The following is a 288358-nucleotide window of genomic DNA, read 5'->3' on the forward strand; positions in this document are numbered from 1 at the left end:
ATAAGCCTTACATACACATTAGTTAAACAGCTTAGCAAACGAGCTAACATAGAAAAAAACAGTAGAGCCCACCTAGTAGGACAGTATTCATACTCTATATAATTGTTTAGTCTGGAATACCTTCTTACAGTATGGAAAGGAGAACAAAATATATCATCAAATTCATCCTTACATCAGTATAAAATTATTTGATTTAAAGAGTCTAAATATAACAAAGCCCTAACAGAGTTATTCATGTTCAAAATTAATCAAGCAAGTGCTACTGAACTAGGACTTCTGCATATACTTCCTGATAGGCAAGATTTGTTTCTAAAATAACTAAGAACAAGTTATATTTTTCAAAAATAAGCCAACAGTCCTTAGTTCCTAACCTTGAGAGAAACGCTGTCTCCGTCCTTCCTTTGCACTGCTGTGTTTCAGTATTGCCCTGTCCCTGGCATTTCAGGGCCATCACGTCAGCTACCAACTACACTCTTCCTACCAACTTCAATGCACCTTTAAAATTGCTCTCATCAGGTCAGATTCACCTCTCTGAGTCACATATATAGAGCATTGGGCCAACATTACAAAAAAACATGAAGAAACGGCCAATTTTCTGGAGCATCATCCATAAAAGAAATGAGGTAACAGCTCTGGTACACAATGGCATGTACAAAGTGGTACACAGAGCAGGCTGCAGTCCCAGGAGGTGACATGTATGCCTTGCAGGCAGAGAAAGGAACATCTACAACATCATTCAGTCCACGTCAATAACCACAGCTTCTATCATTTATGCACTTAACTTTCCTCAGAGTAGTGACACAAAAGGGATAGATGAAGGAAACACAGATGTAGCTCTGTAGTGCCTACATCACTTGGCAGCAAGTGCATACTGGAAGAAATGAAACTGCCTTCCCTCTTTTGGGGAGTTTTGAGCTTGAGGGGGTAGCTACAGGGAAGGAGTTTGCCTTCCACTGTGGCTCACTTTGGGACAAAGTTCCTACCTACTTAAGTGACACAAAGGCCAGCAAGATCTGCTCAAGCTGGGTGTGAAAACAGAAAGAAATATGATAGTTCACTTGGAAGGGAACTTCTAAGATCACCTAGTCCAACTGCCTGACCACTGCAGGCTATTCAAAAGTTAAAGCACGTCATTGAGGGCATTGTCCAAATGTCCACTGATAGACATAGGCAAACAACCACCTCTCTATGAAGCCTGTTCCATTGTTTTACCAGAACTGAAGGTTTTGGTCACACACGGGCTCCCGTTCAGCTGCAGCTTCAATTCAAGGGTTAAGTTTCATGTGGACTCAGCTTTCTTTCAGAAAGATTATGTTTCCCATCTTCCAAAAGAGTATTTCTTTCTCCAAAGACTCTCCCAGTCACTGTTTGGCCACACCTCACTCAATGAGACCACTTGCACCTTTCCAACCAATACCACCTGGTCCTAAACAAAGCAGCCTCAATTGCCTTCACTTACTTCAAGGGGTGGAACTGCCCTGTCCCAGAGCCTGAGAGTCACTTTGGTCAAATGCTACAATTCATGGAGCATCCAGGACAGCTAGTTGTGCAAGATTGTGCCTGAGTATGCAATTAGACAAGTTGGCTGATGGTTTTCCCATTGTAACATAGCTTTCTATTCTAGTATTTTTTGGTGTAAAGAAACTGGTGGGGATGGGTGGTTGTTTTTGCATAAAACTTGATGCTTTTAATGAAAAAACTGCTGCCTTTCTCAGTATTTTGCTCTTTATTTCTGTAGGGAAAATATGAAACACATCATTTCTGTCAGAAAAAAATATCCATCCGTGTCTGTCCGAATTCCTCCAGTGTCAGCTGGGAGCTGTAATTCACAGGCTGCACATCCCCTTCTTTCCCAGAAGGCTGAGCTCCTGGGCACCCCTCCAGCCTTCATGACGCATTCTCCCTTTGATGAGCCCGCAGTAAGCACATCATGGGATGTGACATCCAGCCAAAGAGCTCAGCCCCTAGGGAGACATGCCGCTCAAGGCACTTGAATGGTAATTTCTGAGGTCTGCAACAGTAGCTGAAACTGATGCTGCATTAAGGGTCAAATGGATTTAATTAAATATTTCCATTTCAAAACTCTAGAACATTGTATTTAGCATTTTCCAACTGATTATTTCTCATTTAAAAAAAAAAATCAATTCCAGGAAAATTTTTGGTTTTCCAGCTTTCTACCCAGGTGAAATGAAACATTCAAGTAGAATGATTTGATGTGAGATGGCCATTTGGTTTGGGAGACAGCCTTATTAATTACCTGCCAAAAACCAAATGACTCCCTCCATGCAAGAAGGGTGTGATCCAGTTTGCCTTTGGACATCAGTGGAAGCCACTTTTTTTAGCTGCATGGAGCCTGGATGTTTTCCCAAAAGACCAAGAGAGGGTGGGGTTGACCATAGTTGAGAATATTTGAAACAGGAGTCAAGAGTGAAAAAACAAGAATACAAGAAGCAGCACTAAGATGATCCATTACCCAGGATCAATCTAAACATGGTTTTACATACTGCAATAATTTTCTCCTCCTAACTACTCACTAGGATCAAAAAAATCTAATTCCCAGTTACAGTAAAGATAGCAGTTAATTAATGCTTTGTAGAGTAGAACAAACCCATGGTATGAATTTGTCAGCAGCTCTGTAGCTTTCAATATTCAAAACATTTCCTTGGAAAATCCTCAAGCACTCATTTCAAGGAGACTATTTTAAAGCTAAAGGATAGAATACAGTACTGAACTGCTTGCCTCAGGTTGTATGTTCCCCCTTGAACCCTGCAAAATAGTTCTGTTGGATGAGTGTTACAGAAGCTCTGACAGGTCAGACCAAGGTCTCTGGACTTTACGCAAAACTACAGGTGGAAAGCAGCTAATTGCAAGCTTCCAGGACTGACACTCTTGAGTAGGGACTGGCCTACTGTCAAATCTGCTCTCTGAATTGCTCAGTCTGATGCAGGATTAAGCCACAAGCCTTCCACCTCTAAGAGTAAAAGAGGATCCCCAGGGAGCCTATGAACATCAGCAATGGGGTGTGTGGTAAAAGCAAAAAAAAAAAACAACACAAAAAACAACCAAACCACATTCAGAACTGTAAATAAATCAATTCACCCGACCATGAGGGGGCTAGAGAATTGTTTTTTGTTTATCTTTCATTTCCCTTTAGTACAAGGCAGATGTTTCTAAGCAATATGCAGAAACCTCAATTTTTAAGACTGGAGAGGAAGGGAGGGAGGAAGAAACATGTACAAGCTTTGAGAGTGTTCTCAACTTCAGGTTCAAAAAAAAAGAAAAAAAAAAGAAAAAAGGTACATCTGTAAAAGCAAGTTTTTCCTTAAGCTGTTTGGTAATTCTTAGTTCATAGGAGCATTTTATCCAGAAGGTTCTTCATGTTTCCAGTCTAGGTTGTAGCAATCTCAGTGAGGCACTAAATTTTAGGCTGTCAAAGTCTTTCTGTGCAGCGGGGTCATTTTAAAATGATGTGGTAGCCATCATTGCTTTCAGCTGTAACAAAGAAATGCAAAGCATTTTTTCATTTATTTTAGAAAACAACACGGATGAATAACTCCAGATTTTCTTAGCTTTTGCTAGTTTGCATTCTTGTTCCACAACCCATTCATGACAATCAATTTTGAACATCTAGTTCAAAGTACTGACATACAAAAAAAACCAACATGCTAGCACTCCATTTTGCTTTCTGCTCTGTCAGAGGTGTTGGTGGAATTATGGAAATTTTATAACAGTGTAACAATGGAAAATACAGATCAATCAGTCTATCAGTAAATTGATGCAACTTCTTGATTTCCTTCAAAAATTAGATTAGTTTCCTCTTCAGGATGCCAGCACTGAGTTTGTGAAAAAGTTTAGTTCCGCTGAACAGAGCAAATGTCTTTAGAGACATGTAATAGGAGAACTGATAGTTACCTTTCAATGTGCTGATAACAAAACAAGATTCATCCTGGAAGTTCTGCACCATCTGAAAGGAAGAAGGAAAAAAACAATGTTTTTAGCCATTTAATTCAAGTTTCTTTCAGTGTCAGTATTGACTTCAAGGAAAAATTATCAAACAAAACCTAGTGTCTATATATTTCTCAGTAACCCTTCCAATAGCTTCTTAAAAGTACGTGAGGTCCTTGCAGCTACTAATGTGCCTAGAGAAACTTACATTGAAGTGCTTTGCCTGGAACCAATCTGTCTGGTTCAGCTTTTTATACATCCTATTTGCAACTTCCAACCCTGCAATTTCTTTCAATACTCCAGCTAGTCTATTGATTCCATTAAGAAACATAATCTTTAAATAATGCTACACCATTTTATTCTGAGGACAGGCCCTCTCCTAAAAGCCAGCAAAGGTAATATACACACATGCACACAGGTGTGTATACATGCACACATTCAGCAGAACCATAATGCTCAGTTATGTCTACATTAAGCTCTGGGATAATACCTAAAGGTGATCAGAAATGAATTCATTTTTTAATAAAGGAATAATGTTAATATGAAGTCATTTCAGAAGTGTCCAACTGGTTATGTTGACCAGACAGTAGCCAGAAATGCTGTGACTCAGTGGTTAAGACACTCAGCTCACTGTCAGGTCTGATCTAAACTACTTAAGCTTCATTCACTGTAAATGTTTAATCCCATCCCAGAGCAGCTGTGTCCTGCAGCTGGAGCTGACACTGAACACTGGACTTTAAAATGGAGGTGACCTCTATGACCAGCCCAGAAAATCCAGCTTTATACAAAACTCTTCTCCTAACCACAGAACACTATTCAATATATATAGCAGAGCACTTTTCCAGCTGCAAGCTCTCACACCAAACATCCTTTTCACCTGCTCCTACAAATAAAACTTCACTGGCCAGTCTGTGTGCCTGCCTAATGATGCATGAAGTACATTCATACAGTACTTCACTCTTGCCACTATACTACCAGAACAAGAAAAAAAAAAAAAAAAAAAAAAGAACTCACAAAAATAAAGCAATAGGCATTGTTAATAATTGACTTAAGTAAGTAGTTAGAGCCTTATATCCAAGCTAGTTCAGGCAATTCCCCTACCAAGAGTTGCCTTCGAGCACTTCACGTCCATAAAGCATTAAGGTTTCAGATTTAATCAGGCTGAAATAGCGAGGAGACTTCAGGAATAAGCATTACACCCTTCATTTTAGGCTCCTGTTGAGACCTATGCTCTGCTTCATTTGTTTTAAAAATGTTTCTTATATATGAAGCTCCCTAAGTGACTCTGGTGCATTAATGAGTAAGTCATTTAAGGGGAGGGAAAAGAGGAAGAAGGGCAACTCACTATTAACCTACAAGTTAATGGAATGGAGTAAATTAAGACATCATATAATGGGACACAAGCAGCTACCAGAAGTTCATGAAATCACAGTGTGCATTTACACAGTGCTAACTCAGACCTGGTAGTCAATCAGTCATTATTTGGCTCTAATCACTGGCTAAAATGAAAGATTAATTGCACTAAAGATTTTCAAACTTTTCTTCTCCAGAAAACTTTCCCATTCATTTCTAAGCAGCCTCATTTCAGATCTTCATTGGGGAATTTGTTTAAGCAGACAAAATGAAATGGAAATATATGTTCTATAATGCAAAGACTTTCAAATCACACCAAAGTCAATGTTAAGTGTAAATCATTTAAGTTACTTGCTTTAACTTTTTAGGATTAATAACCTTGCAAAGTTTCCTTGAAAATTCATTCCATAATTTAAAAGGTCATTCTTACTTCAAGAAGTCAGACAACTATTACAGCTCTGATAGTCTGCTTTAAACCCTTACCTCATTGCTCACTAATACATGGATCCCTGTGGGTCCCTGGCGATAGATTCGATTTATCTGCTGTGGAGAAATGCTGTACAAGTTTGCAATCTTCTCAATTAATTCCAGGGTGGTCAACTCTTCCAAGAAGATTGCATGATATACTGCAACAAGTTGAAAGTAATTACAGAGGAACTATGGAGTAGTAATTGCAGATAACACCAAGGTGTTCAATATCAACAAATGGGTTTAAGGTCAAGGTTCAAATCCTGACAGTAAGCAAGCAAGCTTAGTACATTCAAAGATGACCCAAATACATCACTTGATGATTTATAGAAGAACGCTTAATATTTGGGTGTCCCATATACAAGACCCATGTCAAATTTGCTCACTGGAAATCATAGGGACTAATGAAGGCACAAAAAAATAATAATCTTACAGGGATGTTAGTATTCTTGGATAACCTACTTTCAAATTTTGACATTTTTAAACATCTGATAAGTAGTAAAATACATGATAAGATTTTGCACAGATGTAGTATTTTATCAGATGTTATAAGCTAACAGAGTCAAAACTGGGATAAATGGAGCCTCTTTAAACACACAGGATACCAAGCTGCATCATGCAATTAAAGCTCAGGCAGAAAGCAGTCTTTTCGGACAACAAAATCCATACATAAAAGCTTACCACAAAGACTGCCATCTCCATTCTCTCGTTTTTGGTGGAGATGGGATCTGTTTTGCTCTGGTTCTTGACAGACATAAATTGTCATCTTGGGCCTTACATTTCTATGGATTATTAAAAGACAGTAATGAGTTACTTAGATCTAAAATTGGTCCACTCAGCCCCAAACACTGAAAGATGGAATCATTCAGACTGTGCATAAATAACCAACTAAGTAGAATAGCCTTCATTCTGGTGGCTAAATGACTTAGGAGGTCTCATAAAAGCCCCTTGGGAGGTGGTGGCAGACTGCAGAGCACCTTAACCTCCTTCAGGGTTGGATAAGAATAAACAGTATTCAGCATTTGCAAAGCAGTTCATCAAAGCCTTCTTTACTGATTTAAATTCTGATCAGATGAAGAATTTAAGTTGTTGTTGCCATTTAAACTAAATTTTAGAGTAATTTGAGGCTCTAGAGGTTTTTTTTGTTTATTTGTTACATGTGATAGAGATGCAAGATGGAGTATTGTAGGCTGTGTTGCATACCAAGTAGATGCAAACTATCAGCTGGTAGCAAATAAACCACTGGAGATCCACATTATGTTGCTTCACTTTTAACTCAGGTGAGAGTTTAGTAGCATTTTTGATCTGTGCTTTGATTTGAATACCATTGTCATCTCCAGACTTTAAAACTAACTTTTGAGGTGTTAAAAGGAGGTCTAAATGCTACAGCTCTAAGGTTAACTTTTAATTAACACTAGAAGTATCAATGAGTGCTGCCATAACAAGAAAAGTAGGAAGGAAGAAGTACAAACCTTCCTTTGATTGCATTAAACAGCCGAATTCCATCAGCAGGCCCACAGATTTGAACGAAATCTTCTTTGGACATCTTCAGTAAGTCAGCACCTACATATTTCAAATTGATTTTTTTTCAGAAGTTAAGCAAATCTTAGCTTCCAAATTGCGTGTATGGGTAACAAGAAATGGGAAGGAAAGGGAATCCACAAAGTTAAATTAGACAGGTTGGAGAGGATGCAAATTCACAGAGGTGTATACTACAAATCAATTATTGAGAAATAGAGTGCTAGAAGCCATCAAAAGAGAAGTGGTCCACGGCAAGATATTCAAGCCAACAGAGAAACAAGCTTCATTAAATGTCTCAATTTTCTTTAACTGCTACATTCACCAGATTGCCTCAGAGAAAGGCTTCAGCATCTTTAATATTTCCCCCTTCCACCATCTTACTGCTGTGTACAACTACCTGACAGAAGGGTACAGTGAAGATGGAGCCAGACTCTTCTCAAAGGTGCACAGTTACAGGGCAAGAGACAGCAAATGGAAGTTGGAAGATGAGAAATACTGATTAGGTATAAGGGAAAATTTTTTCACTGCAAGAGCGGTCAAGTATTTGAAGAGATTACACAGCTCATAGTATCACTGAACGGTTTGGGTTGGAAGGGACCTTTAAGATCATCTAGTTCCAACTCCCTGCTATGGGCAGGGACACCTCCCTTTAGACTAGGTTGCTCACAGTCCAATCCAGCCTGGCCTTGAGTGCTTCCAGGGAGGGGGCATTCATAACCTTACTGGCAACCTGTTCCAGTGTCTCACCACCCTCACAGTACAGAATTTCTTCCTGATATTTATTCTAAATCATGGATTGTCCAGCCTTGGAGATACTAAGAAGGCAACTTCATAAGGCCCTAAGCAATTTGACCTGGACTTCCTTCAAGCAATGTGTCAGAGCTAAAGAACTCAAGAAGTCCCTTCCAACTTAATTTATTTCTACAATGTGTGTTCTAGCAAATGCTAAGCAACCTAAGAACAAAAGAGCAAGTATACTGGATCAGATCAGTGAACCCACCAACACTGGCCAGGAGCAGATGCTACTGACAGGGAGCATGAGCTGGACTTAAAAGAGAGAATAAAGCCAAAATAATTAGATTATTTAAACTCACCCGAAAAACTTGAGAAGAGTCTACAGAATGGAGAGAACCTATTACGATGAAGCCACTGCTGGGCATCTTGAATAGAAGCAGAAGGAAGGAGATGCTACATTGCAAAAAGAATAAGAAGGTCTTGAAATGAACTGTTCACCAGTGTCCTAAAAAAGAAAAGCACCACATTAACATGATCTCAAATACTTACATCATTGCTGGGAGGCAGGAGCTCCACTTGGTGGGTTGGAGAACTGTTGCTAAAAAAATTGTATAAAGTTGAAAGAGAAAGAAAAACAAAAACATTATTTTAAACTTTGCATTGCAGTGCCCAACCCCCTCCCCCTTCTCTATTTGGCTCAACTGTTACAAGTTACATACCAATTTGGCTTTCACCTCTATCAGATTTTTTTAAAAGTGTCCAAAATTGGAACCAAGGACAAAAAAAACGACAACTGAATATCTGCTTGAGCTTTTTGTTGTTGAGTTCCTACTCAACATTGAGAGAAAAAATCTCAGTTCAGTGACCTCATTCAAAGTATATACCATACAAGTGATTTAATAATGTGTCCCCATCTAATTATGCAAGTTGTGACCAACCAGCATGGCTGAACTGAACCATTCTGTGAGCAAGAAATCCCCTGACTAACATTGTCTAATAGCAATTCTTCAAACATTTGGATAACAAAAGACCTTCTAATTCAACCCCAGTGTTATTTTAAATATAGTAAGGTGCAAGTTAACCATATTAGACAAAAGTAGATTTCTAATAGACTCTCTCCAAGCATTGATTTCATAGAATTTTCATAGAATTTTTAAGGATTTTCATAGAATCGTTAAGGTCGATAAAGACCACCATTGATCATCTAGTCCAATCATCAGCCCATCACCCCTGCCCACCAAACCATGTGCCACATCTACCCTTTTCTTGAACACCTCCAAGGACAGCAACTGGATCACCTCTCTCTGAGCAGCCTGTTCCAATACCCTATCACTCTTTCAGAGAAGACATTTTTCCTAATATCCAATCTGAGTATTTTCCCACAGAATTAATAATCCATCACTGTAGAAAAAATGCTCAACAGAGCTTTCTGCTAACTCTACTTTCTGCCATTTCAGTGCCTGTCCTTATCCATAGGTTGAAGTTGCTCACTGAAAATGTGTGGTATAACATCAACTAATTAACAACTTATATGGGAAGCTAACAAGGCTGAGGAGTCCTGAAGGAAGAACAGAAAGGGCTACACCAATCTTCTAAGGGAAAATGTGTTGCAGAGATGGCTCAGAGGTACTGAGGGTCCCTGCTGTGTATTTCAGCCATCAACTATCATCTTGTATTATTTCAGAATCAGTGATATTACTTCTTTATGATGGCAGTATTAATGAATTAAACATGTCTATTGTTTATCCTTCTTACTTGAATGGCTTCTTAGAATCCTGGCTGTTTTACTCCATACAGCTTCCCAAAATTCCACTCAATTGGGAATTCAGCATGCCATCTTAGGATAAAAAAGTAGTCATACCTGCTCTGCAGAGATGCTGAATGCCCCTCACACTATTGTTGGAAAATAGTAGGAACTGCTGGAACAGTGCACAGTGTGTTTCTTGATCTCCACAGAAAAGTAAGAGAGGAAATTTGTGGCAGGAATTGCTTTGGTAGTTCTCTGATGATCACTTGCCAGCCACCACATAGTGGGCATTCAAACAGGCCTCTGCATTACAGGGAATTCCTGCCTGCAAGGTCTTAAAATCTTTGTGAAAAATCTCTCTCCCTTTCTAGGAAGGGTGCTCAGATGCTAAACTGCTCCTTGAACTCTTTCAGGATATGAAATGCTTGGATACGTGAAACATACCCAGAAGTTACCATATCAACAGAGAAGATAAAGCATTTATTTGTTACATACCCATCTCCAAGGTTGAAACTGTTTGGAGAACTGTTGTAGCTTGGTGAGGGAGCATTGTTCATTTGATAAGGCAGATCTGGCCAGGGAGAGCACTGTTGGAAGAAAGGCAGCGGGGATACTTTCATGAGGTTGGAAATAAAGGATTTGATTCTCCTCTCATACCACATTCATGCTGTTGCCACACCACTAACTTCAGCTCATCACTCCTGCTGGGAGGAGGAGAAGGGCCATGGATCCTACGCTGCACTCCAAGCAGGCTGTCAGGGGGCCAGATTGATTCCAGTTGTGCATTCCACATTTCTCCCATTTCACAAAGCCTGTCCCCAAATAACACTGGGCCAAAGTGTGCACAGCTGTAAGTCAGAGCAACGCCAGTAAGTCAACTCAGACTGAAGGCAGCAAAGATACAGAAATACCCCTGGTCTGAATTATGCATCCCTAATTAAATCCAGGCAAGAGTGACAAATACGCTCCAGTGGCATTGCTTCAGGTTTATACCAGTGAAAAAGCAGGATTTGAACCAGCCTGTTAGAACCTCTGGCTAATAGTTGAAGAGCCTGAGATATAAATGCATATTACATAGGAAAAAGTTTCAGATAATATAGACACAAAGCTACTAAAAGCCTTCACAAGCACAAGACAAATTCTATACTTCATCAGAGAAGCATAAAGCCAGAGCAACCAGCTAGAGCTGGTGACCCTGTATTTATGCCACAGTAATCAACAGGAGAAATCTAGCCCTGAAGAAGCTCCTGTGACCAAGAGCTCAATATTCGACAGGATCCTTGTTTGAGACGATAAAAAGAAGACAAGCTGGTGCTTTGGGGTTTCATTATCTCCACATACAGCACTAGCAAATATTTAACTCTTTAGCAACCCACATTTCCCTGTGCAATATGTCAAAGTGTATCAGAGCTAACAGCAAGAGTTTAGGATCTGCCAACTCAGTAGAAATAAGTCTGTGTACACAACAGCCTCATTAACAATCACCATGGTGAGTTAGAAAACACCATGGTGAGTTCTGGGAACTTGAGGAAAACTGAGTGGGAGGGGCTGGATCTCACAGGAAGTTTACTTAAATTAAGAAAAAAATTCTCAATTTTAGAAGTCCAGCAAGCCATTTCAAACAAACAAACAAACAAAAAAGAATTAAACTACAAAACATTCCCACAGGGAGATGGAACAGTGCTTTTAAACCATTGTCTTGAGCCCCTTTGCTTAGTAATTTTGCAGCCTGGGATGAGCTAATACATATAGCTTTGCAACGAGGGGATGGGGGGGTTTACACATTAATCTCTATACCAGATGATAGTCATGTCTGTAGAACACAAGACATTCAGATATTCCTAGAGCGCAAGCCAGAATCTTTTGAGAGCTAGTATGTGACAGTAGCCTCCAAGGAACAATCACAGAAAAGCAGACTGATAATTTAATCAGTCAGGCTATTCATGTGTTCAACTGCCCTATGTCCAACATGAGCCTGTGCCAGACAGCTCTGAAGAAAATACCTCATACAGCTGGCATCTAAGTACCGCAACAAGTGCCCAGGAGCATGGCAGAAGATAGAGAAAATGTTTCTTTTAAACACAGGCTGTAAAGGGCTGGTTTATACCCTGAAACATAGGAAAGTTTGACATCTTTTATAAACTTCAGCAGTGAGAGATGTTATAATTTCACTAAGCTCTCTGGTTCCGTCAGATCTTGGCATAACAGTCCCCACAAGAATCTCCAAGGCTCAGTTAGACTGCATTTGCTCTGAAATCTGTTTCCCAATATGCTGAAGTAGTACGACATATGTTTAAAACATTTTACCTCTGTGAGAATAGTTGTCTCGTAGGAAGGCTGATACTTCTCCTTCTCTTGGGTGGTCTTCTTCTCCATTTTTTCCCTGTCAGTCTTCTGTTTTCTGTCTGCTCCTTTAGGCTATAAGCACAAGCACAAGCTTTCCCTTATGCCAAATATTACAAGTTTGGAAACAGAAGCCAACAGATTTTTCCTGATCTGTTCACAGAAGACTCTTTAAGATTTATGGGTGCTGTACATATGGAGCAAGACCAGATCTGCATTTTCCAGACAGAAAAATTTATCTAACATCTCAACTGTTTCTATATCACCATCCACTCCCAATTAACTCCAACTGCAATTCCAAAATACATTCACCACAATCTTGAGATTTGATTAACTATTTCAGATCATGAACACCATAAGTTATGCACTTCAACTGCATTTGCACCATCTCTTCGGGAACAGGAAAGACATTGCTCATAGGAGCAGAAGTGGAGCAGCAGATCCTTCAAAGAAACGGGGCTACAAAAACCTTGTTTTAAAGTGGCTCCGTGTTTGCCATGTCCATTTAGGAGCTTTGGAGATGTACACAATCATCTTTTTCTCCTCCAAGTAGCAATGAGAGGCAATAAGCAAAGGGTATTTAAGATCTCCATGTTATGCTCTCACTGTTCATGGAAGATTGAATCAAATAATAAGGCAATGCCCGTGCTTTTTTAATTGCCTGGACACACTAAAACACAGTGGATATATCCTGAAAAATGTCAGTATATGTTGATTCAAATGAATTAAAACAGCATTCTCTATATTCTTTAGAATCCAGACTATGTTTTGTATAACTTCTAATACACATAATCACAGAATGGCTTGGAAGAGACCTTTAAGGTCATCTAGTCCCAGCCTCCCTGCTATAGGCAGAGACAGCCTCCTTCACCATCACCTTCAGGACATGAACTAGAGAAAGAGAATGGCTGTCTTACAGAAATTTACACAAATTTATTTTGTGCACCAACACGTCTGACGGGTTTTCATTCCAACCAGTCAAGGTTTGAGTTGTTGGTTTTCATTCAGTATTATTTCAGACAGCTACACAGCCCAGATCTCTGTGTGTATACTGTTCAAGGTACAGTGGACTGGGACCAATGTATGGGAGCATGACTCTCAGGTTATACGAATTTAACTAGAATTGCTATATAGTTCAGGGCTTATGTCACTTTGTGTGCAAGAATTCTGTTTAAGATTTTAAGCACATCCAGATAAAAGTCTCTGTTCTTTTTCTCTGTGATTGGCACTACTCCTTCGCAGTTTACAAACTGTGAATTTAACTGCTAACTTTTCTTTAATCTAGTTGATGACAAAGCCAAAATTACTTCATACCTTGAACACCTTGATCTGGCAGCTGGCAGAATGCAAGTGTTCTGTGTATTCACCATTTTCGTTCTGCTTAAAGGTGTCGATTTGCACCCGGAAAGGCACCCCTTTCTCTCCTCCATGTTTCCGTGGAGTAAATTCTGTGCTGATACAATGCACCTGGGAAAACAAAAGCTGTGCTCATCTCTGGAGACTGTTCAAAGCTGTAAAAAATGGAGTTTTAGAGTCTCTGAACTTGCAGGGTTGCCTTAACATGAGCTTTTGACTCCTCCCTAAAAACTAGAAGAGACAGAAGTGTTCAAAATATTTTCATTTCTGTTCCTCTAGTCAAAAAAATCAGAAGAATAAGAATCCTAGAGGGAAACAGGGCACCAGGAAAAGCACCCTTTGACTTGAGTAAATCCCACATAAGACGGTTTGCGTTTGAGATGAGAAATACTCATGAACAAGGACTTGTAAGAGACCACTATTTTTTATACCATTGCCTCAAAGTTTGCTGATGAACATGTTCAAACATGTCCAAGCAAGTCCTGGGCAAGGGCTGTGAAATCCTTTGTCTAAGGGACAAGCAGATGGGCATGTCCTGGGGCAACGAAAGAGAGATAAGCTGCAGCTCAGTGGCCGGAGAACTCTCTTTGTGTGGTACTCATCTCCAGGGGGAGATAGCCATCTCAGGAGATGCTTGCCTGGCACCCTAGCAGGGGATTTGTCACATAGGCAGGAAAAATGGAGGATAAAAGAGGGACTGAATAACTGAAGTTATACTTCAGTTTGAGTGTTATCTTCAGCACCTTTCTCTCTTCTTCATGTGCTGGCTTGTCTTTACTCTCCATGCCTTTGTAAGATAACTCACAACTGTATTTGCGACAGGAATATCACTTCTCTCTTACCTGAATGAATGCTGAGGCTCTCTTTGATGGATCCCACAGAAATTCAACTGTGTTCAACTGCGTGGGGCTGGCCCTGGGATCCAAGATTCCAACTGACAGCGGAATATCTGTAGAAGAAAACCCCTAAAATTTTAAAAATATTACATTGAAGAAGAGAAAGCATTTCCGTACAATTATGAGACGCATGTGAGAAACCAAGCCATCTATGATATACCTATTCGTGACCTAAAATTTTAGATCTCTTTCCCCCCCAAAGATGTATAGGTTTCCTAAGAGAGGAGTGTATTAAAAAAAATAAAATAAATAAATCCACACATGAAAATGTGCCCTTCAGCACCTCACTTCCCAACTCTACACAAGAACCATAATGAAATAGTCTCACCTATATCAAGGATGCGGTCCCCAGGCCGACTCCACCTCCAGCCCTCCAGCTGCTGATGCTCTGTGTATTGCAGGCGTCGGTCATGGAAAACTACACGAATTATACTCTGTTAAGAAAAGACGGCAAGGTGAACAACATGATCTAGAGGCCCTCCTCTTGAGATGACTTTTGTTTTCCAGTGTAGGAACAGAAGCTGATCTGTTACTTCTACATGCTTTTTAACCCCCGTTCACAATGAGAGCAGAGGTTTCCCCTAACAAACCCATTTTCACGTTTCTCAAATTCCTAAGAGACCCCTGGAGCAAGAGAGTAACACACTTTCCCCTTCACAGGGCACACTTGCACTGAATAACACAGCCCTACACAGCTCTCTGGGCTTTGGTCTGGAAGCACTATAGCAATGTTCACCTAATATTAGGTGCCATGCTATATATACATCACTATACTGCCTCCACACCCAAAATGGCTCACGCAGGGGGTGCATTTGATGTGTCTGTAACACACCCCATCCCCAGTATATCCCACTCTGATCAGAACATCTGAAAGCCAGTCCACCCATCCCTGCACTGGTGGAACTGACCTGCCCAGACACCCTGTCATTGGGAATTCAACTTGATTCCAGCCCTTAACCACCAGTTGTTGACAAGGAATTCACCCAGTGTAGTTAAACTAGTACAGAGTAGGAGAGCTACCGTAACAGGGGAAGCTTCATTTCTGGCCTGCGATGGTGCATCCATGTCATCAACTGGAGACAAAAGGCTGGAATAAGGACAATCCTCAGGGCAGACAAGTCCAAAGCATACCTGAATACTCCCTGGATACTCAGAGTGCTACACTAGCACAAGCTAATGGCCCCTTATCTCCCTATTTCTTAATTCCCTGCTCCTACTGGGGACTTGCATATCAAATGATTGTGCCAGTGAACCTGAGGAAGGCCCAAATCAAACCCATGCTACAAAGCAAGCAAGCCACAGTGGGAATGCCTGCAAAATTGGAATCCAAATCCATATGCTTCCTGAAATGGGCCAAAAGCCAAGCGTGGACCTACCTAAACTTGGACAATTGAAGTCCAGATTGGAATCCAAATTTTGCAATTAGTCCCAACTTCTCATAAGAAACCCTGAGGCAGAACAGACAAGAATTTGGGAGAGGAAGGCTTGAAGGTTGGATCCAGAAATAAGATCTGGAGCCAAGTTTTTGAATTTGAATGGAAACAACCAAGTTCTATATGTTTAAAATCATGCTTATTACTGAAGTAAGCTGGAGCTATGCAGAATCTGTGTGGCAGAACGATGTGAGCGCCATGGTCTTCTGCACGACATGGAATGGAGCAACACTGTGCTGCTCAGGGTAAGAAGGGAGAAAGGCCTGTCTCTCTGCAGTTTTGACCATGTTCACCTCTGAACTTTGGGATTCCCCTGAACCCAATATTCACAGTGAAGCTCTGGGGTCATGATCATTAACAGAAAAAAGGTTCCCTTGAAGCCTCATAAAGCCAAGCTGCATAGTCCCGTGAAACTCCAGCACTCAGAATAACTCCATCAGCCCTGCTCCCATTAAAAACAATGGCAAAGTATCTTCCATTGTCTCAGTGTGAGCAAGGTCAGGCCCTTCATTAGAGGCTGTATGTAGTAGCAGGAAGAAAAGAAATCTATATTTCTCCTTACCTTTACATATTTTGTGTTTAAATCTTGAAACTCTCCCAATTTCCTATTCTCAAGTAGACGGATTTCATAAGACTGACCTAGAGTTTAAGGAAACATTTCCAAGGTGTTTAATATGTTGTAGCAATGAGAGAGTCATGCTGGCATTTACGTGGCTAATAAAGCATACGTTTGATCAGGGAAAGCTCATTTTTGGTAACATAATGCATTTGCCCCAGTAACTGAGTAGGAACTAAAGCACAGCAGAAATGTGAGGGGAATGTTTGTCTGTTGGCTGCTCAAAGCACTCAGGCATCAATTGCACTCTGTCTCCCAGGCCTGTTACAGCCTTCTGGTCACCTTCCACAAAGCCACCACAGTGCTACAGACCTGGTTTCCCTCTACAACAATATTGTCTTCATTTTCCCCTTCTACTGAAGCAAAGTTGCACGAAGAGCTGTGGCACAACAGGTCCAGACACTGTTCTCCTAAGGACAGCAAGGTCATGGCTATGATGTGTTTCAGTGAACCAGAAAGACAAGATTTGTTCCATACAGCCTCAGATGTGGCTGCCCAGTGCACAAATACTCTTTCAGACATGAGTGAAAGCAGCACTGGATACTACAGTAGGTGCAAGGACCAAACCCTTTGGAATCCCCACTGGAAGGGATTTAGACTCAAGCACCCCACCACCACCACTCAGCATAACACTCAGCTAGCTCAGTAGACTTCCTCTGGCTGGTTCATGAAATATCATCGCTCTCCAAGGCTGACAGTAGGCCGAGGAGACTGATATCTCAAAACCTTACACACAAATGGCAAAGGCACCACAGAAGCTTACAGTACCAGACCAACTGCACAACAAACCTACAGCCGGTAAAGAGGCAGGACAGGAACATATAATGCAGCATACATATCCTCAGCACCTAGTTTTTCTTGCTCAACATGATATACTCCCTTTTACTGAAAAAATGCACAGTTACAACAGGGGAGGCACCAAGAGGGAGAGCAGTTTGGTTCTTCTGGTTCAACCAGCTTCTCGTCTGAACCGGCCCTGCAGAAAACTGCAAAGCAGATAGATCTCCCTCTGAGCAGTTGCTACCAGCAGAGAAGAATGCTACACTCCTGGCAGTAGAAATAGAAGACTTACGTGTCATAAGGGCACTGTGTATCAGTCAGGTTCCCTATTGGGAATCCTGGCTCTCCCACTTGCCCTTGTGAGCACAGACAGCTGCGCCTATTCAGCCAGCTGGGGCAGGGGGTGGAGGACAAGAGGGGCTGTATGGGAGCCTCAAATGTTTGCAGAGCATTCCTACTGATGTCAATAGGGGTTCTGCAAACAGGAAGTGACCCTTGAATCCAGCACGTGGCTTAAGGGATGCAAAAGGGGAAGAATAAACCATGCGAAGTGCCGAATTAAGCAGTGGAAACACACAGATTCTAACCCATCTCTTTGCAAATAAGTAAACTGAAATAGGAAGAGTGATCTCCTTTAGACATCACTGACATCCACAAAAGTGGATATTGTAAATTACAAAGCTGAAATTGAGGTCTTCCTCACTAACACAAGAGACTCTAGTGTTCTCACTGATACAAGTTACTATTATTCACTTGGCAGTTTTATGAGAGATGTACACTATCTCCCCATGTAACCAATACAATTCTATTAATGTAAAAAATCAGGTTCAGATTCACAAAATCAGAGGGATACAGTTCGTCATCTCAAATTAATTTACACAGCCAAGTACCTCTTGCATTTGCAATTCACTCCCAAGCAAATGTCAGTCTAATTATTAGTTCAGCATTTGAGTTAGGAAATTAGTTCAGAATTTGAGACCATAAGCTTCTATGAGACAGTAGAATACATCCACAACTGTATTCAGATGTGGTTACAGGGACACAGAAGTGACGTGTCCTGTGCTATAGAGGAAGGCAATGGCTGAGCCACGAGCACTTCCACTCAGCAAGCCTCAGTTTGCAGTGACACCTTTATGTTCTGATATACCACCCTACTCTTTTTGCAAACCAAGGGTTTGCATTTCCTATGAGATGGAAGATATTAATCAGCATTAAAACACTGAACATGTTCCCTTCAAAGTGATATCAAGCACTTAAAACTGTGCAGCATGTATTTTCCAAGCAATCGTGCAGGACAGGAGCCATCCTGAAACCCAGCAGACAAATTGCACCATGCACCTCATCCTGGTGGGAGGGATTCTGCTTGGATCGAGTCAGAAACAGATTCTGCCCGCTGGTAAGACAGAAAACTGTTGTGGAGACAGAGTTAATGATAAATGGAAAGTCAAATAAGAAGTAAAATGCTTTGATGAAAGATAAATGGGTCATCTGATGTGAGCCACGGAAGTCAGTTTATGCCATGAAATGCCTTATTCAGAACAGTATTTTATGCAAACTACTTTCCCCTTAGCCTCTGAGTGTTCAACTCCAGTTACTACACAGAGCAGTTATCAAAACAAGATGGCTTCCAGCCAAAATTCAAACAATTTATTTCTCTCTGTGGAACTCTCAGTGAGAATTTGGCCCCAGTTCCTCATATTCCCATTGGCACTGAAGAGCCAAAGGCTAAGAAGCTGCTCAAGGCTCTGGTACACAGAATCCTGCACCAGTGACTCTCCAGTCCTACCACCAATGCAACAAGGGCTCACAATAGCCTCAAAGCTGTTGACCTACCTGGTCACAGCTTATGTTGCAATATGGGACACACTTAAACAAGGATACCTGAACCTGCTATCAGTGCCTTTATCACTACCTGACATGAAGAAAGCATTCTGAAAGCCAAATCCCCAGAAGAGCTGATGCCAAAGCTGCCTGCACAACCTGGTGCTCCTCGCACAGAGCTTGCCACAAGCCTTCTTCCCTACCTCAGGCAGGGAACAGAATGGCAATAAATATTTGAACAACCACATTAAATTCCTGAGATGCAATTTGTCTCTTAGCTTCACTGAAAGCTTTGGGGGCACCAATAAAAACCTGGGCGGGTGATGATACACAGCAATTTGTATTTTGAGCAGACAGTCCCTGAGCAGCAGCAAATTTATGCAATCACCTCCTAGGCTAAAGTTTGAGCAACTCTGCTTTACAAACAAGAGTAATATCCAGCAAAGTAGTAACCACCCAAGTCCGCAGAGTTCCTGCTTGGTGATTCATAAGGCATTGCATCTACCCTAAAGACAATTTACGGACTGTTTACTTCATTTTTACTGTCTTTGGCAGTTAATGCATACTAAACGCAGGTATGAGCACCTAGTTTGGGGACAAAAGAACTGAAAGTCAACAATTTCATACAGTTGATGAACAATTCAGTTCAAGGAAGGAACGCTTTCACATGCTGAGAAGGCACATACCACACTTCTAGCCATCAGTAACTCCTGAGAGCTTCTCATTTCACAAGATTATCTTAATTTCAAGCTCAAAAGCTAGATTTTATTCAATAAGTATCTGCTACAAAACCACAATATCCCACTTTCTTTTTTTGTGTGTGTTTGGGTATTACATTTCAAAGGCTATTTCCACTATGCATTCCACAGTTTTGCGCACAGTGCATCAACACGATACACTAACTTTCTATTAGGCTGCTGACGTTCCAGACCAATTTGACTCAAGTTTTCATCTAGCCAAGTTGTCTGCTTGCCTTTCCAGCAATTAATTAAAACCTAACCTTACACTGAGCAATATCAGTGATAGAAGTCAGCAGACAAGAAAAAAAATATTAATAATTGCAAGTCCTCTTTCTCAGAATGGATCCACACAGCACTAGACAGAACCAGCCTGGAAACTGTTTGATTATTAAGCCAAGCTGGCCAATAAAAATTCCATTTAGCAACTTTATATGGACATCCTAAATAGCGCACAGATAAAGGCAAAGGAATGTTGACAGATGAATGCAGCATGCAGAAGGAGGGGGGAGGAAAAAAGAAACAGCTTTTACACCCCTGTCCCAAGGCACATCCAGCAGGCAGGAGGATCACCTTAGAAGCAACCAAATTCAGGCCATCAGGCACACACATGCTTTTCTCTGACAAGATTAACGGGTCCACAGAGTAAACAGGCAAGAATTACGAAGCTGGCATCTCAACTTGCATGCTTGATTGCCCACACCTTTTTAGACAGACAAAAGCAAAAACATAGCTTAGCATAACACCTGCTGAAGTGTCCCGTGTGCAGATGCTCTCAAGGCAAGGAACGAAGGCAGAATCCTCCCCTTCCAGGCCACAAACAGCACTGGATATTCTGCAGTTGCTTACTGCATCCTCCTTTGACAAGATGCTCTAGGAAATGTTTATCCAGAGGATATTGTGAATTCAGCCAGTACACAATAGGCCACCCTGAAAGCTCCCACTACGCTAGGAGCATGGAAATCCTGCAGAGGAGGACCAGGCAAAGCAAAAGGAACATAAGAGTCATCCTGACACACCAAATCCATCATGTCCTACATCTCATCTTAAAGAGCAGCCAGTTAAAAGAGGCCAGGGATGGGGCAGGGTAAAGACAGACAACCCTTTCCTGGACATAGCTTTCCACTAGCTGGTATTCAGTGTCCAGGCTGCGCCCGTATCAAGCTCTCCATTCAGACCAACGGTCACAAACTCCTCTTTTGCAGAATCTCCATCTGAGCGTGACTATACCAACCATGCTGCACATGACTTACTTTATATCTGCAGCCACACCCATCCCTCCACCCATTTCCTGCCTGTTTCTCTTTGCTGCAAATCTGTCATGGTCCCACTGTTTGGAACCATTCTGATGGGGTTCGCTATCCATCTGAGTGCAATACCAAAGATACCTGCCCTACTTGCCATTACAGCCAGAGGAACCCAACGGACCAATTCCACGACTAGTTCCTCTGCCATGCCATAGAGCTGCACTGTCATCATGCCTCTTCCTGGGCTTCTCCTCCTTTTACAATCTCCTCCCAGCTCTGGGGGGGGTTTCTTTGTCCCCTTCTTTCTCTGCCTCTTTCTTGTGGAAAGCCAAACACATGCCTCTGAGCCAAGTTTGCTGAAAGAAAACTCCAGTGCTCATTTACTATATGAACATTTGGCTAAACCCTCATCTTCCCAGACTTGTGAAGATAGTCCATTTTACAGTGGTGACACTTCATAGCTAACAGGCATAAAAGAAACACTCATCATTTACAGTGGTTTCCACTCAAAAGAGCGGGATGTATATATAACTCCTCCAAGACTACAGCCTAACTTTGAATCAAAGACAGAAAAACAGCTAACAGGCCCAGAAACACTCTCAGTTGCTACCACCATCATGTGCACTTGGTCTTCTCTTGCACATGCCTTGTCTACTTTGCTGAACCCCACCAACAAATCTGCAGGAAACCTGCTCTATCAGGAAGGTTGCATTTGAGTGTCCCCAGAGGTCTCTTCCAATCCCTACAATTCCGTGATTTAATAATCCTGCCTAATTGAAGCCATGGTATAAATTTTGATTTTTAAAACAAATTAATCACTGAAGAAATTATGGACTTCTAATGGAAACAGGAAAAAAAAAATCTGACCTGAGAAAATAATTTCTTCTTGTATTTCCACCTCTCTAGCATGTACACCCAGGACTATCTGGGTCACATCTGCCCAGCTCAGAAAAGCTTAGCCCCCTCTGTGTAATTAAATCAGGCAGGCTTTTTCTGGTTTCAGCCTGTACTGAGTCAATTTGGACAACAGGTTTTATAGCTCTGCAAGACTAGCTTGGTGTGTAATATTTACTTGAGTTTCAGATAACTAAGAGGAATGGTCACCAGTGAGGGTGCTGAAGAGGGATGCAGAAGGGCAAATGTAACTGCTGACCCCATCCAGCCCTCGGGGAAATCACCCCCTCCACATTTATGCAGTAAGAAGGAGAAATGTGCTGGAGAAAGGAAGCCCCACTCATACCCCTGGCTACTCCAACTAACAAATGCGCCATCAAAGCAGGCACAGCTCTGAAATATGACAGCAAGCCAGGACAAGAGAAATCTTACTGATCAAGCACATGTTATATAGTTTCAGAAACATAAAATACATACTTGGTTGGAGGCAAAATGTTTCTCTTTTTTTCCAACCTCTTTAGCAATAACTCCCATGGAAACAATTAACTTTGTCAAAATGACAGTGTTCTTAAAATTTCTTACTGCTAAAACACATCTTATAGGAAGGATACTGCAAGTTGGGAAGAAGTGACTGGAAAACTTAAATATCATCTCAGATTGACAACTGCGCTGATAGTCTTCAAATGTAGAAACTTAAGCAAAAATTTCTCTCAAAATTACAGAAATCTCAATGGAGATACGGGTAATGGAGAAAAGTTAAAAAAAAATGACAGGGAAAGAAAAGAATCTTGTAGATATTCTGACTTTTCACTACACTCATAGCAACTTCTGAGCACTTCCTTCCTTCACAGATATTGAAGATTTATGGAAGTGGGAGAACAAAATGCAGTCTAGGGGCTTCCAGTAGGAGTTGTGCACAGGCTAAAAATTCAGCAAGTTCACAATCCCATCTGAATTTCATCCAGATGTTAACAGCATAAGTATTACCAAATGAATAGAAAACAGGCTCTTGGTTAAAAGACAACCGAGATTCTAGCTTCCTAAGGGCAACAGAAGTCAGATGCTGTACTTATGCAGAGGTGCCCTGTCATCTGAAGCAAGATTCATAGTGAGTTTAGGGATGGTGTGGTTTGGAGACAGGGTTGTTTATCCTGGGCTGCCAAGTGAAGACGGAGCTGCCAAGAGTATGGGGAAATTGCTGCTAGCACGATTAACGGCTTCAGCTGAGACATCAGAGCTGTCTTCAGAGTAAGGTACGAGACAGATGCCTTCTCCAAAAACAAAGGAGTGCACCACAAGAACCAAAAATAAAAAAATAATCTCAGAAACAGAAAAGACAACCTTTGAAGGCTGCTTCTTGAAGCTACCTGAAGTCAGGAAAGGAGGCAGGGAGCAGAACAGCATAAAACGCTGTGTGCCATAGTTATCAAGAATGCATAGGTGGGCAGCCACCGGGAAACATCTGATATTCACAGCCTCAGTGACACAACGTTATTTTTGTGCCCAGGAGCTCAGGCAAAGGTAGAGTGCATGATCTTATGGGACAGGCCACCAGCAGCAGGGATCCTTGAAACACTCGGGACGTGGCCAGCAGCAGCAACAATTTATAGGGAGAGCTGGTTCTTCAGATGGGACAAAGCAAAAGTCTCCCCACAAGCAGAGCTATAATTAAACAAGAAACACACCCAGTCAGAGCTGGTCACTCAGCCTTCTCTACACTTCATTTAGGCAAATAAAGAACTGTTCCAGGAAAACTACAAACATTCCGACAGTGGTGACCCCATAAAAACCCAATTACGTATGAGTGAACGTCAACAGAAAACAGATTTTTTCATTTACTGTAAATCTCAGTATTTAAAACTGAGTTCCTTGCCTGTAGAAGATTAGCCAACTGTATTTGAACTTCAGATGTTTTAAGGAAGGCAAAGGTTCTGTTGTAAGCAGTGACATCTACCCAAGCAACCACCTTCCATTTGTCCTCTGTGTTTTCCACACCTTTCCTTGGGAGGGAAACCACAACACATCTCCAGTGAGCTGAGGCAGGACAACAGCCAATACATCTAAAACAGCGATTTCAAGCATCCAAGTTTACATACGCTCATCTTGTGCCTGGATCCACTCCTAAGGACCAATAGCTAGAGCTTTCATTTCATGACAGAACCCAACTTAAGTCCATCGTTAGCTCTGTGAGGCAATCTGTTGCTTATGCACCACAATGGCAACACTCCCAACATCATCACAGGTCTTCTCGGATGTTAGTGGTTTTATCTGATAGTTTGGGCTTTTGGCTTGTTTGTTTTCCGAACTGTCTAGGACTGACAATAAAACTAACTCTTGGAAGACCCCGCTAAGCAGAGGTGGCCAGCCTTCCTAACCCCAAGTGGCTGTATGCTAAAATCCTCACATGGCCAAGGACCACAGCTCACAGACCAGGAGAGCAGGAAAACTTCACAGGCAGGTGACAGCCGGCTGCTCTCAAGCACTGCAGAGGGACAGGACTGGGTCTGGCACGCAGCTGGATCACAGCGACTCCGGCCATCAGCCCAACCCACCCTCTATTCGGAGCAACTTAGATCTCTGGCTCGGAGCCAACCCAGCACTGGTCATGAAACAGAATCATGACTGGAACAGCTCACACTCCACATGTGGTTCTGGCACTACAAGCCAAGTCCCTTGGGCAATGATTTTTTGCTTTGTGTTGTTTGTTGGGCTTTTTTGTGCATGTGTCCTTTTTATAATCTTGTTTTTTTAATGATTTTATTTCCTCACATTTATTAGCATTCAGATCTGCTGTAGGGCGCTTGCTTCCTCTGCATTCCTCCTGGTATAGTTTCTGGAACCACCTTCATTGCTCCCATTTCTGTCCATGTCTGAAACTAGTTTCAACCAGCCCTGGTCAAACCACACCCCATATGACTGCAGACTGTGGAACATGCAACTGCACCAAGGCCTCTTGCTAAAGCAGTGGTTTGTAATATGGTTGCTGGTTGATTGTTTGTCTGAAAAATCCCTATCCACAAGAGACACTGCAATAGTGCTAAAAGGCAAGCTAGTTCCAAACATGTTAGGTGATGCTTGTGCTGCAGACTTCTGGACAGTGCATATCTGTTGACAGAAGAGATCCCTGACCAAGGGAGCAATGCCAGCAGCAGCCCCTGGTGTGAGGATGCATCACCTTTACCAGTTTCATGGGCCAGAGGAGAAGTGGTTTTAAGACACCATGGTAACATGTCTATATTATAGTTGTTAGATGAGTAATCCTACAGCAGTCCAGTAAAGAACTCTGACTGTACAAACTGCCTTAAGGATTAGCAAACCAAGATCATGTTCAGTTCAGACTAACAGTGCTCTGGCTCCAATTTCTCAAGGAATGTGGGACACAGAAGGGAAGAGTTCGGGAAAGACAAGTGTAATGAGTCAGTCTTTGGAAAGTGAGCTGAGGATTTGACTCTAGATGCTTGATTTACTGGCTAGTTCTAGAGCTGTGGCCAGTGAGCATTTGTGGTTTCAAACTGGAGCAGACGAGCTTGGGAGCCTGCCACTGCTGAACGTCCCCAAGTCAACTTCACACAACCTTCCCTTCTTCTCCCTCACCCTTGCGGAGAACAGCCTCTCCAGATCAGCACTCCACTTGGATTCTTCCCTCACCTCTAAGGGGAGCCCAGGCTAAAGTCCTCTTCCTCCACAGTGCCATAGACCAACTCCCCAGGGCCACCCAAGGCTCAGCAGAAGCCACCATGCTCTGTGAGACCAAACCTTTCTTCCACCTGTTTCTGTATGTGGGCTATCTCCTGAGCTGGTCACTCACCAGCCAACACTGAACAGGCCCTGAGTGAGCATCCCAAGGCAGGGAGCGTTGCTGCTGCACAGTAACAGAAGGTCTGCTACTGAGTAGTGAAGAGCTCCAAACAGGGAAGTATGTTTGGATAACACATTGCAAGAGTCAGACAGCCAAACAGACAGGAAGCCAAAAACCCCCAAACCAGTCACTGCTCTGGATGTGAATGGGTTTGCTGGAACAGGGACAGACACTTTCTTTGTATCTGTTACTAGGAGCCAGCTGTGACTGAAACTCTCAGGACAGACAGGGTAGAAGGACACTTAATGAAGTTAGCCATTTGCTAAGGTCATCTGACCCAAAACTCAAGCATACAGGCCAGAAAGGAAGTTTTGTGTAACAGTGTTTAACCAGACTACGATAAGCACAGAAAGATGGTAAGGTGCAAGAAGCCTCCCTTCACTTATGGGAAGTGTAAGGCAACAAGGTGTAGGGAATGGTCTAAGCTGCTTTATGGGGTGGCACCACAGCATGGTCACAGCACACTGAGGTCAGTCAGCTCTTCTGCTATGCTGCAGCTACTAAGACCTGCCCTGAGATTCCCTCCATGTCCCTCAAGCTCACACAGCATAGCTTTTCTAGTACGATGATGTACTTTCTGTTAGCCTTAACTTAGCTCTTGCTCAGGGCAATTGAGAACAGCACGGCAGCACCTGGGTGGGATTCCCTGGACAGTGATGATCAGGTTTCAACCTGTGAGGATTTGCTGCACTCTCCTCTGGCTTCAGAGGAGTGAGAGGAAAATTCCTTCACAGTAGGCATCCCTGGGAGAAACTATTCAGCTCAAAAAAATAAAATAAAAAGTAGTTTCCACAGAAGTGTTCCTCATCTGACTCAAGAATTTTAATTTCTGCTGTTAAACAGACATGTCCTACTTTTTAGTCAACAGTTCAATAGACAACAAGTTTTTAACACAGATATTAAAAAATATTCTTTTACATAGGCATTTCTAAGCATAAAAACCTACTGCAACACAAACCCTCATCAATCTATAACCCCAAGCAACATCCTCACTAATCAGTCATATCTGTTGGTTCTGACCACTGCTGATGGAAATGTGAGCCTAGCATCCTCTTATCATATACACAGCTAACCTCAGTGACTACACAAGCTTCTCACATCAGGCTATATCCATACAGGAGCAGACTCCAGTCCCTTTTTCCTAACTAGCATAGGTAAGGGATTTTGGTCTTAAAGACAGAGTGCTGAGGTAGACTACAAGTCAGAGGAGTTTAGGGTCAAAGCCTACTCCTCCTCTGGTCAGTGCTGGGAACAGGAGTGCAGCTGCTGGTGTCGATCCTGAAGTAACCTGCTCAGTATGGCAGAATGGCTTCTATGGTGGCACACTGCACAGCCTTGAATTTTCACTGCATGTCAAGAGGATCTCAAAGCAAATACGAGGAGCACAGCATGAGGTGGAAGACAAATTGCCTGGGAACTTAAAGAAGTGAGATGAAAATCCTGCTAAGAAGGTGCCAAGAAGCACAGAAGGCAACAAGCCACTCAACTTAGGAGGGAGATGTAGATCCCTTTACAACTAATTACCTTAAAATTCCATAAGAAAAGAAGCTGTTTCCATCTTTCACGGCAAGGCAACAGCACTAGAGTTCTTCCCCTAGCCCCTTCCCAGCTCTTCCTACTGCACAGCTCCTGCCAGTTTCACCCCTGCTTTGTTCTTCTAAACCATCCAGCCTCACTCCCCAGGCCATAGTATCCCTAATTTTCCCCTCGGGGGTGGAAGAGGTGCAGCAGATACCTGAAAACTAGTGGCTTGTCAAGAAATTACATCAGTACTGTGTCAAGATGGAACAGGAGACAACTATTCACAACAGTAAGTAAAACAAAGTCTAACACAACACAGTCCATCTACAAAGGGAGTAACAGTATTATTTTGCACAGAAAACCTGGACTTAGTCATAATTCCCTTGAAACTGACAGCACTGTGTAACAAGTTGGGTCATTTTTGCCCTTCCAATGTAAAAAAAACAAAAACAGGTGCTGGCTGAAGCATCTGGCATTCAACCTCTTTAAGATCTTTTGCTCTGAAACTGGAAAGAGCTATATTTCATAGAGATATCCATTTTCAAGTCACCCTTGATATGCCCCATGTCACCCGCTGGGAGTTTGCTGCATTTGAACAGATGAACTGGGAATACAGTCACAAACCTCAAGCATCCTCTGACCTGCATAGCATCTGGGCTTCTTGGGTAGAGCCTGCAGCACTTGGCCTATCGTTCTAGCAGGGCTACCAGCTAGCAAAACAGATCCACCAGCCAGACACATCTGAGGCCAAGGCTCTGTTTTGCACAAGCACTGAGAGGAACCCAGCCAGAGAGACACTTAAGTAAGCTTCACACTCAACGCACAGAGCTTGAGGAGCTGGAGCAGTGTTCAGAAGCCAGAGAGGATACCAGTCACACAGGGCAGATGACTCTAAGGCTGATGCTATTGTAATGCCCCTGTTATCAACCTGGCAGAAATTAAGTGCAGTACATTTCTGCATAATTTGTGCCTAGAGAGGACTTGCCCCTCTGGGACCCACATGCAGGAGGTAATACAAAGTGACAGCCAAACTCCAACCACAAATGTATATGCACAAATTGTGACAAAGGAAACAAAAGGCCTAGTGAAATGCAGGGCGTTGCATAACAATTATGCTGTGAGGTCTGCTATGGAGGAGCTTGCTACTGCTAACCCCATCAATTTGTCAAGTTAAGAGACTCAGCAGATCAGAGCAACATCACCCAGCCAGTGGGAGCAACACCATTCTCTTTTGAGAGCACTGAGAAACCCACGGGTACTTGCTATCTCATTTGCTGTGGCAATGCCCTCCAGAAAATCTTGGGGGCCTGCAATGTTAAGGTCTCTGCACAAGTCCAAAGCTTTCCCACCTGCTGAATTCACCTGGTCTGTTGGAGATCAAGCCAGTACCTGGCCACACGGAACTGTGCATGCTATAATGATCTTTTAAGTCAAAAATTAATCAGTGGTACTTTATCATTTCCTATCAGTTGAGGAATCTTTAATTTTTTCACGCTTATATGCCAGGCTGTCCTTTCCTCCATCCCCTCCCCATTTCTTTCCATCTTTTCCCCTTCCCACTGCCCTCCCAGTGAGCCACCAGTAAGGAATTCAATCTCTCTCTCATGAATCATTCCCAGGAAATGCACCCTCCTCCATGCAGTGCAAACTCTACCTTGGTTGAGGTAGGTCAGGGTTTCTTCGTGTAGCTTCACAGCAGGGGATGTGGCTGTGCAGAGGACGTACTGAAACGGAGGCAGCTTGGCTTCATTCTCAGGAGACAGCTGTGGTTCCTCCTGCTTGAAGATGGGCAGCGCAAGGACATCTCTGAAACACAATTCACATGCATTTATTTACAGAGACTCTATGGAATATTTTGCTCTCACTCTGGATTTGATTCATATGCTCTGAGATAACGGAGATGATCTCTGGAGGAGCGCTGAGTTAGGACAATACAAGGCAACTTCTGCTGGCTGGGAAGCATGCAGGCACTCAGCAGCAGCTTCACAAGGAGCCAGGAGCAGTCACAGTCCTCTCTCCTTTACAAGATGTTTGTGCTGACCTGCATGCTGAGTTGCAGCCAGACTGCTCCCGGCCCACGCTAACCCCAAGTGGAACAGATGTCAGTAATGCTGAGAGCACAACAGAGCTGTTAGCACAGAGATGTCAGGAACTGGTGACCTTATCTTCACATATCTAACGCTGGAGAACCACATCGGCCTTCCCTGCACCTCTGACTTCTCTGGTTATTGTGTCTGCCTACTTAAGACACAATATTCTTCCCAATTAGAAAGATAACGCTGAACACAGAGACAGTTCAGCATAAGTAATGAGATCTTTTCCCCCCCTCCATTCCCTCTATATACATCAAGACCCGAGACTCCCACCAGAGGCTGCATGCACTTCTGCTCCCTTTGGAATCCCCACGCTCAAGAAGCTCTAATAAGACTAATAACTGCTCAGGGGCATGCCCACGCACACAGGCACACTCTCTACAGAAAGGCCATCATGAATTTTCCCTGCCTGTTCAGTTAATGATCCACTTTGCACTCACTGCTAACACCCACAACCTTGAAGGCTGCCCAGGTCAATGGTGAAACAGCGCAGTGGTTTGCAGCAAAGAGCTGCAGCACCCTGCTAACACATGGGGCTCCTGTTTCTGGAGAAACAAAGCCAGAGGGCAAACCATGCCACTCTGCTTATCAGCAGGAACCAAGAAACACCCATCTATTTCCATTCTCCCCCCCCCAGCTGCATCCCTCTGTACTACCACCGACACCAAGGCACCCAGCCCTATTCACTTGCTGGCATCGCTGATGTAACTGCTCTTACCCAACTGTGGTCATAGAGAAGGCTTTTTCTGCTCAGTGATGATGATTACTGTGGTAACAAAGAGACAGAAATGCCCCCAGAAGATGTCTGAAATAGATACCACAGCTTTGGATCAAACCTCTGAGAAACATTTCACCTCACTAGAAGTGTTCCCAACACAGAAAGAAGGTGCCAACAACTGGCGAGGGGCTGGAAGAAGGTCTAAGATGCAAGTATAAAAGATGTGGTGGTATTTGCTCAGCTCTTCGCTCAAGGTTGCAAACCAAGCCTTGAGAAAAGCAGGTGGGTGAGATCCTGGAACTCTCCTGATGTTCACCTATAGGCTGAAGTGTTATGGTTCTGTTATTAACCAAGGATTGGTCCACATGCCAGGGAAGGGAGAAAGGTGTCTGAGGCAGGGCTCAGAAGGTTAGAGGAACACAGTGAGATAGACACAGCACTGCCATGACAATGAATGAAGACCTATCGGATTATTCTGCAGCACTGTCTCGCTGTCGTTACAAACACCAACGTTATGGTACATCAGAACTTCCAAAGATGCTGCAAAGGCTTCGATCTTACAGATGTATCATCCATGGGAAGGGGACCACGCAACTTGAGCATGCTCGGTCAGTCTCAGCCTGTCTGTGGGCACGGACAGCCCTGGGAAGCACAGCTCAGAGCACAGGGCACTCTCTAGAAGTGCACGTCTCAACAGGCTCCTGGGAATCGGTCAGAATTACAGCTCTCCATGAGAACTGGGTGTTTAACCCAGGAGACTTCCCCCAAAACATCTGAAGCCATTGCTTACCACTGCCCTAACTCCGAGCTAAGAGTTTTGAGCTCCAGCTCAATAACTCCCATAGCCACAGCAGCAAACGTTCAGTATGCTGAACAGCATGGTGAAGCCTGACCCGGGCTGGGTGATCCCACAGCACTTCGATGCTGCAAACCCACAGAATGCCCCACACTGGAAGTGACCTGTATGAAGCATCAAGTCCAACTCCTTGCTCAACACAGGACTGACCAAAAAACATACCCTATGCCTGAGAGCAGCGTCCCAGTACTCCCCGAGCTCCAGCAGCTATGGGACATGCCCACCACCCTGGGCAGCCCATCCCATGCTCGCAGCCCTCTGGAGCTGGACCCTTGAGTGCCGTCCAACCTGCCCGGGTGCACGCACGGTGAGACCACAGCCCTACGAGATTCCGGCCTTAGATATTCATAAAAAGAGAAGAATTGACGAGCACCCAGAGGAAAGGAAACTCCCGAAGTTGCCTGCTTTGTCGTCTTCTGGGGCGGAGGAAACACGGGTTTGCGCTACACATGTTGCGGACTATTGTTTCGCAGCCCTTTAGAGCTTAAATTAGGAACGCTTAATTAAACGCGACTGTGCAGAGGCAGGAAAAAGCTGGTTTAGGCGAGTCGAGAAAGTGAAATTGAGAGCTGCACGCCCGCCGTCCCCAAAGGAGGGGGCAGCCCCGCTCCGAGCGGGGCAGGCACGGACGGAGAAGGACGGGAAAAAGAAACCCGCAGCTCCCGCGGCTCCTCCGGACCGATCCCGCAGCGTTACCCCGCGGGGACTCACCGCAGGTAGCTGCCGGTCGAGTGCTGGTTGTAGTGCTCCGGCTGCGTGTGCCAAAACAGCATCTTGGGAACGGCGGGGACGGGAGGAGAACGAGAAAGGTCCCAGCCGGGCCGCCCACCCCGAGGCGCGGAGGGCACCGCCGCCACCACCAGCAGCTCCGGCCGCGGCCCCGGCTGCTCCCGGCGCTTTTATGGCCCGGCCCCGGCGGGCGCGGGTTGGCTGCGCTGCGGAGCACCGGGTCCTCCCCCGCCCCGCCCCGCCCCGCCCCGCCCCGCCGAGCCGCGCCGCCACCGCGGGGTGCAGGTGGGTCCGGGCGGGCGGGGCGGGGCTCGGGGAGCAGGGCTGCCCGCCCCGGGGTGAGGATCGTGTTGGTGCCGCTGCCTTTCCGCAGCTGCGAGAGTTTCGCTGTGCCCGCCGGAGCGCGGGGTGAGGGTAAATGGTCATGCGGTTTGGTCCTGAAAGGAGGACGTGGCGGGGGTGGGGGTCAGCCTCTGCTCACACGTAATAGCGATGGGATTAGAGGGAACGGCCTCGTGTTGTGGCGGAGGAGGGGCAGGTTGGGCGTTAGGAAACACTTCTTCCATGGAAGAGCGGTGAGGTGCTGGCAGAGTTTGCCCGAGGAGATGCTCAAGTGATGTGGCACTGAGGGATCTGGTGGGGATGGGTCGGGGCTGGACTGTGTGATCTTAGAGGTCGCTTCCAGCCTTCCTGAGCCTGTGATCAGGTGCCCTCTCCTACCGCAGCACTGCTCTTCGTCTGTCACTGCACTGCCCCGACGCGGAGAAGAAATCTCACAAGCACCGCTCTGATTTGTTCGAGGGGACGTGAAGAGGAGCCAGAGATAAGCACGCGGCTTTCTGATTAAAAAAAAAAGAAAATAGAAACCACCCTGGAAAACAAAAAACGCCCAATATGTGTACTTTCATTCTAGGGTGCTGTTGTGCTTGTGCCCAAAAGTCTTGCTGCTCATTACCGTCCCCATTGCTGAGCGCTGAGCAGAAAACACGCATGCCCTCTGTCTGCCTCATTGGGTCAGTATCTTAGCACTTTGAGTCAAGACTTTGCACCGAAGCGACTGAGGTAAAGACACACATTCTGCTCCTTTTCCCCCCTTGCAAAAAGAAAACGACAACAAAAAAAGGAGTAACCTTTCAGCTGAGAGGCTGAAGGGATGTGAGCACGGGTGTGTTGTAACCCTGCAGAGCTCAGATTGGCAAAAGCAATGGTGTGCTTCGCTCCCACTGAATTAAAAGGAAACAAAGCATCCAATTATCTTCGTGGATTCTACCACAAATATTTAAATTGCTTCTGAAGATCTCACACAAGCTCCTACGTCAGGTGAGCAATTTTGTGTTCGTGAAGCCGAAAATAAACTGAGTTCAAGGATCAAGGTTGAACATTACCATGTACTGAAGAGCTTCCAAAAGCTGCAATTAGCTCATTATGGCATTAGTCAAGGTTATTTATTCAGGGATTACTCCAACTCTCTCCTGTTGCATGGGCCAAAGCATCTGCTTCTGCACCAGCCTGTATGTTCAAATATAATCTTGTATTTAAGGAAGAAGAACATTCCTTCTCCTCTCACTGTCCTGTAGATCTCTGTATGACTGAATCTTTCTTTGCATCCTTAATAGCTCTGTCCATGGCAGAGAGCCTGGAAGGCAATGTTACAGAGTTGAGGCACGGGGCAAAGAGTTAATCCAGCCCAATGTCTGCCAAGGGAAACTACAAAGGAAGATCTGGCCCTGTTCCTGCCTGCACTCGATCCACCAGGACCAGGCTTCAGCGATACAGACTGACTGGATGAACTGCAGGCAGCTGAGGTGGTCAGCAGAGACCTGGGAAGGCTTGCTGGGTGGTTACCCAAGCACTATGTACTCCTGACGAAAGGAAATAGCATGAACTGTTCTCTGTTGCTTCTGTATTTTAGCTCCTAGGTTTCCAGCCTCTCCTCTGGATACACTGGAGGAACGATGTCTAAGCTCTTCAGGATAACCAAGTGTCAGTACTGTGGCTGGGTAGCTTGCTCTGCTTTTCTGGGGAAACAATGAAGGCTCCAGAAACTAGAGAAGAGTGAAAACCCACAGTTCTAACAGCTGTGATGTTAAACACTAACATTTTAGCAGTCATTGATCTGAGCAAAGTAGGGCACCAGTAGAGGAAGAAGTCATTTCCCTCCCCTCTGCGGGATGGTAAGGATTATCATGCAGCCTTACCAAGCCTTACTTGGTTTCTTAAACCAGCCTTAAGAAAGCAACTGGTTTTATAGGACTGTTCTCATTCTAAAAGCTGGCAAAATCATCACCATGCCTTTGTGTTTGGGACAGCTTCCAGTGGCAAGTGCTGGCTCTCCCTGGTAGCCCACCACCCTGGGTGGGTTCCCATTGACTTCTACTGAGCAGCGCTTTCAGGCCAGCAGTTTGGGGCAGTGGCTTCCACCAGAAGTGTGAATGTAGGACATGGATTGGGAAAGGCCTTATTCATTCACTGAGAATGAATGAGGTCTTGAAAACACGGAAAGAAACAAGGAGCTCAGTTTGGTTTTATCCAGCCAAAAATTAACAGGTGACTCAACTGTTGTCTGTAAGTACTCGCATGGGAAATCAACATTTTGTAAGCTGTGCTTCCAAACCCCACAGCAAAGATGCAAGAGCCAAGGAATAAACATGGCACAGAAAGGAAGTGAGGCTAAGACCAGACCGCACAGCTTAGCAGGGAAGGTTATCAAACACACAAACAGCTTCGCCAAGTCTGTGATTCTCCAGCCCCATTTTCTAGACCTAAACCAAGACTAGACTTATCTCCCTAAAAAAACACATTCTGGCTCAAAGAGAAAGGAACGCATGAAGTCCTATGGACAGAGGAAAAATGCTCAGCAGGATCTTCTTTCTTTATGACAGCTTTTTGTGACAGCCTGTCCCAGCTCCTTCCTGTGACAGTCACCTCCCTGTTCTACCTCGTGCACGTGGGGCGATGCTGAACACCCAGAGGTGCTCATGTGTCCTGATGCTTTGTCAACACAAATGTCACAGCACAATGAAAATGGCACTAACTGAACTTAATAGCAAAACAAATATCAGAAATAATGCCGCACGGAGAGAATTATTTATTTTCTTATTCAAGCCGTTCATTAAAAGCCTCGCCATTTTCTCACTTATCAGAGGTCACCATCAAATTTCCAGTTGACCCTGAATTTCCAGGCACAACCAAGCGCTGATGAACCCGTGAGGTGGTAGTTGGGTTTTTCTTTGCCACAGAAATTAAGCCTTGTTTGCAAGCTTTCATCAATGTCACATTCATCATTTTGACTGTCCTGATTTTATCAGTGGAATCAAAGATCCGTTCTTCCTGGTGAACATTTCTCTTCAAGTCATTTTGTTGTGGAAACAGAAGTATTTACACAGTGAGGATGATAGATGATTGGATGACAAAATAAGTGCTTTTTAAACGCTCGTTATACATCTTATTGGCATCAGCTTTCTCATTGTGAGCTGCGGGCTGCTGGAGCTGTGCCGGGGCAAGGCGAGGGGATGTCACTGCCCAGTGCCATGCAGGGGAGTGAAGTGCCTTCACCTAGGGCCGACAGCAGCCCGGCTCTGCTCACAGCTTTACTGTCAGAGGCATTCTGTTTCACAGCAAAAAAAAAAAAAAAAGGAATATCTTCAGCTGGGACAAAGATATCTGTGAGAGCCACGTGTATCCCACATCCGCCCACCAATCTGGTTTGCCAGCCTGCCCCCAAGCAGCTGTGTCAGCACAAGTGGGAAGGGAAAGGGAGGGAAGTCTGCAGCAGGGACCGCTTAAACCAGCTTTGCCAGACAGAAGAGTGAGTGAAAGTGCAGGAAATGGTGCCAGAAGACATCTAGTCCTTGATCCTGCAAGAGGCAGAAGTACCCTCTGCAAATGCACAGACAACAGCAGATGAGGTGGTTGGCAGAGTGAGCACCAGTGCTTCTATTGAGCAGGATTTGGACAACATCAGGTGGACAGAAACATCCTGGAGCTGAGCAGAGATGCAGGAAGCACTGCACTGGCCCCATACACCAGTTCAAGCTGGGAAGCAGCTGGCTGAAGAACAGCCCTGTAGAGAAGGAGCCATGGATTAATTACCTTGAAAGCCAGCTTAAGCAGCAGACAGCTGTTCCACTGGTAAGTGCAACGCTGGGACGGGTGACCAGATAGGCTGCGGCATCTCCATTCATGGAGGCAGTCAAGATTCAACCAGACAGAGCCACGTCGGACTCGATCCAGTGCACACCCCAGCCTTGTGTCGAGGTGCAGGTTGGGTTAGAGGCACTCAGAGATCCCTTCCCACCAACATTTCAACAAGTGTGTGTGAAACCCAGTTGCAAGGGATACTGTGGTCCAGGCAGGTTTTACTGCTCGTTCCCCACCGCCCTGTTCCTGCTGAAGGCAATATCCATGTTCAGCACACTGCTAATGGCCAGGCACGTGGGCAGCTTCCAGCTTGCAAGGAGACTCATCGTGAAAGGTCTACATGCTGCTCTACTGCATGTGCTTTCCTGCCCCACTGAGACTTCTAAGCAAAAAAACATCTGAAAAGTGGTTATTTTTAACTCTGGAGGAAAGGCATTATTATAATTTCAACCTGGCAAACCAACAGCAACAAGCAGAACACATCCTCTCCAAAGTAAACTCCTCGAATGTGAAATGATTCCAGGACAATAATTAGACACAGTTGAGTGTGTAGATGGATCCGAAATGCTCCACCCCAGGCCACGTATCTGTATTAGGACAGCACTAAGCCTGGAAAAGCACATTACAGAGCCTTTCATGTCCCCTGCAACACACTTTATAAACAGTTTTGTTTCCTTGAAAGTATTAAGACACTCCACATACTTAAAACATCCTCTGAGGGACTATTGGAAGACACTTCGTGCCATAACAGAATCATAACTTACAGTTCACATAACCACCAGTCCTTCACAAGTGCTATAACCCATAAAAACCCAAAATAGGAGAAAATAATGAGCATCACTTATTATTATCGTATTAGGTCTTCGCTTCAAAGTGCTCTTCCATTAAATGAGGTTTTCCATATAGAAATACTCTAATTAGATGATTCATGAGACAAATTTACAACCAAGAAGATAAACTGGGAAAGGAAGTGTGGTTTTCATGTATTACCTATGTGTAGCCTGTCTGTAATTATTGTCAGCTGGCGTACCCACACACGAGAGCCATTTTGCAATGACAGTAGTTTGTACAGTTATTCTAATAACACGTTATTCCCTTATTTTTTGTAAACTCATTTTAAGACTCTTACTTGGTTTGCATAGTGATGCTGAAGTCTGAGCAGTGGCACCTCCTGTGTCCCTGCAAGGGAAGGACGATGAGGAGAGCCTGAACTCGACTCACAGTTCATCTGCTTCCTCAGTGTTCCTTTCTCATTCCAACATCCCAGATACCAGCCTGCTCAAGGTGTCAGCTCTCATCTCTGCAAACATTGTGGGGGAAGTGAATACATGTGTGTGATATGGCACAGTGTGGATCTTGGCCGTGCCATAACCCTGATGAGATCAGCAGAAATGAGCTTGACTAAGACGCACCAAATTTAACTTGTTCCCACAGAACCTGGGGCAGGCGTGCTTGTGGGTTAAGACACTGTTATTTCTAAATCAGTTAAGATAAATCAGGACCGATTCCAGATCACTTTAATATACAGATCACCTGATTGCTGACGTTCCTTTCTGGTGTTCATGAGGAGCGGGGTGGGATAGCAGTTTGAGGGCATGAACCACAACGAGTACCTTCAGATAAGATGATGCAAGCAATCCAAGCTCAGAACTGCCCTAAACCAAGGCTTACTGTTTGTTTTTGTATTGAAAAAAAAACCAGCCTCGCTGACAAACCCTCCCGGGAACCAGCACTCTGGCTTTTCCCATAGAGTATTTAGGCAGGGGCAGCAGCAGCTCAGAAGCCCAGTGTTCAGTACTGATAACTCCACCATGGCATGCTGAGGGTGTAACTGAGGAAGGGTGTGCCAAGCAGGAACCACTTATTTCGGTAGGATTTGAGCTCAAGCGCACCCTTATTTCATAGTAAAGGCAAGCCTTAGACTTTCAGAGGATGTTTGCCTGTGTTCTGCATTAATCAGTGAGTGTCAGTTAACCAACGTTTAGGTTGAGCTCAAGGAAGGAAAGATGATCAATTAATTGAGGTTAAAACAAGAGACATCTAACTCACAAACTCCCATCCTCTTTACTCCCATCCTTGAGAACAGGTTACTACCCAACCTCCTCTGTATACGTTCGTATAAATGTGACATTACTTGGTCCATAAAACAATTTTGGTGGTTCATTGCAGGATGTGGACTCCCCTGACACTGAAACACACTGTGGACTTGTTCCTGCCCAGGAAATGGAGCTGTGTCTGTTTATATGGCATCAGATGCATAGCTCTATGAACACAGCAAAGTGCATTCAAGCACACTATAGGTTCAGGTAAAAGAAACGTGCAGTCCTGAAGACAGGTTATCGTAGGTGGAGCAAATAATCAGAGTTGTGAAGAAGTACTGGTGTGATGGGAAGATAAGCTTGTCTCACCTGACTTTAGATGTCTAAAGGCAGACCTACACCTTGTAAACATCTATTTAGACTAGGGTGCTGTGTCCTGGACTCCCTGCAATGTGCTACTGAGATCCCACTGTCTATAAACACTGGAGATAATCAGATCAGTCCTTCCAAACATCTGCTTTCATTTATCAAAACAAGGTTAAGACACATGATGTTAGTTTATAAACATCTCTCTGGGAAGGGACTCACTGCAGCACAAACAGCAGAGGCGGTGGCACTGAGCTGGGAGCTCACCCCAGCCTGCAGGGAGACCTGTCCAGAACACCTGGTGTGAGCAGCAGCCATCACAGAGATTATTACGTGACAGAATGCCATCATCTTTCTCGTGAATGAATAGAATAAACCCTAAGTACATACTTGGCAGTGTCAAGGAGTCAGATGTATATCCAGTTGTTGTAGCTGCATTTCAATGTTCTCTGCATATTTGGAGTGCCCAGTTTTGGTTGTCTTTATCACCTGTGCTTTTTTTCCCTTCAGGTACTCAAATTAATTGATCTTAAAGTCTGGGCTTCCAGTATCGTGTTTGGACTTCTCTACCCTTAGAAGGAAGTAAGATTACACTTTTCTGATCTTGCAGATCACTGATGCACTGATGAGCGCTCTGTATTACTGGTAACACAGAACCTGGGTGGAATTCCAGAAGAAAATACATTATGATAATATTTACAAAAGAGGAAAAGGAGGAAGCTAGATGGGAATAGCTGATATAGGACTTAAACAATGCAGCAGCAGAAGCAGAGCAATCAGCTCTGAATCACAGGAGTTTATGGACAACAAATCTGGTTAAACCAAAAGCATTTTTAAAACGAGATTGTAATTTCAACTGCCCAGAGTCACAGCATTGGTGTACATGTACTTTTATGAGAGAGATAACTTCTGATCTAAGCACTAGGGAAAGTACCAGAGCATAGGAGCAATGCAGCACATAACACACATATTGAGATTGCAGAGCCTTCAGCTAAGAGGCAATTGTTGCCAGTAGTATTCAGAAAAAATCTAAATCAGTACGTTTACAGAAGATCTGAAGATGGCCTGAGTGGAAGACACAAGTGATACCAAGTCTCCTACTAGAAAAAAGTGGCTGGTGGTTGCTTTGGGACATGTTCTGGGAAGGCTGGGGCTGACACTAACTGCCTTCTTTCATTTCCCCATCCTGCCTTATACTGTAGGCCACTGGATCCAGCTCACTGTCCTTTCTCTCCTTCCCGAATGCCCCAACGCTCCATTCCACCCCTTATCTATCACCGTTCACAGTCTTGGGCTTGTCTCAGCCTGGCAATAGGTTGTCCTTTGCTGAAGGCCATCCTTCCCTTGCCTGATCCACCCTGAAAAGCTGCATGTAGATGCCCTGTGATCTTGAGTTTGCTGATGAGCGTGCCACTAAGCCACGCTCATCTTGTGTACCCTTTCTTCTGCTCCCAGTGCTTCCTAGCCAGCCACTCCCATCCAAACCTGTGTTTATACACCTGTTTCAGATCACTGCCAAGTAGAGTTACCAGGAACACCTCTAATGTGCATGGCCAGGACAGCTGTGAGCTTTCCCTCCAGTCCTCCTGGCCAGTCACACGTGTGCCATTGTCAGTCCCAGCCCAAGGGGTGCTCTATATCACCTGTAGTGATATAGAGCAGTGATTTAGATAGCGATTTAGAAGGCAGCAATTGCAGCTGCGATCCCTTACCATCAGACTACAGCAGACTCCACCCTGTGACCTTAGCAGGGTCTCCTCAGGGGTCTGTGGAAGGTGACTGCACCAAGCTGGCCAGCTGGCTGCAGATCTGACTCCCTGAGCATCTCCACCTCTGCTGAAGTTAAAATATGTTGAAAGACACAGAACTGGATAGTGCAAGAGACTTCCAGTGGTGCTAATGCGCTATTCGTCATGGTCGGAAGCTGCTCTGGAATTTTTCAGTGCATGATTGGATCTCTGCAGCCTCAGCTCTGGAGGCAGAGGGAAGGAACCCAGGAGCAGCTGGCCCTCAAGAGAAGGAAAGGAGCATCCTGATGGCGTTTGGCAAAGACGTTGGCCGAGTTCCCAGTGGCAGAACACCACGTCTGAGCACATGCTCCATCTCCCTGCAGGCACAGCATAGCTGCAGAGGGCCTGAGGAGCACAGGGACATGAAGGCCTTGCCACCTCCTTGGTGATGGAACACCCCTGAATGGCTCTGGGCAGTGCTGGGCCCCACGTGTACGGCAGCACTGAGCACAGGCCTCAGCTATGGGGAAGGGAAGCAGGCCCTAAGGATGGCTCAGGTTCCACCACGTCCTCTGTGGGTGTCCCCTGTGCTGCCTCCACTAGCCTTTGTGGCAGCTAATTGTCAATATGCTGACTTGTCTTTTTGGATAGAGCTCAACTTGCCTGCATGGGGCAAGGGGTATGTGGCCTATCCTAAAGAGAGGCCCCCCAAGGCCCCGTCTTGTGCCTCAGTTTCCCCACCTGCCCAACCTGGGAGCTGAGCCATCCCCACAGGAGCGCTGGGAAGGTGGATTGGTTAATGTTTACTCCATGCTCTGGAGATAGCGCTGTTTACATCTAATTACATTTCGCACCCTCACGTGAATAATGCCATCTTGGATTAGAGGGGATTAGTTGTTAATGACATTCCTGTACATACCGGTCCCCCTCCATACCGGCTTTGATTTCTGCTGAGGTTTTTCACTGTGTTCAAATCAGCAAACAACCCCTGGTTACATTAACTAAAGAAACCAAGGGTTTTGGGTGGCTTGAAACAACACTGGGTGGGTACCTGGGTACGTGCCAGTCAAGCACAGGTGGCATGTGGGAATGCTGGAACTTGGAACAACATTGCCATGTGCCTCAGCATCCCTAAAGTGGGGCTGAGAGATGTGAGCTGGGCACATCTACCTGTGTGCTGGGCTCCAACGCAATGCTGCAGAGTACAAATCTCAGTTAATATTTAACGCTAGCCCAAATTATGCAGATTACAGAATTCTAAAGGAAATCGAGTGAAAACACATATGCTGGGCAAAATACTACAGAAACAACATTCCCAGTGTCCCACCACCATGTTCCCAGTACGCTGCAGTTTTCTAAAGTAGAAGCCACTGCAAACAGGTATAAGACCTGAAACAAAAATTGGTGGGAACAGGTCAACCGGGAGCTCTGCAAAATGGCCAAGGTCTTGCAGACATCCCTAAGGCTTGAAATGGGCACTCAGCATGGCTGCATTATGATGGCTGGTGAACAGCAAGTGTTGGTGGGACTGAGGGAAGCATGCAGCAGAGTGCCAGGTGGAGATGGCCTCCCGGATGGGAGCAGAGGCTCACAGCCTGACCTTGGCACAGCAGCAGCATCCATTTGAATGCTCCCAGAACAAGCTGAGTCACGTTATATCAGAAACTGAAAATATCAGAAGGGATTTTTTAGAGAATGCTTTACATCAGTGGGCTGAGGGTACAGCAGCTCTGGAAAGTGAGTACCAGGAGTGAATTTTCACTGAAAAAAAGAAACCCCAGAACAACAAGTTTTTGAAGGTCAGAGGTTTGGATCAGCACCTGAAATTGGAGGCATTCTCTAGAAGTTGACCCGTGGCACAATCAGCACCAGGAGGGCTGCAAGGTGGGATGCTGGGGCCATGGATGCTACCAAGGTGGCTCCCTCCTCCGTTTTTGGCTATTTATTTTAAGTAAGAATGGGTTGTGGAAGGGCTGACAAGCAGCAAGTGCCATGAATTGACCTTTTCCTGCTGCATTTAGGGCACAGCAGGGCTGACAGCTGCCCAGGGCTGCAGGTACCTCCCTGCAGGAGAAAGCAAGAAAAAACTAGTGGGAAGTGGAGAGCAGTGGGTGAAGATTAAGAAAACTGCTCCTATTTATAGAGCAGCAGCAACAATCTGCCCCCACAGTTGGGCTGCTGCTGTAACCCTGCCAGCTTCAAGCACCAACCCAGCAGGCCCAGTCTGTGCTGCAGTTGGGCATGGACAAAGCAGAAGAGATCCCACAGCAGGATATCCCACAGGACAGGGCCCCTCCCCAGCAAGGACCACAATGACCAAGGGCTGTGCTTCTCCAGGAACAGAGGAAGGATCTGGTTGTAAGTGGGTCACTGGGACAGGGGACTGCTCCTGGAAGAGACCATCCCAAGGGTGCCTGGAGCAAGGCACCAGGCAGGAAGCATGCAACCTTCTCCACAGGGAACTCCCCTTGAGGACCCTACAGGTATAGGTCTTAGCCAGCTGCTGCCTCTCCTCAGAAAGATGGTCCAGCTGTTCTCCCACCTGCTTGTGGCAATAGCTGTTTTTACAAGATTTTCTTTACCTCTTAATTGATCTAAATCCTTTCCCTTGGCTTTCTTGTTAAAGGTGGATTTAAAGAGGAGTTCATTATCTCAGCCATTTTTGAGCTGTTATTAATTTCATCCCTCTCCTCATTAATTCCTCGTTACCCCTCTCTACACCCCATAATCCCCCTGGTCCCAAGTCAGCTCATTCTGGTTCTTGCTGCCCTCACGCTCCCTTGGCTGCTCCCAGGTGATGTTTTTCCTTCCCCCTGCTCCTGAGCAGTTGCTTCCTGCTGCCCCTGTGCTGCTCGCATGTGGTACTGATCTCCCAGCCCAAGGAGACGGGCTCACTCCTGGTGTGCTTTCCCAGCAGCTTTAAGCCCAAACGTTTTATTTCTTTAACTGGAGGAAATGAATAAGAGACCCCTGGTCTGGACATGCTTAGCTGCTCCTCAGCATTTCCCCTATAGCAGGGATGTGGTGCAGGGTGCCAGGCTGAAGGAAGACCAGCTGTCAGAGCCTACAGGGCAGGGCAAGATGTGCCAGGAACACGCCTGCTGCCTGCCCACTGCCAGCAGCTTTGCAGTGCAGGAGAGCCAAGCAAGAGCAATCAGAGCCACCCCTCATCCCCCATCTGTGAAGCAGTCGGGTGGTTAAGGGCTACAGGGGACTTTGCGACACAAGAGCTGCAAGGAGAGATACTCCAAGACTGGTGAACCAACTTGTCGAAGCACTGCTGTCTCTCTCCTGAAGGACACGTTTCAGCACATACAGGAGTCAAGGAAAGGAACCAAGAAACCAAGTGAGATTATGTTCTTCTGCTCCAGTGCTCCACTTGGAGAAATTGCAACAGGATGCTCCGCACTTGGGCTTCTAACTCGCTGTAGTTGCCTCACACAAAGCCATGGCTCCATCATAGAATTCCCTCTGAGAAGTGAAGCAAGGAGCCAGTGGAAGCCAGGGTGCAGGACATGGACACTCTGCACCTGCAGGATGGTGCCCAGCTCGGTCCTCACAGAGGGTTTTGCAAGAATTGACCCTTTAAGCACTTGTTAGTGACATCCAGCTGCCCAGCCTGCTCATCTCAATCCGCATTTGCAGTGCCTCAGACTTCAGAGCTTTCTCACAGCTCTAGGGCAAAGATAAGCCCACAGCTGGAGCTTTACAAGACACAGATGAGAGCGCTCTGTCGTTCCTCCCCTTTCTAAGAGCCATAGGTACCTGGCACTGCAGTCCCATCGCCGCTCCATCAGGACAGAGCTCCATCTCCATGACGTGCCAAGTCCCTGCTCCCAGAGCTGCAGGTTCCTGTTCCTGTGCACATCATGGGAGGTGTGTTTGCACGAGGCAGCAGCAGCCCTTCACCAAAAGTTTCAGTGTGTTTTCAACACAGAGAGCAAATCCTTCAGAAGCAAAAGGTTCACAGAGAGCAAATCCTTTACAAGCAAAGGCTGCTGGGGTGAGAGGCTGCTGGGGTGAGAGACGTGCTGGACAACATGCCTCTGTTAATGCTCCTCCCCTAAAAACAAACCCAAGTTCCACTTGCTCTAGGGCAAACTCAAAAGGTTTTATTTTAATTTTTTTTTTTTTTTTAGCAAATTCTATCACGTAAATGTTAACAAAAAAACATCTGTACAATTGCCATGATACACTCAAAAGTGAAACAAACAAGATATAAATACAGATATGGATGTAACATGACAAAAGCGGAAAAAATAGGGAAAAAAAAAATACATGCGCATGAACACGGTGCCAACAAAGTCATTCCTCACAGCTGGCGTTTTTCAGAGAGGTTTTAATTCCCATTCCAAACACTGTTAGCAACATCGTTCCGCTGTATTCTACAAAGGTCTATTTTCCTGTCCCTTAACATGTAATATTATGCTTGATAAATAAAGGGGTGGGGAGAAAAGGTTTGGATGACAAAGATGTGAGTTAGGTTACTTATACAGGTTATTGGTAAGCTAGTAGTAAGCAATAAAAAAAGACAGTCTCGTATTGTAATCCAGGCAAGCACACATAGTGTACCTTAAGAAAGCCACATGCCTCAATAATTCTGCACTACATGAGAACTACGGTACGCAGACCGGGGGCAGATGGATCCATATCACCCGTGCCCACGGAGCACTGGTGCAGCCAATGGCAGAAAAACATCCACATCTGAGGTTTCTGCAGCGCTGCAGCCAGGAGCCGCTGTCTGCTGAGAGTTCTCTCCCATTCAGACTTAAAGCATGGTGGGCAAGAAATAAAACAAAAAACAAAAAACCTTTTTTTCTTCTTTTTTTTTTTTTTTTTTTTAAGTATGAAAAGTTGAAGCCCTGCGTAATGGGCAGCGAGGAAAAAAAGGCAGCTGCAGTAGGTGGCTACTGCTGGGAGAGGGTGAACACAAGCTTCACCGGTGCGGTGAGGCACTGCCTGCATGCAGATTGCTCTCTGCAAACATGCGTGGACACTGCGGTCTGCAGCCAGAGAGACCTTTATGCTTGCTGAGGAGAGAACTAAACGATTGTACAGCTGTTTGAAGTCAGAATGCTGGAGATCAGAGAGGTGACATTCAGAGCTAGCCCTTTGAGTACTTCAAAGGAAAAAAAAAGATCACGTTCAACATACTAAACAACCCTACTATGTACATCATACGCAATGTTTTATAAATACCTAAGCAGAATGCCCCCTACTGTATACAGGTATAACATACTTCTAGAGTACTCAAAGGATGAACAGTCCTTGACCAAGTCACGTAATGAAAGAAAGGAACACCATGAGCATCTGTTGACAAACAGAACAGAATCTGATTACGAAAGTAAGGCCTGGTTCTACTATTTTGCAGCCCCAAGTGTGCCAATGGTATCTGAGAAACAGGTGCTCACCTCTGCAGCCACAGAGCATGGCAGATTTCACACCCATTTTCACAAGGACGAGCTGTTAACTCCTTCTTTAGTGTCAGCGCAGGCGCCAGGGTCAGTTCAGGGACATTACAGTGCGTTCACTCTCAGTGCATACTAATAGGATTTTATAAAATACAAAATCATTTGAGAAGGAATTCAATTCCTGGAGGTTTGCTACAGTGTGCCATTCAAAAACAAACAAACAACAAAAAAAAAAACAACAAAAAAACAAACCACAAAAAATACCCAAAGCCAAAGAGCTCCATCAGAGCTGGGAGGAACTAAGCGCCGTGTGGTCAGCTATGCTGACTGCTGAACCCAAGGACTGGAACAGAAGATGGTGAACTGAGATGGGGAGAAAGAGAGGCGTAAATAGTGAGCAGTTAGAGTAACAATTTAAAAAAGGGAAAAAAAAAAAAGGAAAAAAAAACCCCAAATGCACTACTAAAATTCAAACAAGACAGCTAACTGCTGCCAACGAGTTGGCTGAACATTTCCTCAAAATGGAAAATAAATTCACATTAAACTAAAATAATTCAAATGATTAAAAAAATTAAAAAAACAAAAACAAAAAAACCAAAACTCTAACAAGCATACTGGAAGATGTTGAAAAGGAATGGTCCACGGACAGGGAGACACCAACCATGGAGCACAGCCAATCCTCTCCCAAGCAAGGATGGCTCTTCTGAGCCAGCAGAGAGGGCCTGGAAGAATCCCACTTCCAGACCACAGGTTTCCTCCTGTGACAGCACTGGTGAACATGAGGGATCAGCCCTGCAGTCATCCCATGACTGGGCTCATCCAGATGACCTCAGGAGCAGGTCACCTCTACTCCCACAGCAGCCAGGAGAGAGGCTGGAAAAGCTCTGCAGTCCAGCCCCGCACAGCCCTCGTAAACCTTGGCCCCTCTGGAGCTGCACCAACCATCACCTCCCAGCACAGCTTCCCAGGGCTGGGGCTGAGCCAAAGGAGCACGAACTGATGGAGAGGGAAGGCCACAAGGCTTTATCCTCCTTGCTGTGCTCCCCTGCTGCAGTTCTGACAATGCTCACATACTGCCACCGCATCTGCTACCAAGGTGTCCCTTCAGCTCCTCAAAGGGGAAATGAAGGGGGCTGCAGAGAGACCAAGGCACTGAGAGCAGCCAGGGAGCACATGCTACAAGTCCATCACCCTTCTGCAATCACTGTCACTGGAGGAAAAAACCCAGTTCCAATCCATGGCAGGTTGTGGTGGGCCTGTCTGTCAGCCAGGATCCAGCCTAGGGCCAAAACGCAGCACAAGCATCCTCCTGCTCCCCCTGGTCACAGGTAGAGGCAGCAGGAACTCAGCCCCTGCCAACAGAAGTGTCTCCCTTTGGAGCAGGACTGTGCTGTGGGGTATCTGCTGCTGCTGGTTTGGCTCTTAACTGGTCTGTGTCACAGTCTAGCACATCCCTCCAAAATGCAAAGCACCCAGCAGGGCTGTGCCTGGGGCTGGCTGGGAAGAAGGAAGCTTCTAAAGGCAGAAGACAGCACTGCAGGCTCTTCAGACACAAGACAGGAACTGCAGCAGGTGACCAGCACTATCCCAGCCAACCCTCAGCTTCCACAGGGTTGTTTTGTCCAGCTTCAGATTTCCTTTCTGTCTTCTTGGATGAACAGTCTGCCCGAAGCACACTGGATTTGTGTGGATAAAGCCATTTGCCACCAACATCGACGGGTTGCGGTCAAAGTGGCACATCAGCCCTTCGACACTACAGACTTCAGGGAAAACAGTCAGCCTCACAAGGCAGCACTGCCATACAGCCCTGCCAGCTCTGACTGCCCACCCAAGGATGCATCCAAGCCCAATCTAACACCCACTGAGCTCGTGTCCAAACGCAGGCACCAGTCTCAGAACTGCGTCTGAGGTTCCCTTTGGGGAGTAACAAGTAACCTGAAGAGTCTCGAGCACATGAAAGAGCCAAATGGGCTGGGAGAGGGGAAATATTTACACAGCCAACAAAGGTAGCAAGAGCCCAGTTGCTCTACAAAGCACAGCTGGCTGGAGAGCGGTTAGAGAGATCAGCCATCAGAGGTCTGTCAGAAGAACTATGTACAAAAAACTCAGGTATTTAAAAAGAACCTACTTTTTCATTACTCACTTGATATCTCAGTATTAAAGCATTAGAGGCTGGAACCACAGCCACATTAGCAAAGTTCTCCTCGTGGAGAACCCTGCACATTAGGCAAGCTGCGATAGGAAGTACAAAACAGGACCACAGGACTTGTGAGAGGAGATCCTAGCCAGAACGGCTGCAGCCACAGGGAAAGAGCAGTAACTAGCGTGCAGAAACCAAAACTGGGCATGAACTAAACCAACATTTCTTTGACCTTTACACATGTCCAGGTTTTCTGCCTCTTTTGGAATGCTAACCTAAACATATTTCCAAGATTTCAGCAGGCTGTACAATATGTTTAAGTATGGCTTTCTGTTGTTCATTTTTAACGAAGACTGCAACACAGACCTTGCTTCATTTACATTCAATACCAGTAAGGTTCTACATAAAAGCTTTAAGGGACTAGAATACTGATTGCAATAAATATCTGCATGGCCTCCTTTAGCTGATGAAGTGCGCCAGTGAAGAGTAGCAGAAAGGTCTCTGAGAGGCACCGTTGATTGCTTCTAAGTCTACACAAATGTCCATATATCTCCATTAACTGTGCGTTGAAACATCTGAAGAGGAACTGCTGTTGCTGTTGGTAGTTTGGGCCCTCTTTATGTACAAGTTTAGTAGCTTCATCTGAAAGAAACAACAAACATTAGGAGAAGATGCCAGGAAAAACAGATGGACAAAAATTGACTGCGAGTCTTAAGCACTGATTCTGCAGTGAGCACTGTTAGAGCAAGTTGGCATCAGGCTCTCTGAGGAAAAGCAGAAGCAAAGCTGAGTGCATTTCAGACCATGCAGAACCAGGAGAGGAAGTCCAGTCCCAATGATGTTTTAACTTAATGGTATTTAGTTTAACTGTACGTGGAAAAAACAAACTTCAGCAGTTGTCAATTCACAGCCCTCAGCCCCGCAAATTGCTCTAGGTGAGCAGGATTCCCACAGAGGTCATCAGTGGGGCTGCAGACAGGCACGGAATTTGCTCACACTGCAGTAATCCAAGAGCTATGGTCCCTCCTAGGAAACACGCTGAACTCACTATACTTGGAGAGGAGAGCTGGGGTGGGCTTTGTTCTTTACATGATGCTCATTTTCACTGACATTTAAGTATCTTCACTTCTTGGCTCATCTAGTGAAATTGCAGCTGTTATGACTATGCACTTCCTTTGCAAGGGGTTGTTTTCTTATTCTGCCCTACCACCTTAGGCCCAGATCCTGTAATGACTCATGCATGCATTTAACTTGAAACACGTAGGCAGCCTGCACAAACTCAGAAGAATTACTCACATGTTTACAGTTAGTTATGTGGTGGAGTATGTCCATGGCACTGAGGATACTGGGATTATAAAGTCTTAACAACACTTTACAGGGGAATTTCCCAACTGCCCAAATATAACTGAGGTACATCTCAACATCCATAGCTCTTTTTCCAGAGCAAATGGGAGGTGAAAGTAATTTAAGGTCACATCAACTCGATTCAGAAATAAAATCCAAACGTCTTAAGTCTCAGATTGTTTTGGCCTACACCACACTTCCTACCCATTAAAGAAACTATTGCTTCAAAATGTCCAGATGAAGCCCTCTCAATTAAGTAGCTACTCACATTCAAAGACCACAATGCAGAATTCATCTTAGAATTGCAAAGAAATCTCAGGTATATGATTTCAAACAGGAGAAGCCTTGTGACAGCTTCCTGAATGCCAGCTCTTGTCTGAAGGACAGCACTGAATTGAAGACTGATTTCATCTGCAGCATCAGGTCAGAAGTTGAGTTTTGCTTCTAATGTAAGCACTGGTAGAAATGCGTTCTAAAGTTCATTCAAACTTGCTGGTGTCCCAGCAAAAAAAGGACACATCTGCAAATACTGTTATGTGCAAAGCTCCACCTGCATTTCTACCAGCCCTAATTGTGACCTGCTGCTGAAGGGAGAGGCCTCGCTCTCCCCCCCCATCCCAACCATCAATTCTCACAACTTTTTGAATTGATTAACTGTTGAGCCATAGAGCGAGCTATAAACGAGTTAATTTATATTTCAAGATTTGTTTTTTCTATCAGAGAAGCCAGCTGATCCAACTCACTGCACTGTCACTCAACGAGGCAACGCAAAAGAGCTAAGGAAAGCATGGCTGCTTTGGGAATGACCAGCTCAGTAGCAGCTTGCAGTTGCACAGGATCAAATGCATCATGAAACCAAACCCTGAACCCCATTCAAAAATTCTTCTGCAGGGTCACAAAATGCTCACACTGCTGGGCAAGATCTGTGTTGTTTTAGTGGTGTTGGCAGGAGCAGTTAGTCTAATGCATTAGGATTTAACAGAGTACAGGGAATTTGACCCAGAGCTACCATGAATGCATTGGCTGTTGTCAGAATACCAGAGGCATTACTCCCATACCTTGCTTCCCGTGAGTTGTGCGAGATGAGGTTTCAGTTCTTCACCAATTACTGAGTAAATTGCCACCAGGCAAAATACACTAGCTTTACGGACACTGCTCTCTGTATTATCGTAACCCTAGGGAACAAGAAAAAAGCAGTCACATCAAACAGCACTCATCAACATCCTTACTGATCAATATACTGAGAAGCTGTTTAACCTACCAGATTAATAGAAAGGCTCTTGCAATAAGAACACTCAAAGAACAAGAGAACACAATCATCCACAACACATTCTACTTATACTATATAATACCCTTTACATAATATCAATACATTGGGCTATTAATTTATAAGTTCTTAATGTCCAAAGTTTTATGATGTTAAATGATAAGTTTCCAATCAGGAGCTACGGATTCTATGAAATACACACATTCCTGTGTCCAGTTCAGATGACCTTATGCCATATGTAATGATCAGGACCATCTTGGAGTGTTCTGAGCGTGCCTTTAGAAAAGTTGCTCCTGACCCAAACCTAATGGCAATGAAATCTAATCCAGAGCAAAAGACCAAGATAAATTTTTCAGCAAAATGACCTAATGGCTGTATCATTTAGAATATGAAACACGAAGCATTGTTTGGTGAATAGAAGTTCTATCCAAATATCCTGCAAACCCAAAGAGCACTGAATCCCGAAGAGCAGGAACTGATCTGTAGTCAGCTGTGAAGTTAAAGGCCAGAACTGCATGCAAAAACTATCTTCATCAGCACACCAGCTGTGGATCAGGATGCCTCATTTTCTACAACACAGCAAAGCCTCTACTGCAGGTGTATCAGTGTCCCATCTGCACCCTCACCAGGCAGTGTAACCACTGGTAACACAGCTAGGCCTCTTCTTGCTCTCCTCTGTTAACGATGCATTCCTTTCTTTGAACAAGCAGGGCCTGCTTCAACAGATGTGGACAGTGCCTCATCCCAACAGCAGCCCGGTATGTGGCTATGGCATGTCTCTGTGGAAGGAGCAGGAGTGCTGTGACTCTGCCAGCCTCAGATCGCTCTGATAGCCATGCCCAACTCCATGACTACAGGGGCCTGCCAGGCTGGGCTTTATCTCTCTAATAGGAGATGCCTGTGGGCTGGTGCCCCTGCAGAGTGGGACCCATGAGAAACAGAAGTGAGACAGAGGAACCTGCAAGCACTCCCCACCAAACCCATCTAAGAGCTCTGCACTGCAATTTGTTGATACCCTGAACCCTGGTGCTCTACAGAAGCACAGCCAAGACCTTCTCATATACAGAGATCCCTATCTGCTCTGGACTGCTGAGCTGTACACCTGTATTCACACCAGCACTGTTGGACACACCTTGCCTTTTCACCACAGCTGTTACCCTCACCAAGGTAAACAGCCACAGTGTGCATCCCCACATACTTTCTAAATATGAGGAGTAGATACCTTTAATCGTTATAAGTTCCTAATATAAGGAACTATTACTGGCCGCTCCAAGGTGAAAAAAATCATGAAGACACAGAAGCCATTTAATAAAGCAAATATATCTGTGTTTTTAAAGGCATGCTGCTCCCAAATGCTTCCACTGCATTGAAGCTCCTTTGTCTAGGGTTGTTGTCACCAACAATGATGGCTAAAACTCCTTAAAACAAAAGTTCACATCAATACAGAATTGCCTGATTCTCACAGTTTAAGAAAAGAACTGCAAGAGCTTACATGACAAAGCTGGGACAAATACTAGAATGCACCAGGGAAATTTCTGACTTAGCTCTTGTCCTGCTCTTTCTGCTTATAGTAAGGAAGCTTCTTTATCCTGATTCTCCGATGAAGTTTTACTCACCTACATGTATGAACCCTTTCTCACAGATCAACTTGTACTTGCCACAATCCCTCCCCAGTAAACACGCTGATTCTACGTTATTTTCATAATGCTTTGTCTTACTCCAAGAACTTAGCCCTGCCAGCAGCTTGTGCAAGGGAACTGAATACAACCCCATTACAGCCAACACTGAAAGATAAATTCACAATTTAATATCAAGCCTTGTGCTGGCAAAAACACAACTCCCCACCCTGGGTTATGAAAGGGGATGAATGAAGTTAGTGAGCAGTTTAGTCTTGATTTCAGAGAGAAAACAGTCCTTCCTATCTGGACTGCTGTGCTTCAAATTCATGCACAAAGTACACTTGAAGTGCAGAACATCTCAGTGATGGTTTGTGCTCAAGAAGTATTCATGACTTGAAATTCTATACCTGTAACAATCCAGGAATAATATCAGGAAGGAGTTGGTGCAATGATTCCTTGGAAATCCTCTCAATGACTTTTGTTTGCATTTTGATGGCAGCTAAATTAATTGGATAATCTGCAGTCTGAATGATGGGACAAAGCACCTTGATGCACTGCTCAGGGTGAATGGAGCTTGCCAGGGTAGAAGCAGCTTCCTCAGCAGCTCTGACGACCTGAAAGGAAATCAGAGCAAAACCTTACATTAATGAGGTTGCACAGCCAAAACACCTGCACTTACCACGAACGGATGCCAGGAAATACCTGGGGATGTTTGCTAACAAAAAGGTTGGAGGCTCATCTCAGGGGCCATCAACCATAAGAATTCATGTTCCTCACCTCCAGGGACATGTTTGTTCCAGACAGACAGTGGTACACAGTTCCTCCTGCCTGAAGTAACTGTGCCAAAGTTTGAGAGTCATCTGCCACCCGAGAAAGACAGGCACTGCTGTCCTAGGAGAAGGACAGAACTCTAGCCAGCATCAGGGAACCTAAAGCCACCAGTCTAAACTTGATATGAAATGTAACTGCTTTAACACTACAACCAATGAGATTGTTGTGCCCTGCTGAGCACTTGGGTCTCCATGCTGAGGAAAGCCATGCCTGCACACCTGCTGTCCTGCCATGTCCCAGCTAAGCACTGCTGTAATCAAACCTAGGCTGTGGAGCCAAGCAAGATTCACAATAATCCATAATCAGGCAACCGTGCTCTGAGCATATTAAGTACACGAAAGCAGTGCTGGTACACTATAAAACACACGAGGAAGAACCAAGTGGAAAGAAGTGGCAGCACCCACTTTTGTAACTAGTTCAACACAGTAAAGCAGTCACACAGGATGAAGGAGGTCACAAACAGTACTACATTTCACCTGAGGAAGGGCAAATCCACATATTTCATACTTTTCCCCAAGGGTAGGACACCTAGCTGAAAGAGGGAGGATCTGATTCTCTCCTTCCGTGAGTTAATTTTACATTCTGCAGTAATTGGATTGGAAAAAACAAAACAGAACAGGATGGGAAGCGGGTTTTCTTTTTTCAAGTATATGTGCTAATTGACAGGGAACAAACTCAAGAAAATATGTCCCAGACAATAAGAAAAAAAAAAAAGAAATGACACCAAAACAAATGAAGCCACAGGTCTTCTGCCAATCACTTAGATCGAAGCCACGGCTGCTGGCTTCTCTTCAATCCCTTCCCACACACAAAGAATCAGACTTGGGGGTTTCTCTTTGACTCAGGCAACCCACAGACAGATACGGCTCTATCAAAGCCTCAGAAGATGAACTTTTGAAAGGAACTAATGTGGATAATGTATGTAGCAGGAGTATTTGGAAGTTTATACCAGTCCTCACTAGGTCAAGAATATCTCTCTGCTTAGACTACAAAACATTTTCCAGAAGGACCAATTGATTTTTAAGATAGAAGCAATGATGTGTGACCAGCTCAGATAGACTACTGATTTAACAGAAGAGATTATCCACATCTACAAAACTTGCTTCACCCACAGCCTTAGCTCATCGTGGATGCAGCACAGTCAGTGATCCTCCACTCGTGTTGACATCAGCTTCCTTGAAATTGGAATGGCCAAAGGTTACTTGTACACCTGTGAAGTACTCAACAATAAAAGTGATCTTAGATATTTCACATGGTACAAACATGGTATTTAGGCAAGGCACAGGCAGGAGCTGACCTGAGACCTTGATTGCTGAAGTTGCCCGCATACTCATCTATCTCAGGACTTTCTCAGCAATTAAATATAGTATTAAAACATACTCCAAGAAGAATGGCAATCTACAACGTGGTCAGCGTTCAAAAGATTTCATCCTGAAAGATCTGTGAATGAGTAACCAAGCAGAACAGAATGCTTGTTTAGCTCTTCCAGATATTTCTTTGCTAACTCCTTTTTCAATTTCACACATGAGAAGCATGAAAGTTAATGTTGTTCCATGCTAGATAGCTTAGAGGAGGAAGTACTATTTTTTGAGGGGGGGGGGGGAGAAGAGAGAAATATCCAAATACTCAAGGAAACCTAATGCCAAGGTTTGATACCGTGGCGTGAGGTGCTGGAATGGCTGCAGTCGGGTTTCTCTGGAGGACTCTATGGAATGTGTGGAGGTTTCTTTACAGAAATTCACTTCTTGGCACTGCAGTTTTTGATGCTGTCTTTCCTAGTGCTGAAATACTGCTGACATCAAGCTCTCCACAAACAACACAGTGGAATTACAGAGTATGGATATCTCACAATCAGACCAACATTCAGGGGCAAGTCATTTTAGCTAAACAAACATATATACACATATATTTTTAAAGTTGGATATGCATTATCACAACTTACTTTAAAGCCCCCCTTTTTTTTCCACTTTCAAATTCTCCTGGTCTCTTATTTGATAAGAAGGTAACAATATGTTAATACATACCTTCAAGAGACAGACTCATCTAATACAGTGCTGTAAATTTGGATTCGGTAAAAATTTCGGTGAATAATTCTGAGCTAGAGCTCTACAACTGTTTGCATAGTTATGAGGATAGCACACGAGACACACCTTTGTTTTAAAAGCTTATTACTATTTCCAAGCACCAAGAATTGAAATACAGCTGCAATTCTTCACAGAATGAGCCAGGATTCAAAGCGGTCGTGAATGTTTTGCACATCATAAGGTCAGCAAGAAAAACTGTGCAGACAAAAGAAAACTTGCACTTTTACAAGTCCTTCTTTCAGCAAAGCTGCCCATTTCTAGCATGCATCTGGCTGCATTCGCACAGCAGTTGGGTATTTCACATCACTTCTCCATGCAGTGCGCATTCTTTGAATACAGAAGGGCATACTACTCATGTCCAGAAGGCTTCCTGCTGATACGAGCTTGTAAACGTGACAACACCAGAGACATTTCCAAGTCTTTCAAGAGCACATCTGGCAGACAGCATCTGCATCCAAGCTACACTTCAGCATCCCCCTTAAGCATGTATTTGGCTTCAATAACATGCTTGAGTCTTACTGACGTCAATGGGACTCAAGCGTGTGCTTACATGCTTGCTTGATTCAGAGGCTCTGCAGGTAACTAAGTTCTTCCCTCTTTCATCTCCACTGATACAGAGAGCCAAAAAAGCCACCACTCTGCAACGCAGCTGTCCTGCCCAGAAGGTCTTTCTTTCTGGCTCTGACAGAATAAAACATTTAGCCATCCAAACCAACTGTGCATCCCATGTGAGAAAGCTTGCCTCAGAATACTTGCACAGCCCTGCCAGAGTTGCATTCCCAGTAACACCAAAGAAAGGCAGCAACATTCCTGCAGAGAGGGAAATGCATTATCAAAAGCTATGAACTGCCAGGTCATTTGGCAACGAGGGTAGACAATTATAGCCGAGTTTAGTGAAGATATTTTGCCGTGAGGCACAACAACTGTGTCCCGTAAATTATACATACCACACAATATCAAAAACATCAAATATCTTTTTAAATCAGGGTTTTAATCTGACCAACAGAGTGAAACAGACTAAAAAAAAAAAGAGTGGAAGAAATGAGCAAACATCAAACAACAGCTCTTCCTTCCATCTTTGGGGGGAAGACTGGCAGATACACACTGAGAAGCAATAGGAATGGCTCCATTGGGCTCAGGATAACAGCAGCTACCACAGGAACTAGTAGCTATGAAATGCATCTTTTAAATGTGGGCAAAAAACAGTGCTGTTCACTATATGCTCAGTTTGAGGAGCAAATTGTCATAGAAAGATGCAGATAATAGATTAAAAAACAGATAAGGTCATTGAAGAGCTATTAAAGGTCAACGGACAGAACTTTAAGTTTGGAATAGCTCTAAGCTGGAAGGAGGGAGGATGACTGATGAGGAATCACTGCACGCTCGCTAGTCATTGTCTAAAGTAGGATGCAGAGTAAAGTTTTTGTCTAATCTAATACAATTATGTTCAATTATCTCAAAAGCATGAAAGAAAGCTAGCAGAGTGTTCAAATGATGGTAACTGCTGGAAGAAGCAAGTTCAAAAGTGTGCCTATGATGCAAGATCTGTAAGAGCAGAAAGAGCCCGTAATGCCTTAAAAGTACTGACACAAAGCTGTGTGTAAGGTATGTCACAAACATGACTCTGCCTCCTAGTAAAAGCTTAAAGCAAACCACAGCTGGAAATGGATAGTTTGATGCCATTCAACATAAGGCAGGTAGGCCAGGAATGCAGATCTAAACGATAGCACTTTGCCTTAAAGAAGCAGGTTTGTCTCCTTTCCAAAGGCTTACCTTTTGCTCTACACACAAGAGACTAGATTGAGCCTGAACTCTGCCAGCATAACATAAGCTGTGTTTCCTAGTGGGCTCACTGAAAGAAAAACATGCCCGTTTCACAGGCTATGCAGGGCATCAGGGCATCATTTGAGATCTAAGTATAGCAGCGCCCATCCATCTAGGTAAGAGTTGTATGGGAGTATATATGAGACTGCAAACTGGAGTATAAATATCAGCTGCACTACCTCTGTAAAACATGGAATTAAGTAGTGTATGTTTCTGTTGTTGTTATTTTTTAAGAGAAAAAGAAAAAAATACTCCAAAAAAAACGTAAGAGCCTTTTTGCTGCACTGTGAAACAAGCGAAGCACCAGAAGTTTACTGAGCAGAAAAACAAGGTTTTGCTTTTGGGCTTACAAGGCACACAGCTTTGTTTTTAGAACTAACTTTTGGCTTTTAAAAGGTGGTTACTTAAAGCCTGCACAATCTAAGCTGGAGGGAATGGAGGCTAACCACTGCCTAGCCAGGCGAACTCCCATCCCTGAAGGGTATACAGTCTGATCCAGACAGGAACAATTATGCACTGAGTTACAGAGCAGGAAGCAGACTCAGCAATAGGGAGTGCTAAGCAGATGAAAAAAAAAAAAAAAGGGATTTAGAGGAGATGAAATAGATTAGATTGCTTCTCCTGTGCGCTAAATATTTCGAATGTGTTGGGAATTAGAGGAAGTACAGAAACACACACTATAAAGCATCAACTGCCAAACTGCAGCACTTGGCAGCTTCCAATACGGGCTGCGTATTAACTAACATTAAAGACTGATCATTCAGCGTTTTTCTTTAGTAAGAAAAGTTTTTCAGAAAATGATACAGAACATATCATCATAGGAAGACATCATAGGAAGATCTGCAACAGCTTCACAAGATAACTACTGCTGTTTTACTATACTAAACAATAAGAACTCATACTCATTTTGCTGGTATGAATGTGAAGCAATGACATATCAATGATGTTGGGTCAGCAGACAGCATCTCTCCTTAGTTATGGGTGAATAAAAACACTGGAATGAATGAGTTAATATTAACTAATTGGCAACAGTAAGACAGCTCTCTTCCAAGCAGCTCCAAACAAAGAGTGATAAAAATCAACAAGATTTAATGCCATCCACGACTTCAATTACATTTTAATGCTCTAAAAGTAAGTGAAAGGCATTTACATGTCAACTCCCATAAATATTTACACTTATGACTAAAGCAGGCTCGACTCTTCACATCATCCCATTAAATTAGCAGTACTGAACAGACTATTATACAACAAACAGTGTAAAAAAGAGGCTAGCGTCAAAAAGTGGAAACTAAACACTGAGGTCAGTGCTTTGCTGATCTCTTTCATTTGCATCCACATGGCAACTCAGCATCCACTATGCACCAAATTTTCTCTGGTGTCTCTTAGTTGTGCTGCTTCACTGATGCTACACTTTGCCTCCAACAACAGAAGGCAGACAATTCCTGGCCATAGCAGAGATCCAGCCACTGAAAGGCTTCAGCTTCATTTTGGCAAAACAGTCAATTATTCAGGCATCCAAACACATCTAACCATGCTAACACAGCAGTGATGCTTCCAGATTTAATAAAACCACAGCCCTTTAAGTTTCAGACAATCTTTTAGCTAGATATTAGCACTCAAATGGAGGAAGGTATGGTATTCCACAGAATTGTAGGGGTTGGAAGGGCTTCTCTGAAGATCATCTAGTCCAAACCCCCAGCTGAAGCAGGTTCTCTAGGTGTCTGTTGGGTTGTGAAAGCGATGATGGCCATGCTGGAGAAAAGCAATATTGCAAATGGGAAGACAACTTGCTGATTTTTCTAAGAACTATCTCTTAGTACAATGACTTCTTGATGACATTGGAGGTTAATGGTTCTGCACTGTGCTCCTTTTCAAACTACTCTCTCTTTGCTAGGTCACTTTACGCTGATTGCCCATTGGCCCAAACAGTACAGAAAACAGGAGCAATAACATGCAGGCAATTAACAGTTCCTGTGCCAAAGGGAAAATACAGGTAAACAAGAGTGAAGCAGGTACAGATCTCTCTGAACAGTCATTTTCTGCTGATTCATGCAGCCTGTTTGAAATTATCTCAAACCACAACCAGTTCTGTTTTCTAATACAAGGCAGAAACACATACCCTAGTGACACATTCTGTCAGGGTACTGCATTGCTCATGGATTAGCACTTTCCTAACTTCACCATACAGCAGCTTTCCTCAAAATAGTTTTTACAGTATGAACAAAGATTTTATGTAGTCTACGAACACTGCTCTTAATATTACTCAGCTTCAGTGAAAAATAAAACCGTAAGACAAACTAAGATCTTCCCATTCTTTCTTCAGGTATTCTGAGTGCCTTTCAATCACAAACTGGTGAATTTTCACTTAGTCACTCACTGAGTGAGAGCAAGTCAAAGGGCAGCTCCTCCACAACTCAGGAAATACCAGTGCTGCAAAGTCAGCAGCAAGTGGGAGCTCACGGGCCACTGCTGGATGGGAATTTGTGATGTTCCGGCCCAAGGCTGAGTTTGACCAGCTAAGCCATACCCAAATGGACTCAGTTAAATTTTCCAGAGACTTAACAGAATCAGCAAGCCCCAGCTACAGGTAAAAATACCTAAAGCATTTTCACAGAAATATATATATAGCCTAGTTCATGCAGACATTCAAGTGAAGATTGGGAAACTTTTCTTAACTTCATAATCACCGATGTCCTGAAACTACTGACGGACAGATGTTATATTTCATGGGTTGCATTATGGCTCTGAGAACCCCATTTGAACACGGATCAGAAAGCACACATAACATAGAATGAAAAATACTATGTTCCAATGGCAACATCCTCGATAAACTGCGGATAAAGTAGGTAGGACACAAATATCATGCACTTAGTTTGTTTCTTGGGTGTTTTGTTTGTTGTCTGTTGGTTTTTTTTAGTACCAGCACAAGAAACAGCACATGCCTCCTCCAGCATACAGCAGGTAACACCAAACACCCATTCTTCAGGCTGTTCGCTCCTATTGCAGCACCAACACCAATGCTTAGCACAGCTGTACAAACAATTGTTTAGGGACAGAAGAATGGAACTACACCTGCAGTTTCCTGCTACGACAGCCATAACCCAGAGGTCTCATTGGAGCAGTTGTATATGTGATCATTTTTAATGATAACAATGCTACGTTAAACCACTTTAAAAATCAAAGGAATGCTACATGCAGAACAGCAGCTACTTGCTGAGAGCAATACAGCTCAAACTTACTCTTCTATAAACAAGTGCCAGAACTCACGACTCTTCATTCCTAGCTTAAGTTTTACTTTCTGTTTCAGAAGCAGATCCTTCTCTGTTCTTCCTCAGAAGGCATCTCACATGCAATCCTAAAAGACCCTCTCCAGACTACAAGCATGAAGAACATTGTATGAGGTGTTCAGAGGCATGAAACGTCATGTTTTCGACATCAAACCTAATTTCAGTAAAAACCTGTCAGTCATACAGGGACAAAGAGCTGTCAAGGGCATTAGAAACATTAAGAAATCATCTGGAAAGCTGCTGCAACTTTGGAGGACTTTGTGGGGCAAAAAAAAAGGCACTGAGTCAAGGTGAGCTGAAAAGTATGTAACCAGGAAAACTTGCCAATAAAAGGCACTCCTTCAGAACACAATGTTTTGTCTAACTACTTTATCAGGAAATCAATTTACAACTGCTTCTTATTACTCTGAACTGAAAATGACAGGAGTGCAAAAGATCCAAATTAAGGAGAGGAGGATAGGCAGATTGTGGCAGCCCTCATTCACTCAATGGATTGAACATTTTCTGCTTTTGCATTTAAAAGATATCCAGTGTGTTAGGTTCATTCTTCCCTGGGGGGTGTATTTTGTTTTGATTTGACTTTTAAACAGTACAGTTTTGCTATTCACAGCTAATGCAACCTTGTGACAGTTATGCAATGCCCTGGAAGCAGCCTTATCTATACAATGATCTTCATGGCCAAAAACACTCTCCAGACAGAGATACCTATAACTGCTAGCTTAGGACAAGCCTTTTCCAGGGAAGAAGAAGAGTTTTAATTTTAAAGGAAGGAGTTTGGTAACTAAGTCCTTGCAAAAACACAGAAATTCATGTGCTGTTTTCCAGGGTTCGGTTCAACTTGCAACACACAGAAGGTAGAAAAGATTACCTATCTTAGAAGTCAATTTGCAAAGACTGACTTTAATGTATTTCGATCTACTTCCAATATAACCATCATGTCCCTGTTTAGTCCAGAATACTTTTAATTTTGCAGGACTTCTCTCAGAATAGGAAAATGAAGTTCACCCTTCCCTTGGCTTCCTCCTCACTGCCTAAGCTTCTTTTTAGCAGCATGCCCTCTTTGTCCACTTTCTGCTGTCACTCAACAGTTAAAATTTCCCACTGTGGCTCCATTTCATAATTTTCACACAGCTCTGCTTGGGAACAGCCTTTGTGTTCTTCAGTATACTTCCAACCCTTCAACAACCAACCAAATCCTGGAAAACCAATAAACAGTGGCCAAATGCACTCAAAATGAGTCTGTCAGCTTCAACATTTTTCTTCTTGCTTCAGCAAGTATACATCTTTCCCCTTGGCATTTGTGTGACTTCATATCATTCTTTTCTGCTGTCAAGATGGGTCAGCATGCTTGTTTGTTAAATCTCAAATTTCTTCAGTATGATTTTCCCAGTAGCAGCGCTAAAAGGCTCACTTACCTCCTTGTGGGAATCCTTGTGTGCTTCCAGTGTTTTCATGATGGTCAGCTCTGCATAGTTTTTGAACCTTGCTGGCTGATTCCGTAGGATCTCTCTAAGGACTCGCAGTGCCAAGGCTCTTATTGAATGCTATGCCAAGAGAAATCTATGTTAGAAAAAGTCATTCCTCATCAAAATTACATTTTGAAGCAAATTCTCATGGCTCTCTATGCAGTAGAAATCTTATATAGCTTTACCAGCTCTAGAGGAGCAAGCAGTATGACCAATAGCTAAAATCAAGAACTGGACTGTTTGCTTTCTGTTGCAAAAACATTAATATAAAATGAATGTACCCACTGATAGAATCAGAACGACTCTACATGTTTAAATTCCATACTCTTCTGGCAATTAAGCATAAATTCATAACATAAACAGCATTATCTGCATTACACGAATATGTAAAGACATTCAGATTGCATTTGTTTTGCTCTTCCTCTTCTGTTTAACTCTGCAGGTATCAGATTGGGCTCCATTCATGCAACAAAGCTGTTTCTCATGTATTATTGCAGTAAATCAATTCTGTTCCTGTTACTGCTCTGGAAATCACTTTCAATAACAGCCAATCTTTGTAGTCACTACTGACCTATGTGTTAATCCTTCATATATCAAAAGATCATTAGGAGAAGGGATTTATAACATCTGCTTTACTTTTATAAGTGTTACGTTAAGTTTCTGGCCTGGAGCCATTCCAAATAGATCTATCATTTCAGTAGAGGAAAACTTACTTTACTCTGTACTCAACCTTCAAAGTATGCCCTTTGTTATTCATCCGCAAAACTCACAGATTAACAAACTTACTTGAACTTAAAAGCACCAGATCTTCTAACATGTGATGATGCTAAGATTAAATATGTAGGACTACAGAAACTCACACCGATACTAAGAAAAATGATAGTGAGAAAATATTTTCTAAGGCAGTGTATATGGCTGATAACTTTATTTCTGATTCTAGCTCAGTTTCCTACTTATTTGTTACCACACATTCAGAAGGGAGGGCAGAACAGATACTATAGAGAACCTTGAAATTTGTCAAGTACCCAGATAATGAAAGCAGAGTCAGTAACTTCACATAAAAAAAGCCAAACAAGTAGTGCAGCATCACTGATGAGATGCTGTACAAGTGTAACAAACTTCAGCTGAACTGATTTACAGGAAGTATCATTCTAAATAAAGCAGCGTTACAAGAGAGTTAAGAAAAAAAATCTACATCTCACATCTTTGTCTCCAAGTGTTTCCAGGAGCAAGAGCAGAATGGTTTTGAAATGTTCCTCCCAAACTCCAAGATTATCCTCCCTCGTGATCTTCAGCAGTTCCAGGAGAGCTCCTTTCCGCTCCTCTACCCGCTCATTGTGATTAGACAGCTCTTTCAGAAGATCAGCCACCAAATCCGAATGGTCAATGGGTACTTCTAGGACAAATGGAAGCAAGTCACTTGGGGAAATGGGGGAAAAGATCAAAGATGCCCATACTATTAATCTTTCACAAAACAAGCTGTGTGGAACAACAGATCACCCCCAAAAAGGCATCAAATACCAAGTGGATTCTGTCAAGTGGGAAAGAGGACCTGACTAGCCCTAATTTTTGATTTCATATAAATTTCTAACACTGCTCAAGAATCTGAACATGGCTTCTAACAAATCTAGATGTTGACTAGATTTTATCCAGTTCCAATAATTACTTCTACAAGAGGAGAACCGCCAGTTTGTCCCAGACACACGCCCAAAAACCAGTGATCACATGCGTAACCTTTAGATCAAAGTACAATGAGTCATCAGTATAATGCAAAGGAATAAAGCTAAGGTGCAGCATCATTTAAATGAAGTGAAACACTCAATAACAAGCCAATGAGTCATTTGAGTTTCAGAGAAGAAGGCCCCCAAATCAGTGTTCCTTGAAGATATACTTAATTCAGACTTTAAGGGACTAGTTTGAGAAAAACTCCAAAGGAAAAAGTAAGAGAAAAAATAATAAAGAACCATTCAAATTACAGTATAGCACTTTCTCAATATCAATAAATCAAGTTCTGCTGCCACGTGAGAACAGAGAATATGAATATTTCATGCCAAGCCTTGTCTCACTTGCAAAGTAATACACAACTTATACATGGACAGGCATGTATCGGAGAGTACTGCACATATACAAATGCAGGAACAGAACAATCTGCCAACAGTTATACAAGATAAACTAATACAAACCATCCCGAAGCTGATCCATGTCATCATCAAAGACTGCTTCCTTGAGGGCAGTCTTGTCGTAAGTGTTAATTGTGTCGGAATAAGGATAGGGGTTATACTCTCGAGCACGTGGTCCTGAAAATGCACGGGGTGGCTGAGTGTTAAGTAGAGAGGTTTTGTTATCTAGAGCCATCCTTCCTCCTTCTACAGCGTCACTACCTCCCCGGACATCGCTGACAGGTACTGCAAGGCCACCATCTCGAGACACCTGAAAACCAAACACAAAAAGCATAAGACTACAAAAAGGCTACAACTTCCACAGAATTTGAGTTCATTCACCAACAGGATCACACCCATAAACGGTGTAGAATCCTTTATGTATACGTAATACTTAGACTACCACCTCTTTCCCTAACTTAGGTGACAAAAGCATCTCATGATCATAAGGCAAAAAGCTATGCTGACATTCCTAAACAGAAATATTTCTAAAACTGCACAGGCTAGGAAAAAAAGAAAAATCAAACAAGGAGCAGGACCAATCTACTAATAAGGAAAATAAAGGAAAGAAAAGCAACATTGTTCTCAAAAATTCTCACAAATGACGCACAGCAAGCTAATGTGAAATAGTCAACAATGGAGTCCCAAAGAAAAACATGAGATCACCAAGAATTTTTAACTTTTCAGACTAATTGTCTACTCTAACCTATACTAGTTTGTCCACACAGGAAGCAAAAACAACACTTAATTCACAGATTTTGAATTTCATGTATTTAATTAAAAAATGCATTTAATAAGAAGTTAAATAGTTTTAAGGGAGAAAGGAACTACACGCTTGGTGCCTCAACATTTACAGAATCATAGAATCATTAAGATTAGAAAAGACCTCTAGGATCATCTAAGTTCAACCACCACCAATATTGCACACTAAACTATGTCCGTAAGTATCACATCTACACATTTCTTGAACACCTTCAGGATCAGCGACTCTACCACCTCCGTGGGCAGCCTGTTTCAATGCACTACCATTCTTGGAGAAGAGGCATTTCCTAACATCCAACCTGAACCTTCCCTGGTACAATTTGGGGCCATTCTCTCTTGTCCTATCACAGTTACCTGGGAAAATAGGCCAACCACCATCTCACCACAGTCTCCTTCCAAGGAGTTGCAGAGAATCATTACGGTCTCAACTGAGCCTCTTTTCCAGACTAAACAATCCCAGTTCCCCTCAGTCATTTCCCATAAGACTTGTGCTCATGACCTTTCACAGTTTCATTGCCTTTCTATGGATGTGCTCCAGGGCCTCGATATCTTTCTCGTACAGTGAGATGTCTAAAGGGTAAAGCGTTTGAAATTACTGAGAATATAACACTTCTAAGAAAAATCCAGTTACCAAGAGCAACTGGATTTTGTACACTAGTTAACAATCCAAATCCAAGCTTGAAAACCATAAAAATTTCACATATCCCTAAATATTAATCAAATCAAACACTTACCATGTCACAGTCTTTCTTTCCATCACGTTTGATTGGTTCATTCAGGTCCTCTTGACTACGGAAACTAAATTTTTCAATTGCTTCTGTGACTCCACGAAGAGAGCTGTAGATTTCATCAGAATTTAGGTTCTCCGTGTCATAATCCAGCATACTAAAGACCAAACGTATATGAAATGTTACACAAGAAATTGGAATCAACTTTCGACTTAACAGATAAATGTCAAGTTGGAAACAGATGATTTGGCGTATCATTTGTAATAGTGACTTTTAACAAAACATGAATGAATTCAAAGTAGACTTCAGGTCTGAGTCTCCTAGATTTAGCCCAGTCTGAGAGGAGGAACTCTACTGAAAAAAGTGGTCTTATATTACTGTAATTGAGGAGAAATCAGGTCCGTGTCTGTTACACCCCAAAGAAGTGAATGTGCTAGCTTCTATCAACAACAACAACAACAAAAAAACCATCCCCATAAAGGTAACAGTGTTCACACAAAAGAAAAAAAGATAATCACTATGAGAACTCAAAGGGTTCTCACAGCTAGTGGATATGAAATCAACAGAATTTAAGCTTCATAATATATAAAATATATTCTGTCAGTGAACTGAAACGCAACAGATTTAAACAGAAACAGAAATGAAAATGTATCTTGACATAAAGCTTAGTCTATCCTAACCCAGTTTTCATTTATAGAGAAGTAAAAGCAGAATCACTTGCAAGATGCCTTGAAAAAAGCTTTTCAGTAATGAGCCTAAATTTGAGAATTCCCTCACTAAAAATCAAATACTTTCTTGTAGTCAGTCTGTTTCTTCAGAAGTATAAAGCTAAGGTGTTAACCAAAATTAAGTACCATGGAAAAAATGCCCAGCATGCAAGGGCAGATGATACAGGGGAAAAAAAAAAAAAGAAAATAAGATGATAAGATGTGGCTAGGACAAGAAGTTCCTACATGCTATGAGAAAACTAAAAGACAGTATTGGCAAGACTTTGCTCTAGCCAGGGAGAAGTTGAGCCCGTATGACAGTTTTCTAAGAGAGATTTAAAGAAGAGACCCAGTCACTGACAGCAATTGCTCTGGGGGTGTCTCAGATCTTAGTAGAGCCAGAAGCAAAGAAAGCAAAAGAATTTAAGACATTTACATCAAGTTGTTAGTCAATAAATGAAGCAGCTCCCTATAGCTGTCAATCAGTATTTCTTAACAGTGTGGGAAGGATGACAGGATGGGCTTGGAGGAAGATGGCTGAACAAAGCCGTATCCCTTTCCCACAAAAGAAAGATTACTTGTGAGGTGGTGAGAAGAAGAAAAAAATCTCTTTTGAATCCTGGGTACACAGTTGTCATTTTCTGTGCAACTACAAGTAGAACGTTCATTACCTAGAATTACTACTTTTTTTCTGGAAGAAACCTGAGAACTTAAGACAAAGGATAACATTTGTGTTGCCCAAATCCTTTAGGATTAACACACTGAAAATAGCCATAATCTCTAGCTCCAAGCAACTGTATTGCCCTACAGTCACACAAGCACCAGCACAATGCATTCTGGCAAAGAAACCAAAGAACAGTGCCCTGACTTTAAACGGTGTCCATCCAGTCAGGAAGAAAAAGTCACCACTGAAACAACAGAGTAAACCAGGCAACAAAAGCTGTTTGTCAGCCTACAAAAGTCAGAGTACTTAGGACCTTTCAGATAATTGAATGACAACATTGCTTTACAGACTCCCCAGAAAAGTAAATGAAGTTTTAAAATTCTTTGTAAGTATCAGTCATGGAGAAGACAACCTTTGCTTCATACCATCTTGAAAATATTAATCTTGTGTATTAATCCATAGATCTCTGGAAGTGAGCAACTGTAGTGCTGTTCTAGAAAGTATATATTGATTGTAACTGTGCACCCACACCAAGAAAAGAAATGACTTATCAAAGATCATACAATGAAATCAATGGAAAAAAATTAAGAAAAAAATAAATCAAGAAATAGTTCCAGATATACTGACACTAAAAATCTCTGCTTCTTTCCTCAGTGATGAACTTTACCCAATACCACTCCCAAAAAACACAGCAGTGCACATATTCTGCAGTGCAAAATGACTACAGCTATTTACAAACAAAGAACCAACAAATCTGTTTTTTTTTCAAAACACAAAACCACCTTTTACTAAAACCTAAAGAATCCAGTGATTTCATATGTGAAGAGTAAGCTTCTGTAAGAAACCATATTACGGTTGTGTTTTACACAAAACTTTACATGTAAACACACATATCTATTGACAATATGTGTGCTGGAATAATTCACAGACAACGTGATGGAAAAAAAGTAAAATGAAGCTAAACCCACCTTTGAGGGAAAGAAACAGCACACAAAAAAAAAGCAAACAAGAAAACTAGAGGAAGGTCACAGGATGAAACAGAAGTGAGTTGAGATGAGCAGTGTTTAGGGATGTCACAGCATTATTTTCCATCTTCTGCTGCACTACAACAATACAGCCCTCCACGAAATAAAATCTGGCTGTTTTGCAGTCTGACATAAAAGATTTTACTTTCACAAACTTTTATTCAGTTTTCAATCCAAACTATGTGTAAGTAATTAACAGTTGAGCATCCTCAAGCAGTACACAGTAACTCATTTTCTTGCACTTTCAGGCTCCGGGCTGGAATTATTCCAAACCTCAATGCTAACCAATGAAAGGAGGAAAAATTAGTTCACAACTAGTGTAACCCCCCCCACCCCCCCCGGTCCAAATAAACATCAACCTCTTCCAAGATCAGATAGTCCCAGAACAGAAACTGAATACTGATGCAATGTTTTACACCTTCTGGTATTCATGGGGACAGAGAAGGTATGATTCTATTTTCCTTCTCAGTTGTCACAGACTCCCAGATTTTCTGCTTTCCAAGAACTATTTGTTTGGTTTTGTTTCAGTAGCTTCCCGTTGGGAACTTCTTCCATTGAGGGAAGATGATATCACCCTTTCTCAAGTGAGACTTACATTTAAGTCCAAAGAGATCACATCCACAGAAAGCCTGCTGATGAGTATAAACTTCATAATAATCCAAGTAATCTAACAGACCTGGTAAATTACTTTTTTTTTTTTTTTTTAAATCAAAGCAAGTACACAGTTTTAATCTTGTATATGGGTTAAATGTCTACAAACAGCCAGGAACAAAATGTGAGTGTGTAAGAGGAAGAATAGTGATTAAAATTAACTGTCAACCTCTAAATCTTGTGGAAAGGACACATAATACAACTAATTTCATTACTAAACAGTTCCTAGATGTTCCACACTCATCACGCAAACAGCTGGTGAATCACATACACATCACCCTCACTGACCTCCAGATACTACTGCAGATGCAAAATCACAACAAATGCATACAGAAAGTGCTCAACAATTGTGTTCTGCATTCAGGAAACCCAGCAGGGAGAAATAATTTGGAAAAATTCACTTTGTTTTTCCACTGGCATGCCACATCTCCCCCACAAAGAAAGCAAGTGGCTGATTCATCTCCCCAGTCTGAGAACTAACATCAACACAATTTCTTTTTCAATTGAAGCCTTCCAAAATCATTCCCTACGTTTGAACAAATTATACAAGTATGAAAGGTAAATAGTACTGTGACATCTCAGACAAGTTGGTTTAACAGGTAGCTTGTTACCTGGGAGAATAAGAGCGTCTGAAAGTCTTGTGGGAAGGAGCGGTGGGGATGGAGTTAGGCTGAGAAAGGGGAGGGGGGTGCTTCGACAGCCCGTCTGCACTCCAACCCCAGAACCGACTGCAGTGATCAGAGAAACGAAAGAGAAAAACAGAGAAAGGAGAGGGAGAAAAAAAAAAAAAGAAACTATAATCTGAGTGGCTTAGTGCTGTCATGCTGCCTTGAAGAGAGAAAAAAAATTAAGAGAAACGAAATTAAACAAGAATACTCCACTGAGCCCCTTAAGTCATTGCTCTGGCCTTTATTATTCATTTTCACTTTTTTTCTACCATAAAAATACAGCTCACACAAAAATAGTCTCTCAGATTTCATAAATAGATAATATTCTCTGTAAACAACACTTGAAATGCTTTTGGTGAACAATCCCTGATCAAGCACCTGTGTCCAAATTCTGTGCAGGTATCTGCAAGCAACAGAATTCCCTGGAAGATAGGAGAGCTGGAACTGAACTTATGAAATAGTGAAAATCAGTCTAGAGCATATATGTGTCAGGTAAACTGGGGGCTTGTTTGTCTCTGCAGACAAATTGGAAAGACTGATAAAATCCAGCCTCGAACTCAGTTCATATTTCTTGTGAAAACTCTATAGGGGCCTTTTGGTTACAGTCTGGCACCATACCTTTGGTCAAGGCAACAAAATTTGTCTGTGTTTGATTTTTTACTTTTGCCTTGTTCCTTCTGTGTCACAGGAATTATCAAAATCATCTTCTAAATGATACAAATATTTGAGCTCGTGGAATATTCAGCATGCCATTTTGTTTCTATTAAAATTAAGCATACTTGTCTCAGAATGTCACATGTGTATACACAAGTGAAAGATGCTACGAGATCAGAAGTGGCAAACATGTCAAGAGTTATTCAGCACAAACAGCAGCAATGCCAGTCAATCTGACATGTGGCATCAAATTCACTTGTTAATCAGCATCAAAAACACCTGTTACATTCAACTATTACAGAACCAGACAGTCAGAACACTGATTAGAAATCTCACAGCTCAATATAACACCTACCTGCAAATGGGCCACTGAATAATGCAGGCTTGTCTTTATTATATAAGGTGGGTGGTTTATTTTAATTCTCTTTCCACGTTCTGCCTTGCTCAACCTAATATAGCTATTAAAGTTTATTTTAATGCCATTTTCTATTTCCAATTAAAAGCAAGGATATAAAGCTTTCAAGGCTAATTATATATTTGTAATGAAAAATCATCACAAAAATATTGAAATAAAAATATAAGCTTTTTTTTTTCCAACTATGCACAGGTTTATGGTCTACTAATAAAGGCAAACCTATCCATCTGATATTATTCCTTCAAATATTCCTAATGGACTGTGAGTGAAAATTCATAATCCAAATAGCGTTCATACACTGGAGGAATTCACAGCTTACTATTTTTCCTTTTGTCACACTACATCACTTAGTAAACCTGTGATTTCCTCTATCCAACACAAACCATTCACCTGCTCATTGCTCAGGAAACATTTATTATTTTTACCCAGAATGTTTTGGTTTTTTTTCCTACCACATTCTGTTCTCCCAAGTGTCTTCCTTGCTTTTCTTCCTCAGAAAGATTTCCCTTGTTCTGTAACTTCCCTCCCCAAAAACTATCAGGACAACAGAAGTAGATACAAATGTAGAAGCAACTCACAGATGCAGTGGATATGTTCCAACGATTATGAAAGTAGAAGAGAATGGAGCAAAGGAAAAATAAGGAAGGACTCTGCCCAAAGCCTCACATTAACCTTCCGAGAGCACGAACAAGCAAGACTACTTGAGCACACATTATCACCTTGGTCAGCATGTAAGCTGTTGGCATCAGCAAAGTTCAGTTCAACCAGTACACACAAAATCTATCCAGACAGTTCAAATACACATACATGCATACAGAAATAAGTTAATGGGAATTAGATTCTAATAGTAATAATATGGGAGAAGTAATGTGACCTAAGGGTAATATCTACTTACTACAGATAGGATCAATAAAGCTTTGTCAATTCACACGGAGAACATGGTCCACAAACCATTAATAATATGGGACAGCAGCCCATACTCAGTAGCTCTTTATATATATGTATGTATATCCTAGATTTTCCTAGACAATCCCTGTCTACATGGAAGACTAGATATCTGAGTTCCAAAAATACACATGGCTCTAACTATGACTCTCCCAATCTGCATATCAAGAAAACATTCAAAGGAAAATAAAACCTCCAGACCAATGCTAGCATTAAGAAACAGAGTTAATCTTTCAACTAGACTGCACTCAAGCTGCCTATACAAGGCAGAGGCATGGACAAGGCAAGCATCAGCAGGCAACAGTACACTGCATGAACCATTTTGCTACAACACATTGGGAATGGGTCCTATAGAAGGTACGATCAAAACCTAGTTCAAAGAAGTGCTATACAGAGAAACAGTGATAACTTTCATCCTTTTACATTGCTACCGGAATAACTTGGGTCTACTAGTCCTTCAAGTTTGTAGACAGAAAAGTCACATTCTACACAGAAACACTTACACCAACACCATGTGCAGTACCACAGTGTACCCAACTTCACAACCTCTGTTACGCAGCACACCTTCCAAAGCCTTTTCTTAAAGAACCGCAGTTTCCAAAAACAGGCATAAGCTCTCCCTTGTGCAGTAAGTCATAACCTCAAATTACGCTATGCAAGACATATTCAAGAGTGATGCAGTCCAGCACAATGTCAAAAGCTACTTTTTGAAAGGAAATTCCCAGACCAGTATACCAGTAACAATTTTGGTCTTTACAACTTAATGGCAGAATGCTCTAGATTTAACCGTCCTCTCTAACAGTTTCTTTAGAATATATTACACGTGATAAACTCTCCAGTTCCTAACCCCGAAAAGCTTGAGAAGAGCAACTCTGAATTGAGTAGATGACAAAAGCTTTAACCTGCATCTTGGCACATATAACCCGACACCAAGATGTAATAAGAATGTAAAGACAAATAGAATAGCAGTGAGTGAAGTGGTTAAAACAAGTTGTGTCACAGAGGCAAAAGTATGGTCATGAATTCACAAAAAAAAGGTGCCACATGCAAATGTAGCTTGCAAAATTTCAATATAACCATCAGGAAATGTAATCTGTTTGTAATTCCAGTGACGAATACCCATCAGCAGAGCAACAATACTCAAGCCAGTAGAAAAAGAAGCAACATGGTTGGAACCATTCCCCTGAAACTCTATCACTTAATTTCTTAACGAAACTGTTGTTGAAAAGCCTCATAACTGAGAACTCAAACTTGACTTGGAAACTCACAGTCTGGTTTTGGATTACAGCAGATTTAGGGTTACAAAGATGTATTCAGATATACAGAATTTCCTCAGGAAACTCTGCCTTCCCGAGGTGCTGCTGAAATAGTTTAACTACTTAATTAAAAGCTAACAATCTGTGTTTTTGTGACACGTGGGAAGTCAAATGTTAAGCATCCCCTTCAGATAATGTTTAGCAAGTCATGACAGGGCTGATTAACAGATTTCAGTGTTAATTACTATACTGGACTATGAACTGCCATCCCTGCCCAGTGTGTTTCCTCCTGTTTCTCCTTAAGCCACAGCAAAGTGATTCTTCCTAATGAAGCAGGGCTTTTAAGCTTTCCCAGCATGAATCATCACAGCATAACCAGGTGACAACCTAATAGCTCCCGTATTTCTATGGTCCCAGAGGACACTGTTTAAATCCATATCACCTCTGCTCTTAAGTTTTTCTGGTATAAAAAAAATGTGTATTTTTACCATGGAGGAGTTTGTGTTGACAGAATAATCCTTCAAGAGGACTAATATAATTCTAGGGTAGCACCTGCAGCTTCAGTAAGACACCTGATTGCAACAGTCACGCCAAAGGATTAGGATGCTGTTCTGCTAGTGACCAAGGAGAGAGGTGATTTGTGAGGTGTTCAACACTGAAATACAGTCACCACCTCTATTTTGCATCCTGACAGCGCATAAGAGAGGAACAGGGGAAGTTCAGCATTTCTCTCTGCAGCACAAGCACTGCACTAGTCAGATAAATCACTGATCATAAGGGCACACTTAAAAAACAGACAACAGAAACCCTTGATTTGAAAGTCTTATGTACTTTGTGATATCTGCAACCTACACAACACCTCATCACTAATGCTGCCATTTATTAAATCCACAAATGTGATTCTGGAGAAGGCCTGGTTATAAAAGAAAATTAATAATAAGAACAGACATTGAGATTACACAGATCAGCATGAGGACTCAAAACACTGAAGTCAATCAGCAACCATGTGCTGTCATGTTTGAAGCCTGTTCCTCTGAAACAGTTTACAGTAAACTTTTGATCTCTTACTTGTTTTCAAAGTGAGTCATCTTTAGCATTATGCATGCTCAGTGTTGAAATCCTTTAAAATTTTTTAGTTGTTTAATTAACCTGCCACATTACCTTGGAGATAGCCCACCATGGGAACAGTTGGTAGGTGAAGTCAAGGGACTGGTTCTGCTGCTGGAGTGTCGAGAAGGAGTCCGACCAAGGGTATTGCTGGGGGAGCCCTGGCATAGAAACAGGAAAACAGGAATTAGCAGTGTGTTGCAACACACAGACAGGAGTAAACAACAGCAGCAACAGGTCTAAATACTGCCTTTGTGCTAGCTTTTTCAGCTTCAGAGCATGCAGGCCTTTACTCTGGCAATTTAGCAACTTAATTATGCAGCTATTTTATGCATTGTCTAAAGCATTCTGATTGTGTTTGTTACGATCATAAGCAAACTTTTTTTTTTTCCCCTGCAGGCCTGTATAATCATTCATACCACAAGAAAATGGGTAGAAACTGTTCCCAAATCTGACTCACTCCACAGAAGAGGAAGAAGGTGGAAGGGGCTAGAGAATCCAGTCCTTCCTCCTGGAAGCCTAATGCTGCAATTTGAGTTTACACAAAGGTCTGCTTACTGTCCCTATGGAAGGGCAAAGATGAGAGGGTTCAAATTCCAGCAAGTTTCACTCCTTGCTGCTGAGGGGAAAAAAATGTTTAGAAGCAATACTCCATTAACATTCTCTCAAATGATATATGAAGGCACTATATTAAAAATAACTGAATTATTTGTTTTAAATCAAAAAGTAACATCAAACTGAAGCCTCTGCTGATACATTGCTTCAAGACAATAGCTACAGATAGTGCATGCTACTGAGCTTCTGCAGTAGCTTTTCAACAAGCTGCTGTCTTTGAGACTGCTGTTTGCAAGAACATGGGCCTCTCACCACACTGGTGTTACTGGAGTTCTTGAGGTGGTTGTGCAGGAGCTTGGTAGCACCATCCTGGAATGTTTTTGGCAAGGCACCAAGTAACATGGTAAACTCGGGAGTGTTCAGTTCAAAGAGAGAAATCAGGACTATTTGTGCTGCCTGTAAAGAAGAAAATAGCGTTAGTTTCTATTTGGAGTACACAGTTTGTTGGTAACAATTCTTCTGGTTCACCTGTAAGATTCTCAAATAAACTTCTGATACATACCTTGTCATGTTGGAATTGCCAACTGTTAGAGTTATACCTTCTTAGCTGAAGCTTACAATATACCTTTACATTTACATCATTAATTTCTCAGATCTGTACAGTGTACTCAGGTGTACTATCTCACAGCTAGTGAGAAAATCTAACCACTCTCCCATCCAACACATATTTCCATTGAAAAGTTACTGCAAAAAAATTTCAAGAACCAAGAACTAAAAGCTCGAGGGCTGCAATTTGTCATTCCCATACTTTATACTTAAAGTGAAAAAGAGACTAGTTCCTTTCCCATCCAACCTCTCCTCCTCTTAAGGACCCAGTAAATTCATTTCATCAGGCATTTCCTGCTCCAGTTTTCTCACCCCTTCCTGCTTCACCACTGTGTCTGTTTCAGCAACTCGTGCTTCTGGCTCAACTGGAAGACCTATCAGGATGGTGAGAAGAATCTTTCCCTAATCCTTGTACAGGCTAAACCCAATCAGATTCCCTGAATTCGGCAAGTGAAACAAAACAACTGGCAATTTCACTGGAAAGGGTTTTAACTGATCTGTCTGGAAAAGTGGCTGCCATAATAGATTCTCCACTTACTCCATTAGTAAACAAACACTACCTTCAGAAGATATGAAGATACAACAGAAACTGATTCTAAGAACAGCCAAAATGAAGCAACTGTAAAGGACCTCTGACGATTTGCAGCATCATCTTTTCTAGCTGGTGTCAACAGCTACATCCCAATCTCCAATACTTATCTGGATAAAAAAGCAGTGGCTTAGGCTAACAAATGAGGCTACGTGAGTTTTGGAATAGCAGACGTTTAGGAAGAGCAGACATTTGTGTCTCACCCTTTTGGGAATTTTCCAAGAGTTCCTAAGAATGAAAAATAACTTTAAAGAGGGCAAAAACATAATTCACTATTGTGGTGTAAACTGTACATGGATTGTTCTCATCAACTCAAAGTAGAAGGAGCTTTTAGTAAATAAAGCATTTGTAAAGTTGTGATAATTAAGTGTATCTGCAGTTCCCTGTGAAGTGGAATCCATTATCAGATGATGAATTTGGTACACAGAAACCCTTTCAGAGTGGAGGAGTATCAAAGTACCTCATTGTGTCAGTATGCAAATTGCAGTTTGAGCGACACTGATCCTTCTACTCATCTGGTCAATTTGCAGTAACACAGCTTTGCTTATAAAAAACATTTTCCATCTGTAGATTTCAAAGTTTAGTAAGTAATATCCTTTTCATATAGCCAACAAAGAAACTGAGGCACACAACACTCAATGGGCTTTCTTTCCATGGACTGCAATGAACAGCTCTTCAGACTCTTCATTTCATACAGATCATGCTGCATTCTGCCAAAACTCCCCAATTTGAACAGAAACACAGCATGTCATTATTCACTTCATACTGAAGTTCTGAGGATGAAAAGTGGGGTGATAATTTTTCCCTACGGCTTTCTCAGCTCCAGACTCCACTGTCCTTTGGTCTGAGTTTTGGGCAACTCTGTCATGAAGTTTGCAAGGTATCCAACAGGCATCTGTATTCCTGCCAAGTTTCATCCAGCAAGTTTTCAACAACACAATTTTCTGCAATGAAAATATTACTGCAAACAAGATCTCAGATCAGCATGTTGAACTGAATGCAAAGTGACAAGTCACACCAAAGTACATTCCCACATGTGAATACCATGCACATCCTGGACTGTTAGGAAACGGACATGCAGATCTTCTGTGTCTAGACAAGCAGATCTCATGTTCACAAGGATCAGAAAAACAGGAAAACTGATCAAGAAGGTTCCCAGGTTTAGAGACTGTTTAAAGACTCGATTATCTGGAGATACTCCAGCAATTGGGTGCTGCCCAAGGTACGGTGAGGCAGGAAAGGATTTAAGATACCTTTGGTTCCAACACATCTCTCATCAATGGGTTAAAAATAAGATAATTCCTGGAAAACTCCTCTGTAAAAACAGCAAAAAAAGGCACAAAAGTATGTGCACTGCAACACATGGCAACCTGAAGTTATCCTTCTTGTTGTATGCCAGAGGCATAAGCGCATCTCTGAGCAAAATCCTCACCAAAGCACCATCAGGGACTATGTGATTCTGAGGCTTCATTTTGAAGCAGAGGGTTACCTAAAACTTACAACTGAATCCTGACACACAAACACTGATGCACAGGTGCTGCACTACAGGAGCATCTGGAAGAAGTAATGGCTCCCTGAAATCACTTCAATTTCATTTCACTTTTTTTGTGCTGGTTCTAATGAAAGCAGAACTCTGTCCACACTCCCTCTTTGCACAAACTACAGTTTGTTTTTAGAAATGTTTGCTCGTCTGCCAGTATTTTGTGTACACTGTGCTCTTCAGCAGCTTTGTTATTGCCTGCAAGTAGGTCACTGGGCTTTGAATGGAGGATTGAGCAGCAGCTCACAATGCTGGTACTCTTATGTGGCCCAAAAGAAAGCAGACCTATAGTCTGCGTTTTCTGAATAAAAGCCAAGTACTACTTACAGCCTGAGGGATGCTCCAGTAAAGCTCTCAAAAGCATCAGTAGAGTTACGTGGGATAATCTTGGCTGTGTTGCTTTTAAATAGTCCTCATCTAGTATATACTTAGTCAAAGGGTTTTTTTCCCCCTAACTACTGCTTTTGAGCTTTCAAATCTGTGAATTTTCATCCTGTGACAGACTATATAATGTTTCCATAAACACTTGTTATTTCCAAGTATCTTGGTGCTTGTTTCATTACATTACTGAAGAGGTAGATAAAAACAGGCAATAACAAAAACCTCATTTCTGTACATAACATCCTTCATGCAGCACATGTGCTTGATGACATATAATTAGATGAGAGCAATATCAGAATTTTCCTTTGCCTTTGTATCCCCACACCATTAGTGTGGAATGCTAATCCATCTCCTCTCGGTGACAAATCACGTAGATTTGTCTACGAGACCTAATCTTAATGAGGCAGTTCTCTGCTAGCTTAAGCTAGAGAAACTCCAGTCAGTTCAGAGCCTGTCTATGCTAGTGAGGGGGTCTGGCTCCATGTCAGGCTGCTGAATCATTTGCAAAGGGCTGCTTATGTAACTTCGTTATTTTCCTTATAACAATGCAGCAGGGGATCAGGTTCCAACAGCTGGCAACAGCTCCTCACATTTCATACTTGTGCCAGCGCAGAAGTCATGCTGTCTCACTGCCAGCTGCTCAAAGGACACAAGTGCTTTTACCAACTTTGTGAGGGTGGTTTTTGATTTGTTTATCAGAATCTAGTAACCTCTGCAAATTAGTTAAAACATTAAAGACTCTTTGAAACAGTTTGGGCTCATTAAGCAAAAAGATAGGGCTAACTGAAGAAATGTTAAGAGAAAATGCAGTCAGTGACCTAAACTTTATACCAGTGCCTGATGACTGCTGCTGTAGCTTGGTTGTCCACTAACAACCAAGCAGAATAAGCAGCTACTTGCCTGAACTACCTGAAAGCAGTTTTCAAGTTACTCAAACCTCTATTGGTGATGAGCTCACTACACCGTCACTCCATAAATGGAGAGAATCCCAAACTCCATTTCTGAGACACAAAAACAGGGGTTAAGAGAAAAGCAGAAAGCCAAAAATTATTTCATGCAGACACACTTTTTTCAGGCCCCTAGTCAAGGCCTCTTTATCCAGCTAGACAGTGGCAACTGCAAACAAGATTAGTGTGATTAGTGCACACAGCTTTTAGTCTACCTGTTTACATTTTTCTTCCAAGTTTCCTTCACCAGGCCCTGAGGAAGCTGTAGTTGTCCTAGCTGGCAAATCCTCACCTACCCAACTATGCATGGTCTGGGTTTAATAAACAGGAAAGGTGGTATTATTAAGAGAAGGCACAGTTTTCAACTATAACATCTAAACAGTACACGTGCTATCTTTTTTCCGATGAGTTTAATCAGTTGATTGCCTTATTTGAAGACACCAGAAGCATTAGTATTTGATTCAAACAAAGGAGCATTCCTTTCAGCAGAGGGCAGCACTGGCAGGAAATTAAATTCAGCCACAACTCTCATCCATACATATCATCCCTCAGAGCTCCTGTGAGGGTTTGTTTTGGCAGTTTCCTGATGATCTCCACAACCACCTGGAAAACCTATGCTGAGGTACAGAGCCCCAGGAAAACACTGGACTGAGATGGCACCAAGGTTACATGGGAGCATCTGCCCACACCTATCCCTGTGGATGTATCTCCCAGGAGGAAGAAACAGCTGAGAACTTGCAAGCTCCTCACTCCTGTTTGGTCATCAGTCTAATAGACCAATACCAGCTACAGATAGATGCCTCTTATGATATGACTGGTCTGGAGAAGTTCCAAAGCCAACCTCTGACAAAAATAATAACACTCTAAATGCATTATTAATTTCACCCATCCAGACTAAGACAAATGCATTAATAACTTAAGGCAGACTGGAACAGAGAGACACCCTCTCACGTCCATTGGAATTGCACAGCAGATCCAGTATAGATCCACTGAGATGGGGAGGCATCAGTGATGCATTACGCAGCTTGCATTAGCACATGCTGGCATAGGGAAACATTCTGATTTCTGATGAGCATAGCTGATGCTAAGCAAGTTAATTCACATCCATGGAGAGTGATTACAGGCTCTAAACAAGTGTTATTGCAGTGTATTTTCCAGCAGACAGTTAAGTGATAGCTGGCACTAAGCAAACAAGCTATCTGCCGAACCAAACCTCCATGTTCTCTTTTTTGAGACTATAATCAGGTGAATACAGACATCCACATCACTGATACGGTACTATGACACAGTGGCTTCATCAATTCATACGTAAGTCAATTTTCACAAGATTTAGATTAAAATATGCTCTTTACATATACATTCTGAAAAGAAAGAATGTATTTTTAATCAGATTTACATATAGAATTAACATACAAAGTCCACATCGCTACTGTGTTTTATACAGTACACGATATATCATGAAAAGTCTTTGCAAGTCATGGACGGTTGCATTACACGTGTCAAAGACATCTCAAACAGGTGCCAGATAAAACTACACAGCACTGAACCGTTATATTCAGATATATAATGGATTATGATTCCTTATGTTCTCTTTTGTCACCTGGTCATAGCAAAGCCTTTGACAAAATTATTCACCACATCTGCAGAGACAGATGCTATCCCAGAAGTCAGGCTGTTGAAGGCTACCCTGATTATCTTTGCTCCATATAAATGTGGCATTTACAGCAGAACAGGTTTGAGAAGCTGTTAAAGTAAGTCTGGCATGATGTAAATCTGAATTCTAAGGGGGAGATTCCCACATACAAGTTAAGGAAGAAAAAAAATTTCTGAAGTTTTGTTTGCAACAAAAACACACTCTTTAAGCTGCAAGAAGTTTCAAATCCTGATTTCCCAAACAGACCTGTCACTTACAACCACGCAGGTGTGCATACATTTCTACATACGTGGCATGTACACAAACATGTTATGCCCAGACACATAATATAAGCATGAGTATACACATTCTGTGAAGCAATTTCTTATCTTCTTTTATCAGACAGTAGGCTCTTATTGTTTGAAGCAAACTGAGAAAAGGTAGCTACGCGTGCTAAAACTGCTTACAGCTCAAGGAATCCTACAAAGCTATACAAGTCCAAGAGGCTTTAAGGAAACCTACCCCTGATACCGTGTTTCCAACAAAGCATGGGAAGATTTTCTGGTAACTGATCCTTGGAAAAACAATTTGCCTTACACTAGGTACACTAAAAATATTTGGGTTCTCACAGCTCTGTAGCATCAAATTAAAAACAAACGAAATGAGGGCTACTGTTTTGGAAACATACTTAGGACACCAAGATCCTTTCTGTTCTAACATCATTAAGTAAACACCGAAGTCCACCAAGCGCCACTTCTGATGTATTACTCTATTTTTCCTAACAGCAACTATTAAAATGCCTGAAAGAGGCTCCTTTTTCAATTGAGACCTATTTTCACTACTTTAAGAACATCCTTTGACTAAAAGGCTGAATTCAGCATATGGGCATAGTCTCTCCATTAGCTTAAGGTCTCATTCTCTCCTGTGAGTCAGCTACTCATGGGGTCAATGAGACATGCATGTTTGCTGTAAGAATATTGCAAGGACTTTGGAGAGCTCTCCAAACAAGAAAGGCAAGCCCCAGCCCACTGGGGAATACTGAAATGATTTGCCATTGAAAAGTGTTCCTGTAAATGCCCCTTGTGCCACTGCTACTGTAACAGGCCACAGCCAGCTGTATTTATTGCCTAACACATAAGGGCAAATGAAGCCATTTGAGCTCATGGGGAGGCTTTGGGAATGCTTCCACACACACTTCTGTCTCAGAACTGCTTGACTCTGCACATCACTAGAAGATTACAGCTCCAGCAGAGACTTTAGAGGCCTCATGACATCAAGCTGCAAAGGAGTCCAATTTCACTTAGCTGTGTTTGCCTGTCAATGGTTGTGGGATAGACACCACAGCAGTGTCTGAATGATCTGTGATATCTAAAAAACTTTCTTCACTTTTTAGATATCGTTTCCTTTTTAAAGTGATAATACCAATATTTCTTGAGAAATGATTTTGAGGGGTACTAGTTAAGGAAATAAATTTCACATTCATTGGCGGTTTGAGCACATGAAGAATCGGTTGACCTGCAGCTTCTTCTCTAAATTCTTCCTTAACTTCTGGTATAATTCAGAAACTATTTCTCAGTTAATCAGCTAGAGTCCAATTAGAGGCCTCAATCTAATTTCTATTCTCAAACTGATGGGCTCTTCTCCAAGAACAAGTATTTTCCCACACCAATTCCAATCCTGTTACTCAAAATCAGAACTTTACCTATGTGAAGAACGCACAGTAACCTCACCAGCAACATCAGCAGACACATGATGGTTACTGAAAATGTCCTCAGACTACCCATTACTTCCCGCATCACCATTTTGAGTTGTTTTCTCTGTGCCCTACCCAGCGGTGCATCCTTGCTTGGGGAAAAAGCAGGATTCAGCTGCATATGCAGAAAAGCACAACACCTTAACAGCATCTCAGTTTCCCACGCAATGCAGCATGATCTGTTCCTACCTAATTTGTTCAGCACAAAGGACAAATGTCTTTCACCTTTCTTCTACCACTGTTTGAAGGAAGTAAATCTTAACTTTAATGCAAGGTAAACATCTAGAAGTATTAACAATCTTTACAACAAGACAAATATTTATCTGTAGCACAATGCAGATCACCTCATTTTAAACATAATGCCTGACAATAATTTTGACTGTACATTCACTGCTACTGTCAACAGCTTAAATGGTTTCTGCCCTGAGAGGAAATCATGACTTTTGGTCAATATCAACTATTTTCCATAAAGTACATCATGGGTTTTCTTTGGGTGATAACAGAGGTTATTGTTCTATATGAGAAAAAGCTGACCTCTGCACAATTGCATTTCCTTTGACTTTGTTTCTTTATGATTTTACTAGCTATAAAGCATGATCTGTAGTTCAAGTCAGACAGGTTAAGTTTGCTCATTAAGTATGTTTAAGTAGTCATAAGAATATGCAAAGCTTTATTAATAAAATCTGCATTGTTCAGTTAGAAAAAGGTCATTGGACCAGATGCCACTTTTTGTTCTAATTGTCTCCAGTGCCTTAACACTATGGAGTTGGGACCTCCCTGATCATCACATATGCAACCACCAGTTGAGTCAATTGCAATGACTATCTCAAAGCTAGATTCTATTGAACAAGCGCCTTGTTTTCCATTTGTTACACACCTCTAGTAGCACCTGATCATTTGGAGTCTGAATTATCACTCCTACTCTGTAAACTCAACTGCTGTCTCCAAGGTTATATTTTGACAAGTTTCAATTGCACAGCCTGCTCTGAATTATAGGACTTCATACCTTGAAAGTTATCTGTAGTGATACCTTCCACAAGGAAAAAAAATGTTATAATCCCTAAATGAATCTTCTTGATATCAAAAAAGGTACCTTTTGTTCCAGTTACATTCTACAAAAGTGGAGGACATTTTGTAATTTTTTTTTAAATGTTCTTCAGAATGTTTCACCTGTCTGGGTTGGTCCTTGATAATCCAGTTTGTTACTGCATAATGAATTTATTAGTGTGTCAACTATAATCCTGACAGAGATCATGGCCAATGATGGCTTATAAATCCTCTGCCGCATTGTTTCTTCTACAGTGTATAGTTTGCACTATGTTCTTAATAAAATCATAGTACAGCAACTGCATGATGTAATAAAGATCACCTGTGCTTTCCTTTTTAGTACCCTAAGCTAGCTTAACTGCACTATAATTTAAAAGCTACAGGCATCAGAGGCAAATCCAAGTCACACACAGATTTAAATGAAGAGAACTTAGATTTGGTCATCTCTTATCAGCCTCTAAGGCACTTGCTCAGGTACAGCTTGCTGCAAGTCTCTGAGGCAGACAGAAGGACACTCACTGCACTGTGAACTCACAGACCCCACAGGTTCACAGCTGACAGCCAAAATTTCAGCAGCTGCCGAGACACTCTTCAATTTTTCATGCAGCAATGATGACCCCTAATGGTGGAATATTCCTTCTGCTGAGCTATATGCAGAAATTTACTTTCCAAAGTATCATTCTAGTTAGTTTACAGCTCTATCTTGCCTGCAACTACCAGAGTAAACTGCTCGGGGTTTACTTGAACTTTAACAAAAGCATTTTTTTTTTAGTTATGACTTCATAGATGAAAGTAACACAATAGAAATACACATTCTAGATTTAGTTCCAGGATTTGATGTCACTTTTATTTTCTGAGATGGACTATCTTGAAACAAATTTCAGTCATGCTAGTGCAAGTAAACCCTGCAAAATGTCTTCTAAAAGCAGACGAGACATCCAATCAAGTGTATGCCACATAACAAACAGCTTGCCCTCAAAAACCCTATTTGAATTCTTGGGTCAGCCATCAGATAATAATGCAACCGCAGCACCTTTGATACCTACTGATCATTTCATCAGAGTTGAATAATCAATGAAAATAATTTTATTTCCAAAGTTATAAAATAGTACTGTTCTAGCATTAACTCAGCACCAAGTGCACGCAGAGCATAAAAATTTCATACAGTTTTTATATTCTAATATCATTAAAGTTGTTTGGGATTTTTTTTTAATTAAATCTAAGTAAATTTCAAAGCCTTTTACTCCTACTGGAATCTATTGCTATATCTGGGCTGGGAATTGGAAGTAATTTTAAACCGTGTTACAGATGCCAGGTACATAAAACAAAGTTTCACTTTTCTCTTGGGAGAGATGAGTATCACTATTTGCTCCATTTTAGCTTACCTGGCACTCACGCATATAGCAAGAAAAGGAACAAGTTAACTCTATTATCTAGGCCTGACCTAAATGTGTCATTATTTTCCCAGGTTGAAAAAAACACACAGTTTTTAAAAGAAAAAAGTTGAGAGCCCTTGGCAGCTTACTGATTTGTTTACTTTTTTTAAAACATTATTGCAAGACAAAAGCTGTGCTACATTTCATTTGAGTCTACAAAGCAACTAAGTAAACAAGAACCTACAGTTATTTCCAGACTGCTCAATAAAAAGTGTATTTTCAAACTCCAATCCCTTTTTACATGGTAACAGTAGCTAAAGTTACATGGCTGAATCTACTGGATGAATTGGCAATTCAGTTTGGAAGTTATGTAAAAATCAATCCAACAACTGAATTTTTAATTACCTCTACAATCAGTTAATTTGTGGAAGGTTCTTTGTTGTTGTTTTTGTTTGTTTGTTTCCTTTTTTGGAAGAATAACTACTGCAAATACTTCATTATTCTGGATTACCTTTCTCACATCTGAGCTCTTTGGTTCTGTTGTCCAAGTTATAATTCTAGACACAGCAAGTCTTGTCTCACTAGAGTTCACAAAGTCCGTTGGATCCATCTGTCTTGCCAGCGACTCGATGTATTTCAGGATAGCAACTTTCACCTGAGAAGTGAAAAAGGTATCTGTTAATCTCACAAGCTAGCAAAAATAGGATTATCCTATAAAAAACAGATATTGCTAGAGACTGACAAGACCTGTGTCACACTGGAGAAATAAACATTACCCTGATGCATCTGTTCTGTGCAACAAGCACTTGTAAGTTTTCAACCCCATCATGTTCCAGAGGGACCCTGGTCCCTGCTGTCCTGCACAGACAGGTTTCTTCCCACCAAGATCAGAATGAGGAGGAATTTCCAATATCTAAACTTTAATATTTTTTAGTGTGCCTAAAAGCCCAACTCTTGCAATGAGTCAGAAAAGCCTTACTTCTCAGAAATTTAGTTTTATTCATATAGAGAACTAGAGAGTGGGATTTTCAGAAGTATACTGATAGCCAAACTCCGGCTGAAGTAAAAAAATCCCTTTTCTAAACCTCACCATGGGTATCTCTACAACTTTAGATATTTAAAAAAGAAAACCAAGCTGGACCAAAGTACCACCAAAAGTCATCTGAAGAGATAAGGAATCAGGTTTCTGCAAACTACATTTCCTCCTTAAGATATGCAAATTACTGCAAAAATTTAATCAAATTTGCTGATATCATTTTAGTAGCATCAGGTGCTTACAATTAGTCATCTTGTCACAAATTCTGTGCTTTCATTATACCTGACAAGGTAAACTAAGATGACCACGCTTACGTTTCATTGAAAAGGTTTGATACTGACCTTCAGGTTTGGTGTTTGGGTCTGATCCACTATAAACCTCATCAAAATGTTAAATTGTTGATCAAATGGAAAAGAATCCCTGTCCAAAGAAAACCAAGGCAAAAATGTGATGCAACATACACTCCCAAGACTAAATTAACTCGATACATAAGAAGGTACACGGCAGAGTTCAGCACCTACTACAGTTTTGTTCTTAAGTTCAGCATCAACCATTCAGAAAACTCCAAGTTTAAGAATCAGCTGATTGTTTCAATACAGGCTGAACACTGCCACATCAATACCTTCCATACACTATGACTCAGTCTGCCTTCTGTACACTTATCTAGTTTCTGCCATACCTGCTCATCCCCCCTTCATTTCAGGCTGTGCTTTTTTTTTTTTTTTCCCTTTTTGCCTTATTTCTAATAGGAAACCAGTTCCTCTTTCCCTCAGAGTGCATATCTGGTTTTCATTTCTCTTCTCTATCCTATTTTCTCCTGGATAACTACTACTAGCAGTATTTTGTTTGTTTTTAAGTTATTCTTTTTCATGGCAAGCTGAACTTCACTGTAACTATGTCCTATGTTGGACATCTTTAGATGAGGACAGGGACTACAGAATTGAGCAGCAGCATTTGAGGCCTTATCCTGACATTATCTGTTATTCAAACACATTTAAGACATGATGAACTTTGTGTTAAAGCATCGTTTGTATTGTGAACACATAAAGCAACTGTTTTTAATCAAAATGAAAACTGATGTCCAAACACATGCACACCAAAAAATACGAACTAACATAACTGATCAGTTACACACGAAAAATGTTATGTTTTGGGTATGGTACTGTGACATAGTTTTGTTCTCATTTATGCTGGTGTTGCTCAGGAGTGAGGCCTCAAAATACATGGTACCACAGGGTCTCTAAAACACTCATTGTGTGACATCCCATAACCCTGCAAAAAACTGCACAGTGTTGCCATCTACCTGGTGACATCCAGAGCTTTCTGAACTTTTGCCTGCACAGACCCCAGCAAATCTGCTCCCATTTTCTTCAGCAACTGTGTCAGGAGAACAAAAAGCCAATCCTGCAAATCATCTTTGTGAATGATGATGAAATCAACCAGGGTTTCCAGAAACATGCTGAAGACCTACAAGGAAAAGAAGTGTCACAAAAAGGAAGGCTGTGCTTCAAATTAAAAATAATCAAAGTGGAGAGTTTTAAAAACCTGAATTTCAGAATTACTGTTACAGACAGTCTCATGAATGGATGGTTTTAGTGACTGCACTGCTTTGAAAATAAAAATTAGACAATAGACACATATAATGTGCAGTATTAGAATACCACATGAAACAAATGAAGGAAGAGGAGTAGAATACACTTACTCTCTGTTGTGAATTCCACAGCAAAGCAGGCCATGCAACAAAAACAAACCACTTGTTAGCACACAGTGATCAAACATGATTGTTCATATGCAGTTTGTCAACGTAAAAGATGCATTCATTCCAAGTTTACATTTTCTTAACACAAAATATCTTCTCACTAGAGTTGTTTAAAACATTATATATCTTGCATCAGATCTACCTCATGAAAAGCAATACCCTTAAAGTCAACGAGTCAGGAGAACTTGATTTTATATAGTCATACAGCTATCTCCAATCTTTACCAGGCTTTTTCCTCACTTCCCCTGTTTATTCCAACCTCTGAGACTCTGGTCCCATATGCTGTTGCAAGCAGTGTTTAGTAACAGCAAAGACAGTGGATAGAAAAGAACCCTGACACTGCAATACTGGACTAAAGTCTTACTGCAGCTATACTGTGATTGTAATTTACACTTCAAACTAATTAGTTTTTAGCAATAATTCTATAAAAGCACTGAAAACGAGAGAGAATCACTGTCACAGAAAACATACTCCAGTTAAGAGAGTAATAAACCATCAACTTATTTATACATTGGAAATATTTGCAAACAAGTCACTGTATCTGTGCCCTTTCTACAAGGAACTGAATTTTGAGAACCAAAACATTAACACCTTACAGGTAGGAATTGTCACACTAGATGTGACCAGTTGGCCAGCTGGTCCAGACTATAAATCCTTGAGGAGCTGACAGACAAAAGGCATTCAAGTTTCTTGGGAAGTACAAGGTAACCAGTTCCTAGCATTAGCAGTCAGACTGAGATCCATACTTTCATGGTCAAAAGATGAGAACTGAGTTTCATAAATACCAGCTTTCCCCAGCAGATGGCAGGGGTAGAAATACAAAACATTCATACTGGAACAATATACAAATGTAGACACATTGTAATTCAAGAGAATCACCCAGTCTCTGTGAACTTACCTTGCTGTGAGGGTCAGCAAACATGCGAGTAAATATTTCACACAGCCTTTTTAATTCCACTCGGCTAGAATACATAAAAAGCAATATTAACGGTAAATTTCCAGTTGGACAAAAAAAAGCTATAACAGTGCCACCTGAAAGAGATCTAGATTTCTTTGTTTAAGCATTTATTAAGTCACACTTCTGAAAACTAATATGCACCTCTTAGCCAAAGCCTTAACTAGCATTTCAGCTCAGTTGCTTGCTGTCAAAGCTCTTAATTTACAACTTACTGAAAAACACAAGTTCCAGTTTCGCTGCAATGCAAAATGTCAGAGTGCAGAAGTCCCTGCTGTTTATCATGCAAATAAAAACAGAGTGATCAGGTAACATTTCCTGCATACTATGCCTGCAATTAGATATTTCTCACAATTACTACAAAACCAGAGCAACTACTAAAATGCTCATCAACTGCTCAGGTAACAGACATTTGATCACAATTACAGGTACCCCCTTTTCCACAAAGATGCTACTTTTATATTGCATATATGTATAGCCAGAATTTGCAAGCAGTCTATAACTGTTTTTATGTTAGCTGGTAAGAAACAAGATCTTTTTCAATAAATGTTTGAGAAAGTTTTAAAATGGCACAAAGACCACGGTCCACCTATGATTTGGACACAGAGAAAGAAGTACTTGTAATGATGCCAAAGCAAGCTGTCAGCTTCATTCAGGATGAGACTGCACTGGCTCAAAACACTCTCTTGACTTATGCAGATTGCTGTTTTCTGAATGAAGCTCTATTTATTACTCTAATGAAATTTCTTTGTGTACAAGGATTATGTGGAGACAGCAAGTGTAGGCAATCTGCTTTTCCAGACTCTTGCTGTCCTAAGGTGACAATGCAAGAACCAAACTGAGAAGCAGTGGAAAACCATTTCCTTATGAGATTTGTTATTCATGTTATTCAGAATACCTTACTGGGAAGCCCAGGACACATGAAATTGTAGGAAACAATGAAGATAAATAAATGTGACACCACTTTGCATGCACATCTTTCTGGACATGTAATTCACCGCTAACATAAGATCAGACATTTTGCATTCAGAATACTAAAGAAAACCTAGCTTCATTACTGATTTATATTAAACTTGTTATGCCAGAAAATAAGGTATTAGTTTCATCAGAAGACAGGCTTTCCCCTTAGACTAATGACCCTGATGAGGGTTTTCATGATGCCATGAGAACAGGTTAAGAAATCTGATCTGTAGCACAGACACCAGAGCAACCCTGAACTAAGGTGTAGGCAGACTAAAAGCAAGCAGAAAGGAAAAATAAACTAAAGAAGTAAAACCAGTATCACAATTAAAAAAGAAAAAAAAAAAGCTCTGCAAAGGTGTAATTTCTTGGAAAGGTTTGCAAGCTACTCAGAATCAAAGCAAAGGAAACTTCTAGCTCAAGGGACTACTGAGAGCAGTACATTTAATACACTGCCACCAGCAGGAATGAAAGCAGCAGCACTTCTGCAAAGAGTCACTATGGGGGCAAATGGTCTGTCACCCCAATCTTCTCAGCATTTCCTGCCTTGGAACAATCACTCACAAAGATATGGTGATAATCCTCATAGACCTTTTATGGGAAAAATCAAAATCTAACCCAAATTTTTCATGCAAGTATATTAGGTGCTAGAACTTTTTCCAGGAAGTTTGCTAAAATAAAGAAAGTAAAATGACATCATTTACGAGGAAAGAATCTTCTAAAATACTGGTAAACAGAGCCATTGCTGATCTAGGGACTCCATCATACTAAAAACCTGCAGCACTTCCCACCTCAGGACTGCATCACATCAAGTGAAGTGCTGGAACATTTTTATGATGGCAAGAGGATGACCTTCCCAGTCTAGCTCTCAGTACTTATTTATCCAGGCCGTTAATGAGGACTGACAAACATTTCCAGTCAGTATAAACACCTTTAAAACCAAAACAACTGCACAAATACAAGCAGGTAGGAACCAAACTATACAACTTACAAATCTAGCCATAATTTAACTTTATAATATTCATAACATGAAAATAAAAACATCGTAGCTATTAGTAAATGTTTCTTCTGACTCCTTTGAAGATAATAACTTATTTCCAAACACATTCACCATAAACCAATAGCAAAAAGCTTGTGGTGCAGGAGTCACCCAGTTTATGTGATTTACTCCATAGCTCTTCTGACACGTGGCCATGTTGTGTAATTCTAAGATCTTTTTTTTATGTGTGACATCCCACGGGTGTTTGAAGAGTTTGTTTGGCTTTCAACAAGGGGAAAACATCTCTCTCCTACCACACAATTGCGGAGTTGGCACATCTACTTCATTGCCTTAATAAACTTCCCTCCATATTACAAATTACACCATTTATAGGACACTGAAGCTTTTGATATTTTTTAAGAGTTACAAATAATTATACTCAATGTGTTTGGAAGAGTCACAAGTAATTATGCCTAACTCAGTCTTCACAAAGATTCAAAGCATACCCAACACAGGGAACATCATTTGATCTCGTCTTTTTGAAACACACCCACCCTGAGTTTTTGGATTAAATATGGCCAGTGTTTGCTTCTAAGCTGCTGAGAAAAAAAGTACTGAAGTTCAAATGGATTAATGTAAAAATGGAACCACCCTTGGAACGCATTTACATTACCATCGCTGTGGGAAATCTCACTGTGCTGCAGTAAGAAAGTTTGCTCGAGTACTATGTTATCACTACAAATTTCACACAAGCAATAGCGATGACAGCAGAATCTCTTCTGCAAGTAATTAAGTCCCACGTAGTGGAGACAAAGCTTTCATAGCTGTGAAAAGTACTATCTGTGCACATGAAGCAAGTACATACTACTGACTTCTGACTGCAGCCACCTCCAATGAACATCCCCATGACCAACACTACAAAGCTATGAGGGTCACCTCAGCGTCCGCTGGCTTTTCAGTAAGTTCTGGAGACCTATGAGGCCCTCCTTCCTTTCAGACCAATTGGAGCTGGCACAGTGGTTCAGGACCTCGGCCACATCTTCGGTCTGCCGCAGATAGTGTGGAATGCCTCCATTCCTGGAACCGTAGGAGCGCTCTGAGCAAGCGCTTGAGGCATCACTGTTAGCGTCATCATCGGAGTACATCCCATAGGGTTCATATCTTCTTCTCACTGGCTTTTTCTGGGAAAGGGGAAACTCAGACTAAATAAATTCTATACAGTTTAATCAGTTTCAAAAGATAAATGTTCTACCCATAATCATTAATCAAGGAAGATTAAATGCTATTGTTATAGTGACATGGTTTTAAAGATGTCACTAAGCACTGTCTGCTATCTCTCCCAATAGAGCAAGACAGAGCTCACTGATATCAGAGCATGAGTAACTAGGGAGAGCAGGACCTGCCTTTCCCAGCATGAAAGCATGATTCTTATGCCCAGTGAAATTAGCTATAACTAATGAAATCATGTTTTATTGTAAATTGTTCCACTGTTACACACTCCGTGATGAAACAGTCTCTATTTCAAGAAAAAGAAGAAGACAAGGAAGAAAGAACTACAGGAATCTGTGCTGGCATGTACAGCCATTTTGATACTGATAATGGAGCGACTCTAGAAATGCACTGGGATACAGGATATCCTCATCTCTATTAGTTTGAGGTGAAATTTTTACATTTATTTATTTACAGAGGTTCCTAAAGGATAAGTAATCAAATCCCACTCATTTCTATAGCATGAGATAAGGGGACTACATCCTAAACCTCAATCCTTACAGAATGGATATTAAACCAATATGGATAGCTCTACAAATTGTATACTACAAAATAAACTTTTAAATGAATCTTAACAGAACAGGATTAATAAGACAATGAATCAGAGAAGATTGCCTAAATTCTAAAATGTTTGATACAGAATTCCTTCCAGTGTCCAGTCCTGCAGTTTCCATACTTGAAGCCAACAGATTTGCTTACAGTAGGACTGCAAGACTGAAGTCAAGAAATTAACTCAAGTGTGGTATTATGGGTGTTAGCAACAGGGTAGAGAAAGTTGAAAGTAGAAATAAAAAGTCAAGAAAGCACTAGTACCTTGCTCCTGGAGTCTCCTAACAGCTGTAGAGGCAGGAAAATATTGAAGGGTGGGAAAAAGCATAGAGAATTATGTCAGAAGCTTATGTAGGGTTTTTGTTTTTGCAACAAAAATGTATAGCAAATGCATCTTAGCAAATTAAAAAAAAACACAACAGTTTATGCAAAATAAAAGTGGGTAAAATAACACCTGGCTTTATTTCCTATCTGCTGAAATAACTTGTATATCCTACACTTTCTATTAGATCTTGGAAGTGAAATCATTTGTTATTAAGTTTCTGAGGACATCTATATATGCAGTGCCTCTGCCTGCTTTTCAGAAACGCTGTTTCTGGAAGATATCAGTCTTTAGTAGTGATTTCTTTCTCCACACATTCTGAGTAGCTTTTGATTTTTCAAGTCTTACAGAAATTCTGATGTCAGGAAACCACTATCTACAGCACAGCACATTTGAACAACTTCACTTAACCAAGTTCTCTTTCAACACAGTTCTTACACTGCAATTTTTATTTTTTCTTTCTGAAGCTTAACTTCTTTAAAGATAAGCTGGCTGTAGCCCATGACTTCAAGGCCTTAACACCAAAGATTCCATCACCCTTTGAGCTGTCCTGACAGATCCAAGCACTGATTCACAGTATAGACAGTGTGTTCTTAGGCCAAGTCCAGCTTTCAAAAGAAGCAGTGGATCCAATGAGAATTATATGCATGGAGCAAAGGTTACAGCGTGACCTTTGGTGACAGTGTTTTGTTTAAACTTGGCTAAGGCCATCTCTACAAAAGTTATTTGTTGTTGTTATTATTATTTCTTAATACAGCAAAAAGAACACTTGTTTGAGAACAAGGTTGCTGTGTAAAAGCTGGCATCACACTAATCTTTCAAAATGAGCCCAAATAGAGTTTGTAAATTGCTTGTCAAGAGGAAGAAACTTAAAAAAAAAAAAAAAAAAAAAAAGAACAAACTGAGGTGGTGAGAAAGAAGGGGACAACAAAATCATGTTACATCCCTGGAAGTCATACAAATTCAAACTGATCAACTTACACCAATCAAGGTAGCTAAAATACCTACTTTCCAACTAGACTTAAACATTTAAAAAGGAAATCTGTAAATAGGATTTTAATACTTCAAACTAAAGTTACTTAGTTTAAAAGGGTGTAATATTTAGAAGCGAACTCCTAAGTCTAAGCTGAAGTCACACCAAGAAATCTTAACTGGTCAACAGTGAACCAGAACAGCACTATGACCCTCTCTCCTCCTCCCTTAGCTCACATTCAGGGATACAGTCTGATTTCATTTACACAGGTAAACTATCACCTATGACTATGCTGTGAGCTGCTGTGGTGGGAAATTTGAGATGCTGAGAGCAAAAACTGGCTCATGATCTGCTGAATCTGGAAATGAAGAAAATGCCTACTAACAATTTTGCCCACTAAATGCAACAGCACCACTACATACTACCCTAACTCAGTATAATGAGAAATTGTTAAAAAAAACAACAACAAAAAAAACTTTTCTAGGAATACTCCAATAATACTCTAGAAATGGAGGTGAGGTGAGCTAGGTGATGACTGAATATGAGAAGGAAAATGATGTTAGCCACTCTTAGAGAAAGTAAACTAGAATATAAAGGGGAAAAAAAATTACTTCATAAACTCTGAGGACATTATTCGTTCTCCAAGACAGACCTAGGATATCTGCTTCAGATATATCAGGAAATCCTCGTCTCAGCCTAGGTCTAGTACACTGAAACCCAAATAATACTTCAGAGCAAATGCTCCTGGCTCTAAACACCTTCAGTCTCCCCAAACACCAAAGTAAATCCAAATGTTTATGATGGCACTCAACTTCTATGTATTCTACAAAAGAGAGTTTATATTGCTGTAAGATTATACAGGACAATACATTAAAAAAAAAAGACAAAACCAGATTTTCTCAGAAATGCACTTAATATTTAGAAAATAATGGCATAATGTTATGCAAACACACTTCAGTTTAACTGCACAAAATGATACCAATTACAAACAAGCCAAGCTATGAGCTGATCCTAATATCTAGCCAGGTGCAAATAACAGAGCAGGAAAATGCAGAGTTCTTAGTTCTTTTCCAGACAAAATCCTCGTACAGCTAACAGAACCGATGGAAATCCCTCACACTGCAGGTGCTGAGCACCCATACACTGAAGCAAACACCTTTCAACAGCAAAATACGAGACAAACAGCTCATTCAGCTTCTCTTGCAGCTCCAGTATCAAGCCTCATCAGTCTGTCAACTGGAGAGCTAACATGGAACGAGGAAAAAAAACGTTGCTGCTGATACGCTCGTGCACAACACAACACAAGATAACTAACTCTACAGCATCAGACACTCCGCACAACCAGAGCAAAGCTACTTAGAAAGAGGAGAATGTACGTACAGGTAACTTTAAGCCACTTTCCGGTGTCGGAAGCATTTTGTATTTTTCCTCTTACCAGTGCATCAGCCACAGCGGCCTCCAGATCTGTGCTTGTGCTCAGGACTCGCATGGCATTCACAGAAGCAGGCATCCTGCCTGACTGTCCGAGTCCAAACCGGTCTGCACAAAAGACAACATTGGAAGGGACTGTTAAGTAAATTCACATTCACTTGGAATCCTAATAAGGTGTCTGAACAGTTCTCCCCAAAGGATCTGGGAACTCTCAGTGCTTTTTCATTAAAGACTCTTTTATCCACAACTCTACAGAGTTTGCCATGACAGTAAGAAATAAACTATTGTCTCGGGCACCCAACAAACAATTTCAGATCCTCAGGGCATGTCTTTTTGTTTTTGTTGGGTTTTGGTTTTGTTTGTGAGAGAAGAAGAAGAGTATCTACTTTGTGTTTCATTTTAACAGAAGTTGTTTTAAGTCTTCTTTTAAAGTCAGAGGCAGACATGCAGGTCCCATTCTGGCTCTGATGGGAATTATCTGAAGACTTCTCATTAACTTCTGAAAAAGAGTCGTGCCCACTGTCAGAGCATGTTAATACTGGAGCACTCATCTTTTGTAGCTTGTTCTCAGCAAGTATGTGAGATCATCATCAGCTATCCTATATTGCAAGGCTTGATTAACCAGAATATCTCCCTAACCCTCAGAGAACAAAAATAAGGTTTATTCTTTGTCTGTGAAGTTACTACAGTTTTGTTTTATTGCTGTCCTTACAAAGCAGCTTAAATGTACACTGAACTGAAATGCAATTTAAAAGCTTTATGATAAAACAAAATTATTACTTCTTTTAGATCATGCAGTATCATTTGTCTCCCTATGAATTCGATGGCAAAGCTCTCAATAGCATCCAAAATAACAGCATTGGGTCCCAAATGCCACTCACATTCCCAATAATCACTAGTTTACTTTGCCATTTGCCAGGAGTCTGATAAAAACATTACTAAACGAGTTTCTTCGAGCAAAACAACGTATTTGGAAGGCCATCACAAGCAGTGATACAGCAGAATTGGCAACCGAGGCCACAGGCCAGGCTCCAGCAATACAGCCCCTCCCAATCAGAGACCTATTTATGCAACCCTGGCTCCAGTCTATAGCCAGAAAGAGCCTGGTTTCAACATTTCAAGTTTTTGTTTCCACCTGGGGCTGTCTTTGCTCCAGAAGGGCTGGGAAAGCTCCCTCTGGGACATAGCTTACACCACATGTGCCAATTAGAGCTCTGCCAGCATTTCAGAGGTGCACAGATCAAGCTGCACTAATCCATTTAACAGAACATCAGCTGACCCACACTGGATGCAGACACAGGTCTTTCAGTAGTTCATCTATATCTAATTTAACGAAGGAAGAAGACTGTTCATTGAAATGTGTTTACATCATGGATTTCCACAACGTTGAATGTAATATTCAGCAGTTTGCTATACTTATTTTTGAAAAACTTTATTTTTGAAAAATGTTTTGCTTATCACAAATTTTTGTTGCTTTTCTCTTTAGAAGCCTATTGCACTAAAATCTCTTTTAAGGCTCACACTGCCCTGCATAATTCAAATCAGAGACTGAAGCCTGCCAGTCTGTCATTCTAATTTTAAAGCTTTACCTGAGTACGTGCAAGCAAGGATTAAACTTCTTAGGGGAGAATAAAGACAACTTTTTAAAACCTAAAATATTTTTCTGAGAAAAAAAAATGAAGATTAGCATTTACTTCAGAAGTGTTACCACAACTTGCTCTTTCCCAGTTATGCAACCAGATGAGACATTTTTGATTTTCAACAACAGCACAATTTCTACAAAACACATTACAAGAGGAAAAGAAAAAACAACCAAAAACAAACACCTTAGAACTACTGCCAAAAAGTAATCAAATGATATTTCACAAAGAAATAAAAGTTGTATGTGTTATTACTATCCCCTTTTTTAATGCACTTGGGTTGAAGAACCATTTCAAATATGCAGTTGAAATCATACTTCATCCCTAAAGTTGAAAGATCTGTTTACTCTTAATAGAAGCACAGAAGACGATAATGCATTGAGTCAAACTGAATTTAAAGTCACTGTTACAGAGACACATACTAAAAGATATAGAAAAGACAAGTATTTTGCTAATTGCAAATGATACCTGGTACAACACAGGGTCTGTAAACGTTGAGACAAGTTCTGGACTCAGTTATATATAAACCATCTAACTTGATGGTGCTATTCAAGTCTTACTGAGATCAGAATTTGCCTTTAATAGCTTTGAAATAACACAGCGTTGTATAATGTCGTCATGCATTTTCATGTTAATTTAGTATTACATTAGAAAAGGGAAGATAGTTTTTGTTTTTATTAAAAAAAAATAATGAAGAACAAAATGACAAAGTAATTCAACTCAGGTCAGTTTAAATACCCAGCATAAAAAGAAAAAACAACAAAACAGAACAGGGCTTTTTAATCAAATTGGTAAGTACAAGGTGGCACGCTGTTTTTTATCCATCTCCAATAGCTATCAGGAAATTTTTTAAATACTTCTTGCAGTGACCATTAAAATTGTAACACCCATATCACTGTGGGCTTTTCCCACGCTGCTGCCACACCTCAGCGCACACATCTGATCTTAGAAGGGACCTCAGCACATCTCTAGCATAGGGCTGGGAATGTGTTTGGCTCCAAGAATAACCTTTAGAGACAAGCCCAGTGTTACTGTCAATAAATAAGCTGAATAGTGTGTGCTCTGGTCACGCTCACTTCTCCTTTTGGCTATTTTAATTGTGGTTGTTGCTTGGTGAAAAATTTCAGCAAATTCCAGCAAAATTCCTAGATTTTGCCACTTCTTAAGCCTTCCTTAGGATAACGATAGCCATATAGAATTTCATTGTGCTTTGTACCAAACCAGTGGAGCCAAGCATGAATTAACTATCATGTGAAGCTGAAGAAAAAAGCTTAAGCTTAGATCTGAATTAATTTGAGAGTCCTTTTTGATCTTGACAATTATTTTGCTCAATACAAATTCAAACTACTGCTTTGAAACATCCATAGTCAAATCTGCTTGCATCATTTCTGCAGCAACTTGATGGGGGAAACGTTTAGAGAGTTTTAATTAAGTGACAGCAATTTAACTACGCTTAAAAGGAACATTTTTCACTGCCTTCCTGAAGGAACTTAGTTTACTAACTTTTAGTATCACTAATTCCTTATGAAGTTTTAGCTTCCAATGAAACAGTGTAGCTCTAATTCATCTTCTACATCATCTTCGTACATACAGTTGAGTTTCTGTTGATTTAACACTAGCAGCCCTCATTCATTTTTGAATAAGTCTCTTAGTGAAATATTCTGCTTTCAAAGGGGGTTGCAAATATTCCACAACTGCAAATCCAGCACAGGAGTGGAGAAGGCGACTTTTTCTCACTATTTTCTACTGATGCAAAGCCCACAGAAATTAAAGGAACTATTCTTTCCAACAACTTCCATGTGCTTTGCACAAAGTCTTCAGTAGTATATGAAAGATGGATCAGCACGTGTTATGCACCAAAGTTCATTTTGAAAGCTCATCAGGTGCTTAATTCTTGATGCTATTGCGAGTAGCAGACAGGATCCCGCAAAGCACTTCCATTAACAGTCAAGAGTCTGAAAAGTTTAGTAATAAATGGGATGAGACCCACTGGGATCCTGTCCTAAACATTGGGAACTGCTACACTGCTGAAGAGGAAAGAGATGTAAATTGCAAGGACTTTGCATTGTTCAGGATTTAGTCCATGCTGTACAAATGGTCCAATTTCCAAGCAAATTGAGAAAGCCCTGGATCACCCTTTGTTTAAACGCTGCTCACAACATTCCTGAAGTACACAACATCAAAAAACATTCAATAAAAAAAATTAAAAAGAAAAAGCCACGTTGAACAAAACAGAACAAAAAACCTCGCAGCGGTGAGAAGCACATGCCAAGTGCTGGCTGATGCACATGACAGCAAATGTTAAAATGGTGTAAAACAAGACTACATATAAGAAGCAGATTCATGCAGTTAGCGCTTGTTCACCTGACTGCCCAACAGAATCAGCAGTGGAGAGAGCACTAGTGGACCTGGAATGACGTCGAGAAGCTGCAAGTAGAAGGAATGGCAACACCCACAGGATTAACACACATTTAACCCAAGACAGAAAATGCCACAATCCAAAGGGGATGCACGTGAATGCTACCAGTAAACGTGTTTCATAGTGACAGGGAAATGATGTTGTATATGAATGCATAACAGATACAGTGCAAGCCCCGCAGTGTCATCTCCATCAGTAGCTTCTCCGCCCTTTCCCTCATGACCATAAACACGATGCATGACAAAACTCATTTGTAACAGTCCCAAACCCAGTGCAGTTTCAGCAAAGAAAACCAGTGTTTGTCAGTTCCATTCCAGAACCACGGATCTGGAAGATGGCCATCATGACAACATGGAGCACATAACCATAGAGCAGGATTTAGATGTGTCTGATCTAAACCCCAATGTGAAGCCATGGTAAATGGTTAGAAATTGTGCTTGCAGGTCTTTTTCCAAAACATTCTAGCCTATGCACAAAAAAAACCAATGCTCACAGAAAGAATGAATAACCACAAAAGTTGAAAGTACAAGGAGTCATACAGGGAGGTCAGCCAACCACTGCTTATAGCTCTTTTGGTTTTGACGTAATGTTCTTTCTTCAAATAAACACACATATTGGAGCTGTTGCTACTACCAAAACTCTTCTGCTGTAACAAATTTTGCATACATCCTTTTTGAATCTAATTCACACGTGAATATGCATGCACGTACATCTAGAATCATACCATATGTATACAAACAAATTGTTAACAGCAACAGGAAGTAGTAAAAGAGCTGAAGCCAAATACAGCTCCCACTCCAAATCCCAGTTGTCAGCAGTGCACGAATCACAGAATGCCTTTGGAGAGATTTTCAGTTATCAGATTCAGCATAAAGGTGAGTTAGTTATTTATGAAGGTAGATGGAAAACCAGCCCAGACATTTCTGAATTACAGAAATCTTTCCTGAAGAGGCTTTCCCACTACGTCCAGCAATGATATGTTCACCTAACTTAAAAAAAAAAAACAACTGACACAAGAAACACTGATCCTCCATGTGAGCAATTTGTCACCAGACTCAAAGGCCTTGCTGATACAATATCACAACACTGTTAAAAAGCTGAAAAAAATAAACCCCATCACTATCCAATGCAAACAAACTTTGACAGTTGTATGTACGTGTGGGCAACAGAAAAACTGTAAGTCTCTAGTTAAGCATTAATAAACAAATGCCAATAATATAAAAGAGAAGTGAGCAAAATGAGAAAGACTTTAGATTTTCTCCCGGTTGTGACAGCTTGGCCAAAGCTCCACACAATATGCGATGTGGTCTTTACATATGTAGAACACATGCATTTATTCAGGAGAGCAATCCCACTGAACCCATAAGTTGTGACAGATTTGCAGGGTCAATACAGGATTATGTTCTGAACCCTCAACTAAAATTTTGAGCTTGCAAATGCTTTCTTCTGAGCCATCCACTGTGTCTCTATGGATTTCACTGCAAGATCAAGAACCAAGAAACAGAAATAGAAATAATCAATAATAATTAAAAAAATCATAGAATCTATGCTTCCAGGGAGGGGGTACTCACAACCTCACTGGGCAACCTGTTCCAGGGTCTCAAAACCCTCACACTGAAGACTTTCTTCCAAACACTTAGTTTAAATCTGCCCTCTTCAAGTTTAAAACCATTTCCCCTCAGTTCACTCGTGCCTCCTAACTTGGAACGGCAGACATCTTGGTGCACAGACATGCATATCTGCATGGAAGCTTTGAAAATAAGCAACTTGCAAGGTCAGGATGTCAGCGCTGACACTGATCATAATACTGCCAAATGAAAGAATCCTGTCATTTACATATAGCTAGCTTAAGTAAAATTCACTAATATAAGGTTAATCTTTATGAGGAAAAATGGACTACGTTATTTAGGGATTAATGTAAGATTAACTGGATTCTAAAAATATAGTAATGGAACCATCCTGTTTTGGCTTAAATTGCTATATATACATGTATATATATACACACACACACACACAGAGCTTACTTTCAAATGAGTCACAAGCTACAGAATTAAGTTTGTGAACTTAAGCTGTGCTCCAGCTTATAGCATTCAGTGAAATCAAAAGAAAAAGAACAACAGAATAGCAACTATATTGGGTTACCATTACACTGATTCTTTTCCACCACCTTCCATCCCCATTTCCCTGATTTTATAACAACTGCAATCCTAGAACTGAATTGAACTTCATTAAAGTGAAACACTCCTCCTCCCCACTGTGAGATTTGCTACAAGCACTGTAATACATATCTGTAATTGGAATTTCAAATTCAGTGTGCAGGTCAGACTTGGTTGTACAGAGTGATACTGATACATTGAATTTAAGATGAAAGGCTCAAGATGGTATCTCAATGTATGTTCACTATAATAGAAGAAACAGAGCAAATGACAGAATATAAACAAGTTAGTCCTGACATTCAGCATGTTGAGAACATTTTGGTTAGAGAAAACAGCCCCATACAAAATTAAAGATACACAGATAACTGTAAAAACAAGCTACAGTTGCATATTTACCATCCCTTTATGGTTCTAGTATCAAATCAGCTGCTTTCAACCAATACAATCTTTGATTTATCTAAATTTTCTGAATGCTAAGTTGAACTCCAGCCATTTCTCAGGAAAAATGGAGAAATTGCAGACAGATTATTTCATAGTTAAATGAATTAAATAATTAAGTTCTGAACCCAAAACCTTACATCACTGAAATCAATAGAAATTTTGCCAACGATCCCCCATGGATGAAGACAATGACCCCCTCTCCTCTTGACAGCATTTGAAGTTGATATGAATGAATGAATCAATACTGACAATAGCTATACAGGTTTAAAAGTTTAAGTGAAGCATAGCATATTAACCATGAGAACGAAACAGGAAGATTTTGCCCATTTATCTTTTTTAATAACCTTTTGTTACTATTTGATTTGGTGCAGAATTAAGTCCAAAATATTATGTTCTACTTCACAGTATTTCTTAAAGGTGCATTTTGTCAACTGTGTGCAAAACAGATCTTGGAATAACACCCTTCAGCTTTGACTAAATATTTAAGAGTTTCTTTCTCACTTTTAATACACATGCACAACTATTTAATTATTACATATAGGAAAAGGGCCTGGAGATAAACTTCACTTAATTACGTCTGAGATGACAAATTTTTTGTACAACAAACAATGCATTTGGTTGAATACATATGACGTGATACTTGATCAGAAACATTAACTACCCTGTTTTTATCCTTGAGCAGAAAAAATCCTGGTAAACATAATGAGATTTTCTATTCATACTGTATACCCAAGCTGTATGACAGAGACGCTCCTTTAAAACTTGAGCTTTTTCATTTCTGTCTGCTTGAAAGTCTTCTATGAGATGGCACGTGCAGCTTGTTAACTCACAATTAAAAGTGCACTGAATAAAACCCGTACAAAAAAAGATCTTCTATCACTTCATTGGAGGATTTAAAATAGAAATGACATTGTACCTACTTGCAAGAAAATCAGATCATGGATAGATTTACTCAACAACAAACTACAGTGGTACTGACTACTTCTCTGTGACCTAGAAAACAGAAGCTTGTTCTCCCATAAATTACCATCAGTGCTGTGAAGTAAAGCATGGCAGCCACACACAAGCTAATTTAATGAAACTGAAAAACAAAATTCAGGCTACACTATTTTCATACTAATAGTGAAATGCTAAGAACCAGAGTTGAAGCATGCAGAAGAAAACAGAAGGGAAACAGGGTTGGAAATGGGGAGTGTGTCAGGAATCTAACAGAAGACAGGAAACAAGCTCATTTCACCTGACAGTTTCTTGAAGGGGCAATCAGAACAAGGAAAAAAGGAAAAAAAAAAGACCCTTAAAGCTCCAATGCCTACAAGTACTCACCAAGTGGAGGAAAGCCCCGAGCAGGGCTTGTATCTCGACTGCTCTCACGGCTGGTATCACGGCTGCACCCCTGACTCATGCTGGGTCGGGGGATACGACTGCTCCGTGCTAGCATGCAGCATGGAGAGTTTCAGAGAAGGTGAACAAGTTTAATGAGGACAGAAAAGCTCAAAGTCAAGTCACATTTCTGTTAGTTACGGTAATTATTACATTAGTAATCATCAGTTACAGCAGCCAGCTCAGACTCTTACAAACCAACTATGTTACATGCTGAGCTGTGTTTGTGATGTGAAATTTCATCAGTATTAAACGTTTGGTTGATAGAATCCCTGGTTTCTTAAGCAATCCAAGTTTTGTCATTCAAGGGGAGCAGGACATCTTCAGTCATTTAGGGAAGCTCTACAATTGCAAGGCATGCAAAACAGATGAAGCTACAAAAAACCCTCATGAAAGATTTTTTCTTTAAAAGATAAACACCCCTCTGGAACAAGGAAGTACTTTTAACCAGACTAAAAAGTTCAAAAAGTCTGTCTCAATGCCAGTATAATATCTTTGAATAGATTTGTTTTTTGCAAGGATAACTTTGTCCTGAACAAATAACCTAGGGGAAAAAAAAAAACAAAAAAAAAAACCTGTACATACTGAACAGACTTTTCTCTAACAAATGATACTGGGAAAAATCACTGAGACTCTAAATACCTGAAAGACAACTTAGAAATTGGTTTCAATTTTAAGACAGAAGCAGCTTCATTTTTATTTTTTTTAAAACAACAGCTGTCCAACTTCTGATCCTCAAACATTTCCAAAACCTTATATTTATGGTTGAGACACATGCACACATAAGGAGGGCCTTTAACTATATTCTTTCCTTTGACAAAACCCTGCATCAACGAGACTTATCTGTGGTCTGGCAGCTACAAAGTGTTCAATTTCCCCTAACAGGCTTCTGCCTATCAGCCATGTCACAGCAACTCATCATATGCAGCCTTCATTTGGCCAAATGCACAACAGAAGACAGAAGATTAAGCAGCTTTCACAGTAACAACCAATCCCACTTATTTCATTGGAAGTTTTGTCCATGGAGGAGAAACAGAACTAGTGCTTTGAGAAAGTTACTTAACTTTATGGATTTGAACTTTAGTTTTTATAAAGAGAACAATTTATTCCTATGCAAATCATTTGCCACTGATATGAAAGACAATAGCAACACGTTATTAAAAAAGCTCTATACCCAGTAGAGAATAAAACATTTTTGGATGCAAAAATGGCAACTAATTATCATGAATTTATTTTGAAGAACTTAAGTGCTTCTTTGGGCTCACCAAGAAAGGAGATCACACATTTATGCAGTTCCTCTTTTTGATGAGGAGATTTATATATGTGAGAAAAATCATGCCAGAAAATAATGTCTGATTTTGAATGGTCACTTATGCCTTGGTTGTATTAGTATCCTTTCAAGCAAAACAGTACAGAACAACAGAAACTTTCATATTTAAGCTTTAAAATTTAAATATAAGCTGCTGCCAGGTTCTTGGTTTGTCATATCCCTCTCAAATTTGTAAAGCCAAATCAATATCTCTTAGATGAATTAATGGTTCTGATGGTTGAACTTTGATGTCAGACAAAACAAGATGAGATAGTGACCAAGCTGATTTGATCACTACATGTCTAAATGCCTATGTGAATTAGATGTTCTTGTAATAAGTAAGGCAGACTAAATAACAAAGAGGTTGATATTAGGGTCCACAAGTACAGTGATCCCATGTCAGGCTTTCAGGAATAAAGCTGTAAGGTGAACTACAGATGAAAGTAACAATCTGATGTCTTCCACACAATACTTGCTTCAAACTGCAGGCTCTCTAGAAGCTAGTTCCTCATTCTTGGGTCTCATGCTTCTATGTAGATAATGGTAGCCTTCACATCACATTTGTACAAGCAGTCATTTCTCTCAAAAGAGATTTGTTAGTCTTCTATAATGCAACCCTAGGCCCTACAACGGCTCTTCGGAGAGAGGCAGTTGTGAATGATTAAAAAAATTAACTGATCTACACTGCACATTCTCCTTCCATTACCGATAATAACAGCAGCATGATGTATGAAGACAAAGAACTTTAACTGCATTAAAGCAGTCTAATAAGACAATGCTACAGATGAACCATAATATTGACGGCACAGAGAAAACCCAAAAGCAAACAGTGTATTTCATGAGCAATGGTCCAATGATTTACATGTTACTGAATAGAGAAACAAACAAACAAAAAAAAGAATGGACTGAGAAGAACAAAATGATGAATCTATGATGAGTCTGCTGAGGACTCCCAGCATCTGCCCTCCCTCTCTTTTTTTTTTTTTTTTTTTTTTGCTGTTCTGTGTTGACAAGACTGAGTATCAGTTATTCAGAACATTTTCTTGAGGTGCTGCCAGAATTAAGACCCAGCAGCACTGTCATTTAGACAAGTTTCTCATATACCCAAAGCCTGTCTGTCTTTGCAGCAAAGGAAGACAAGACAGACAGGACAAGAATTTCAGAATTCCCAAACTCCACCAGCAGAACTCAATCATCCCCCTGTTAATCAATTTACCACTTGGGAGAAGCCTACATTTTATTAAGGTGTGGTTTTAAATGATTTCTAAGTAAGTCTGTAAATGCTGACAAAGCAGTCAATGCCAAGCACTGCAGTAGGGTACACCCAGCAGAGACAAGTCAAGAAGTGCCTTCTGCTTTCCAATTACGACATGCAGCATAACTACTAATGGAAAAACTGCTGCATGGTATGTGTTAGCTGACTGGGCCCACACCACATTCTGAAGGACATCATCATCTCAAATCTCATTTCTTTCAAATCCAACTGGCAATCAAAGATCTGGCTCCTCACTTTCTAAGCTCAGAATCTGAGAGGTGTCATAGAAGCTATATCCCCACTCTGATGATGGGCTTGAGGGGAGGAGCGGGCAGCTGGCCTTCACCACACACCCACACTGCAATACCTGTCAGGATACACAGCCGACTGAGCATCCAACAGCATCCATCTCCAAGGTTTCCAGCAAACAAGAGAAATATACTCCATGGAATCTGTGGTCAGCAATGAAATTAATCTGGCAACAAGTTACTGATGCTTACAGGCATCCTCATGCAAGGCTCCATTAGCCTATCACTGCCATTACTTTCCAAAAGGGCTGATAAATTCCAGTGGGTGGCTGTTGTATAAAACCCCACCCCATGCATGGACTTACACTGTGTGCTTACTCTTGTACACACAGTGCTGGTCCAGCTGCAATTCCTAGTCACCCTTGCAAAATACTACACATCAACCCAATGGATGAGTTATGAACAGGACTAAGGAATTACCCATTTCTGACAGCTTGATTCGCAGCACCCTCCACACTACAACATGACCAAGGAAGTTGAGAGATGCTTCAGGCCATGGGTTAAGCACATCTTGTCAAACACACACATAATCCCGCTGAGCTTAAAGGATTGCACATACATTTGATGCTGTATATGATATACGAGCTCAAATATTTGAATTAGAATGTGAAAAAGTTTACCAGCATACTTAGGATCAAGGTGATTGGGAGTCCATTTAATGAAATGAACAAATGAAAAAAAAAATGGCTCACAGAAAGACAGAGACTGAAGCAACACAACAGAAAACAAAAACTGTAGCTACTTATAAGTCATAAATACAATGGGATAATGGTATCAACATGACAGAACAAAAGTTACCTCAATTCAAACCAATCTTATATTCAAAATTCGATAAAGAGTCAATTTCTGCAACTGAATGCTAAAGCCAACACAAGCATTAAACTACTGCTCTCTTGAAAGCCTAAAAGAACAGGCTTTGGTCAGTCATCAACCCAAGGATGGGTGGAAAACATACATCTGATAGATGTCAGAGTTCTCTCGATCTCAAACAACATTGACTGTGTTCACAGACAGCACATCAGAGCATTGACATTCCAAAGGATTTCACGGCTCCCATAATATACCTGAAAGCAGGCAACCCAAGAGTGAGGACTTCACAAAGTTAATTTCCTTCAGATGCTAAACACTATTTTAAATCGGACCACATGACTCGATGATAAACTTAAGCATTTCTGATGGTAATAGCCATCATCCTTCATTTACTTGCAAAAACGATGTTACTTTGCAGAGTGACAGCACCACTGTCTCTAACGTTTGGAAAACACTACATTTTGAAATTAATGAACAGAAAAGCACAGTTTCATAGAAAACTCATAAGATAGATCAGACTAAGAACATTATTAGAACTGGAAAAACAATCACGATAGCCATGCAGTATTTTTATGACTCCTAGCAGCGTGTACACTCAGTGCATTTCAGTATACTCGAATAAGATACTTCTCTTAAAATGCTCTAAATAGAAATGTAATGTTAAAAATTTAATTGCCAGCGCTATTACTTCAATCAACTTAATCTATCAATAAATTTTTTGAAGATACAAAATACAGTAACAGTTATTTCTGAAATTGAAACATTTACAGAAGCTTGAAGTTCACAGTTTTAAATGAAAACAATATTTACTTGCTTAGCCCACCAAAAATCTCTTTTAAATCTCAATTCAGGTACACAAAACTTTCTATATGATGATGCTTACCCACCTGTTCATAGAAAAAATGAGTCTGCTGATAAATAGGAAAATAGAAATTCTTATGGGTTATTTCCACAACAGTCACTTAGACAAGAATTTTGGAAGCAGAATAATTGAAGTGTAAGTTTTAAATACCATCTAAGAAAGTGGCCCCAAGACATTCCAGACAAGAAGCAATTTATGCAGCAAAAATTGTTAAATAATCACAGAATGTGCTCACCACCCTTGATTCCTGCTAAAAACTGCTCAGCTGGTCTTAGGAATAAGCCACTCGTGTAAATGAGGTATTTTTGCTTTGATATTCATGGCAACTGTTTTTGCTGCCTGACCTAAAAACATCACTCACGTTGTATTTCAAACAGGAGATATAACATCTTCAGGCATTTCGAAACTATGGCTCAATCTGGAAAATTAAAACTGCTTTCCTATAAGCCACAATAAATAACAGTGAATTTCTGGAAACAGTGTCTAAAAAAACAGCAAATTTCCTAAATAAAACTTGCCAGCTGAGGAATTCAGAAGAAAGACAACCATCACATACACGTTTCCTACTCAACAGGAAAGCCCATCCTTTGAGCACACTGGTTAATGTGTCACTGCAGTGACTATCCTTACCTAGTCCTATTCTGTTGGGACTCGTCTCTCGACTGCATCCCTGGCTCCGGGGGATCTTGCTGCGCTTCTCTGAAGATGATGGCACAGGCTGAACTCTGGATGCTCCACTGCTCAAGCCACCATAGGCGCTTCCTAACAGCTTACCCGGAGAACTAGATCGACTACCAGCTAGAAGAGAACCAAAAATGAGGAAAACCAACAGTTAAAAAAAAAAAAAGCAAAACCAACAAACCCAATATCTTAAATACTCTAATGGCAAAACTGGAACACAATCAGCTCTAACAGTATGACCCAACGCACACAGAAAATTAATGGGATTTAAACCCCATGGGCTTTAGAAGGATAACAGAAGAAAGCCCGTGGACAATAAACACTGACATTAGTGATTCTGTATCTATGAACGGTGCTACCCAATCAATATCAAGACCAAAAAAGACACTGCAGTACAGAAATACCCTAAGCTGAATTTCAGTGAGCTTGTGTAGATGCCAGGAGCAGCCATGCAGCAGCAACATCCAGCCCATAGGCTTCTTTGCTTCAACAAACAGCAACAAAAATTAGCTCATGTGGAGTGCTGTGCAGTGAAAAAACAGCTTTTGGCATAGGTAAGCTGCTGCAAGATAGTTCACCAATCTTCACATCACACTACAGTGGTGACATTATATTCCTCCAGTAATTCGGTGAGGAAAACAAACACTACCAGCAAAAAAAGAACTGTCTCAACAGTAGCAAACCAGCATGTTGAAGGGTAAACAAACTAACCTCGTTATATTTGTAGAGATACTGGTTTACTCAGGTCTGACTAAAGCTAATTAGTTACTTTTCAGCTGGAGAAAGAATATTTAGCAAGGTGAACAGTTGACCTAGTTTATTTTTCCTTGTCTGTTTGAATTGCTCATGGCAAGTTTACATTTTTTCTAAGCCATGATGTCTAGTCTGCTGACCAAGATTTATTTACAGTATTTACATTCAAGCTGCAGCAGGCATTTGTCTGAAATATTTATGCTGTCAAACTCAATAGGCTGAACAATAAAATTATTTTTACCCAGAGAATATTATTTTTGTAACACATTTCTGCTGAAAATTAAGTAATACTGACTTTAAGGTATCCAAGGAACAATGAGACTAAGGGATTTAAAACCCTTTTTTGTTTCTTCAGTTATACAAAAGACACACTGAACATTTGGCATTTATATTATAATTCCTAACATTTTGTTGTTGTTGCTAGAATAGCAAGGAAAATCACATCTAAAAATGTTCCAAAAATGTTCTCTGACAAATTCACAATTTTGAACAAATACTCAAGGTGCTTGCTTTCTAAGAAGTATCTACACATCCCAAATATTTAAGTCCCAAATACTGTTATGATTACCAAAAGTTAACTAAGAGCTAAAGGGTGATCTTCTGTCTTGATTTGAGAAGGTACACAGTTTTACTAATCTGACGGACAATACCATAAAAGCATGTATTATTTTAACTTGCTTGCTCCCCTCATTTTTTGGGCAAAGCCATTTTGAATCAGTCAAATTATGCATCCCAATATTGTATGCAGTTCTGGGTCATCCTCCCCCCAGAAGTGAGAACAGTTGTGAAAGATGCCAGTCTCTCTCACAACATCCACACCCTGAAAGCCAATACTCCTCTCAGTTACACTGCAGTACTCACTGATGTCAGTGGTGTCTCACTGAAATAACTGTAAGAGGAATTTTCCATCTAAAGTTTAAACTCCAGGAGCTTCACTGCAATGCTTGTAACAATGAGCCAGCTTCAATACACAATTTATGCCTACCATGTTTGATTACTAGGAGCAATCTAGGTCATTTGCCATACGCATCTAACTTTAGGAAAATGCTTTTTAAACTTCTGATAGCTAGGAGAGAATGAAGGAATCTAAAAGCTTAGCAGTTAAAAAACTGAAGGAAATAATGTGAGAAAGCAAGAAAGGGAAAATATTTCTTACCACCAGCAGGATTAGCTGATCTGGATCCTTGATTAGGAGGGCAGACCAAAGGACAGGCAAAAAGTGGATTAAAAGACAGGAAGACAATACAGCGTTCAGCATGCGGTTTATGCTATGCACAGACAGATTTATTCACAAATGTGCCACTCCAAGAGCCCCTGCAGAATGCAGTGAGTTAACGTGCAAATGCAAGTGATTTAATTTCCAAAGGCTTAACAGCTTCTCAGCAATATTAACCCACACCAAGACTCAAGTTCTGCTTTAAATTACACCCCAAGCCCATGCTGTAAAACTGAAACAAAGCTACAAATGCGTAGGCATACAAGTTTGGTCCTGTGAACATATTAATATTTTCACTAATTATTCATGTAATGCTTGGCTTAGGAGATTAAAGATTAAAGATCACATCCAGTTGCGCTAGGCTGGAATCAAGATTCAACAAACTAGACCAACAACAGCTACAGATGTGACTATCCTACAGCCTCATAAGTACACTGCATGAAAAAAATTAAACCCATAATATCTGAACCACTCCACACCTGCTTAAATATATCTAAAACTGTTTCACCTGGTCATTTTTCACTACAGTAAAACTTCTTAAAAAGACAAGGTATGGCTTTGAAACAAGTTTTAGATTCTAAACTATAGGAATTCAGATCAGAACACCAAAGCCCCAATTCCTTCACGACTTCCATTCAGTTCCATCCTAATTATAACTTCTCTCTGCAGCCATCCCTGCTTAACATAATGCTATAAAACTTCTTTCCCATACCTTCAGCACGACAGAGCAAAGCAATGGTGGCACGAATAGAGCAGAGCTTTTGAATAAGGCAAAATAACTTGAAAGGTTTCTCCCTCCCCCTCAATTTCTTTTTAAGTGTGAGTGATAAAGCTCTCTTTAGACACATGACGAATATGCAGAAACACTGTATACGTGGCTCCTGGGAGAAACCACAGCTTGTAAGGAAGTCAGGGAGCAAAGATGTACCATGTGAATAAAGACAGCAGAACCATCTACCCCATATCCACAGAAAGTAGGTAATGTTTTATATTAAAATGATGCTAAAGCACATATTTTAGACAGTTTGTGTTACGCATACAGAAATATAATAACATAAGCAGGAGAAGCTTGACACGGCAAGAACCCAGGACAGCAATTAACTACAGACATAGAGGGCACCTCAGTGGGACCCAGAGCAAGTTTAATCTAGCATGTCACAAAAATCTGCAGTTCTGCTGCACAGTAGGTTAAAAATGCAGCAACTAAACATTCTGATTTGGTGACCTTTGTCAGAAAGAACATACGCTGAAAGCTAGCTAAGCAGGGATTCATTACGTTACATGCCCGAATACCATTCACCAGAAGTGAGCCCAATTCTCAGCTGACACTACCACAATTCAAGAGAAATATACTCATAACTATTTGTTCTCCTCCCCCAGAAATAAAACACTTCTTACGCTGGGACTGGGAAACCACTTTAGCCCGGCTGCGGCCTCGGGTATCGGCCGGTGTTGAGGTGGCGCTGGTGGCACTGCCAGAGCTCTGTCTCCTGGTACGAATCCGACCTGGAGGAATGAAAAGACCAAACTGTCAGCAGGTTTCTTCCAAAGGTAAAAGGAGTTTTTAAAGCACCGTCTGTTCTAGGCTTGCCGTGTTGCTATGCACACAACTAACCAGGATTCAGAAGGCAAGTTTTACAGGGAGACACAAAGAGGAACAACGGGAAATACAGTGATGGTCTACACATCCTAAACTCTTTTTGCTTTCAGTAATGCAATCAGCTGGCTCAATTAAAAAAAGTCTCCCCTCTAGTGCCTGTGCTTCCGTTCTATAGTGCCTTCTTTACAAAAGAAGGATCAAAGGAAAATTCGGTTATCTAAATTCCACTTCCTACATAAAATAATTACTTTCTGATAAGGTGATCCCCCTCTCGCAGATAGGCACAGCAGCTGCAGCCACAAATTCCATTCCTGGGACTTGCAGGTCACAGCTCAGTACGTCCCGTCCTGCTGTCCATGCACACGCCAGCACACACTGCAGCAAGTCTGTCAATGCTGCACTACCACACTTTTCTTTCAGCCTTGTTCACATCTCCCCGCTGTTTACAGATCCCTTGTATTTATACCTAGATCAGTGTTACTAGTAACGGTGATTCCCCTTTAACACAATCAACATCGTGGAAAAAACATTCCATGTGTCTGCCCTTTATTTAGGCACAGAATGGATACAAAGTCTCCAAGTGTTCTTGGTCCTTTTTCTGTCCTTTCCTCATGAAAAAGCCACAGTAATTTGAGCTAGAACAGCTTACAAGGTCATCAGTTCATCCCCTTCCTGGGGCAGGGCTGTTTCCCTCAGAATGTTCTTTCCAGTGCTAAGGTTCAATTATCTGTCTCTAGCTAATGGGAAAGAAATGATAATTAAGAGTAACACAAAGAAAGCCTCCACCAGCACTTTCAACAACTGTTCTCTGCCAAATCTGAAGCTGTTTCTCAGGACTAATGCCAGGGCTATCTTGCATTCAGAGGATGATTTCAAGTTTCAGGCATAATAATAAAAGGAAAAACACAACAGCTAAGAGAACAGCATTGACAACTGCATCCATCAATTAGATATTTATCTGCCACCCCGTGCGTCCACCACAAGCAAAGAAACACAAACAAGGAGACATACACCTCCCACCCAAAAGCCAGGGAAGGTACACGTGCAGAACAGGACAACAGCAAGCAGCCCCGAGCTGAGCAGACTGGGAGCTCTGTTCCTTTGCCTGAGCTCTCAAAACATTCACAACACAGGCTGCAACTTTCTAATAGGCAAAGTGACAAGGAAATGTTTAGCTTTGAGAAGAAAGCCTAGACCTGTTCTCAGGGGAAAAGAAAGCCTAAAAGGCTTTTTACTTTGCAACACACCTCATTTAACATCAGCTCAGTAGGTTTAAAGAGCTAAAGCCAGCTAAGATGGAGTGAGCCGAGACAAAGCAAACCAAGAAGAAAGAAGACTATATTCAAATCATTATTTATAAATGTGACTGAAAAAATGATTAGCACAGAAATGGGAAGACAAACAAACTGGTGGCAGTTGGGGTACAAAGCAAACATGAACTCAAACTCAACTGGTCTAAGGGACCACTAATGGAACTGACCATTGGGCACGTGTATGGACCATGAACGGGTGAGAAGGGACCGATGCTTCCTTTCATGCACCATCCACATGAAATTCTCCCAATGATCTGTTCTTCCTGCATTTACAAAATCAGGGCTTTGTTTTGTTTTGTTTTCTTTCTTTTGGCTCTCCAAGTGGTAGTAACAAAGAGAAAACTGGGACAAAATATTCTAAGTGACTGCCCAATCTTTAGGAAATACAAAACCGAAGTTGTATATAAAAGAAGAATCAAGATCTGCTTCCAATGTCATTTTTTGACTTCAACAAAAAACTGAATCAAAAGGTCAAACTAAATCAACATACAACTGCTAGCAAGATTAGAAAGTACTCAGTCTTATTCTGAAACTCCCAAGAGTCAGCTGATAGGCTCCAACTTCAACAGCTTCTGAAAGAATGCTCATGAGCAAGATATGCTGCTTCATTCTGGACTAGTAGATTATGGCCTGAACTCCAACGTGACCTAGAATGTGTCGGGGAGAAGGACTGAGACAAAGAATTGCTCAAGAAGTTTTAAAGTCCCATTACTTTACGTAAAATCCATATGACAGAAAGATGAAGAGGGACTTGAGATACTTCACAAGTTAACTGACCTTCACACACACATGCACAGTCCTTAAGTTAGCCTTATGATATTAAAAAACTACTTACTCCTATGTAAGATGAATCAGCAAAGACCTGGATGGAAAATCTCAAGGTTTTAAGGTTTAAGGTTTCCAAGTATAGTATGTATGTTAAAATGTTCATTTGCACAACACAAATGTCTCTATTACATTTCCTTAAGCATTCCATCTGCAAACAAGAGTCTGAATTCATATTCACGCTTGCACACAGGACTGTGTCATTTAATCCCTATCATTCTACTACAAATAAAAAAAATTCAAGACCAGAAATAACATTGCAAAAGTTAGGCAGACATTTAGTTGTTCTTGTTAAATGCAAACAAATCCCTCAACTACTGAATACTTCTTTGCTTCCGAATATGTTTGTTTCCATACCCAGCCAAACTGCAGATGCAGCAATTCCTATTTCATAGCTGCTATTTTCCTGCTCTCCTTAAAAGAATTACTTTATCCTGAGAGCAGCAGCACAGCAAATGAACAGATAAAGACTACCCCAACTTGTTTCCAAAAAGCATTGAAGTATTACCATTTTAAAAAGCCTTTGATCTAAGTTTGACATGCTAATGTGACACTTTGCTGGTACAGAAAGTATTTTGAAAGACCCCAAATATGTGCTTTGTGTTAAGAAATCATTAGTGGGCTTTTTGTTCATAGGGTTTTTTGTTTTGTTTTATTTGGTTTTTAAATCACTGTAATTTTTACAACTACTAATGGATCAAAATCAAATTTGAGATGTCTTACATATGCCGAAGCCTAGGAGGGTCAACAAAAAAAAGACAACAAAGGAATAAGTAAAGATCACTCAGCAGCACTGTTCTAAACTCCTCTGGGTGGATACTGCTGCACCTCCACCCCAGCACTCAGAACAAACACAGACTTAGTGAGATTCAGCCTGTGAAGAAACTGTTTTACTAATACTCCAGAAATAACAGGTGGTATATAACAGACCCACAGCTAAGTTTAATCAGTTCTATGCTGTGAATAATGATGCTTACAATCACACAAGTTACATGCAGAAGCACTGGAATGGTAATGGTATCATCACAGATCAGTCCATGTATTCCCTGGGTTTTTTCCCCAACTTAGAAAAAGAGAAAAATCCTCAAAGAGCCCCTATGATCCCCCTAGGCATACATGTATCACCACCAAATGACACATTTATGAAGAATACACATGGTTATATGATGTGTATGTAAACCTGTAAAAATATATCCTTTTTACATTATGCAAGGTACAAACTCCATACATAGCACAAGTCCAACATTACCAGTACATGACCTCACTTTGCAGCTCAGTTTCCCCTGATATGCACTCTATCCTTGCCACAAATCAGTGTATGCTATGGGCTGGTTTTGTGTAACATGTTCTGGCAGAGCATAGAGTTGAAAGAGTAAAGGCAGTAGTGCACTCCTCTGCACCAGTATGCACAGGCAACTCAAGCGAGCACTTGCAAAGGGATCAACCAAGAGAAGAGAGAAACCCACTACCTGAGCATGTCAGTTTAAGCTACCATATTCAGTCAAATCTTTTGAGTTAAGGCTTGTCAGTGAGGATACTGAAGAGCTTTAAAGCAGAGGAGAAGAAGAAGGGAACAGTCATTTCTTAAAACTTGCAGGCTTGTCTGCTGAACTCATAATGATGTTCTAGAGACACCCGTACCCAAGGGTCTGGGTTATCAAAACATACACTGCATGAAGACACGGACTCACAGCACGCAGGCTGAAAATCTCTACTGATTAAGGCTGAATGTAGATTTGTGCTACCTTTCCACAAAGAAGAGCATTTTTGCAGCATTTGCTAACTGAAGTGACACTACTTAAAACCCAAGAACCAACACTCTGCTCTCAGCTTGCCAGTGGCATAAGCCACTTTTATCTTGCTCTTTTGAGATGCCTGGCTCAAAACCAAAACACTGGGGAGAACTAAGGGCAAAGCAGATGGAAACTGCCAAGTTTGCACAATGCTGGCTCCCAGCTGGGGGGAAGGTGCAAAACTTTTACACTGCAGCTACAAAAAGCCATGATGGGAACCAGACTGAAGATTAAACTTAATGCTTAACAACGTGCACACGCACACACACAGAGGAAGAGAAAGCACAAGGATTTGCCCTTGTAGTAAATACTAGTGATGTAAAAAAAAAAAAAAAGGCATACATGCAGAAGGAATTTTTGCTTTCTGTTCAAAGCCCATCTCCTGCCCATACAGCTATTTCCAGAAAAAGGTGACACTTTTTTGCTGCCTCCCCTTTGGCTCTGTTAACTTTTGTTTCTAAGGATATAAAGTTTTGCTTTCTCTACACTACTGACAACTCTCAAGATCAGCATTGGAAAAAGACCCTTCTCCATCTCCTCATCATGAAGGACACAGCAAACTGCCATCTGAAGAATGTCTTCTGTCGTGACAGAGAAACAAAGATGGCAATGAGTTTCAACCAATCATTAAACTCATCCTTCAAGTGCTCTGGTTGTGGTGCACCACAGTACCATAATTTTGTGATCCCTGCTCCGCCACCAAAAAAGAATTCTACAGCAAAGGAGATGAGATCTTGTATTTAACACAAAAGCAACAACAAGCAGTTTTTGGAAGTTCATCCCCAAACTTCCCCCCCAGTGAGTGACTGGCTGGTTTCTATTACAGATTTTTACCAAACCCCAGCTGCATCCAATGTAGTCAAACTGGAGGAAAAAGCTCTAATTAAGAAAACCTTTTGCATAATGACAATAGAGCATTTAACAAACTAAAAGTGAAGGTATACCAGAGGACAGCTACTGGAACAGACCTCCACAAACCATTACCGACCAGGAGAGGATCTGTACATTGCACAGGCTATTTCTGAAATCAACATTAAACATTAAATGTTTCTATGTTAGAGAAAAAAGAATTTTGAAAACCATGGAGGAGAAAAGAAATGAAGAAGAAAGGCCAGAGAATTAAAAAATGAAAAAAGGCCAAGGATTATAACAGCTTGGAACTTTCATCTAATCTTACACCAACTTAAATACAGGTATTTAGGCCAACTTCATATTCCTTATCACTGAGAGATCACAAAGCATAAACAGTTGTTCATGATTCTGAACCAGTTCATCTTCAAACCTGAAGTTTAAGAGCCAGTGCTGAAGATGGTAGGCTTTTCCTGCTAAATATTAAATCAGTGCACCAGTAATAGGTAGCAAAGAAAATATGTGACAACAGCACAGCGGCACTTCTCAGAACACCACATCCAAATACAAGCACTCATCAAGGGTATTAACACAGTCCCATTAAACAGTAATAGATCCCTTGAAAAGAAACTTCTTACAGGAAAAAACTGGTTGGGTTAAGGGAAAAGCATCTTCATTATGTGTTAAAGGCGTTGTTTTCAATTTCTCTCTGCCTCAAAAAAATAAAATAAAATAAAAGATTTCCCAATGAGTTTGTTTTGCTTGAGAAAAAATAAAGAATAAGCTTTGACAAAAAGCCAGATAACCAACCAGACTGCAGGCCTTCCCAAACTAGCAGGCTCAGTGTTCTTGAAAAAACATTCCTCCAACTGTCTAAGATATAAGCCATCTCACTCCGTTAACAATACAGAGAGAGTGCTCAGGTTTAAAGAGGTTGACTAAATACTCCTTCCCTAGAGATCATTGTTTACTGTCCTCATTTTTCTGCCATGTGATCATCTCATTCAATTCTCTTGCTGCCCAGTCTCTTCCTGAAAGCATTTGGCAGTTGTGACCTGAGCTTTGGATGGAAAAACACAGCAAACCTTTACACAACAGAGTAAGAAAACACAAGCCCTGCTTTTGTAATTTGTGCTCAGGTCACCGTCAACCAAAAGCGCTGCTGTAAATAGGAAGACACACATGCAATTCTGTAATTAGAAATCAGTCACGAAACCAGAATAGTGCCATCAGCAGGGAGCAGCTTGAAGAGAAAGTGAAGAACACCCCATGGCATCAAAATGAGCAGGACAACCATGCAACACTTCATGCAGGTCACCAGTGAACATGGATGAAAATCAGTAACAGTTTGAGAACAGACCAGGTAGAGTGGTACGACTGTAGACACACCTCAGTTACACAGACTGCTTACCCTCAGTTTTAGTGGTAGTACCATCTTTAGGCAAATTAAAAAAAAAAATAAGGCAAGGATTAATAGGGAAGAATTAGTAACATCAACAGAAAAGGGCACTATATATTAGCTAAAAAAGTATGGAAAAAAATTAATGCAAACAAACAAAAAGTTTGAGCAACAAATCAAAGTGTGATGGATCTGAAGAACAAGATTGTGAGTTTTTCTTTCCACATGTATCTAATGTTTGTCAAACCCCATTTTCTTTGTTTGCCTCACCATTTCTCTCATGGAGACACACAGATAACAGATGTCCTTACTAGCTCAAAAGGAAACAACCCCCTTTAGTAGCAGCCATGCTTGCATAACTTGAAGAAACAGCACATTTCCCAGTTTTCTCCCTTAACTGTCTGAAAAACAGGTACTCAGTTTCCTGGCTTCGAGGATAAAACCAGCTTTAAGATTCTCTTCCCCACTTCCCGTTCTTCCTCATGACACAGGATAGTGAAAAAGCACATGTGCCACTGAAGCCAGTACACAGTGCACCTCATCTGAAGAGCGGCTGCGCCCTTAAGTTCTGAAAGCATACTCTTAAGCAGTCAACTCCACAATCTGTATTAACTGCTCACTGCAATGCATCAGAATCTTGAACTAAATATGAAAAAGCAATATAAATCAGAATAAAACATGAACAACCAATACATTAAAGACACTATAAGGGACTTTAGATATAGAAAAAAATATATCTACAAAGGGAATCTATAAAAAGCATCCCTATTTAATCTGAAATAAGATCAAATGCTCAACATTAAGGAAAAACTACATTTCAGCTGACTCTAAGAAGAAATGAAGGCTATCAGCACAGCTCAAATCAAGACCACTGCCTTTGACACCCACTAGACATCTAATTTTTCTCCTCCTTGTAAGGGTGAAAAAATAATAAAAACTCAGGAATCAGACTGCTATGTGATCTGCAGAACGTGAAATTATATGGTGTTGGTCACTGCCTTGCATTTTCTGCTTTAGCAAATAAGCAGTGTCATCTCCAGGAGAGAAAGAACAAATGTAAACTTTGCTAAGAAACACTGGTGGGTACCTGACAGTGATGTACAATGCTTGGACAAAATAGCACAGTGTGGCTATAATCCAAAGAGAGCAAAATTTTACAAGCCAACTGTGTGGTGAAATGGGAAGGCCTGCTTCTCTTTGCTTCTGCATCTCTTTTTGCAAAACAAAGTAATCCAACTCTACAAAGATGTACTACTCAAAGCACAGAACAATTCATGGAAAACCAGTGTCAAGGAAAGAGGGAAGGAAGAAAAGAGACAGAAGGACATGTCAAAAGTAATACAGCACTAAGCATTTTCCTCAACAGCGTCATGGAAAAAGAATAAGACCTACTTTTCCCCAGAAAAGAGGCTGAGACTATCAAAACAACTCACAAAAATGGGAAGTTGTTCAAAGTCAGTTCCTTTGCAAATTTTTTTGCTTAATTCTGAAAGGCAAGAGATCACACACTGATGCTCAAGAGCTGTTAGCCATCTCAGAGAAATGTTTTTCCAGTTACAGAGTTTGACATTCAAATCAAGTTATCTAGACACTTCCTGATAGCAAAGAAAGCTGACTGCAACAGTAGAACATAGAGATTTACCTAGTGATGCATATGAGCCTGGGGGCAGGGCTGCAGCAGAACTGAAGGGGGTGGGTGCTCCAGAAGATGACACTTTTGACTTGGCACTTGCTGCTGCATTAACATCAACGTCACTGCGGGATCGCTGCAGAGATCCTGGTGTTGACACAGATTTTGTACTTACTGTAGATGCTGCAGATGGGAGTGGGAGACCCAGAATAAAGAAGATTAATTTTTTGAGCTGTGTGCTTCAAAGAGCATGGCAAGCAGTTTAACGTACTATTTTTAACACTCTCTAATTGCACTGAAATACTTAAAGAATGTCTTATCAGGCTAACGTGGGTTTCCCCACAGTGACTGAAAAGATATTTCAAGAACTTAATCAGACACTAAACCTAAATGCCAAGAAAAGGCTATCAAGGCCAGCAATACAAAAAACTCAAGTAGAGTACCTGTCACCAGCTTATGAGCTACTGGCTAGAAAAGACCCACAGGTCCTTCAACCCAGGTTCTACACTTTGTTGGAAGTCTTCCTATCTTACTTCCCGAAGCATTCTCTTGTGAGGATCACTGTTCCCACCACTCCTTGTTGTTTACCTTCTTAAGCAAAAAAATGTGTCTATTCAGCTGCAAGCATGCATGCATACGCAGGCACAAAAAAGTAGGTACCACACAAAATTCTCCTTGAATCCAAGGTATCAGCAGAGTATAACGATAAAGGCAGAAGGTGTCTGTTGTGCTCTGTATTCAGATTTACTACTTAGGTTATTATATGCATTTGCTTGGGACAGGAAAGCTGCCTGTAGTTGTCAATAGAAAAGTACAGAAATATACAGGCTTAGGTATATGAATGAAGAAACAAAAACATGTCTACTGAATAAGGAAGTATTTTTTCTTATGTATTCCCTTGTCATTGCACTTAAGCCCCCCTGTGATGCAGTATCAGCATCTCCTGGCCATACCTAAATACTATGTCTAATGGTAAAATACATTAGCAAGACAATGCAATTTAACACTGTAGGAATTCTGTGCAGACTGCCTTCAATAAGTGCTGAAACCATAAAAAACAAGTGAGAGAAATGCATGCAACAGTAGACTATGTAGTTGTATGTACCAGCATCAGTAGGAGTTAATTCCTGCTATTTCAGAGCTAAACTTAACTTTGCTACAATTTTTACAGCTTTTTAGCCTTCCTTCAGGTGCAAACAATAACTAAATACCAGCTTTTAAAGACATCAGTGCTGATGCACAAGAATGATTGCACAACCCAGAGCTGATTCTTTAAGGAGCACTGAACAGATAAGCTGTCCTTTGCACGTCGTAGTATCCAAAATATTCACTCTGTTTCATAACAATTCCTCAGCAACACCTCACTGCATTTTCAACTCCTGTTCTCACCTCTTGACGTAGTACTTCCAGTCGGACTTCTTTTGGCAGACAGTGGACGGCTAGAAGTTAATACAAGTATTTATTAAAACAAAACTGGTATTTCACAGTCACCAGAAACAGTGCTACTCTGTTCCCTCAGTATATAACTGAGTCAACAGGAAGTCGTTTATATTCAAGAATAGACTAACAAAGCTTATTTTACTTAAATATAAATACAGCATCATTATGAAATTGCTTACAAAAGCACTAAGAAAAGTCTTATGTATGTTATTTGAGCAAGAAGTGACTGTTAAGAAAACTTTATCACAAGTTACATCAATTTTAGAGACATTTTTCATGTGTCTTCAGTTGCAGATGTTTGCAGCCTAAGCTGATCACCTCTTTAAGAGAAGCAAGAACACATACATGCATCAGAATAATGCATTTTATTTTAATAACGTTAGCTAGATTTTGGTATAATCAAGCATGGAGGCCACTGATAACCAGTGATCTGAAATCTGATCTGAATCTGCTTCCTCAAATTCTCAGGAGCTATCATATTATCTCTGCAGTTGTTTAAACCAAGAGAGAAGTAAAGATGCCAAATGACTTACTTGAGACTCTCCTGGGAGCTGGAGGAGGAGCGATCTGACTGTGGCAAGGACACAATACTGTCAGAGTTCTTCAAATGCGACTGCAGTGCCTTCTGGTAGGAGGACTCCAAGGTGTGGTACAAATGCTCTGCCTCTCGGCTGAAGTGACTGTGGAAACCCCAGTAGCACCTGGAACAAGGCACAGTGCTGTTAATATTGTCATGTTTTAGTGGTCAGTGAAGCACAGGTACGGTCAGAGCCTTTTTCACTAATGGCATCAGTGGGCTGCTAAGCTCGATCATTTCCACCACCTACTGCCTCCATGATGCACTTAAGACACATCACAGAGTAACACCGTTACTGGAAAAGCAGCCCCACAGAAGGCAAAATATACAAATAATAAAGAGGGATAGACCCCCTGGGGCTTTGTAAAAGCATAAGATACCAAAAAGGCTCTGTCACAAAGGACGTTCTCGTAACCTTACAGTTGTCTAGCACACATAAGAGACAGACCAGGGCTAGAACCATAACCAGAATGAAGTTAGCTTGGGACTACTTGTTCAACAGATACTTCAAAAACAAACCAAAAGTAGAAATCACATGTATGGGCCTGATTCGGGAAACCACCAGCATGTGCTTTCTTCCTCAAGTTTAACAAATTGTTTTTGTACATTGCTGCAGAGAGAAATCTTTTGTAGAGCTAAGGCTGTTGACTACCTTCTAGGAAAACTAAAGAATAAGAAAGATGTTTCAATACACTTCCAATCAGTACCATGCAGAAAGTAAAAGAACATTTAAAGAAGGGGGAATTCCTCTCAGGTCCTCATCTCTTGGCTATGCTAAAACACCATTCATTCTCATCACAAAAGGACATGAAGTCTCTCAGCACTTTTCAAGGGGAACTAAGGGGCAGCTGAAGAGCAAGACCATTAGCTCAAATGAAACAAGAATTATTTGTATGAGACAGTCAGCCCTCAGACAAGTCACATGCATTCTCACACCACCAAAAGGAAACAAATTTCTGTCTCACACACAATAACACTTAATTAAGAAACGGGGAAAAAGAGAATTAAGTTTGTTTTCTAAAGTCTTACTCCATTCTCCTTGCTGCCTTTTCAGCTTAACTAGTCATCCACTGTGAAATCTCAGTGCATGCTGTATTCTCCAGTGATGCAAACTTTCCCTTTCAAAAGGATTTAAACAGTCCTACTGTGAAAAACCTCTGCTAATAATAAAGCATTTAGATTAACAAAATGTATTATTTAGTGATTTCTTGTTTAACTGCATCCTCTTTCTGAAGAAAAATGTTCCTGCTGTCTTCTGTTCAGAAGAGCATGATCCCAGCATAGGAGCACACTATCCTACGTACAAACATTGTCAAAAATGCAAAGGAACTTAGAAAAAGAACTAATTACATTACCTGCAGATATACACAAAGATATTATTTCACTGTCAAAATAATTTGGACTAAATACTTTGGATAACATTTAGCAGTGTACCAGCACAGTGACTTTTGTTTCAAGAATAACAAATACCACAGAATTGACTGTAGGCAGAAGAAAAAAAACACAACAGAAATAATAGCTTTCTTGCACTAAATGGAAGCAATTTCAATTAAACCCAAGATTATCAAACAACAAGAAGATAGACAAGGCTACTAGTTGTGGATAGCAGAATTATAGGTTAAGCTCAAGTAGAAGTTTCACCTGCTCAGACAGGAAAAAAAGACAAATTATTAGAGATCAAAGTAAAATAACCACCACTGGAAACCAATAAATAAATACGTATCTAAGCCCTGTGTGATCATTTCATATGACATCTACTATTCATTCCCTTTGAAAGGGAAGGAATGCCAGCCAAAATGCTAGCCATAAAACTACTTGTCTGGAACACAGTCTCCAGTATGTAATACCATAACTTGCAACATACAGGTAAAGAAAGGGAGGAAGAAAAGGCAACAATAGCTTCCACTTACTTTCTTGCTTCTATCCTGGCTTCAGAGTCTGCATCATGAATTCCCTTCTTTATTGTTTCAGCTAACACTGATATGTGTCTGAAATAAGAAAAATAAGTGGTCCAGCAATCCAGAAAGAAGTACTACATTTACAAACAACTAATTTGGTTTTGCCTTAGTGCCCATGAACAAAAAGTTCCTCCCATTTCTGCTCTAGATATTTTGTAGCTTTATCTACTCTTTTAAGTCAGTTTTATTTTATTCACATTGCTGACCAGGGAAAGGGAACCAGCATCCTTCACTGGTCCATCTTTAGTCAGTTGAAACTGCCTGGATGTAAAAATACTCTTCTTAATCCTTAAATAGTCTCGGACAGCCCAGAGCTAAGGAAACTGAGTCCCAATAGATATCTGACAATTTCTTCTGCTATTCATTAGTCCAAATCATTCTACAAGCTTCAGATGCTCCTGCTAGATGTGTAGCAGCCATCAACTCATCTTCTCACTTTAAGGTGCAAAAGCAAAGAAAAAAAAATCCTATCAAGTTCAGAGACTCATTGAGACAGGTTATCTAGGGCTGGCATAAGGAACAGACTCACTGAAGTCTGGCTGCCAGAACTGCATGGATATACTGTATACATGCACACACACATGCTTTTCTTGCCACAAAAGTATCTTTGCTAGAAACACGAATTTCACCTCCAAGACTGTTCTTTCTACAGACAATAATAGGCTAGAATTAACCACCACCTTTGTTTTCAGAGCTTACCTTTCTAGGGAGTGAGTTTGCCACTCCTGCAGCAGCAGGTCTAAAAATTCAAAACAGCGCCTGAGAAGAAAAAGGAGAAATGTTGAGTTTCTCAAAGTTAACAGGCACACTGACTTCTAGCCTCTGCACAATAGTCACCTTTTATTATGATGGTTCTCAAGGCATGAGAATTCAGGAAGAACAACAACAGATATCAATAAAAACTGTAAAGTAACTGGATTCATCTCTCTAGAGGTTCTCAAGATGGGGCTTGGTGTATAACATACCAAAAAGCCCCCTTAGATACTGGCAAAGCAGATACTAATTAATACCACCCGGCACTCATCCGAGTTCAAGCTTCACATGGAAATTTTGGACCTAGCTTCTTTTCAGCTTCAGACTCGCTCATTGAAAAGGAAGGATGTGTGCTGTGATTTTTTTCAAGGTTTGTAAAAAAAAATCATTAACAACAAAGACCTTCTTCTCATTCAACTAGAGAAAAATTAATCTGTGTGGCACAGGCAAGTCTCCCAGAGAAGCTGCCAGAGTGTCCCCACTTAGATTTTAAATGTAAGAGCATATATTGCCCAACATCACAGAACAGCATTTCTGCTGACTGGCTCATAGAAAACATGTCACTACAAAGATTAGTAGTGCGAAAGAGAAGCATGTCTGTGAAAAAAATAATAGAAAAAAGCTAATATGAGATTGTAAGTAAGCACAAAGATTAGTTTAAAGAACATGTTTCTTCTAGAAGAACTGCCTTTTCTTCTCTGCAATACTGCACATTATAATAGCTGATTTTGAATTTGTTCCCAACTCGTGGGGGAAAATAAGAAGAATTCTCTAGAGCAAGGTCTATAATGGCTCTTTCCACGAATAAAAACAAATATGATTTTTATCTGAATGCATACATGATTCTATTTACTGGTAACAACAGAATAACTTCAAACTAAATGCTCACCTTCTAACTGCAACAGACTTGGAGGTACAATTACTGGTTATGATGGGTATTAGTCGAGGGATGTGTGTATGCTAGAACAAAAGAACAAAAACAGGAAGAAAACTTTACAGCTCCATGCACTGAAGGGCCATTTTCACTAGCCACCTGAGCTCTGCAGGCAAATATTTATTTTTGTTCAATTCTTAACAATAGAACTGCTAAATAAGGAAATACTAACAGATAGAGATTGCTATTAAAAAACATGTTACCACTAAAAATATCTTTAGCAGATTTTACTTTTTCTTCTGCCAAAGAGCTGAAGTCACTTCAAGAGGATATGAACAGTCAGTTGTTACAACTTAAGAGTAGTCATGCTACCTGCAGCTTCCCTAGTAGAAGCCACCATTGCAACCTAATGGTTTTAGGCAGCACCTGCTGTACCTGAGGAGTTTTATAACACAATAAGTCTGTACTGCAAGTTGGATTTAAAACCTATTAGAAGTTTGCTCATTTGTGAGGAACAGAAATAACTTATTCTGTAAAAGATACGTTTTTCCTATCACTTCTGCCACTTTCTCCTACTGTTAATGAATGGCTTACCTGTCATCATCTATCTACACAAGGCTTTATTACATCTGGAGAGAGACAAGCCTTGCACAATCAGAAGAATAGATTTGACATTTAATCTAATCTTCATTGCAGTAACATTCGCTTATTTTCTCAGAAACATCACAGCATTTGGAAACGATAAAACGCTGTTCTCTTTTGACTGATACTTACTCGGATTATTAATCTAACTGCTACAACACCAGAAGTGGCCATGACTTTGGCACTATTTGGAATTAGATTAAAAATTGTTGGCATAATGGCTTCTGCCCCATGATCAAACTTGTTTCCCAGCACTGATGATAAATGTCTGAAAAACACAATGAAGTCATACTGTTAAGTGAGCTGAGGATTAAGCAAGTCAGACTTCTACACAACATGTGACATTAGCACAACTAATATGTCACTCTTCACAACTGTCACCTCCTTTCCAATTATAAAGGACAGACTAATCTGTTGAAATATCTCAAGTTCATGTTCTTTGTTCAACTGAACTGTGAGAAACATTTACTATCAAGTGTGACAATGCTGAATAGAAGTAATTCCCCAAACTTGCTAGTTTGTATCATAGTTTCTCTGAAGTGATTGGTTTTGCATTCATATACACAAGCTTCCATTAAAAAATGCTGTTAAAAACATTACAGGCTCTTTTTCTGAAGTCATTTCACAAAAAATAATAATAATAAAAAAGCTCAGTCTGAACTGGAACAGAAACATGTATTTTTGCATATCACAATCACTAATGTTTAAAACTCAACAATATGAGTTTGCACAACTACAGTTAGAACCACAGAATGGCCTGGGTTGAAAAGGACCTCAAAGATCATCGAGTTTCAAACCCACTGCCATGGGCAGGGTCGCCAAGCACTAGAGCAGGCTGCCAAGAGCCACATCCAGCCTTGCTTTGAATGCCTCCAGGGATGGGGCATCCACAACCTCTCTGAGCAACTTGTTCCAGTGCACCATCACCCCCTGAGTGAAACTTTCTCCTCACATCTAACCTAAATCTCCCCATCTTAGTTTAAAACCGTTCTCCTTTGCCCTATCACTATCAACTCATGTAAACAGTCATTTCCACTCCTGTTTAGTTAGAAGTCTTCATGTATATGGTTTTAAATGAATGTAGCAAAATTTCATTCTATCAGTTAATTCATATGTGTTCTAACCAGCATCTGTTTCTTGTTTCTACAACCCATTTCAAGCACCATTAGAAAGTAAACTTACCCCAATGTGATACAAGCCTCCCGCACTACCTGAGACCTCAGGTCTTTAGCAGATAATTTAAATGCTCCATCCAGGAGTCGTAAGTGTTGGAAAAAGTTATCATATTCTGCAGCTCCAGCCAACAGTAAGGAGCGGATCTTTTTCAACTGTTAGAAATGTAAAAAAAGCAGTGACTGTTAATGAGCAATGCACACCTGGACAGTTAGGTTCAGAGCTCACACTTGGCTCCCAGGGCCTCTGTACAACAAACTTAAAGAATGCCGAGCAATTTTATTTCAGACCTTACATATAACTCACACGTTAACATACATACCAAGAATATAAAGTAATATAAGCATGGTAGCTAACTGTTACAGGAACCCACAAGTATTACATATGGCATCTCCAACTGTATTGTTAATAACCCAAATATTACTTCTTAAGCCAAAAGATGTCAAAGGTTTGTTTTTATTCCTCTTTATATCCACCTACGTAAAGCAGTTTCTAAAAGCTTAGAACCTTACATAGCTATCCTAGTTGAAAGATGTGTTGACTTGAAATGCTTGACTCAGATCTGAGTTATACTGACATATCTAGAATTTGTTCATTGACTTTGTTAAAGTAAGTAATTACATGAGTCTACTAGAAGTGCAACCCAACCTCACCAAAATAGCATGTTTTCTAGTGACACTGGGGCCACAATTTCTTAATCAAGACTTTATTTTGGATATCTCCATGTGAGCTCATGAATACAGTCCCTCTATTTAAGCTTACTGCTCTCACTACAGCAAAGAAAAATGAAGTAAGCTGAATCAGTACAAGCTGACGCTTAGATCTGTAATATATGACTTGACAGACATAGTTGAGACATGACACGCCAGAGATCAAAGCCTACTGTATAGAAAAGTGTATGTCTATATTTGTATTATGGAAACTGCTCATCTCAGAAAATGACACAAATTTGGTATGCACACAACACTCAATTTTTCCATTAATGCATTTACCACAGTTATAACAATTTATTCAAAATTTAAGTGTTTACATTTTCTGAACTCTTTGCTTTTATTCCCTTTTTGCAAAAGTATAATAAGTGAGCTCTCTATAGGCAAAATGTCTTTCTGCCTCAACAGGAGATGTTTTAAGAGACTCAATGTCATTTTTGCTATTTCCATCTCAGCATTTCAGCATCTGCTAGCAAATTTCTAGCTTTACATCAGATTCCTTGCATGACTTCCAGTTTAGCCTGATGTTGGCTCATCAGATGCTTTCATATCAAAAGCTACCTTCCTCTTGAAATGTGGTTTAAACTTGGGCTCATAAACAAATGTTCCCCCTAAGCTTTTGGAAATATAACACATGTTCACCTCCTTAAATCGCACTTCAGCCTTATTCTGAGATTCTCTCTGCAAACTCTTTCATGGGATAAGTTCAGTGAAAGAAAACCTATCAATAGAGTTCATGTCAAAGTTAACTACTTACAGCAGATACTCTCTGTTCCCAGTCATGTTTATCATCAGATAGTATTTCTCTTATTTTGTTTATGGATTCCTCAAGATCCCGGCTAGAATAAATCTGTAAATTGAAATACAGAGTAGAATCATAAGATGAGATTTATTCCAGAAAGCAAGATCATTTCCCAACAATCACCTTATTTCCTCTTTCCCTCAGTGCTCAACTGTCACATGTTAGACTTGGACATGCTAGTTTTGCATAATGCATAGTATGTACACACATTTCCTTCAAACATTATAACGTGATCACAGGATAACTAAAGGACTGTCATCTGTTACTACAGTTTCACATTTCTAAGCAGCATTTCAAGTAGTATATACAGCAAACCAAAGAGTTAATGAGAAAAGTCAAATACATAACTGGCATCTGAAACAAAACAGTCAATAAAATGCAAAATTTCCTGCTTTGTGAAGAAATAAATGGATATGCTTTATGGAGTTAGTCAACAGTCACCACGCATAACCAGAGAAAACTAACTAATTCACACACAGAAGTAAGACCTTAAATGCTTAACACTAAATTGGCTTTTATACTTGCAGGTACTAAAAATTTTCAAACTATTAAACAGTCACTCTGTACTGTAGCACAGAAGAAAGCTATCAAAGGAAAGAAGCCAGTCAATTTGAAAGCAGATTAACTAAAAATACACAATTGCATCAAAAGAGTAAGGCTAAGTCACCACCCTACACTTCAGCCCAGGTTAGGTTCCAGGCTGAGCTGGGTAAGATCATGAGCACACCTATGCATTCTTGTCCCAGTGGGTAAACTCTGGTGAAGGAGAGATGATGCACTCCACATTCCAGACACCTGCCTAAATCTACCAGCAGACATATGCTATTCCATCACAGCACTCAAAACAGCAGACATCCTAGAGGCACAAATGTCCTTTATTGCTTTCATTTCAGTTTCCATATGACACAAATGAAACACAGAGAACCTTCTGGTGACTTGAGTTTTTGTTTGATCAGACAGCTCTGTTCAACATGCCCCATCCAGAGCCAGCTCAATGTCTTCCCCTACGATACCTCTACCACAAACCACCGGGCTCCCTTCCCTCCACTTCTGAGCATTTCACACCAACCTACTGGCAGCTAGCACCATTTTAAGATGCTTCCCTACAACTTTCAACTTACCCTTCCTGTAAGGGAGACACGTCAGCATTCAAGCAAAGTGCAATTTATCAGTGATAAGGGCTAGATCCGACATCTATCTTTTGTTATTTTGTCTTATGTGCTTTAGCTTATAACTCTACTCACTTGAACTGTTGGGACATCTTCAAATGCCTTAATGAAGTCTTCTTCATCCACAGCACCTGCTCCCTCTTTGCCTGCTGACAAACAGCAAAAAAGCTTTTCCAATCTTCTTATCAACAAGAGAATCAATTAAGAAATCACTAGCTATCTATCAAGGCACCTAATCAGAAGAAAGTTCACAATCCACACATCCTCAGAGTGCTGCAAATGTAATAAGAAGAGAGGCAGGAAAATTAACTGCCAGGCAAGGACTGGACGTTCATAGCATGCTTCAGCTCTAAGGCACAGAGGGCATACTAGGGAAGTCATTATAGTAGTCACTCAAGAGTTAGGGGGCATAGTCTGAAAGATGAAAGGGAATATTTACTTTCATTATACGGGAGATTTTATTTTAAAGGATTTAACCCTATCTATAATAGATGAAGGTGCAGATCTCCTGACACCTGCACAAGTAGACAAATGATAAGGAGGATAAACAGTCTCTGGAATATTAATCACATTAGAGACAGTGAAACACAACTTCCTCCATTTCTCTAGATCTTTTGTAATGACATTTAAAATTGATCACATTCCAAATTATCACTCCTTTTCACCTTCACTACTAGCAATGCCTGAAGGACTTGAAAAAAGTCAGTGTGTCTGCTTTAGGTTGCACGGCCTTAAGTTTTAGCATGTAGCTATAAAAGATCTGCACCAGTCCAGCCAAAGAACATCAGCTATAAAAACAAAAATTCACATTATGAATCACTGACATGCTAAGTCTTCACTGCACAATGACTCTGCTCCAGCCTTACAAAGGCAATGTGCACCAGAGGGATGTGAGGAGTGTTTGAACACTCACTCACACTGTACAGACCCACTTACATTCAGGCAAACATACATATAATCTCACGTGGGAAACATCTGCTTCTGGATACTGAGAGAATGATATGACCTGAAAATTCTGGAAATAAGCTCAAACATGAACACTACAAATACTGTACGTTATCAGCTTACTTGAAGACTTGGATCCCAGAGCTGCAGGCCCAAGTCTGCGAGTAGTCCCCATTCCAACTCTACGTGAGTTTGCAGGGGCCTTTGAAGATGTAGAGGAGTTAGCTGAGGAAGGTCTGTTCCCATCCACAGAGTCTTCATCATCAAAATTTTTATCTGCCAAAAAAAAGAAAAAACATAGTCAGCCATATCAGGGATTTCTCAAGGGACATGCCAGCATGATGGCAAACACATTGCCTGGTCTGCTGAAACAGGAGCTGCATCTGCTCTGTCAGTTCCCATCTTAGCAGCTTCTTCATGATGGCAACCTGGTTATTTAGGAACAACCACCAACCACTGAGACCATTTCCATGCTACTGTAGCCACAACAACTTTTTCAACATGTGTGTTCTGATGGAAGAAACCACAAATCTACAACAAAAAAGATAAAGCCACAGCTAATACTTGAACTGTCTACAGTCTATATCTCTGATTTTTATTTTTATTTTTTGTTGCCTCTAATTTAATATGAGCTGTTTTGAAAAAAATCACGAGCAAATCCACGTGTGGAAAGGATCAGGAAGAGCCAGCTGCCCTTTCACACCATGCTAACTGCCTGCACAAGATCAGGAACAAACAACAAATTAATCCAGGAAAGATCACATGGCAACACCTATGCTGCTGATAAGCCACAGGCAATTCCCTTTGGGACCATTAATCACAGAACCAACCTAAAGCTGCACATCTACTTCTACATTTTTAAGTTATCAGCAACAAAGCAAGGAAACAGCAAATAGTTATCTTAAATATTAAAAATTAAAAAAAAGGGAACTGAAATGTACAGAATCCTTTGTATCCATCCAGAGGTCCTACTTCCAAACATGAACATAGATTAACTTAAAATGAATTCCAGTCACTTTGATTTTCAGTGAAGGTCAATTCAATTCCAAAGGAGTGCTTATATTGCAGTTCTACACAAATTAGCTAATCCACTTTAAAAAACAGCCTTAGGTTGAGAGGTGACAAAACATTTGGACAGCTGATACAGGCGAAGTGTATGATTTATTGAGGCTAGAAAAAGCCCCTCAGTCCCTCATCACCAAGCTTTTCCACACTAACACTTCATCTGTGATCCATGCCCATCTCAACCCAACGATCCGTGGTTGGATCCATTCTCACTGTTTTGGGACTATTTCCTTTGTAAAATTTCACTCAGCAAACACTGCTAGCAGGAGCTTTAATCCATCCCTACTACTCAGGAAAGCATCTGGGAGTATCAAGTAACCAATACAGCCTCCTAGATGAACACTAATGAGTAAAACTCAATACATTCTAAGTTTACTGTTACCAGCTTTTCTTACAAGAAAAACATTCTAGTGGAAGAGGAAAAAAAAAAAAAAAGAGAAGAAAAGAAGAAGAAAAGTTGCTTTTCCCTCCCCATAAAGGCTAGACACAGAAGAGCTGTCACAGATTAGCTAAAAATCTAAAAAACTACATTTGCAACCTGTACACGTGTGCATGATGACACACTCCAATCACAGCACTGAAACAATATCTAGGAAGTATCCAAAAAAATTAAGGAACGTGGCCAAGAATAACTGTTCCATTAATTTTAACATTCAAAAAGCCTTGGATTACAGCAAAGAGACAGAAAAAAAAAACAGGAAAGCAGAGGCAGTAACAGGTATTTCAGCTGTTGCTCAGGCAAAAGTGAACAAGACAAAAGCAAACACAAACTTTGTAATTAAGAAATTTAAGGTCACATCAAGAAATTTGAGGTCAATTTAAGAACAACCACTACACTTAGGAAATGGGATCTATCACAAAGTGCCCTAAGGCAGCCATGGAGACTGTACTACCTCCCATCGACACTCACTGTTTTGTTCTGACATACATAATTGAAAATATGACATTATTGAAAGGAGCCCAGGGAAAAGCCAGAATGATTGGAAAATACACTTTTAATTAATTTAAGTGAAAGTTCATTGCAGGGTACTATTTACCCTGATCAGATGCTTAACAAGTTGCTTGACTATATCATGTGTTAACACAGAAACTGAAGACCGCATGTAGTTTTCTGATGTGATTTATTAGTGTTGTTGCTCCATTTAACAGAAAATACGCCTTGCCTGGCAAGTCCCACTACAGGAATACATTAAAACATTGAATTTTGTGTTTTTTTTCCTCCACTCCCCCCCCCAACAAAAAAAAAAAAGAAAGAAAGAAAAAAGAAGATACAGTCTAGTTTAAGCAGGAATTTCATTTCAAAAACATTACTTGATCAGAATTGCACAGAAGGTCCTGGTAGATAAAAATAAGACTCTAAAATGTGTGATCTCTGAATCCTACATAAAGGGATTTAAGTGAGGACGATAAACTTGTACATACCATGAATGCTCCCAGGCCAAATTTGCCCTATTTACATTTATTTCAAATGCCCATATATATATATTAACAAATGATTACAATATATATTACCAGCCAAGTGAAAGTCAGTCATTCTCAGAAAGTGCCTTATTGCTTCAAAATCACTTGCATCTGGTAATACAATTTTCCATCAGCTGCATTACAGGCTAAACACTATTATTTAACTAACTTCCTCTTCTATCAGTACTCTTAAAACCCCTCCAAAAGAAGAAGAGGGTGTGGTTTGCTATCCATAACGCATGCAAATTCAGAAAAGCTCTAAATGCACTCCTGTAGCATTTCAGCAATTAAATGAACTATGTAAAACAGGTTTCTCTGAGCATTAGCTAAGAACAACGCACGCACAAAAAAAAACCAAACCTGCAGTTCTGGACATGTTTAGGTTAGAATTACATCTCCCTGTTCATTAAGTCTACAAGAATATATATATATAGTTATCAGAGTAGTCCTTCAACAGACAAACAGTATTTTCTAATCTGAACAGTGAGGAGTAACAGAGCCACATTCAGAACTGCACACTAAGACTTCCAGCAGCACGTGTGCAGGACAGAAAGAGAAACAAAGAACAGAAAGAAAGCTGAACACACGAGTTCAAAAAATAAGAAAAAATAAACTACTGTGCATTGCTACTCAAAAGCCTTTCCCCGCCCCATTCACTGACTGGGATTACAACAATCATTTCAACAAGGATGACAGATATATATTTATATATTTTCAGTCCATCCGCAAACCACGAGGTGCCTAATTCGGCATGGGTGTAACTCATCACTCCATCAGAGGTGCACCAAAGCAGAACGGGTAGCAGGTCGCAGCATTAAATAACCACTGATATTTTTCCACCCTAAGAACCCCCCAGTGCTCATTTACTAGGGACACACTGCTCTCCGCCAGAGACATGCCCTCATGAAAGAGACCTTTGTCTGCTCACCACTCTGCTGTCTCAGGGAAACAACACAACTGGCTTCACATTTTTCAATTCCTTTACATTATTCGAGAAGAAAAAAAATTGCTTACAAGTACATATCCTTCTGCAAATAAGCTTCCTCAACATTCCTTCATATTTTCCATAGCGTGCCCAGACGTAAGAGTGCTTTGCAGAGAGACGCAGTTTTCAGTCCAGAGCATAATCAATCATTGCCCCCGTATTCATTAAGCATGCTGTCTTCGCACATGGATTTAAACAGCTACAGCCTCAGTCCTCTCTAGCAGCTCTGTGGGATTCTCAGGAACATCCATTTCAGCCCAGAGTGCACTTTAGGAAGGGAGGAAGGGGAACAGAGCACGGGGAATGCAGGAAGAGCAACGTAAGCTGCAGCTGAGCTGCTCTGCCTGGCTGGGCTGGCTTGCACCAGGATCCAGCCTGGCTTTATCCCCTGGGAAGCGCTAACAGGAGCATCTCAACAGCTGTCATCATTTGGCCATGACGAATAAATTTAGTCATTATTCATTTTTGAATGTAACCCCTTCATGGCCTGGACAAGGTGTAAAACAGGAAAGAGGCAGCACTAGTTGGTCAGGAACTGCAGCAGATAAGGACCAAAGCTTTCTCTGCCTGAGCCCTCAGCTGCGACCTTTTAAAACCAAGTAACTGGGGGCTCAGACTTCCTCTCTGATGAAGTGAGATGCTTTCTGACTTTTTAAGATGTCAGCCTCTGTTCAAACTGAAGATGCCCTGCCACAGCCTGCAGGCCAAACTGCAAGGCACCACAACACCTGCCCTCACCCCGCTGCACTCATTTTCCACGTGCCCCACATCCAAGCGCTGGTGCAGCAGAGCAGGGCTGCCAACTTATACAAAACTCCTTTTACAGCACAACATCTCCCTTCTCTCTTCACTTGCACACTGAAGCGTAAGCAGTTAAATCTTCATGTTGGTATCTACACAGAGTGAAGCACTGATGCTTGGAAAGAAAGAAGTGGGGCCCGGAGAAGCGCTGCCCGCTCTGCTCTGGAGGTTTTCACTTGGTTCTTAGTTCCTAATAGCAAGCAACCTACTTATGCTAGCTTAAAGGAAAGCACTGATTTATATCAGACAATATTATTGAACAAGAAGCAAAACAACTGCAAAAATACCAAAACTCAGACATTTTCACCTGTAAATTCCTCGTTTCAAGACAGCTGTCAGTTGGCTGTTCAGAAGCATTGCCACTCAGCACTCTGGTACCTCCTGTGAGCAGAAATCAGCTAATACATTTGACATTTTACCACAATGACTGCATGTCTCTGATGCCAGACTCCCTCCGAAGTGCAGGTGAAAACCAGTACTGAAGAAGCCCTTCTTCTCCCCTTCCCTAATACACAGGAACAGCACCATGAGCATCTGTCTAATTACTGAAGAGCATCATCCCATGCTCAAGCCCTGCAAGGCAGTTAAAACTAAACTTCCAGAAGACCCAAGGGCCCTCTTTGAGTACACAGGACACACATAATGCAAAACCACTGATACCAAAGGCTACAGAGTATGCTTCCAAGTCCCTCCTTACTCCTCCTCCCAAAGACCCAGCCAACACTTGCCAATGTTGTTCAGGCAGCTTCCTTGGACAAGTCAGCCACATTCTTGTATTTGCAATACAGTGATGATCATCAACCTGTGATAAGGTGATACTCAGAATACCAATCCCAGGATATCACACCAGCCTTGTTTTTTTATTTTTAACAACCCTTCCAGTATCAGTATGCGTTTCTTTTATCCGAAAAGTTTTCAATTCCTTGTTAGGAAATGAGATTCATGTTTTTATCTGCTGCCTCATTCTGTCTCTTATGAGCTAATGAAGGTGCTCATAACCTAATGAGTCAACTGCCATCACAAAGGTAAACAACATTACTGAAAGAAGCAACATTTGGAATTGTTTTCTGCTCCAAATATATCAGTCTTACAGACAGGTAATTGTTGTGATATACATTCTGCTCAGTCTGCAAGCATACGGGCACTGACATTTCACAGCATATTGCTTACTTCCATCCCTCTAAGCAGAAAAACAATTGGATACTAACGGCAGTAATAAACAAGTCACATTTCTGCTAGTACCTTTATTACACCAATTCCAGCATAATAAAGCTAACTGAAGAAACGTACATTGACCAGACATGACATCCAACAGCAGACACACACAACCACTAAGGAAAGTCACTACCAACTCTGTTTTACCACAGAGAATAAGCAACAGCCCCTGCAAAATTTAAAACCTGCTCTCAAGTATTAGCCTGATAAACCACACAAAATCTTTGGGTAGAAGACTAATCTGAAATCATGCAACTCATGACTGATTCAAATTATTTTTCTAAGGGATTTTATAATTTCCAGTCTGGGAATCAGATGGCTCCAATTCAAGTTTTATTCATGATGACTGTGGGGAAGATGAAAATGAGCCTTAAAGATTTGAAAACTAGAGACAAATTAAGAGGATCTAACACTTGCTGCTTCCAAAACGTGGTCTTCAAAACCATAAGGTTGATCATGTTATGTTGTAACAGGCAAGGCTGGGACAGTGGGATGTGACACGATAGGACCCCCCCTGCTCTGTGAGTGATGTATGACACGAGCTTTAGGGGGCATAGATGATGACAGATGTATGCATATAAAGAACTGTAGTGCCTTATTAAACGCCATTTTGCCATTTTCTATATAACCATATTGGTGTCTGTGATGGCAATGGCACTAGCAGGGGAGATCGCTAGCCCTGGCGGTCCGACCTTCCAGAACGGTGACAACATGTTATGCCTCTAGGCTAACAAGCTACACCATGCACTCTCTCCTAGTGTAAGACTACCATCATGACTAAGAATACAGCAGCCAAAGCATTTTGCAGAAACTTGTTTGTGAAACTAAAAAGGATGTGGGAATTAAGTTAAACTTCCATTCAGAGTTTTCAGCACTATGACAGTTCTTGTTACCTTCACAGGGGCCTGAAAAAGAAGCAGTAAGGATTCACATCCCTACAAGTTCTGTAAAAATAATAACAGAACAGAATAGCTAAACCACTGAGTAACAGCACACACAAACCTTACTGCTCAAAGAACTCGCAAAAGGACTGAAAGTTAAGATTTCTTGCATTAAAAAGCAAGAATTAATAGATCTAGTCATTATTTCAGCAAAGTTCATGCAGGCACCTAACCATGAATCACAAACCCTTGTGTTAAGAGGCTGCACTGACACAGACTTCGCTCCATAAAGATGAAAACAAGAAAGTGAGACAGACAGATGTGCTCACAAGGCAGAATGCAAAAGGAGAAAAAATGATTTGTTTTCCCCAATGTCATCCTTGGAAACCCAATACTCCCACAGTGCCCCTTCCAAGCAGCCACACAGCTTTCCACCAGACCACAATCATGTCAGGAAATCCACAAAACACATCTTGCAAAAAAAAAAAAACAAAACCAAAACAACACTCAATCAAAAGCCCAGGTTTGCATATAGTTCCAGTTTCAAGAGCCAAGCCAGCCCTTCCGCACACTACACGTAGCCTCCCTGTCAGCAGGGCTTGTTGGCTGGCCTCTCAGCACACAAGCCCACAGTTAACAGCCAAGCTGCCCACATGAAGATACGTTTATCTCTGAACGCAGCCTTCCACAACCACACTGATTATTTCTGACTCTATCACAAGCTCCTCAACAGGGTGCTTGTTCTGTGTCACCATCACAGCTTCCCTCACTGCCTTCACTATCTTGCCCTGGACCCCAGAAAACACCCATTAAATACAGCAGCAGTAGCTGCAAGCAAAATGCACCTCCTCACAGTAGCCTCGTTAGCATAATCTTCACAGATAAAAACACAAAGTGGGTCATATAACCTGAGCCCCAGAGATACCAATCAATGAGAAAGGCTATTTATACAAGATGGACCAGGGGGATTTTTAGACTCAGGAAATATCCCTTTCCAGAAGCACAGAAATTAACAGCCTTTATTGAAGCGCTGGGATAGCTGCAGGAAAGCGTTCCTCAATTTCCAAACAGCAGATAAAGCACACAGCTTTCTGTTTTAACATTAATCCTCAGTGCTCCACAGTTCTGAATGTTAGGCTTCTCTACACTCTTAACCATATACTAACACACTGAGGCAAAACATTTTAAGAAAGGAAGTGTTCTTGCCTTGTTTACAAGACAGTAAAAAGTCAGTTCTGCAGCAGCAAAGGGGTTCCCTTTGGCTCCATCTCTCCACGCACACACAGCAGCAAAGCTCAGGTGGAAAGCAAAATACCAAAAATTTTATTTGGTATTTAACTTTCCTTGCACTCACAAAGAAGTTACTGCCACAGCCTGGGCTCACAGTGCACACAGAGAGCCCCTGCTCTGCTAGGAAGTCAGGCAGGAGATAGGGGCAGTAGCATCTTACAGCTACCGGTCATCCACACAGACTGCCATGCCTGCAGCCAGCCATGCACAGCACTTCTCCTAAAGTAATACAAATATGATTAAAAGGCATAACCCACCCTACTGCAGTCAGAAGTGCTTGGTATACCCTTAACACATGAACAAAAGGTAGCTCTCATGGGCAAGTAAACTTTAGGGCATTGCTGGAATTCTGACTAAGTTCCATTTCTAAACACACATTACATTCTGAAATCATTTCTTCTCCTTCGTACTAAGGATTAGAGTAGTGTTCTAGATATATTTGTTTAACTTCCTCATTTTAAAACTGGTTTACACATATTCAAACGGGACATATGCCAGTGGCTCAGCAAAACCAGAAATCACATCCCAAGGTATTCAAGTTTTAATTTAGCTCTTCTCAAACTGTCACTTGAAGCTAATCCATGCCATTCTCTCTGTCTTGCTGGGTTGGTTCCTAGCAATACGGCACAGGAGCTGCTCAGCTGAGCTCCCAGGGAGACATCTGCTGGTGAGGGCTTGGTTTTTACTTGCCAAATCCCATCTGAAAACACAGATTCCCAGAGAATCAATGGATGGCTTTGTTTAACCTGAACTGTCTACATCCTATTTGAATAAACTTAATCAAGAGGCACACCGAGAATAGAAGCCTTTAAATGCACAGATGCTCTTCATCCAGGAAGGACGTGAGCATGGTGTGCAGGCTGCCCAGGTGCCTCCAACCCACAGACCACAGTCAGGTTTCCAGCTATTAGCACCATCTGTTGCCATGACATCATACAAAAAGGCATCTTTTCCAGCCTGCACAAATCCTAGCCTAGCCCAGTAATTATCACTCAGTGACACTGCTCTGTAACACACATCATTGTCAACAAAAGGAAATTGTGTTTTCTACTGCTCTTGCATATTGCTTCCTGAAGGGCTGCTCTTTTTATGTAACACAGCACATTGAGTTGTGAAGTGTTGACAACTAATACACAGAAATGCATTAGGAAGGAAAGAGAAGCCTGACATTTTTAGGACAAACCACCGTTACAAAAAGGCCATAAGCACTGCACTGTATTTGCCTTGGGTTTCTGAGAGCTCAGTGGAGTGTGGGGAAGGCAGAAATACTGCAGCAGTAAGCTTTCTAAAAATACCTACAGAGATAAACATGCCAAACTGTCTCAGGATAGCTGGGTGTGTTAAATTAATCCAGGAAGGTGTGCAGAGAGCCCAAGAGAAGATACAGGCCTGGCCCTGCCCAAGACCTCTGTTTCCTCCTACAAGACATCAGGGCATCCCCAGGGCCCTCCAAGCCAAAAGACACAATGTGTGCAGTTATTGATGTCCAAGGGAAAAGCAAGGCCATCGGTCTGCATCCCCTGGAGCCGCAGACAAGAGGAGCCAAGGCTTCTGTCCTGAGGCATTCATCTGCCTGGTTGAAGACTAACGCAAGAACAGATACAGCAGCTGCAGACATTGGATGGTGTTATGCACATTACACATCAATGATTTCCACCCTGAATGCCTGGCCTGATGCATAATTAATACACTGTAATTAGTTAACCATTTAAAATACTGTAAAATGCTTAGTGGGCAAATAAGCATGAGATTAGACTGCCTAAGACCACAGGTGGTTGAGACAAAAGAATTACCATAAGAGGAACAATAGGGAGCAATGGGCAGCATTTCTACATCCCACATACACCTTGAGAAAGACTATCAACTACAACAGGTGCGATCAGCACAACAACCAGGAATTTCTATAGTAAGGAAATGCATACTAAGCATATTGCTACGGTCTGTGAAGGCCCATAGGCAAACAGTGAAGCACACAGTTGAGTTCTGGCTTATTTAAAAATGATTCAGTTTAATTTTATGATGAAGGCTATACTCCAAATGGTTACCAGACATGGTTTGAGATGCTTCTGCTGATAGCAGACATGGCTGGCAACAGGAGCAGGTGCTCCAGGGACAACCACTAGTGAGGCTGAAGAGTCAGCTGCATGCTCTCTGCAGCACTGGACTCCAATCAACAGCAAGGATCAAGGGACCTGCCCCAATGCTGATTCTTGCTCTGGGGTATTTAGTAGCAGCAGTCAGTAGCTACCGCTTTCATCAGAACTCTCCCAAGGCACCAAGAAAAATAGATGTTTCTGCTTAATCTTAATGGTAAAGCTAGCACTTGCAGGAATCTTGTCCCTCCATCACCTCAACCAACCTCTGTATTTGCAAACAGTCTGGTTGTGATAAGCCACATGTACACAGAACCTTACAAAACATACTTTAGAACCAATATGTCAGTGCCTAAGCTTGCAGGCTGTGCCAGCATTTGTAATGTCTACAAAGGCATACTGAATAGCAACCTGAGCTTACATAAGCACCCTCTTTGAGTTGGTAATAAACATACATTACACACAGGCACAACACCCTGTTTTAGTATACACTGTCAGAAAGTAGCAGTGGTTTGCCTTGGATCTAGCCATCTTTGCTTATTTTCTTTTGAGACACTGGGAATAAAAAATAAAAAAATAACCTGAATAATCACCATTTTGGATTTTCCCAGAGGTACTGCCGAGAAAAACAGTGAAAGTAGACTCAGGAGAAATCAGTGACTTCAATTGTAGCCTTGAAAAAATGTTTATTTAAAAAGCAGAAAACTGTAGATAAGAGCATGGAAAGGTTTTAGCAAGGTGGTGGTCTATTTAATACATATTTCAGTGGAGTATACGGCTTCCATATGGTTTCATAACTAAAAAGAACCAAGTTCATATGTAATAGGGCTTCCAATATCAGCACAGTCTGAATTCCTCATCTACAAACGTAAAGCTCCAAATCCAGACACCAGTTTCATGTTTTCCCAAAGCTTGCTTCCCCCCCAACTCCTTTAAAACAGAAGACAGATTATGTGCTTTCCCTTTACAGTCCTCCCCCATACACAAACATGATTATTAGGCACAGCAAATAAAATCATCGTATTTGGACTGGGGGGGTGGAGGAGGGAGAGGTAGAAGGGGCGAGCAAATATCTTGTTGAAACTTTCTTTCCCTTTTGTCATTAATGACGTTAGACTACTGAATTTATATTCATAGTTGGAGACACTGTTAAACCCTGAGCAAGTAAGCAAGGGACTCTAATGTGCTAAAAAGAAAAAAAATGCATCTTTCTCAAAGAGCTTAAAGAGCTTACAGTATAAATAATTCAGCTACAGTACAGCTGAAGAGAATTACTGTTATTCAGACTTTATTTATAATAAAGATAAGCATAAAGTCTTCCTTTCTTTAACAAGAATAAGGGCAGTTAAAGAAATGCAAGTTCTTGTGTCCTCATCAATTACCCTGCCTAACTCATTCTACCTCTATCCATGGCACTATTCTTCATGGCTTAGTGCTCATTTTCAAATCTTCTTAGTCTCTGTGCCTAGGCAAAATGCAAGCCTATCACCACCCAACTGTTCCCAAGTTCTTGCTGCACTTGAAGGATGATGCCAGATGGGACTTGTATGACATCAAAGTGAATTACCAACCGGTCATTTCGGTTTTGGTAGCCTCCCATAGATTTTGGGTGTAGTACTCATTTTGACATGTCACCTGTTTTAGATTGAAGATCAGAACTTGCTAAGAGCTGGTGGAAGCTACACATAAACATTTTACAAGCAGGCTGAAGATCTACTCCAGTATAAAGACAAAATCTGTTGGGTAAAATGAAGGATGAACTTGCCTCTGGACTGAGACCCACAATCAAATTATTGAGCTTAACAGGTTATAAGACACTGCTGAACTACAGTAACAGCCCTTGTGCTGCTCTTAAGCTACAGCAAATGCAAGGTAATACAATTTAACCTTTTCTAGAGAGCTATGTTATGCCAAGCAGAATCAAACAATCAGACAAAGAATACAAAGCATCAAACAGAACCCAGCTAAACATCTTCCTCTGGATACAGCCATTACATTACAAAGCAAACATGGATCTAAATGGAATTTGAGAGATTAAAACCCAGAGAGGCTTACGTATAAGAGTTAGGAACACTGGCTGCAGAACCTGCCTTAACCACTCTCACTACCATTGGGGGGGGTGGGGGGGGGGGGAAGAAAACCTCCTTTGCTGTAACATCTTCACAGACTGCCAACCTGCAGCAGTTGATGTGGAACAAAATGCAGAAATGGTGGTCAGAAAAAAAAACCGAAATCACCAGGTGGGGGCAACAGCAACCATACCCATTTAGGAAGCTAAACATCCCAGATCTGAACAGTTGTGAAGAATTCCAGATCTATGCTGATGCAAAGAAAATTCTCTCCAGCCCAGCCTTACAGTCTTAGAGAGATGGGGAGTTTCTCACACTAAACAAAACTGACCAACATCTATCTAGATCTCTAGTTTCATATTGGCATGCCTGTCTCCATGTTAAGACTTGAAAGTCAAAAATAAAAAGAAAATGCCTCTTTATGAATATAGGAAACCATTTTGTAAACAGCTTGAGATAACTTCTAACCCTTAGGCAAGTCTGGATTCCACTGCCATTTTGTACAGCTGTGACCCTGAAAGATCATTGCACTAATAATACAGACAGACACATTAGATAGCAGCCTTCTCCCCCTGCCTGTGGAGAGCTATTTTCCCTTTATATATGGCATTTATTTTCTTTTCCCTAAACTGCAAATTGTGAGGTATACTCCTTGTTAAGAGCTGGCTCCTAGAAACAAGCTCTGCCCTTTTTAGCAAGCTAGTTATGCTAGAAGTCATCAAGACTACTGCAAACTCCATTACACCACTGTTTCTGCTTTGTAAAATAGCGGGTCAAGCAGTAAATAAAGCCATAAATATACGCGTTGGTAAGAAACATTTCATTTCAGTTTTAGGATGCACAGTCCACCCTAAAGCTTATACTTATAAAGCTCAAAAATTACAGGGTTTTTTTACTACATCGCCTCAAACATGGATTAGCCAACACCACAATACCTTGCTGTACAAGCATCAACTCGTTCCAGCAATGCCTACACAGACCCCACGCCCTGACAGCTTTTCCTGCCAACTGTAAGAAGTCAAGAAAATAAACTTCGGAGATTATTCTCTCTACTTGGCCATCAGGCACCATACATCCATATTTTCAATTCACTGCCTAATTCAAGTATGGGGTGGATTTGTTTTTGTAAAAGTACTGGATTTGGTGATCTTTATGCATCCCTTCTAACTTGGGAGTTCTGTGATGATTGTAGGAAAAAACATAAAGGTACGTCACTCAACTAAATAATTTTTCTGTCAGCAGAATGGGTATTTTTGGTCTTGCTGGGGGTCAAGCAGTGTACATAATTAGGTTATCAGCACAACATTCAGTATGATACCTATGTTACCTTAGTTTAAGTTCTGGAAAGTACAAAGGAGAGATCAATAGAGATTAAGTTTCTAAAACACACAGGGTAATTGGAATGGTAGACAGAGAAAGAAAAACATAGAAATCACTGAAAAAATAAAAACAAGCTTCATAACCTGTGTGAAGCTTCATGAGACACCCTGAGAACTGATGCATAAGTGCCTCCTTATTTTGTCAGATCAACTCTTATGCTCAGGAAGGAAGATGCAGGAATCATTTCCAGTTCAGTAATTCAGTTAAATGCTTTCTAGCAAGTGAAGTCACAATCTTGTACACTCTGTTGTTATAAAATCTCTGTTAACGGAGTTTGACATTAAAAGAAAAAAGTGATGTTACCCTTTATATCGTACCCAAGTGATAATTGGGTATGATATAATTGTGTAAAAATCCTATCAAGAATGCCACTTAGATAGATATTTTCTAAACTGTTAGACAGGTAATATTCAAATCCCAGGATAACCACCAAGGATGAATCAAGGAGGTCCAATTTAAACCTTCTCTCGGTTCAGACACTTGTGGTGTGTTGTTTGATACATGAAGACCTTCTGATCAGGTCACCAAGATTTCAGATCCACATGCTCTCTGGGACTTTTAAGGTTGTGAGGCATTATGGAACTGGAAGAGGGACAGGAGGACTAAGAAATCAAGATAAAGAGGTTTCATAACATTGTAATAACAGCAAGGAAAAGAACAGAGCACGTGAGCAACCAACTACAAAACAAATAAAACATTTGAGAATAAAGCCTAATTAAGACTATCAATAAAAAATAATAGATTTCTTTAAACTTAATAGGTTTTTTCAAAGTTATTCAGCAAATTAAAATAAATAAGCAAGGCTGAAGTTTGAGACACTTCTACAATGGAAACTCCATAATGGATCCTAGAACAGAAATGTTCATTACAAAGAGTCATCATGAGGTAAGTATCTGCAGCCAGCAGGCAAGAGACAACAGAGTAGAGCTGAGGCAAGAAAAGCTCCCTTCAAATGACTACTGAAAACAAAAACAGAGGAGACTGTTTCCTCAGGTTTCTATCATTTCCTGTAGCCCCATTTTTACCAACTCTCTAATCTTAGATTATTGTGTTGTCATCTCCCCCTCACTTTGCATTCTTACATAGAAGAAAATGCATGACTCAGAAGAGAAGAGATACAAAAGAGCATCTTCTCTGCTCTGAAAGAGGCTATACTGATTATTTCTTTATAAGTTGAGCTCAGCCAACAAACTCCCTGCTCACTCAAAAAACGCTCTGTAATACAGCTGTATATTAAAAAGTATTAGTTCACGGTAACTCAAAGCACATCGCATCAAGGTCCTCTGGATGGTACTTGTGTTCTACATCCAGAAAACAAAGAGCAGAAATATAGCATCAAAGAATTGCAGGAGTTGAAAGAGACCTCAAGAGACCATCAAGCCCAACTCCCCTGCTAACGCAGGTTCCCTACAATAGGTTGCACAGGTAGACATCCAGTCAGGTCTTGAATACCTCCATAGAAGGAGACTTCACAACTTCTCCTGGCAACCTGTTCCAGTGCTCCATCAGCCTTACTGTGAATTCTTCCACACATTAGCATGGAACTTCCTGTGTTCAAGCTTTAGGCTGTTACTCCTTGTCCTATCACTACAGAGAACAAGAGACACCAAATGACAAGTACTTTATTTTAATCATTTCATTTCTGATTCAGTGGCAAACCTACAGCCACAGGAACAAACATCATGGGGATGCACTGAGACTCAACTGGCTTGGGTCTACTGTCTAGCAGTATTATTTAAAAAATCATATGAAAAATGTTTTAGAGTATGACTGCTCCTTTTATGCACACCAATAAGGAGCATATTAAGTGGAGAGAACTCAAAAAATGAGTGTAAGTTGTTTAAAATGAAATATGTTAGATACATCAAAAATCTAATGAGGATAGAAGTGGTAATTGTATAGCATGCACAGCAGCCTCTCATTTGGGCATGCAAACTTATATGTTTTATTCACAGTTATCTGTACTGCAGCAACACCAAGAGTGCAGATGACAGCAGCACCTTCCTTATACTCCCTCAGAAAGGGCAAAACTAATCTTCAAGTTACAGCAGCCAGCTACAAAATGAAACCAACCACGTCATTCCTGAACGTTTAGCTTCTGGGTTTATTCATGTGGGTTTTTATACTGGCCCACAGTCCAGAAAGTGCACTTGTCCCTAAGCATACACAGCTTCAACAAGTTGCAACAAGTGTTTGAGAGCAGAGCCTCATTATTCCCACTTATTTATTGATCAAAAGTAGCATAACCAGCAAGTATTTTTTTAATTAAATGTATATTTAAGGTATAATACTGTTTAAGAGGAAAAGTCAGGATTCCAGACTATGCATTATGCATTTGCTTTTATGCATTTGCTTTTTCTCCTGCAGATCTGAGCAGAATGAGTATCCATCTCAATGCTATGCTCTGTTCAACTAAGTGTTAACGACTGCTGTGGCAGGCAGGATTACTATCAGCACATGAAATAACACTCAAACTGTATGACTCAAATACTGTCAGGTATGGAAGCAGTAATAGCACGGAGGAGGTGTGAAAGTAGAGACAGAGCTGACTACCAAACTAGCACATATTTATTATTAGCATCTGTTTCCAGGCATTGCTTACTTAGACTATCTGAAGACTCAGTACAAAGAACTAACATTAAAATAAATTTGCATAAATGATTGACTGTAGTCTGTGAAGATGTGAACCAAAGGAAAACAGAAGAATATCAGTAGTAGCAGATCAGAAAATGTCAGACTGGGTTGAAAAAGTAAACCTGGGAAATCATTCTCCAACCAATTCAGTTATTATCAGGATGCAGTACAGGCTGCTGCTACCTCAACTACAACAGGGAGTACGTAAAGGGCACTGTCTTCCAGCAGCAGCTGTGCCCAGAACTGAACACTGGGCTAAGCAAGCAGCTAACAGCACACTGCTTTCAGCAGCAGTCAAAACTCGGAAGAAAAAGGACTAACATTTGTGGGAAAATGTCATCTCAAACCCTCAAAGCCAAATTCTACACTCAAAGTATAAACTGAATGTCAGCATTTCTGGAGAATCAAAATGCTGGTTATAGTCAGGGGCACTGCCAGATTGAGTTGCTCCTTTGACGAGCACATAGCATAAAGCCCAAGGAGCTCACAGGGACCCCAGAAGTAAGAGGTTTCACTTGTAGATAACTATTCCTCACACAGGGCTATCCGCTTTACCAGCTATCAGTCTCTTCACAGATGAGGATTTGGGGCTCCCTCAGGACATGACAGCAGGATGAGCATGGTTCACTTGAGGCTCTTGAGTAAATCACTTGGGTCTTTTGAGACACCTGAGTCACCCAACTCAATCACCCAGCACTTTATTTCCAGGCAGCAATAACAACTATTCTGCACAGGCAGAAGCTGAGTAGCAGTTACAGAGTGGCTGGTTGCTGACTGCACTGCAGCAGCAGCACAAAGCTGTGATCAACATCTGCTCTGAGTGCACCAATGGCAAAAGATAGAGCCTGGGCCCAGAAATTTTTAGCCTACCTGAAAGTTTTTGCAGGAGTTAAAGCAGCAATGTAAGCACGGCACACAGTTCCCATAGGACTACTCACTGTTAATGAAAGGATCAGGGCTTCTGTAGACACAGGCAACAATGCCATGATGTAGAGCAAGGAGCAATTGAAGGACAAATCTTAGCACAGAAAGCAGCACAGCTTTCTGTCCTACCAAGCTACAGTTGAGCTCTAAGTATGAAACCATGCTGCTGCTGTCCCTCAGGTGAGGGTTTCTTCTTGGCATCGTTTAGACTGAATGATGCAGTCTGTTAAGGGATGAAAAAATCTTTGTCTCCTGACAACAGCTGAAGTAAGCCATGCCCTACATTTGAGCTTCTCCATGCAAGTCCTGTTCTCGTTTAGGCTCTGCACTTCAGCTCATTAACAGGGATGACCAAAAGGTCAACAAGCACCTTTTCAGAATGGAAATAGCCAAAATAAATCTACCTCAAACTAAAAATAAAGTAACAAATGAGGAATTTCAACTCTTTTATTGAAGAGCTAAAAATACATCAAAGCAGCCTCAAGCCTGACTCCTGCAAGCACAGCACCATGCTGAAAAATAGTTTTTTTTTTTGTTTTTTTTTTAGCAGCCTTTTGCGCTTGTGATAACTCACAGAAGAATCAGCAACAGAGGAGCAGGCACATGTGAAGTACAGCACATGACAGACAACTATATTTAGATTCCTTGGCATTCCAGACTTTGAAAACAAGTTCAGGCGTTTTAATGGGCAAACATGACAATACCACCTTCACACACTGGTATTAATAAAAAGCAACATTAAGTGGCCTCATTTTAAGCTGTTTGCTTTGCCTTCTTTCCCATGTAAAGCTTCATGGGTCACTACTACCACACAACCTCCACTTAAATTGAAGATAAAGCCAAACAAGTTTTCATCAGAAGGCAGAACACAGGATATGTGCCAGAGAACTTCCATTCCCTTCCTATCTCCTATTAGGTTTTGTTTTAATTTTTATTATTATTTTCAATATTAAAAGAATAGGATCTTAGTAATCCCTGCTAACCTCTGAGAACCCCTTCCTATTCACATGAAGAACCACCATTTGTGATGGTTAGTGAGTGATGATTCTAGATGAGTGATGATTACTGCCTGGAACATGAGTGGGTTTGTTTGGAGAGGGTTTTATTTTTTTCTTTGTCACATAGTTTACATTAAAACAAATCTTACTTTGGTTCCTTTTGTAAACATCACGACTGAAGACTGTCAAAAATAAGTTAAAAAGCATTCATTTTTCCTACACAGGAAACTGGAACTGAGTTCAGCCATCCAAATATCTTGCCATTAAAAGTAAGGGTTCAGAAGAGTAGAAAAGGGTATTTTTAAGTATGACATGAAGATTTAATGGAATGAAATACTGCTTCATCCATAACAAGCAGATCCTCTGAAACAACTGGAATATATCTATGTCTAAATATCAAACTTCTGGCTTTCCACATTAAAATCAAAGAGTAATCTGCATCTTAATTCTTTATTGAAATACACTCATGTACATCTTGACAGTCATACTGATGACAGATCAATAAAATTAGAATAAAGTACTCTCATCAATTCTAACTTCAAATCACCAGAGGTTAAACAGCATCGATACATGCTGCCTTTTTTAGAGGTATCTCTCTCATGGCTTGTAGGTGTTTTATGCTGACATCAGCCTGTGCTTTGGCAGAGGTCACATCTCCTGCCTTTAGCACTGTTATCACTTTGGATAAACCAGTGTTCAGTAACAGGCAAACACACTGTACCAAGTGACACCAGCAATCTCTGCAGCTTACTAACACAAACAGCTATGGAAGTGCCTAGCCAAAAGCATCTCATGAATTTGGAGATCTTACATAACTCCTGTCTTTCTCCTAATGAATGAAAAAAACAATTTAGGTTGAAAAGGACCTCAGGAGGTTGAACAGTTCAACCTCCTGCTTAAAGGGGGGCTCAGAGCTGTACCAGGCTGCTCAAAGTCTCATCCAACCGAGATTTACAAGTCTCCAAGGACAGAGATTCCCTAGGCAACCTGTTCCAGCAACTGACCATCCACATCCCAAAATTTTCCAGCTCACAGAAAAAATAAGCCTTATGCTGTTCTTGCAGTCCCCAGAGCACACAAGCAACTAGAATTTACATAAAACCCAATTAAAATCTCTTGCTAGAGGTCTTATTTTTCAATTCAGCATTTTCTGGAGTTAGCGGTATAGTGATTAAAGGTACAGAAAAATGAGTATCCTAGCCCAAAAACTAAGAGATGAGATGCTAGCCAGAATCTTGTTCCATTGCCATTTGTACTGTCTCATCTTCCAACCAGGGAAGGGAGCTGAGATCACCTGCCTTCTGAGGGGACCATCAGTGGCCCAGGGCACAGGGCACTATCACACACTACTCAGGTAAATGCTCAACTCCAGCTGCTAGTATGAAGCATTTCCCAGGGAAGGCAAGGTGATGCTTTAGATGGCTCTGAGCTGCAGTTTTTTGGGGTGGAAGCTAGCAGAAAGAACCAAACTGTTTTCCTCCCACACTCTGGAGGTCCACAGAGAATTTCCCGCTGCAGCTGATGGTGCACCATGCCTGCTTATGCAAAATAACTGTTCCCCATAGACCTCTTCCCCATCAAGAGTTTCAAACAAAATCCTAGGTTTTTAATCCTACTTTTAAAGCATACCAGCTGGATAAAAGAAAAGCTCCGTGTTTATCTTCAACTGCTTTGCAGCATCTAGCACCACTTAGTCACAAAATTCCCCGAGGATCCTATGAGATCTCCCACACGGTGCAGGGTTGCTTATACCATGCTGCTATAAACAAGGAATGGTTTGGACAAAAACAGGGACACAATTGCTTTAGAACGCATAATAAACTGGTGTCATGGAATAACTTGGAGAGGAACAGCAAGCAAGGAGCACACTGTGCACGTGCATATGCAAGAACCAACTTAGATTTTTGGAGAATGTCTAGAATAGTGAGCCAAGATGCAGCATATTACAAAACCAGACGTGAGGAAAGCACCAGATGAGTATGAAGCTTAAGAGGTTGAGGGGCTAGAGAATAAGTTTCAGGGAGCTGGTGCATAAACATTTTGCCTGTGGAAGTTCAGGATCAGGTCTTATTTAGGTCTCAAGTGAAAAGGAGCGTGATTGTCTCTCCACATCATAAAAGCTGCATGTGATAAGAAATCTCTGCAGACTCAGCTCAGCCCAGAACAAAGCTCAAACAGCAGGAGCATAGATCAGAGCTGAAATGCACTGGCACAGCTACAGAGCAAGTGAAGCATCCCCAGCCACTGCCTCTGCAGCACTGGCTCCTGGACTGCCCTGTTCTCAAATTCATGAGCAATAACTGTGGGGGCAGAAGGGTGGGGGCGGCAGTGGAAGAAATCAAATAATAAAAACAAAGTTAGACCCATTCTTCACAAAGCACTCCTAATTAGAACTGTCAGGTTTCATTATGAGCCAGATTGGAAACCCATTACTCAGGAGAGATGGATATGGAAGATGTGCATTTCTTGAGAAGATGGATGCACCTTTCCCCTGCCCTCATCACAGCCACTGAGTACAATCTCATTAAGTGGGGCAGCCGCAGAAAGTTAACATTAGGAGAAGTAGCATCAACATAGTTTTATACATGGAAGTGCTACTCTTCTCTCCCAAAGACTCTATACAGTCATGCCTACCAGTCACATACAAGGCTTTTACAACATAGTCAAGTAGCAGTTTACAAAGCACCCTGTTCATTTCCCACATCAAAGAGCCAGTTCTGAAGAAAAGAAAAAAGCGTGAACTGTTTTTTTTCCTATGCCTTCACATAGATGTTTAACACTGACAAATCACCATTCAGCCTGGCCTCCAGAGAAATCCCAGAATGTTTGTTTGACATAAGCATGGGTATCTGCACCTACACCAGGCACCTCCTTGAGAGCACCCACTGACATTCATTACAACTGTGAAGAAAGGTAGGCCAGGTCTGTGAGGAAAGGGAGCAGGGCTGGAAATCCAGCCACCATAGTCTCTGTTATTCAGGTGACACCACACAGTGAATGAAAAAAATTATTCTTCCACAGTGCATTGTGTGCACTGAAGTTCACCTGGCTTCACACTGAAGGCCAACTGCAGTGAAAGAGTCATCAGCATTTTTTCTCAAGGCTTCAGCTGCAGCAAGCTCCCTGCAGGCTGCATGTACAGTGTAAACCAAACATGGATTACTTGGGACTGTCCGTGGCCTTGTGCTTCAGAGGAATAAAAATAATAAAAGATTCAAACTGCTTTGCACAATGCAACAAAAGGATTCCTTTGACAGAGCAGCAAGGCAGAATGAATTCCCTCAGAGGGGAAAAGAAACCCAGTCATTACACAGTATTTGCTGTCTTAATGCTACACTACAAAAATAGGACACTTATTACAGCTTGGGTTTGCTTTATTTCACATTACTGTATCTCAGCAGTAAACATAATGAAGGAGGGATATAATGTAACGCTAGACCAGGGCCAAGTACAGACAACATGTTAACTGTATTTCATACTGTAGTAACAAATCAGTGCCTGTGTTTAGAGAAAATGACCTCTTTGTGCCCCTGACTTACAGGGCTCTAACTGCAGCAACTTGTTGTACAGCTGTATGTTAAAACCAGATGGATTCACTATCTGTACTAGCATGTCTTTGTCTCGGAAAGGTACTTGATAGCAAAATCAATCTAGACTAAGATAAGATCAATTACTGGAATACGTAAAATGACTAGATTTAAGGCTACCCTTAAAGAATGCTAATGCAAGCTTGAAGTTCTTTAATAAACAACCACGTACTTTTCAGATTACATACTGGAATACTTGATTAAAATCTCATGTTTATGGAACTAGCAGCTGCTATGGGTACATTATAAACACCATGTTCACCTGCAAGGGCAAGGATGCTCTTCATCATGCAGGGCCCCATATCTTGTGCTGCAAAAATCCTATCCTGTAGGTTCACCAGTTATCTTAGGGTGAAAACTGTCCTCATCAGAAGCTGATGGCTGCCACCACAAATCTCAGTTCAGTTATTACATGCTTAACCCAAAAACAAGTTTAATCAAATGAATGAGTTGCAGCACAAGAATTTGAAGCCACGCAAGTGGTGCGAGAAATTTCATCTCCCCCAAGCAGTTTCTGGCCATGCTGAAGCTGCTGATTAAGGACAGCAATTTAATTCTAACTGGAGCAGTGATTCTATAATACAAACAGCTCAGCATATCAGCTTACAAGAAACATCAGGAGACTACTTTTAACACTCAATACTCGAGGCTGGGCTGCAGAATCAAAATGTAAAAGGAAAAAGAGGAAAAAAAAAAGACGGTAGGGCAACACTCAGCTGCTTTTTGAGGAGGCTGAACTATTCATGAACATCAGGACAAGTTATCTGCATCAAGAACACCTGTAATCCTTGCCCTGGCAGCAGAAAGCGTGCGTTACCATCCTTTTGCTCAGTGAAATACTTTCCTGTGCTTCCCCACAAGCACTGAAGCCTAAGTATGTAAAGTACATAAACACTAGTTCAACCAGCTTCATTTGGGATGCCAACCTTCTTTTAGGGTATGTAATTAGTATTCCTGCCTCTGAGAATCATTGAGAACCGAAAGCCTGACTTACATCAGTGCTACACTCAAAGCAATGGGTACACGTGATCCATCCTATTGACAGATTTGTTATATAAGGAGGCAAATGTCAAAGTTAACAGATGAGGATCATGAGATGTAGTCAGTCCTTTCATCTGAAAGTGCCACTGGAGTTGATATTGCTCCAGCAGAAGTGCTAGGATGCAGGGCAAAGCAGTACAAAAAATACCAGGAGACTGGTTCAGAGGTTGCAGGGGCAATAGCTGCAGACTTTAGGCTTTGTTTTAAAGATGAAACCAATATGACAAGTATATGAAAAATGTGAGAAAAAAAGTCCACATAAGAGAACACAGCAATGTGACCATCTCCCACAGCTCTGTCAGATATTACTGCAGTTTCCATGGGAAAGGTCTGGTGGCTTTGGTAATTCATCCTAATTATTGTCACTGATACTGGATTGTAGGGACACTAGTTCTTGAGAAATACCAACACACCCAACATCCACGCAGTTCAGGTACTGGCCCTCTCAAAACTCCTAGATTTCATCTGCTGAATACACAGTGTAATAGGTATTTCAACAGGACACCAGAACACTGAATGGAGAGAAAGGAAGGGAAAGGATACAGCTTTTGCAAAGATGGCTAATAGAAAGCAGATCCCCTCAAAGCAAGGAGAAAAGGCACAGGCTCCTGATGTACCAAAAATAAATGCAGTACATACCTCCACCTTATCAATTAATTTGTCACAAATTAAAATCTAGACCTACAGCTCCACTGCCTTTCCATTTCCCCTCATTCCCTCCTGCCTCTCTGACTTCCACAGACAGCCTGTCACAGAAATCTAGCTAAAACAAAACCACAGAAAGACAGTGGTATCTCAGTTCAGCACACTCTTGGCACTACAGTCCAATGTTACCTCAGAAGGAGTTGCAAATTAAATAAACTTCCCAACTGATACTGCAGAAGGCAACAAACAAAACGCCTTAGTGACAACTTGAAAACATCACAAGGCACTCTGAAAACATCTCCCCTTCACCCAACACAATGTGTTCTGTGTCCTAATGAACACATGCTTCCCCTTCACCCTTGTCAAGCTGATCAATCATTTACTGCATTTTATAGCAGCTTATACTGAACTTGATGTCACCACGCTACAGATGCTTGCAGGCTATTTGTTGAAGTTTCACTTTTACTGCAAGACTGCCTCAATCGTTTCACAACATTAAGATTTATTAAGGAGAATACTGAGAGGCTAACAAATACAACCACCAGCCCCATGGCACATTCATTAGCACTTACCTTTGCCTGTAGTCATTATCTGCAGTGCTCCCAAGCTGCTGGGGAGGGCTCTGAGCTCTGCAGTGCATGCCTCTGTAACTTACCCACCAGCAAACTCTCCACCTCCCAAATTGACTTCTCCCTATGACCGAGCAGATTGCCACCTCTCCTCCAAAATAAAAGCCTGCTCCGCACTCAGCTGAGCACTGCTTGTTCTCCTCTGCTTGTTGGCTCACATCACTCCACTTTAAAATTTAAGGGTTTAAAATCAAGAGGGCAGTAACATGCTTATTTACAGTGTTGTGTAATAGAAAAAGAAACAGAACTAGTCTTGTCTATTTCTATCTTCCACATAGAGCTAGCAGTACTGATTCAAAAATCACAGTGTCACTTTCTCAACCCCCATGTCGGTGAGGGAGCATTTCCTTGCTTTTTTTATACATCATTGTTTTCTATTTCAACACGAAAACAATGTTCAAAGAGAACAAGTCATAATGGAAAACTAATTTGCACAACAAGGCATAAATGCATGAAGCTTTGGCACAGTTCTCAGTTCTAAACCTGTGTTATCATAGCCACCCCCCCAGTCTAATTCTGGTGCTGAGATGTGTGCTGACAAATCGTATCCCACCCACAGGCACATGGCAACATCCCACATATGCAGGTTAGTTTTCTCCTTACAGTAAATAGGAAAACAGCATCCAGCAGCTAGCTTTACTATCAGCATAACACGAGAATCCAGAACCACTCATTTTCAGTTAATTGCCTCTGAGCTGTCAGCTTCACCACAAACCAAGGAACAGCACAAACTCAACAAACAGCTTATTTACCTTAAACAGTACCTCAAACACAGAAGCAGTTCTGTATTTCTTCACTGGCTTTCAGCAGCTGGAATCACTTTTGCTACTTCAGCATTGTTGTCATCTGATTACTCTGAGAACTCTAACAAAACCCAGCAACTTCTAAAACTCCCCTCACCTGACTCTGTGTAAACACACCGAGGGAAACATCTCTGCTCCAGACTTCTGGGTTTAGATCAGCTTTGAGTTCCTTGCATGCAGCTCAAGACTACTGACACCTTCACTCTCCTGAGCAGAGTCAAAATTCCACATAGGTGAGGAAGTTTATTTTCCTCCAGACTGACAAAACCACAACACAGGCATACCACCACAAAGGGTTTGCAGAAATCATGTCGCTTATGTAAAAATAAAAATTAAGAAGAGGTTTTACATTAAAGCAATGTATTATGATATCATAATGAGAAAGAGCACAAAAACGCACCACAATTTTAGTTGCTTAATAGCTTTGGTTTGGGTCACTTCCTATCAGTCTGTATTTCTCAGTAGGTCTCTTATTGCATTCCTGGTCTGTCCTGGAACTTCTTCCTGAGTCCTGGTCTGACAATAATTCAACTGATAATTCAAATCCATGGAAAAACAGCAAGCTTTATGCTCAGGTCCTTCCAGACATTAACCCAAGGAAGCATGCGTTGTATGAATTTAATATATTTATATAGTAATGAATTTAATATATTTAATATTAAATAACTGGAGCTCTGTTCATGTCCAACAGCCCCTCTGCATATCACAGCCAATTACAGATCATCATGCAGTGTCACACGAAGACAGCAGCTGACTAGCAGGCAATTATTGGCTCTTTCATGCTGAAAACGTATTTGTCCCAGGAGAATAAGGCATCTGCATAATTAGCAATAGCAGTTACACAAAAAAAAAAATTAGTTTGGTGAAAGCTTGAAGGAGGAAAAACTGTAATTTCTGCTTCAAGAGGCTGGCTAATTACATGCTGAATAACAAAACAGAGATGCACTAGGAATCATCGAGAAACCCAACATGGAATTTAACTTCATATCCTAGACAGAAAGGTCCTCTGGTAGCCTAGCAACAAGCAATACTTCAGCATACCAAAGCCTCCCTGCCTTGATGAAGAGCTGTATGCACCATGCAAACCTCCCCCACCCCTGCTTATTTGATCCCTATATTACCTAACAGGGAAAACAAGATCTAGGAAAAAAGAAACAAAGCAATTCAAGATAAACTCAAAGCAGCACTAATGGTTCATGGGATAGAAAGGTAAATAAGTGTCTGGAAATAATTCTTTTTTTTTTTTTTATGCGTAACAAAACTCCATCTGATTAGAGATGATTCACTGGACTTACACATGGGATATGGCCTGTTCTTTTAAGGACTTTTAATAGCAAAGGTGAATAAATTTTTCTTCACCTGGGAATTTATGTCTCAGGAAGCACATGGGAGAGATCTTTAACCATCAGCACCACCACCCATCCCACCTAACACTGGGAGCTGTCCAGAAAACTTATCACAAACATCTCAGAGCTAGATCAGTTTTTATTGTAATTCTCCTCTAAGCAGTTATTAGGGCATGTAATCACCTCATCAACAATTCTTGCCTTCACAACCTGGCCAGTTCTGTGAGAAGTCAGCTCTGGCAACCACCTTTAAACCTTGTAGGAATTAGCATGCTCCAGTGCTAGGGCACAGTCACCAACACTGTCTTTTATTCCATCTTGCCCTGACTTCTCCATCCAAGAAGTAGAGATATCATGAACTCACACAAGATCATACAGTTAGACTGACACTTTGCAAGTAATCTGGGGAGTCCAGATAGAACTTCAGCTAGTTTTGCCATTTCAGAGGCATGCCTCAACCATGACCAACATAAAGTCCTTACCCTAAGGGGGGAATTTGAGAGGAACTGCATTAATTTTTGGGAACATCTGTTCCCTGCCAGCAACACTAGCCCCTGTCCCACCTAAGATATGGGAGCCATCCAAGGCAGAAAACCCAGAGCAAGCAGATGCATCTTCTGCAATGCCATATTGTGCTGACAGGTGCTTACAGAACTGAAATCTGCACAAACATTTGCCCATCTGCCTTCCCAAACCTCTGGGACGCTTACGCAGCCTGTGTAGAGCTAGAAATAGCACAGTCTAGCTGTAGACAGGCACTGACATGAGCTTTTCAGACATAACACCAGTTCTACTGTAATATTATGCCATAATACCAGCATGCCGTATTTGTATGTGCTTGGAAGATGAGGAAGAAGCAAGGAACTTGCCTACAGCACTATAGAAAACAGAACTCAACCTCAAATGCATATTAAAAAGAATGTATTAATAACTAATGTTCTCATTATTAATACCACAAATGAGAACTACTTTAACTCACGCAACTATAGATCTTTTTCATTCTTAGAAGACAAAAAAAATCTTCATAGACCAAGGGGAGATCCTTCCATTCCTACATCATGCTCTGTTTTGAAAATCCAGTCAATTCTTCTACTCGCAAAGCAGAAACTCTACCTTAGCCTAGCCAAGTGGTGAGCAGAGAATGCAGATCAAGAGTATGCTTATTTCAGCTGAACTGGGATCTCACAGTGAACATCTACAGGTTATTCACATTAAGATGCTTGTTAATGGATTAAATATTTCATCCTCCTTTTAGGAAGTACAAGGACATTTGTTTCTCAACTGTACTCATAAACAGAGGCCACCACAAGCATCATCTACCTACACAGACTATTTTCCTACCTCAGACAAAAGCACAAAAGTGTTTTTAGCCCATTCCATCACAGAGGAACCCGCAATAGGTTTTCATCATTCCCACGTGTAGAAGGTAACATCACACAACATTTTGGAATAACCAAAAATGTAACCCAATTTTCAAATAAGTTTTTTTTTTATTGTTTTCTGCAGAAACCAAGCCCACTGTACTTTAAAAATGATTATGGGAAGAAGAAGGGTGCCTAGAAATGAAAATATGCATTTCCCCCTACTTTAAAAGGGCCGAGACCTCTGCCATCTTGGTTTCCAAGACTGCTGAGGAAAAGAGACACAAAGTCTCCTGCTCTCAGCTTTGCAGAGGGCATAAAACTGAGAGGCACCTGCAACACTGAGCTCCTGTTTTTCATCTCTGCTCTACTCAGCTCTTGGCAAAAAGATCAATTCCCTCCTTTGAACCAGAAATTCACTCAAAAACATTTCTAGAAGTAAGTGAGACATGAAAAGCAGCAACAGACTCTAGTTTGAAAGCAAGCAAAATCCTAGTCTCAGACAAGAGAATAAAGCTCTGTTGAGAGCTTTGACCCATTACCAGTCATGCACATACAAAGCAAATTAACTTAGACACTGCAAAATACAATTCCCAAGCAACACGAACATCAAACACTACTATGTTAATATGTGCACTCTCTGTGCTATGTAGCACATTAAGACTGAAAAGGCTGCTTTTCTTATTTTCACTTTATCAACAATTTAAAGAAACGTGCACAGGGACTTGAAAACAGAAGTTCCATTTCCCTAACAACAGTCGTGGAAAAGGAAGACAGCTAGCAAGGCCTTCTGCTCTCAGAACTCTACTGAATACTACAAGGAATGAAGAGTAGATCAACTAAACATGAATTTTATTATCTGCAGAAGTGGTGTGGCTATTTCTGAATCATTGCCCATGCCTGTTTTTCTTAGCAGAATACTGTTTTTGCATCCATTTGAATGTCTCACCAACTGAAAACTACTGAAGATACAAAAAAGGATATAGGTACTACTACTCACCACTTGAGCTCTGGATCATGTTTCCAGATTTTTGGACCTCGTCGAATTTTGTGAAAATTACATTCAACCTGTTTGAAAGTTGAAGAAATAAATCCACAATCAAAAGCTGAATTTCATTTTTAGGAACCTTCTAACTTAAGATGTTAAAGGACAAATTTTGCTTCAACTCACGCCCATTGAGAACGCTACCAGAAACATCAAGGGGGAGGGGAGTTGCTGTAAAGTCTAAGAAAATCACAGTGTGCAGTGGCTGATAGAAAACTACAGAGATTAAATAAGTATGACTGGAAATACATTGCTGAAGATGTGGCAGATCTCACTGTAAGTGCTCTTCTAGTTCATGAATACTTTGCCTATTTTTAACAATTTGCAGGAAAAAAAAGAAACAACAACAAAAAAAAACAAACTTTGCAGAACATTCTTGCTTAGCCCTGACATTTCTTCCCTAAACATGTCACAGGCCCAGTGGAGCAGAAGATCTTTACAGCATCTCATTATTCCTTCCTAGAGAGCATACTCCTCCAGGCCACACTGCAGCAGATGTTTCCACTGGAAAACAAGAGACAGCAGCATTCCTTCCATCTGTGTGCACCCTGCCTCTCCCCATTCTCCCTCTCTGTGCAACAACACACAGTCATCTGTGCACCCTCAGGTCTAACTGTGCTCTGTCCTGCATTCTAGTAACTAAGTGCAAGTAGGATGAAAGAGGTTTAATCATGTTGCATATGAAGGAAAGAATGAAATAAAAGGAATCCTCAAAACAGTAGGAAAATTCTCAACATACCGAGATTGGGGTAATCCTTTTTTACTGAGATCAGCCCTTACACGTTCACCAACATGTCTGTAAATTTCCACAAGGCTGTTTATTGCTGCATCTCGAACCTGAAAAAGAGATGTGAGGGAAGTCAATCACCTATGTAATTTAAATAAATAAATCCCTGCTCAACACTGGAGAAAGAGATTTGTATATTTCTCAGCAACAGTTGCCACTACACACATGATCACAGCATTCACAAGAGCTTCCATTCCTTCATTTCAGGTATTAGCAGGATCAGCAGGTCTAACTTTACCCAAACTTCCACACTGATAATAAGTGTAAATCAAGGTGTAATCAGTCATCTGAGTCACCACGTGGAAAACGGACCGAGGCTCAGTACTCAACTGGCCTGCTACAAACAGAGTGAACAGAACAATTTCCTAAACAAAACTGCTGAAGAATTCCAACAGGAAAACTCATTCTGATCCAGATGACATTACACATCACACGAAGAAACCAATAAAGAGACAGAAACACATACAACAGAAGAATAAAGGCACAACCACCCTTGCAGTCTTGCTCTAGACTTTGTGGCAGTGCTAACATCTCCCAGCCCTGAGTCACATACATCCAGTGAAGTCCAGACAACAGCCAAAGCCAAAACAAAACAAAAAAACTAATCACATAGGACAAGCACTAAAAACTCCCTCCAGCCAGACTTTACTTGATCATTAATCGAATTCACTGTAACACATCAGAAACCAGTATCACAATTCCCTAGTGGCTAGTTGCTTACTGTTGAACGTCACAGGCTTTAACTGCAACCCTTGGTATCTCACTAGTATCACAAACAAAGGCAGCATGAACTAATGTAATTTTACATGTCTTCCAAACTGATTTGCAAAACTGACTGCTGGGCAAATCTTTAACTCCCACCAGAAGAGCCAGAATTCCCAATGTCTGCATAGCAATATCCCATTCCTCAGGAGGGCACACAGGTAAACTGCCTGCTCTGCCTGCAGGAATACCACCACGTATCTCTGCTTGCTTCCAACATTAACCTTCCCTTCCACACACAATAAAGGGGGTTCCCAAAGCTAAGGCTGGTGGCTGACTATGCTGTAACCACCAGAGCAGGAGCAGAGCTGCAAAGAGAATGAAGGCTGGCCAGAGGGAGCATGCTTCTCCTCAGCAGTACATCAGTCACCATGAGCCACAAGGCCACACACCAGCCACGGGCTGTGACCACGCACCAAGCAGCCCTGCTGCTGCTCCATCCACAGTAGCAACAGTTTCAAACACACCCAGCCACAGGCTGCCTGGAAGGGAAAACCTGGAAGGATATTAGGGCTGTGTGAAGTTGATCAGAGCTGCGCTTGCAGGACTGGGCAAAACTCATAAAAGAGCTTTAATATTCAGTTTTATTTTTCAGGAAATAGTTATTTATAATATTTATATTATATCTAATATTTATAATAGTTATAGCAGATGCTCACTGAGTTACATAAGCTGTTAAGCTGCACTAGCTAAAACCAATAAAACCTGAACACTATTCCTTGTGGAAGAGGCAATAACAAAACAGCTTCTGACATCCACAACAAAAGGAGGAAGACACCACACTTGATAGAGATCTTTGTTTCTGCATCACGTTTCACCAAGAGAGGGCAGCATTGACCGAGCAAATGGCACACACGCCTCAGAGCTCAGGAGGCAAACTGCTGCAGACAGACTTCCAGTCCAGGCACAGACTTTATGCACATGAGGTGGGGCAGGTCCCCAAGAGATGAGTCACGAGATCAGCCCCATTTCCCACTGCATCTTGGGAGTTGAGATTGGGCTGTGCCAGGCACATGAAAGGCAATTGTGAGAGAACATGTTTCAGTCCCCTCATCAGCTTTCTGGTTTCTGCAACAGCTCACTGATGCCAGGACCATAATGCCTCTGTGCACTCAATCAGCATCCTGAGCCCAGCATCTCCTCAGAGTAACAGCTTGCAGATCAGGAACAGGGAGGACCCTGAATCTTACACTTCCTTAGAAGTGGAGGAACCAGCTTATCCTCCCCAGGTTGGCAAAAACAGGGAGAGAAAACTGCTTTCCACTTGAACCTCTCCTCTTTAAGCAAGGGCAAGCTCCAGAGCCTGCTCCCCAGTTGTCCCTGTCACACTTTCTTCCGTCTGCGTTCCCACTCTAAACCTGGATCATGAGCACTACACATGCTGGGTGGAGATCTGCAATACTGGAGAATCTGCAGGGGCCTTCACTACCTAATATTAACCTGAACCCTGCTTTCTCACCCTCAGCTCCTCTCACCAGCCTCACTCACATCCCATTTCAGATTAGGTTACAAGCTCTCCTTGGTAAGAGCTCTCTCCAGCACAACAGAACTGGGACAGCCCCAATTTAATATGATAATATTGTAACAAAGCTGGCAGACAAGATATCATGGACAACTGTATCTTCCAGGTCAGGATGGAAAATACATAGAAATGACAGATATTTCTTGCAGTATGTACTGCTGATCTAAGTTTCCTATACAGCTTACCTCTGCCTCTTGTTCAGAATCTTTCCATACAAGCTCTGGCAGTGCACGTGGCCAGGCTGTCAGTCTGGTCCCATTCGCCCTTCCTTCCCAGACTAGTTCTTATTTAAAAGCACACAGATGCTTCACTGAGCCTGGAGGGATCCCTGCAGCCTCCCCTGCACTTAGCTGCAAGGTACAGGAGTAGTTCTCCTCCCACAAAGGTTTCCTAATTCTGTTCCATATAATCTGTGGATTGATGCTGTTCTGTTGAACTTATGGCACACTTCTGATGCTATTGTAGGCATTCTTCAACTCTGACTCATTCATAAACATCATTCACCAACAGCAGTGCATTTGTCAGCGAATTTATCAGCCAGAACACAGAGCCCCACCTTCTGACAACGGTTCTCAACACAAGTTTGAGGAGCAATTCATAGCAAAAGCTTACCTGGCTATTTGGATCTCCAAGTAAGTTACATATATGTGGCACTATCTTACTCAGTGTTAAACTCTGAGCTCCAGATCTGGGAATAAAGAACAAAAAGGCATTGGTGCAAGCCACAGAGTAAGTTTGCAAGTATAACTTAAATTTGCAGAAGTTCTGACTTACGCATTGAGTGTTGCAATAAGGCAGAGGCAGATCCCTTCTCTTGTTCGGAAATTCTTGTGTTTGAATCCTCCTAGCATTCTATCCCACACATACTGTGGGAGACAGAAGAGAACATGAGACAGAAAACAGGTGAGCAGGGAAAGAGAGATTCTTCCTTTCAGCAGACATGCACTGTAATGCTGTCATAAGCTTTATGTCCATCCAAGCAGAATAAGACAACAAGCAGTAAAATATTTTCAGGTTTAGTTTTTTGATTAGTTCTTTGCTGAATTCATAGTAAGTTGCCACTAACTAAAATAACACGTGCTGTACAAAGCAAGCGCCTTCCAGCATCCAGAACAATTACAGGGCCCCTTAGTAAACCTGAGTGACATTCACACACTCCCATGAAGACCCTGACCACCCAGCCATGTAATAGCATTCTCACATAACATGAATCATTCACAACAGAAGCACAGGGAGATGAGGGCATTACAGATGGGCATACACCCTGGATAGAAGTGAGGAAAAGTTAAAATCCACACTGATTATCAGGACATCAACAACAGAAGTTCTCAAGCAGCTTCTCTTCAAGCAGTCACTCACACACCGCAAAGGGTTGTGAAACATACCTGAGGATTAGCAGCCTGTTCCATGATTTTCAGCAGCAAGGTCTGATCCTGCTCCCGCACCGAGTCCTTGGAGTCCCCCAGCCTATCCAGCAAGCTGGGCAGCACTGCAGGGAGAAAACAGCAACATCCTGATCTCTCAAAAGAAAATCTCAGCTGCACAGCCCCTCAGAGGAGGATGAGACATTACAAACTGTGCCACAAGCGGGACAGAGGATAAAGGTGGCATTATACCCCGCCCTCACCTGTGCCGATCTGGGCCTTGAAGCGGTCCTGCAAGCGGGACACCAGTGCGGAGATGATGTCAATCCCCAGCAGCACCACCTGGAAGCAGAGGACAGCTGTGAGCACGGGGTCAGGCAGGAAACAGACCGCGGGGGCTTCACGGGGCTTCCAGGAGCCTGCAAAGCACTGATGTATGGCACAAAACCCATAAAATACGCAGGGTGCATGTGTGCTGTATGCACAGAGACCACAAACGTGTTTAATTAATCGTTGTTACACTTGCAATCAGGACATCCGTCTCACCATTCTCCCGCAGAAATTAAACGCAGCGCTTTGAGCACATAACCGGCACCCGAGAAGGGCGGTTGAGGCGGTCCGATCCGCCGCGGCGATGCCGGATGCTGCCGGCAGAGGGCGCACTCCCCCGCCACGTCCGCCGCGCGGCCCGGCCCCCTATGCAAATCGCCCGGCGGACGGCGCGGAGCACGCTGGGTAGCGCTCCGCCGGCCGACAGAACGCCTTCAACCGGGGCAGCGAGGGGAAATAAGCGCGACCCGGCGGGCCCGCGCCCAGCGGAGCGCGCCCCCGAGCCGTAAGGGCTTGCGAGCGGCGCCGGGGCCGCGCGTCCCCTCACCCTGACCTGCAGCGCGGTCGGCTCGCGCTTAGGGCGGGCGCGCGGCAGCCGCCACTAACCATCCTTATCTTGGGGTTGCGCGGCCGCTCGATGAACGCGTGGTGAGAGCGGCACTGCTAACGCCTGAGCAACACACAGGGCGCCCGCGTGCGCGCGCGGCGCAATTTTTGGAACCTCGCACCGGCGCGTGAGCCCGGCGCGACTCTCACACGACTGCTGGCGTGCGCGTGCACGCTCGCGGTCGCGCGCGGGATGCTGTGCTTGGAGCCTTCCCCACAAGCTTCACGGTGATGGAAGCGCCCGGTATCACTGCATACCCGGCCACAAAACAAAACCCCTACGGACCCTTTTTCTGGGTCCAATAGAAAACCCAACACTACAGGCAGCATTGAGCTGCTGGAGGAGCTAGAGACTGACAGCACCACAGAGCTCCACATCAGTGCTATAGGAAATACACCAGCGTGCTGGCCGCAGCCATCCCTGCCGCGCTGCCCCTCCAACCTAATGCAAGCTTCTGCCTCAGCTCCCCCAAACACTGCAGAAAACCAGCAGCAGCTAACAGGCTTAGAAATGTAGCCCTGTCTCTACATCTCTGTAGGTATAGCTAACTGCACGGCAACGCTCACTGCCATTGCATGAAGAGCAATGCAAGGCACCAGCACTACCAGCTGGTGCTGCTTTCGGCTCCTCTGTCAATCACAAACACTGCCACTACTCCATGTGCCACAGCTGCCAGCAGAGCATTCACACAGCCAGGAAAAACGCAGCAGGCCCTGTGAGCACTGAGAGCACAGCTGTATGTCAGATGGAGCAGGCCCACTGCAGCCTAAATTCCCCCTTGGTTTCTGCCAGAGTCCTTTCTTTTTGTTGCTAAAGGCTGCAGGAGAGTGCTGGGAGCATTGTAATGTTCCAACTGCCAAGGAAAGAAGAAAATAATCAAATGATCATGTAGCTCCCAACAAGCCCCCAAGTTTCAACTGTGTAAAAAAGAACAGTGCTACCTATTGCCATTGGGCAGTGGAGCTGGAGAAAAAGGTGGGAGCCAGCAGGTGGCTCAGCACTCCACCAGCACAGAGCTCCAACCAGACTGTAACACACGCAGGTCTGTTTCAGCTCTTTGCTCCATCAGCTCAGGCACAATCATTATTATCTTAACATCTGGCAAGTAGATAGCTTTTAAGAATTTGAAATATCTGGATGAGGAAACAGCAGTCAGAAAGAAAAAAAATATAATATCCTTACTCATTTAAAAAGTAACATTAATTGATAACAATGCTTTCAAACACGCTCCAGACCCAGACACCACAGCCACAAACATGTAGGAAATCAGTGTTCTTCTGCTTCCTAAATATGTTCCCTCTCTTCAACTCCCTCTGACCTCCGAGTCTGTCTCTTTGCCTTTTTGGCTGTCACTGGTGAGATGTGGAGCAACAGCTGAAGCATTGCTCCAGAGCTCCCACATGAGAATGGCACATCTGTTTTCCCCCCTTAGACTGCAAGCAGACAACACATTCATTGCTTCCAACAGATACTCAGTTATATGACAGAACAGCAAAGCATAATGCATCTAAGTCAGGGCACAACCCTGGGCCACTCTGGTTGCACATCTGTTGGATGCCTACCACTACACCACGCTCCCCCACACCAGCAACCTGGCAATAGCTGGGTCAGGGTCCAGCTGAGATGCATGATGGGCTGACACTGGTGAAGCTCAGCCACCCATGTGGCACAGCCGTTCCTGCAGCTGAAGCATTCGTCTTTAGAGCTGTTAAACCAATGGGATGTTTCACTAAAGTCACTAACTTCCTATAGAACAAAACAGAAGTGCCTCAAAGGAAGAGGAGGGAACACTTCATACTGTGCTGCCAAAAAGAACCAGCATTTTCCTAAGAGAAACAAACATGCCCAGATAAAGCAGCTGATAGCACAAGTGGAAAATCAGTTGGAAAATGTTAAGGATGAGCCGTATACGTTTACTTCCAGAAATGCATTTAACAGGAGAGGCAAATGCCTCCTATCAGTGCTCCAAGGTCTCAGCCACACTGAATAAAGCACTCTTGGGCTGGAGATGCACAAGCAAGCATCCCTCACTTCTTGTGGATTAATATAAGGAATTATTTCAATGTTTAACTGAACCATTAGCTCTCAGAGTAATTATTTCAAATGGAACTCTTAAGAAACAGAAATACCTCAGAGGAACAAAAGCTGCAAGCACAATACAAGAACCCACTCAGCTCAGCAAAGGCTGCGCACAATGCTGGCACTCCGGGAAAGCACTGAAGTTTGCAAAGGAATAACACAATTCCAAAGAGACAGAAGCTCTTCAAGCACTGGAGCCAGAGCAGAGAACAACAATAAAATCAGGTTGTGGAGGCCTCCAGAGGCCAACCTCTTCAACACACTCCCATCCCACTGCTCGAATTTAGATCAGGTTGTTCACATTTGTACAGAGTAATTTGTTTCAAGTCCTTAACATCCAGGCCTTCAACTGCCAGTGATTTTAAACATTCGTTACCACTACGAATGGTTTTATGTATTCTAGTTAAAGCAGCCCTGTCCATTTATGAATGGATCTGATGAGCTCCTCCACCACCAGCACCAAGATTTTGCTAGCAGACTGTGGAACAGATTATTTTTATCCTTCTGTAGGCAAAGAAGCACATAACAGACAACTCTTTGTAGTCCCCTGAGACTCCAGCTATGCGATCCAATCCATGACAACCTTGGATTTCTAGTTTTCTGTGGGTACCGATGACCTGAACCGGACAGCAAGAGCAGCACGCGTGTGTGTGCCAAGTTCACAGCCAGTCAGCCACAGCAGGCACACATTCCTCGCAGTAATGAAAAGGCACGGCGCTTTTGGTTTATTTACCTAGGAGGTTTTGTGTGACTTGACAACATCTGATAAAAGTAAAAAGTTCAAAGCCGTACACAGCGATAGGCTCCAATTACTGCTCCTCTCTATCAGTCTGTGTCAATAGCAGCCCAGTGCAGGAAGGAGGAGGCTGCTGCCTGCCAGCTCCTTGCAGTCTGCAGCACTGAGAATAGGAGGTTGAGTTTCACAGATAGCAACTACATCAGGCTAGGAAACAGCACTTAGAGAAACGGGAGTTCAGATAAGGCGATGCCCAAGGATAGTGCCAAGATGCATAATGTGTTTTCCTGATAACACTGCTCCTGATGCTGATTTAGAGATCCAGCAGCATCTTTTTCTTCAGTATAGGCACTATAAGAAACGCCATCTGTGGCTAAGTCTTACACAAAAAGAATGACATAAATTGATTGAGGAGGGAACTCAACTACAGCCATGTCTCTGTGCCCTTCATCTATTTCCTCCTGTAAAGCAGGGCTAATAGGAACCTGTTAGGACAGGGGAAACATAAACTGATGTTTTTCAAGAGCTTTCATATCCTCATCTGGAACTACAGAGCATTATTACTATCATAAACTTGTCATGGTGATATCTAGCAGTCCTGTCTGTATGTTAGAAGAAGTGTTGTTTGGCTATTCCATATACATCTGCCTGCAGTGCTGGAGCTGTGCCAGCATGCAGTCCAGTTATAAAGTTTGGCCTAAGATCTATACATGCAGAGAAAAAAAAACACACAGAGCTAATCCGTACATTCACATCACCATTTAAAGAGATTTCTCCTCTCTCCTTCAAAGGACTTCAAATGTTTTGAGAGCGTACATATACATTCTGTTCCTTGTCTTCAAATTCATACATCTAAGAAGATGCCACAGATACAGAGCACCATGGAAGCAAAGCACAGATTCTTCATTAACTCTTTCTTGAAAGAAAAGAGCTGCAGGAGACACAGGCCCTGCACTCTTTTGACACATTTTGACATTGTCAACTGAAACTAAGGAGTTACCTACTCCAGGGAATGTGCTTTAGCAGGGACTTGAACTCCAGAGGTCCCCTCTAGCACCTGCTATTCTGGGATCCTGAGCTGGGGTGTGCTGCTGCAGGCCTGGTTCTGACCCATCAGACCAGTGCAAACCCAGAGCATGACGTGCAGCTGCCTGCACTCACACTGTTCTCCCCAGAAACAGAAGGGCACGGCAAACTGCAGTCACTGTGCATTTCTTACCTGCAGATGACTTCATTCAGAACTTCAGGACTACCTACATGTTACTAGGAGGGAGAGAAACAGTTGCAGAATGACATTTTTGAATCCTAAGTTATCAGAGTCCATTAAGCAGCCTGTATGCTCTTTGAAGAGTCACCCAATTATGTGCTGACCTCACAGATGCCCTGCTGGTTTCTTGGACGAAGCGACTCATTAAATAACCCAAGAGAGTGAAAACATTTTACTTCGTGAGACAGATTAATTCAGTTGAACTGTTTCACCACAAAATCCCCCTGGTTCACTAAATAATTTGGACCAGAAGTCAGGATATGGCAGCACCAGCACCTCTGGTGCCATTTGTGCTCAGCAAGAAACAACTCCCATGGCAAAGCAGTCTCGCTCCCTGCTCCTCAGAGCTTAAGCTGAAATCCCTTCTTAGAAGGGTTTGAGAAAGGCTGTAATACCAATCAACACCAGCACTAATTGTATTGTTCCTTTTGCCCGTGTGAGGCAGCATGCAGGCCAACAACTCCCTTCAAGTTGACGCTGCCTCTGTGAGAACATGAGGAGATGTTGTTTTGCTTCCTGGACGGGAACCAGGAGGCTGCCAGCAAACTTGCACGCAGCACAGCCAGGGCTCAGCTCCAATCCTTTGGCGAGGCCACCAGCCCCTCCACAGGAGAGAGCTCTGAGCAGCCCCCAGCAACAGCCACACTGCACTAAGCCTGGCAGGGGGCAAGCAGCGACATCAGGGAAGATCTTAAGGGTCCTCATAGGCCAGGAACAAATGTGCCAGCCTACAGAGCAACTGCGAGAAACAACCCCAAATCAAAACAGCTTTCTGCTCACAGAAACTGCTCAGAAACTTCTGAAGCAGACCTAAAAGCCACCAATTGGTCTTTTCAAGCACTCACTATGTTTCTTTTAGCTTCCATCAGTATAGCTTTCCAGGCTGTGAAGGTAAACATTTCACTCAGACTGCCTTGAGCCCTTCTGTCTCTGAGGCACACAGCACATGCATATCAATTGCCTCATCTTTCACAAAAAATGCCTTTAATTTATATCGTCACATTTCATTGCAGCACAAGTCCCTACATCCAGGGTGAAAAAATCAACACTGTGACCCAGTTGTCTGCCACAGCATGAAAGCTTCACCACATTGTCTCTCCTTGGTACAACTGGAGTTGTGCTCACCCATCTGCCAGCCTGCTCTTTTCCCTGCCACATGGTCTGTCTTTCCAGAGATTAGAAGTATCTCTGCCCACGGGGATGCCTTTAGAGCTCCATCCCACACCTTTCCCCACCTCCTCTTTGTTAACAACAATGCTATATAGTTCTGCTAGAGCAGAAACCTGGAGAGCATGGAAACCAGAGCAGCAAGCACAAAACAAAGTCTGACAGAAGACATTAAGGCTGAAGTGAACCTCAGACTCCCTTCCCCATGAAATTCACACTAAATCCATCCTTTTTTCTTCCCTCCCCAGCAGGACTGCACTAACTCCACACCAGTGACTCCAACTTGAACAGAAAGAACAGACTTCATCACAGAACTATCGTGGGCCCAGCTCTGAGAAGCATGTGTGCCATGAGATTTCTTGTCAGGACAGCCAAGGGAAGCTCTTCTGAGAAACACTTCTTTCTTGCTGCAAGACACAAGGAGGCATTTGGATTCCACCACAGAGCTGCTTCAAGACCCAATAACACTCCTCATACTTGTGACATTCATTATTTAACAGCAAACAATAGGTCATAATACACTTCTGGCTATTCAGAAGAGCTTTTTAAACACCCATGCATCTAATTTCACAGACCACACATGCTGGATAATGTAATTTTTTTCATGCAGTATCCTATTCACCATGCTCTGGACTGATTTCCTTGGTAATACAACCCAGTTGTGCTGCTTTGCCACAGCAAGACCTGCTTCTGGAGCCAGACTAACACAGATCAACCCTAACTCAGTTAATTGAACCCATTTTTGCAACACTACTGGTGAGCTAAAGCATTTAAGAAATCAATATAAAACTCACTTTAGGCTTGCAGTGTTAGTTCGTTACGGACATTTCAATTCCACTCTATTAAATTGTGTCAAACCAAATGAAGAATGTATTCTAAAAAAGATCTCACAAACTTCTTCTTCTGCAGACAAGCACCAGCCCCTCCCCTCATGAATGACCCTGCAAATAGGTTGGATGGCTCTTCTGCCTACACAGCACAGCTCAGTTCAGCTGCAGTGCAGACCTGTGGTCTGCAAACCTGGAACATGTCATCACCACCTCTGTTTTATGGCCTCACAACTTGAGTGCAGTAAAGTTTTTGCCCGGTAGCAAAGGGTTGGCTGCAAGCAGACAGTCAACAGGAGGCTCCTCAGTATTGAGTGCTTTTCACCATCTCTCTTCTCTCATTCATAAACATGAAATGAAATCTACACAGCTCCTTTGAGGTCAGGCTGACAGCAGTCCTCACTGACTAACAGAGTTGAAATACAGATTTCATTCTTGCACACCTAGAATATGCTCCCTGCCTGTGGCTCCTGAGCAAACTCACTTGGGTGCTTTTGGGAACAAGGTTAACAGCAGCATGGGTGCCTGAATCCTGCCAACACACTTCTCATTTCTTTAAGCATCCTCCTCAAGGCCTGGGGGAACAAGGCATCATCACTTGGCCGACAGCCTACTCGATGCAGATGGAGGAGGGCTCTCTCCCACCACCTCTGGCACCAAGCATTTTCCTGATGCTCCACCCAGCTGTGACACTGCTGCACTCCAGGAATTGACTCAATCACAACATGAGAGGCCACACTGTAATAACACGGCAGGGAAAGCTCTGGGTATCTGTTCTGCGGTGGGCAGAGCAGCAGAGACAGGTCTCAGGAGCCACACAACCTAATGCAGCTGCTGACATAGCAAAAGAGGGAAGGAAGAATATCTCTACACAAAATAGGCAACACCAAGAAAGATCCTGTATGTTATTTGCAAGTGCTCCTACTTCTTCAGGACGAGTATCCTGCACCACTTTCCAGTTGAACCCATAAAAACTGAGTTCTATAGCTCCAAAAAAAGAAAGAGAAATCTTAGAGAATAAAGTCAAAAAAAGCTAAAGAAGCACAACAATACCTCCTGCCTAACTCAGGACAATGAGCAGGGCACACAACCTGCAGGACAAGGACACCATCAGCGTGGGACAATGCACAGTGAGCCAAGCTGCCTGGCCTGCACCTCACTGACTTCCCAGCAAGCAGTCAGGGTCACAGGGAGCAGAAGTTCACTGGCCCACTTCCAAATTTTTCTGTAGGACTGCCCTGACACTTCATCTGTGAGCTAGGCACTGCATGCAGCCTCTCCATTAGCACCTGGTGACTAAAGACCATACCATCAACATTTGAAGCAATCCAATTCCCTTGACTGAAGAAAGCACATTCGTGCCAAGTCTATCATTAAATCAGGTGAAAAGCTGCATGCTTATATGATGGGTTTAGCCATTTTGCTGGTTTGAAAATACTTTCAGATCCTTTTGGGTGAAAAGCAGAACTGGAAATATATACATATATATATATTTTTAATCTCATCCTTCCAAAACTATTTTATTTTCTTTCTTTTGATCTAGCATCAAAGGCTTTCAGAATGTGCCTATCATTAACTATGCCAGTCAGAAAAGCAGTGCATCTCCAACTGCTTTCAGGATATGTAAGGGAAATGAACGTGCATTAAATATTTCCACATCAGATCTGGTAAGAGGAAGCTCTGCATCTCCTTGTAAGGCAAGCCTTGTTTGGAGGAAGGGGCTTTTGCTTGCTTAAGTACTGAACTTTGCCAGAGCTCTCAGACATCACACAGCACCAGAGTTCACACTGCCTCAGACCACTGCACAAGACATGGTCCATCATCACAGTCTGAGACCCACGAAGTCTAGAAAACTAAGCAAAGGTGAACATGTGAAACTCAAACGTCCTTCCTTCAGTAAAGAACAATATGTGACCTATTCACACTAAAAAAAGATCGTAAAAACTGTGAGACTGACAGATCCTCTGCAACAGGAGCACCTAACTCCCCTTGGCTCTTCCCTGAGCACAGAGCTGAAACCTGCTTTCAGCAGAAAGCCGGACCTCACTGCGTTAAGGAGGAAGTTAGCTGTGCAAGTCAAATGAAGAATGTATGCTCCTTTTCAAGTTTCCTTTTAATTTTTTGATACCAAATAAAAGAAAAATAAAATCTATCTTGCAGGTATGCAAGCGTTCCTAAAATGAACACTGAACAACAGAGGTTCAAAGCTCAGACACAGACATGAAAACAACATCCATATGCAGCCTAAGTGTGTCAGCTGCAAACACACCGAACCTGTCAGCAATCATGGTGATCCTGTGAGGACACTCCTCAACCTCACCTGGGGGCAGCATCTGCCTCCCACCCTGCCAAGCCACAGCCCTTGATTCCAAGAAGCACAAAGCACCTCCAGGTCCTGCAAGGATCAGGGCACACCACGGGTCCTGGGGCAATCCACACAGCCCCTTCGCCACTCTTACACGTGCTGTAGAGCACAACACCCCTTAGTGATCAAAGGCATAACTCCAAATGACAATCCAGTTAGCCAGCCACTCTTTTCCCCGCTAGTTACACCTATGCTGATTCTATTCAAGTCAAAGGAGATTCTCAATTTTATCCAAAATAACCAAGAACAGAATACAGAATGCCAAAACAGCACTGTCTGGAAGCAAGGCAACAGCCTTCTCACACCACTGATCTGGGAAGGGCAAAGGAAACAGCAAGGACAAGAGAACAAAAACTCATTTAAAACAGCGTCATCGCTCATCAAGCTACATTAAACAAGAGCCAGCAAAGATCGTGACCTCTTTACTCCTGTATTATTTGCACCAAAATCAGATTTTTAGAGGCAGAAGAGGATCATTAGGTCCATTAATCTGACAGCCTACACAGTGCAGCTCATGGAATCCCAACCAGTTCCCTCCTGCACCAACACCAATTACATTCTATGAACAGAGCGTTCTTTCTGGAACAGCATCAGGACTTTATGTGATTTGAAGATCCTAAATCAGATTAAAGAAGAAGATGAGAACTAAGAATTCTGCACATATTCAGTTATATATATATACACATACATAATACCACAGAAAAATGCAGACCCTCCATCCCACCGAGATTGACATGCAGCAGTTTCCAAACTTCTGAGTGTACATTACTGTATGGGAACTGTTGAATCACAGCCTGAACCACTGATTGATCACCTGAGACAAGTACTGAGTCAGCCACAGGGGCACAGGTGAAGGTAATGTACCTGTGTGATGGGAAGGGGTGGAGTCTGGCTCCACCTCTCCCAGACCCCATTTAAGGGCTGACCACCACCGGGGAGGGATCTCTTGTTGGAGATCCCTCCCTAGTGGAGTCATCAGCACGCCTTGACCATTGTAAAGGTGAGTCTTCTTTTTTCTTTTCCAGTGGCCTGTGTACCATCTGTATAAAGCCATATGGAAATATACCATCCTCTATACTATTCCATCTGAATTCCTTCCTTCAGAACTATTCACTCTACCATTACCCTCACACCTTTCCAGTAAGGTTGTGGATTACTGCAGAGCAAATGCCAGCATACAGGCAGCGGTCTCATTTCTTTCTAAGCTGTCTTTCACAGCTCCCCAAAGGAGGATCTGAGCTCCACAGGCAAAGCTGCAGTACTCCCCAAGTCTGCACACACACCAAGAGGGCTCCCACTGTCCCCATCTCCATAACCCCCCCAAAAAAGAAGCTCAGCACAGAAAAGGAACAGCTTCTGTTCAGTAAAAGCCTTATACAGAACACAGCATCTTTCATAAGCGTGTCACATCCACAGTGCCATAATAATTGGCATAACAGATGATTTCTGATAAACCCACATTTAGTTGGCCATGAAAAAAGAAAAAACACTTTAAGAAAAGCAATGAATTTTTACTTCAAAACCACCATGAGTATCATAAGGAAATACAGACTTGCATGCTTCAAAAGTAGGAAGATCTTAATTGCCCATCACACACACTGACTTCTGTAACAAAGAACCAAATACAATTTGATACCCCCAGTTCCCTATAATAATCAGCCTGGAAGGAAATGTCTCCCAGGAAAGAAGAAAATACCATGACAAAACTCAGACACAAGTTATCCTTATCAACAGATTTTATTTCAAGGAACAGATGTTATTTCAAGTATTTCAAGAGTTAAACCGAAAAATAAAATTTTACAAAGGTTGTTTCATGTGTTACTGTGTTATTTACCCAAATGATGTCCCACCTCCAAGCAGCCTGCCTGCACTAGGGCTGTGCTCAGTTGTTCTGCCTGATTTCAGTGGCAGCAGGAGCCGGCTGCCAATGAAGGAGCACATTTCCCATTGTCTCAGCCCTACCACACCTTTCCTGATTAAAGAAGGCAGCTCTAGAGAATTTTCAGTTGCTGCTCAGCCAAGTTTGGCTGCAGAGCTGTTTTCTGGCATACACTCTATCATCACACAGCCACTCTCACAACCCTAAGTGCTGCTTAATCCCTAGAGAGCAGCCCCCAGCAATGCCTCCCTTCCCCTCGGCTTGCAGGTGCCAGTCACCTGCAGCTGCTGACAGCTTTTCAGTAAGCAGGAAGATAAACAGGCTGAAGTCAGCTCCCTGGCCTCACCGAAATTTTTGCTGGCCCACCTCTCACCCCAATGAGCACCACCCCAAAGCCCTGCCCCCAGCTCTCTTTGCCTGCACACTCATCTCCCCCCTCAATTAAAAAAGGCACAGGAGAACCTGTCCTCCTGCTCTGCTCTCCCAGAGGTTATGTGCCACAGGGAAGGCAGGCTAGCCAACCTCATCCTTTACCACATCTCCACCTTTCCTCTGACCAGCAGCCCCCCCTTCCCCTAGTATGCATAATCTCCCAGCTCATTCACCCTCCCCAGAAGGCTTTCCCTGAGCCTTCAGAGCTGCCAGCACCGCTTAGCCTGCATGCCAGCTGGTCCTGAGACACAGCCACGAACACCACTCCCCACACTGCCTCAGTAGGAGTCACTTCCTTCAAGGCACAGCCAGGGCTCAGCATCGTCTTGGGAGCTCCAGGAGCACCAAATGAGGGTGAGAACAGCAGGATCACCTCAGCCCCTGATCCAATAATTATGTTGATGTAGGATCAACCGTGGGATCACCATAAAACACTCCTGCAAAATCTTTGGGATAGATTTGGACTCCAAAGGCTGAACGTGGGAGGGAAGACCAAGCTGCTCCCTAATATTCAACTCATTCTCAAAGAAGCAGGCCTGCTGAATACAAAGTATCTTCCCAGCAACACTGCGAGCACTGCACCCAAGAGACACTGCGCATCTCTGACCTGATTGTTCATCAGTTCTCTGATGATCTGTGAGGCAGCTAGCAGAGCAACATTAAGCCTTGCTGAAAATAAGAACTAATAAATGTATGTATAGCAAACTAAGGAGAATGATGTTTAATAATGTTTATCAGGGAAAAAATTTGGTAGTTGCAGGAGTGAAATACAGCTCCAGTGTTGGTGCCCACCATCACTATCTGCAGTCAGGGACAGGAGCAGAACACATGCACTGACAAACCTTTGCAGGCCATGAACTACTCCAATTCTGTCTTAAGAAATTTCTTAAGTGCTGGAGATTGCTCTTAATAGAAGGAGACCTATACTGCATCATTCCGACGCCTGTAGCCCAACTGAGCCTAAAAAGGCACATTTCCCCAGAAACATTTTAATTTTCTCACCACTGAGGACCTTTAGGAGAAGGATCAGAAGTGACACATGTGGCTGACGTCCTCACACTGAGCTGCTGCTCATATGCTGGCTGCTCAGAGGTATTACGGCCACCACAAGAATGCATCTCTAAAATCCTCTGAATTTCTGCCTACCACAGTGAACAAAGCAATACCAAGAAACTTCCAAGTCACAGAAATAATTAAAGAAATTGCCCCTTATGAGAAGCATTTTCTGAGCCTCCCTCAAAAAGAACAGAAGTTAATGCTCAACTATTTACACACAGCTACATCAAAAAGGCAACGAGGTAGAGAAGTGAGCTGGAAGAACCAAGCCACCAGGTAGCACTGCACACAGCTGATGAGGGTGAAGGCAGGGGGAGATGCCACAGCCCTGCAGGCACCACACAACACCAGCCTCTGACACAGCTCTGGTGTGCTCAGCCCACCAGAACAACATGCACTCCAGCAAGCACCCCAAAAAGCCAGCTCCCGTGCTGAGCTCTGCTTGTTTGCCAGCCTTAGCTCCCCCAGTCTTCCTTCTTAGCCTTGTCCCTTTTCTCCCGTGGCTCCACACTCCCTCTGCTCCTCCAGCCCCACTCACCCAATCCTTCCACATCCCATTTCTCCTCCCATCCTCCTTTCAGCCAGCTTGTCCTCAGATACCACATCTGTCTCCACTTCCACAGTCATTAAAAAGCAACAGTAACAACAAATATAAGAGTTAGCAGAACAGGAACAAACTGCACGATTTCAGTCACTGGTGCTACACCCACATTCACCACCACCAATGTCAGGACAGAGGAAGCCACCACCCCAGGTGAGAGGCACTGGCAAAGGGGCTTCCAAACTCCAGGCCAGGGATCACAGGCCTCGTAGTGAACAAACTAACCTTGTATGTATTTGGGGAAACTGCAGTCCTGCCCCATTTACACTGCTACTGCTGCAGAGGGAACATTCTTACCCTGGTATCATGGCTAGGGTGAGCCTTCATTTCACACCTCCACCCTGCTCTAGCATTTCCACACATCAATGCTTTTGTCTCTCAACCATCATAGCACAGTCATCTTGCCTGAGATGTCTGCTCTTGCTTTCCCATCCACCTGTACTGCAGTTCTTACCATCCTCACCTTCAGGCAGAGGTTTTCAAAGAAGCACCACTGCTCTTTTCCTCACATACACCTCCTCGCTTGGGAAAAGCTCCTCGTACATTCTCATTACACTTTCTAGAACGGGAAATTCCAGAACACAGATGAAAATTGCTGGGAGACAACGGGACCTGCACAGCATGAAAACAGCAGATCTCTTCAAGATCAATGAGAAAGTTCAGGTTCTGTTGCAGGCTGGAGCTTGTGAAGGCTTTCACAAGCACTGATATCTTATTCACTGCCCAGCAGCATTATACAGGCAATAACTTTCTAAAGACTCTCAGGGACACATGAGGTAGAAGAGGTGGATGACACACTACCTAAAAGGCCACCAATGCACTCCTGGAAGAGAATCTCTATCCAAACAGAGGGGAAAAAATACCACCATCTGTAAGAGTAAGTACCTTCTAAAATCTTTGTGTAGTTACAGCTTTCCACACAACACCCAGAGAAGAAAAACTCCTTTCAGAGGCCAAGCAGCTCTGACACACAAATCAGACAGCACATCAGTGGCACTCTTCATTGCTCAGGACACAGCCCTGCTGCATCTCAGCTACACAGCTATCTTCTCCAAGATCCTCATTTAATAAGCCACAAGTACACCTCAGCACTCATCCAAGGATTGTTCTGTCCACAGTAATTTAACAGACATAGCAACATGCCCAAATATGCTGTGTACCAGAGAACGGGGATTTAAGTAAGGTGCAATGGGACCAATTTCATCAACTGTGAGCAAAAAGGATTCTCTCCAAATCTCAAACGTGCTTTATTCCAATGTGAGAGCCACAGACTCACCTATATTTATGACAGAAATACAGAAATTGCATTCGTGAAAGTTAGGTTAAATATAAACCTGGTGGTAGGTAAACATAAGGAAAAGTCTATAGCATTTAGCTTTAAATCACACCAAACAAGTGGCATCCCTTAATTTAAGCACTGAATAAACAAAGACCTCCTGAACTGTTAAAAGCAGGTATTTGTTACGTGTCACTGCACAGACCACAACTTACTCCATTGGCAGTGAGGCTTCCAATCAGAGCCAGCGTGACTGTCACCTGCTATTAGTCAAAGAGAGAGCCACAAGAATGCAAGGCAAGAATCTCTACCTTCTAGTGGAATACAATTGCAACAAAGAACTGCTACCATCAGTAGAAAGAGCTGATTTCAAACATACAATTTACAGTAACCACAGATACATCTCAAAGATGCAACACTGAGTAAAAGCAACTGGAGGTTTTCCATTTGCTGTTACCCAATTCTCAGCCACACAGCCAGGCACAAACACACCCCAAGTAAAGTGGCACCACCAAGGCTAACCCTGCAGTGCTTCCAATTCCCAGAGGAGATGCTGCCAGCACATAGCTTGTATGCATGTCCACCCTGCAGTACAGCACAGCAGGACAGGGCTCTACCACCTTATTTCACATTGTCTCACCAAGTTCTCTCAAAGAAGCTACTTTTGGAAATAAAAAAAAAAAAAGCACTATTAAGTAAGAATATCATCTCATAATTCAGGGCCCAATCCTACAGACTCCTTCCTCTAGCTAAACTCCCAGCCACGCTTTTATCAAGAAATGATCTTGTTTTCCATGCTCTGATAACTGGGACTCTGCTCTGGGTTGTGAATACTCACACGTTGCTTTGTTTTAAAGTTTCATATTTGGCAACAAATGTAGTGCCAAATGAGGAACAATGGAGCAGTCTCATTAAAAATGGCATCTGTTCTAGGAAGTAGGTAATGGACAGTTCATGGGTGGCAGCATTCACTTGGAGAAAACCAAAGCCTACCTGTCTGCACTGTGATCCACACCTTCCCTCCCATGCTAAGGGGGTATGGTCACAGAGCAAATGGCACATGGGATATAAACAGAGGCAAATTATCCTGCAGACCTACAAGCTGGTGGTCCCCCTGCCCTGTGGGAAATCTTACATTTCAGTCTCAAAGGCAACTCCTGCCAAAGGAAGGCTGAGCCAGAATCACTTCTCTGAAAGGGAAAGTCTTTCTGCTCTAGACTATGTAAGTGCAGTGGGCTGATCCTCCAAGAACCAACATAGCTGCACTTACAGCCATGGACATCAAAATTGTCAGGATGAAATAAATGTATGCATTTTCATTACTATACATCGCTTTTTCAGTCAGGCTTTTAAGACATTTATGTAATTGTATCATGCATACATCATCCATGTGCTCTTCACTCTCCCCAAAACTTGGGAATTCTTTAATAAATTTCAACAAACATCAGGAAAACCACAGCATCAGATACCATCAAACTAGCAGAGAGAAAGTCAAAGGAAATGAGGCCTAATGAAAACAACTCTGCTTGTAAAAAAGTAAAACAGACAGCAGCAGATAGATCCCACTGCCAAGGGGATTACCAGTAGGCAATTCTTCATGCTGAAGTTCAAAGAATGAGTCAGGTAGGGCTTTCATAAAGAGTTTGAGGAACATCTCACAAAGAAGACAGAGAGAGATTAAGTTTCTTAGCTCAAAGGACCCACTAACAGGCAGGTAAAGCTAGTGTTGCTGAGGAGACCCTTGATACATATTTTCTTCAGCATCAAAAGGACAGAAGCTCCACTGAGCCATTCAGAGGTCCTGCTCACACCACCCAGATTGCCAAAACTCAGGATGACAGTAAATCTCCCCGCCGGCAACTAACCTCCAGTTCAGATTATGGCCTCCCATGAGCAGTCCCAGTGACAAGGAAAGCAAACGTTCCCACTGCCTAAGGAACAGCAGGGGAGCCAGATCACATACACACATAAGTGCCTGCTCCTCTATAAATGCATTTCCATAGGGGCACTTGACACTCAGGCACAGCAGAACAGTCTCTGTAAATCACCGCGGGATTTCTAAAGACAAAGCTAGCATACACTTTTGAAGTATTTGGTTTTTTTTGTTTGCTTGTTTTTGTTTTTTTACAAAGTGTTAGCAGTTTCAAGGTACTGTTCTACCAGAGACAAAGGACTAAAATGGACTTCCCCTGTAGCCACAGAATCTTATATTAATCTATATTTTATTCTATAAATTACTAACCAACTACTCCAAATCATTACAGAATCAGTCCTAAAACCAAATCAATGTCTTACTCTTATATCCATTCCTCTTTAAGAGTTTTCCAGTCCCTATTCTCACATCCACCCTAAATTTATTCTGGCCTGTCCATACCCATCTGTTTTTGTGCTAACCTTGCCCTTTAGCTCCAACAGTTCCCCCTCATCCCACGTCTACCCCTTTGGTATATTTATAGACAGCCATCACACTCCCTCTCAGCCTTCACTCTGTCAGCAAGGCAAGCTCTCAGCCTCCACAGGCCAGCCAGGCTCTCCAGCCCCCTGAGCACCATGCTGGCCCTTCCCTGCACCTGTTCCAGCCCAAATTCCTTTCCCCAAAGCACACAGCCAGCACCGCACAGCACATTCCACAACAGGGCCCAATAAGGCCCGGCACAATAGCATTAGTGCACCCTTATCACCAGGGGACTAAATCCCCAATAATCTGCCTTTTCCACACAGGCATCAGCTGTGACCCTCAGCCTTCAGCCAGCTAATATACCCCCCGGCTTCCCAGGGGGCTGCAAATTGTTCTAGACCTCCAAATAAACCCTGGTGACAAGCACCGCAGTGCTGCAGCTGACATTCTACACCAGCATTAAAGGAATAGCTTTGTCCTCTCAATTTAGTAACCATGATGGTGGTGAGACCCCAGGGATGGTTCTGTCCGTCTGCCCCAGGCCTGGCTGGCCTCACAACCCAGCACCCCAGAGCTAAGGGCAGGTCATCACATAACCTGTGCTGCTGCAGGGCCCATCCCAGCACTAAAGTTCAAAATGAAAAGGGACTGGGGCAGAAAGCAGGAGAGGAGGCTCAGATCCACAAGCCTGACAGACATACAAGTGACGGACACTCATCACTACCCGCCCACTGTGAGCCCCAGGGAGGAGAGACACAAAGTGACACAGACCTTTGGCCTGACCCTACCCAAATTTGTGCCATTACAAGAACAAACTCCTGTCCTATTTATTCCAACACTGACGCCCTTCACGCTCCCTTGGGGTTTCTGTGGGTTCTCACTATTTATGTTTCATAACATCTTGGTGAGTAACTGAAAGATCCTGTTGTCTGCTCCGCTTGGGATCACAGGCTTTTCTGATGTAGCTTTACACAGCCAGGAGCACAAACACGATATAAACCAGTCAGAAAATGTTACTACCAGTTCCTCCCACTCCAGCTGGCAGAGGACAATCCAGAACCACTGCTACCTGGGAAGAGGGGAGATAAATGCATAGGAAAATTCTCAGTGCTGATTTGCCACAGCTGCTATGCAGAGTAGTGAGGCTCAGAAAGGCAGGCACAGATACTGCACACACACACAGAGGAAAAACGGCCTGGGAGCTATGGGGAAATAACTTCAATGCCTACAGGAAACTGGATATCCTGGAGCCAAGCCTCTGCTCTTTCCTAGGCTTCAGGCAGGAAAACCCACCTATTTGGAGCTTGCCAACACCAGACTCTAAAATCAGGGCCATATTCTGCAAATGCAGTAGAAGCCCAATGAGTTTTTAGCCCATCCTAAGAGCTTTTCTCCCCATGCAAGAGTTGGAGACAGAGCTCACTTCTGCAATGAGCATAGACATTCAAGTCCAGATCTCAAAACCACTCTTCCTCCATGGCCGACGTCCAGGCCTGTTGGAAGATGAACTAGAATTATTCTGCCCTTTTTATTAAGAGTTACCTATCCACAGTAAAGATGTGGGCAGAAACCATTAAATAAATACAACTATCACTGATCTTCACATACTCCTCAGCACCCCCAAACTCACCAGCTAACAGCTGGTTTGGAAACCCTTTAACTCTTTTCTTCTTTCCCAGATGCCAAAGACTCCTTTCTCTTTCTCACTAAATATTCAACAAAGCACACCTACCAAATTACCATGTTAGCCCATAACCATGCTTGATATCTGCTTCTTAATCAGGACTTTTTCCACTGAATTTCTTCCAAAATAAACATGGTATAGAGAACAAACGTATGCCTACAGTGAACAACCATTCATCAGCTTAAGTAACTCTAATGGATGCCACTTGTAACTAAGCCTGCACCATCTGTTCTACCCCTCAATTAGAGAAGCCAAAAACATCATTCAATGCGGAGTTTAAGAAAGCCTGCTAATTTATGTAAGTTTTCCTTCTCCTCAGCTCAGTGAAGCATGCTCTTGTAATGTCTGTATGCAGACACAGATGAGAAAGGAAGGCTGCCTTCTCTAACATGATTACAAGTTTTGTCAGGGGAAATAAAATTTCCCTGCAACACTTCAGCGCGTATTTCATTTCTAGGAGCATGGCATCTCTGTAAGTAACAAAACCCATCAGGAGGCAGAAGAATCAAATCAGGAGTCCCACACAGAGCAACAGCAGGACGCAGCTCACATCCTGACAGACCTGCTCTATGCACCAGATTCATCTGGGAGCCTTCTGAGAGAAAATGTCTTCAGTTGCTGGGCTCTGTTACCAGAGTCAGCTTTGTGTGTCTCTTACAGTCAACCTGCTGGGCACAGAACCTCACTCAGACCAAGGAGCACTGGAGCAAAGGGATCATCCCATGCAAGGGTGAGAGAATCCTCCTCCCCCTGGCAAGTGCACGGAGTACAGCAGCTCCAAAATACTGATTACTTGAAAAAAGCAACAAATCTCAGAGACACTCAGAGAATCTCCTGTCCCAGTGCTTCACAAAATACTTCACAAAATAATGACAGGTTAAATAAAAGCAGCATATAAAAACACCAAAGCCCCAGACTGTCAGCAATGCCCACGACTTACATAGCTCAAACCAATGACCAACTTGAGTCCTCCTCCCTGTAAACCCACAGTAGCAGCAGCTGAAGTTCCTTTTATTCCAAACTGAACTGAATTGTGCCAGAGGTTGCTTTTCACAGCAGGCTGGAGGGAAGGTACCAATAATATAAAAACAGACAGCGAATCAAAAGACACTGGCATACTGAGATGAAACATTGGCTGGATACTAAAAGAAATATCACTTAACTCCAGATATTCTGCTTCTCCTACTCAAAAAGTTTCACATACCCAATTACATCCATCTACTGAGAAAAGAGCTTCTGGAAACTTGAGACAAGTCCATGTTATGCCTACCAGAACTGATTAAATGGCACCAAATGCCACCTATAGAACATGAGTGGAATCACTCCAGCAAAGAAGTTTGCTCCTGGATAATGAACACCACAGTGGATGTGGTGAGCTGAGTTCAAGACAAAAGATGCGAAAGGGAGTGAAAGGGGAACAAACTTTCCTTTAAAAAAAGTGCAAAGTACTGCGTAGCTCCACAGTTCAAATCACCTCGTAAAGCCTAAGCAAATGGTACATCACACAGTTTCAAGTTTACCCTGCTTGTGTTGGCAAGAACAGTTTCCACCAAGAAACATGGAAAGAAAGGTAGGTAGCAAGGGAAGGGGGAATATAAAAACATGCTGTGCTCAGGACACTGCACAAACACAGCTTGTTAATGACAGCAGGCTTCTTCACGTGCTTAGCCAGAGTGGATCCCACTGACTTTGGGTTTTTGGGCTTCTGTACACCCAACATCTTTCACCACAATAGTTTGTTGATAAACACGGAAAGCAGAAATGCAGCCATGCTGAACACACTGGCCAAGATGCATCATCATCCTCACAGCTACTTTTCAATCATTTCTACTAAAAAGTTTAAATGAATCTGAAGATGTTCTGCTCCAAACCACTCACAACCTACACAGTCAGTCTCTCTTCACTTCCACGTGCGAGAACTCTAGTACAACTCTGTTAATGAGCTTCACCATCAGGTCTGTAGGAGGTTTTACTCCCAGATTTTTCTGGACTTAGCAGAAGATACCAAAAGCTCCTAGTCTTCCCTGTAACAACAGCAAGTATCCCATCAACCTTGTTGGTCTGCCTTGGGAAATGACCAGGACACAACTTTTCCAAAGCACAGTTGCAAACCCCTCCCCAGCGAGGAAGCTGCAGATGAGGAAGCAGAGGTAACATGACAGGGATAACAAGGCAGCTGAGTTCCAAATCCCACTGCTCATCTCTGTGCATACAAGATTGCCCAATTCAAGATAATACACATGCCCATTACCTTTCCTGAGCTAACTGCAGTGGATCAGTCGTACTTACTATCTCCAAATAGTAGAAGAAACACCTAGCAATAATTAGGGACAGTATGAAAAAGCACTGCCTGTGTATATATGCTTTTTGCCATTTTTATATGGCAATAAATCATCCACACTGTCAACTACTGGGATGATCAAAGCATCTCACTGGCAAACAAGATATACAAAGAAATCAGGATAACACAGAATACAAACACCCAAAATAAATCTCATTTGCTGAAGTGTAACTGACATGAATCCTTAATACCATATCAACAATCAGCTACCAAAAAATGGGACGAGGATGGCTGACTCAGCACAACCATCAGCTTACAAAACAGCAAGTTAAGAAGTATACTACAAAAGTTCCACTTGGATCAAGCTTCACTTGGAATTCAATTACAATCAAAACCTCCATTGCAATTTGTCAAATCTTACCTTATAATTGCTAGAATTCACCCAAGAGGTGGCCAGTCCATCAACCATTTTATCCAGCATCGTCTGATCGTGTTCCAGATCAGCTGACTTCTGTTTATCCGAGAAGTAATCTATCAATTCCTGTCCAACCTGAAGTCTCTTCCCAACATCCTTCTGCAGCACCTGCGCTAAGCAGTACTCCATACTGGGCTCCATAGTGTCTCAGAAACACAGCACCCGCAAGAAAGCTAGAGGGCAGACGGTGTGAAAAATCCCTCTATGAACGTACACAGGAGGTCGTCTCTTTGTTCAGTGAAGGTTACTGAGGGCCTGGGTTTCAAAGATGCAATTCTGAGAATGGCAACAATGCACCATGTGTGTGTGAACAGCAGCTGGCAGGATATTAAAAGTCCAATTTAAATAACTAGCGATAGATGAAGCAATGAGCAGTGCTGTACTGTTGGGTCTGCAATAATTCTCAATTCAGCAGTCCATTCTGAAAGAAAAAGAACAGCATTATAGGTTAAACTAAGAACAGAGCAAAAAAAAAAGATCAAAAGCATGTCACAAAATAGGTTATTCACATACAGCTGCAAAGCTGTGATAAGCTGGATATGAGCATTGTTCTATTTTAAGGAATCAGACGAGGTAGGTCAAGACAAAAACCTCTGGTTATTCCTCACAACAGCAGTCACCCAGCAGGCCCCCAGCAGCAGCTTTAGTGACAGACAGCAAATCTGGGGCTTATGCAAGGATTAATAATCAATATTCTTTCAACTACCACCATCACCATTCACCCACTGAAGTAGGGACAAAACCCTTACGCAGGCCATCGGGAAAACACATCTGCTTTAAGGAGTGACAGCAGGAAGGCATCTGGATCCTGTTTGGACTGCTGGCCTTCAGTGCCACCAGCTGCCTGCACGATCCAGCACTAACGCTGGGCTCCAGGAACCTAAAACGAGCAGTTTTCAAACACTCAGTGCTCAAGCTCTTTCCAGGCTGAATCCTGTTGCAAACCAAACACGGCCTGCTGCAACAGCATAACTTCAGCTCAGCCAGCAGGTCCTGGGGCATCCTGAGAACCACAGACAGAGAAAAGAAAGTTCAGGCTGAGCTTTGCTGCCACTCACGAGATGCAGCATCTTTTGTAAAGCTTTGTGTTTCTAAATAAAAAAAAAATAGTAGCACATCTGAATTTGGCTATGTACCCCAACATTTGAAGCATTCTTGTCCAGGGACTGCATTAGGAGCTTTTAGTTTTGGTTGTTTGTTTTTAGGGCTTTTTCCCCACCTGCAGCCAAACAAACCCCTCCAAGCACAGCTGTCCTCCACCAGCCCAGCGCTCCCATTGCAACCACTCTGCTTCTGAAGCACTTCCCCTTCCCAGTTAGCTCTTTTAGTGAGAGATGATAAAAACCCAGCATACCTTTTTGTTTCCTGTCTAATAATAGTCAAAGGTCAAAGTCTGCTCTACTTTCTGCACCAGAACAAGGAAAGGAGGTCAAGCACAGTGCGGGGCAAGAAGCTGTGGAGCAGACACCTGGTTCAATACACAACTGGAGGGAAGCTGGAGGCACACAGTCCCTAATCAGAAGCACTGGGGCTGCAATTCTAAATACCTTCCATTTGAGCAAACAAGGCCTTCACAAAAGTTAATGAAAAGCAAAGCAGATGAGACACTCACAAAATCCCTTGCCTGGAAGTAAAAGCACACTTGCAAAGCACACTGTTTCAGACCATTATCTCACCTCCATCCTCTCTGGCTGCACTTGCATACTGCTGCATCCCACAAACACCACTCACAGCTCCAGAGGCAACAATGAAACTTGGGTCTAGGGCCTGCAGCTCTACTGTGGCTGCCCACACCAGCTGCACCACCATTCACCAGGCAGGAGGAGTCCCCAAAGCGCAGACCTCCCCTGCCCAGCCCAGCAGCTCTAATCCCCACCAGATGACAGCAATCCAAACTGGTTCTGTACAGCCAGGGACACGCCTCAGCCAACTGCCTGGCAAGTCCTGCCATCAACCAGAAGGTTTGCCTCATGCCCTAGACCGAAATGCTTTCTTGCCAGCCAAACCTGACCCTCTGGAGCAGCGAGGAAACATCAGCTGCATCTGCACAGTGCCTGGGGTGTTCAGTCAGTGCCATGGGAGCTGCTTGCTTCTGACCAGCACACCTACCTGAGCTGCCTAGAGAGCATATCGAAGTCTTATCATTTTATAAAACCTATCCACCTATTAAGTGGGAAACACAACCATGTCTTCTATTACTAGCTCCTCTGTCAGAACATAGGTAAGACCTTGGCTGAAATTGTCAACAAGAACCCAATGAGCACTCAGTCAGAACAACCTTCATTTTTTCCTTTCTAAATGAGACACCAGCCCCAAAGCAGTAGAAAGCCATGCCTCTCCTTACTACTGGAGCTGCAGTTTCTCCATTGTGTCAGCTCAGCATCAACTGAAAACAACACTCTGATCTCTCCCATCCTTACAGAATGCAACATACTCCTGACAGCCAATTGCAACAAAAAGTGACAGTTAAAAACTGATCTCGACAAAAGCATGAAAAAAAAAAATAATTCCCCAAAATGGCACAGGTGAAAAACCGGGCCACTTCAGTCGTGCAGGCACAGCATTAGTCTTCCACCGTGTCTCCTCATCTGTGCCTTTCAATAGTGGCCCATCCCCGCCCTCCAGCATAGGCCAGCCCTGCAGCTCCTTGCTGAAGGCACTGCTTACACCAGAGGGTCGATCACATCCTGTACTCCCTGCCTGAAACGTCCCAAGCCAGCCGTGTGGCCTGCTCCTGGATTCCAGAGGCCGCCCACTTTCAGCAGGAGACCTCTGACAAAAGCAGGTCAATGTGTGAGGACAGCCCCCAGCTGCTCTTAGCACGGCAATGTGGAACTTGCTTAAACTTGAAAATTAGTTCAGATTCCAGGAGGGTGTGAACGGCTGTGAGGTACCACAGAATAGCCATTTTTGATTAACTTGGTGCTGACAAGTCCCAACACATCCAACGAGCCATTAGGTGCCCACAGAGCCGTGAGAAAGAAACAACCAAACTTTCAAGCCCTTCTTCTATGTGGTTTTCATTTGAGAGTATATAAGTCTCCGCCTACAAGCAGAGAGCAATCTTTTAAATGAACTGATTTAAGCAAATTTCACAAGGAGCTCCTCATCTTTTAAAACATTTGAAGGAAAACATGGGACCAAGATTACAGTGCACTGCAGAATTCATCATACATAGGACAGAAGAGCCATGAATCCTGGGGTAAACGTGAACAGTAACTCAAAAGGAAAGGCTGGTGGCTGCCTAGCATCTACCAGCCAAACAGGGGTACAATGTGCATCTTTTTTTCTTCTTTAAAGCTTTTCTACACGTTAGAAAGTCTGTCAACTACCCCTTTTCCTCACAAGAGGAGGAGGAAAAGGTACCACCTGAGAAAACCGAAGATCCAAGGTCAAAAATATGAACTTCCCAAGCAGTGAAGAACATGGCTGCTGCATCTCAGCACACAATACCAGGATGGAGATTCAAGGTGGGGAGGGGGGAACACATTCTCCCTACCACCTCAGCTCTGCCACTGCAAAAATGCAGCTCCTTCTTTCACTATTAAGCCATGAAAACTACGTGCTCAGCCAAAGGCCCTGCAAGCATCACCTACATTTTCCATCAAGAGCTATCCAGCAGAATGTCATTAGGGAGGCTTAAGTGTAATGTCAGCTTGGAGCTCAGAACGGCGAGTTAAAGGAGAAAGCTGACAGACTGAACAGTAGTCCAGTTCAGTAGCCCAGGGGCTCACAGCCAGCAATGCTCCACCTGTCCTCACAGGTCTTCCCAGCCCTTCCTGAGGGAACCCCTGCCTGCTTCCAGCTGTAAGCTGGGCTTCTCAGCAACTCCCAACCAGACAGCCCTTTTTTGGAGCAGTGTTTGTTTCATACAAACAAATGGTGAGGGGTAGCAGAGCAGCTGTACAAGTAACGCAGCAACATAGGAGTGCCATCAAAGCTCCTTCACAGGTCTCAAGACATAAGTGCATGCAAGCTTCAGTTTAAATTTAGTTCAAGGTATATGAGATGGATTGCCTTGAACCTTGACTTTCCACAACAAAGAACAACTCCTCCCAGTCTCCACCCCAGCCAAATGCAGTAACTCTTCAGGTAGCTTTTATCAGCTTCAGCAGCTGACTGCTGCAGGGAGGGCTGTGCCTGGTCTCAACAGCCAGAGCCCTGGGCATGCTGCATGCAGCAGCACCAAACCACATCCTGCAAAGCCCAGACCGGGCCCATCAGCTGGGCAGCTCAGAACACAGGCTCTGCATGAAGGGAGGTCCCCTTTAGTCCTTCATCTCCTCTTTCTCCTTATGGTCTTCTCCACGCCCTGCCCAGGGGGCTTTGGTATCAGCCCTTTGCAAAGCAGGACACTCACTGAGCGCCCGACTGGACCTGCTCCTCCCTAGATATGCAAAAAGCAGCAGTTTGTAGGAGACACCCATCCAGCAGTTGACATGGAGGGGCTCTCCCCTCTCTTCACCTGGCTCCGTATGTAGGAGATAATGTTTACTTAGTGCCCAGGGGTATTTCACAATCACTGCTTTAAATCAGTAATTAGTGCTGCCCTGTACTTAAGCCTCCCCATAATCCAGTGATCCCTAGAGTTCCAGCCTCACAACTCCTGCTCCTGTAAGTGGGAGCTGGTCACCAGCGGCAGAGGCAGCTCCTCTCACCTCAGTGCAGTGCCTGCCAGGTCCCCTGGACCCTAACAGCACCAGCTGTAGTCAGGCAGCTCCTGTGCAGCCCTGCTGCTGGGCTCACCCACAGAACCACCTCTGGTTGAAGGCTGCTGCGACTCTGCTACGTACCAGCTGCTCTTCAGGCTTGCTTGGAACCTATGAAGGGGTTTTGTCTTTGAAGCACAGACAGTAACCAACCCACACCAGCACACAAATACACTGCCGCAAGGAAAACTGAGGCAGATTCCCAGAATGAAGACGTCTGAAAGATTTCCAGGGCTTAAGCTAAGACTCTGCAGCCCCCTGCAATCCTTCCAGGACAGATGCTAGCTGTGAAAGTTGCATTATCCTGCCCCGGGTAAGGTAAGCTTTAGAGGGCAGGCACTCTCGTATGCCTCCACAAAGGTATGAGTTGCTGCATCGGCAACAGGACAACTCACACGAAGGTGTTGATTTCAGTGAGGCCTCATTAATCTCCAAAAACAACTCTGCTGCAAGCCAACACTAGCAGGCTTATGACCTCTGCGTGTTCCAGAACCTGGCACCACGGAAACCACTGCACTGAGCAGGAGCTGCTCCTCCAGAGTGCGGGAGGAAAACATGTGAGTTCCAACAGCCTTTGTTTTCATAACACAGATTTCCCCTAATTTCCCCTCTTCAGAATTAGCACTGACTCTGGATGTTATCCAGCCATACAGTTACAGTACTTTAAAATGGAGGTGTCTGGCTCCTTTCCTACCACCATCAAGAGCAGGGCAGTTTCTCAGCACCGGGCTCTAACCCTCTTCTCCACTCTCCAGCAGCAATGGGTTCAGCTAGAGAAACCTGTGAAGAAAAGAACATCGCCACCTGAAGCCTTGTTGGACTGCAAAGCTTAGCAGCAGTGCAAGGTTTGGAAGTAAAACACTACTGGAAATGAGTGGTGCCCCACAGCAGGAGCTTCCAGCACACATCTGAGTCCTGCAGTCTCTGTCTGCACTGCAATAAATGAGGTCTCGTAGGCACAGACCACTGATTTACATGATCTTGGAGATGAAAAGCATCTTTTAATGCAAATGAGAAAAAAATGTATGAGAATACCAAGATCCTATTTTGCCAGCAGGAATAGGACAGAAACTCACTGCCTTTCCCAGAGTCACTGCAAAGAAAGTCTGAAGCAGCAGTGGAAATTGAAGGCCAGATAGCATTGGGGGAAATAAAAACCCATACTACCACATGCTGGGTACAAGATCCGGATAAGCTCGTTCTAAGAGATCAGTGGGGTTGTGGTAGAAATGCCATAATGCACAAATCCTCCAGGAGCCTGTTATCCCCAGCAGTACGTAACTGGTCAGGGGCACAGAACACAGAGGAAGGCTTTTGTGTGCAAGCCCAAGCCACAACCGCCCCAGCAGCAAGTAACAGAGAGGGAAGTGCCAGTGGTCAAGTGCCTGCTTGTGTAAAACATCGCTCCAAGGCACTGCTACGACAAACACACAGCTCAAACTGAATGAGACACCCACTCCAGTAGAAGCAGAGCCTTTAACACTGTGGTCCAGGACACCAGCAGATCCCAAGTTAGTCGCTTTGCAAAGTGAATTTTTGTCCTGGACTCTAGAGGCAGCTGAGAGATTGCTGCTCAAAGAAACCACCTGCAGAGGAACAAGCACACCTGCAAACCCTCCCTGCTGCTCAGCATCACCCTGAAATATAGGTCAGAACCAGACCCCAGCTGTACCTGATCCCTGCTTCAGCAAATTGTTGGTTCAGTGCAACTTTATGAAAGCTCCTGCAACGGAAAGCACCTGCAGGCAGAGCTGAGAGAGCCCAGACCCCAAAACACAAACACTGCTGTTTAACCTATCGGTCCTGCTGGCACGGCAGGCAGGTCAGGCATTTTATGATCTGCTGACTTCCAATAAGCCATCGATGATGATGCTTCTCTAACACATCTATGACAGAGCCAGGCACTAAACAGCAGAAAATGCCAGGGAACTTGTCTGTGTTGATATCCAGCTGTGCAAAAACTCTTAGCTCACATCAGCATTTCAGACAACTCTGAAGTAACAGGTTAGCCTGACAGACAATACCCAAAACACTGTAAGAGCTGCAAAGAAAGATGCTCCAAACTTCTGCATGGGCTGTTGAAAATGAAGAGCATCGTGAGGGGCAGTGCTGAGGCTGTTCTGCATGAGGCTGCCACAGTCAGTAACCCGCTCACCAAGGCAGAACTGCCCCCTCACAGGCAGATTGTTTACAAGTTAGTAAAGTTTGAAGAAATCAATAAACAGATTGGTTTCATCTATTAACTCAGCTGCAAAACCTTTGGATACTTACTAACATTTTTAATACACTAGCAAGAGCTGCAGGAAGGTGCCCTGGCCCTGTCAGGACCCAATTCTGAGCACAGCCAAGGTGGCATTCTGCTCAGCAGGAAGACTGCAAGCCCCAGCCCGGGCAGGATGATGAGCTCAGCGTGATTAATGTGCCTGATCCAAGTAGTCAGGCTAGATGGGTACCCCAATGGTGGCTCTCTTCAAAGGCACACTGCTCTGTCATCTATCTGCCTGTACAATGGAGTGGGGAGGTGTGCAGGTGCCCTCACTGTATCCAACCTAATACATTATGCCTACCCCATTTCACACTTCTTATTGCGATACAGTGTGACAAGCTAACACACAACAGGTCGTGTAGGGTACCCCTCCTAGGAACTCACTGCAGTGCCCACCCTCTCACAACCTGCAGCCCAACAGATAGGGAGGAACTAAGGAACACCGGGAAAAAGGAATACATCGTTTCAGTTTTGTTCTTCAAATATCTAACAATCCTAACACTTCAGCTGCAGCTCAGAATTCAGGTTCTAACAGGATGTGAGGGATGAAGCACTTGGAGGACCAGCTCACTTGTTCTCAGGCATTCTCTGCCAGTGTCCCCACAGGGAACGTGACACAGAGAAACCCCTTGTGTCCCACACAAGCACACTGCTGTCTCACTTCCAGCACCGTATGCTGTCAGCAAAACGAGGCAGGGATGGAGCGTTCTTCTTGGAAGATAAGACATTTCTGAACCTGTTTGATCAACAGCAAGCACTTCACAGGAATGCTGCACGCAGCACTGTAGAAAAGAGATCACATTTGTGCTGGCAGTCGTTAAAAACAAAAACAAAAAAACAAAAAAACAAAAAAATCCATAGCTATGAAACAGGCTCACGGCGACAGTCATCACTCGCTCGCTCCCTCTGGTAACTTCCCGGCTTTCATCCCACTAACTGATGGGATTCCACAGTGAAAAGAGGCAGGAGCTGGAGCTGGCCAAGCCCAGCACTGCAGCACAAAGGCTCACCCCACGCAGCGGGCAATGTCAGCCCTCAACTCTTCAAAAGCCGCAGAGCGTTGGGCTCCAATAACAAGATGGACTCCACCGCGTCTGCATGAGATGCTGGGGCGGAGACCGCGCCTCTGCCCCACCGGCACCGCCGAGCGACGGACGGATACGGCGGGGCCGCATCTCCCGCGCGGCGGTGGCGGAGCCGCGTGGAGGCGGCAGCGCGGCCCTTCCTTCCCCAGCGCCGCCGGGAGCGCGCGGGGCCGCGCGCGGTGACAAACAGCCGCGGGTGACCGTGCCCGGAGCCCGCGCCTCTTTGTGCCGATCCGCGCCCGGCCCCGAGCGTACGAAGGCGTTAAATCCAATAAAGCACCGCGCACACAAAAGGCCCGGAACGAGCCCCCACCCCCAGCCCCCGGCCCTCGCGGGAGCCCCTCCCCGCTCCCCCGAGGGATCCGGGGATCCCTCGCGGCTCCCGGCGCGGGCGTTTACCTGGCGGGTACGGCACGAAGCGGCGGCGGGGCGGGGGCCGGGCGGGCTCAATGCCGGCGGCGGCGCCCGCTGCGCTGCATGGCTGCGCCCGCCCCGCTGCCACGGGAAGAATGGGAGCCCGCGCGCACGCGCCAGCCTCGCGTCCCGGCGCAGGCGCGGCACCGCCCCGCGCCTCTAGAAGGCTCCCGGAACGGCGGCGCGCGTGCGCGAAGGAGGGCGCGCGTCCGTCCGCCCGTCACGCGCGCCTACCACAGAGCGCGAGCTGCGGGGAGCGCGCCTCTCGCCGGGCTGTGTGGCTTACCTTATGGCTACGCCAGGAGGGAGGAGATTGAATTTCCCGACGGAATCAGATGTAAAAGGTACCGTGAAAACATGTCTGCCAGGTGGTGGCGTTAAAGGTGTTGTTAGATAAAGGCGTGCTCTTTCGCTGCCTTTATCTAACAACACCTTTAAACAGCGAAACAGCGTGCTCTTCCGCTGCAAAAAGGGCTCTTCAAGTGAAGGAAACAGCAGTGCCTCAGCAGGAGGAGCTATGAGCAGCACAAGGGAGCGGTGGACGAGGGCTTCAGCTCGTGCTGTATCTCGCACAGCCAGCACTACCACAGCACGGAGGCAACGTCCGTGTGAGATGCTGCTGCTCCCAGCAGAGCAGCACGCATTCTTCTCACCCAGCTGCAAAATGCACCATTTCCTGCTTGCTGAGAACAGTTCTAGATGTGTGTGCAAAATATATACATATGCACAGGCCCTTTGGAAGGTGAAACCTAAGCTGACAGATTTAGGGCCCAGAATGCTGGAGGTAGAGGCAATGTCAGAAACTGTTTGGTAGTATAAAGGAATATATGGATATAGTTGCTTTTATTTAGAAACATTGCTCTTTCAACCAAAAACACATCAGTGAAACAGAACTAGTGGAAGCAGAAGGAAGAGTTGGGAGGGAGAGGGACTCTTATTTAACAGAATCACAGAATGGTTGGGTTGGAAGGGACCTACCCAGGTCCAACCTTCTGCCACGGGCTGGCTGCCACCCATCAGATCAGGCAGCCCAGGTCCCATTCAGAGTGGCCTTGAGCACCTCCAGGGATGGGGCATCCACAGTAAAACAACTCACCAGACCTGAACAACCTGCTCCTCCCTTTTCCTTTAGGGCCCTTTTGCACAATGTCTGCTCAGGAATCTGAGGGCTGAGTGCTCCAAGGTAAAACATTCATTTAACAAGTAACATGAGGATACTTAGCTGCCCATGAGAGCGCAGGACTGCAGCCAAAGCTGGCTGGCCCTGGGTTGTTTTCCTAGAGTTGAGCATACACTCATGCAGACTCGGAAAGCCACATTTCCTTTATGTGGTGTCACAGCTCCATTGCTTGCGTAGATAAGGCTTGGCACAACTTTGCCCAGTTCTACCTAACCCTGGATCTCTCCCTTTGCCCTAACCCTAGCAATAACATCTCATGCACTGTTCACCTGAATGCATCTGTGCTGTGCAGCACTGCTCCTGGCACAGAGATAAACAGCACAGACTAACACAAAGTGCTGACCAAGCTTCTGAGTGCTGCTCTAGCAGGATACCTGGGCAACTCACCTTCTCTACCCCTGCCCCGTGAAACAGGGAACAAGCTCCTTGCTTGTACTGTGACAGAAGAAACAGAGAGAGCACTAAGTAGCCCCAATGAACTACAAATGTAGTAATTCCTCATTCTTTCCCTTGCACATGACAGTTATCACAGTTCTGGATTTGAGCACTTTCAGCTCAGACGATATGCTCCCTTTAATTGGTGTCTCCTGCCAAGCCCGAGTTCTGCATCAGGCTCTTTCCACATGAGAGCTGCCGCTAACAAAACAGCACGCTGACCCACTTAGTTCCCATGTGAAGGTGCATGGAGCCGTGCTTCAGTCACCAAACAGAAAGGAAAATCTGACAGCAGTAGGCTTTGATTAAAGGGAAGTGAGCAAATGGCTTTGAGGCTAACAGTGTGCATATGGGCACGTCTGTGTGTGCCTACCAGCTTGCAGTAATTTGGCCACCCAAGGAGAAAGATCCCACATAAAGGTCACCCCTACAGAGTGTGAACTGAGATTGATTCAAGATTTCCCAGTGGCAATGAGGTCCCACAAGCCACACAAACATCTCCCAGGCCTCCTGCACTGACCTGCAGCCCTGGAGGCAGAGGATGGTCACCTTGGCCACAACATCAAGGCAGCATTAATTGTGCTGCTTCTTTGTTTTGTGACTCAGGAGTTCCAAGCTGAAACCCCCCCAAAACTGGATGCTGGCTACTGGAAAGCTGCTGCTCCCAACCCTTTCTGACCTGAGATGGACTGAATGCAGAGGCCTGGGAGGCGAATGGTGTCTCGCCTTGGACAGACACAGGCACTGGGTCTAGTGGTTGCGTCGCAGTGTACGTGCCCCTGCTCTTCCTGGCTGCCCTCAGGCCTCTGGGAAAAGACATTTACAGCTCAAACTAGCAGGCATCCTATTTTTGTCTGAGATCTAAATTGACATTCAACAACATTTCAGCCCCATTTCCTCTTCCCTCATAACATCCCATTTACACATTCAGATGGATTTTTCCCTTCCTGTTCTTGTTCTGTTTCATCATCTGCTGTTTTCATTTTACCTTTTTTCCACCATCCAAACACTTAACAATTATGCTCACATCTCCTGTTTTATACATGCACATCACACACGCACATACCTTAACAGCATGGATTCTTTTAATCTCTGAAAAAATTTCCTTTTTATCCTCACCCAAATATTAAACTGACTGGAAAGTGACATATCAAGGTTAGGAATGCAGCTTGCTCTTGACAAGGGAAAAACGCTGAGCTTTGCAAGAGGCTAAGTAAGTGGATTAAGATCCTTTTTAAAGATTAGCTCACCCTTCACCCTAAATGCAGATTTCTGCTGAAATTAATGGATGCTCTTATAAAATTCAGTAGGAGGGCTGACATTGAACAACAGCACAGCACACACGGACCAGCAGCCCCCTCAGAACTGACTGTCCAAATCACCGACTGCAAATGGCCCTTAAAAACCGATGGGTTGAATCTCTATGATGTATTGACACAGCAGGATTTCATCTTGTAAAATTACAAACCAGTGGAAAAAAAGCTGAGCCAGGAGTTCAGGACCAAAACAAGGGCTGCGATTCATCTGACGTGAGCGCACTGACATGACACCAGAGGATAAGGTTTGCCTTAGGAGTGTGTGTACTGCCTCTAAACTGAGCACTTCACACCTGCACAGCTCCGTCCAAGCCCGGTCACAGAGCCCTGCAGCTCCAGCAGCTGCAAACTTGGATCCTTTGCTTTCAGGAAGCAATTCAGTAGAGTACCCTTGAAGCATCACCCAATTAATAAACCACAGAACATCATACTTTACATAGCAAACCTGAGGGAAACGCTTTATAGCTTTGTTTTACATTTCCTCTGCCCATCCTGCAGGCTCAGCGTGGCATCTGAAGTCACACTGGGTTTCTTCCAGCACTCTCAACAAAAACCCAAATCCTGCAAGCAGCAAAGCAGCTGTGCTGCTGCTGTGTCTCAGCTCAGATCCTGCTCCCCACCTGCTTCATTGGTTGCGTCTCTTAAATAACAGACAGAAGTGTTTGTGTTCTTGTTTTGACTCAACTCACACAAAGCTCTTTTCAGCTGTGCATCCCATATCCACCTCTGCATTATTCAGGACACTGAGCTTCAGTGTGAATCTGCACATATGGAACTGTTTGCAACAAAGTGGCCCAAGATTTGAAGAAAACCATAAACCAATGTTTTCCTCTCAGATTAGAGCCAAAAGCTGTGCAGGAGCCCCCTCACAGCATATCATTTCCCAGCATATGAGATCCACAGAGCTACTGGCCACAGAAACTCCACTATGTAAGTAATCCAAGGCTCCCAGGACAGCTAACAGCTCTGTCCCTGCCATGTGCTTAATTAATGCTGGGTGAGAAGCAGTGAGAGGCCTCACCACCCCTGCACGGGAGAAAATGTCTCACTTCAGCAATTCTCACTGCTGCAGTGAACCAATTCCTGGGCTCTGACAGCTGCTGCCCCCAGGCAGGAGGGACATGCCTGGGTTAGCAATGTCAGGCAGTGTTGTGGCACAAGATCTTTCTCACCGTATTCCAACCTCCTCCGTTCTGAGCAGTCTAGAGTGGTCCCCGCACGTCCTCAGCCAGAAAGGTGCAGGCTGTCACAGCCTGGAGTTGGATGTCTCAAGATCTCGTGGGTTAGGCTGGAAACTCTGGAATCCAAACAGGATGCGTCTGAATGTCTTCTTGGACAATAAGGGAATCTGGTGCAAGAGAAGGACCTGTAGGTATTCTTGGAAAACATCTGATAGCAACTGCATGCCACATAGTTCTGTAACCCTCCCTGCAATACCTTGCCCAGCACAGGATTTGCACAGCACCTTGTGCAAACAGCCGTGTCCAGCCACCTGCATCACACAGGCAAAGTGAGGACCAAACTGCCCAGCACAGACAGCTGGGAGACAGTTGCCAGGGCCCCCCCTGCTAGTGCTTTAATGGAAGAGCAGGATGCCACCTCTCAGAGCCACAATTCCTATTCTTCATAGACTTCATAGACAATTCCTATGACTTCATAGTGCAAGGGAGGAACAATCATTTGCAAACTGGTTTTAGCCTTGTTGCTTGGGGCTGCAGACATCTAAAAGCCAGGCAAGCAAGCCAACAGGCTGGTTATTGGCAGGAGCAAGACACCTGCCCAGCCTGCTCTCCTGACGTGGCTCATGGGCAGGCTCTGCCATCCAATTACTAGCACAATGCTCACACACCACGTGGCCTGGGCCCACATCTGACAGCTGATAAAAACAATTCTATTTAATTTCTTCAATTTCTAGCAGTCTAACACTGCCAAGTTCAGAAATATCTTTTTTTCCACATTGGCTTCGTTTCTTTCTTCCCTCTATTTTTCAGCCAACTGCCTTTCTTTCCTCTTTTACCTCCAATGCTACATGCACTGGGGCACACTGTATACTCCTACGCCACATTCTCCTTCCTGCAAAGCAGAGGAACCTGAATGAGTGCAGATGAGCAGGCTCTGCTTAAAAGCATCTCCATGTTTTTAAAGCTTGATAATGCCACAAGATACCAACTCCAGAAAGTTTCTCATTTCAGAAAGGCAGAGAGCTGCAAGTTAATCCCCACAGCACAGCTTACATCACTGTAAGAACAGTGCACAGCCTGCCCTAAATCCAGGAGCTTTATGTTTGTGCAAGAAGAATGAACCAACGACTGGAGAGATGAGAAATGAAAATCAGTGCATGGACTGAGGCATAACTCATGACACAGCACATCTGTTCGTTTGCATCGGAAACTATGCTTGGCAATATCAGGTGTCTGAATTTCTGCTTATGTGCATCTCCCGGGACAGCAGTGTATTAATAACTCAGGCAGCCTAAAAACAGAAACTGTCACCAAGAAAACTTACCCTCCTGCTGAGAGCTCCCTGCTTAGTGACTGTTACTCCAACAGCACAGATTTTTGTTTCCTTACTTTAAGTTTCACCGATCTCAATTTGAAGGCCAGTAAGAAAGGGAAAACAGCAGGAAGTGGATCTTATTATAAACACAGTTTTCAGGAATGTCTTCTTCCTATCAAGACTCATGCTGCCATGCAAACATGAAGAAAGTGGCAGTGGTTTGGATACACAAACCTTTCAAGGGATCTGCAGAAGCATGTGAGTAATGCTCCAAAGCTCATGCAACCAGACAAGCACGACAGGCAGCGTGAAAAGAAGCCACAGAGTCCAGCAGGAAAACGACAAGCACACAGAGGCATGGGCAGAAGATCTGGCACAGGGAGGAGCAGCAGAGGAAAAAGAAAGCAGCACAAGCTTAAAGAGCAGGGCAAGGAGTGGGACACACGGGAAGGAGTTACTCAGACCTCAACGAAAGTGAAACTATATTGTATAAGTTACTCTAGGCAACGTTGTCTTAAGAGCAGCCTTAACTAAAGAGCCTTGGCAGAAGTAGCTCATATTAATGGTGCCAGCACCAAAGAAATGGGCACATTTAAGATCCATCTTAGACGGATCAAGTCATCCTAGAGATGCATCAGGCACACCAATGCAGGTCACTCCAAACTCTTGGGCTAAATTGCTTTCTCTGTAAATGTGGGAGGTCAACTCCCAGAACACGTTGGCTGCCAGAGCAGTGTGTCCCACGCAGCTGCAATGCTGCCCTCCTGTGTCCGGCTGCATTCAAGGGATTTGCTCAGCAGGACTGAGTGCCCCACACTGCTAACAGCTGTTTGACTTCCACAGCACCACGTTAGGAATATGCACTTTAAAAGAAAACTCTTCATTCTGGGCAGATACATTGCACGGTGGTCATATCAGTCTCAAAGCACACTCCAAACCTGAATTACAGATGGATGTATGTTCTCCAGGTCTGAGGTGTAAACACTGCCTGCTTCACATCAACATGCCTGCACATGTGCCCCAAGAAACAGCCAACAGTGGCTGTTGGAACTCCCTCACGTGCCAAAGGTGACAGGCATTTGATATAAAGACAAACTCACCCAAACAGCTTTCCCAGCAGTTCAGAGCAGCAAAAGAAAATGATCTAATTTGAATTCCTGAGAGAATGTCATTATAACCTCATCTACCTCTGCCCCTTCTCACCTTCCTGAACCCGTTTAGAGTTCTCTGTGACCACTCCACATCGCAGCAAAAGCTGACGCTCCCAGCATTGCTGAAAGCAGGACTGAAAGCCAATGGCTTGCCGAGGCAGCGTGGTGTCCTGCCTCTGCCCAAGACAGCTCAGGAAAACCTGACTGATCCACCACCAAGATGAGATTCAAGGAATGTCTTTCTCAGAGAAAAACAAAAAAACAAAACAACTCTCCCCTTCTATTTGTGTAATTACATGAGAATTCACATACAGCACATTCAGTTAAACAAAAGCACTACCAAAGCCAATGCAACTAAAAACAGTTAAAAATTGTATTTTAAGTCATCAGTAAGAATTATAAAATACAGATGCTGTCAGCAGGCTCAGAATGGACAGCCTAACATTTCCTTTCCAATCAGCGGGTGCTAGAGACAAATTACAGAATTAACACGAGGTTCTGGCATGACTGCAGGCACTCATGAGTGCAAAGTCAAGAAAATCTTCACAGGCAGTGAAGATGCAGCTCCCCAGCAGCTAACAGGAGGGAAACTGCTTGTGGGTACATTCCCTGCCCATGGAAGACAAACAGTCCGATCAGACAATCTGAGTCAGGGCAGCAGAAGCTCCACCTCACCGTTTTAGGAGTTGAAGAGGAAAAACAGGGCTACAGACATCAGAATTTTAAGCCTACTTTTGCTTCTGCACGTTGTTCTTTTTCCATGGCTGTTTCTTTGGTCTCTGCACAGCTTTCTTAACACTTGAAGGGGGCAGTTTGATCGTTATTTCATTGTCTGTGTCATCATCCCCTTGCTGAGCTTTCCGGCGCTCAAGCACTGTAGGTGTACAGACTGGAGTAGGATCCTGAAGAGATCAGAAAAACAGGATTCATTGCAAAGCAAAAGCATCTTACAGAGAAAGAAAGGCATCACTGCCCCTGCGGTACCACAAGGCCCCTCAGCCTTCCTTCAGGACTTCCATGTCTTAGGGAAACCTGTTTTGTTTTTATAACTGCCTTTATGCAGTGCTTCTTCAGAGTAGAAGCATCATCTCCAAAAGATGTGAAACACAAACCTGAATCCACGTTTCCCAGCACACCGTTATGAACGCTGGTTTTCTAAACATTATTTCCTGACTCAAAGCACTACAATTCTAAGATGGAAGAAGTCAGAAAAAAAATCACCCAACTATGTTAGCGAGTGGCAGACAAAAAGGCCACATTCAAGCCCACAGCAGAGCAGGAACATTCCAGCTGTCATTTCTCACAGTTCAGCTGACCAAACGTCCTCCTCAACACAGCCCTGTCCCAGTTATCAAAGTAAAAAAATAAAAAAAATAGTAATGAAATAAAACAAACGTGTCGATACTTTACAGACATTTTCAACTGTTGCTGTCCCACATGTGAGCATGGATGACATGGTGCTTCCTTTTGTCCTCCCGATAGTTTTAGCTAGTGTTAACAATGCCTAGAGAGCACGAGGGACATGGCACACTGCTAATGGCAACACATCGAGCAGAAGTCTTTGCTGCTCATTGCCCCAACAGGACAAAGAACTGAGGGGATCCAACTTCCACTGCAATGGGTTCATCCATCTCAGAGGACTCTCTTTGCCATAAACACCTCCCAAAGGAAAACAATGCCCAGGTTCCCAGGCACTGAAATCAGCAGAAGGAAACCAGCTGCAGACCTGAACCGTCTGTCTCGGGGTGGATGGTTGTGGTGCTGGGCAGCAGCAGCACTGTTTGGTCTTACCTGGCTAGTCAAAGAAACGTTCTGTTTGGCCTTGGATGTTTTAACTTTCTTTCTCTTCACAGGAAGCCCCTGTGCAGCCTAGGGAGCAAAAGGGATGAGGTGAATTGCTACATGTGAAGATGTAAAGTCTTACCTAATGGTCTATAGGCTTTTTTTTAATTTGATTTTTAACTACAAAAGCTTTGCCACAGCAACTATCCAAATCACACAGTTCAGAGCTTGGGAAAAGCTTCTGTGACCTGTGACTTTAAACATGGGACTATCAGCAAAAGACAAGGCGCCTGCTTTCCTTGCACCCAGCACATCTTCAGGGAACCAGCTTTCCATAATCGCCCATATCAAAACCATCCCAGACTTACAAATCCAGGGAAGTTGTACTTGATCCCCTTTTCAGCCAACCTCTTCCTCAAACAGTTCTCCTTCCTCAGCAGCCGCTTCGCCATCTTCGCCTTCTCAACGAGGGAACGGACCTTATTGTACCGCCTCACCGCCGGCTGGGAGGGCTTCTGAAACACCCGCTCACAGTTCTTGAAGAGGTTTGCGTGGACCCTTTCAGGAGGCATGAACTGACCTGCACCACGGGCATATGACAGCACGACATAGCAAAGCTGCTCCTCTCAGCAACGCCAGCCAGGCCTGTTGTAACATTTACACCAAGCACTGGTGCGGCGTTGCAGGAAGGCAGAAGAAGGGAAGCAGCTGAATGAATGCCCAGCAGAAAGGCAGTGGGAGAATGGAACAAAACGGAGCACACGTGGACTTGCTTTGCACGTCACAGAACGTGCACTTCAGTCCATACTCACACTTCAGCAGTCTTTCAGAAAAGAGGTAATTGTTCATTGTGTCTGCAACAATCTTGGCCACGTCATCGGACTCGAACTCGATGAAGGCATAGCCTTTGCTCCCTCCTGTCTGCAAGCAACAGCACAGAGAGCTGAGGTGATGCTTTGGACCTGAAGAGCTAAATAAAAGCATTTTACGCTTCCAGAGTTAATGTGCATTCCCAGCTGCATGTATGCATTTTCACTCCGTTCAGTGAGTCCAAGAAAAGCACTCCATTTAGTCCCACATTGTTGGGACCTGTGCACGGGACAAACTGCTCAGCACTATGCACTCACCTTCCTGTTGTTACTAAGTTTACACAGCAACGTTAGAGCACGACGATAAATTCAGGAACACAAAGCCACAAGGGAGACAGCACGGTCCTTCCCGTGGCGTTTCAGGTTCTAACTTGAGTTAGTGCACTCCGCTCACTCGGGGCTACGTTAATGCCGCCGTGACCGCTGGGGTGCGGCTCTGAGCCAGCCAGCCCTACGTCCGCACCCCCCAGTTCGGCTTCAAGCCGTTATTTCCAGCCGTGAGCGCAGCAGGAGCCTCCCTCCGCTCGCTCAGGAAACGCAGCCGAGTTCCCCACGTACCTTTTTGCTCCTGGAGAGCCGCAGCCGCCGGACGGTGCCGAACTGCTCGAAGTAGTGGCGGAGCTGCGGCTCGCACAGCCCGCGCGGGAGGTGCCCCACGTACACCACGCCCGGCGTCAGCTCCTCCTGCGGGCACAGCAGCCGCGTCACCGCGGGACGGACCGCGGCAGTGCGGCCGCGTCGCCCCTCGGAGCGCCCCACTCACCTCGGCCGCCTGCTTCTTGCGGGCGCGCCGCACCTTCTTCTGGACCGTGCGCTGCAGCTGCGGCTCCAGGGACAGAAACGACGCCGGCGCCCGCGCGCTGACCCCGGCCTCCTCCTCCGCCGCCGCCGCCGCCATGCTGCCCCGCACGCCGCCGCCGGAAGTGCGTCACTCTCCGTCGCCGCGGTGTCGCGCGGCAGAGGTAGCGCGCATGCGCTGTCTCCCAGCAACGGGGCGCCGCTCTGCCCCGCCGCGCGCGCGTCTCCGGGCGATAGGGCCGCGTCACCGCGGGGCGTGAGCGCGGAGGGGCCGTCACGGCTTCGCGCTGTCACAGCCGCCCGTTCCCCGCCTTCACCGCTTCCTCGCCGGTAGCGGCTCTCCGTCTCCCGTCGTCAGGCACCGCGCGGACTAGCCCGGCTGACGCTCAGGCACCTCGCGGGGCAGCCCGGCGCGGCGGGGCCTCGCTCGGAGGCCCCAGAGGCGGGATCCGGTGGCGGCGGGCGCCATGTCAGTGAGTGCCATGTTCGTGGCGCTGCAGGGCGCGCTCACGGCGGACCAGGACATCCGAGAGGTGCGAGCGGGGCCGGGCCGGGAATGGGGCAGTGGGGAATGGGGGCAGCGCGCTGAGCCGCACGGCGCTCTGTGTCCGCAGGAGATCCGGAAGGTCGTGCAGGCGCTGGAGCAGACGGCCCGGGAGATGCTGACGCTGCTGCAGGGGGTGCACCAGGGGCCCGGCTTCCAGGACAGTGAGTGCGGCGGCTCCGAGGCCGGGCGGGTCCCGACACAGCCGAAGGGGAACGGGCGGGCGCTGCGGCTGCTCTGGCTTTCCTGGAGGCACTCCGCAGTGATTTGGTTGGGGGAGAAGCGTTGGCTTCGTGTCTTTAAACTTGTTCTGCTCCGGGACAGAGCTGCCCCTGCGGCTTGCGGGGTGTGGGGACAGCTGCGCTTCAAGTAGCACGGGGAAAAAGCTCAGCGTGTGTTTTGGAAGTGTGTTTAATAGCCTGGGAACTGGCAGTAACCCGTCAGAACATCATACCAAGCGTTGTGATGAAAGTCAGTAGTGACTTTCTCTAATGATGGTCCGTAATAAAGGAGATAATGTCAGCTAACACAAGAACCGTTATGGGGATCAAATAGCAGTTGTCAGCTGTTTAAACTATAGTTCTGGTCGATAATGGTTGACTTTCAGTGGGGCAGTGCTCTCAAGTGTCTGTCTGGTTTAGTTAGATCATCTTTACTGAGGAATGAGAAATATCTCTGATTTGATGAGGAAGAATCTGTCATGCTTCTTACAGCCGTGGAACATGGGCGTGACCTGTGTAGCAGCACCAAGGGGTTTAAACATGTATTTTATGCCAAGATATAAATGTATATATATTTTTTATATTAATAATTACTTAAAGGTGACAGGTGGCAGCAGAAAATAATGGCACTTGGTCGCTGCAGCTGTATTTGCATGGCTGATTGAAGTGGTGCTGCTGCCAGAAGCTGTGCTGTGTGCTGCTCCCTGCTGTTCGATCCTTTATAATGACCTTTACATCAGCAGTTGGAGTAGAGAGATGGAAACTCGAGGAGACAGCAGAAAGTCAGCAAGAGCACTTAGAAGATTTAAACCAGGCGAGGCAATCTGTACTGCCAAAGGGAAGGGCATGGGGGCTCGAGTTATAGGACTGTGTAATAACTGGAAGTTTGATAGAGGGCATTTGTCTGCACTGGTAGGTGGTATTTAAAACACTGTATTGTATAGTGACTTCCCCTGTTCTCCAGCGACTTCTCTCATGGAGTTGTCACTGTACTGTACGTACAGTGCAGCTGGGATTGGGATGGGTGAATGGGAGGTGGCAGTGGGCGATGCTGAAGGCATTTCCATGCAGAGATTGAAGGTGTGGTGGGCAGGCTAAAATCCAGTTCATTCAAATACATTGTTTCAGAGTAGGAAATAGTTACCTCCTGTAAGCTGACTGGTAAGAAAGAATGTTACAAGATTTAAGACCAAGAAAGGAAAGTTGCTTTGATTGACAGCACAGGCCCCTCAGCGGTTGCTGCTGAAAGCACATGGTGGGCTGTTGCCAGCCAGCTGAATACTCGTATTAACTCCTCACAGCTCCTTAGATAGCTGCAGGCCTTTGAAAGTATGGCTCTGCTACCTCAGCTGGGGTCTATCTGACCTCGCACTCGATGCCCCTTTCACCCTTTCCCCATCTCCACTTCTCCTCTGTCCTTCATCATTACACATTTGTTGCCCTACTCCACACATTGTGTCCAGGCTTCTTTGCTCCTTGGTTCAGCTGCACGTGAGCAACACATGGATCCTGTGTTCATCTCTTCCTTCCTCTCTGTCCGTTTCCACCTCCCATTACTTCCTGTATGACCGTATGTTCCTCCTGGTGTTTTCTTCTCAGTACTCTCTACAAAATGCAGCCCTCATCCACAGCATAAGTTCTGTCACAAAAGTAATTAGTCGCCATGAGCAGCATTTCTTAAGAACACTGGAGCATCTGTAGCTATGACTGCTTCTCAGAGCAACCTGATTGTCAGTGAACTGTCTTGGGCAGAAGTGAGCATCATATTCAGAGGAGCTTTAGTGCAGCCTACAGCTGAAAACTCTTTGTCTCTAAAACCCCGTTCTTTGTCAGGCACTGAATGTTGCCTCGTTTCTTTTTCAGTACCAAAGAAATGTCAGAAGGCTCGGGAACATTTCAGTACAGTAAGAACACAGATGGAATCTCTGAAGACCAAGTTTCCTGCTGATCAGTATTACAGGTGTGCAGCAGCAGACACAGCCAGACATGGATCTGAGTGTGGGGCAAGCATATTTGGCACTGTTAGAAGAGTGATTTAAAGGCTTATGGGCCCAGAGGTTCTGCTTGAAAAGTGATAAATAGTAGAGAAGTGTGAGTCCTTAGGAGGGAAAACTTAAGAAATTGGCATTCTATTGGAGCACCCCTTGTTTGTGAAAGCATTTGCTGCTCCATTAATTTCAGTCAATTAGGTTAGGGATCTTTCTGAAAGCAGGGCTCTAAATCTGACATGAAATAGCTGCTTGATACTGCAGATCATAAATGAAATCATCACCTTTGTTTTATTTGCCACCAGAAGGGGTCAGTGTCTAGCAGGAACAAATCAAAGACCAAGAATGTTGTCAGCCCAGATGTGCTGCTGGGAGATGGGAGGGAAGGAGGTGATTGCCTGGGGGGTGTGCCAGGCTGGGAGCCATGCTCATGTGCAGCAAAGGGGTTCTGAGGGGACCGAGGAGTGGATTGTAGGCTTACTGTAGTTTGGTGAGAAAAGATTTTGCAGAGTGCTATGTGAAAGGTAGAAAACAATGTGTACTGCAGATGTCTAAAGCGCTGGGTCCTCAGTAATGGATGTTACTTATTTTGTCCTCGTGATTTGGTGTTTTCTTCAACAGATTTCATGAGCACTGGAGGTTTGTGCTTCAGCGGTTGGTGTTTCTGGCAGCGTTTGTAGTCTACTTGGAGACAGAAACGCTGGTGACCCGAGAAGCTGTTGCAGAAATACTTGGGAGTGAGTTTGCTGTAACAGAAAAAGCCTGTGAGGTTTTCAGATGCTGTAGCTTGGAACTGGAAAACTGAAAGTAAACAAAAGTAGTTACGTGATAGAAAGTTCTTGGTCGTGAAGAGTTCTCACGCAGACTGCTGAAAGAATAACACGAGGGTGACAGCTTATTTTTCTCACCTTTTGGTTTGGTGTTTCAAAAGAAAACAGACTGGATTTTTTTCATGCTGTAAGAGAACCGTTACTTCCCAGAGCACAGGGTTTGAGGGGGAAAAGCACCAAAAATACTGTAAACCTCTCTCTGCAAATTCAGTTAAGATTAATTCTAACCTATTGCAAGTCCAGCTAGGGATACAAAAGGTGCTAAATCAAAATGCTGTGAAGAGGCAGCAATTGTCATACATGGGAAAAGGCTGTTTTTTACATTTTGTACTAGTATTCCGTAAATGTGATATGAAATGTGATTTGAATTAGCTCCAACAAATAAATGCAGTTTTATCTTGCTGGTTTTGCTCACGTTCAGAATCACTGATTGCTGCTCTGCTTCTTGTTGTAGTTGAAGCTGATCGGGAGAGGGGCTTTCACCTGGACATTGAAGACTACCTTTCTGGTGTATTAACTCTCGCCAGTGAGCTGGTAAGGAAGATACCCATGCAAATGTTTGGGCTGAAAATGACATAGAAGTGACGTTTTAACTTTCCCAAGTTTGTGTAATTATGCTTTGTATTGGAGTGAGTCTGACCTTTAGCCAGCTGCTCGTCAGGGGTTGTTCCTCACTGATAATTTTAAGTGTTAAACGAGGCCCTGGATTGAACATTCACAAGTCTGGGCAACCAGAAGGTAGGTGTGAATTTGAGAACCTGACTGCCTGGAACAAACCTGCTTCATTTGCTGAAGGAACCGATGGGAAAAGGGGAGTGACTTGGCTGTATTCCTCTGACGTTCTCCCTGGTGACTTGTGCCCCTTCCAGGCCAGGCTGGCAGTGAACAGCGTCACGGCCGGTGACTATTCTCGCCCTCTGCGCATCTCGGCCTTCATCAACGAGCTGGATTCTGGCTTCCGTCTCCTCAACTTGAAGAATGACTCCCTGAGGAAGCGTTACGACGGCCTGAAGTACGATGTCAAGAAAATTGAGGAAGTGGTTTATGACTTGTCGATCAGAGGACTCAATAAGGAGACAACGGGTGGTGCGGGTGGAGAGAAATGAAGGGTGCTCGTTTTAACAGCACCGTTGATTACCTCAAATGGTTGCCAAGTTAGGAGGCGTGCTAGCACGGCCTTCCTACAGTAGTTTAGAAGAACTGCAGCCAGTAGCTGCTCTCTATTTTCTTACAGAAGGTGTAGGATGGGTGTTAGAATGCTTTGTAAGATCACGTGTAGGTTAGTGCCACACGCCCTCTGTTCCCACTTCAGTTCCTCTGTCAGAACGCACGTTGCTGCTCGGTGCTCAGTAACTCCCACGAGCCAGAACTCTCACTGGTTCTGCAGTGTTGCTGCAGTGCTCTGGGGGTTGCATGCTGCAGCTGTTCCTGCCCACGCCCCTTTAAAGATGCGTGCACAGCATGCAGCTTGGTGCAGATACGTGCGACATCTTAAAAACACGCTCTGTAAATACCTGTTTGGATTTTTTGTTTTGGGGTTTTTTTTTGCCTTTTGGGTTTTTTAAATTTTCACCTACTTCAATTAAGTTGAACAGATTTGCATAGCTGCTTATTAACCAGATCTTTTAACATGGCTTCAGTTAGTGTACCCCTCCTGCAGTCTGTGTGTTACTCCTGGGCACATCTTTCTCACTTTTTTCCCTCTGAGGTGCTGCTCCCGGAGTGTCCGAGGCTTTCTCAGCTATCTGCTTCCACTGACTGCTGCCTCCTGTACTGACATGAGTAAATGTTGAGTTTCAACACAATCATTTGCTGTAGGAACTCTGTAGCTTTCTGTTTTCTTTTCAGCTAGCAACGATTTATGAGTAGAGAAACGTTAATGCCAAAGTGCAGGTAGTGTTTGAGTTTTGACGACCTATATAGGCCATGATTGTACAGTTTCCTGAGTTTAAAAAGAAAAGTTGACATGGTAAAATGTTTGTGGGACCCCCAAAAGTGGAAGTATCAGTGTCAGACACTTTGCATGTAAGATGCTTGCAGATACCAGCAGCCTTTTCCCATACCTCCCTGTGTGCTAGCTCTCTTCTCAGTGACTTTCCACTTTCTTACTTCAGGGGGTGCACTGGCACAAGGGAGAGAAGCAGTTTGTTTAGAAGGATGAATATTTCCAGAGGATGACTATGAACAATCAAGCTGACGTGGGCTGGTTAGTGTTTCACTTAGTTGACAAATGTTTCCCATTGTTTCAGTTATGTTTTTATTTTGTTTATTGGAAGAAAATGGTTTCTTGGTGACTTCGGCCAATAAAAACTGTGCTTTGGCCATTTGGTAACTCTGCGTGTTGTCTGATTATCTGATGTTCCTGCCTTTCCTTCCTGGGAGCCTAACTTGAAGTATCATCAGTCAGATTCAGCCTTCAGCTATATGTGGGCTCACTCTGATCACCAATTGGCACACACATTTGATAGGCTTAAAAAAATAACTAATTTTGACTTGTTAAAACAGATGTGGTGAAGTTTATCTTCAGAGTGCCTTATAATATTTAATGTCACATAACAGACAGCAGTGTCCCCCCATCACAGCTGAGGAAAATGTGGGTATAACTTCCCAAGGCCCTCAGTGTTGAGGCCAGCTTTAAAAGCATGTGTTTGTTCTCACCTTACACCACTGTTTGCTTCTTTCTCACCCCATGGAGGTGGGAGGAAAGAAGGAAGGAAGGAATTAAGCCAGTTCTAACAAAAGAAGCAAAGGCTCATGAAACAGCACCCTGAGACTCAGACCAAGGTTACACAGGAAATGTGTGGGAGCAGTGGAATTAGAAGCTTCCTGAGCATCAGTCTGGTGCCTCTCAAGTTGGAGGGCTCCTGGCACGTGAGCCAAGATGTGAGGCCACCTGGCAGGACGGGTTTCTGGTTGCAGAACATGTGTTTGTTAAGGCTTTGTGCTGACAACTCTGGATGTGTTTGGTTGTGGAACCACATCTACTTAATGCAGCTTCTCAGTAGGTGCCAGGTCTGCCAGCTCCTGCATCTCCTGTGGCTTCCTGCAGCTGGTGAGACAGCAGTGCAAAGTCTGCAAGCCATGGCATTGTTTTGTTGAAGGCTCTACGAAGAGGAAAGGCAACACTGAGTGTCAGGCACCCTCCCCCCCAAGGATGTTTAGCAAACAAACCCTTTGTTCTTCCCTGTTCCTAGGTTCTGTGAGTGCTTAGCATCCTCCTCTGGAAAAGCATTATTTATAAGAGCCAGTGTGCATTGTGTATTCCCAAATTGGGTCTGGGGATGGGAAAAAGAAAGGGCAAACGTTTGCCCTAAGCAGCAGCAGGGATAGGTGGGATCTGTGCATCTCTCTGGACAGACAGCTCGTAGGAGCTCCCGGCCTTGATGGTCAATCTGCACCAGCTTCGGCCCAAAATGTGCTCCAGTGAGCTCTCTCTAGGATTGCCTTTGTATTCACTTGCAGCTTTTTTCCCCCGTGTTGATGTCATTTCCCTGTTTCTTCTCTGCTTCATTAAAAAGGGCACTCAAATAGTTGATGAACTGTTATTTGTTTATAGCACTGTCTGTTCAGTCCCTGCAGATCAATGGAAGTACTGACCTGAAACCATTCAGGAAATAGGGGTGAGCAGCACCACAGCACAGGATGCAGCGGGGACCTCAGGGTGGTTGTTTAACCAGCTCTGTCTGCTGGAACTGATAAACTGCAGCCCGAGTCCAGCTCCCTCTTTAAGCTGGCAGCTGTTAAAGGGCACATCATCACCTCCAGACTGCCCTTTTGTGGTGCCAGCACACGTCTTTGTGCAATGAACTGGATGAAGGAACTGAGCTAGCTGAAACAATCCTTCTCAGAGGTGCTTGGTTCACTGCACAGTGCTGCACACGCTGTGCCAGCACACAGAGGGAGGCTCCTTCCTCACCAGATGGAAGTGTTTGCTGAGCTGTAGTGCTATCTGGTAAACTGCCCAATTTTCTTGCAGTCCTTAACTGCTTCCAGTTGGTAGGAACTGCCAAGGATTTGCTCTTTGGGCCTTTACTGCAAAGCAATGCCTTCTGTGCTGTACATAGAACCTCACTCCCATTTTTCAGCCAGAAGTCACACACCAAGGCAGCTAACGAGAGCAGAAAGTCGATGTGGATGACTGCTGGAGGCTGTTGGGGACTTCAGCTTAAAAGAGAGATCTGTTCGTTGTCTAAAGCAAAAGTCTGCTTTCTAAAGCTGTTACTCTTAATCTCCCTTTGTTTCTTTGGGTTTTTTTTTTCCCAGGCTTTCCCTCCCCAGCATGCTTACTCCTGCAGTGGATTTTCTTTCCTTCTTTGGGACCTGATCTCACAGGGATCTTCATCCAGTGCTGTCTTTGTGGGTGCCTTTTGATCTCAAAGCTGCTTTGATACAGACTGTCAATTTCTTCCTTTCTTTTTTCCCCTGGTAAATTACCAGTAAGATTCACACTGAATTCCTATAGGTTGTTTGTGAGTTCTGATGAATTAAGGGAGTAATCTGCCTTTCTTCTTATTATTCCCTTTATCCCAGAAGGATCTCTCTTCCTTCTGTCCCCGTTATACTAGAAAGAGGAAGGAGTCTTGAAGAGCCATCTTAATTTTGTCAGTCAGGAATTCTATCAGGCATAAAAATATTGTAGAGCCCTAAGAAGGCCAGCTTGCAACAAATAATTACTTCTTGGCCTGCAGCCTGCCCCAGGAACCGTTCTGACAGCTTTCTGTCAGGTGAATCAGAAATGGAAAAGTACCACACAGCTAATCCCTAGGGCTGCCCAGGAACGTGTGTACATGTGATGCTAAAAGACCTGAGCCCCCCAGGGGAGGGACCATCCAGGTTCAGAAAGGCACCAGGGCGCTATGGAAACTTACTGCCCTGTCCGTGTGCAGGCTCACCACACAGCACGGCTGCTCGCAGGGCTGACGGCCGTTCAGTGCTTGTGCTCCCTTTCAACACCTGTAATTTAAAAGCAGGCAAGCAGCTGAGTACACACTGGGTACTGAAAGACGAATAACGTTCAGAACACAAGTTCTGTCTAGTTGGGCAGGCTCCACAAACTGTCCCTTCCCATAGCAGGATGTCCCAGACCTGAGAGCTTGCACTGTTCCCTGGCCATAGATTGTTTTAGGGTAGGGCTACAGCACCAGGTACGTGTTGTGTTCGTAACACAGGGCAGTTCTTCACAGACCTTCTTCGGGGAGTGTGCCTGGTGCAGGGGAAACAGGCAGTGGTTGCAGCAGCCTGGCTGGCAGTTGTTTCCTGTCATGCTTTAAGAACCCAGAACCTGAAAAACTGAATGATTGTCCAAATGCAAGATTGATGCTGAAGATCAGCCCTTTTCCACATACTTAAGCCTCTTGGAGCAGCCAAGGGGATTGGTGATAGCTTGGTTTAAAGATATGACTGTACCAACAGTTCACCTCTGCTTTTGAGCGTGAATTGGACCAAAGAAAACCACTGCACTGGAAAGAAATTGACAGCTTCTCAGGAAGCAGCAGCAGCTCTCTGTGGCTGTGAAATCCCATTGCAGTTGGATTATGCTTAAGTGTCCCTACGTCTTCTCTTAACTCAACTGCCACAGGAGGTAATGAAGAGGAGGAGACTGCACTGCTCTGGTCATGGGAGAGAAAATGAAGGCAGAACAGGTTGCTGCTCCTTGCATGGCATGAGAACGAGGCTCAAAGTCGGTTCGATGCGGATCTGTCATGAGAGCATCACAGAAGTCTTCATCCAGCAGCTGCTCTGCTTCTGTGTCAGTTGATTAGAAAAACAAGCAACAAATTAAAATAAATGCCTCATGCTATTCACTGGCTGCTCAGAGCGTGTTTAGGGGAACAAACAATTTGTTGTCTAACACCTAGAAATAACTGGAGGGAATGCCAGCTCACTTGTGCTGCTGCCCTGAGAGGCATTCTGCCAGCTCTGGCTCACTGCAGTGCTCAGCTGCGTGCTGCCACCCTCCTCTTGGATACACGTTTGCAATGTCTCCACGAGATGCAAATACTGTTTCCTCACGGACAAAACGAAGCACTAAAGAGAAAATGCAGCCAGTAAGCGTGATTCACTGCTGGTGCCTGCTTCAGCACCCAGCGCAGGACAAGGAGCCCCAGCAGCTGCAGCAGAGGGACACACCTGGATACTCTTTGGAGTCCGACATAAGTCAATGGGGATCCCAGAGGATCAGAGCCTACCCACCTCTGTGGAGGGAGCCCTGTGTGCCTTTTGTCTGTGGGACAGCTGATGCTGATCTCTGGAGAAATACAACAGCGTGCTCCTTGTGTGTACCAGAAGTATCTTGTTGATGGCGAATAACACCGACTGGCTTTGTCCTTCCCCTGGGGATCTGAATGAACATTTAAGGACTGTTCTCTGAGGTTCACCAACCAAAATTCAAAACTCCTTTAATTCAGCCTCCTGGGCTGTAACATGGCCTTTGCCGTGTTAGTCACAGCATGGCATTTTGCTGACAGTATAATCGCAGGGCCACAGCCAGTGGTAATGTCAGGCTGGAAAGGTTAGGTCCTTTTTGCCTTTTACCATTGTTCAGCTTCAAGTAATTTCCCTGCTGAGGAGCTGAGAGAGGCTGGACCTTACAGGGGAGCTCCATGGTCTCAGTTTCAGCTCTCATTTTTCACGTGCTGGGGTCTGACCTGCCCAGGCAGGACCGTGGCCAGGGCACAGTGTTTTGTGCCAGTCCGCTGTCGCTTAGGGTAGCAGGGCTGCACTGTTATCCCAGTTTCATTAGGACTACCTCTTGAATTCTGTTCAAGGGATGCAGGCACATTGATCACACAAATGCCACTCACATCAAATGAAATATCTACTCCAGAAAACCCCTTTTTTTTTTTTTTTTTAAATACCCACCTGAAGTCGTTGAAACATAATTATTAAAACCTTTTATGTTACTCTACAGGACAACGTAAATTATTCCTTTCAGTTAAATTGTGAAATACACTAGATTACATCATTTAAATAATTGCATTTTAAGTTCACTATTAGTGGTAGCAGAGCCATATTTACATACAGTTCTGAGATATTTTAAATGCAGTGTAGTGTTCCACTCTCTAAGTCCATTAAATGCAGACTTCCAGTGGGGGGATACTGCTCTTCCATGGGTCTTCACACACATTTGGGGTGCACATGCGAGAGAGCAAGAACCCCTTTTACTGTCTGACCTTTTTTGTGTGCTGTGTGCATGCAGCTGGATCTGAGTACGCTGACTCCTACTTGATTTGGATTAAATATGAAAGATCTTTTAAAACAAGTATTTTGGCTGAAAAATGAAATATAGTCCTTAGGAGTAGTGGTGGAAAATGTTTTCTCCGACTTTCCTCCTCTTCTGCGTAACACTGCACCTAATTTTGACCCTGACTTTACCTAATGCTGATGAAATATAGTCAATAGCGGAAACCTCTCTCACGTTATCAAGACTGGCTTTCAACAGAATTCATGCAAATGCAAGCATCATATGTCATTCTCCCACAGTGCAATATTAACAAGTTAAATGCATCATTTTCCTCCAACAGGCCCCTCTGTGTATGTACATCAGCCACAAACAAGCTCCGAGTCCTGAGGCTGGAGCCCAGGATCAGGCTGTAATGCTTGGCTCCAGCGCTGCTCAGTAGGAGTTCGTGTCAGACTCCTTTCTGTGTCGTCCATGGAGCAGAGCAAGTTCAAGCTACCGTGGCTCTGGCCAAGCCCAGTGTCACTGCATGCTGCCCACCCTCAGGGCCTGCTATGGGGCGTGCTGATCATGATGTTGGGCAGCGCGTTCCTCCGCTTCTTCCAGGAGCCCAGCTCCCGCGAGTACCGCCTGATCTGCCTGAACCAGTGGTGAGTCCGTGCCCGGTCGCTGTCCCGGAACACAAACGCCTCCCTCCTGATTTCAATGAGTTCAAAGGTGTCATCGCAGTCGGGATCAGTGGAGACGATGCAATTACTCAGCCTCAAGGGCTCCCTGAGCAAATGGAACTTCCCATTGTTTTTGTCCCTGATGAGGACCAGCACGGCATCCTTCACAGGCCCGGGCTCAGCTGACTCCAGGCTGGACTCAGACACGCGCTTCATATTCACCAGGAGGAGGACCTGCATGTTCTGGAACTTGAGGGTCTTGCTGCCTTTCTTCACCCACTGGCCGTCAGGGGGCTGGGCCAGCTGCAGAGACCCCTCCATCACAAACCGTGTTTCCTCCCGCAGCCACCCCACAGTTTTGAGGGCAGTTTCTCTCATTTCGATGTTGATGACTTCCCTCTTCTTCTTGCTGTCTTGGCGAAAGGAGCGGAGGGTCCACGCGTTCCCTTCCTGCTTGGTTTTCATGTTGATGTGCTCCAGGTGGGACTCGATGCGGCTCTTGGCCTCCCGCAGGCTGCCGTGGTCTGGGTGGTACTCAGTGGTGGCCTTGATGATTCTGCTGAGCAGCAGTGGGTACTTAGTGACTCTTTGCAAAGGGGCCATCAGAAAGGACCTCAAGTTCATCCGTCGCAGTGCTGTGTTGTCGTTCTGGGACACATTGAGGAATATTCTGCAGGGATTTAAGAAGAAGGAATGAAACGGTGGCTGTTTTGTCAGCAGATGCTGCAACCCAAGATGCAAACGAGCGGAGAGGCGCTGACAGCTGCTGAGTGCTGCAGCCCTTCGCTCTGGTTTTAGCAGCCTTGAGAGCTCTTCTCCAAAATTAAGAATGTCTGCAGCCATGCTCAACTGCGGAACGGTGACAAGGGGCCTGGTTTGCTAGCACGTAATATCCCAGCAGTCATCTGTTAATCACTGGAAAACAATGAGGGTGTGATCTTTCTCTGGTACACATTGACCTGGGCCCAGGGCAGATACATCAGCCTATATGTGATTACATAAATGTGTGGGTTCTTTCACCATTTGATTACAATGCTTCCTAAACAAGAATTTGGTGCTGTCATCATTTTATAGCTGTTGCAGTGGTAACAGAGCAATGACTTGCCCAGCAGGCTGGGGCTCAGAATGGGAAACATTTGAGTCATGCATACTTTACCCAGTGATTTTTCCCAGTGGAAAACCAAACCTTGCTCTGGTGCAGGGATGAGAATGTTCTTAGCTGGGTGTTATTCAGTGAAAGCTCTGTGGCCAGTGGGCAAACATCGGTACCACAAAATACTGATACAGATGGACACCAACAGGCTGTCTCACCGAGCACACTGAGGGCTGAGCACGTTCTGAAGCATAAAGCTCCTCACCCCACAACATTGCAGCTCATCCCTAACAAACATTAGCACCAAAACTTGGATCCGGTTGAGCTGACAAAGGCTTTGCCCTCAGCCCGGCGCCCTTCTGTCCTCAAAGACTGGAAGAATATTCTCAGGTCTCTTCTCACCTGAGCAACTCTTTCTCCTTTTCCAGCGCATTGAGCATGTTCACAGAGGAGGACTGCTGAAGACAGTAGGTCTGGAAGGCTGGCAGCATGTTGACGAACTCGAGAAATATTTCACCGATGCACACGGTCATCAGATCATCATCCCCCTGCAAGCATGCAACACAGCCCCTGCTGGGTTAGCTCAGGGGAAGCACGAGCACAGAACCTGCATTCAGTCCTGTCAGTACAGACTCACTGCAGGGTCTGGTGAGCGCACAGCTGGGCTGCAAAGGCCGTCTCTTAAAGGCCGGGAGTAAGCAGCACATGGGGAGAGGAAGGGAAGCTGCTCTAACTGTTCGCACTTCTACATGTAAAGAAATGTCTTCTCTGCTTCTGTGGGCTCAGCCAGCTCACCAGGAGCTAAAGGCCAGAGTCAGCCTTCTAGTCAGCAGGGTTTTCAGGGGCCTGGGCTGGCAGGTCTGCCATACGACTGATGCAGCAGTGCATAAATTAATTAAATTAACTTAAGAAAGTTTAGGCTCAAATGGGCAGGGGAGGCATGTAGCTCGGGGAACCGTCGTGGCAGTTCACAACTTCTGCATTTGTTCTGAGCAGCTGGGCTGGCTGGGAAGCAGGATCTCCACCAGTTGCACTCCTACTGGCTACTGTGATGCCTAATTGAAAAATTTCACAGTAAATTGCTTTTTGACTTTCAGACTAACCAGAAATAAAAGAACCTTGTGCCACATCATGCTTTTATCTCTGTCTAGGTGCATGCTGATACACTCTGCAATTACCACTCACTTCAGCAGCAGGAGAGGGAGCAGTTCTCTGCTGGCAGCTTTTGATGCAGTACAGAGCTCTGTCTGCAAAGGGCAACATGGAGGAGGAAACAGGGAAATCCACGGCTGCTGTAGAAGCCATTGCCTCAAGAAATTATTCACAGAGGACAACCACAGTGCACATCTGTCTTCAGTGTGCCAGGTGCACAAGAGAGGCTGTCAGTTTCTGAGACAAGCTGCTCAGTTTGATGCACAGAGAGGGTTTCAAGAGAGGGAGAGGAAGGATGTGTTTCCTACAGAACAAATGTCCTGGTGAAACCGACAAAGCAATGAGTGTGGTTTGGTTCCTTAAAGAAAGGAGGATGTGAAGCTGTTTGTTTGCTCTTTGCAGCGACTGCTGTTCTAGAAACTTATTTTTATTTCTCTGCCGTCTGCCCACTACACTGGTGGGATAGAATTCTTTGTGCAAGGCAGAGTGCATCAGTAGAAGCAGCTGGTGTGCAGAGCTGTAAGTAGGTGCAAGTTGTCACCAGTGCAGGGAGCAGCCAGTGCTGTCTGGCCCTGCAGCCAGCCCAGAGGCAAGCTGCAATAAACTGCAACCTCACACCAGCTCAGGGTTGTGTAAGCATGTGGCCTGCAAGCTTGGTCCTCTTATGCTGGTCAGACCAAGTTGAGCTCTGTGACCCTCTGCTCAACCTCTTAAAAGCGTCCAAGCTATCTGGTTTAAAGCTAACTTTGGTAATGGGACAATTAGGTCCTGTTGATGGGATAAATAACTGATGGCCTGCTAAAGGCAGAGGCATTACCACAGCAGGGTGAGGCCAACAGTGATGATCTGGTACAGATCTACTGCAATCACTGGTTTACAATAATTGAGGGAGCAAGGGACTGGGCAGACGACCAGAACCCAGGATCCTATCTTCCAATCCCCCTGCTCCAACTGTGCTGCCTCACTAACACACAACCTATTCCTACCTGCCCAGTTCAGCAGGCAGGCATCGTACCTGGTCAAAGGCCTGATCGATCTCCTCCTGAAGTATCTCCAGAAAGCTCTCATTGAGGTCAATGAGCTCTTGAATATTGCTGAAGATGCCAAGGAGCTGCTCCTGAGTCAGCAGCCCAGCTGCCTGCATGGGGAGGTAGAATTCCTCTTTGATGATGCGCAGGTCCTCTCCATAGCTGGCCTCTGTGTTGACAAACTCCAGCACAGACTCCTTGCGCTCCGTCCTACGCTTGCGGCACTTGTCGCAGAGGTCAGCCCGCCTCTGATTACAGTTCTGCACATCTGTCTCTACTGGGAGGTCCCTTTCTCCACAGTCGGTACAGGGCTGGTGGGCTTCCCAGGCCTGCAGGGAGCTCAGTGTTTCGGATGCCCTGTTCCTCCACTTCCTGGCTGACATCTGGCTGATGCCACTGTCTGCCCTCTCCACCTCTGCAGACTTGGTCCGGGTGGCCTCACTGGGATCCAGGTCATCACGGACATCATTCACACCCACAATCCCGCTGTCTGTGCTCAGGCTGCTGACATTGCTCCAGTGATGTCTGGAACGGAGGGAGCCACGTGCGGCACGGCGAGTCTCATCGAAGCTGCTGCCATGGCCAAGGTTGGCTTTTGCTACCACTGGACCTGAGAACAGACAGAAATCATCACAGAGCTCACTTGGGGAACTCAAGCTGGCACAGCCACAAGCAGCAGGAACCCCGGTGGGGAAACCTGATGAAAGCAGGGCTGTTGGCTGTCTTCCCTCCTGTTTTGCTGCTGGAAAGCTAGGGAGTGGGGATCAGAAGGAACTGGCTCCCAGGTGAAGCCTGACTTTCCTGCACTGCCTATGCCTGCAAACTTACTTGGGCTCCCTCTCCCATTGCCATCTGTCAGACAGAGACACAGCAGGATAGATCCTGATTTCTTGTATATCAAGGTTAAATCCAGAATGCTTCCCTCCCCTAGGTCCATAGAGTTGCACCATATTTACACAGAATAGTAGGTCTAAGCACCTGGCCCCCACCAAGTACAGAATGTGCATACCATAGTCTCGCTCCTGCCGGCGTTTCTGTGCGTGCTGCCGTGCTGCTGCTGCAATCTTCAGCTCCAGCTGCTTCCTCTTCACTGAGTCTGTTGGCATGGGGTCACTGAAGTGCGGCCGCAGCCGGCACTCCCGCTGGGCCTTGGCACCATCCGTGCTCTCATGGACAATGTCAGAGCTGGACCGGCGGCAGCTGGGACTGGAGGTCTGCAAGAAAGGCAAGCAGGGTTGGAGCAAGGCAGCGGGGCAGTGGTCAAAGAAGTGTCTGCTTTGCAGCCACTGGATTTCAGTTGCCAAAGGAGGAAAAAGGCAGTTCATTAGCAGTGGGATTTTAAACGCAGCTCTTCTATGCAGTCAGTTTGGGATGTTCTATGATCACAAACCCCAGGTCCCTCTGTCTTGCTTAGTTCCAACAGCAAGGACTCCTCTCCCCTGTGGCTCTGTAGCTGCCAGTTCAATGGCTCAGTGGTGGCTGGGCCACAGCTATCCAATAACCGTGGAGAAATGAACAGCACACCCCTGGCTAAGGTTCTAAAGTGACAACTGTGCCAGTCCTCCAGGGATCTAACTTCACTTCCCTCTGCTCTGTGAACATTTCACAGCTGCCAGTCCAGGAACTCCAGCCTTTAAGCCTCACCTACATTAGTGGATTGACTAAGTGGGGACACTAAGAAGGACCTGGCTGATCTCCTGGGCAGCGCAGCAACAAAAGGGCGGTGGTGTGGTGAAAGCCACAGTGGGATTATTGCTGAGCTCCCTGCAGTTGCAGATAGATAGGGGCACACAACTGATTCCTATTTCCTTAAGCATAATTAAAAAAGCACTAGAAGTCCTTCCGATTAATTGACTGTGGGAGTTGATGTGATTTCAGATGCCAAGCTGCCCAGTTTCTACAACAAAGAGATCTTTCAGAGCTTCTGACAAGAAAAAGTCCTAAACAAACACCCAAAATGAGAGGTGAATTCCTCTCCCTTACATTCCCTGCAGGTTGAGCGTCGCTGGATTTCTCATTGCTTTTCTTATCCTCCCAGCTCTCAGCTGCCATGGACATCGCTGTGGCTTGCTGGCTGTCCTCTGGAGGTGGGTGATCGTCTTCCTTCAGTTCACAGTGTCCCTCAGAGGGGGATCTGGCAGCAGTCTCAGCATTGCAGCTGCAGAAAAAGAAGTAAATTCTGATGAACATCACATCCGCAGCTCACCTGCCATTCCTGACCCAAATGAGACTGAGCAGAAAGCCACAGTCTGATCAGCCCAGCCACAACAGTTCAGGGAAAGTTCAGGCACAAATCTAGTCTGCTTGGCATAGATTTCTGTGTCTGTGTTTCAGGGCTCTAAATAAAGCTCTGTTATTGCAGTGCAAAATGAGTAATTGCACTCATACCAGCATCAATTTGGGGTATCAAGTCTCAGGTGTTCACAGGACTTTTTTGTGTTCATAAAGCGTGAGGTTCACCCACTGGGACCAGAAAAACCTCCTTCTAAGTAGGCTACATCCATTTTTTCCTGATATTTAAAGAGATGCTGTCAACACAGAAACCATATTGCTCACGTGGAAAAAAATCACCTGCAAGAAACCACAATACTTTGAAGAATTCAGAGGATTAAAGGAGCTTTCTCTCTGTTCTTCATCTCATGATCCCAAGCTTGCGGAAACCACTGGAAAGATTCCCTCTGCTTTCAGGGAGCTCATGCTCAGGACTTTTGGTGCACTGAAGGGCCCTGAAATGACTGGCAGCCTGCGAGTCTCACTTGGCAATTCAGGGGTGCTCTTAGTCACAGCTGTCTGCTGGTAACGAGGGCCTGGCCCAACTGATACAGGCAGCCTGTTCCAACCCCACGTTCCTCTCCCTGTAGATAACACCTCTCCAGACAGACAGTCTGGTGCAAAACCTCTGACTTGACAGAGTAGTTGACAGGCTGCAGTTTGTGCCACTACCTGTAATTTTACATATATATATATATATATATATATATAACAGGCTCTAAGACACTTTTCTTGCATGCACAATGAAGCCCGCTTGGAATAAATCTATTTTTTCATTTTGGGGTTACTAAGGGCTTGGATTCTTTTGAGAAGAAGGGTTGTCAGGACTGAATCTGGTTACTTGTGCATAGTGGAAGTCAGTGTCTGGAAATATTTAAGGTTATGAATGCACCTTATGCTTAACAAACATCTCCTGTGATAAAATCTGCTTCTTTTTAAAGGCTTCACTTGTGAATCGATGCTGGTAGGTCATACTGCCAATGCACAATTCTAACACTGTCAGCTACAAGCAAACACATGAGACAGATGGGTATTTTCTTTATGGCATGAATGACAGTTGGCTCTGACAACAAACCATCAGCCACTACTGAAATCACCAAAGAGGGAACAAATCTCCCAGAACACAGACCAGCTCTTGTTGTCAGGCCAAAAAAGTTGGTCTGCAACTTTGCAGCTGATGCTTGTTCATCTTCCTCCATCAGTGCTTCCGGGTCCCAGCTGACACCACCAGAAGAATGACCAACTTAAAAAGAGTTGAGCTGCGGCTGTGCAGCATTGGCACAGTGCTAACAGCACACTCTTGGCTTTTATGCTGTGCTCATTCCTTGCCCTGTGGATTTGGAAGTGCCATTTCCCCCCCTCCTGCCCTGAAGGAAGGAAAGACCAAAATCCACGCTGCCCTGGAGCAGCAGCAGGCCGTGGTCCAGCTTACAATGGACATGTGTCTTTCTTCCCTCCATCCACAGACATGCCAGAGTACCACTCCTTCATTGCTGTATGTGACCACAGTCTGGATTCCAGAACAATTCTTTGAAACCATCTGTATTTAAAATATATCATCCCTCACATATTCCCACCCAGATCATCTCGATGATAGTTGACTGATTAGGGTAAAATATGAAGAGTTCAGCAGAGCACAGCTGAAGGAGGGAAGTGAGAGGTTGGGGGAGTAAGAAACTCTTGATGAGGATCTGCCACTGCCAGAAAACAAGTGTTTCCAACACCTGCTCCTGCTCAGAACAGCTTCTGGCTGAAATATTCAAAAGGAAAGGAGTATGCTGAGGCACACAGAGGCAACAGGGTGTACCCAAGCTCAGCAGCAAAACTGGAATACTATCTTCTCTCGATCACAGCACCTTCAACCATATAGACCACTGCTCTCGGGACAAAGCTGAACTCTCCTCTGTAACTTTTAGAGCAGTTTGCTGAGCTGACAGCCCAAGCTAGATGTTACTTCTTTCCTGCCCCTGCACTCAGCCTTCCTTTCCCTTCCCTGCACATTTCTTCCTGCAGCTGTACCTCCCCAGCCAGACCATCACTGCTGCCAGCTTTCTTCTTTTCAGTCTGCAGCAGTCTCTGCTGATTCAAACTGTAAGACTGAGCTGAGCACGCTGCTTTTTCATACCACTTACATCACCTAGACAGTGGTGTAAACTGAGTTTAGAGCACTCTTTCTTTTACACCTTCAGGATTATTCACCTTCTCATTTCTTCCTCCTTTCATGATGTTCTCCCAACACCTTACTATGCTCCCTGTGTACTGCTCCTTCCTTGTGCTTTGCCCTCCCTAAGAGAGGAAGGGAGCTCAGTAAGTGCAGCTAACTGATGGCTGTAAGCACAGTGGTGTGGCTTGTGAGTATCCAGCAGCCAGGGCTGAAACTGGCATTCTGAGACCTTTTTGCCTCCTGTTCCTTGCAATAATGTAAGGATAATTATATATATGTTGTACTGTGAACCCACTGGGCTCTTTGGCACGTCTCCTTTTGCACATCCTTATTCTAGGGTTCAGAAAGTGGGCAATCTATGGACATGCCTACAGAATTTCCACCTTGATCTCAACATCCCCTCCCATCTCAGGCTACAGCCTAAGTTAAAGGTATCCAGTGACCCAGGAGAGGATGAAAGCTGCTACGGTTCCTAAGCTGAAAATCAAATATTCTCTGTTAAAACATTAAGCCAATTAAATGAGTCTTAAGTAAATATGTATAAATTAATAGGAAGGCAATTAACTTAACAGACAAAGCTGATTTGTAAAACTGTAGTGCTTACACAAAACCTCCAGAAAGAGAAGACAATTTCAGCTGTCTTATTCTATGATGTTCCATCATAACATTTCTATCAAAGGCTTGTTGAGCTCTACACATGGAAATGGGACCAAACTCCCAGCTTTCACCTTCTTTCTTGTAAGACTTAGGAAAAAAACGTAGCCCAGACATCACAAAATAGGACCCAAAAGACAAGAAGTCTCCTACCTCTGCAGTGAGAATCAGCTTAGGTTATAAATGAATATTCAGCTTTTAAGTCTCAGGTGAAAGTGATGGAAAACTGAGATTTTTCCATGCAAAGGAAATCGGTTTTCCACTAATCACTACCTTGGCAATGCCAACAGATCAGTTCCCTTCTGCTTTCCTAAACAAATGATGACCTTTAACACTAACTGCTGTTACTATCTAAAATAACCAGGTCAGGGTTGTTCACTGACATGAAACAGTATTTCTAATACTGCCATTCACATTTTCAGATGAATTCCCATTCTAGTGATTACAAAATTATATTATATATTTTGACAAACCCAACTAATGAGTCTGAATACATTCACGGAGATAAAAGCTACTAGGATATTAATAAGCACAGAAACTGTACTGAAACCATAAAGGCCCTGAGCAGAAAGTATGTGTAAGCAGAGAGGGTAGTAGGAAGAAATACTATGTGCACTACCAGTTTCCTGTATACCTTGCTGTGCACGCACCCCAGGCTCTGGATACTTAGTCAAACCTTTGATCTGCCCAGACAGCTGTTCTTATGCTCTTACTCATAGCTTGTGCCATTCTGTGTATCTCATTTCACATCGAAGATAAAAATAACCTACTCAATGAAAGTGGTTGCATACCAAAGCTTTTTTTGTCTATTTCCTCATCTGGTTTTCAGACTCTAGCACAAAGGCTACGCTGGACAGCTGAAGGAAGCTTTGGATTACAGAGTTACCAAAGTATCTCTGCACCTCACTCTGGTTCTGTTTACATGGCAGCGACATGGCTCTTTCAGATGACTCTCATTCCTGTGTAGAAGTCACCATCACCTCCTCTAATACTGGAGAGTGCAGGCTCAGAGCTCTAGCATTCCACAGATACTGAGCTGGTGTTCAACGCCGAAGCCCTGGTATTTCAACACTGCATCTGCAGATGCTGGAAGCAGCTAGGAAGCAAGTCAGATGTAATTCTTGGCAAAACCAGTCCTGAGAGTCAGACTTACGAAACAAGCCACTCCACCAACACTCCTCCTTTTCCCATCAGCCTGAGCTTATTATAACACACTGACACTGCCCGGTGTTCCTAACTTCCAGACCATTGCTGATTCCTGTTGTGCCACTTGCCTGCATGGGAAAGTTTCCATTTCTTTGGAAGGAAGGCAGCAGGACTGCAGTGTCCAAACCCAGGACAGAGAAAGCAATCCTTGTGAATCCTCTTACCCAGAGACAAGAAAAAAACATCAGGAGAAGGAGGAAGGTTTTACACAATTATCTTGCTCACACTGCTGGTGTTGGCAGAGGGACAGTAGGTACTTTCACTTGCTGGCTCTGCTGATCTCTGGAGGGTGGTGAGAGACTCACAGGAGTCAGCCTACTCTCAGTTGTCTGCCAGTTCACTACACATAGACAGTAAGTGAAAGCCCTTCTTGCTGCACGTCGTGCTACCTGAATTAATGTTCTACAATGATAGGGCAGGCTCTACATATTTCTTTTTCCAAAGGGATTGTATTGATGTTTTTTTTTATCTCTCTCTCGTCTTATACTTTTAACAAATATTCCAGGGGAAAAAACAAAACAAAACAAAAAAACAAGATCTGTCAGTAATTTACTAAAAATGAGTGGGAAATGGAGCACCAGGACTACTAATAACTGCTGTCTGGACAGGATTAAGGGACTAAGGTGCACCAAATGGAATTATTTTTTAGGCTTAATCCCAAACAAAGATGGATTTTACGCTCAATGGCTTAAAGACACGTTAGTCCTCGGTAGAGACCCCAAGACAAAAGGCACTGTCAACAGAATATTTATGCTACAGGAGTTTCAATGCACATATCAGGAGAGAGACCAGATATCTAACAAAGGAACTACTTTCAGGTGACACCACAGAGCATGTTACCTTTTCTTAATAAGTTCCAGGGCTGAACCTATGAATTCGTCCTTCATTTTTTGTAGTTTAGCTCCATAGCTTGACAAGTCTGTGCCTTCTAACAGCAGCGATGAACAGCAAGAGGACTGGGCTTCAGAAGCCAGTGACTGCCCTGCAAGGTGGAGGACATCATTTAATTGTCTTGTCTCTCCTTTCTGCTGCTCATCACTGAAGGTCTCCTGCCCAGCTCTGCGTATTGCTACTGCCTGCAAAGTTGATCGTGGAATAGGGCTAGAGCAAATGGGGACTGGAGATAAACCTGGGTTGGAGATCTGGACAGTTCTGTCCTTAACTTCAGAGCTGCTTATCCTGAAACCATCCCATGTGACTGAATACTGGGAACACCCAGCAGAGGTGTGGTTTTCTTGGAACACATCATCATCATCATCATCATCATCCTCTGCTGTGATGGCAGCTTCATTCACAGCTTTGGTTCCCAAACCTTCCGGACAGATGTTCCTATTGCTCTCCTCATCCAGGGGCTGGTTTGCAAGCAGTCCCTTATTCAAGCACTTTGTTGGCTCACTGCTGCCAGCAGATAAATTTGCCTCCTTACTTCTCATCTGCTTGAATTCCTCAAAGGTGGGTATGTACAGCCTCCCTTTGCAGTGGCTTTTCCTGCTCTGCCCCGGTGTTTCTTTGTCATTTCTTTCCCCACTGAGTCGTTCCAGAGATTCTGCTATTCTGGATTTCTCCATCTCATGGCTTTCCCCAGCATGCTGAAGGGGCAAGTTGGGGGAGCTATTCTGCCTGTGGAGCCGAAGCTTCCTCTGAGCCTCCTGCTTGATGTCTTCTGGACAGATGATCCTGTGTGCGACACAGAGTCTCTGCCTCCCTGTGAGGCCATGTCTTAGAGCAGTGTGTTCCACCAAAACCGTGCAGCAGCTGACAGCACAACCGTTCTTGTACTGCTGGCACATCTGGCATTCAGAAAACTCCTGTGCCGTCAGGTCAGTCAGGGCTGCCTGTGGACGCACTGGCTTGCTGGGCTCAGCCACCTTACTGCTGTGCAGCCTCAGCTTCTCCTTCAGCTCCTTTTTTGCATCCTCAGCCACGGCTCTGTCCTCTGCAGAAGGGAAGAGCCACTGAGGCACTTTGACAAAGTGAGGGAGGAGCACATTCTGTGCTGACTGTGATGTCTGTTTAGGATGGAGAGAAAGGTTTTTCAACGAGTCCAACGTGCTCCGTACGGGGGCCACATCCACGCAGCCTTCTGACCACTGTCGGGTGTCTCTATAGCGAAAGATGATCTCGTTATCCAGGCTCCGGCAGTGAGAATACAGCCCGGAGTCAGCTACCGTTGCCCAGTGAAGGTTCTCCACGCTCCGATACATCCGGTTTTCCACAGGACTGGCCAAAAGTGCCTTGCCTGTGTGGCAGGAGCGTAGGGTGCGGAAGTCCCCAGAAAAAATATGAGTGTCTAAGTTCTTTAGTGGATGCATGCTGCTAACTGAAAACTCCTTTAAGCCATGTTGTGCACAGAGCTGATTATTTTGGCAGCTCAAGATCACCCGGCAGTGTTCCTGTCTCTCATCAACATTGATGTATGTCATAGCAAATGCACATGGAGGCTCTAAGACAGTGGCTTCTAGGGGGAGAGGAGGGAGCTGGGTTGTCTCTTAGATGGCAGTCAATGTCCACAGACAGCAAAGTGTGCTGCTGGGTACTCACATAAGTGGACTCTCACATGGGTTGAGTTGCCATGCGCAGAAGACCTGTGAATGGAAGGAAAGATGAGTTACTGAAGCAGCCCGGTGATGGCTCGCAGGATGCAATAGCACACCTGCTTCTAGGGAATGCAGAAGCTGAACACCAAAGGTTTGGGTAGAAACAGAGCAGCATAACTAGATGATGAACCACAGGGCTTGGGGCAGGGGATCTTTTTCACCTCAAGCCAAGCCAGCCTCACACTACCTGTTTTAATTTTGGAGAAGTTAATACTACCCTCAGCAGCTCCCTCACAAAAACGCTGCTCAACTCTAGTGAGAAATACTCAGAAAAGTATGTTGCAGGCCTAGCTTACTCACACAGCAGCACTAAGGAGGTGGAAGATTTACAAGAGTATGAGTTCTTTTTCTCAACTGGATTGCAGACAAAAACGTGGGAGCTGAGCAAGAGGGTAGGGGTGGAAAAGGATGGCATGACGGTGGGGTTTGCAGCAAGGCTTGGGCAGCAAGGTGCAAGAAGAAGGCTCAATGGTTGTGATCTGGTTTACCTTTCCCAGGGAAATGCACATGTTAATGACCATTAGGCAAGCCTTTCCAAAGCCTTTCTACTGCAGAGATAGAGGTGCCTCACAAATGTACTCACAGGAACACTCAGCAGCAGGCCTGAATGATCACCCCAAATTACAGTTCAGAAAGAGAAACTGTGGTTTCCAAGGTTGCTCCTATGCACTGTGTTCAACACCATAAGCTCAGGGAACCTAAATGACTAAATCATATGTTCACAGCAATATAAAAAAAGAAAACTTAAAATTTCAGTTAAAGCCAGTAGGATGTAGCCTAAGAATCTAAGTCGCCCTTGGAAATGGAAGGAGCAACCTAAACCAGTCAGGCCTCCTTACACTGCATGGAGAAATGCCGAATTTCTCTTAAGGATTTAGGCTTCATGGACTTGACAGCAGTCATATAAGATACCAGTGTCTACTTAAGACCCATCCATTCCCTCCACTGGCAACCAGAGGCAAAGGGAATGAGAGAATAAGGGCCATGCATAAAGGAAAATAAGATTAGGTAGGGGATATGAGCTTAGCCTGAAATTCATAAGGGTAACATAGAGCTGGGATGGTGGCGCAATAGTCTGTAGTAACAAGCTAAGTGAGAAGCAACCAGCTAGGACATCCAGGAAGAGGTCTTCTGCTAAAGCAAGACAGGATCATATAAGTTACAGCCCAGACTGTAGTGAAGCTGGATTTTCTGCACACTAGAGCAGCATAGACACCTTGACCAGGAGGGGAAGGAACAGACTCATTATTCCCTAAAGACTAAATCACCTAAGGCAGCGTATTGCCTGGAAGCCAATCTTACTAACTCTAGTAGCTTGATTCATGCCTTGCTTCAAAGTGGTTCAAACTGACATACTTTCCCCACATTAATAAAACTACCTCTAATATCATCCCAGAGAAGCAAGGCAAAGTTGCTGCTGTGGATTGCTGTGAAATGAAATGAAGAACAGTTTACAGTCCTTCACAACTGCTAAAAATAAGCAAAACCAGCCCTTAAGGTGTGGCTGTTCCCCAAGACGTCAAAGGCACTTCTCACCCAGTCTTCTCGTGGTGGGGCTGGAGTTCCCCCTTCTTCATGGCTCTGGAGGAGCCCACAGGTAACAGCAGAGAAACGTGAGGATCAGGACTTTCTGTGATCATAGGTTATAACATGATCTGTTAAGAAAGAGAGAATGAGATGACATGAGAGCCAGTTGCTGCACAGGGGCTCCTGTGAGATGGTGTTGATAATGAGATGCCATGGTCTGTCAGGTCACAGCCACAGGATTAAAAGCCACAACACACTTTCTGCACTCTGCTTTCAGACTGAGTAGAAAGAGAAGACAATCCTTGCTGTAGCAAGAGCTGAAAATAAAGCAGTCTTTCACCAAGGAAGTGAACTTTACACAGTTAAGGCTGAAGAGACACTACAGCCAACATGAGGTAGTGCCCCAGGCTGCACACAACCTGTGTGTGTGCACGTGTGGAAAAGTGAGCCAAAGAAGGAAGAAAGAGCACAGACAGGATGGGAAGCAGTCAGTAGAAGAGTGAAGAAGCAGGGCCAGCAGCTCTGGCCCCTCTAGGCTGCAGGACAACTACTTAGGTGGTGGCACAGACCATGCAGAGTGCCTGTGTCCTGTGAGCTGGCCTATGTGCGACAGAGCAGTAACAGAAGAGGGCACCCCCTTCACCCTGAAGGACAGCAGAAGCCAGTTTTGGCAGGGTGCCTGCTGCTGTTTCATCAGGGCTGGATTTTCCAGATGGTGTGTCTGAGCTGGTAAAAGTCACTTCTGGGAAAGGAGCAGCCAGGAGAAGTTGGTGTCAGCAGAGGGTCAGGCAGAGAGGTGACAAAGGCAGAGCAGAGAGGAGGGCCAGAGACAGAGACAGAGCTGTGCTGGAGACAGTAGGAAATAAAGACTGCTCAGAGCAGGCTACGTGGTGGTTGCTGAGGTGTAGGTAGGTACCAAAAATAACAGGATTAAGTGAAAAAGAGGGATATTTTGTTTCTAAATTACAAGCAAAAATCTCTATAAAACACTAAGAGCAACTGGGGCTAATGCTGACTGGGACAGCAAACCACAAAACACTGAGCCCTTTTCTCTCCTTCCCCTATTCTTGTGCTCTCTTCCTCGTGACACACAGCATTACAGTTTCAGCTCAAATACCAGAGTTTGTCAGGTCACTGACACCACTGTAACATTAAACCACGTGTCCACATAGTCAGCTCTAAAATAACATTACCACAAGCACATCACAGGCTCTCTGCTGCAGGACAGAGGGAGATGGAGACAGAATAAACCACCTGAGTTCATATGCTTATGCATGATAAGCCAAAGGTGACCTTCCAACACATTCTTGCAGGCTCACTGTACATATTCAGCTGCAGTCTGATGTTGAAGAAATATTGGAAACTACAGCAAAATGAAGGAATTCGTCCTCTGACCCTCTCAGAGCTATGGATATGCTCTGCAGGTGACCCTAGGTATAGAAAACAGCAAGTGTCATGAGGTGTGAGGCAAGGAGAGAAGTAAATGCTGTTCTCTCACACAGTAATCCAGCTCCAGATCCTAACTCACCCTGTCCTAAAGGTGCACAGCGGTTCCAATGCACCGTGCTTTCATCCAGTCAAACCCAGCAGCAATCTGCCAGCTCTTTTTGCTACTGGCATACCTGAGCTCTGTGGGTTGATGCTGCACTCTCCTATCCCAAAGCCTTTCTTTAAGTCAAGCAGTCCTTGAGCCCAGGACAAAACGACAAATAGCAAAAGGGCACTTAGTGTCTGCTGCTGTGGGAATGGCACATCACTGCTCTTTGCTCACGTTGCCTGTCCCCTGGCTCAGGGACCAAAAAGCTCCCAGCTGTCATGAGCCTCATGCCTTAAGTAAGTGGAAGACTAAAGGCATCATCGTGTGCTCGGCTTATTTCCTACCATGTGATTGCATTTAACTTCTCCCCCACTACACTGATAAATGCCTGCTTGGAGACTTGCCACTCACCTTCATTTTCTTGCAAAATCCTCACAGAGAACTTATTTATTGAGGATTAGAGCTTGAAGGATAAATCATTCCTTCCCACAGCACACAAGGGCCGTTCTGCTTGGATGACCTTCCCAGCAAAGAACCAGGAAAATGTCAGGAGGATGAAGCAGGCAGGGACAAGGATAAGTTTTTCAGTGCTGGTGAAAAGCACTGCAGGGAGGACAGGTCACATCCAAAGTCTCTAGGGACATCAGCACAGGGGCCTCACAAGGCCTCAGGAAAGGAGGACACAGAGTCCAGCAGGACTGAGCAGGTTTGCCAGTGCTGGGTTTGATGCACTGAGAGCTGCCCGACAGACTCATCACACTGGGCAGCTGGTCCCACACAACACAGAAGAGTAGCTGTGCTACTGCCAGGTCTCTCCTGCCTTCATCAGAGAGATTCAGCAAATCTGGTACATTTTCCACTCTCCACATGTGCAACATCTTAAGTCTCAAGCAGATTAATTTATGAGTCATGCCCATCACACCAAAATCCTGTTTCCTCAGGAGGGGAGTAACTGAAGCCATCTATCTCATTCAGGCTTGAAATAAGTGATTAAATGAGTCTTCAGGTCTTATCCTAATTTCTCTGACACAGGTTTTGCAAATTGCACACTGAAGTACAGTCTCCCTTTTATTTCAGAGATCCAACCAGCTGGAGGGAAGCAAAAGGCACACTTCAAAGAGCTGTACGCAGGATTTTAGCAAGCAATAACGCTGCTGTGAGTTTTGTGCTCCAATACAGCAAACCTCATGGACACAGCATGATCTCCCTCCTGCCCTGACAGGCACATCACTCCACTTGGGCTGCTCTGCAGAACAGCAGCCTCAAGGGAATTAATGCCAGACGCATCTACTTTTTCAAGCTAAAGGTCAACAAGAAAAGTAAAGGTGCCTTGGCTGTCTCTGCTTCTTAGCTGTTGGGTTAACCAAAGCTGTGCTGCAGGAACTAGTTGATGCAGTACAACAATTAGGCAACTGCAGCTCTCTTTTTTTTCAGTCTGTTCTAACAGCTGAAGCAGCAACCAGGCTTACAGTGTGTCTGTTAATTGTAGCAGCAAAGGTACAACCACAGCACTTATCTAAACGGGCTCAGTTTCCTGGGTTTCTTTCCTTTCATAGGGTAAGCAGCTGAGTGCGACTTTCCCTGAGTTTGCAGTTTCATCACTGCTTTTATTGTTTGCTCCATAGCACAACGCAGTATCGCTAACAAGAGAAAAAATTGCCATCTAGTTTCAAAACTAGAGAACGCAGAGAAAACCAGAACCTCTTCCCCCATCCTACTGCATTCAACACAAGTTTGCACAGCCTATCAGTGGTCACCACTTATGTCACTCTCAAAGCATCTCCACCATTGGCACTGTACCCAGAAAAAGAAGCGGTCTCGACCGAGGTCAGGACTTAGTCTGATTAGAGCAGCCAAAGGAATACGGTTAGCATCCAGGCGTCCTAGAGAAAAAGAACTTCTCTATATAATCTGCTGTACATCACAGGAACATCCTGCTATGGCACATACATTTCCACCATGGGGAACGTAGGAATTACTACAACTTTATGTAAACTCCTATTTTGATCCGATTGGCTCCTACATATTCTCAAGGTAGCAGAAAAAAAACATCTCAAAATGTTAAGGAATCACTTGAAGGTCTTAAGCATTCTTGGCTTCCTTTCTGTGGAACTTTTTAAGTTGTTTGGGAAATTTGCTTGACTGACATGAAAGGTTTCACCTGAGGGGCCCTACTGTTCCGCACATCTGCGCACTTGGCAGCAGTGCCCTTGATGAATTTTTCTGGCTGCTCTTTAAGTCTGAGCAGCTTCTTCTTACGACACAGTGTAGTTTTCTCCTTGTGTTCCTTCCAGAAAGGCTGTGATGACAGGATACTTCCAGACTGCCTCTAAGGGAAGGTCAGCTCACTGATTTCAGCAGCGTACTTTCAAGGTGACCTGAGCTCCTAGTCATTTCCTTTACTTTGGGAATGAGTACCTTGTTTTGTTTCACCAGTGCACCACTCTGTCTCTCTGACAACATTGCTTTAACAGTCCTGCTGACAAGGAAGCGGAAGGATTGCATGGATTAGCATTCACCTTGTGGCAAAAGAAGGCTGAGTACCTCAGTTTATGTAGTAAAGGCTGTTGGAGACACAGTCGTGACATCTCGAGTCCCAGCTGGAGCAAGGTGGCAGCAAGTGCTCTGAGGCACCCTAGGAGATGGCATCACCCAGCATCTGCCAAGCTTTCAGTGGGTCAGCACCCTGAACTCCACTGGATGACTCCTGAAGAGGAGAAAGAAAGTCCTATTTGCAACGAAACCCACTTGTGGGACAGAACACCCCACAGTACCCGCTACCCTGCAGGGTGCATACAAACAGCAGACCCTGCACTTCATGCAACACCATCAGCCACTCCTCTCCCCTCCTCAGCTGGAGGAATAGCCCATAGGGTTTACGATCAAGCAGAGCCAATGCTTAGCTTGACCAGACTGACGTTTGGGACTCGCATCATCTTCCAGCCCCAGCACCATGAACCAAGCATTCTCATGCCTTTGGATCACACATAGCAGATCTTGTCCACCACCCATCCTTGTGTTGGTATAGCACACACATCAATATTCCTGAAGAGATTCCTAATTCCTTGTTCTAATATTGCTCCAGGAGTCCCAGTCTGCTCTTTAAAATGCATGTGGCAGAGGAAGGAAATCACACACTAATTCTGCAAGAAAGGTGTATGTCATCAGCTTCTGCTCCCTAAACCTTAAATTTTGGGTGCATTAGTGGCTTACTGCATTGGTATTTCTAACAAAGCAATATGAAGCCTGGCAGAAAAATGTCTCCCAACATAATTCTATTGATTTTAGTTCATTAACTGCACTGGGATCTAATCCAGCACCTCCTGAAGCTGATGAAAGGTGGATAAGCAGAGTCCTTCCAAGCCAACAGCGCGTGCCCCAGAATGACGCTTAAGGGAGGAAGGAGATGCTCTTGAGGGTCAGGGAGATGATCTCACCCCATGGCTTGTTCGGTCACTTCAAAAGGCTGCCAGGCACTGGGGTACTGCTTGCAGAGGCAGGGTAACTGGACTGCAGCAGTACCAGCAATCCTGCTGAATGAGGGTGCCCACAGGCAGCCACGCTGCCTGCTCTGCTGATCACGGAGATCTAAAGCAATGCTTCTGAAGAAAACCTGGGAAGGCTGTTCCAGGCAACTGTGCCAGCACAGGGACTTGTCCTAAGAAGGTCCAAAGCTCCATGCTGCCCACTTTACCAGGCAGTGAGAGCCCTGACAGAATTGGTGCAGCTGGCCAGGCTCTGCTTCTGCATCAGAACTTATCACATGCCTTTTGCCTTTCTACCTAGTAGAAAGAATAAAGTCTCTTTCTTTTTCTTCTTGTTTGCACATTTTCAACTCCTCAATGCCCTAGTCTCCCCATGGGCCTCACTAAACAACCCCCCCTCCCTTTCAGATGCTGATGCTTTTCATCTAATTAGACAGTGGGCCAGACCAGAGTTGGGTGTAAATCAGCAGAGCTTGTCAATGCTAATTTACATCTGCTGAGAATTGCCCTTCCTTCACCATTTAGCAGAGTTATATGACATGTCTTTTATCTAACCTCACAGTTTAACTTGCCATTCCCCTTTCCTGGCCCCCGAGCCTCCTGCTTTACTTGGAACTCCCTATAGGCTTGCTGGATAAGTCGCTTATTTGCAATGTAAAGCATCTCTCAGTGCCACAGCCCCGTGCAAACAAACCCAAGAGAGGCACATCTAACAATATTTCTGCAGCAAACCCAGCCCAGCTTTTCCTGGCAGCAGTTCCCTGCGGCACACACTGCTCACAACTTGCTAAGGAAAGAGATAAGTCCCTTACCATTGCCACGCAATGCAGAACTCCTCTGAGAGAAGACAGGGGATGGAGATTGAGAGCTCTGACTCCACAGTGGCCCTAAGTGCTCTCCTTTCTCCCCGGAGCTGATGGTGACATCCCACCACCCAGCTCAGAACCACGTACACAGGCAGGATGCCATTAATGACTTCTTGTTGCTATAGTGATATCGATGGATAGTCCCTGGGGCTGGTGGGAATTCAGGAAAAGCTAGGAAAAAAAGTGGGTCAAAAAAAAATCTGCACGAAAGTGCGAGTTTGCCAATAAAGGGACAGTTAAATGACAACGAGAATGGATTCAGCAGCACCGTGCACTTCCTGAATCATCCTCCCTTTTACAGGAACACTACAGTGTAGAGCCAGCACCATCACTCCTGCCAGCACCAGGACCGCTGCTTCGGTAGCACGAGGACTTCTGCAGGCCTTTCATAAGCAGGCACTATTTCTGCAGCTTCACCCTGGCAATTTACTTCACATACAAAGTCAAAAACTTGGCTCCAGTGAAACCACTTGGAGCCCTGCCATCGGGCAAAGAGCCAAGAGTTTCCCTAGCTCTCAAAAGGCCTTATCACAAGTGACTATTTCATTCAGCTGCCACAATAGCCACCAGTAGCTTTCTGCCTTTCCAGAGCTGTTTCAAGTATGGAAAAGCTGCTGCCGCAATGCCGTCTTTGCTCAGCTTTCCAGAGGCTCAGCACTGCACACTTCCTCATGGCTTCCTTCTCTAACACATGGTGCAGTGAGATCTCTTACCCTTCATCCGAGCTGAGTAACGAAGCAGTGACCGCTGGCAAGGGCAGGCTGTGCTCTGCTTGCAGTTGGGCACTGTCACCTCACACAAAGTGCTCCAGGGATAGGAGGTACAGGAACTGCTTTCTAAAATGTCAGCTCTCCCTTTGGCCTCGCTTCCTCTGGAAACAACATTTCTAATCCAGGCTACTGACATCATAATAAAGAAGCAATAAAATCTCAGTGGACTTCTTCTGCACACACCATTTATCTATCTGAGTCCACTGAGGGATGTACAAACTGCAAGGTTCTTGTTTTGTGGGCCAGACTTTTGTACAACTAGTACATTTTACACCTTGCTTATTATCCTAGCAAAGGTCCTATCTTTCCTGCTGTGCTTTGTCCAGGAGCTGCTCTAAACATGTACAAACTCACTAAGGAACTTTTTACTCTTAACAGTGGTACCATTCCAGGTAAGTGATCACCTGGAGGGCACTTATTCCAGAAAATTATTATTGCTTTGGACCTGGCATTATGGAATAAATATCATTACGCTGCCAGTCTTGCCAGTAACTGCCCCCATGTAGATCAGATCCAAGTGATGTGTCAGCTTTTCCATCACTCGTGTATTCAGATCCTTCACTCTCATGTGAATGAGGACCTGGAGTCAAAATCACCCCATAATTCTCATCTGCATCCTTTGATAAATGTGATTTTAATGGACTATAGAGTCTGAAAGCACTTTATGACATGAACAGATCCCAAGAGCAAAATTCAGTGAGTTTCTCCTACATCACATGTGGCTGTTAATCAAATGTATTAGGTAAGGTTCCTATGCACACAGAGGCCTAGCCAGCACTGACAGAGGCTTTCTCTCATATAGAAACCCTTTGATCAGACTGTCAGCATCATTTATTTGCTTGTGTTTCATATTCTTGAATGCTCCAGTAAATCATTTTTCCCAGCTGACTACCAGAGACAAAGGCTGCTCTTTCAACTTGGATTTGCACCTCTTTCCTTCACCTCCACTTCAATTAGCTATGAAAATGAATGTTTTTTTTACCCTAGCTCCTTTTGTCAACCTGCCTATATTAGGTGTTTTAGGAACACTGACAGCTGGAGAAGATTCCAGTTGGTGTACTCCCTACAGGAAAGGCTGTGGCTAGCAATGAGTAAGTTTAATGTCCTGCTTGACCTGCTGCTGGCCAGGGCAGGGTGCACAGAACCGAGTACAGCATCATCTTTCCTCCAGCTAGGAACAAGGAAATGGGTGGCTGTGAGCATCACAGGTGGAAGAAAGCTTCCACCACAAACAAGGTGTGGTGACATAGTCAGGAACTGGTTTTTGGCTCTGGGAGATGGGGGAGGCTGTAGGAACATAATATCTCCTTTAAATAAGATCTTCATTACATGTGCATCATGTCATAAGTAGTTCACTGGCAATGTTTATACTATCACCATTAAAAGACAAATCCTATGACTGATTAATATCAGCATATAAGGATGCTCCTAAACATTTATATATTTTAACTTTTCCGTACTGCTAATAGACTCTGTCTTTTTGGTCTTCCATTAGTTTGTACTCTGAAAGGTGATGGAGGAACAGATGAGATATGCCCCTCTGTTTAAATTCAGCTGTAAGAAAATGGGTTTATTTGCTCAAATGCACTACATAACGTGTGTGAGTAAACTGCATCATGCCTGAGCTGCAGGCAAACAACCAGATTTCTTTTAATAACTAGCTTGGCTCCTATGCAGCACTGAAGTCTGAATCCTTTGCAGTTGCCTCCAAGTACTGACACCTACCCAAAGCTGAACACTCCACAGAAAGGAGAGTCAGAACACGCTACAGTTGGGTAATATCAATCAAAAGAGAGGATATACTGCCTATGCAGAAACTCAACCACTCCTGGTAAGAAGATCTGAAACCTTCACAAATTCCTTTTTCAAGAAGTACCCTAAAAAGATGGTACATGCATTCCAGCCAATACGATTGTGAGAGCATCGTATAACACAGCACCTCAGAGAAAGATTTGACCTCAGCTTCACAAATATTGCCTGTCAAGAATTCCTGCATGTGGCTGTAACACCTCTGAAAGTTTAATTACCACTTAAGAAATGGAAGACAAAACGAGCTATGTGACCTTTCCCACCCCAGATCCCATAGGTCAGCATTATTTAAGACAACTGGGAGCCTGAAAAGCTAAACATTAGCGTTGGCAGATGAACAGATGGATGGATTACTGCCAGCATAATCCATCTTCCCACTTGCCTTCGTAGGACTGGGTGACATTCAAAGCTAACTACTTCCCTATGCAAAGAGAAATGCACGCAGTGCGATGAGCAGGCTTTAAAATGGACTCATCAGCTGGCAGGACCAGTAGCAAAATGCTTTATGGCTGCTATTTAATGTTGCAGGCAAGGCTATAAACAAGAGACATCAGGTTGTGACAAAAGTGGGTAATGTAATGACTGCAGTGAATTTGCTACAAAGAAACCCCCGAGCAAGTTGGAGAAATCTGTCAGGATCCCGTCACTTTTCCTTTGTGTAGAAACGCCCTAAATCTAATTAACCTTTTCATCAGAGCAGATAAAATCACAGTACTATCATTGAAGGGGATGCTATCTACAGTTTCATGAAAAGAAAATCCATCTCTGCTCAGCTATGATTTTTTTTTTTTTTTTTTTTTTTGCTTAGAGTTCCAAGATTAAATCATCCAAACACTGAGAAAATAAAAAAGAGCAAAGTTCACTTTGTAAATGTGCCACAACCAGCGACCGTACAGACATCAGCTAGCCTGGAAGTTGACAGACAGACTTGGTTCAGAGCCAACTCACATAGCTGATTCTGACATGTACATTTGTGCCTCTTAAACCCTAAAGGACAGTCACATTGCTGACTGCCCTGCAGTGCCACCTATATCACAGTGTATGCTGTGGGTTTTATTTTTGCAAGGGCTGAAGTCTTCAGGACTTACCATACCTGGTGGCAAGCATCAGCACTGTTGATAAAGTCAGCCAGAACAGCCAAGGGCAGACACTGCCTCAGTTGTACTCTGGTCCTGGGATCCAGTGAACAGAGCTTCTTAAAACCCTGCAGCATCTAGCCTCAGAGAACTTGGCTATATCATTTGAACCAAAAATGCACTCGTTTTCATTTACTATTGCCCATATGCCACCGCTAAATATACTTATATATCAGCATTTATGTGACATTCAGTACGAAATCCATATGGCTCTTTTCAGCAAGCAGCAATAGTAAGAAAGGGGAAGCGCAGAGACTCGAGATAGAGCTTGCAAAGCTCTAAGAATGAAGCACTCACTGCATTTTAGAGCCAGTCATGGGGCCTATTCTGCTCTTCCCATGTGGGCACAGAGGGATTGCTCCCCTTTGCCCAAAGCTGCTCTCCCAACCTGCCCTGCTGCTGGCACCCATCTCAGTCTCCTCACCAGGGTCATCCCTCTCCCTGGCATGGAATTTTCTGAGCCCTCAGACTTGGAGTATTACTTTCCCAGGTTAACTAGAAGAAAGAAATGTTTGTAGTGGAACAAAAGAACAGAAAACCAAGAGTTTTCAGATGCCCCAAGCAGCAAGCACTGCCAGGTGACCTTCCAAGCTGGACGTAGGAGTAAAGCAACTCAAGACTGGCGTCAGTAGCCTTTCTGACTTCCGAATGGCAAACAACACAAAGGAAATCCTTTGAAGGTTAAGGATTTGCTTTAGTAGATAAAGTGCAAAAGTGTTTGCAGTCATTGCCTAAATCACAAAGATCGGGATGGTAATTAACTACTTCTGGGTACTGCTTACCCTAGTCATCGAGACCACAAGACCATTAAACATTCACATCCACGAAGACAAAGGCTGTGTGCCACACAGAGCCTGCAGACACAGTGGTAAGCCAGGGGTCTCATGCTGCCAGTACTTCCAGTCCTATAGATGACAAGATCTGAACTCCAAAACTTGTTGTACCCCTTATGGGTACATGCTGTGTTAGACTTAATGTTGGCAGATAGCGAGGAATTGATCACAGAATTAAAAACATAACTGGTTGCTTAGTTACCAATGATCTGCACACAGTTATGTTTGCTGTGTGCAAACAGCCCAGTACAAACCAATTATCTACCATTATGACTCTGGAAATGCTGCTTTCAGAGAGCTGAAAACAACCATGTGCCAGGTCAGAAAGCAGCCTGATGCAGAAAAATTAAAATCATAACAGAGTTTTTAAGGGTTTTTTCTTTTTCTGTCTCTTTTTGGTTAAGTTTTCAAATAGCCACTCTGTGACTGAGCAAAATAAATACATAAGGTTGGGAAAAAATGGAAAAGTGAAGAAGTGTGGTACACTGTGGAAATCAAAGTAGTAAATTAAAATGACAAGCTAAGAATTGTACAAAACTGATGAGGGAAAAAAAAAAAAAAAGGCATGAGAAACAAAAAGCTTCAGGATTAACGATAGCATGAAGGAGTTGAAATCTGTTGGGTCCTAAAAACAACACTCCCAAAATGAAGTGGAACAACAGACAGCAGCAGTGCTGTGAATGTAGAGTAAGTAGCAAGATACCTCTGTCAGCTGCTCAGCAGTAACTGCCCTGAGAGCTCTGTAAGATTAATCTGAGATGATTCACTTTCTTTGCTTTAATACCAAATGTGAGATTAGTGGCCTTAAACTATGGTCTGTTTGGAAGATAAACAGCACATCCCTGTTAGCTGGGAACAGAAGCTAGACCACAGCAGACTGCAGGTAGGTGCTTGATTTCATGGTGAAGATCTGCAACCCCTAGAACAATCTTGTGGGGGCAGTGATGAGTAGTGGAAATGGGAAAGACATGGGGAACAGAGGGCAACCTCCATGCGAGGCAGACCAGAAGAGCCAGCAGGTGTAATGGTTACAGAGATCTGCAGATACCCTCCCGGCCTCTTGAGACACAAATATATGGATATTGCTACTTAATAGACTGTGAGAAGACACTTTGATTTCTCACTATTAGATGCTATTCTTTCACTTTCCATTCACAAAGATCAAACAATTAAAACCCCCATAACCATGACCTTCCTTTAGCAAGGGCTCTCTTTCATCTATCAAAGTAAGTCTCAGTGCCAGGTGCATAAGCCACTGTACCTGAATGCATTATTAGAGCATATTCCTGAATATGAACCACGTAGGTTCTGCCACATTAGGTACTCATGCACTAATCCACAAACCAATTCATCACCATGGCCAGCACTGCTGGTGTCCAGCCTCTTCTCCCAGCAGTTCATCTTAGCTCTCCTAAAATTTGTGAAAACAAAAGCAGCTACAGAGGTTTCTGCCTTCCTTGCACACATTGCGAAGAGCAGCTATGCTACATCTGATCACATCCTTATGATAACTTAAGCTCTCTGAGGACATGAATGATCAGGAGCAGGTGCAGCAACTGTAGAAATGGGTTTGGGGCAGATCCTCTGCTTCTCTCTGACAAACTGCACCCATCCTAACTACAGGAAAGATAAGAGCCATAAGTGCTAAGTCCTTTTCAAGTCTGGAGCTGAACCCCCTGACCTATGCAACACAGTTTACAGAGAAGGAGAGAAAGGATGAAATAATTCAATCTTGCTTCTTTATGCAACAGTACCACATGGAAAAAAATAAATTCTATAGGTGACATACAGCATCCTTTTGCCTTTAACTCCATACAGATTGTTCTTTTTCAGTAAGGAGAGCAAACAAAAGGTGGAGTAATTTTGAGGTTGATAGCTCATAAATGGAGACAAGAATGTTCCAGCACACTCAGAGATGTACAGAAACTGCTAATACTGCTTCAGAGTCAGAAAGCATTTTCTGTCATTGAACTTGAGCAGAAACACAGGGAAAGATAGGTTACAAGAGTCATCAAATTAGCTTTCAGGTTGCTGTGGCAGCTATTATGTTGCTCAGCGGTTTATCACCAACCCAGACAAGATTTGTGCAGGGTACCAAGATGCTGCTTGCATATGTACCAGCAGTAGTGCATGGCTACCTACCACGTTGAGCCATGTAGGTCCTTATTTAATAGACTGGTTCATAAATGCTACAATCTGCCCATTCTGGGAAATATCAGAGACCTAGTAACAATTTCAAGAGAACAAGTCTGTATGAAAGACAGGAAGTGCATATTAGCTGCTGTGGAGCCCAGGCCATCTGTCTGAGGTCAGCATATAGCAGTTAAGTCCACTCCTGCACACACAGAAGCACCTTCCCTGCATAAGGATGGAGCTTTGGGATCACACAAGACACAGAGGAGTTCTGTTGTCTCTGCTGACCACCGTAGACCTGCCCCAAATTAGCACTGTCTGCTACTAATCTCTCATTAACAATGAAGGCCCTCAGGTAAGTAAACCTGGACACAGTAAAAAAAGCCCCAGGAAATAATGGGCTTACCTTATCATACCCTGGTTGGCAGCACTGTCTAGAACATGGTGGAAAATTTGAGTTATTAAAATTAATGAAGGGACTGGCTATTCTTGAATAATTTATTACATATCAGCTGCTGCTGCTGAGGTAATAGGAGCTCAGCAAGATTCTCTTTAGCACCTCACAGCGACTAAAAATCTTTAGCTAAAATAAAGACTGGCTAGTTAAAGGTTGAAGGGCTTTCTCTGTGTGAAGTGAGGCCCTGATTCCCATCACTGAGATAATCCAGCTGCCACCTGTGAAAATAGCCAAGGTTTCTCAAATGGAAGACACCCAACTAACACCATGGATTTTTACCAGCACACAAACCATGCTGCCTCAGCCACCAACTTCTGCAGAACATAATGGTTCTGTATTTCATGATTCTTTCCAAAATCAACCTTAGACTTTTATATTTACCATAAATTAAGCATGTCTGAAGATAATGACCAGAAAAGCAAGCCAATATGTTTGAAAATATATTAGCTGGTCATGCAAAGAAGTAGGCACTGCCATTGTCAGTACAGGGACCTGAAGGTATGTCTGCTGCTGCTATGGGCTTTCATTACCACAGGAATCAAATTACACACAGTCTGGGCAATGGCAAAGATTTTGGAAGCATGTCAGTAGAGCTGGAAAAGAAAATTGTTAACTTACTCTTACACCACTCAATGAAACAAGGGCCCTTTTTCAACTGTCTCTCAGCTGCTGGTATAAGGTCTGCTAAGGCAGTCACCAGACCCACCACTAGTGGGATGAAGACCCTCTCAGAAGCCCAGAACTTTCTCTCTTTCCAACAGTCTTGTGGTGGTACTGATCTCAGCTCCAGCTCTAGTTAGCACTGCCTTCCTTCGTCCCCCACCAGAATTTGTGATGGTACAGCAGCTCTGAATCACATTCAGATAGACAAGAAAGCCTTTAGCTCAAGACCCTGACAAACAGGGAGAGATCTCCATGCCTGTTAATTGCCACCAAGTCAGATTTTACTTCCAGGTGCCATTCTTGCTTCAGCCAAAGCAAATGATTTTGTTCAGGCCTCGGTGGCTGAAACAATTTGGTAGAAGTATTCTGATGTCAGCAATTGATTTCCTGAGACTTTTGACCTAGCCCTGTGAGAAGAGACCACAAATGACTTCTCTTTCCACTCCTGTCCAAAAATACTGTGTCATCAATCACTTGTGAGATTAAAGCCTACTCCCTTTGCCTTTATGCAAAGGCAGCACTTTCTCCTCTAGCTGTTTGTTTCCTTCTCCGTGGGAGGTCACACTGATTTACACCCCTGAGCTTTCTGTGGACATGGGCAAAGGAAATTTGGAGAAGCCACAAAGTGCTGTTGCATCTTCTCACTCTGTAAGTGAATGAAGCAATTATTGCAGCTCTTATAGTTGCTGAGTAGGAGATGCAGTGAAAGTTGTACGTGGTAACACATGAGACCCAAGGTCTGGTCCTTGATCTCTCCACATCCATGAGACACTCCAATCCTCATGTTTCAACTTTGACATCTGCTAAAGGCAGTTAAAAAAGCAAACCTGCCAGTACCTGTGAGAATCAGACCCTTCCTCTCCTCAAGGTGCTTGAACATCAAGGAAAGCAGTATACTTTAATTATTTGAATTAACTGACCTCTGGGACATTTGTTCCAGTAGAATGGAATGGACTTTCAAGAAAAGTTTTCTGGACTCTCACCAGTTTTCTTCTCACAGTGCCCCCCTAACTTGCCAGACAACAACTGCTACGTGGCTTCCTTTGCTTTCTTCCTTGAGGAGACCAGTAGGCATTGACTGCATTTTCTCCAAGCAAGGCATCACCCCTGAGACACGATCACATAGCAATGCTCTGGGGAGTTGAAATTCTGAGATGCGAGTAAAGGATTTCACCATTAAAGGAATAAATAAACCACCACAGCAGAAAATGATGAAGAAATCTTGAAGATATGCTATTTCCTTCAAGTGATTCTGTGAGGTAGAGAATGTGAGGGAAACGGAGAAGCAAAAGCATCACCATTTCCAGTAGAGTCCTTTTTTTTAAATCAGGAAAATATTAAAAGTACACTTCAGCAGAGACAGTTCTGGGGAAGAACAGTTGCTGGGTCCTGTTCAAACATTCACCTGGTTTACTCTTTCTCAACTCAAGCAATGAAAAAGCAGTTAGGCAAGGGAATAAAGTAGCTTAGTTCTCAGGAGATGAAAAGGAAGGCAAGCTTGGTATAAATCAAGAGCACCACAACTTAGATGCTTCTGTTAATTTTTTTCCATCTAAAAGAAATAAAAAGGTTGTAGCTGAACTGGCTGCCAAGTGATCAACTTGGCTTAGTCTGAGCAGAGGAAAAAAAAAAAGGTTTTTCTTTTGTGTTTTTACCTTCCCTGCAGGTATCGTGGAACCAAGCCAAAAGTGAGTACTCATGCAGCTCTGCCTAGAGCACCGTAAGCACCTTCTCTGGTGAAGCACTCAGTCCCCAAGGCTTTTGACCTCTCTAAATGAGTATTCTGGGGAAATGCTACCAGGTGCAAGGACAATGTGACTCTGCTAAGCTAATGCATGACAGGTGTGTGGCTGAGGGTCTGTGGGACACTGCCTCAGTCTCCCTAGGGTGCTGATGTACACCAGCCTCTCACTGTGCCTCAGTTTTCCTGCCTAGGGCTATTTTCCAGACTTCCAAAATACTTCTTCTTTCCTAAGCTGTTGCCCAGTATCTCTGAAGAAGCTGGTGACAGCAGCTCCTCACTGTTAAGGGGTCAGTGCAAGCAGCTGTTGGCAGATAGGCACACAGGATAGCACTGGAGGCAAAGGAAAACAGAGATGGGTAGAAAACTGATGCGTCAACAATGCTACAGACAAGTAACACATGGCAATGTTTGAAAACAGAAGTTCTGCAGGATGGAGATAACAGGCAGGACCAGATCTACTCAGATAAACCTGAAGCTTCCTTGCAGCTATTGCAGCCACACTAACATACACTAAATGAAGATGAGGCTCAACTGTCTTGATGTTAATTGCCTGGCTGCTCTAATTGGATATGGGCTTCTAAGCCCTAGAGTAAGCTGTGTGAAAAGACAAACCAGTACTTATCTCTCATCTCCTTTATCTTGACTTGCCCAGTGCTGCATGGTCAGCACATACATTACGTTACTCTGCATTAGAGCTGTCCATGGAGCTGATGGGAATTTTGCACCTGAAGTTACCGTTCAGATTCTCTGAATTGAGGCAAAGCTACTCTGGCCTGAGTGCGCTTCCTGCTCCAGGGAATGCCCCAGGCACCAATAACCACCAGCAGGAATCAGGTAATAACCACTGAGCTGCTGCAAACTCAGCAGTGCAGTGACTGCACTGAGATACCCAATGGCCTGTGATGATATGACACTGGCATCACTCATACAGTGCAGTGTTCCCCTGGACTTGGTGAGTGAATGATACACTTGTCTCATGTGGCAGTAACATCTGAAGAACCAGCCACCACAAAGTAGTGCCTTGAACCAAAAGATTATGAGCACATCACAAAGCCCTGGGCCCCCAGCTGCCATGCCAAGGGGCTAGCACAGAAGGGGATGCAGTGCTGCAGTCGGACTCCTGCTTCAACGCACAGCAGGAGGGTACCTCCATTTTATCCCTTGGATCTCTACTAGCCAAGATGGAACAGAAAACATTCACTCTTTTGAGCACAGCACTCCCCCTGAGTTAATCCAATGGTGGAGCCCATCAAGCCTGTCACACACAGGCCAGAGCAGGCCACTGCCTTGCAAAGGGACTTCCCAGGAAGCTGCGTATTGGAAGAACTCTGCTAGAGGACATCAGCATACAGCTCTCCTCCCACCTTGCAAGATAATGATAATTCCCCTCAGCAAGGCTCACTCTTCTCTGCCCCAGGAGCACGCTCATCTCCATCAAACCACAAACCTTCACACACAGTAAATGGAGCAGAAAGGGAGCTGGACAGTTGTATTTAAAGAAACAGTTACGGACCTGATTTTATCCTTAGTTACCAATGTAAATAACCCAATCAGAAGCAAGCAGAGGTACCTGACTTTGGCTACAGCCAGAGCAAGGAGGACACTGCACAGAGAGCAGAGCTACCAAGGGACACTATAACTTGGCAACTTGTTTGCACAATTAATCACATCACAAGGCAAGATGAATCAATAACATATATAGAGCTGGAAAAGTTAATCTGCATCCAGAGCATCATAACAAATTAAAAGGAAATAAAATCAGTACAACTCCACTGGCTCTCATTACTTTCACAGTGGAGAGTAATTAAAATCCATTGGCCAAATTCAATGCTGGAAGAACTCTTCTGAAGCTGGAGGCACTGTCCAAGGGCATTGCTTTTTCCCATTGCTAGCTGCGCATTTCAAACAGAAACAGGGTATGCAGGGAACCACACTAGAAGTGAGGCATCCTGGTCCTTGCCCTTCCTCACGCGGAGTCACGTTACCCATGCTGCCTCAGTGCCTATTGAGTCTGAACCTCAAAAGCTCCAGGCATTTGTATGCAGGGTTCCTATTCTGATGACAAGGCCTTTCCAAGCCAATATACTACCAGCATTTATCAGCCCTAACTCCCTACCCTGCCTCTTCCCTGCTCCTACTGAGCTGCACTCTCTCTTATCCCCACTGCTAAGCACAATCACACCTGCTATATACCCTCTCTTCCTTGCAACAAAAATTCCTTTCCCCACCACAGAACAGGGAGCTTCTTCCTACGCCATCTGGCACAGAAAAGAAGAAAAAAGGAGAAGCTGTACACTAATGCACACTGCACTGATGAAAGCACGGAAAGGACAACTGATGTGGCTACAGGCTATGCGAGTGACTGCAGGTGTTTCTGCCCAGGCCTACCTGTCTTACAGATTTGCTTCATGCTACTGCTAGAGCCATGAAAAGCCTGAGGTACACACTGACAGCCAGGATAGGTGTTGCAGGGTTGCTGCTTCCCTATTTGCCTGTGACCAGAAATAGCACAGTAGTGTATAACAGCAACTACAACCCTCAGAGATATAGCAGTATGGCAGCTGGGTAAGACAGAACCTGGAAAAAAGGGGAGAAGATCTTCCATGAAAGACGTGACTGGCTGTGGAAGCACTGTGGCACAACACACCTGGTTCTGAGAGCCTGGAGTGGGATGCCAGTCCTTCCCAGCTCTAGAAACTCAAACAAAGAAGCTATGCATCCTAACCTTCAAAAGCTTATCAGCTCGGGGGTTGCTTATCAGCAAGGGAAGCTTCCATGGCTTACTCTTTCCTCTTTCAGAAACAGATTTGCTTTTCTTTCTTTCACCTGTGACTCTGGCTGCTGTTTGTTCTCAATGACGCTCTCAGGGCTTTCAGAGAAGCTGTGCTAACAACTTGTGAGGTCTCCCCACTGTAAGCATGGCTTCTCCAGGCATAAAGCACTGATTTCCAAACCACGCTGCACCCTCCAAGTAGGAAGAGGGCTGCCCACACTGTGGCTCACAGACAAGTTATCTTACACTGCAGAAACCTGAACCCTGACTGCACACAGAGAACAAAGCTGTTGCAACAGCTGTGGTAGAAAATGGGGCACATTAGTGCAAAACAGTTAAGTACCACAAACCAGGCCCCCTGAGGGAGCACTGCAAGATCTGCTGTAATTGAGAGGCCTCCGTTCAGTTCAGGCCTGAGGTTTTTCCAGGTTAAACTACCACAGCAGTGAAACTGTATTGATCCTTTACAAGAAGCAGCCTCCTACAGCAAGGAAGAATATGATCTTAGCACAGCTGTAATAAGTTACTATACATAACAGAGATTAAAACAAAAACTTGGTTAACTACAAATGGAATGCTAGGTAATATGAAATCTCCTGTCTCTAGTGGCATGCAGTGATGGCTTGAATTCAGCATATAGCTTAGGTTCTCTGATCTGGTATGGATTTAAGACCGAAAAACAGTTTACAGTATGCCCATTTCGGGAAGGATAGAGATGACCTTGTCCTGTTTAAAGAATCTTCTCTCTGCCTTACTCAGAAGGGAATTCTGAGCACTTCAGCTGTCCATTCACATGTATTTAGGGCAGAGAAACACCAAGATCAAGAAGTCTCTTGGATGACTGTCCACTCAGCACTGCCTCTCAGTGCATACTTGCTCCAAAGCTACCTCCTCTGCATCTTGGGATCTGAGCTGAGAATGATGTTGGAAAGGGAAAGCTTGTCTGTTGCTCCAAGCACCTGGTAGATACTCGCTGCAGAAGGCTCTATGCTCCCAACTGCAGGATGGGGGAACTGAAAGCCCTTACCTCCCTAGCTTGAAAGGTAGTCCAGAAGGGATCACAGTTGTCTGTTTCCAGAAACAGACAGGAAAGCCACAACACCACACATGACAGGAGTACTTCAGCACAGTGCTGATCAGCTTCACCAGGCACTGATGTCCCACTAGTCTAGAAGATTCCATTTCAATTCAGCATCAGCCACAACTGCTACTAGTCTGCCCAAGTCACACTTCAAATTGCTGCTTTCCCTCTTAATTTCTGTGCAAGGTGGTATACTGAGCAGGGTCCTTGATGAGCAAGGTGATGAGCAAGGACTCGATTAGAGGAATGGTACGAGAGTTGTCCTTGAGGCAAACTACAAAGTCAGCAGATAAATCTGTCACAGCAGCTCTGCCTTCCTAACACATACCACTTCTGTCCTTGGTGTGAATGGGGCTGCCTCTCCTCACGTCTGATGGTCCTTCGCTTCTTTCTTCCTGTGGGAACAAGCTCCCATGAGTCCAGCAATGCTCTGACAGCCTTGTGAATCTTGTGGTGAAAGCCACTGTCACCTTTCAGTCACTGACTGCCTTCTCACCATGCCTCCAGAAGCAGTCAGACTGCTCCATCACAAACGAGAGCTGACAGGATGCTGCCATCACTGATCTCGGCTACTGTGCCGCACAGCATCCGACTGGAACAGCTCTAAGACTGCAGCTACAACCAACACAGCTCCTGCAAGCACTAAGAATCAAGAGTGTAAACTGCCACTGGCATCTGCTGAAGCTTCATATCTCAAAGGAAAAATTATTTTTGCTTACATGTATCTTTAAGCATTTCAACAGCAGCAGAGGCAAGGGCGTAACACTCTCTCTAGCTAAAAGCACTTGCAAAATACAAAGCCATGATCAATTCATAAGAACATACTGCTGCTTTTTGTCTTCCTGTGTAAGAGAGGAGATAGCGAAGAATTTCAAAAGCATCTTTAGTTCCTTCCTAGAAAGAAGTCTTTCTAGGTGCTACTTAATTCCCAGTTAGGTCATTTCTAGAAGATGAGGGGATTGTCTCAAACCCAGGTTTCTAAGAAGGTCTGCAGAGGTCCCTGAGTTGCTACATGGATAAACAACTTCAGATGGTTGAGATTTTTCTTTTTCCCTTTTTCCCCTTGTGCTTCACCTTGAAGCAGCTGTTAGCAAAGCCAGAGAACTCCTCTGCCCCTCAGCGTATTTAATACAGCCTTGGCAAAAGAACTGCACTCTGTCATCTTATGAATATGGGAATTGCTTAATTCTCCAGCTATTCTCATTACCTCATCCCAAGGGTCCCAGCTTTCCATAGCTAATTCCTGAAATCATAGACTTTCTACTGTCCTTGCTGCCCTTGAGTAGCAAACTGCAGCTCCTCACATATCCCATGTCTGGTGTCTGCTGCGGAAACACAGCTTTTCCCAGTGCCCTTCCTGAGCAGGAAGGACTCTGTGGACAAGGTGACCGATCCCAGCACTCCCTGACAGTTCCCAGATCTGCTCACCTTTTGTTTCTGTAAAGGGGATTTGAAAACACTAAGTGCTGCAGCACGCTGCAGTGACTCAGGACTGGCTGAATGGCTGTGAAAGCTGGGAGCAGTAAAACACAACCCACTGGCAGCAGAAGAGAACCCTTTCCTGTGCTCCCAAAAGCCACCAAGCTCCCTGCCTCCTTCCCCCTCCTGTGGCTCCCGCAGTGCCTCCCACTTGTCACTCCATTTTTTCCCTCCTCGTCACGTACCTTCTCAGTCCACCTTCCTCCTCTCCATCCATACATCTGTTTTGTGCCCCCTCATTATCTCTCCTAGGATCGCTTATGCTGCCAGCCTTGTCCATTCTCCCAAGACTCAAAGTGAAAGGTGTTCCTGGGCTGCAAGGTGCTAATGGCTGCCAGGAACCAGCTGTTAGTGCTGCTATGAACTGCCAAGCAGATGGAAGCTGAGCTCATTATGAAGCAAGGACTGTGAAACTCACAGAAACTCTGGGCAGAGGAGCCCAGTTTATTTCCAGAGACAAATGGGTACATCCTCTGCATGCCAGTGGGTGACAGGTGAGCAGGACAACCACTAAGCTGCAGACAACTTTACAGCCCTAGCTGAAGAAATGCACGCTAAGCCTTCTCGTCTCACAAACACCCATGGCTGCTGCTGCCAAGCTGCTCTGGACAAACAGAACATGCTCATGCACTGCAGTGGCAGCTGGGGAAAACCTAATGCTGGTCTCAAGGGACAGATTCTTGCAGGGCGCAGGCAAGCAGGGGCTCTTATCAGAGGCAAGGACATATCTACTGCAGCACAGGTTACTGAGTCTAGATTGTGTCAAGGTAGAAAGAAACACAAGTTCCACCTTGTTTCTTTTGTGATATAGATTTTTTTCCTGGAGTTTACCAAAACAGTAACTGCATCAGTGCAAAATAAAAAATTGATTATGTCTTCTAGCAGCTTACTCTCCACAGTTCAAAACTGGCCCTTATGGAAGCAGCAAAAAAGAATCACCTTGGAAGTCCACGGTTTTGTAAGCAGAACCTCCCTTCCAATTAGTCATATTATAGAGCTGTAAATACAATAGTTCCATCAATAGTATGGAACAGTCATGCTACATTTGTATTAACATAAATGAGTGCTAATGCGCCATTGAGCTAATCTGATATGACAGTAATTGGCCAATGCCCAGCAGTGGAGGCCTGAAGCTATGCTTGCACAGTTTCCTCTGCAAGAACTGTCCCTCTGAAACAGTGGAAACAAACTGTGACACCTCATTGTGCCTACCAGTGGGAAGCAATGCCTCTAGCTACTGCAGCACTGCAGTGCTTGGCCTCTTGTTTCTTGAGGGTGCTTGTTGTGAGAGTGGAACTGAACTTCTACAGAGTTAAATACTGAGTAATAAGGATTTCCAGAATATCTTAGACTAGATACACACAGAGCAAATGCCGGATGGAACATGATCTCAAACACTGCCCATCTCCTGTCTGTGCCACAAAACCAAGCGGGCAGGTTTTCAAAAGCAGGCTGTAACCTTTCAGGTTACAGTTAGCACTTATTTTGCTATTGGAAGTACACCCTTTGATGCAAGGGTAGTCTTTTCCAACAGACAGACCCTCTCCCTTTCATGAGAGAGGCTGACAAAGCCACGCTGGGTTCCTGGCCTTCCTGCACTTCCCTCATCAGCACAAACTGCCGTCTGATCATCCATTCCTCGTCCAACACTGAGCCTATTCCACAGCCCCTGGGGCCAACAACCACATCAATCAGACGCCGTGCTAAAGGCACACAAACCTTGCCAGAAATACCTCGAGTCACGGCCCAGCTGTGGGGCAGCTAGCCCACGGACACCGTTAGAAGAGGAGCAGGAGAGCACCCGAGCCAGAAGCAATGTGAGATCCTCGCTCAGGTTTCCCGGCGCAACGGATATCCTTGACCTTAAACCTTTTTAGGTCTCCGATCCGCACCTCCACCTGCGTAAAGGAAACAGGCAAATCGCCACAACCTCAGCATCAGGGCTCCGAGCCTGCAGAGCACTCCAGAGCAGCCATTTCCGAGCCCTCCAGCCATGCCCTATCACCACCGCACGCCGCAGAGCTCTTCCCGGCGCCCTTCACTGCCGCACCGACTGAGGGAACGCAACAGCGCGGCACGAGCAGACGGAGCACGGCCGTCCCGGGGAACTCAGCGGGCCCCGAGCAGGCGGACGGACAAAGGCCCCGCGATGCGCCCGACTGAGGGTCCGCGCACGGAGCGGCGGCGCACGGAGAGGAGCGGCCCCGCCTGCCGCCGTACCCACCTGCAGAGCCCACGCGCGGCGCTTCGCCTCCCGCCTTTGTTGTGCACGCCCGGCAGCGCCAAGCCCGGCCCGCCCGCCCCTCAGCGTCGCGCTGCTCCGGGCCCGGCTTAGCCCGTCACCACGGCAACGGCGGGGGTCGGATAACGGCCGCCGCGCAACGGCCCCGCCCGCCGCGCGCCCCTGGGAGAGGGAGGGGTGGGGCCGCGGCTGAGGGAGCAGCGCGTGGCGGCGCGCAGTGCCGGGCTGTGGGCAGCCCGAGTCGGGATCGGTCCCTTCGCACGCCTCAGTGCTCGGTCACTGCTCGCGCGGTCCTTCAGGAGCCCGGCGTCCTGCGCGGGATGGGCGGTCTGTCTCGGACGCTTTCCCGCAGAGTAAAGCTAGGTAGGTGGTGATAACGCGCAGCTGGGCGCTGCAGGGGGAAGCTGGGCGCGGAGGGAAATAGTATCAGAGCCGCAGCGCCCCGACCTTGGTTCATGGCAGCCCGGCTCTGCTGCAGAGGCCACAGCAGCACCTGGAGCTCCCCGTGGCCGATCCACGCCTCCGTATCTATCATTTAGCAAACGAGCTCCTCATTAAAGAGTTTTTTGACTGCACAGGGACGCCTGCAGGGTGAGCCGGTGTCACCGTGCTGGAAGGAGAACTTAGAGACCTATTGCAATGGTCTTTATGGCTCCCTCAGAGAGCTGCCTTCCTTTCTTATGCATGCTTACTTATAAATAGCCCTGCTTTCCTGCCTGGTGAAAGCTCTTGTTTCTCCTTGTGCTTGAGGTACACAATATCCTGCAGCTTTCTGTGCCAGGTTCTACTCCTGTGGTAAACCAGCAGCAGGAGACCGAGAGGAGAAAGATGATATAGTACCTGGATAGAATCACTGAATCAGAGACCCATTAAGGTTGGAAAAGACTTTAAAGATCATCTAGTCCAACCCATGCCTACTAACCATGTCCCTCAGTGCCACATCTCCACGGTTCTTGAACACCTCCAGGGATGGTGACTCCACCACCTCCCCAGGCAGCCTGTGCCAGTGCCTCACCACTCTTTCTGAGAAGAAATTGTTCATAATATTCATCCTGAACTTCCCCTGGTACAACTTGAGGTCGTTCCCTCTCATCCTATCACTGCTACCCAGGAGAAGAGGCCAACCCCCAGCTTGGCACACTCTCCTTTCAAGGGTGTCCCCCGAGCTCCCTCTTTTCCAGACTGAACAATCCCATTCTCCCAGCTGCTCCTCATAAGCCTTGTGCTCCAGCCCCTTCACAGCTTCATTGCCCTCCTGGGTACCTCCTGTCCTGCTCAGTGCTGCATTACAGCAGTCTGAATGGCCAGGGGATACCCTGCTTTTAGAGGCATCGCCTCAAGCCCATGGCTGTGTCTGTGCTGGAGATGAACTCCCTGTTGTTTGTGAAGTCCAGTTACAGCTAAAGCCAGGAAAAGAAAAAAACAGCCAACCAACCAACCCAAACAAATCTGCTTTTGTAAATGGGAATTTCCATTAATTGCAAAGGCCAGCAGAGGACACTGCTTTGCCTCCCACTCTGAAGGGCTGCATGGTTTTGCTCCATTTGCTGCCACCTTCCTAGTCTGCGAGTTTCAGGTGGCACCTTTGGCAGAACAGCTGCTGTTCCTTATCCATAACTCAGAATTTGTTTCCTAGATTGTTTAGTGCTGCTGAAGTGGTTGCAGTAAAGCTTCCATATAGCTTTACCGAGGGAAAGGAAGAGACAAAACCACATGACAAATTGGACCAATTTATCACAGCAGCAGAAACCTGCAATTCAGCTAATCGCACCCACAGGCCAGGTTGGCCTGTATCAATATTTAATGACTCGAGCATTGCTGCCTTCACAGCTCCAATTCTACCTCTGTCCCTGACCTGCCATGTGTCAACCCCCAGTCTAGAAGAGCACCCCTGCCACAAGCCAGGCTTTGCCATCAGGCTGCCTGGGCAGGTGTGCTTCATGCACAGAGAGACACAGCCAAGTTGAACCCCATTCTCCACTAGGTCAGCCCACCTGTGCTGCATTTATATCCCCAGATAATCTCAGCTCTTTGCTTTCTGGGCATGCCTGTGAGACAGCAGCAGGAGAAAACGATGGGCAGTGCTGGAGCACAAGGCAGAGCCTGGACAGCTCTCAGTCTCACAATGGTGGGCGGGTACTGCAGAGGGGCAGGCAGCCCTGGATCTGCAGCTTGTACATGGCAACACTTCCTCACTGCTTTGCTGCCTTGGTTCACTTGGTCTGTAAAAAGGAGATATTGAGATCTCCCACTGATAAAACAAAATATGAAGAGGCATTCTTAGTTATTGGGGCAGGGGAATTTGCTGGTAATAAATAACCCCACAACTTGAATTCCTCCAGCAAGGCTGAATCTTTCACCCAGCTCTCCATTCACTTAAAAATAAAAAATAATTTAAAAAAAGGCCATTATCCAGCAAATTGTATATTCCAAAGGAAGTTCATTACTCACTCCAACAGCAGTGAGTGGCAGAGGTCATTAACATTACAATAAATGGCTTTTTGGTGAGATGTTCTATAATTCACTTAGTATTTAACGCTGGCCAGGGGACCTCATCTCTTTACATAAAATACATTGAGCAAAGCACCTCTGTGTACATCACCCTGTGTTAAAGAGCTGTTATAATGAGGGTGATTAGGAATAAACATAACAGCAGAGGCTGCTGTCTCAAAATAGTTTGGGTCAGTGGCCACACAGCAGAAGGTACAATGATGCGTGCAGAGGGCAGAGGCAGGGTAAGGGTGAGGGAACAGGTGGTTTGCTGCAGTTCAGCTGGGCAAGGTAGGCATTTTCCAGCACTAGAGCTTGGCAGCTACTAGGGAAGATTTCATCCCCAGCTCCTTCAGTTCTTGATAGGGCACCTGGTTTCTGATGAGCATGGTCTAAAACTACTAGCAGGGCTGTGCAGAACATGTAATTCAACAGTCACATGCAAGTGCCCTGGCAAATAATGGATTTTTCCACCAGTTAACTCTCCGAGAAGCTGAGAGCCAATTCAGTGCCTTCCAAATCACAGTGCCTGCTAAAAAAATTAACCCAGAACACAGCTCTTCCTCCTGGCAGTTGCCCAGTTATTAATTTTAATGTATCAGCTGCATCTGAACGGCCTTGGATTTCTGCCTACTATTTCTATTTATTTGTTTTCCATTCATCACTAAAATTAAAACTCAAAACCTTTTAGAGAAGATGGAAAGCAAACACGCTGAAGCAATATTGCTGCCCATATACAATTGGCAGAAACCACTGCACTTTTTCATCCCCTGCAGCTTTCTGGGTGTCAACTAATAAATACTTTATCAGCATTGCAGGCACCTACTTCAGTCTTGTGTTCTCCTTTCTTTCTATGCAGATTGATCAGCAGTGGCCTTTGGCCCAGGACTATAGGTTTTCACCATGGTCCTGATCACTGTGATTGTGCTGGAGACCTTTGTGGATTGAATGATATCCAGATAGTTTAAAAAGATGAAGGTGGTGGTGCAGATGGCCATGCTGACACTATCGACCCCATTTAACAGTTTGGACTGCAACCATGTTATATGGAGTGCACTGGCTGTGCAAGTAATTGCATGCTTTTAAAGCCAAATGCATATAGTCTAACAAAATCTTTCATCTTGTTGATTTTCACTTGTTTCTAAGCAAGAAGAGATTCCTCAGACCAAGCTTTGCTTGTGCTGACCAGAGTTAGCTCTTCTACCTTGCTGGAAGCACCCAGCCTGCTGCCTGCTTCCCGAGTTCCTACTCATGTCTTTGATAGTTCTGAATCCATATTCACATCAAAGCACATCTGCACAGGCTTTAAAAATTGAGTAAATCTTTATGCATCTGTGTGCAAATAATAAGCGAAAACCCAAAGGTTCTATACAATCAAAGATAAAGAAGTTACAAAAGATCCATATTTACAACTTAAATCCTTTTTCTATCAGTTACAAAATATCCTTATTAGCAACTACAGTATATAAATCCTTTTTGCATTAGCACAGGCAACATTTTACTGCCAATGCACAGAAAGACTCTTAATAAGGTAAGTAAAATAAATTTGCCTTGTTCTTTTTCAGTTCTTTGTCTTAGAATTCAAGTATTTTGCTTCCTTAAAAACACACAGAAGTAACGCATAGTGCAAGGTATGAGCTAAATGAGTAACAAATTCTTCTCCCTGTAAATGGATTAGCTTCCACCAATAGCTATAAGGATTTCCTTCCACCAATAAAAAGACTTCCAAGTTCTGCATTCAGGGCGTCATCAGGAATGACATCATCCTCCTCAAACTCATCTCCGAGCTTCTTCCACCACGGCCAACGAGCGTGTTTCAGCATAGCACTGTGGGACTCTTTGGCCCTGATAGCTACAGGGACTGATCGACTCATAAAAACAGCCAGATCTTTTTCTGTGATCTCTGCTAACTGCGGAGCATCTGTAAGAACAAGGAGAAACAGGTTTCTGTATTTCGTTTCTTATGCTGCAGTTTTATGAGTATTTTAAACAAAAAAAAATTATTCCCTCACCTCCTACTGCCCTATGTCACTCATTTCCCCTTGCTGACATTACAAATTTATTGCTGTGTGACAAACCAGATTGGAGAAGCAATCCAAGTTAAAGCTAACTCAAAAAAGTAAATATAGAACAGAGAGAGGGAGAAAGAGGGAAAGCAGGACTGCATCATTCAGTGATAGTGGTGATATCCACCCAACTGAATTCTTGTGAAACTATGACCCAAGAGGAGTTCCTGGTCTCTGACACTGGAACAGCTCTCCAGACACAGGGTGGTATCAGCAGTGTGCTTCCACTGCTCTGGTGCAGCAGCACTGTGTATTCACTGCCTGGGGGCCCCAGCACAATGTAAGAGTGCTGCAGATTTGCCTGTTCAGGCAGCACTGAGCTGCAGTGGCATACCATGTGACAGACTAAGTAATGGAATTCAGCAACTTGCTGAATTTTGTCCTGCTTGGGTGCTCTCTGCTGGCTGCAGTTTGCTATTCTCCTTTTCAATCCAAGCTATGTGGAATTTTAGATCACACAGTAGTGAATTCTGTTTCAAATATAGCCAGGCCAGACTAAATGAAGACATGCCTCAAAATTTGCAGCTCAAAGATTTCCCTCTTCATCTGAAGAAAACAAGACAACAGAATAAATATTAAAAAAAAAAAAAAGAGAGGAAGAGGTTGTGTAAGATGTCCTTAAAAACATCTATGCCTTTTACAAGGGCCACTGCTTTTGTTGTAAGCACGTCAGAAAGACTTCCAGCAGAAAAACAAGCAGCTCCTTGAAAAGCAGACATCTTTACAGCAATACCTGGATCATTTCTAACAAGGCCTCAAAATCTCAATATAAGACATATGGCAAAGGAAGAAAGCTACTCCAGTTTTTAAATAAGACTGTTCCCTTTAATTTTCTTTCTAAATTAGTTTAATCCAAATGCTAATTAAAACTATGACCAGAGCAGTCACGTACTCATTAGCAGCTCCACATCAGTGTTGACCTGAGCCAGTAACGTCTCTCTCCGCTGTGCTGCTCTCTGATCCAGCCTGCTTCTCAGCAGGAACTGTGCCAGCTTTTCCTGGGCCTGCATGTGTAATTCCTTACTCATTTCTTCTGACATTTGGGAAGCCTGGAGGAAAATAAAAGTTTGTTAACATGAAGATCTATTAATCTGCTGGGGGCAGATTAATGTCCAAACAAGGAATACAAATGCTGTTCTTAATTGTTAACTTAATCACTTTGCTTCCTCTGGAGCTCTCTCCAAGCCTATCTACCAAGTATATGTAATTTTCCAATTACAGTTTGTTTTGACCTTTTTAATACAATTAATAGTTTAAATCCCAATTTTAAGTACCTTGCTCTCAAACAAGCATGGTTAATATAGGCATACCTCAAATGGATTATCTTGATCAGAATTTATGAATATACCTCATCCCCACAGTATTTCACGTTGCATCATTAATGGGAATTATGAAATGACTAAAACAGACCGGATGCAATTTGATGTAGTCATCCACCTTCTGCTGTAAAGCGAGTCTCTGCTCATCAGTCAGCCCTCTGGGATCTTTCCAGGGAGAGAGAGTTCTCTTCCTCCTTCGTTTTTCCAAGAACTTACAAGCCTTTGAAAAGAACACACGAGAATATGAGGACCATAGACAGGGAGGTTGTCTCACTTTGCAATAAATCAGTGAAAGTAAAATGTCTTAGCACTGCACTCCTTATAACTTCAGCTATAATACCAAAAAGGCAACAATGCATGAATACTAAACAATGCCAGAACACTCGTAATAAACGATGGACGTATCTGTGGTGTAGCAAAATTCCACCCCTTGGTTTCAAAGTGGTAACACATATTTTACTTAGAAGAGTGTATCACACTTGTTATCTCATGTAAGGTTCAACCTCTCTAGGCAACTTGTGGCTATAGATTATCATCCTCTGCCTATTTTTTGAACAAGTTATAGCTATCTCAACATTAAGAAAAGTAAATAAATCTTTTTAGGAGGCATCAAAATACTGCACTCAGTCCTGCCTAATTTTTGAACAAAGTTTATATACTTACTGCTCTCTGAATGATGACAGCTGCTTTATACTCCCTAAGAGATTGTTTCTGCTGGTGAAAATTTCTTCTTGCACTATACCCTCGCCAAAATCTCTGGATAGTTAATGCTGATTTCACCTCCATTTCCTGCATGTGCTTACTCATCTGACCTACCAATGCGAGAAAAGTCCAGTTATAAGACTGTGGGGTGAGATCTATCAACAATTTACACTTCTAATCCTTAAACTAGACAATATCAAAAAGCTCAGGTACTCTTCAGTTGAATACTCCTCCTCAAAGGCCCACTGCTGCAGGCCAGTTCTCAGAAAAGACTTATAGTTGCAACGAAGCTTTATATATAGAGGCTCTCCTTTTCTCCTGTACCATTCCAAAGGCAGCAGTTCTCAATCAGTAGTTACTGAGTCCTTGAAGGGTTAGCATGTTTTTGCTCAGGTAATCAGGTCAGGAAAAGAGAAGGTAAGACTACAGTGCAAACAGACACACAAGATTAGGAAACACATTTGAGGAAAATGTTCTTAAAGGGACCCAGACAGTTTAATCTTCTGAAACACTTTAATGTAAATCATACTGGGATGGATTATTTCCAGTAAGGCCAGCTGTCTTTCATGGAAGAGTCTCATGGCCCTCTGTCTCTGTAGTTGCATTTGCAGTTTTAGGGCCTCATCTTCCTTCTGTTTTTTCAACTGTTGAAGCTCCTGTTCTCGTTTAGCCCTACAATACACAAACACATTAACAATTAACTTAAATTGTACATTTCTTAAAAGAATCTCTTTTCCATATTGAGGGGACGTAAAGCAATGCTAGGCAACTGCAACAGTATGTATCTTTGCCAATGCACCCATGAACATGCATGGCATCTGCTTTCCATTATATGTACTATTATTTTTGTACAGGCTGCTAAAGATGATCAGAATGTTGGATGTTAAGGTTCACTTTTTAAATCTTGAAGGGTTTTTTTCTCCAGGAAATAAACACTGACACATTTTGTCCATCCATTTTTTTTTCCACAGAGCACTAAGAAAGGATCTTGCAAATTCTTCATCTGTCCTGGTTGCTGTAATTTGATTTCAGGACTTTGCCCTGCTGTGCCTGGCACTGAAAATGCCCCAGTAATTGTTTCACAAATCAGACAAGCAAAAACTCTGTAACTGGCCCTTAAGTATTTAAGCTAATAATAAGCAGACTAATATATTAATGTTAAATATGCTCACAAATCTATACCAGTAATTACTGACACCACTCGGACATTGTCTCAGTGAAGATGGGGGAGCTGTGAGCTAGGGCTCCCCCTCACTCCCTTCTCTTGTCCCAATGGACACAATAACCTCATTAGCAGCTTAACACTCAAGATTAAGAGTTCCCCCCATGATGAGGTAACAGTGCAACTCCTTTTCCCAGTGCAGTAAGATCACTAGCCTGCTCAGGGCCTGACTGCCTCTGCAGGACCCACAGCTCTCCTCTAGCACTTTACTAGGGACAATGAAAGTGGCACTGGGAAAGGGGAACAAATAGAGTATAAGCATAAAGGGTGAGGAGGGGAGAAAAAGGCAGAGCCCAGCAACTTTGGTATTGCTGCACATCACATACTTTTAGACTCACAGTACCACTGAGATAACAGTGTGCTTCCTCATCTCTAGTATGAAATTAATAGTTATTTTCCCACCAACTACAGTTTCTCCTCAGTCTCTGTAACTTAATGGGGAAAAATAGGATGGAAGCTATTATGCTCTGGATTTAAAGATCTGGCTCTAACTGGTAAACACCATGATCTAAGAGACCATAATCCTCTTATGACAGTAATACAGACTCTAAGTGTGCCCACACATCCACCTACAGAGACAAATCACAATATATACAATAACATCAGAATGGGCTCAAGGTTTTCAGCCCACACATTTCTGTAAATGAGAGCTCTAAACTTTTGCATTTTTAATCCAAGAAGACACATACTATAATGTCACAGGATGAAACAGGACATCTGACGACATTTCCCTAATAAAACTATCAATACTTTTCCCTAGAAATTTTTATGAGCTCCACTAAGTGGAAAACAACAAAAATGTTTTATGAACTTCTCAGATATGCATCTGTGAAGTTACCAATAGTATTAGCCAAATATGTAGATGTTTACTTCCTAAGGAGTCTGTAAAACACATTCTTCTTCATTCTCTGTTTCTCTCAGTAACAAGCCACACTTGTACAAGACCACACTAATAGGGAAATATCTCTGAACAGAAGTACAACACACACAAAGATCCAAGCTTTCTTCAGCAGACCATAGTTGGATTAACCTCCCTCTGATTTGCCTACATGTACATACATACTCACACACACATATGATACCTGATTAATACTAATTATTGCCCTTTAACAGTTTTACAATGTTACATAAAAGTGAACTAACTTCATGGAGAGACTGAAAACTTTAATATTCACTGAGGAAACATCTGTGAAACCACAGAGTTTCAGAAGCATGTAACTTGTAGAGTTTAACATCTTCCACTGCAGCTGCAGGTGACCCAGATTTGGAGTTTTGGCCTCAACAGTATGTAACCATGCTTGTTCTAAAATAAACCCACGAATGCAACCAAACCCCAACTGTTAAAAATTCAGAGGGGCCACTTGAAAGCTTTTCTAAAATAATGCTCACAGTATTCCAAACCTTATTTTGACTTTTTGGCATAATTCTAAGTGCAGCTTTGGCCTAGACAGAAAAAAACCACTGGAGCTGTATAGTCACTGTATTATACCTAGTTCACCGAGACCAAATGGGACATGCCCATGTGACTAAAAATATTAATCCATTTCTACTCTTCTCAATCTTAAACAAACACATTTAAAAGCCAATTTAAATGATTCAAGAACTGCTTATTTAAGATGCTAATGCTTGTAATACTGAGAACATGACACAAGAAAGTTAAGCAGCTGGCTGACTGCCTGTGGCCATCCACCCTCTCCTTTCTGTTTTATCCTGCTACACCTGATCCTATCAGGTATTTGGGACACATTTACTTTATGGTGGAATTTTTAAAGAGTTCTGCCACCACTGCATCATCTCCTAATAATGTTTAGCACAATCCAATGCTAGAGAGCCCCATGCTCTCAGTTTTCCATATGCTATCCATTTTTACACAGAGGCACCACAGAACTAAGGATTTTTTTTCATGGAGAAGAATTTTGGCAGCTGGGAAAGGGACAGTTGGAGCTTTTGGCACCAGAAGTGGCATTTTGGTACTTCTAGAAAAGCACATTGTTTGGATGTTTTTGCTAAAAGAATCTGCAATGAAATAGCTCATATTGACATTACATTACTTTCACATCTGAGAAAATACAGCTGACCAGAAAAAGGCATCTTTCAGATGGAGGACCTCTGGGTCAACCCAAGAACATTCCCTGGAACACAGGAACAAATCCCTGGGAAAACTACATGTTTCTAAGCACAGGAAGAACAGGAAGCAAATGTGAACAGCTATTGAAGCTTTATCACAGACAAATCACGTGTGACAGGCCTGATGGCCTTCTGTGCTGACTGGCTCTGTGGATGAGGAGAGAGCACTGGGTGTCATTTACCTGGACTTCAGCAAGGCTGTCATCAGTCTCCCATGCCCACAGGGCAGAGCTGGCACTCAAAGCAAACTCCACAGACACAGAAAATGGGTCAGTAGAAAGCACATTAAATTCAAATGGGAAGTCCTACACTAGGGACTAAGTAACCTCATGAATCATAAAGGTTGGACCCTGATTACCTGGACAGCAGCTCTGCTGAAAATAACCTGTGGATCCTGGTAGATTACAAGCAGAACATGAGCCAGCAGTGTGCCCCTGCAGTAACAAAGACTAGCTACATAGTGTGCTGCACTCACAAAAGCAGAGATAACAGGTCAAAAAAACAATTACGTACACAGCTTTACTCAAGCACACTGGAGGGCACACCTATAATACTGTCCATACTTTACTGGGTCACCCAGCAGAAGACAGACATTGACTAACTGGAGAGATAATGGTACAGAGCATATAAGATCAGCCTAAAGGAAGGGGAATCTCATCTCTGTCTTTCACTATCAATAGAGAAGATACAGCCACATTCTTACAGGCGTGCAGAAAAAGGACACAAATTAGTGGTAAAATGCAGTAACAAGGATCATTCCCACTAACACTAATGGAAGAATGCTAATGGAACATGAATAACACAGCACACGGACAGGGACTGAGTGAGATAGTGGGTCTGCACCCCTGGAGACCTCCACAACTGCATACAGCCCTAAGCAGCCAGACCTGGTTTTAAGGCTGGCCCTGCACGTAGCAGGGAATTACATTATATGACTTAACTTTTTCTTGAGATTCTGCAATATGAAAAAACCAAACCAAAAACAAACAAATCTTATCACACTACTTTCTAGCACTTTTTACAAAGCAATGCTGCCTACCTGAAGCTTCTCTGCAAGGTTGTCACTGCTTGAGGCAGTTTTTTCAGCCTTTTTCTTGTCTGAAATCCCTTCCACGTTGCCTGAATTATACAAGCTGCCTGGTGCTGTCTCTGAAATGTATAAAATAGTTAGCATAATATTTTCTCTGCATATAAAAACACATTATTACTGTTGGCATATTTGGAACAATCTCAGCATTTGGTCAAACCCAATCAGTTTGCCAGTGTGCTGAAATGCACAGTATTTAGAACAGCAGGGGGCAGTTAAGGTCTCAGATAATTATCACAAAACTCGTATTTGCTCCAAAGGCAGCTCCATCTGATCATCTGGATCAGTGCTCCCTTTGGTAAACAAATGAATCCACAGCACAAATATATATTAGCCACATAACTGCTAGTAGAAATTTTTTAAATTAAAAGTATCTGAAGCACTTGATACTTCAAGTGCCAATTCAGTCAAAATACCTTCACTGGAGAGAATGGAAAGACAAGTCTCAAGAACTAACTGTAGGAAATATTTATATTTCCAGTGTGATCAGAAGTTGCAACAAATATGAAAAAAAAGGTTATGTATATATAAATATACAGTCTTAAATAGTGTTGTTTTTTTTTCCAGGGAGAACAAAACACACAGAACACCCAGCTGCGTTTGAGGTGAAAGCAGGTCTCTGCAAACACAACTCCTACTTCCTTTGAAGCACTCTCTCTGAAAACCCTGCATATAAAATGCTGGTAAGCTCATAAAACACACATTTGCTCTTTTATTGGAAACAGCCCAGACAATGTTCCTACTGAACATTTTTGCTATACAACACCTAATTCTATCTGAATGCTCCCAAGGATTCAGAAATCTAAGTTGATAACACTGCTGTGAGACAAGCAAATACAATTATTTTTGTTCTACAGTTAATAAAAATTGTCCTTTCCCTGTGATTGTATAAAAATTCACACTATGCAAAGCCAATTTCTCAAGCCATTCTCCATTTCCTTTTCTCAGTAACTGGAATTTCTTGAGGTCTTAAAAAAGAAGGAGCAAAAAAAATAAAGTGAACTGGAAATAAAAAAAAATCCACTGATACAGTGAAAAAAATAGCACAGGCCTTGAAAAGCTTAGACAAAGTAATATAGAAAATGCATCCTACATATATATATACACATAAAAATCACACGTAACTATAAATTCATGTAGGAAAGTCTCATTAAAATTCAGCACCTGCATTTCCCCTTTTCCATTGCCTTGTTCCAAGTATAGCAAGTCCAAAAGTTGACTGAGATCCCTGTCAAATCCTTTGCCAGTCCACTGTTTACTTAAAAGCACATTTAATCCTATAAAAGAAAAAAGAAACATGCATTACTGCAAAGAAAAATTATTCTTTCCAGAATTTTAAACAATTTTCAAATAGAAAAATCAAACCTGATTCTATGTGCAAAGCAAGACTAGACTGAAGCTGGACAAGATCAATCATCTTTGAGTTTACATATTGTCACTGAACACCTGGTGCTGAAATTATCATAGGAAAATATTATAGTTTTGTATGGGCAAGTGATTATCTATTGCACCTACGTAACTGGTAGTTACATTAGCAATGTATTTCCAATTCTTATTGGTATAGCATTGTAAGGTACTAAAAGAATGGTAAGTACTAGGTTTTATTAGCACTGCTTTCATTATTTTTCTTAATAAAATCTATTTAGTTATTATCATAGAATCATAGACTCACCAAGGTTGGAAAAGACATACGAGATCATCCAATCCAACAGTTCACTTATCACCAGTAGCTCTCTCTAAACCCTGTCCCTCAACACAACATCTAAACCTTCCTTGAATATCTCCAGGGCTGGTGACTCCACCACCTCCCTGGGCAGCCCATTTGATGCCTTATTTGTACATAATCTCACTGCGGATCCTTGAGTGTCCAACTCCTGGCATAAAATAGCATTTCAGTCACACAGTAGGTGAAAGTATACTTTGTGCTCCCCCCACAATGCACACACTCCCTGTGCTGCATACACACAAAACACAGTTAACATATGTTTCTTTAGATCTCTACCAGACAAATCCCAGAGCTTCAGAGTACTTCAGAGAGTTGGAGGGAAATAGAAGGAAGACAGGAAATAGACAAGTATTTGGACAACCTCCTGAAGAGCTGCAGATTTAAATAACTTCTATCTTCAGATCATTGGCTACGAATGTATTCATGCAGCTGGGTTACACAAAGCAGTTCCCTTACAGAAGGGTCTGACATAACTCATTTGCCATTTTCTGTACAGACTACACAGCCACGTGCAGTTCCTAGGACTGGCACGTTGTACAAGCATGCCTCTCAGATGTGCCATGCCATGTAGATAAAAAAAATAAAACAGGTCCTCCTGCAATCCTGTAAAGACCATACTAGTTTTGGAGATGGGAGGTCTGGGGGATTTCCTTGTTTCCAGCAGGTTGTCTCTACTGACAAAAACTTTATACTCAGGTACTTCATACTGGCAACAGCTCTGAACCACTGTGAAGCCAAGCTACTTCAGTGAGATGGCCAGGCAGTGGAAATGCTGCAGTTCTTTGTTGCCACTGCTCCTCAAACTATGTAAACGATTTCAAAGCCTCAAGCTAACACAAGGACTCTAACAAAAAAGATGTGATTTTTTTTCTTAACAGAAACAGTAAACATACACAGAAAGATCAAGTTTCTGAATGAATGCGGCACTTCATTCATATTGAACAAAATAAACTATAACCCCTAAAGCATAACTCTTTGATGGAGACTTATACCTTTTCAGACAAGCCAGCATTCTGCTGCTGGGGTGACCAGAACATCACAGCAGCCTCACAAGAATCCACAACGTTACATCAGCCTTGGGCACGTCTGTTTCACACTGCAAGGAAGCCCCCTTAATTCTCTAGGCAGTAAGGTGGAAAAGCTGACTGCTAAATCCAGAAGTTTATCTGGCTGGTACTGCCTACTAAGTAGTCTGCAAAATGGTAAAAAAGAATTGCACCTTTTTGTCTAGCAAATCCAATTCCTATTACTCTTCTCCTAAAAGGACAAGAGACTTCATAAAAGAAGTTTTGATCACCAGTAATAACCAGAACATAAAAGACCTGGCAAACATCAAATTCTCTTTCTTAAGTCTCTGTGGACATGGCAGCCTAGGTCAAAGGGGTCCCTGCCAGGCTGGAGACAGAAACATTAAATGGGATATCACATTAAATAATGAAGAGCATAGAACAAATTATATGCACGCTCAGTCTCCTCATCTAAAGGCATCAAGATAAAACGATTAACTACTAGCATGAATCCTTGGCAAGAGTTCATTCTAATCATTTGGATATCAAAAGACAGCCAGTTCCGCAGTAATAGAACAGCACTTATCAGACACATAGCAGCCAGGGTCAGAAGTTGGCTTTAAGTGAAACTCTCAGCTTCTGGAGTGGTGAGGTTTAGCACACTAGCAGGTATCTGACACACAGCTCAGCTTGTACTGAGGCACTGTGGGCACCCTGCTGCTAGGATCTCTCAATATTCAGCCCTCACAGGAAAGAAAAAAAAAGTACAGACATCACTCAGAGAGAAGTAAAGCCTATCAAGTTGAAAGTGACGAACTACAGCTAGAAGAGACAAGCTGCCACACGCAAAGTTTTTGAAACAAAGAAGCAAATAAATCTAAGAGGAGCAGCACCTTAAATTACAACCAAAAAAATGAACAGAGGAGAAGGAAAATAAAACAGCACTGCAGTTTCCATGTGTACTAGATCGTAACTGAACGAAGATGGCACTGGCTAACCCCCACCTTTGTATTTTTATGGTGGACACAAGGAGGCCAAAAGACCTCAGTTCCACACATTCACAAACCTCTGTAGCGAGTTGCCAGTAACTTCAGGAGCTGCTTGCAAAATTTTGCCATCAACAGTAGCAGTTTTGTAGCAGCGTTTCCTACGACAGGATTGGTGGAAGATGAAAGCTTATAAACAAGTTCATCCAATACAGAGTGCAGGATCTCTTCATCAACCTGAAGCAAGACAGAACTTGTATATTAAAAAAAAAAAAGGGGGGGGGATGAGGGGAGGAGAAATGAAGAGTTAGTTACAAACTATCCACTTTTTAATAGTGAATTCCTATTATAGATGTCCTCAGGTATTCAGCAAGCCAACATACTCAACTGGACCAGCAATCTGATCCAGGGTGTAAGGAAATGGAACTGAGTCATTTTTGTTCTATGCCTCTTTTTTTCCTGTGATACTCCCACATTTATTCCAGTTTAACTGAGCAAACAAGTATCGCTAACTCATTTCTCACTGCCATTGACTCAGAGACAGAGGCAGTACTATTATTTCAACTGATTCCCATTTTAATAACAGGATAAAAGAAATATCAGGTATTTCTATTTCTACAGCAAAGACTAGGGAAAAAAAAACAACACAGCACAGCTCTTATATATGAAAACTTCTATTTTACAAAGCAGTAATGAACTGAGTTTGAAATTTAAAATTCAGGAAAATCAGTGATGTAAGAACAACCAACCTATTGACCCCCAAAATACTGTGTAAAACAGACATCACTGTAACTGTTGTTTCAACATTGTCTGTGATTAGCAACTGCAGGAAGTGATCATTTTGCAGCACTGCAAGAAAAACAAACAGACAAGAAATCACACAATCAGAAGTACAGGCTTTAAAATACTATACAGCAGATTAACTTAACCATAAAACATATCATAGCAAGTAAAACCAGACACTGTTTCTGGAACAAACTTCATCTTTTATAATTTTTACACTGAAGCTTACTGGAATAAGTAAACCGTTTCAACTTAAAAGAAAAAAAACATGCTGAGCTCTGATTTTCTGCCCTTGGATATCCCTTAGGCACTGGCACTGAGATATAACAAAAGCTTTAAAACCTCTTATGTTACACTAGCACTAGTTTCTCATTACACCAGTGGAATTTTATCACTGGGGCAACAATACCCAGAGAAGATAAGCACTTCAATTTTAACAGTTTGTTAAACCAGCTCCACTTAATGCAAGTCCACTGATGTCACTGAAGCACTGCCTTTTTTTTTTTTAATATCCCACTCCCAGTCTACATATGTAGAATTTTTTCTGTCCGTTTATGCTTTTAGCTATGTATCTTGTGATCCTTTATGTCTTGCTTTCCGTTACAGACAAAATCAAATTCTGCTTTTCATTGCAAACTAAATATCAGTTTGCTCAACACTGGTTTGATTGAAACTTTATTTTGGTCAAAAACGCCAGTAAAGTTTGTTAGACACTTGTAAAAAATCTTGGCACGGCAACAAACTGAATCATCCATTTTCAGTTTGTCCCATTTTAGGTCTTGGAACGTACTTCACTTAAATTTCTGCATATACTAATCACAGAAAAGTAAGAAGTTCTGAAGTACCTTCTCACTAAAAAAAAAATCTGCTTTTTTAAAGGTGCAAGATTACAAAGGGATCTTGCAATCTCAGGAAAACGCTTTTACTTTTTGTTTCTAAAATACTTGAAATACAATTCCAGTATTTTCCTTTAGTGGATATTTTACAACCTAAATACTGCTGTTCCTATTGAATGGAGTAGTTTAATAGACTGCTTTAACTCTACCACAAATCAGAAAACTAGGTGATGATTGGCTTACAACTGTCTCTTGATACCTCTATTTGCTTTGAACAAATACTTAAGTGTTTTATGAGTTAATTTTCCCTTACCACACTCTGTTAGTTGAATATGCCCACCAAACAGCCAGCAGATGGCATCAGTTACTGTTTGGAAATGCCGTAAGAAATCTTGTCTTTCTTCATCCTAAACAAGAAAGAAGTAAAAACAAAACAACATGTGGATATATCTTCCTACTATATCATGATACAGCAGGAAGTCTTGTGTGCTTCAGCTATCTGGAAACCAACTCTACCGACTGCACAAATTAGGTTGGTCAAACCTCAGGAATCAGGCAAAAAAAAAACCAACTTGCAAGGCCAGAGATCAGTTAACAAAGTCTAAACGTAATAGAATAAAGCATCCACTCCTGAAATCTTTGTAATAGGGAGAGAAAAGGCTTGTTGAATCCATAAAAGTATATGATAGTATGGGAGGGCTATGAAGGTAAATGACAGGTTAATACAAATTAATCACAGATTAGATTCACAAAGGAGTAAATATGTAATTTAAGACTATAGCACGGAAACAATGGGTATAAACCAACCAAAGATACAGTTAACAATCCACAGGGTTCCTGTGAACTGTCATGGTGAGGCTTCAGAAACACTTCCTAGTTGGAGGTCTGACAGCAAATACCAAACCACTGGAAGAGCTGAAGTTTGATCAGTTTACCAAAACAATATAGACACGATTGCTTGTGATAACACTGCACTGCACACAACAGCCAGGAAGAATCCAAGTTTTAATGTGAGCACATGCACAGTTTGGAGTTTGTATTCTTTGTATGGACTACAGGCCACTGGAAATCAAAATTCTTGGTGAGAGGATAACAAAAACAAACAAACAAACAACACCCAACAAATGTTATTATAAAGCACTTAGTCTGATATCTCCCACGTTATTGAGCCTCCACCAGTGAAACTCAGAAAGTCACTTCCTATGTGTGGAGTAAGTCCCAGCCAGCAGTCACGGTTTAACTACGTATTTGGTGCTTACTGAATGAGAGATACAAAATAGCAGGAGGAAGTTAAGGCATAGTGTTTGGCAATGCATCAGTTACTGAAAGCTATTTTAGTACTTCCCTTTACTTCAAAGACTTTGAACAGAAATCGAGTGAGGACAGAACGAACTACCAGCTAAGAGGGATTTTTGAAGCTCCAGCGAGGAAGCATCAAATCTGGGTGCCCAGTCACCTATGAGATTTAAAAGCCAAAATACTAACTATAATGCAGACTGCATTTGCATTCAGAAGTAATCTTTGCCCATGAGCATGACTCAAGTAGCATGCAGGCTGAGACATAATAAGAAAGTGTAGGGGAAATTACATATTGCAGATAAGACTGGAGTCTCCTGGGATGTCATTCAGGAAGCTTGCTTCTTTAGCACTAAAAGCACTTCTAAAGCACTGAACAAACAGAAAATACGTCACTCTACTGATACTTTCTGAGAAGTGATTACGTATGTACTGTCCAGAACAAGACACTGTAGGAAAACTTTGCCTAAGTCCAAGAAGTTAGTGAGACAAGAAATGAGATACAAAGGAGAAACAGGAATAAAAAAATGAAACTATCAGAATCCAGTGGGTTGGTTATTTAAATTATCAATTTTTATTTTTATTTTTTGCTGGTTCAGGCACTCAGAATGGTTCAAAAGCAAAACTGGGCAGAACCCTTCCACTCTGCAAAGGGGAGCAATGTGAGAAAGCATTTTCATCTGCTAAAACACAAAGCCTGCCTTCAGGGTTCCCAACATGCTGGTTCAAAAGCAAGCAGGCGTTTGGGGGGACTTCACTTTAGAAGTTCTATGGCAAAACAAACTTCGACCTATCTGACCTAAAGTCTTAAGTCTTCCTAAGCCATACTTTTTTTTTTGTAAAGCTGAATAAAGCAGTGAGAATAAAGCAGTTACAAAGAGTGAACTAATTACACGCCAAGTTAAAGAGACACCACCGTGACTGGGCTGCTGTTTTATTAAGGCTTTTTTTTCCTCTATCTCACCACTGTAATAATTCTGTTTCACATAGAATTGCATCCTTCCTGAACTCCTCTGAAATTTCTGAAAAGTAGTAACCAAATTCTATACCTACGGTAGCAAACTGTTTTTGGCACATGTAACGGACTGAACAATTTTAGTTTCAAAGCTACATAAAGAAAAATTAGTTTCATTTCTGGAGAATAATTTTTCATAATACAGTGTCCCTAAAATAATATCCTACTTATACAATATATACGTTCAGAAAGTTTACTCTGCTCTTTTCATTATGAAATTTAAGCACCTTGATTGCTCGGATAAATCGTGCTTGCAGGCGTCTTCCCAAAAACAGCAGGTTGTCTATAGCTGAAGGCAGAAATTTCTTGTGAAATTCCTCAGGATCTTCTTTCACCTCTAGTCCTACACAACAATGACTGAAATGGAGAAAAAAAATCAACCTGAATAGTCAAGGGCCTGTTTGAACAGTTTTGAATGAACGTCGTGTCATCAGAGAAGAAATGCTTCACTGAAACGGGACAATTCACACTGAACAACAGTTGACTGCTGTGACTAGCTCCAAGATAGCTGCCTCAGAAGGAACAGTAATCACTGGCAGGCTGAAGACAGCGAGTATAATACCACTTCTTACAGCACGTCTCAGTTTAAAACATATCCAAGGCACTTTTGCCTTTATCTTCGTGGGCTCTGTTCAGACTTGTTCCATATGTTAGGGAAGGGCTCTGACGGCCATGAGGAAAAGCAGCAAAGGTAAACAGAGACTTGATAAGGGAAAAGAAATTATGATGAAGGTGGTGCAGATCACATGACAAAAAATACACTAAACAGCTATTACTTTACCACAAAAAATTCTGTGAATCTGCCTACTGCTTTCCTCTAACACACGCAGGCTACAAATCACTTCTTGAGATCTCCGTTTTCTGACTTCACTCACCACAAACACTTGGTCATTTCTGAAAGGCTATTTACAAGGAACTGCAATTTTTACAGCTGGGAATTTTTTCAAGCCTGTGTTCTGCACTGATGTGAGTGCAACAAAAACGTCTTTCCAACTTCTTACGAATTTTGCTTCCTGACATCTTATCTAATCTTTGTTAGCTTTCTGTGAACGCACACATGTACAGCTTTGCTTACCTAAGCCCTGTGAAAGCACATTCTAAGCATGGAGCTCAGATTCATCTAGCTGTAAAAGGACATTTTTACAGCTAAAATAAATCTGTTTTCTCTGCAAACCAAAATAGCTTATAAGAGTTGATTTAAATATCATGCAACCCTGGTGATAAATCTTGCATCTCTTAGTGAAATTCCCTGCATTAAAAATTCATTTTGCAGATATGACATAAATAAGAGATGGTTGCCTAATTGCTTCATGCCTCAGAATTTCGCTGCCTAGTTAAGCCAAAATCAAGTACAACTTGGGGAATATTTATAACTCATTATTTTTCCTGACATCAAAAACTGAGATTGGATCATTGGGATTTGAGTTTTAAGTTGGCTTATTTACTAGCTAGGAATTAAACTTCATTATGCCATTCTCACAACATCAGTACATCAAGCTATCTAGTCTGTAAGAATAATGTCTTCTGTTACATTTAAAATTTAAATAGCTATTTAAATGGAGCCAAGCCAAGCTGGGAGTCGATCAAGCTGAAATCTTTACAAAAGAAATCTAAATAGATCTTTTTTTTTTTAATAACTGCAATTAAAAATTAGTAATTACTTGGTAAAAAATGTGAAACAGATGAGAACTGATCACAAAAAAAAGGTAAACCCAGCACAAAAACTGTTCCCACCAAACAGTTTGCCCAGTTCAATGAAACACAATGAGAATGAATTAAACAGGGCCAATTAGGCTATGCCTGATCCCTCCGCTCTTGACTGCTCCCTGCACTTTAACCCTGGCCTTTCCTGAACAACAAGCCTTTTTCTGGATGGCAGCCAACTTATTATAGCTTCAAAAGAAAGAAAGCAAGACAAAAAGCCACAAAGAAAACAAGAAGAAAACTTCTTAGCACTTTTTTTTTTTTACCTTATTATCTCTGCAAGCTGGGCAGCAGTAGCCCAGCCTCCATGCAGCCGAGAGCAATCTTGTCTGAGGACCAGCAAGCAGTAGTGAATCAGATCATAAAAGTATATGTCCTGCTTAATTTTCTTGGACTCCTGATGTCCCAAGGAAGCACTACTTAAAATTTCTGTCAGAAGAAAGCAGGAGAGAGGAGAAGCATAGAAAGAAGGGAAGGGAAGCATAAGATTCAGCTGTACAATTTGGATAGTTTTGTTTTCTGTTTTGTTTCCAAATATAAGAGGAATACATATTCACGGAGCTAGGCTTAAGGCAATTCTAAAAGTCCTAACAACGATAAAATATTTTATCAGCATTCTCCACTGCCACCGCTACAGTCCACTTGCTGGACAACGTGACAACTGGGAGGATTGTCAAATTTAGCTTTCCATTTTTCACACTGCAAATTCAGTCGTAAAACAAGTGTTATCTGGGACGTAGCCCACTTGTAGGAACGTCCTAGGCCAGAGAAAGCCACAGGCACTGCCAGACGTATGGCTCCCTTATAATTACATCCCGATTTAGAACAGGGCCCAACTTGTTCTTGCCATTCCCACGAGGAGTGGCCGTGGCAGAGGCAGGGCAGCAAGGCCGGGCAGGAGAGCCGCACCGAGCTCACACCGAGCTCCTGTGCCACTGCCATTCCAACCGACCTTCCGAACCGAACGAGGCGGTCGGGCCGCCCGCAGCTGGCCGCTCATCCTTTTTACTTCGCAAGCGGAACTGATTACCCTTTAACTTCAGCAGCAGCCCCGGCACGTTCCGCTCGCTGTCCTCAGCGACCCGCGCGGCCAAGGCCAGCACCCGGGGGTCCGGCGCCGGGCCCGCGGCCATGGGGGCACGGGGAGGCCGCAGCACCTGGGCTGCAGTCCTCGGGGCCCGGCTCCCACGCCGCGCCCTCCCACTAGGACGGAAACCAACACGCGGGAAGGCCTCACACCACCTCCCGAGGCCTAAGGCCGCGGCCGGAGACCTCGAGAACTCAGCACCCCCTCAAACCCGAGGGAGATCAGAGCCCCGGGGGACGCGAGGGGCGACCGAGCGCGACCCCAACTCCCTCCGGGCCCCGCCCCTCCCCTTCGTGCCGCGCGGTCGGGGCCGCTCTCCACCAACCAGAGCGCCGCTCTGAAGGAGGAGGGGTCATTTGCATATACGCTCCCGCCCATCCCGTGGGAACGCGCAGGCGCGGCGCCGCAGCGCCCAATCGGCGCTCACGCTGCTCGGTGACGCGCGGCGGGAGGGGCGGAGCTACGAGTGCAGCGCGGAGGCGTGGCCTCGCGCCGAAGGGGCGTGTCCAGCGGCGGCAAGGCTCGACGGGGTGTGTCCGGCGCGGCGCCTTGGCCCCGCCCCCGCGGCGTGAGGGATGTGCGGTGGCGGCGGTGGCGGCCGTAGCCGCCTGTGCGGGCCATGGTGTGAGGTGCGCGTCGCGCGCCGCCATGAACGGGATGGCCCCGCCACTCTTCGAGCCCAAGGAGCGGGTGCTGCAGCTGGGCGAGACCTTCGAGAAGCAGCCGCGCTGTGCCTTCCATACCGTGCGCTGTGAGCTGGGGGCGCGCGGCGGGGCGGGGGGCGGCGGGGGCCGGACCCGGAGGAGCTCGCGTGGCCCGAGGAGCGTCCGTCCCCGCTCTGTGGGAGCGCGGCTCGGCTCGGGCGGCTCTGCCCGCAGCCGGGGCGGTCCCTGCGCGCAGGTTCTCGAGCTCTGCCTTCTGGTCGCGTCCCCTCCTCGGGGACGCAGCCGTCTCCCGCAGCTGTGTGCTCGCGGGGCCGGGGCAGTTCGGAGGCGGTTGCCCGCTTTGCGCTGACTGCGGTAATTTGATGATTTGTTCGGAAGTCTGTTTTGAAATCTCCCTTTCCGACAAGTGAGACAGAGGAACTGGCACGCTCGTCGTCACTGCGCGCACTGAGACCGCTCTGACGCATCCAGACTTTGTTAAATGAGTGAAGGGATCACAGCTGCTGGCTTCCATTGAAGCTCAGAAGTCAGCTTATGGGCGCTGGGATCAGCATCCCGGCTTTCTGAAGTCTGAGCCGCCCAACGGCTGTAGCTTAAAGCAAACATCACTCCTCATTCCTGATGAGAAGCTCTGGAGCTCTGCTAAGCTTGTCCTGCGGGCCCTGAGGGCATTCCGCAGCCCCGAGCTGTGGGCAGGGAGCACTGCTCCGGGTCCCCGTGCTGGGGCTGCTCCCCCCAAGTTCCCCAGCAGCACTGTGCCTGCGGCCCAGGACTCAAACCCACATGTGCTGTAGCACTGAGTAAGGAATTTCCCCTAACATCTCATAGCCCCCCTGGACGTGCTCCAACAAGTCCATGTCCTTGTTGTGCTGCGGGCCCCAGAGCTGAGTGTTGGTGGGGACTCACGAGAGCTGAGCAGAAAGAGACAAAACGTAAAAGGTCATAGTGTAATAGTCTCCAATTGAAATGATATTCAGAGTATGTCTAGGGTTAGGAGGCTCCTGAAGAGCCTGCAAATAATCCAGTTTTATGTTTATTTTTAGATGACTTTAAGCCTGCATCTATTGATACCGCTTGTGAAGGAGAACTTGAAGTTGGCAAAGGTGAACAGGTGACAATAACACTGCCAAATATTGAGGTGAGTGGGTTGGCTGAAGAATGGCATGCATATGGGATGGTATATTTTGCTGTTGTAGAACTGCAGAATGCTCTGGGGTGGAAGGTCCCTTAAAGCCCCTCCAGTGCCAGTCCCCTGCTGTGTATAGGGTCACTGACCCCTAGATTAGGCTGCCTGGCCTTGATCATCCCATAATTATCTCTTATGGCTTATTGTCATAAAAAAATGTTGAACATAGAAGGCTATGAAGTTATAATGCTGTTTCAGAGGTGCCTGTGTGATTTTTGAAGTTTAAGAACAATTGCTCTACTGTGTAAAATTGCTAAGGACCTAAAGGTTAAACAGCTGTGCTGTAGCTTTAAGTGTATTCACTGAATTGGAAATAAGTTGTAGGATGACCCTGAAGTGCTGCACATGCCAAAAAGCTTTATGTGGATGTTGGCAGTGCAAGTTTCCCCTTGGTATTTACTGCTGCTGTAGCACAGTTCTAAAGCAGGAAAGACTGGAAAGGGAAAATTTACTACCTGCCATGCTTTACTGCTCTACTTATAGGTTCCTGAAACCCCTTTTGGTTAAAGGAGTCCTACAGTAAGTATGCTGTGATCTAGAAATAAATTTGAAACTGATTAAATGCAAAAGATGAAATCTCCAGTCAGTTACCAGCTGCTTTTGGTTGAGTCTGATTTGTAATAATCAATAGCATTTCTCAAAGCTAGAAATGATTGCTTATAATGAATTTGTCATCACTGTGATGGCTTGTTTTCTGTTCGTGAGAAGAAAAAGTACTACATGATAATGATTGCTGGACACTTCTGGTTTACCAGGGCTCGACTCCACCAGTGACAGTGTTCAAGGGCTCAAAGAAGCCTTACCTAAAGGAATGTATCTTAATTATCAATCACGACACTGGAGAATGTCGCCTAGAGAAACTTAGTAGTAACATCACTGTGAAGAAAATCAGGTGGGTAATTTACAAGATGAGCAGCTGTCCTCTACTTATTAAGAAAATCTGTTACTGAGTTGAAATTGAGATATGCTGCAGCCCATTACTATTTTTATTGTACCATTGTATTTAGAAAGTCCCTGGCCTTGTTCAATAAAGTGAAAAGCCTGTGTTCTCAACATGACTTTGCTCAGTAGCTTTTGAGTCTTGGCAGAAGTAGTAAAGCTGCTTCTCCTGTTTTCTTTTAACTAAAAAGTGGTACATTGTTAGGAGATGGGTAGCTATTATCTAATGAATAGCGAGGAGGAAAAATCTCTTTGGAGAGTAGTTTGCATGTCTTCTGACTTCTAAACAAGAAAATAGAACAGAGATTCTTTTTGTCTGGTTTCAGTAGTAGCAGTGGCTTGATTTTCCCATACCAAGTTTGTGGGTTGTTTTTTTTCTACTATTGAATCTTCTGAACTTGCTTTCAGCAGAGTTATTAATGAGCGCTCCTGAGTAGCCAGGTACTATAACAAATCAACTAACAAAGAGTTCAAAAGTTATTGGCACTGTATTTGCAATATATATATTACATCCATATCTAATTATATGTTAGTAAAATTAATGAATTTTAAGCATAATGATGCTTTTTAAGAAGATATGGCATAACTTGAGGTATGGCATCCCCTGTATTTCTGCTTTTTTCCTTGTATCCCATCTTCTGGAGTAATGACAGGTTTTTCTTTTTGAACAGAGCTGAAGGAAGCAGTAAGGTCCAGTCTCGTATAGAACAGCAACAGCAGCAAATCCGAAACTCAACTAAGACTCCAAACAACGTTAAAAATTCCCCACCAAAAGATAAGATGTTTCCATCTTCTCCTATGGATGACATTGAGCGAGGTAAATTCTGTGGCTATATAAGTTTTAGAAACTTTGCTCTTAACTAGCACTTTTTAATAGCAGTGGGTTTTTTTTTTTTAGTTTGATATCCACTCCAGAAGCTGATTGCTAAGCACTTTGCCCTCATACTTTGGTTCAGGTGGTAGCAAGGCAGTGTTTGAATCTTAACCTTAAAATCAGGTGAATCATTAGGCTTAATGCCACAAGTTTTGCTGCTTTTACTGATTTATCTTTTTCTCCTGCTACAGCTTTAATCAAGCAGAAAATAGGTCATATTGTGGTACTGGAACCAGCATAGTCACTTCCCATTTTGACACAGCTTCTTATTCTATTTCTCTGCGTTCAGCAAACATATAGGTTGCAGTGCATTACAGCTCAAGTCTTGAATTCCCAGATGAGACTTGTGAAAGGTGATGTTCAAGTGGGGGGGAGGAAAAAAACAGCTAAGTGCCTGCACAAGTCACCTCTTGAACAGTGCTATGTGCTGTGTTCTTGAGACACTGGTTTGGTGAGGCACGTATTTTGTGCAGTAGCAGGCCTTATTACCTTTTGGAGGGCAGGGAAAATGGCAGGTGGTAATTACTTGCTACAGAAATACTAACAGGTGACAGTTTCAATCAGAATTTATGTCTATCTCCAAAGATGCTCTGAATTCCTTCAAATAGGTTTTTCAGATGTGCCACTACACAATTTTTTTTATTTTGGGTTTAAACACTGAGCCAAACTTTTTACACTACAGAACAGTACTAGACTAGAGCTGGGGTTGCAAAGATGAAGGAAGACTTGAGTGAATCAAATAAAACAATGCTTTTTCTTGGAGCTGTTTTGTTTTGGAGGAGTGGGAGTGTTGAACATATTGCAAGATGTTGAAGTGGCTGCCAAAATACATCAAAGTCTTTTGTACCACTGCTTCAATTTTGAGTGCTACTGAGGAAAATGCAGAATAATTGAGAAACAAGGCTGGAAGGGACCTCTTAGGGTCATCTAGTCCATCCTTCTGTCCTAAGGTCAGATTTCTGATGATTTTTTTCCTGTGTTCTTCAAGCTTTCTGGTGATGGATTTTGAGTTCACCCTGGCAGTTTATTCCAGGTCTTTGTCTTTCTTATGGTTTATATTCATCATGTAAGTATAGGCCAGATTACTCCACTGCTTTTAAGTACACCATAATGTGCTCAGAAAACTGCTATGTATTTCCCATTCTTTATCCAAAATGATACCATCTGGATCATTCTTTCTTAGAAGTTAAGTTTTCTAGATCACTGAATTCACTGTCACTCTCCTCTAGCAAACCAGTTACCAATTCAGCTGAGGTCTTTTTGAGCAAGGCTGCCTTACTGGCACTGCCTTCATAGGTGAAGACCAGATAGTATCTCATCTCAGTATAATGCTTGTCATTTCTGCTGCAGCACGATACAGTAGAACTGTGTTTAGTGATCCACTGTAACAGGCTCTTCCAAAGTGTTGTCTGCTTAATCATTCTTCATCCTGTGGTTGTGTAACTGACTATTCCTGTTTAAGTATGCTACTTTGAACTTGTTACTATCTTCATTTTCTGGGGCGGGAGGACGGTCACTCTGCATTTCTCATCCAGTATGTGTATAGCCATTCTTTCTCTGTCTGAAAACTTTTTTTTTTTTTTAAGGAAATTCAGTTGTTTCAAAATTCAAGGCAAAGTTCTCATTCATCAGTTTTTGGTACTCCTAGCTTAAATTTTTTTTAATCAGTAGTCACAGGTGAGAGCAGGCAGGAGGAGGAATTAAGTGCATAGGACTTGAGTGCTACATCTTGATTAGCTTACAACCTCAGATGGGTGGTAGATCAGTTTGCTGTTCCTTTGACCTTTCTCTTCTGGAATTGTTTTGAAGTATTATCATGATTTTTCTCCTAGCTGCTTTCTAATTTTTTCTTAGCTTTTCTGGCTTCTTTTCCATGCTGATGTTGTATATACTTGCCCCTAGCTGTAGGATGCTTCTGACTTTTTTTAACCTCTTTTTTTTTCTTTGTTTGAGTCAGCCAATGTGGTCTTTTATTGTACTTTCTATTCTTCCTTGGCTTTGAGTTAGTTTGTCCTTGTAGTCATAGCCATGCTGTTTCAGGAACTGTCAGTTTTCCTGGGCGCCTTTCTTTCCTTTACACTGGCCTTTGATAAGGCTGACTGGCCTAGACACCTTTTCCTTTAGACTGACCTTTGATAATGCAGAATTGGAAGCATTCATGGAAATTTGTGTATAACTTAATCTTTTGTTCTTCCTTCTTGATTTAAGTCTTGAACAATCTTCTTGATCGCTTTCATTTTCAATGTGTTCTTCCATATTCAATGGATTTGGGGTAAGATGAGCTACCTTCCTACGTGCCTTTCATGTCTGCTATATCAAAGCTGTTCCTGAAGTACTCTGAGTGCTTGTAAGACCATGACAGCAAATGGCTGGGCAGTTACAACCTTGTGTGATGAGTCTTCTGCCCTCTGAATTACTCAAGCTGATGCATGCAATCTCCATCCAGCATGGTTCAGTGGTCTGTTTCAGGCTTCTCATTTCAGCAGCACCCTTATTATGCCTAATTATTATGTGTACTCTGTGCAAAAACTTAGTTTCCTCTGTGTTAAACTTTTGCAGTTTTGATAATTAATAGCTAACTGCACAATACAACATATCGAGCCATACTGTTCTAAATATTGTTATATTTAGGTGAATTATTTTGCCAAGAATACAAGACTGATGTGTTAACTTCAAGTATTTCTTGTCTCCCTCTTGTTGATCTAACTTTCTTTTTTTGCCAAGTCTGTAAAGAGAAAAGGGATTTGGTGAAATGATCTTAATGTGAAACTGTAGATGGTTCCTTTGGATATTCCGTGTGCTTAACTTAATTTTGATTGAAATGTCATGTTGTCCACATGTGTGCTGATTGCAGTGCTGAACTGCTGGAAGGTATTTTGGCTGCAGTTACTGACATTTTGCTGCTAACTTCTTTATGTGATTGTAACTGCAGTTTTTAATCAGGGAAAGACATCATTAGAGAGCTAGGGAAAACATAGAAGACTTGCTAGTTGCAGAAATTAAAGGCTATGTGGGATGCATTACCCTGTGGAATGTGGGGTTCTCATTTGGGTTCACAGTTAACCTTGTTCTAGTACTTGACTTGAAAGGGGGAAAACTGCCCAAGCTCTGGGAGAAGAAAACCACATGACAGACTAGATGTTTGCTTGTACCCTTTTCTTCTAAGGTTTTCTGATTTCTATTTTTTTTTCCTCCAAATAATGTGTTGATTCATGATCATAAAAAAAAAATACATTTATACATACAGGTAAATACCTTGTACATACAGGTACATTTTCTTTGTCCTTATACATCAACTATAACTCTAACTGAGAAATGAATCCTATTGTTTGCAGAACTAAAAGCAGAAGCCAGCATCATGGATCAGCTGAGTAGTTCTGACAGTTCATCTGACTCCAAAAGTTCTTCATCCTCTTCATCAAGTAGTGAAAATAGTTCCAGTGATTCTGAAGACGAGGAAGCGAGGCCCTCTCTTCCTATGTCGATGCCATATCTGCAGCCACAACCTACAGTGTCTGCTATCCCTCATCAGGCTGTTCCTGACAAAGATGCCAGTCATAACAGGTCCCAGGAGAACAGTGGTCATATGATGAATACACTACGTAAGTACAAAGACTGTTCTTTTCTTAGTACTCAATTCCAGACATTGAGATTGGAAAGGAAACCATATTGTTTTTAAGTATGTCTCTGTTTTAATTAAAACTGTGGGAAGCAATGCTAAGGTTTGATTGTTCAGCTGAGGTCTGAATTAGACACTAGGCTGGAAGGCTTTTGGTCCCAAGAGATACTAAATTAAAGCTGGTGAAGTTCTAAGCTGTTCTGGCTTCCTCTCAGTTCCATACATTGAGACTGCAGAGCAGTGATTTTGTAATGAAAATACTTGAACTTGCAGGGCACTCTCAAAACATATAATTTCTTGGTTAGAACTATGGGAAAGATACCACACCGACAATTCTTTGAATTACAGTAGAGATGGTATATTCTTAGCTACTTCAGTTACTATTATTCATGGCACTGTTCCAACTGGACAGCATGGCAAGACTTTCTTTTGCACATAAGGAAGGCAGTTGTTTATTTTCAGGTGGTGCTATCTTATTCCACCAATTCAATCAACTAAAAATGTCATTTGAAGAGTGCTGCTGCTGTGTTCTTCAAGAAGTGGTTGCTGCACAGCTTGGAATATGTTGCTGAGTGTTGTCCAAAGAGAGTTTGGACAGAGGTGGGGAAAAAAATCAGTAGGTAGAGTCTCAAATTTGCTGCCTAAATAAGCAAACTTATTTAAAGCTTTCACATGTAGAAGTTGTAAGCATTCAGCTGTTTGAAAACTAATGTCTTTAATTAGGTGTTCTAACTGCAGGCTCACAATATGAAGAGAATTCTGTAAAACCCTGCTGTGCTGCCCAAGATCTCTAAGGTGTATCATTCATATGTAAACTGGTTTTACTGAAATCATAGGCCCCGGCAGGTCTGCTTTTATTTCAGCACTTAGAACAAGTAGTTGGTTGTTTTTCAGTCTTTTTTTTTGTAGCAAGTATTTAAATACTTAAATATCTGTGGTTACTTACGTACTGTGTTATCAGAGATGACATCAGATGGAAAGATCCTGTGACTTCGTGTGCCAAGAACTAAATGCTATCTTTTTACTGTCAGCATAGAGAACAATGTCTTCATGTTTCTAATTTGTGTGACTTCAAAATGTGCCATTTACTTCAACCCTTATTCACAAATGAGATTTACTGCTCTTCATGCTTTAATTAAAGCTGCTAAGAAAATGAGATGAAACTCTTCCTCCTGTGACAGAATCCCAGCTGGCAAAACTTCCACTGGGAAATACACTTAAGAGTACAGGTGGCCAACTCTACTAGTTCCAGCAGTCATAGTGTGAAAGTGCTGTTGAAACATGGCAACATCAAAGCCATCACAGAGAAAGTTGATGACTTAGTGTTTGAGAACTATGTAGACAGGTGAAACCTTCTGATTGTGAGAGCTGTGGCCAGCAGCAGTATGTTCAAGTGGAGACCAGGGATTGACATCGAGACTGATGCTGTTTAACATTTGTCAGCGTCCTGGGCAGTAGGATCCAGTGCACCCTCAGAAAGTTTGCTGATGATGCCAATCTGTGTGGTGCAGTCAACACCCTAAAGAGAAGGGATGCCAACCAGAATGACCTTGACAGGCTTGCGTGGTGGGCTTGTGCAAACCTTATGAAGTTCTGCATCAGTGTAATCCAAAGCACCAACACAGGCTGGGGGGGAATTGATTGAAAGCAGCCCTGAGGAGGTCTTTGAGGATGTTGGAATCATAGGATATCCTAAGTTAGAAGAGTTTTACAAGGGTTGTTTAGTCTGACTCCTGGCTCTAGAGAAGACCACAAAAAAAATCACACTGTCTGAGAGTGTTGTTCAGGCACTTCTTGAACTCTGTCAAGCTCAGTGCCATGACAGCTTCTCTGGGCAGGCTGTTCCAGTGTCTGAACACCCTCACAGTGAAGAACTTTTCTTGCTCTCTAACCTGAATGTCCCCTGTTGTCACTTCATGCTGTTCCCTTTGGTTCTTCTGGTGGTTGCTGGGAAGAGGAGATCAGCACAGCACCTGCCCTTCCTCTTCCACTCACAAGGAAGCTGTAGGCTCGATGAGGTCTCCCCTCAGTCTCCTCTTTTTTAGGCTTAACAGGTTGCCCAGAGAAGCTGTGGATGTCCTGTCCCTGGAGATATTCAAAGCCAGGTTGCGTGGGGATTTGGGCAGTGTGATCTGGTGGGTGGCAATCATGCCTGCTGCAGGGAGATTGGAACTGGATGATCTTTAAATTCCTTTCCAACCAGATTTTGGGAGGATCCCAGTTCTATGTACTGCTCAATTCTATACCTAACTTGACTACTGTTAACATTTAAAATACACTTCCAACTAGACAAAGATTTTAAAAAGTCACTTTAAGGGAGAATGTTTCCTCTAGTTCCCTTATTGAGGAAATTTGGCTGGAGAGAGTAAATAACAGTGAAACCTGGAGGCACTAAATGAATAGCACATGGTTCTAGCTTGAATGACAGGATTCTCTGTTGGGGTCCTGTACAGTCATTTCTTCCATCTCAAATGTTTCTCAAAAATAAAACACTGAAGCAACGAATGTCAGCACAAACAAACAGCTTGCTTGTCTAATCCTGTTCTGAGGTTTGACCACATATGTGCGTGACTAGTTTTGTACACCTCTGCAGAATCAAGGCCGTGCTGGGTAATTAGTGAAGTTTTCCTTTGGCTTGCTGTGTGCAGGCAGAAGTTTGGGGAAAGGGTTAGAGGTTTCATCTTAGGTGTTTGAATCATACAGTTGAGGTTTTGTGGAAATTGGGAGATGGAGGAGCATAGTAAGAAAATACTTCTGTCAGATGTAAATAATTTACCTTCTCAGGAATCCAGGGCTCAAAGCTGCCTCCTTACCCTCAGCAGCAGGGCCTACTCCTGGAATCCTGCTGCTTTCTCTTTCTCCCTTCGGAGCAGATTGAAGCTCACAACTTGCCTTTAAGAAAGCTTGTAAATGCTGATGCTAGTTAATCTCTTTGCAAATATTTGAACATATGTTGCTTTATGTTTACTTGTAAACAAAAGTTATGCTAAGAGAAGTCTAATTTTCTGGGAGAAAATCACACTGACCATACTGGGGCAATATCTCATGTATGCAACTTCCAACACAGACTTCAGTTCTCTTGATTCTTTTTGATGCTGATGCAGCAGCTAGGCATGAAATACTGTTCTTTGCATTTATTTGGTGTTGAACTCTAGTCTGTTATTTTGCATCTTTCTCAAGGTGCTCTTTTAGAGGTAGAGTTAGAAAAATGGGCTGGAAAGTTTTCCCTGAAATATATCTGAAGGTATTATTTCTGACTCTGGAACTTGGAGTCCTTGCTTTTCCCATCTGCTGGTTTTCTCAAGCATTGGTATTTCTGGCTAGTGTTATTCAGTTTGTGTAATTGCTATTAACTGTGTTGAAATAACTTCTGAAGGCTGCAGAATCATTATTTGGAAGGTTATCTTGTTCTTACTGCAGCCATCTCTCAAAGTAGGTAATGCATAATAGGATTAGGTTTTCCAGGAACTCTTTGATTGTTTTCCTTTGAGTGATAAATACTTGAGTTTAATTTGCTAATGCCATTCTCTGCCTTGAAATATTGTTTCTCAGTTTAATATATCGTCCTGAACAATTTCTGACAAATTACTTCTTTCTTTCAAAATTGCTTTCTAAATATCATAAATGATATGGCTGTAGATATTCTTTAGAATTGAAAAGAAAAATGACTACAGAATTTTAAAGATTACTGAAAAGATCCATCTTCAGTATTCTTGTTCCATACAAACAGTGTTTTCTGCTTTGTTGCAGACTCATGCACCACACTTCCTAAGCTTTAGTGATGACATAGTGAAAAACAAAGGAAAGCTAAATGCAGCCATGTTAAAGACATCAGTGTTCTAGCAGAAATGATATGCCTGATAACAGAACATATGATCTGAGTGTCTTGCTGGTTTTACCCTGGTTGAGGTTACTCCTATCCATCTGCAGAAGTGATCTGTGGAGGGTGAAATGTGAAAACACTGCACCTACTGAGTTTCAGAAAGTTTGTGCTTTTTGGCTCATTTCTGAACAGTGTGAAGGATGCTATTTTTTTTTGTCTGTTTGGCAACAGAGGTGTGAAGAGAATCATACTAGCTGGAAGAAATTCTGAACTAAACAAAATGGGGTGCTGCTGATGTGGTATTGATTTTTTTTAATATAAATAAACTAACAACAAAATCAAATACAGTAGTAAGTTTTATATATATATAATATAAATATGATATATTATACGTATATTATATATATAAACTTACTACTGTATTTGTTGTTGGTTTTTCTCTGACCCTGGAAAGATTCCTTCCCTCAATTCCCATAAGCTTATGGACATTCATTACAAGCACGCTGTAGTCTCTGTTCTTAATTTTCCCATTTTGAAATACACAGCACTTTAATTTGGAAGCTATATATGTGAAACTGCTTTTGATGTTCTGTTTGTTCACTTGTTCTAAAACCTGTTTGAAATAGTAGGTCACTGATACATCTTTAAAAGGTACATCAAACAACTGCTGCTCTTGATTGAGACATGGCTTTGTTTTCAAGCACAGCTGAGTGCATTCAAATGTTTATTGAAAAGAAAAAAACCCTACAACTTGTTTTTCACAAAACTGCATTTGCTAGCAGTTTTCCTATTTATGAAGCATGAAAATGTGGGTGGCAAAGATAGTTAGGTGTCAGCTGTTGTGATCTTGTAATAGCAAATGCTTTTGTGACTAATAAGCTAATGGCTCTCCTGCTAAGATTTTAAAATTGCAGAAGTGAGGGCTCTGTGTCTCTGTCACAGAAGAGCTGGCTTCTACGCTTACGTGGAAACTAATACCAAGTGGGTGCAAGCCTTTAATTGGGAAAGGGGAAAACCTTGACAGAAGAGAAATATTTCCTTGAAAATGACTAACATGATGACTCTCTCTCTTTTAGGAAATGACTTGCAGCTGAGTGAATCTGGAAGTGATAGTGATGACTGAACAAATCTTTGGCCTTAAATGTATCACTTTTTTTTTTGCTAAATATGTCTTAGCATCTGTTTTGCACTAAGATTAGATTACCAGAGACTGGAATGAATGTCCTTGATTTTGATAATAAAGGCATCCTAATTTTCTACTGACACATGGAGTCCATAACACAGAGGCATTGATATATTGTCAGTGCTATGGTTATGTGTTTACCTTTCAAATTACTGTATTTACAGTAAAATTGTGTATGATCTGAATTTAATTATTTTGCCTCAGCCACCTGTTGTACTTGAAAATGATTTGTAACAGATTTGTAACAGCTAGTTACTTTATATAAATAGTTATAGGACGGAGAAATTTCTGCTATTTATGGAGGCGAGTTTCCTTTCTATCATTTAAATGGTGGATGCTGATCTCACAGCTTTAACTTGGAGGGAGTGAAAGGAGAGTAACTAAATGAGGTCCGCTGTGTCAGCTATGCTTTTTGTTCAGTTCACAGTTTATGCCTTTAAGGAAACTGCTGAATAATGTGGTCCACTTGTGCAGTTACAGTTTACAATCGTTCAACACATTGCTGAATTCCTAATTTCATTGTGTTATAGGGCTTTATATTCTGAGCCTCAAGATTCCTGAGGGAACCTGTCTATTCTCTGCCTTTTTTTATGTAACTTGAATAGGCTGTCTTTCTACAACCTTTTTGTATCTAAATTTAGATCACTGCGGAGACAACAAGGAATTTTCTTCATTTAATTCTGTAATGGAAATCAAAAATTTTCTTTGTAGGAGTATAAAAGTAATTTAATAAAGCAATATTTATCATTTTATTGTCTGAACCTGTTTTTGCTGGTTAAAGATTCCACCTTCTACTCATGGCAGTCGTGCCATTGAAAGGGCCATACCATTCTCCTGCTTTCTATCTCTCTGTCACTAACATGCAGTCCTCACCCAGTATGCTTGAGACTGAAGACTTGGGTGTTTGTTGCTTTTGCTTGCATTGAGGAAGCCCTCATGAAGAGCTTGCTGTAAGTTTACAGCAATGCCAGTGACAGGTGAGTGTATATAACAGATTGTATCCAGATGCAATTGCTAAGCCATACTGTACTAGAGAAGGAATTTGCTTAGCTGTCTGCCCCCAGCCTATGGCACTTGGCTATGATCGACACCAGATAACAGCTTTCTAGTGTTTCAACTTTCTAAAGATGGTATCGTAAGGCACAAAATGTTTTTCTGCTTATACTAAAAGTAAAAAGAAACCCTCAAGTTAATGACCGTGGTTAAACAGATCTTTGAGAAGAAAAGGCTAATGAGCAAGATTAAGATAGGATGAAATATAAATAAGGACTTGTTCAAGGGTACTGAGTTCTCTGATGGGTGGTAACTGCTGCTAATGGAACTTCAACAGACTACTTTATTCTGGCACCTGCTGCTAGTGAGGTTTGTTAAGAAGATGATGGGAAGACCTGAGCTGTTACTGACAATCTGTAATTGTTATAAAGTAGTGCCATGAAGTGTCCTCTTTTTGGCTTGCCCACACCGCAGATGATTTGCATCAAAGATTTCCTTCAGGCCAATGCTAATTTTTCTGCTTTTGTTTTTCTTTTTTTTTCTGAACAATCATGCATTTAGGGTGTATGGGATTGAGCAGCTGTATGGCAGCACTGACTGGGCTAGGGTCTAAATCATGGGTAAGTGCTTATATTTCTAAATTACAATCATTCCTTCTTCAGAGGAGAACAAACAAACAAAAAAATACTGCAAGTGTAGCCTGCCTGAGTCTGATGTATGTATAATTGTATTCACATGTACACAGGTGCTTAAATATAGCTCTGCAGGTAAAGCAGCTTTCCAAGTTCTTGAGTCTCAGAACTGTAACAAAGCTAACTAAGCCTGTGCTATCTTTAGGTTTTGATCTTTGGGTTAGAAGCTTTCTAGAATGGGAAGAGCCCTTGTTAAGCTTTTGAACATCACTTAGTATACTTTTGGACTCACTTAGAGGTGAGTCAGTCACTTCCCAGTATAAATATGTGACTTAAATGGGTGTATTCTGTCAATTGCACAGTTGTGATAATTCATGAAAGGCTCCCTTTAAATATCAGCACAGGAGATAAGATTCAGGAACAGAGTTCCTATTGAGATAAGAGGAAAAAGATAACAGACTTCGAACGTGTGAAGAAAAAGGTGCTATATGCTGGATGCAGTCCAAACGTATGCAGTCTCACTCCCCTTCTCTATGTAAGTGTCAGGCGCTGGCAAGCAACCTAAAGGGCTTGTCTGGATCTTTTGTTCTACAGAGGAGGTTGGCTTGGGTCTCATTTGTGGCCTACTTGGGATTAGGGCTTTTTTGGTCCTGGAATTTTTTTTTTCCTAGGTCCTGACTTGAAAATTACTTTCTTCTCCTTTAAAGTTATTTTTATTTCTGGTGTGTTAACTTAACTAGCAATGAATTAAATCATTGTCTGCAACAGTGGTGGTCCTATGCCCACTATTCCTACAACCTCTGAGTGCCTCTTTCAAAATAGTCTTCTGAAATACATATGGTTCCATCTCCTTGCTTTTGTCGATTTTGTCTTTACATTCAGAGATACAAAGCATGCACGTGTGCGTGTATCTTAACGGTAGATACATCTGAAGAATAAGTACAGTTTTTATTTGTACGTAAGTAAGCTATTGTGAAAGTTTGGGACTTGAGGAACTGCTGCATATCACTCATGTTGATAAATGTGATAAAGGCTCACCTGAGCCTTCCTTTCCCCGTGGCACCTGATATGTGCAGTTTTTCTACTAACTACCTCTTCTGGTGACAGTATTCAACTGCAGTTCAGTTCTGATATAATAATATATGCTTGCTAATTGCAACTATCTTGCCTGACAGCTTCCAGTTTTCTGAAGATCTCTGTCCTCCTCTTGCTTTCCATGCCTTGGGGTGGTGGGACAGGCTAAGGTGATCTCTTTAAGGCGCTCTTGACACTGCTCTATTCCACAACTAACACTGATTGCCATTCAGTCCCGCTTTTACATCTATTTGTAATTCACTCTTGAGATCCTTGCCCACAGTGCTATAACGTGCCTTTAGGAACATTTTTCCTGAACATCAGGTTGTATGTTGCCCAGGCAGCTCGTGGTGAGCAATAATCTTGTTTCCTGAATGATCTCTAAAAATGATTTTGCTGTCTGAGCAGGGACTCCATCAAAATCTTTAAATCAGTGTTGACTGGAGCATGACGAACATTGTTGAATTTAATATCAAGGCATGTGACATAATCAACTTTATTACATAAGAATTTTGGAAACTAATGGAAGATAACACTTTTTCAGAACAAATGACTTTAATAAGTCACTCCTATGCTAACAGACAGTGAATCACCTGGGGAAAGGAGTGACTGTATTTCTAAGAATTATTTGTCAAGTCTTTCATGAGTTTCTGATGAAGAGTTCATCTCAGATAGTAGTTGGCTTAGGTTCTCAAGATTTGGGGGCACAAAGTCATTGCGTCATTTCTGGTCAACACTTTTGATTTTCTTTGCAATTTCTATATGAATATTTCTGAGAACATCCTTAAACACAGAGATGAGGACACCTAGGATGGGTAGAAATGAAGTGTCAAGAGAAGGAAGGAGACTGACATGATGGACCGTGGTTCCGAGGCTGAATGTTTGCCTGTGTGTGAATTCCTCCCGTTGCTGTTTTTGGAGGTCATTCAGCTGACCTTTTACAGACTGAGGGATGGTCTGACAGGATGTGGGGATCAGCTTTTTGAAATGATTTAAAATTAAGAATGAAAAGAGTTTTGAACCAAAGGTTTTTGCAATTGCTTAAAATTTACATTCCTGCTTCTTTTTTTTTTTTTTTTTGGAGGAGATAAGGGAAATTAGAAAAGAAGGTGAAGATGTACTAAAATGAGAAGTGTGAAATAATGAGTTCTTCCACAGTTTAGACTTCAAATTAGATAGGGGGGGAGTCATCCGTACTCCACCAAATCTGAAATGTGAAAGGGAGGACTCAAAGATCTGTCTTCACAGATTTTCAGCCATTATTCTGCTCAGTTAGATGAATTTGTGGTGGCAATGTCACCTGTTAGTTAACTGGCTAGCAGTTTTGTCCCAAGTGATCTTGGTTCCCCCTGCATAAAAATAATGCACAATGATTTGGGAATTTGCAGGCACCAGCTCTCTGCTTACCAGCTATCTGTGTGCAGGAATGGATTTAATTGGCGGGAAGCTCTAAAAGAATGTTACTGTGACTTCTATTTTACCTGGTGTAGGGAACCTGCTTTGGCAGGGGGGTTGGACTTGATCTTTTGAGGTCTCTTCCAGCCCCTATGATTCTACTTCACAGTTCACGTGTTCTGATGTAGGAGGAAAGCTCCTGAATGTCAGACTCAGCGCTTAGAATTTGTGTCAGCAGGAAGAGCTGTTCAGCTCCTAAGAAGGTATACCAACTTCATACAGGGTTTTCATAAGAAACTACGATACATCTGCTGTAGTGGAGGGTCTGGCCTGCTGGGAACTTGGGCTATAGTTGTTTCTGTGGTTTTCTGAATCCATAGAAGAAATTAGTGTGTTCTCAGATTTTTTCTTCTCTGAAAAGCAAATCCTTCTGCTGTGGTTAG

At 43.1% G+C, this 288358-nt stretch overlaps 7 protein-coding genes and 1 non-coding gene across 13 annotated transcripts; 3 read left to right on the forward strand and 5 right to left on the reverse strand.

Moving 5' to 3' along the window:
- Window positions 1–541: 541 nt before the first annotated feature.
- TFCP2L1 (transcription factor CP2 like 1) lies at window positions 542–31717 on the reverse strand. The gene is made up of 15 exons (XM_065750581.1): window positions 31651–31717; window positions 28927–29078; window positions 16360–16436; window positions 14693–14798; window positions 14311–14417; window positions 13427–13579; window positions 12077–12187; window positions 10265–10356; window positions 8572–8620; window positions 8382–8475; window positions 7239–7329; window positions 6448–6548; window positions 5782–5924; window positions 3913–3964; window positions 542–3492 (listed from the first exon to the last, which is right to left on the reverse strand). Exons 1-15 carry the CDS (start codon window positions 31710–31712, stop codon window positions 3455–3457), a joined length of 1428 nt encoding a protein of 475 aa, XP_065606653.1. The 5' UTR covers window positions 31713–31717; the 3' UTR covers window positions 542–3454.
- Window positions 31718–47815: 16098 nt separating this feature from the next.
- Window positions 47816–191989, reverse strand: CLASP1 (cytoplasmic linker associated protein 1). Of its 5 annotated transcripts, XM_065750797.1 has the most exons (38): window positions 191907–191989; window positions 183394–183868; window positions 162251–162329; window positions 162009–162112; window positions 161398–161489; window positions 161236–161311; window positions 158292–158389; window positions 157508–157575; window positions 129423–129575; window positions 128430–128503; window positions 127141–127233; window positions 125683–125828; window positions 124633–124768; window positions 123874–123944; window positions 122931–122990; window positions 122184–122261; window positions 120230–120397; window positions 119646–119695; window positions 118269–118439; window positions 110246–110353; window positions 106828–106995; window positions 101597–101704; window positions 93622–93725; window positions 91156–91179; window positions 90010–90254; window positions 87078–87141; window positions 85724–85887; window positions 84762–84840; window positions 83896–84039; window positions 73825–73968; window positions 73012–73118; window positions 64872–65022; window positions 63400–63646; window positions 62419–62612; window positions 61166–61294; window positions 52132–52338; window positions 49897–50013; window positions 47816–48136 (listed from the first exon to the last, which is right to left on the reverse strand). In XM_065750797.1, the coding sequence occupies exons 2-38, from the start codon at window positions 183586–183588 to the stop codon at window positions 48050–48052; spliced, it is 4503 nt and encodes a 1500-aa protein (XP_065606869.1). In that variant the 5' UTR covers window positions 183589–183868; window positions 191907–191989; the 3' UTR covers window positions 47816–48049. The 5 variants fall into 5 exon arrangements, with proteins under 5 accessions (XP_065606869.1, XP_065606870.1, XP_065606871.1 ...); XM_065750798.1 differs by lacking the exon at window positions 101597–101704 and having other exon boundaries at window positions 191907–191988; XM_065750799.1 differs by lacking the exon at window positions 101597–101704 and having other exon boundaries at window positions 62419–62609; window positions 191907–191987.
- Window positions 162922–163039, forward strand: LOC136058141 (U4atac minor spliceosomal RNA). The gene has a single exon (XR_010623115.1). It is a non-coding gene; the product is annotated as a U4atac minor spliceosomal RNA (small nuclear RNA).
- A 6859-nt stretch (window positions 191990–198848) lies between the features above and the next one.
- On the reverse strand, window positions 198849–202048 carry NIFK (nucleolar protein interacting with the FHA domain of MKI67). Its single transcript, XM_065751314.1, has 6 exons — window positions 201914–202048; window positions 201709–201834; window positions 201094–201202; window positions 200650–200861; window positions 200291–200368; window positions 198849–199401 (listed from the first exon to the last, which is right to left on the reverse strand). Exons 1-6 carry the CDS (start codon window positions 202046–202048, stop codon window positions 199228–199230), a joined length of 834 nt encoding a protein of 277 aa, XP_065607386.1. The 3' UTR covers window positions 198849–199227.
- A 302-nt stretch (window positions 202049–202350) lies between these two features.
- Window positions 202351–207055, forward strand: TSN (translin). Of its 2 annotated transcripts, XM_065750418.1 has the most exons (6): window positions 202351–202481; window positions 202563–202656; window positions 204577–204673; window positions 205323–205438; window positions 205986–206065; window positions 206401–207055. In XM_065750418.1, the coding sequence occupies exons 1-6, from the start codon at window positions 202416–202418 to the stop codon at window positions 206635–206637; spliced, it is 690 nt and encodes a 229-aa protein (XP_065606490.1). In that variant the 5' UTR covers window positions 202351–202415; the 3' UTR covers window positions 206638–207055. The 2 variants fall into 2 exon arrangements, with proteins under 2 accessions (XP_065606490.1, XP_065606491.1); XM_065750419.1 differs by lacking the exons at window positions 202351–202481; window positions 202563–202656 and adding an exon at window positions 203409–203495.
- Window positions 207056–213216: 6161 nt separating this feature from the next.
- On the reverse strand, window positions 213217–224759 carry LOC136057788 (uncharacterized). The gene is made up of 6 exons (XM_065750685.1): window positions 223788–224759; window positions 218636–218810; window positions 217662–217866; window positions 216640–217262; window positions 214875–215020; window positions 213217–214049 (listed from the first exon to the last, which is right to left on the reverse strand). Exons 1-6 carry the CDS (start codon window positions 224735–224737, stop codon window positions 213254–213256), a joined length of 2895 nt encoding a protein of 964 aa, XP_065606757.1. The 5' UTR covers window positions 224738–224759; the 3' UTR covers window positions 213217–213253.
- A 26921-nt stretch (window positions 224760–251680) lies between these two features.
- Window positions 251681–271591, reverse strand: IQCB1 (IQ motif containing B1). The gene is made up of 13 exons (XM_065751112.1): window positions 271476–271591; window positions 270712–270874; window positions 268969–269098; window positions 266744–266837; window positions 265561–265660; window positions 264892–265064; window positions 262257–262369; window positions 261045–261154; window positions 257186–257328; window positions 256618–256766; window positions 256046–256174; window positions 255528–255684; window positions 251681–254490 (listed from the first exon to the last, which is right to left on the reverse strand). The coding sequence occupies exons 1-13, from the start codon at window positions 271576–271578 to the stop codon at window positions 254261–254263; spliced, it is 1794 nt and encodes a 597-aa protein (XP_065607184.1). The 5' UTR covers window positions 271579–271591; the 3' UTR covers window positions 251681–254260.
- A 518-nt stretch (window positions 271592–272109) lies between these two features.
- Window positions 272110–284571, forward strand: EAF2 (ELL associated factor 2). Its single transcript, XM_065750349.1, has 6 exons — window positions 272110–272283; window positions 273241–273335; window positions 274139–274275; window positions 274994–275139; window positions 278532–278798; window positions 283715–284571. Exons 1-6 carry the CDS (start codon window positions 272181–272183, stop codon window positions 283759–283761), a joined length of 795 nt encoding a protein of 264 aa, XP_065606421.1. The 5' UTR covers window positions 272110–272180; the 3' UTR covers window positions 283762–284571.
- The last annotated feature ends 3787 nt before the right edge of the window (window positions 284572–288358 follow it).

Source organism: Cyrtonyx montezumae, unplaced genomic scaffold, assembly GCF_038088225.1.
Source record: "Cyrtonyx montezumae isolate F1298 unplaced genomic scaffold, pur_monq_1.0 scaffold_7, whole genome shotgun sequence".
Taxonomy (NCBI): Eukaryota; Metazoa; Chordata; class Aves; order Galliformes; family Odontophoridae; genus Cyrtonyx; species Cyrtonyx montezumae.

What these genes read in the sequence shown, in the direction of transcription:
- TFCP2L1 (XM_065750581.1), bottom strand. Translation starts at nt 31,712, where the DNA reads ATGCTGTTTTGGCACACGCAGCCGGAGCACTACAACCAGCACTCGACC. An exon ending in GAGCCTCAGCATTCATTCAG is followed by an intron (nt 13,580 to 14,310) that starts GTAAGAGAGAAG and finishes TTGTTTTCCCAG; the next exon opens with GTGCATTGTATCAGCACAGA. An exon ending in AGACAACTATTCTCACAGAG is followed by an intron (nt 10,357 to 12,076) that starts GTAAAATGTTTT and finishes TTCTTCCAACAG; the next exon opens with TGCTCTCCCTGGCCAGATCT.
- CLASP1 (XM_065750797.1), bottom strand. Translation starts at nt 183,588, where the DNA reads ATGGAGCCCAGTATGGAGTACTGCTTAGCGCAGGTGCTGCAGAAGGAT. An exon ending in TTGGAGATCCAAATAGCCAG is followed by an intron (nt 158,390 to 161,235) that starts GTAAGCTTTTGC and finishes TCTCTTTTTCAG; the next exon opens with GTTCGAGATGCAGCAATAAA. An exon ending in ACAAGGATTCCCACAAGGAG is followed by an intron (nt 52,339 to 61,165) that starts GTAAGTGAGCCT and finishes ATTTCCTTTCAG; the next exon opens with GTCGTCAGAGCTGCTGAGGA.
- NIFK (XM_065751314.1), bottom strand. Translation starts at nt 202,048, where the DNA reads ATGGCGGCGGCGGCGGCGGAGGAGGAGGCCGGGGTCAGCGCGCGGGCG. An exon ending in GCAAGAAGCAGGCGGCCGAG is followed by an intron (nt 201,835 to 201,913) that starts GTGAGTGGGGCG and finishes CTGTGCCCGCAG; the next exon opens with GAGGAGCTGACGCCGGGCGT. An exon ending in TTCTGAAAGACTGCTGAAGT is followed by an intron (nt 200,862 to 201,093) that starts GTGAGTATGGAC and finishes CCCGTGGTGCAG; the next exon opens with GTCAGTTCATGCCTCCTGAA.
- TSN (XM_065750418.1), top strand. Translation starts at nt 202,416, where the DNA reads ATGTCAGTGAGTGCCATGTTCGTGGCGCTGCAGGGCGCGCTCACGGCG. An exon ending in TGTTGCAGAAATACTTGGGA is followed by an intron (nt 205,439 to 205,985) that starts GTGAGTTTGCTG and finishes TTCTTGTTGTAG; the next exon opens with TTGAAGCTGATCGGGAGAGG. An exon ending in TAACTCTCGCCAGTGAGCTG is followed by an intron (nt 206,066 to 206,400) that starts GTAAGGAAGATA and finishes TGCCCCTTCCAG; the next exon opens with GCCAGGCTGGCAGTGAACAG.
- LOC136057788 (XM_065750685.1), bottom strand. Translation starts at nt 224,737, where the DNA reads ATGTGCCAGCAGTACAAGAACGGTTGTGCTGTCAGCTGCTGCACGGTT. An exon ending in ACGCTCAACCTGCAGGGAAT is followed by an intron (nt 217,867 to 218,635) that starts GTAAGGGAGAGG and finishes CCTTTCTTGCAG; the next exon opens with ACCTCCAGTCCCAGCTGCCG. An exon ending in AAGGAGAAAGAGTTGCTCAG is followed by an intron (nt 214,050 to 214,874) that starts GTGAGAAGAGAC and finishes AAATCCCTGCAG; the next exon opens with AATATTCCTCAATGTGTCCC.
- IQCB1 (XM_065751112.1), bottom strand. Translation starts at nt 271,578, where the DNA reads ATGGCCGCGGGCCCGGCGCCGGACCCCCGGGTGCTGGCCTTGGCCGCG. An exon ending in GCTGCTGCTGAAGTTAAAGG is followed by an intron (nt 270,875 to 271,475) that starts GTAATCAGTTCC and finishes TTCTTCTGACAG; the next exon opens with AAATTTTAAGTAGTGCTTCC. An exon ending in ACTGGCAACTCGCTACAGAG is followed by an intron (nt 262,370 to 264,891) that starts GTTTGTGAATGT and finishes TTTCTTTTATAG; the next exon opens with GATTAAATGTGCTTTTAAGT.
- EAF2 (XM_065750349.1), top strand. Translation starts at nt 272,181, where the DNA reads ATGAACGGGATGGCCCCGCCACTCTTCGAGCCCAAGGAGCGGGTGCTG. An exon ending in TAACACTGCCAAATATTGAG is followed by an intron (nt 273,336 to 274,138) that starts GTGAGTGGGTTG and finishes CTGGTTTACCAG; the next exon opens with GGCTCGACTCCACCAGTGAC. An exon ending in TCATATGATGAATACACTAC is followed by an intron (nt 278,799 to 283,714) that starts GTAAGTACAAAG and finishes TCTCTCTTTTAG; the next exon opens with GAAATGACTTGCAGCTGAGT.